At 57.0% G+C, this 276,065-nt stretch overlaps 5 protein-coding genes, 1 long non-coding RNA gene and 1 other non-coding gene across 20 annotated transcripts; 3 read left to right on the top strand and 4 right to left on the bottom strand.

The window, feature by feature from the left end:
* Nucleotides 1-14,336: 14,336 nt before the first annotated feature.
* On the bottom strand, nt 14,337-33,927 carry MCAT (malonyl-CoA-acyl carrier protein transacylase). The gene is made up of 6 exons (XM_003932935.3): nt 33,469-33,927; nt 31,008-31,095; nt 28,296-28,513; nt 24,161-24,753; nt 19,667-23,637; nt 14,337-19,496 (listed from the first exon to the last, which is right to left on the bottom strand). Exons 1-4 carry the CDS (start codon nt 33,889-33,891, stop codon nt 24,310-24,312), a joined length of 1,173 nt encoding a protein of 390 aa, XP_003932984.2. The 5' UTR covers nt 33,892-33,927; the 3' UTR covers nt 14,337-19,496; nt 19,667-23,637; nt 24,161-24,309.
* On the top strand, nt 17,353-20,690 carry BIK (BCL2 interacting killer). 3 transcript variants are annotated; one of them, XM_039463068.2, is made up of 4 exons: nt 17,353-17,507; nt 18,919-19,017; nt 19,714-19,840; nt 20,225-20,690. In XM_039463068.2, the coding sequence occupies exons 1-4, from the start codon at nt 17,353-17,355 to the stop codon at nt 20,309-20,311; spliced, it is 468 nt and encodes a 155-aa protein (XP_039319002.1). In that variant the 3' UTR covers nt 20,312-20,690. The 3 variants fall into 3 exon arrangements, with proteins under 3 accessions (XP_039319002.1, XP_039319003.1, XP_039319001.1); XM_039463069.2 differs by having other exon boundaries at nt 19,714-19,804; XM_039463067.2 differs by lacking the exon at nt 20,225-20,690 and having other exon boundaries at nt 19,714-19,999.
* A 9,868-nt stretch (nt 33,928-43,795) lies between the features above and the next one.
* On the bottom strand, nt 43,796-43,938 carry LOC120361507 (U4 spliceosomal RNA). The gene has a single exon (XR_005577693.1). It is a non-coding gene; the product is annotated as a U4 spliceosomal RNA (small nuclear RNA).
* A 420-nt stretch (nt 43,939-44,358) lies between these two features.
* Nucleotides 44,359-54,303, top strand: TSPO (translocator protein). Of its 2 annotated transcripts, none has more exons than XM_074391222.1 (4): nt 44,359-44,381; nt 50,718-50,928; nt 52,465-52,603; nt 53,869-54,303. In XM_074391222.1, exons 2-4 carry the CDS (start codon nt 50,747-50,749, stop codon nt 54,055-54,057), a joined length of 510 nt encoding a protein of 169 aa, XP_074247323.1. In that variant the 5' UTR covers nt 44,359-44,381; nt 50,718-50,746; the 3' UTR covers nt 54,058-54,303. The 2 variants fall into 2 exon arrangements, with proteins under 2 accessions (XP_074247323.1, XP_039318974.1); XM_039463040.2 differs by lacking the exon at nt 44,359-44,381 and adding an exon at nt 45,186-45,267.
* A 3,764-nt stretch (nt 54,304-58,067) lies between these two features.
* TTLL12 (tubulin tyrosine ligase like 12) lies at nt 58,068-78,829 on the bottom strand. 7 transcript variants are annotated; one of them, XM_074391220.1, is made up of 15 exons: nt 78,604-78,683; nt 78,032-78,169; nt 74,986-75,161; nt 72,507-72,705; nt 71,634-71,793; nt 71,411-71,544; nt 67,826-67,902; nt 65,637-65,753; nt 65,350-65,544; nt 64,898-65,009; nt 63,630-63,781; nt 63,074-63,155; nt 60,824-60,892; nt 60,104-60,242; nt 59,016-59,539 (listed from the first exon to the last, which is right to left on the bottom strand). In XM_074391220.1, the coding sequence occupies exons 2-15, from the start codon at nt 78,125-78,127 to the stop codon at nt 59,388-59,390; spliced, it is 1,860 nt and encodes a 619-aa protein (XP_074247321.1). In that variant the 5' UTR covers nt 78,128-78,169; nt 78,604-78,683; the 3' UTR covers nt 59,016-59,387. The 7 variants fall into 7 exon arrangements, with proteins under 7 accessions (XP_039318971.2, XP_074247321.1, XP_039318972.2 ...); XM_039463038.2 differs by having other exon boundaries at nt 78,119-78,169; nt 78,604-78,682; XM_039463037.2 differs by lacking the exon at nt 78,032-78,169 and having other exon boundaries at nt 58,068-59,539; nt 78,604-78,829.
* Nucleotides 78,830-87,780: 8,951 nt separating this feature from the next.
* Nucleotides 87,781-219,333, bottom strand: SCUBE1 (signal peptide, CUB domain and EGF like domain containing 1). 5 transcript variants are annotated; one of them, XM_039463151.2, is made up of 23 exons: nt 219,139-219,333; nt 215,750-215,881; nt 198,851-198,979; nt 171,356-171,490; nt 143,483-143,608; nt 139,168-139,284; nt 136,579-136,668; nt 124,988-125,104; nt 118,690-118,812; nt 115,682-115,798; nt 114,127-114,249; nt 110,287-110,406; nt 109,848-109,937; nt 108,070-108,186; nt 107,343-107,480; nt 105,170-105,373; nt 101,969-102,130; nt 100,921-101,088; nt 99,147-99,308; nt 98,326-98,523; nt 96,518-96,670; nt 95,670-95,749; nt 87,781-93,308 (listed from the first exon to the last, which is right to left on the bottom strand). In XM_039463151.2, the coding sequence occupies exons 1-23, from the start codon at nt 219,224-219,226 to the stop codon at nt 93,156-93,158; spliced, it is 3,042 nt and encodes a 1,013-aa protein (XP_039319085.1). In that variant the 5' UTR covers nt 219,227-219,333; the 3' UTR covers nt 87,781-93,155. The 5 variants fall into 5 exon arrangements, with proteins under 5 accessions (XP_039319085.1, XP_039319086.1, XP_074247307.1 ...); XM_039463152.2 differs by lacking the exon at nt 136,579-136,668; XM_074391206.1 differs by lacking the exons at nt 198,851-198,979; nt 215,750-215,881; nt 219,139-219,333 and adding an exon at nt 171,575-171,703.
* On the top strand, nt 184,465-188,707 carry LOC141582564 (uncharacterized). Its single transcript, XR_012515438.1, has 3 exons — nt 184,465-184,558; nt 185,575-185,644; nt 188,226-188,707. It is a non-coding gene; the product is annotated as an uncharacterized LOC141582564 (long non-coding RNA).
* Nucleotides 219,334-276,065: the final 56,732 nt, after the last annotated feature.

Raw genomic sequence — 276,065 nt, forward strand, 5'->3', positions numbered from 1 at the left:
AGTAGCTGGGATTACAGGCACACGCCACCATGCCCAGATAATTTTTAGTATTTTTAGTAGAGACGGGGTTTCACCATGTTGCACAGGATGGTCTCGATCTCTCGACCTCGTGATCCACCCGCCTCGGCCTCCCAAAGTGCTGGGATTACAGGCTTGAGCCACCGCGCCCGGCTAAGGTTTCACCGCGGGGACACGCGTGCCGCCCCTAATTATTTTTTAAAGGGACGGGTCTTCCTCTGTTGCCCTGACTGGGGTGCAGTGGCACAATCATGGCTCACTGCAGCCTCCACCTCCTGGGCTCAAGCGATTCTCCTGCCTCAGCCTCCTGAGCAGCTGGGACTACAGGTGTGCACCACCACACCCAGCTCATCTTTAAATTTATTTTTATTTTTTGTAGAGATGGGGTCTCGCTATGCTAGCCAGGCTGGTCTTAAACTCCTGGCCTCAAGTGATCCTCCTGCTTTGGCCTCCCAAAGTGCTGGAATTTAGCTCGAACCACCACACTGGCTTGGTCTGCAGCAGCTGAAGGAGTCTCAGAGGCCAAAGGGCAAGAGGCCTGCACATCCATCTCCCTGGCTGCGAGGGGTTCTGGCCAGCAGCCTTGGGAGAGACTTGAGGGAAACAGAAGCCTGGGTGAGGAACCCAGCCTCTCTGGGTTTTGAAGGTATTACTTAAGGCCGGTGGGGTGGCTCAAACCTATAATCCGAGCACTTTGGAAAGCTGAGGCAGGTAGATCACCTGAGGTCAGGAATTTGAGACCAGCCTGGCCAACATGGTGAAATCCTGTCTCTACTAAAAATACAAAATGAGCTGGACACAGTGGTGTGTGCCTGTAATCCCAGCTCCTTGGGAGGCTGAGACAGGAGAATCACTTGAACTTGGGAGGCAGAGGTTGGCAGTGAGCCGACATTGCGCCACTGCACTCCCGCCTCAGCAACAAGAGTGAAAACTCTGTCTAAAAAAAAAAAAACAAAAAACAGCTAAGTAAGCAGCTAAGCACCAGCCTTTCAAAAATAATCTTGTTGCCACTGCTTCTTGTCCTAGAAGGTCTCCCTAGGGGCCTGGAGAAGTAGCTGATGACAGCCTCTGGGTGCACAGTGACTCCACCCCATTTCCCAGCTCCAGCAGCCCCCACTGAATACCCCCCACACAGGCTGTGGCTATTGGTCCACTCACTTGATCTCGGTCACCCCGCAGCCCCCTGGGAAAGCTCAGAGAAGCCGAGCACTGTCAACTATCACACAGCCTGGGGCTCTCAGGGCTGCACAGGTCACAGAGCCCTGTCCCAACTGTGTAGTCTGCCCACACCTGCAGGCAGCTGCTCCAGGCAGGGGGACCCTGACTGCCATCCCTGGACCCCCTGTCCAGCAGAAACTCCACCACACAGAAGGCTCAGCTCCCCACCAAGACCACCGCACCACTGGACTCCAAGGCACACACACCCCCACGGTTCTTGTGAATATTCCACCTCCCCAAGAACAGCTCCGCAGACAGGTGATAATGCGCCACCCCTTCCCTGGGTTGCATATGGAGCAGCTCCTCCCCCTACCTCTTCACTTAAAGAGAGAGAGAAGGCCAGGCATGGCGGCTCACGCCTGTGATCCCAGCACTTTGGGAGGCCGAGGCAGGTGGCTCACTTGAGATCAGGAGTTTGAGTCCAGCCTGGCCCAACATGGTGAAACCCTGTCTCAACTAAAAATATAAAAACTAGCCAGATGTGGTGGCGGCGCCTGTGATCCCAGCTACTCGGGAGGCTGAGGCAGGAGAGGCGCTTGAATCTGGGAGGCGGAGGTTGCAGTGAGCTGAGATTGCGCCACTGCACACTAGCCTGGGTGACAGAGCAAGACTCTGTCTCAAAAAACAAAACAAACAAACAAACAAAATTAAAGAGAGAGAAGCCGTGAAGCCTCGGTGAAAGCTGTTCTTAAATATTGTTCAGGGGAAGTCTATCTGGGCAGAAGAACGAAGAGAGGGACAGAGGGAGGGAATCACCCAAAAACAGACGTGTCTCTTCGGCTCTAATGCACGGCACTCATGCACTTCTTTAACGGCTATTTGGCCGGGCACGGTGGCTCACACCTGGTAATCTCAGCACTTTGGAATGTCAAGGTGGGCGGATCACCTGAGGACAGGAGTTCAAGACCTGTTTGGCCAACATGGCAAAACCCCGTTTCTACTAAAAGTACAACAATTAGCCAGGTGTGGTGGCAGCCTGGGCAACGAGAGCGAAACTGTCTCAAACTAACCAACCAACCAGCTATTTACTGAGCACATACTATATGAGGAGCAGTGCAAGACGAGTCTCGTTTAGACTCTAGTGGGGGATGGGCATCAGATAATAAATGGACAAGTGAATAAATATGTAAGAGAGCAGAAGGTGCTGTGGAAGGAAGTGAACAAGTCGGGGAAGGAGGGAAGCCGCAGCCCCACCGCCCGCCTCGGAGAGGAGCGACCAGGCAGCATTGGGTCTGACGTCCCGCCAGTGTGTCCTTCTGAGTTGGGTATTTGTCTCAAAAATAAAAAGGTTTCCAGAGGTTGCACAACAGTTCTGCTCACGGAGGGCCTCACAGATCCGCAGCTGAGTCCAGACTGGATACGCAGGATGCCAGGTGATGGACGTGCTGCTGGCCAGCTGTGGGGCGGGGGGCAGCCCGGGCACTCCAATCAATTTAGGAGCCCGGAGCACTCTCAGAGACGATGGGCATAATTTTCCCTGCACTACCCCTCCATATGGCTGCTAGATTCCAATTCCTTCACCTCTGGTTCCTTTCCAGCTCAGTGTCCTTCCATAGCTCCCCAGTACCCACAGGGTAATTAGGCCACGTTCACCTTTCTATTGTGGTTGAAATCCAGTCCCCTCTATGAATTCCCCTCAAATATCTCCTCCTCCATGAAGCTTTCCCTGATATGTGTGTGTCCTTTCTGGGAGCCTGGAGCTTAGTTTTCCCTCTCTTGAGGTCACAGTCATTTTCTGCCTGTCTCTGCCTTGCCACTGACTTGAAGGCAGGCATTTGTCTGTGGCTTAGCTCTGGCACGAGACAAGACCACATATAGTTTTCTTCCTCTTCTAAAAAAAAAAAAAAAGTGTTTTTTTCATGTCTATCTAGAAAATCCGGAAAATACACGAAAACACAAGGCAGAAAATAAAACCACAGCTGGGTGTGGCGGCTCACACCTGTAATCCCGGCACTTTGAGAGGCCCAGGTGGGTGGATCCCTGGAGCCCAGGAGTTCCAGACCAGCCTGGCCAACATGGTGAAACCCCGTCTCTACTAAAAACACGAAAATTAGCTGGGCATGGTGGTGCATGCCTATAATCCCAGCTACTCAGGAGGCTCAGGCAGGAGAATCACTTGAGCCTGGGAGGCAAAGGTTGCAGTGAGCCGAGATCTACGTATTGCATTGCACTCCAACTTGAATGACAGAGTGAGAAGCTGCCTCAAAAAAACAAACAAGCAGGACCGCTCCAGGTGGCTCACGCCAGTAATCCCAGCACTTTGGGAAGCCAAGGTCAGGAGTTCAAGACCAGCCTGGCCAACACGGTGAAATCCCGTCTCTACCAAAAATACAAAAAATTATTCGGGTGAGGTTGTGCATGCCTGTAGTCCAAGCTACCCGGGAAGATGGAGCAGGAGGAGAATCTTTTGAACACAGGCGGTAGAGATTGCAGTGAGCCGAGATCACACCACTGCACTGGAGCCTGGGTGACTCCATCTCAAAAACAGAACAAAACATAAACGGAGTTTGACATACCGAAGAGTGCACTGATCTTAAGCATTCAGCTGTTTGCATACATATGCACCTGTGCAACCACCATCTGCATCACCCCAGAAAGTTCCATCATGCCCCTTCCCAGCTGATACCCCTCTCCACCCTGGAGAAGGAGCCGCCGATCTCACCTCTGGGGTCATCGGTTAGTTGTGCCGGGTCATGAACTTCATCATGCCCAAAGATGACTACTATTTCCTTTTTCCTGTGCTATATTTCTTTCCAGACTTTCATACATGGATTTTTAAAGAATGTAAGATTCTTTTTTTTTTTTTTTTTTGAGATGAGAGTTTTGCTCTCATTGCCCAGGCTGGAGTGCAACGGTGCAATCTTGGCTCACGGCAACCTCCGCTTCCCAGGTTCAAGCAATTCTCAAACAGCTGGGATTACAGAGCGCCATCACACTGGCTATTTTTTTTATTTTTAGCAGAGACAGGGTTTTGCCTTGTTGGCCGGGCTGATCCACCCGCCTTGGCCTTTCAAAGTGCTGGGGTTACAGCCACCACGCCCAGCCATCTCTTCCTTCTTTTGATCAGCATATTATCTTGTGATTTTGCAAAGTAAATAAGTACTGTATTTTCACCCACTTCGCCCTTTAATCATGCAATGTGTCCCCAAACTGTCCTTCATTCTCCATCTGTTCTGCTGTTTACTGAACGTCTACTACATGCCTGGCCCTGTGCCTCCAGCCTCAAGACCCCTCTGCAAACATCCCCCACACACAAGGTCTTTTGGACTCAGGAGATGCAATGTCATTGCTTTACCTCCCTGAGTCTCAATTTCCTCATCTGCAAAATGCACTCAGAGGGAAGACCCATAATGAAGGGTTTCCCACGCCTGACTGTAAGGCACCCGGTGGCTGTTAGCCACAGTCAGGGTGAGCTGCTTTGCACGGCTTGGAGTTGATGTAGTTTGGAGGCCCTAGAAGAAAAGACTACAAAAGCAGAGAAGGTCCAAGGCCCAGCAGAAGGGAGGGACCCTCCCGAAAAGGACAGAGCTTTACCTCCTCTGTTCCTCCCCAAAGCCCAGCTCTTGGTAGGTGCTGTTGTGCATTTCACAGATGAGAACATTGAGGGGGAAGTAATGACCCCAGAGGTAGGAAGAGCAGTGAGGGTGCCCAACAGGTAGCAGCGACAGAGCTGGGGGAGGGGATGGCGGGGGAGGAGACGGTCCGCGGAGGGGAGCCCCGGCCCCTGCCCCTCCCCTGATCTCTAAGAGGCTCAGGACACACGTAAACAAGCTTTGTTGTGATCAGGACAATTGTTACTTTGTAATTGCAGGAGCGCTCTTGTTCCCCCACCCCCAATACGCCCCGGGGCGCAGTTAGGCACTACCCATCCCCGCGGGGCAGGCTGCCGCCCCCACCCCGCCGGAACCTTTCTGATTCTCTCTCCTGGGGTGGGTCTCTGGGGTCCGTCACAGCAGGTCTGCCCGTGGGCCCCCGGCCCCCAGTTCTCTCCCGGTCCCGCCCCGCTCTTGCTGTCCGGGAGCCCGCGACCGGAGCGGGAAGGCGGTGGGTGTGCGGTGGGTGCAGCTGGAAGACTGAGTGGGGGGGACGTCAGCCCCCCGGGGTCTGCTGCTGCTAACCCAAGTGTGAACCTCGGTTTTCGCGTTCGTGAAATAGGCTTAAAAACACTCCAATCCCTTGGCCCGGCGCGGTGGCTCACGCCTGCAACCCCAGCGTTCGGGAGGCGGGGGCGGGCCGATCAGCAGGTCAGGAGATCGAGGCCATCCTGGCTGACGTGGTGGAACCCCATCTCCACTGAACACGAACCGTCAGCCGGGCGTGGTGGCGCGAGGCAGGAGAATCGCTGGAACCCGGGAGGCGGAGGTCGCGCCATTGCGCTCAGAGTGGGTGACTGTGAGTCCGTCTCAAAGCGAAACCAAAGCCAACACCCGAGTCCCGGAGCGGCCTAAGGACACCCGTGTCCCAGCGCCGGCTCCGCGCGGTCACTCCGCAAGTCACTTCGTCCTCCGGAGCCTTGGTTCCCACGCGGGTAAAACGACCGTGAAAAACGGCACCGCGCCCTCAGGAGGACTCTGAGCTCGCGGGGAGCCGTCCCCGGGATTGGGGTACCCAGATTCCGGCCACGGATCGATCCCGAGTATTCCCGGAAACCCGGGCGCAGGACAAACGGCGCGCACGAGGGAAAACGAGTTTGCGGAACGGGGCGGGCAGAGAGGCCGTCAGCGAGCCGGGGCCGCGCGGGGGGCGGTTCTGGGGCCAGCGCCGCTCGGACCCCAGCCCGGGACTCCGCGCCCCCCGGGCGGGGCGGGGCGGGGCGGGGCGGGGCGGGACCGGGTGGGTCCGGGCGCGGCGGGGCGGGGCGCCGGGCATATTAGGTCCCGCGCGGGGCCCCGGGCCGCAGACACGACGCCGCCACCGTCGCCGCCGCCAGGTGAGCGCCCCCGAACCCCCGCCGCCCCCCTCCCCGGCTCCAGCCCCGCGATGAGCGCCGAGGCCGCGGCCCCGGGTGCCGCGCGCCTGAAAACGTGGGGACCCGCGCCAGGTCTTTCCGCCCCGGCAAGTCGCGGGCGAGTCCCTTCGGGGCGACACGTCCCGGCGATGGTGCCCGGCGCGGCCCTCAGTCTCCGCGTCTGTGCGACGGGCGGTCCTTCTGCGTCTCGCCCCGAAGGCCGGACGCCCCGTCGTCCCCCTCACCGTCCTCCAGCGCCGCTTTCGGGGACCGGGCTCCGACCTCCGTCGTCGTGCGGACCCGGCCAGAGCGCAGCGCGGCGCCGCCAGCCCACGGTCGCGGTCGCACAGCCCCGGAGCCCTTGAAAGAGGGAAGATGGCGTCGGGCACCTGTCCCCGCCGGGACCGGGCTCCCCGGGGCACTGCGCACCTGAGGACGGGCCGAGGGAAGGCTCCGTAACGGGACGCCCAGAAAGTCCGGAACAGGAACCTGCAGGCGGAGCGGCGCGCAGCCGCTCGCCCGCACCTGCCCCACGCGCCCTGCGCAGGTGCGCCCCGGGCGGGGCGGGGGCGAGAGCCCGGCTGGGGCGTGGGGCCTCGCTGGTAAACTGGGGTGCGCCCCTGCGGGTGAGCCGAGACGGGTTCCGGCCTGCGGGGCGCGGTCGGGACGAGGATTGGGGGTTTGGGGCTGGTTGTCGTCCGGGCCCTGGCCTCCTAAACGCCGTCACTTTCAAGCCGGTAATTGTTCTCAGTTTTGCTACAAGGAGCCACTCGAGGGGCAGGACGTTTCCGCCGCTGCTGCTGCTGCTGCTCTTAATGTTGTGACATTTTTGTTGCTGTTTTAATGAGGTGTTTACTGTGGCCAGGGAGGGTTGGGGTCAGCCTCATCTTCCCATATTAGGGTGGGCAATGGCTTCGGGAAGGTCTTAAATTCTGTCTCCCCCTGGGAGCAGGAGGCCTTTTTCCAGGTGGAGAAACACTTCAGTCCCAGGAGGCACAGAAACGCCAGAGTTGCCCAGCTGGAAGCCAAGGGCCCTTTATGGGAAGCCAAGCCAAAACCTTTTTCCACTGTCCGAGAGCCCTGTGGCCTCGGAAGGGCTACTCCATCTCTCCAAAACTCAGTTGTTCTGTCCATTCTGCAGAAACGTCTCCCGGAGGTTTCTGGCTGGGGTGAAGAAAGCCCCATTCAAGTTAGTGCCTCCCTGGAGTTACCCCGAGTTCTACTTAGGGGATACCATTGGAATAAGTTCTCAGGAAGTGGCACAGTTTGGGTGTTTAAATACTTCTGGCTGGCCATGGTGGCTTACACCTGTAATCCCATCACTTTGGGAGGCCAAGGCAAGTGGATCACCTGAGGTTAGGAGTTCTAGACCAGCCTGGCTAACATGGTGAAACCCCGTTTCTACTAAAAATACAAAAAATTAACCTGGTGTTGTGGCGCATGCCTGTAGTCCCAGCTACTCTGGGATTACAGGCGTGAGCCTTCATGCCTGGACCTTTTTTTGTTGTCTTAAGGACATTAAGACAGATTCTGACACATTTGACTCAAGCCTGTAATCCTAGCACTGTGGGAGGCTGAGGCTGGAGGATGGCTTGAGCTCAGGAGTTTGAAACCAGACTGGTGAAGCCATGTGTCTGCTAGAAACACAAAAAATTAGCTGGGCACGGTGGTATGTACCTCTGGTCCCAGCTACCCAGGAGGCTGAGTCTGGAGGATTATCTGAGCTTCAGGTTGAAGCGGTAGTGAGCCATGATCACGCCAGTAAGACCCTGTCTCAAAAAATGGAGCATCAGATTGGGTGCGGTGACTCAGGTCTGGAATCCTAGCACTTTGGGAGGCCAAGGGAGATGGATCACCTGAGGTCAGGAGTTCTGGGATAGCCTGGCCAACATGGCAAAATGCAGTCTCTACTAAAAATACAAAATTTTTTCCCCTTTTTTTTTTTTTTTTTTTTGAGACGGAGTTTCGCTCTTGTTACCCAGGCTGGAGTGCAATGGCGCGATCTCGGCTCACCGCAACCTCCGCCTCCTGGGCTCAGGCAATTCTCCTGCCTCAGCCTCCTGAGTAGCTGGGATTACAGGCACATGCCACCATGCCCAGCTAATTTTTTATATTTTTAGTAGAGACGGGGTTTCACCGTGTTGATCAGGATGGTCTCGATCTCTTGACCTCGTGATCCACCCGCCTCGGCCTCCCAAAGTGTAAAAATACAAAATTTAGCTGGGGTGGTGGTTGTGTGAGCCTGTAATCCCAGCTAATTGGGAGGCTGAGGCAGGAGAACTGCTTGAACCTGGGAGGTTGCAACTAGATCACACCACTGCACTCAAGCCTGGGCAACAGAGCAAGACTCCATCTCAAAAAAGCATCAAATGGTAGATCCCTGGTGTCTGTTACAGCTTGGGTACTCTATGGCTAGATAGAGGGGCTGCATAAATTAAAATGACATCTGGGGCTCGGTGGGGTGGCTCACGCCTATAGTCCCAGCACTTTGGGAGGATCACTTGAGGTCAGGAGTTTGAGATTAGACCGGCCAACATGGTGAAACCCAGTTTCTACCAAAAAAAAAAAAAGATGAGTTGGGCCTTGTGGTGTGCATGCCTGCAGTCCCAGTTTCTGGCATTATAGGCCTGAGTCTCCACACGCTGCCCTTTAAAATTGTGTTAGGATGTTAAGATAGTTTGAGATTCTTGCACATTTGATTCATGCCTATGATCCCAGCACTTTGGGAGGATTAGTTGAATCTGAGAGGCGGAGATTACAGTGAGCAGAGATGGTGCCACTGCATTCCAGCCTGGGCTAACATGAGATTCCATCTAAAAAGAAAAGTGACACCGGGCGCGGTGGCTCAAGCCTGTAATCCCAGCACTTTGGGAGGCCGAGGCGGGTGGATCACGAGGTCAAGAGATCGAGACCATCCTGGTCAACACGGTGAAACCCCATCTCTACTAAAAATACAAAAAATTAGCTGGGCATGGTGGCGCGTGCCTGTAATCCCAGCTACTTAGGAGGCTGAGGCAGGAGAATTGCCTGAACCCAGGAGGCGGAGGTTGCGGTGAGCCGAGATCGTGCCATTGCACTCCAGCCTGGGTAACAAGAGCAAAACTCCGTCTCAAAAAAAAAAAAAAAAAAAAAAAAAAAAATGACATCTGGAGTCATAGCTGCAAAGAAACCAGAGACTACTACTAACGGTGTACTTTTTTCCCCACTTCTGGTCCCATCTCAAACAGACGAGAGGAGGCAATTGAGGAAGGGCTTGATTTGCCAGTGAGGCTTGAAACTGACCCGGCTGCTGGTGGTATTTTCCCCTCTCCCTGGAAAGCATCCTGTTTTTAGTGGATCTATTAAATGTGTAGATAATTAATGGCTTTCTGCTTCCCTTGCTGCAGACTTAGTGGATCCCATGGGAGCCTGACTACTCTGTGTGCTCAGAACAGTGTCAGCAGAGTGGAGGAAGTCTTGGCGTGAGTCTTACCGTTGGCGGTCACCAGGAAGCCAGCGGTGTATCTGAACAGGACATAGGTGGCCGCTTCCTTGCCCCTCTCTGTCCTGCCACTGGTTGGCTGGGGCCGGGCCCTGGGAGAGACAGAATGTGAGCAAATCAGTCTGAGGTCCCAAGTTCCTTGTTGGCCCCAAGGCAGCCAGGAGAGGGGCGGGCACAGAGGGCAGCTGATTTTCCTAGTGTCAATATTAGGATATGACAATACAAAACAGTGCTGGGCCTTGCCAGGCACTGCATAGCAAACCTGTTTTTCTGGGGGTGGGAAAGAACCTGGCACCCAGTTACACAGACTGAGACGCCCGTGCAGCAAAGGGAGAAGCTTACTTGTTTGAGTGAGGGTCCCTGTCAATTTGGAAATTTAAAATCAAGCATTCTTCCCCCTCCCCACCCCCCACAGACAGTCTTGCTCGGTCGCCCAGGCTGGGGTACAGTGGCGTGATCTTGGCTCACTGCAACGTCCGCCTCCTGGGTCCAGGTGATTCTCCTGCTTCAGCCCTTGAGGAGCAGGTGTGCGTGACCGTGCCAGGCTAATTTTTTTTTTTTTTTTTTTTTTTTTTTGAGATGGTGTCTCACTCTTGTCAACCAGGCTGGAGTGCAGCGCTGGGATCTCCACTCGCTGCAACCTCCACTTCCTGGGTTCAAGCGATTCTCCCGCCTCAGCCTTCCGAGTAGCTGGGATTACGGCATGCGCCACCACGCCCGGCTAATTTTTGTATTTTTAGTAGAGACAGGGTTTCTCCATGTTGGTCAGGCTGGTCTTGACTCCCAGCCTCAGGTGTTCCGCCCGCTTCAGCCTCCCAAAATGCTGGGATTACAGGTGTGAGCCTCTGTGCCCAGCTGAATTTTTGTATTTTTAATAGAGATAGGGTTTTGCCATGTAGGCAACGCTGGTCTCTGCCCGCCTCAGCCTCCCAAAGTGCTGAGATTACAGGTGCGGCCAAGAGATGACATTGTATCAGCAGCTTGTAGATTAGAGGCTCCCTCTAATGTGAGGGCAAAGAGAGCTGCCTGATTCCATGAAGAGCTGAAATCCCTGGTGCATCATGAAGATAAATCTGAGTTTGGAACAGGAGGTGGTTAGCATGGGTGTGCACCTTTGCAGAGCTCCAGACTCAGAATGAGAGCTACCTCTCCTGTATGCCCTGCATGAAGAACTTCACCTCCTTTGCAGGGCTGCATCAGCTCCCATGGGGCGCTCCCTCCTGCCCTTTAACAACAGGTGACGCTGTCCAGTCCAGGGTCTCCCGGCCAGGAACAGCTTGCCATCCTGAGCCCAGCAGCTGATTAACCCCTTCCCTCATCATCAGGATTTTGCAGTGAACTCCCGGGACTTCGTCTGGCTGTCTGCATTCTCTCACCTGCTTTCACTGGGTCCCTGCTCTGTGCTGGGGCCATGCAGGTTCCCGACTGGCTGGGGCAGACAGACAAGTAAACATTTAATAAGACCTTGATGAGCTGAGTGCCCAATCCAGCTCTGTTTACCCAAAGTGCTGGACCAACACAGATGAGGAGCAGCTAATTCTGTCCTGGGGAGGGCAGGGAGGAAGTGACCAAGCCCCAAGGAAGGAGTGAGTTCCGCGTCCCTGCCTGGGGGATGTTGGCAGCAGAGGGGGGATGAAAGGGGGAGCTGGGGTGTGAAAGGGCTGGGGTGCAAGTTCATAGGGGAGACCCAAACACGGAAGCGGAGCCCAGGGGCAGTGCCTGCCTCTCAAGCCTCCGGGTTGGGGCCGAGGTGAGCAGTCTTCATATTCCTCAGCCTCAGCATTTCAGAACTTGTTTTATCTTTATTTATTTCTTCATTTATTTATTTATGAGACGGAGTCTCACTCTGCCTCTAGGATGGAGAGCAGTGGCGGAATCTCTGCTCACTGCAACCTCCGCCTCCAGGGTTCAAGCAATTCTGCCTCAGCCTCCCAAGTAGCTGGGATTACAGATGCCACCACACCCAGCTAATTTTTGTTTTAGTAGAGACGGGCTTTCACTATGTTGGCCAGGCTAGTCTCGACCTCCTGACCTCGTGATCTGCCCACCTCAGCCTCTCCAAGTGCTGGGATTACAGGTGTGAGCCACCAAGCCCTGCCTATTTTTATTATTTAGTCAGTCTTGCTCTGTCACCCAGGTTGGAGTACAGTGGCGCAATCTGGCTCACTGCAACTTCTGCCTCTCCAGATTCAAGTGATTCTCCTGCCTCAGCCTCCTGAGTAGCTGGGACTACAGGTGCCTATCATCACGCCCAGCTAATTTTTGTATTTGTAGTAGAAACATTGTTTCACCATACTGGCTAGGCTTGTCTTGAAATCTGCCTTGGCCCCCCAGAGTGCTGGGATTACAGGAGGGAGCAGCTGCACCCAGCCCAGAACTTGTTTTAAACATGTCCTTTTCAACAACTGTAGACCCAGGTGGTTGCTTGGCATCCTCTGCTTCCCTCATGGTGATAAAAAGGCACAGGCTTCCCCTTTTTGGGGTCATTTCAAAATCAGTCAAGAGAATTATTAGTCTGTTACACTTCCTCTACAGTTAGGATTATTTTTATAGGTGTTTAAACAGGAAAGGGCATAGAATAGAATCTCTCTCCCCAAATTTTTTGATACAAGGTCTCACTCATTGCTCAGGCTGGAGTGCAGTGGCGCAATCTCGGCTCACTGCAACCTCTGCCTCCTGGGTTCAAGCAAGTTCTCCTGCCTCAGCCTCCCGAGTAGCTGGGATTACAGGCATGTGCCACCTTGCCCCGTTAGCTTTTGTATTTTTAGTAGAGATGGGGTTTCACTGCTAGCCGGGATAGTCTTGATCTCCTGACCTCATGATCTGCCAGCCTCAGTCTCACAAAGTGCTGGGATTACAGTCACTGCGTCAGGGTTCTTACTGCATGGATGTCCCCCGACTTAGATTTGATTTGATTGAGGGTTTTTCATTGTATGGTAGAGCAACTCATCAGTCGAAACCATACTTTGAATACCTACCTGCTTGTCCATTCCGCCCTTCACCTTCAGAGGTGGAGGCTGCAGTTTATTTTTAGGTAGGGGGTATCGCCATCTTGCTCAGGCTGGTCTTAAACTGGGCTTGTGCCACCTGCCTGCCTGTCTCCTAAAAGGGCCGTGAGGACAGAGCAGCAGCACCTGCAGATCCGTGGCTTCATGTTTTGAGGGCTCCCAGGTCCCTGCAGGGGTGTGTGGGATGCATCCCGAGAATCCAAGGTCATGTGCATACGTGACCTATGGGTGCTGAATCTTCTCCAGAAAGGCAGCAGCTTGTGCATCACTGTGGCATCCTGAGCTGTGAGCGGCCTCTCATCTCTTCTGAGACTGTTGATTGAGTTAACCAGCTTTTATGGAGCCCCTGCGAGGTGGCAGAAAAGGGACAATAGTGTGTCTTTTCATCCTCTCAGCAGCCCCGGAGGCCTGGCTGTTTCTGCAAGGCTCAGAGGTTAGCAGATAGATCTGCCTCACACAGCAAGGGCCAAGCAGAGAGTGGAACTGGGGTCCAGCCTGGCTGCAAGGTCAGGGCATTTCCTGCTGGGTTGCACCCGAGTTGAGCCTGCTCCAAGAGCTTTGCATCACCCCACCCTCATGGTCCAGGACCAGGCTGTGCCAATACAGAAGACTGGACCAGGGTTTTTTTTTTGAGACAGAGTGCAATGGCGTCATCTTGGCTCACTGTGCCCAGCCTCCACCTCCCTGGTTCAGGTGATTATCCTGCCTCAGTCTATCATGTAGCTGGGATTACAGGCATGCACCACCATGCCCAGCTAATTTTTTGTATTTTTAGTAGAGACAGGGTTTCTCCATGTTGGTCAGGCTGGTCTCAAACTCCTGACCAAAGGTGATCCACCTGCCTCCACCTCCCAAAGTGCTGGTATTACAGGCAGGAGCCACTGTGCCCAGCCTAGACTAGGGTTTTCTAGCTGGGCCGACTCAGCTGACCGACCCTGTGACCCCAGAGTGGCCCCTGGCCCTCTTGGTTTGCCTGCCTGTGAAACAGGGAAGTGTCAGATCCTACTTGCTTAGACTGTGGACTGAGTGAGATCCTGAGAGTCTGAGGGTCCCTACCAGGAGCTCAACCCCACCCCCACGATCCTGCAGCCTCGGCCCTCGAACACCTGCTGAGGGCTGTGCAGGACGCATCTCTACTTGCTTGGGCTTTTGAACGACCTGGGAGGGGCCTGGGAGGTAGCTGGCATTTCCTCATCTCTCAGATGAGCCCAATGCAGGCTGCTCCGTTCAGAACCTGCCCTCCTGCCCACTCTGAGCCCTGCAGGTGCCCTCAAGGCTGTGGGTGTGGCGCGTCTTCTGCACACATTAGATTTGCATCCTTACCTCTTAGGGTAAAACAGGGCTTCCGACTGGCTGCTGGTGTTTCCACTGGTGAGTGTGTAGGAGACCACGTGTGGGGTGCAGCCTGGGTGGGGACACATGGCTAGGTGTGTCTTCCTTCACCAAAGAAGGGTTTTACCTACTCATTTGCAAGTTTGCTGGAAAAAAAAAAAAGATAATAAAACCAGTCCAGTTTCCTGGATTGGCAGCTGCAGTGACCTCATGGTGGGTCCTCTGGGAATAGATTGCCTTCATGTCTTCAGTCAACAAATGTATGTCTGCTCTGCCAGGCCTTGGGCTGAGAAGCAGAAGCTGTGAAGAGCAGCAGCTCCTCTCTCAGTGGTTTACTCGTGTCGGGTCATGCCATCCTCACAACGGTCTTGGGCAATAGGTGTTACTGGTACTGCCGTTCTAATTTTTTTTTCCTCTTAGGCAGTTTTGCCCTATGGCACAGGCTGGAGTGCAGTGGTGCGATCTGGGCTCACGGCAACCTCCGCCTCCCAGGTTCAAGCAATTCTCCTGCCTCAGTCCCTCAAGTAGTTGGGACTACAGGCGAGCACCACCATGCCTGGCTGATTTTGTATTTTTAGTGGAGACGGGGTTTCACCACGTTGGCCAGGCTGGTCTCAAACTCCTGACCTCAGGTGATCCACCCACCCCCACCTCCCAAAGTGCTTTGGGGGATGCTGGGACAGGGGATCGAGGTGAGGCTCAGTGCAGCTCACAGCTCAGCTCACAGCGAGCCGAGTTTCCACTGTGGCTCTCACTTTGCAGGGCATGGAGGTAGTCTGGTTTGCACAGAGCAGGAGAGAAAGCCTTTTCTGCAGGGGTAGGGACTGCAGGAAAAGCAAACCAGGGCTGGAGCTGCTTTCTTAGGGAAATGGCTCTTTGCATAGACACCCACGGCAGCCAGCGGTTCTGGACGAAGTTCTTTTTAATGCCACCTTAACACACATACTGCTGGCGATCTATACAACGTTAAAACATCTCACCTGTGAAATTTTTTTTCCTTTTGAGTCAGAATCTAGCTGTGTCACCCAGCCTGGAATGCAGTCACATGATCAGAGTTCACTGTAGCCTCCGCTTCCCGGGTTCAAGCGATTCTCTTGCCTCGGTCTCCCAAGTAGCTGGGACTATGGGCGTGCACCGTGACCAGTGGCTTTTGAGTCAGAGTTTCGCTGTTGTGCCCAGAACGGGAGTGCAATGGCATCAGCTCACCACAACCTCCGCCTCCCGGGTTTAAGCGATTTTCCTGCCTCAGCCTTCTGAGTAGCTGGGATTAGAGGCAGGTACCGTCACACTCGGCTAATTTTGTATTTTTTTTTTCTTGGCAGAGTCTTGCTCTGTCGCCAAGACAAATGCAATGGCACGATCTCCGCTCACTGCAACCTCCTCCTTCTGGGTTCAAGTGATTCTCCTGCCCCAGCCTCCAGAGCAGCTGGGGTTACAGGCACGTGCCACCATGCCCAGCTAATTTTTTGTATTTTTAGTAGAGATGGGGTTTCACCATGTTGGCCAGAATAATCCCAAACTCTTGACCTTGTGATCTGCCCACCTTGGCCTCCCAGTACAGGCGTCAGTACAGGCGTGAGCTACTGAGCCCATCTTAATTTTGTATTTTCAGTAGAGACGGAGTCTCTCCATGTTGGTCAGGCAGGTCTTGAACTCCCGACCTCAGGTGATCGACCCGCCTCAGTCTCCCAGTGCTGGGATTACAGGCATGACCACGCCCGGCCCACCCTCTCCTTTTAATGCTGAAAGCGAGTTATGAGCACACACTGGTGCCTAGGCCTGTGGGTCCTGCCTGCCATCAGTCCCCCCTGGCTTGGGGAATAGGGAGATTTGGAGCTCGGACCCTTCCTGGCTCAATCATGAAGTTCTCCAGGCCTCAGCGTCCTGTTTGAGCAAACAGTTCAGTGAGACAGTGGGAGGGCGGAGCGTTCTATCAGTAGGCATGGGGAATTAAAAATTCATAACACCCAGGGCATTATAGTAAGAAAATAACGAGTTGAAGCACAAAGGTGGTAATGGTTAGTGCCAGCTTCCTCCCAGTGTCCCAGGCTCTGTTCGAGACTACTAAGGAGTTCCTTGTTTCGTCTTCCCAATAGCCCAGGGAGGGGTACTCAGACCATCAAACCCATTTCACAGATGAAGAAACAGACACACTGCTAACTGCCAGAGCTAAGCTTTCAACTAGGCTGTTAGATTCTCATCCTACAGTCATCATCATCATTTCCGAGATCTAAGGCTATTTGGTACCCAGTGGGGTACATTATGGTGAATCAGGTCCCTTCTGCCATCGTGATGAAACACTTACCAATGTGAGAATCTGCAGTGATCATAGTTAGGAAGGCCTTTGGCGTCAAAGAACAGAAAACTCAGTGAATGGTGATGAGGACGGATTTGGGTTCGTTATTCCTAAACACAGTTGGAGGAGGCAGCTCAGCGACACCCTCAGGCCTGGGCACTCTCTGCCTCCCGTCTCTGCTATTCTTGGCCACCTGCTGCAGCTCCATCTTTGGAGGAAGGAGAGCTGAGCTGCCCTGGCTATCTGTCTGCTCCCTGGCATCCAATCCCTGCCTCCAGCCTCTGAGCCCTCATTGACCAGAACTGGGTGACATGGCTGTCACCAGGTACAAGAGATGCTGGGAACCCGGGGGAGAGGAGGACCATGGCTGGCTTACATGGATGAGGATGCAGGGCCTCCCTGAAGAAAAGGGGGGTTTGGGAGCTGAAGACGGATGTGTGATGCCCACACGAGTTTAGGAAAAACACTAGAAGAATTAGCAATGGTCTCTCTGGGAGAGGATTCTGATAATGTCTTTCTCATTTTGCTTCTCTCTGCCTTAAGAGAAACCAGACACCAAAGAACAGGTGTGGTCTTCTGCTAAGTGGTGCAGACCAGCCTGGCCAACATGGCGAAACTCCGTATCTACTAAAAATACAAAAAATTAGCTGGGCGTAGTGGCGTGCGTCTGTAGTCCAAGCTACTCAGGAGGCTGAGGCAGAAGAATTGCTTGAACCCAGGAGGCAGAGATTGCAGTGAGCTGAGATGGTGCCACTGCACTCCAGCCTGGTGACAGAGCAAGAGTCCGTCTCAAAAAAAGAAAAAAAAAAAAGCAAGCAAGGGCCCTTATGAATCAAGTCCCAAGATGCTGGGTGACTTGCCCAGAGGCACACAGCCAGTGTGTAGCAGGATTCATGCCTGTGGGAGCTGGGGTTGGGAGATGTTGATGGTGTTAGCCGATCAAGAGAGAGGGCGAGTAGGGCTATGCAATCCTGGGGGTGATCCTCTGAGCGAGCCCCAGATGGCTCAGTTCTGAGGGGTCCAGTTGTACTCTTTCTGCCCCAGAGGAGAAATGTCTGAAGACAGACCCCTCTCCAGCGACATCTTGATGGAGACTCTCCTGTGTGAGCAGTTTGTGGATCCCCTGACCATGGAGGTTGTCGGTGGGAGTGACCCTGAAGAGGACCCGGACTCTGTGGAGGACCCTTTGGAATGCATGGAGAACAGGTGAAGAAACAGAAGGGGCCCCAGCTCTGCCCCATGCCTGGTATTGACTTCAGGGGTGGGCTGGATGAGGGTGTCTGCAGATGCCTCCCAGGCAGGGCCCCCGAGGACCATGCCCCAGATGTGGGCATGGAGGCTTCTGCCCTGGGAGCAGCTTCACTCTGCTGCCCTAATCCCTGACACCAGCTCAGATCCATGGACAGGCAGCATGTTCACAGTCCCAAAACGGACCCAGGGCCACTGGCTGTCCAAATGGTACAGTGCTGGGGCCTTGCTTGACAGGCCCTTAGCAACCTGCTGAGCACATCAAGGCCTCTTGAAGGTGGCTCTGTTGGCAGAAGGGAGACTAGATTCAGATCAAGAGAGAGTTAGATAAAGCAAGAAAGAATTTGGGCCAGGCTCAGTGGCTTGCACCTGTAATCCCGGCACTTTGGGAGGCCGAGGCGGACAGATCACCTGAGGCTGGGTTCAAGCGATTCTCCTGCCTCAGCCTCCTGAGTAGCTGGGACTATAGGCACACACCACACCCTGCTAATGTTTGTATTTTTAGTAGAGACGGGGTTTGACCATGTTGGCCAGGCTGGTCTCAGTCCACCTGCCTCAGCCTCCTGTGGGCTGACAGGCATGAGCGACTGCGCCCGGCTGTGTTTCAGTCTTTGTGTGGGAGCGGATGTGGTGAGGCGTAGGTGTGTGCCCCCATTCTGGGAGGGGTGGTGCCAGCAGGGCTGGTTTCAAGATTGGGAACCGGGACACAGGTCTTACATAGCCTCACCTCCCACAAAGGAAGGTAAGCTGCAACCCATGTGGGAAGCCAGCGCAGCCACTGTGGGGGGCACGGCGCTCCCCAGACCTGCCTGTTCACCTGTTCCACTGTTTCCGCCAAAGCCTGCAGGTGGGCCTGCCCCAGGATGCTTCAGGGAAGCTCGCAGACCCCCGAGTTCTGCATGTTAGGTCATCCCTGGGTGTTCAGGCGGGCTGCTTTGGGAGACGCACCTGTTCAGTCGGTCGCCCCAGGCACCAGTGCCCTCCCCGCTCCCCGCCCAGGTGGGGCTCAGCCTGTACCACCAGCCCTCCGCCCGCTATGCTAGTGGGCAGACGTGGGGCACAAGACGACCTGGGACAGGCACCCACTCAGGCTGCTCCCTGCTGTCTCTGGCCAGCCCAGCAGGGATCATTTGAAATGGTTTGCGCCTCTGGTGTCTGGGTCCCATGGGACCTCGAGGGTGTCTCTGAAGCCAAGTGGGAGCTGGAGGAGGGAGGCAGGGAGGCCCACCCGCCACCTGCCCCGAATCTGATACCATCTCTCACCCTCCGGGCCACTCTTAGCCGCACACAGTCCACTGGCTGGGTGGGTCCAGGTGCGTTTGGCCTCCGCGGCACGGCCACGCCCGACTCCTGTGTGTGTTCCCCGCAGTGACGCACTGGCCCTGCAGCTGGCCTGCATCGCGGACCAGATGGATGTGAGCCTCAGGGCCCGGAGGCTGGCCCAGCTCTACGAGGTGGCCACGTACAGGTAACCGGCCTGTGCTCTGCCGGGGCCTCTACACCTGAGGAGCCTCTGGGTGGTGGGTGGATGCCCTGGACGCAGCACAGGGCACCGAGGAAGTCCTGGTGGGGACGTGCCCCTGACACTCTGAGGCTGTACTGAAATCCTTTGCTGCTGCCTGCGCCTCCCTTGGGAGCCCCCAGCTCCTGGCCCTGGCCCCTGTGGCCACTTGGCCCTGGCATTCCCGGGCAACAGATAAAGCAGAGCCCAAGGCCCTTTTCACTCTCACCTTCTTATCAAGCCATGATGGTCCATTTCCGCCATGATCTTAAAAGGAGCTGCTACAGGAGCTGGCATCCTAGACCCTGGGGGGCCGGGGCTCTCAGCTGGTCTGGGGCGGGGGGTGGGTAGAACGGTGGGTAGCGACTTGCCAGGGCTCTGTAGAATGGGGCTTTATTTTCCATGTGGCCAGCTCTGGAAGACAGGGCCAGTGGGCTGGCAGGCAGCTGGGGGAGGAAGCAGGAAATCGGAATGAATGTGACCACCAACAGCCCATGCCGAGCGGCCCCCGTGGCTGGGAGCACCCGGGGAAAGGGCCCCGGTGGCTGTGGGGTGGAGGGCGCAGGCCCCTGCTCCCTACATCTGTGATGTCATGTTAAGTACAGGCTGTTGTTACCTGTTGGCTGTGGTAACGGCATTGCCCCCAATCCCGTCTGTCTGTAGCCCGGGTCTCGCTTTCATCCTTGACCGGACCGACATCAGGGATGTTCTTAGCGGTGTCGTGGATGTTTTCGCTGACTTCCAGGAGGACATAGTGAGGCTCTGGAGATCCCTGAGCTCTGGGTCCTGGGTGAGAGCCCTGAGATTCCTGTGCCTGCCTGGCGCTGTGGCCAGAGAGGGCTGTCAGAGCCCCCCTCAGGCGCTGCAGGCCCCTGTGCTCCTGTCACTGCCCCGAGCGCCTTCACCGACTCCTGGCCTGAGCAGGTGCCTCCCTGGGCAGCTTTCCTAGCAGCCTGGTCCCATGCTGCCCGCTGCCCACTGCCCCCACCTGTGTCCACCTGTGTCCCGCAGACTGGCAGCCCCAGGCCACCCTGGCCTTTAGGGCGATATCCTCAGAACCACTTTCCCCATCTCCTGAACTCCTTCTCCGGACCCCTCCGGCTCCTTCCCAGTCCCCACCTCCTTGGGCTTCCCCTTGGCACTCTGCCCTGACTCTTCGGCTTTGCCCCCGCAGGTGTCCGGCAAACAGGCCGTGCTGCTGGCGCTCCTGGCGCTGCTGCTGGCGATGTTCAGCGGGGGTCTGCGCCTGCTGCTCAAGTGAGGCGTCCATGGCTCAGGGCGGGGCTGGCCCCGCCCCTGCGACCACTGCCCTGGAGGTGGGGGCCTGCTGGTGTTGTCTTTTTAACCGTTTTCTTGTGATCCCTTTTTATATTTAAACTCTGAGATAGTGCTGGAACACTGCTGAGGTTTTATACTCAGGTTTTTTTCCTCCAGTTTTTTAAGAGATGAATTCCTGTGGCTCCAAGCTTGTTACCGGTTAACTACGGCCTGTGCCCAGGAAAAGCCATTCACTCCTGCCCCTGCCCGCAGGCAGGCAGCAGGGGGAGTGCCGGTCACACCCCTGTGTCCCGCAGTGCCCAGAATCCACTGGAGTCGATTCTGAGGAGCGGGAGTGCGCAATAAAACGTTGGTTTCCAGCAGTCTCGGGTCCTCTCTAGGGGTTGGCAGTACCAGTGCGGGCTTCCTCTCGCCCCGGAGAGGGCGCGGGCGGGGCCTGGCACTTCTAATCGGGCTCTTCCCTGCCCCTGGGGACCACAAATGCTGTCTTGGTTTGGCCTGATGGCTTGCCTTCTCTCTTGTCCTGGTCTATGACCTGAAATCTACTGTTGGGGACTTTAGTTCCTCGTTAGGCGATGCCTGTCTCTCCCTGCACATACTTCCTGCCAGAGGGGTGCAGGCCTGGCTCCCTTACAGGGAGGGCATGGTGGGAAGGCTGCTGCAAGAGAGGGCGGCCCCCTACTTCGTGGGCTTGGTACCTGCCCTGGGCCTCAGCCTCGTGCCATTTCTGGACCCCACCAGGCCTCCCTCCTGGGACATGGGCTCTTATCTGCCCTCCACCCTAAATGTCGAAGCTGGGCCGGGCCAGCCACCATCCTGCAGCCTCCAACCCTCCTGGACCCTCTGCAGCCTCATCTTCCCAGCCAGGCCCTTTCTGTTCCCTGCCTATCCCCAGAGCTAGTCCAGGAGATGCAGCTGTTCCACACCCCCAGGGGGGCTGGGCAGACCCTGCATCCTGCTCCAGTGTCCTCCGACCCTCCAGACCAAAGGGCAGCCTCACTAGGCCGCCTTACTTTTGTCTTTCTCACCCCAAGTTCTGGCCCTTGGCAGCCTTTTTTTTAAAAGATGGGGTTTCGCCATATTGGTCAGGCTGGTCTCGAACTCCTGACCTCAGGTGATCCGCCCACCTCAGCCTCCCAAAGTGCTGGGATTACAGGCGTGAGCCACCACGCGCGGCTTTTTTTTTTTTTTTTTTTTTTTTTTTTGAGACGGAGTTTCGCTCTTGTTACCCAGGCTGGAGTGCAATGGCGCGATCTCGGCTCACCGCAACCTCCGACTCCTGGGCTCAGGCAATTCTCCTGCCTCAGCCTCCTGAGTAGCTGGGATTACAGGCACGCGCCACCACGACCAGCTAGTTTTTTGTATTTTTAGTAGAGACGGGGTTTCACCATGTTGACCAGGATGGTCTCGATCTCTCGACCTCGTGATCCACCCACCTCGGCCTCCCAAAGTGCTGGGATTACAGGCTTGAGCCACCGCGCCCGGCGTTTTTTTTTTTTTTTTAAAAGACCACACTGCAGATGGTCTTGGACATTCCACCCAGCCATGGACCCTTTTCCACCCCGATCAGCCCACTGACCAAAGGCCACTAGAAACACATGCAGTGAAAACACTGGGCTTCAAAGCTTCCGCAGACGAGTCATGGGGCTGAGCTGTGGCCTTGCCACATGCTACCTGCACTCTATGGGTATGGGGTGCTCTCTCCCCACTTCTACATCTGCTGCTTCACCCAGGTCTCCTAGACCCACACTCAGGCTTTCCACCTCCCACCTGCCCCTGAGCCCACACCACCATCTGGCAGTGCCTACTGGGTGAGCAGAGGTGCGAGAGGGTCTGCTCACCTCTGCACCACCCTTACCTCGCATCTGGGGTTCTGACAAAGTGAGGAGAGGCTGATCAGGGTCTGCTCACCTCTGCACCACCCTTACCTCGCATCTGGGGTTCTGACAAAGTGAAGAGAGGCTGATCACTGGCTCATTTTATATTTTTGTAGAGATGGGATCTCACTGTCCTGGGAAGGGAGGGCCCCGATGCCATGCAGGCCTAGAGAAACAGGCACGGTTCTCCTAGGACACGAGGCCCAGAGATGTGGTGGCAGTCAGTTTTCACCAAGGGCTGGGCCAGTGTGCTGGGACCAAAGCCACCCACTGGCACTTCCCTAAAGGGGCAGGAGCCTGCCAAGTTCCCACCAAGGAACAAGATGTAGGACTCTGCGTGGCTCACCCCACGACTCTGGGCTCTTGACTCCGACTCCCCTTGTCTGCCCATGCCTGCCCCTCTGTAAGGATTGTCCAAAGGAGCAGGGGTAGAGTAGCGGGGAGCGCTGCCTGCCCTCACCTGTGGGGCAACCCCCGCACTACAGGTGACACTGACAGCTTTCCGGGGTCTTGGTTAAGGCTGCACCATACGCTCTTGGCCGTCTCTTCTCCCTTCCTAGTCGTGGATCTGCTAGTACCACCCCAGGACGCGAGGACAAGGCAGTGCCCAGAGAGCAAGCAGTAAGGCCTGCTGTTCCCGACCCCTCGGAAAGCAGACCCCTCCCTTATTTGGGATTTTGTTCCTGGGAGCTGAACATGACCCTACAACACCATCCTGCCCGCAGCACTGCCAAAGAACCTGGACGTGGAGGGTCTGGGTCTCCCGAGGCTGCCACTGCTTGAAGCTCTCAGGGAAAGGGCTTCAAACAGGCTCAGTACTCAAAATAAGCATTTCTTTGTGCAATAAAGATTTGAGAGGTAGTTCTTTTCAAAGAACTATCACACTTCAAGTGACATGCATGCAGGCCACAGTGGGAATCAGCGTGTCCACTTCTGTTGGTGTTTTAACCCAGGGCTTCATGGAGACGGGTAGGGTGTTTGGGGGTCACAGGGTCACAATGCCTGGAAGTGCTGCTGGCGTGTCATGGCCCAGCACCAGGACAGCTGGGCTCTGACTATCCAACAATGGATAGTCCTGCAGAACGAAACAGGGTTCTGCCCAAAGGCCAGCAGGGCGCTTCGGAGAAACGTCACAGGACGAACAGTGAGAAACCCTGTAACTTTTGAGACAAGAGTCTTGCTCTGTCGCCCAGGCTGGAGTGTAGTGGCGTGATTTTGGCTCACGACAACCTCTGCTTCCTGGATTCATGCAATTGTCCTACCTCCGCCTCCTGAGGAGCTGGGACTACAGGTGCCTGCCACTGTGCCCGACTGATTGCTTGTCTCATATTTGATGTTCATGTAGGAGCTGCTCCGTCCAAGGACGGGGCATGGAGTCGGGCGTCAGGTCCGAGGCAGGTATGCGCTGTGCTCCCTCTGGCACCCCGCAGACCTGCAGTAACCACAGTCCTATGGTCCCAACCCTGGGACCAGAGCCTCAGCCGCCCTCCCTTCCTGGCACTCCCCGCACCCTGCCCCTCACTCAAGGACCCTTCTACCACCGCAGCCCACTCACACTCTGGCACACAGCAGGCACTCAGTATGTTTGTCTTGGGTACGTCAACAAATATGGGACTGTCTTCCAGATGTCAAGTGAGGGGTGAACAAAAGTGCCAAGGCCAACTGGGTTCTAAAACCTTTTAGACTTGTGACAAAGAAGCCCTGGGCGGGGGGGTGGTGGAGGGGCTCCCCTGGCACTGGCCAGACCTGAGTCCCCACCAGGACGTTCCCAGTACCTGGAGGGCAGGGCAGGGCAGGGGCTGGCATGAGGCTGCAGCACCCTCCCCTCCCCGCCCCGCTGAGTGGGCACACCCACCCATGGTGCAGGGCTGGCAGCCCTGTGGCATCCTTCCCAACATCCAAAGATTTTTTTCCAAGGGGGAGAAATGGACTGGGTCATGTAAAGAAATACTCACTTAGGGCTTTTTATGCGGCCTCCAAAGCACGTTGTAAACAATCCCTTTCACTCAGAAGAGGAGCCGCTAGGAAGGGAAGGTGTGGTGGGCACAGCTCATAGCCTCTTCTCGGGAGGGCACAGGGGTTCATCCGTTTGAGTCCCCCATGGTCATCTTGGGGACTCCTCGGGGTCCGGGTCCACGTGTTCGAGGGTCTGCAGCACGTCCACGGGGCTGTAGGACTTCCAGGCCTGCAAGTTACAGCTCTTGAGGATGGCTCCCAGCTGCTGCCCGGGGCCCACTTCGAAAGTTCTGGGGAACTCGCTGCCCTTTTTCCTTTCGTATATGGCGTGCATCGTCTGCTCCCACTTCACTGGGGAGACCACCTGCTGGGCCAGCAGCTTCTGGATGTGCGTGGGATGCCCGTATCTGTGCCCGTCGACGTTGGAGTAGACGGACACCAGAGGCTTCTTAACGTCGATCGCCTTTAAAACTTGCGTCAGGGGCTCCACGGCTGGCTCCATCAGGCGGGTGTGGAAGCCGCCGCTCACCGGCAGCATCCTGGTGCGTCTGAAACGATACTTAGGGGAATTCTTCCGGAGAAACTGCAGTGCCTGGGGAAAGAAGGTTTCAGCTGCACAAATCGTAGGGAGAAACACAGTGGCAGAAGTCGCCACTGGCGCTCTCCCGGCCCTGCGTATCTGGCACACTCATCCCTCACAGCTGGACTTGGATCTAACCCTGCAAACCCTGAGTGGGGACCCTGACCCACTTTTGGTTCCCGTTAAAATTACTTGTACAGGCCGGGCGCGGTGGCTCACGCCTGTCATCCCAGCACTTCGGGAGGCCGAGGCGGGTGGATCACGAGGTCAAGAGATCGAGACCATCCTGGTCAACATGGTGAAACCCCGTCTCTACTAAAAACACAAAAAATTAGCTGGGCATGGTGGCGCGTGCCTGTAATCCCAGCTACTCAGGAGGCTGAGGCAGGAGAATTGCCTGAACCCAGGAGGCGGAGGTTGCGGTGAGCCGAGATCGCGCCATTGCACTCCAGCCTGGGTAACAAGAGCGAAACTCCATCTCAAAAAAAAAAAAAAAAAAAAAAAATTACTTGTACAGCCGACGTCCCAGAAATCTGCCTTTGGGGATCTGACCATTCAATGGCCAAACTGGGAGGCTGACCACAGAGACCCACAGCTGTGAAACACGGAAATGTGGCCTGTCTGTCCCAGCACCATCCCCTGGCACTTCACTTCACATCCGTGAATCTCTTCTGTCCCATCCCTCAAAGAAAGCACAGTTCCATCTACCTCACAACGTTGTCGGGAAGAGCAAACGCCGTAAGGCACGCGACAGGGTCTGATAAAGGAAAAGCCCCAAGAAGTGTGAGCGCTCGGTGAGAATTCTATCGCAACTTGCAGAATTCTGACAAGCCTGTTTGCTTTTTATTCCTTAATCTTCAAGCCCCCATTTCATAATGCAGGGTCTGGGTTGTTGCCACCTTCATCTGGGGTTTCTCTAGAGAAGGAAAGAGTTCTGTTGTTGATGCCAAAAACCTTCTAATGGGCTTCTGAGCTCAGAAAGGGGCCTCGGGCTAGCCAACAGCTCCAAACCCTTACATCAGTTAGCAAACAACAGAATTTGCAAAGGTCTTTAAAACAGAAGATACTCTTTTAATTTCTACTTTTTCTTTTTGAGAGTGAGCTCTGTCACCCAGGCTGGAGTACAAAGGTATGATCTTGGCTCACTGCAACCTCTGCCTCCCAGGTTCAAGCAGTTCTCCTGCCTCAGTCTCCCGGGTAGCTGGGACTATAAGTGTGCAGCACCACTCCCGGCTACGTTTTAGTAGATGGGGTTTCACCATGTTGACAGGCTGCTCTTGAACTCCTGGCCTCCAGTGATCCACCCACTTTAGTCTGTTCCCTAGAGGCTGCTCCCATAGCTTGAGTCCTGGGCTGGTGAGCACAGACTAGGAATGGGACCTGCACTTCCGGGCCGTGACCTCTGAGGTGTGGGCTGCTTGTCACTGCAGCAGAAGCTGGCTCCTGCTGACTGGCCTGTGCGTCCCTTCCACCATCACCCTCGACACAGCTCCATCCCACGGAGGGCTGCGCCACAGGAGCTGGGATCCTTTGGTCTGGGCCTTCTGGACTCTATAGACCAAGCCCTTCCTCCACACCCAGACTGTCTGAGTGACTGGCAGGTATGGGGATGGCTACTCCATGGCACTTCTTGGGGCTTTCCATGTAAGGTCTCTGGACTCTGGTTCAACAGTGAGCCCTCTCAAGTCCTAGGTTAGGGCCACAGGGGTCAAGGTCTCCACTGCAGGGGCTGGTCCTCGGCCCAGGCGCAGTGGCTCACGACTACAGTCCCATGGTGAAACCCCATCTCTACTAAAAATACAAAAAAATTAGCTGGGTGTGGTGGTGCGCATCTGCAGTTCCAGCTACTTGGGAGGCTGAGGCAGGAGAATCACTTGAACCCAGGAGGTGGAGGTTAGTGAGCCAAGATCGTGCCGCTGCACTCCAGCCCGGAAAACAAAGAAAGACCCTGTCTCAAAAAAAAAAAGTGCCGGCCGGGCGCGGTGGCTCAAGCCTGTAATCCCAGCACTTTGGGAGGCCAAGGCGGGTGGATCATGAGGTCAAGAGATCGAGACCATCCTGGTCAACACGGTGAAACCCCGTCTCTGCTAAAAATACAAAAAATTAGCTGGGCATGGTGGCGCGTGCCTGTAATCCCAGCTACTCAGGAGGCTGAGGCAGGAGAATTGCTTGAACCCAGGAGACGGAGGTTGCGGTGAGCCGAGATCGCGCCATTGCACTGCAGCCTGGGTAACAAGAGCGAAACTCCGTCTCAAAAAAAGATGCCGAAAGGACAAGCCTAGCAGTTGTCACCCAGACTGGGCACCTGTGCGGGAGCCTGCTGGGGAGGCTCCTGCCCCGACTTCGAGGTCCTTCCTGAGCTAAAGGGAGTGTGTCACCAGCTCCAAGACCGAGCTGGGGCCACCGCAGCCGCCCTGCCCACCATCTCAGAACAGTCCCGAGAGGTTCCTGCCGGCTCTCACTGCTTCAGAGGAGGCAGACGACGGTGCCTGGCATTCGGTGAGTCCTCAGAGGGGAAGAGGAGCCAGGCATGGTCAAGTGGCAGCAACAGACTCTGGAGTGAGACTCGGGATCCAGTTCTGCCTCTACCATGTCCAAGCACTCTCCGCCTCAGCACCTTTGTGTGGAAAGTGTGAGAATGCCTTCCTTGGCCGGGTGCGGTGGCTCGCGCTTGTAATCCCAGCTACTCGGGAGGCTGAGGCAGAGAACTGATGGAACCCAGGAGGCGGAGGATGCAGTGACACTGTACTCCAGCAGCCTGGGTGACAAAGCAAGACTGTCTCAAAAAAAAAAAAAAAAGAAATATCTGAGCCTGGCAGCAGCCCCTGGTACGGGTTCCAATCTGCACGCACTCAGCACCCCCGGCCGGGCACTCAGGACCCGCTGCTCTCTCCCTAGGGGCTCCCGCCGCCCTGCTCGGGACGCCCCTGCTGGCGAACGCGTGCTCTCCCTCCAGCTGCCGCCGTCTCGGTGGCTCCAAGGCCCATCATTGGTCAGCCAGACCCTCCCCTGCCCCTCGGCCTGGAGTCATACTTTCATAGGGGCTCTTCCTTTGATGGCGGGAACGCTGGCTAAGCCGTCTGTGCATCCCCAGTGCTTGATACACGTTTGGGGAAGCAGTAAATGGAAGGAAAGACGGTGGAAAGGAAACGAACACCAGTGTAAAAACAGACACCTAAAAAAAGCAAGGCAGGCGGAGCGATCGGCAGAAAACAGCTCTGTTCTCTAAGGAAGCAACCAGACCAGAGGCTCCTCAGAAGCCCAGAAGGTACTACAGGGGGGCCTGGAGATCACGTGGCCCCGCCCCTTGACTTTAGACACGGGCTGGCTGGTTTGTTCCAGACCCCGGCCTACACACGGTGGAGCCGGGCGGCACTCTGGGTCCTGCCTGCTTTGTGGCGCTCACTCTACCTCACTGCTCTGGCCCCCAAATACTTCCTAAAGACCAGGCCGGACAGACCACCTGCCACACTGCCGGGTCTCCCCACTGTGGAGCAGTTCCAACCCGCCGTACTGGACTGGGGTCTGTAAAGGCGGCTCCCATCAACACCCACCTCCAGGTGTCCTGAAATCACCCTGCAATCTGGAAAGAGGTAGCTGGACACTTCACAAACAGGGTTCTCTATGCCTAAGGACTTGCAGTGTTCCCGGGCTTCCAAACAGGCGAGGCTGAACTTGGACTCCGGCTGGCCGAGGACAGACAGCATCCCACTGGGGACGGCATCTGAAGCTTCCTGCATGGCCTCAGCCCGGATTTTCACCGCATACAAACCTGTCCAGAGAGAAGCGCATTTGGAAAAATGAGGGCACAGAATGAAGGCGAAAAGGCCAGGCCTGAGAAACAAAGCCCAACCTCCACTCACAATTCTGCACATCTCTACCAACCACACAGCGTTCATCACCAAAAGCACACTGCTGTACTTGGCACGATACAAACGAACCCAAGGAGCTTCCTGCCCTAAAGCTGGTTTGGTGGAGGACAGCGGTGCTCCGTGGTGTCCAGAGATGTTTTCTGGTTGTTACGACTCAAAGTGCCACTGAGTGGGCAGAGACCAGAGAGGATGTCCGACACACTGCAGTGCACAGGACAGCCTCCTTTTCCCCCACAAAACAAATGACCTGGCCCAACAGCAACACTATTAAACAAAACCATTGTGCCACTATCAAGAAACTCTGGTGAAAGGTACAGAGGCACAGAGTGGGAACCATGTTGCCTTAGCCAAGTCACAACCTCCTTGAGGTTCTGTTTTTCTTTGTTTTGGAGACGGAGTCTCGCTCTGATGCCCAGGCTGACATCGCTCCAGATGAAATACTTATTTACTCTTTAATTCGGTGAAAATCTACTGAGCACACACTATCCATGGCAGGTGCTGCAGGTAGGCGAGAGCACAGGATCGGGGGTGAGAGTCCAGCAAGCAGATGTCATGCAATTACAAAAATAAGGGAAATCCTTAATCAATTCTTCAAGCTTAAAATGGAATCGCAGTGAAGTCCTGTCCTCATGGGCCAACGTCATCTCTATCCTCTGCCTCCTGTGTTCAAGCGATTCTCCGGCTTCAGCCTCCCGAGTAGCTGGGATTACAGGCACCTAGTGGCGAGCTATGACCGCACCAGTGCAGTGCAGCTGGGGTGGCAGAGCAAGATACTGTCTCAAGAAAAACCCCTCAAAATTGTAAATACGCTATAATTCCACACTTTTCTCTTTTTGAGACAGAGTTTAACTCTGTTGCCCGGGCTAGAGTGCAGTGGCGTGATCTTGGCTCACTGCAACCTCTGCCGCCTTGCACAATCAAATGATTCTTGTGCCCCAGCCTCCTGAGTAGCTAAGATTATAGGCGCCCACCCACCCACTATGCCCGGGTGATTTTTGTATTTTTAGTAGAGACGAGGTTTCACCATGTTGGCCAGGCTGGTCTCAAATTCCTGCCTTAGGTGATCCACCCACCTCAGCCTCCCAAAGTGCTGGGCTGGGATAACAGGCGTGAGCCGCCACACCAGGCCCAATTCTACACATTATGCACACGTAAGATGATACGTGCAATTAAAATTGTTTCATAAAATGTGAAAGTATGAAACTTTCCTTAATAATGATATAATGCTTCAAAAAAAAAAAGCACTGTGGTGAAATTCACTTAAAATATAATTAACCACTTTAATATGCAGAATTCAGTGGTATTTGGGGTATTCATAATGTTGTGCAACCGCCACCTGTCTAGTTTCAAACACTCCACGTCCACTATGGAAGCACCCTCCACTCCTCCCTCTCCAGTCCCAGTAACCTCATGTTTCTATACTAGATTTTTTTTTTTTTTTTTTTCATTTTAGACAGGGTCTCGCTGTCACTCATGCTGCAGTGCAGTGGCACAATCACAGCTCACTGCAGCCTCAGACTCGGGCTCAAGTGATCTTCCGACCTCAGCCTCCTGACTAGCTGGAGTTACAGGTGCATGCCACCAGGCCCAGTCGATTTTGTGTGTGTGTGACAGGGTCTCACTCTGCTGCCCAGGCTGGAATGCAGTGACAGGATCACAGCTCACTGCAGCCTTGACCTCCTGGGTTCAGGTAATCCTCCCACCTCATCCTCCTGAGCACTGCGGCTGGGACTACAGCTGCACACCACCATGCCTGGCTGATTTTGTATTTTTGTTAGAGATGGGGTTTTTACCATGTTGCCCAGGCTGGTCTCAAACTCCTGGGCTCAAGCATCCATCTGCCTCTGCCTCTCAAAGCGCTGAGATTACAGGTTTTTTACCCAACCTGATTTTTGTTTTTTTGGGGGGCAGAGATGAGGGTCTCACTAGGTGGCCCAAGATGGTGTGGCACTCCTGGCCTCAAGTGATCCTCCTGCCTTGGCCTCCCAAAGCACTGGCATTACAGACATGAGCCATGGTTCCTGCGCAGCAAAATTCTTAAGAAGTAAAACTAACATCGCTCCAGATGAAATACTTTACATTTTAATTCAGTGAAAATCTACTGAGCACGCACTATCCATGGCAGGTGCTGCAGGTAGGCGAGAGCACAGGATCGGGGGTGAGAGTCCAGCAAGCAGATGTCATGAGATTACAAAAACAAGGGAAATCCTTAATGAATTCTTCAGGCTTAAAATGGAATCACAGTGAAGTCCTGTCTTCATGGGCCAATGTCATACCTATCCATGTGCTCCCTTCCCAACACCCAAGTGGGTCCAATATCATTTTTGGCAATGTCCCACGCACCTGAAGTGCCTGAGACCACAGCGCTGTACAAAACCAAACGCCTTTGTGTACCTTCAGAAAATTCCATGGCTCCGGCAAAGACCAGGGCTGCAAATTCTCCCACACTGAATCCAGCAGCAGCTACACAGTTCTCAATCACCTGGGATGACAGACACAGAATGTGAGGCCTCATTCTCCTGGGGACCCCAGTTCCAGGGGCTCTGCACCTGACCGCGGCCAGGGCGTTCAGCATCTTAGTGAGCCAGGTTCTGCAGGCTTGGTGCACCGGCCGGAAGAGACCTTGACTATCACGCAGAAGTGACCTTGACTATCACTGAGTCCTGCCCTGTATTTAGGAGGAGTTTCCTGGTAAGTTACAGCCCAGTCAACTCCGCCCGTGGTCACACTGACACCAACCCAGGGCTCTGGATTCCTTTGCTGTGACCCTACAGCAGGCTCTCGGGCCACATGGTTGTGCAGAAGTTAAGAGCGTGACTTTTTTTTTTAATTGAGATGGAGTTTTGCTTGTCGCCCAGGCTGGAGTGCAATGGCACCATCTCAGCTCACTGCGACCTACGCCTCCTGGGTTCAAGCAGTTCTCCTGCCTCGGCATCTGGAGTAGCTGGGATTACAGGCATCCACCACCAAGCCTGGCTAATTTTTGTACTTTTAGTAGAGACCGGGTTTCACCACGTTGGCCAGGCTGCACTCGAACTCCTGACCTCTAGTGATCCACCCACCTCGGCCTCCCGGAGTGCTGGGATTCCAGGCGTGAGCCACCTCGCCTGCAACCTCCACTTTCCTGGTTCAAGCAATTTCCCTGCCTCAGCCTCCCAAGCAGCTGGGGATCCAGGCACATGCCACCATGCCCAGCTTTGTTTGTTTGTATTTTTAGTAGAGATGAGTTTCACCATGTTGGCCAGATTGGTCTTGAACTCCTGCCCTCAGGCAATCCACCTACCTCCCAAAGAGCTGGGATTACAGGTTTGAGCCATGGTGCCTGGCCAACTAATTCTTTTTAATATCTCTGAGTCTACATTCCTCAACCATCAAATAACAGTATTAACCTCACAAGGTGGTTGTGGAGGTGAAATAGGGTAAAGGATCTCAAGGGCTAAACATTTACCGTCTTATTAAATATTAATAGTAATCAATCCACCACCTTCGAGTGAAGTGACATTCTCAAGTCATCTCAATGTTCCTTCATTTATGCTGGTGCAGTGACTCACGCCTGTAAGCCCAGCACTTTGGGAGGCCGAGGCGGATGAACCTGGGAGATGGAGGCTGCAGTGAGCCCACATCACACCACTGCACTCCAGCCTAGGCAACAAGAGCAAAACTCCATTTCAAAAAAAAAAAAAGAAAGAACAACGTTAGGCTGGTGTGGTGGCTCCCGAATGTAACCCCAGCACTTTGGGAGGCTGAGGCAGGCAGATCACTTGAGGTCAGGAGTTTGAGACCAGCCTGGGCAACAAGGAGAAACCCTAGCTCTACTGAAAATACAAAATTCGGCCAGGCATGGTGGCTCATGCCTGTAATACCAGCACTTTGGGAGGCTGAGGCAGGTGGATCACCTGAGGTCGGGAGTTCAAGAGCAGCCTGGGCAACATGGTGAAACCCTGTCGCTACTAAAAATACAAAAATTGCCAGACACGGTGGCTCATGCCTGTAATCCCAGCACTTTGGGAGGCTCAGGTGGGTGGATTACCTGAGGTCAGGAGTTCGAGACCAGCCTGACCAATATGGTGAAACCCCGTCTTAAAAATAAAAATAAAAAAATTAGCAGGCGTCGTGGCAGACACCTGTAATCCCAGGTATTTGGGAGGCTGAAGCAAGAGAATCGCTTGAACCCAAGAGGCGGAGGTTGCAGTGAGCTGAGATTGAGCCACTGCATGCCAACCAAGGTGACTGAGACTGTCTCAAAAAAAAAAAAAAAAAACCCACAAAAACAAAATTCGCTGGGCATGTGGCCCACACCTGTAAGCTCTGCTACTCAGGAGGCTGAGGCACGATTATCACTTGGGCCCAGGAGGCAGAGTCTGCAGTGAGCCGAGAAGGCTGTGCCACTGCACTCCAGCCTGGGTGACACAGCAAAACTCCCATCTCAAAAAAAAAAAAAAAGAAAGAAAAAAGAAAAAAAATTAATCCTTTAAAAACTATGTATTAATGCATTCAATGATGTAAAATCATTTAAAACCACAAACTGGCCCTCCTCTCCCACATCCCCTTTACTGCTATTTCTTTCTGCAACATTTACCATCTTTTACAGAGCATCTAATTCACCTAGTTACTGCATCTAGTGCTTATTTTCTGTATCCCTAAGACGTCACCTACCCCAGGGCAGGGATCGCTGTTTTGCCGACGGCGCCTCCAACACCGCCCGGCATAAACGGGAACTTTCTGAAACTCAGTGGGATGAGTGAGATGCGGGAGCCGCGGCCGGCAGGCGGAAGCCCCCGGCGGGTCCAGCCTGGCGCTGAGGGCTCCGGCGGAGCCCACCGTCCCCCTCCCGCCCCGGGGGCCCGGGCCTCACCGAGGGCTGCAGGTGATGCAGTTTCTCGACCGCGGCCAGCGATGCCACGAAGATGGCGGGCTGGCAGTGCACGGTGCGGTCCAAGTCCTCCTGCGGCCCGTGGAGGCTCAGCTCCAGCAGGTCGTAGCCCAGCACGCGGCGGGCGGCGGCGTAGAGCTCGCGGACGCGCGGGTAGCCGAGCAGACCGCGGCCCATGCCCACCACCTGGCTGCCCTGGCCCGGGAAGAGCAGCACGGAGTACCGGCCCGGCGTCCGGCGCTCCGCGGCCGCCGACGGCGCCTCCGCCCCCGCCCCGGCCGCGTCTCGCAGCAGCTCCGCCACACCCTGGGCGCCCGGCGGAGGCGGCGGGAAGCCGGAGGCGCCACGGCAGCGGCCGGGCCCCGAGCGCCGGGCCCACGCGGCCCGCACGAACCGCGCGCTCATGGTCGGACGCCGGCGCGCGCGCGTTCCCGTGGCGACCGAGGCCCGACTGCGCCGGCGCGGCCGACGTGGGCCGTGACGCATTTCCCGCCGGGGCGCCCGGGGCGCGGAGAGAAAGGTTCCGCGGGGCTCGGAGGGCCTTCCGGCTGCGCCCGGGGACCGGACGGGGGAGGGGAACCACGTGTTTCCTTCAGCATCGACAGCCGGGAACGGGGCACGGGGCCCGCCAGACGGGCCTTCAACGCACCTTTATGGGATAAATAACGCAACGCGATGTGCTATTTACGCTTTCCACCTGGCGCGGGAAGAGCACTTGAAACCGCCACTTTTTTTTTTTTTTTTTTTTTTTTTTGAGACGGAGTCTCACTCTTGTCGCCCAGGATGGAGTGCGGTGGTCGCTGTGCTCGCTGCGACCGCTGCCTTCGAGGTTCAAGCGACTCTCCTGCCTCTGCCTCTCCGGTAGCTGGGATGACAGGCGCCCGCCCCCACGCCCAGCTAGTTTTTGTATTTTTAGTGGAGATGGGTTTCACCATGTTGGCCAGACTGGTCTTGAACTCGTGACCTCAGGCGATCCACCTGCCCTCAGCCTCCCAAAGTGCTGGGATGACAGGCGTGAGCCACGGTGCCCGGCCGGAAACCGCATTTCTTGCATATGGTTCTCTGAACGGCAGGAGTTGCCAGCTGCCAGCTATGCAAGATTACAGCTCTCTTTTATGATGTTTCCTATAAACCACACAGTGCCTGGCACATAATAAGCATCCGGTAGATCTTCCTGCCATTGAACAAAGCCCTGAGTATGTTTCAAATATTGGCTTATGTAATTCCTCACAGCAACGCTGTGACGGATAGTTGCTATTTTTTTTTTTTTTCCTGAGACGGAGTTTCGCTCTTGTTACCCAGGCTGGAGTGCAATGGCGCGATCTCGGCTCACCGCAACCTCCGCCTCCTGGGTTCAGGCAATTCTCCTGCCTCAGCCTCCTGAGTAGCTGGGATTACAGGCACACGCCACCATGCCCAGCTAATGTTTTGTATTTTTAGTAGAGACGGGGTTTCACCATATTGACCAGGATGGTCTCGATCTCTCGACCTTGTGATCCACCCGCCTCGGCCTCCCAAAGTGCTGGGATGACAGGCTTGAGCCACCGCGCCCAGCCGATAGTTGCTATTATTATTCTTAATATAGAGTGACAAAGGCTCAGAGATTGAGTGACAGGTGGTTAGGGACAGAATGGGGGTTGGAAATTGGGGTTATCTAATTTTAATCTAAAAGCAACCCAAGAGACGCAGGCTTGGGCAGGCACGGTGGCTCATGGCTGTAGTTCCAGCACTTTGGGAGGCTGAGGCAGACGGATCATTTGAGGTCAGAAGTTTAAGACCAGCCTGGCCAACACGGAGAAACCCTGTCTCTACTAAAATACAAAAATTAGTTGGATGTGGTGGTGGGTGCCTATAGTCCCAGCTACTGGGGAGGCTGAGGCAGGAGAATCACTTGAACCCAGGCAGCAGAGGGTGCAGTGAGCCGAGATCATGCCACTGCACTCCAGCCTGGGCAACAGACTGAGTCTCTGTCTCAAAAAAAAAAAAAAAGGCCAGGCAAGGTGGTTCACGTCTGTAATCTCAGCACTTTGGGAGGCCAAGGCAGGTGCATCATGAGATCAGGAGTTCGAGATCAGCCTGGCCAACGTGGTGAAACCCCATCCCTACTAAAAAATATAAGAATTTGGCCAGGCGCAGTGGCTCACACCTGTATTCCCAGCACTTTGGGAGGCTGAGGCAGGTGGATCACAAGGTCAGGAGTTCAAGACCAGCCTGGCCAAGACGGTGAAACCCCGTCTCTACTAAAATACAAAAATTAGTCAGGCGTGATGGCACATGCCTGTAATCCCAGCTACTTAGGAGGCTGAGGGAGATAATCACTTGAACTCAGGAGGCAGAGGTTTCGGTGAGCCGAGACAGCACCTCTGCACTCCAGCCTGGGCAACAGAGTGAGGCTCTGTCTTAAAAAAACAAAAACCACAAACCAAAAAAACCCACAAAAATTAGATGGGCACAGTGGTGGGCACCTGTAATCCCAGCTACTAGGGAGGCTGAGGCAGGAGAATCACTTGAACCCAGGAGGTGGAGGTTTCAGTGCTTGAACCCAGGAGGCAGAGGTTTCGGTGAGCCAAGACCGTGCCATTGCACTCCAGCCTGGGCAGCAAAAATGAAACTCTGTCTAAAAAAAAAAAAAAAAAAAAAAAAAAAAACAAAAAAAACAACAACTAAAAACTATATATAAAAGGAGGAGACTCTCAGGTTAAGACGCATAGAGAGAGCACTGCCTCTGGACGCCCATAAATCCACAACAAAGAGATATTTATAGATATAAATCCACAAGGACAGGAAGAACTGGAAAGCGGACCCCCAGCAGCAGAATCTCTGGAAGATGGAAGGCAGACAGGCTGGCATTACCTGACTGAGCTGATCTCAGACCGCTAAATCTCTCCCAGGACTGAGGAAGACCGTGAGCCAATCCTTATACATACAACAGAATCCCGAAAAACTGAAGGCCTGGCGGCAGCAGCTGCTGCTTCTAGATCTAAGGGTGAAAGAAGGCTAAAAGAAAGGGGATTATTTGCAGGTGCCTTTGAGAAACACATCTTTAGGTCCCTCCTGCTCCCTAGCCACTGGGTGATGTCCCTCCCCAGCTTTGGGACCCATCTGGGGTCTCACTGGAAAGGGACAAAGGGTCTCTGTACTGGGCGTGGTGGCACGTGCCTGTAGTCCCAGCTACTCAGGAGGCTGAGGCAGGAGAATCACTTGAACCCGGGAGGCAGAAGTTGCAGTGAGCTGAGATCACACCATTGCGCTCCAGCCTGGGCAACAAGAGTGAAACCCTCTTTAAAAAAAAAGAAAAGAAAAGAAAATTATTGGCTGGGCTCAGTGGCTCACGCCTGTAATCCCAGCACTTTGGGAGGCTGAGGCGGGTGGATCATGAGGTCAGGAGTTCAAGACCAGCCCAGCCAAATTGTTGAAACCCCATCTCTACTAAAAATACAAAAAATTAGCTGGGCATGGTGGCATGTGCCTGTAATCCCAGTTACTTGGGAGGCTGAGGCAGAGAATTGCTTGAACTCAGGAGGCAGAGGCTGCAGCAAGCTGAGATTGTGCCACTGCACTCCAGCCTGGTGACAAAGTGAGACCCTGTCTCAAAAAAAAAAAAAAAAGAAAGAAAATTATTGGCCACAGTGGCTCATCCCTGTAATCCCAGTGATTTGGGAGGCTGACACAGGAGGAACTCTTGAGGCCAGGAGGTCAAGAGCAGCCTGGGCAACATAGTCAGACTGTTTCCTTTTTTCTTCACCAAAAGCAGATGCTTGAAGGACCATGTTTCTACAAAAGGAAAAAAATGTATAGCTGGGTATTGTGGCTCGTGCCTGTAGTTGCAGCTACATGGGAGGCTGTGTTGAGAGAACTGCTTGAGCCATGACTGAATTACTGCACTGCAGCCTGGGCGACAGAGGGAGACCCTGTCTAAACAAACAAACAAACAAACAAACAAACAAAACAGGCAACAGTGAAACTCCGTTTAAAAAAAAAAAGAAAAGAAAAGTTGCCAAGAAAAGGAAGTTATATGGATGCAGCTAGAGGCCATTATCCTAAGCAAATTAATGCAGAAACAAAAAATCAAATGCCACATGTTCTCACTTAGAGCTAAACATGGATGCACATGGACATAAACATGAGAACAACGGGCTGGGCGCGCTGGCTCCCACCGTGGTCGCAGCGACTCGGGGGGCTGAGGCAGGAGAATTGCTTGAACCCGGGAGGCGGAGGTTGCCGTGAGCCCAGATCGAGCCGCTGCACTCCAGCCTGGGTGACAAGAGCAAAACTACATCTCAAAAAAAAAAAAAAAAAAAAAAGACGAAACAATGGACACTGGGAACTCCCAGAGGTGGGAGGGACGGAGGGAGGGAGGCGAGGGTTGAAAAACTGCCTCTTGCTGCTGTGCTCACTCTCTGGGTGACAAGAATCAATTGTGTCCCAAACCTCAGCATCACACAGTATACCCATGTAACTAACAAACCCTGAATCTAAAATAAAAGGCGATAATGGGAAAAAAAAAAAAAAAGACAGCAGGCAAGGTGATTGCCACCTGTAATCCCAGCACTTTGGGAGGCCACAGTGGGCGGATCACCTGAGGTCAGGAGTTCAAGACCAGCCTGACCAACATGGACAAACCTTGTCTCTACTAAAAATACAAAAAGTAGCTGGGCCTGGTGGTGGGCACCTGTAATCCCAGCTATTCAGGAGGCTGAGGCAGGAGAATTGCTTGAACCTGGGAAGCGGAGGTTGCAGTGAGTTGAGATCACACCATTGCACTCCAGCCTGGGCAACAGAGCAAGACTCCTTCTCAAAAAGAAAAAAAAAATGCTATTTAAAAATACAAAAATTAGCCAGATGTGGTGGCACACACCTGTAGTCCCAGCTACTCGGGAGGCTGAGGCAGAAGAATCATTCGAACAGGGGAGGCAGAGGTTGTAGTGAGCTGAGGTTGCACCACTGCGCACTCCAGCCTGGGTGACAGAGTGAGACTCCATCTCAAAAAAAAAAAAAAAAAAAAAGAAAGTAAAGGAAGTTAGAAAACCAGCCCTAGAGGCCCTTCATTCTGAGTAATAGACGTTCCAGAAAGAGAAGCGATTGCTGCATAATACAAATTTGGAAAGAGAAGTGAGAAAATAGAGGGAAGGAAATCAAAGAAATAATCCAACTTCTGAAAAGTAAAGACTGAGCTTCCAGAGAGAGAGGGCCTCTTTTTGTTTTTTTTGAGATGGAGCTTCCCTCTTGTTGCCCAGGCTGGAGTGCAACGGCACCACAATCTTGTGTCTCAGTGCAACCTCTGCCTCCAAGGTTCAAGCGATTCTTGCTTCAGCCTCCTGAGTAGCTGGGATTACAGGCATGCGCCATCACACCCGTCTAGAGACGGGGTTTCTCCATGTTGGTCAGGCTGGTCTCAAACTCCTGACCTCAGGTGATCCGCCCGCCTCGGCCTCCCAAAGTACTGGAATTACAGGCGTGAGCCACCTCGCCCAGCCAGAAAGGGCCTCTTGAGTGCTGGCACTCTGGAGGAAATCAGGCTCACATAATCAGCTGGGTGTGCTGGAGCTCACCTGTAATCCCAGCTACTCAGGGGGCTGAGGCAGAATTGCTTGAGCCTGGGAGGCAAAGGTCAAAGTGAATCAAGATTGTGCCACTGCACTCCCACCTGCGTTACAGAGTGAGACTGTCTTAAAAAAAGAGAAATTAGGCCACATAGAGGAATATCAGTGTGAAATTTCAGAACTCTGATGCCCAGAATCTTAAAAATCTTCCAGGAAGAACAAAACTGATTACACTTATAGGATCCACAGTGTGGCTGAAGCAGGAGGATTGCTTGAGCCCAGGAGTTGAAACAGGCCTGAGCAACACAGTGCCACCCCGTGTCTACAAAAAAATAAAATATACATATAAACACAGGCCGGGCGCGGTGGCTCACACCTGTAATCCCAGCCCTTTGGGAGGCCGAGGCGGACAGATCACAAGGTCAAGAGATCAAGACCATCCGACCAACATGGTAAAACCCTGTCTCTACGAAAAAATACAAAAATTAGCTGGGCATGGTGGTGCATGCCTGTAGTCCCAGCTACTCGGGAGGCTGAGGCAGAAGAATCACAGGTTGCAGTGAGCTGAGATCATGCCACTGCACTCCAGCCTGGCGACAGAGCAAGACTCCATCTCAAAAAATAAATAAATAAATATAAATTTAAAAAATAAAATAATAAAAGCAAACCAAAATCCACCAAAGGCTCCCAAAACAGAATGGCTTCAGCCTGTTTGGCCGCAGTGTGGCAGCTGGCCGACAACATCTTTTTGTGATTCTGAAGGACCACGATAGTCAGCTGAGCATCGCTCCTCCATGGGGTCAGATGCAAGAATTGACTAGCGTTACCTTCTGGGGTCTTTCTCAAGGACTCCTGGAGGGCAGGCTCAGCACAAGCACGGGGAGACCATGAAGGAGGAAGATGTGAAATCCAGGAAGCCAGGATCCATGCAGGAGGGGCGAGGGCATCCTCAGGGGGTGGTGAAGAAAGACCCGGGATGATGTGTGTGCCAGGTTGTGCAGCCTGTCCAGCCGGGAGCAGCATGACTCCAGATGTGTTGAGAGCTGGCATTACCAACATTCCTGCTGCCACGCTGCTCCCTTAAGTACTGACTGCCCAGCGAGCCTGGCCCAGATTCCTGCCTGCACGTGGCTGGTCCCAATCACAGGCTGAGGAAGCCCTGTTCTTGCCCTGCTGCCTGGGTCTGCTGAGGACCCACCTGACAGGCCTCACCCTGCTCCTGACGTCTGAGCACCCTCCTCCTGAGGGCACTGTGAGCTCAGAAGCCAGAGACAGAACAGCTCATGCCCCTGACCATTTCCTGCTGAATGTCCATGCCACAGCTCTGCCCAGCATCCTAACAAGGGAGCCCCACCCACAACCATGCCCTCTGCCTGCCCCAGAGGGGGCTCTTGGCAGTACTCACAGAGGCTGAGCCCAGCCTGTGCCCCAGGCACTCAGCTGAGCTCACCTTCCCAGGAGTCTTCCGGTCTGGCACGGCATCCCTTCTTCCGCAGCCGAGGGTGTGCTGCCTCTCTGCACACATAATACTCAGGGAAACCCACCTGGGTAGGATTCATAAAACTGTAAAGGAAAGCAAGGGTCTGTTCAGCCCAAGTTAAGATAGAGGTGGCCTCCAGGGTAGGGAGGAATCGCTGGGGAGGTCACCAGGGAGCTCCTAGGATGCTGGTAGTGTTCTGGTCATAACCTGGGGAGTGGGGACACCTGGCCTTAATATTACTATAGTGTATACACATGTTTTTGTGTTTTGTTTTTTTTTTTTTGAGACGGAGTTTCGCTCTTGTTACCCAGGCTGGAGTGCAATGGCGCGATCTCGGCTCACCGCAACCTCCACCTCCTGGGTTCAGGCAATTCTCCTGCCTCAGCCTCCTGAGTAGCTGGGATTACAGGCACGTGCCACCATGCCCAGCTAATTTTTTGTATTTTTAGTAGAGACGGGGTTTCACCATGTTGACCGGGATGGTCTTGATCTCTTGACCTCGTGATCCACCTGCCTCCGCCTCCCAAAGTGCTGGGATTACAGGCTTGAGCCACCACGCCCGGCCGTTTTTGTTTTGTTTTGTTTTTTAGACTGAGTCTTGCTCCATCACCCAGGCTGGAGCAGAGGTGTGATCTTGTCTCACTGGAGCTTCCAAGCCTCTTGGGTTCCCACGATTCTCGTGCCTCAGCCTCCCAAGTAGCGGGGATTACAGGTGCCCGCCACTACGCCTGGCTAATTTTTGTATTTTTTGTTTTACCATGTTGGTCATGCTGGTCTCGACCTCCTGACCTTGGGTAATCCACTTGCCTCGGCCTCCCAAAATGCTGGGATGACAGACATGAGCCACTGCACCCAGTCACATGTGTTTTAGATACATTTTTCTTTAGAACATTTCGCAATAAAACAACATAGACTTATGTTTTTTAATGTAGAAAGAGACAGGCAGTGGCTCAAGCCTGTAATCCCAGCACTCTGGGAGGCTGAGGCGGGTGGATCATGAGGTCAAGAGATCGAGACCATCCTGGTCAACATGGTGAAACCCCGTCTCTACTAAAAATACAAAAAATCGCAGGGCGCGGTGGCTCAAGCCTGTAATCGCAGCACTTTGGGAGGCCGAGGCGGGTGGATCACGAGGTCGAGAGATCGAGACCATCCTGGTCAACGTGGTGAAACCCCGTCTCTACTAAAAATACAAAAAATTAGCTGCGCATGGTGGCGCGTGCCTGTAATCCCAGCTACTCAGGAGGCTGAGGCAGGAGAATTGCTTGAACCCAGGAGGCGGAGGTTGCGGTGAGCCGAGATCATGCCATTGCACTCCAGCCTGGGTAACAAGAGCGACACTCTGCCTCAAAAAAAAAAAAAAAAAAAAATACAAAAAATCAGCTGAGCATGGTGGCTCGTGCTTGTAATCCCAGCTACTCGGGAGGCTGAGGCAGGAGAATTGCCTGAACCCAGGAGGCGGAGGTTGCGGTGAGCCAAGATCGCGCCATTGCACTCCAGCCTGGGTAACAAGAGCGAAACTCCGTCTCAAAAAAAAAAAAGAGTTCAAGATCAGCCTGGCCAATGTGGTGAAATCCCGTCTTTATTTTAAAAAATACAAAAATTAGCCAGGCATGGTAATGTGCACCTATAATCCCAGCTATTCAGGAGGCTGAGGCAGGAGAATTGCTTAAACCCGGCAGGCGGAGGTTGCAGTGAGCTGACATTGCACCACTCCATTCCAGTCTGGGTGACAGAGCAAGACCCTATCTAAAAAAAAAAAAAAAAAAAAAAAAAAAAAAAAATAGGCCATGGCTGCACATGCCTATAGTCCCAGCTGCTGGGGGACTGAGGTAGGAGAATTGCTTGAACTCAGGCTGCACTGAGCCATGATTGTGTCACTATACTACAACCTGGGAGACAAAATAAAACCCTGTCTCAAAAAAAAAAAAAAAAAAAAAAAGGCCTGGACATGGTGGCTTATGCCTGTCATCCCAGCACTTCGGGAGGCCAAGGCAGGCAGATCATCTGAGGTCAGGAGTTTGAGACCAGTCTGGCCAACATGGTGAAACTGCATCTCTACTAAAAGTACAAAAGTTAGCCAGTAGTGGTGGCGCGTGCCTGTAATCCCAGCTACTTGGGAGGCTGAGGCAGGAGAACTGCTTGAACCCGGGAGGCAGAGGTTGCAGTGAGCAGAGATCAAGCCACTGCACTCTAGCCTGGGCGACAGTGCAGGACTCCATCTTAAACATTTTAAAAAAAGACAAAAAAAAGGCACAGAGGTAGGACTGGGAACAGTCAGCTTGACTTCAGCTTGGCGGGGCCTCTAGTGTCAGGCTAAATCTTTGATCGGATTTCAAGGCCATGGGAGCCACAGCGTGTCCTGAGCAGAGGAGAGGTGTGGAGCAGCAGGAAGGGACAAGGCGGGAACTGGGGGCCAGCTGAGGACCAAGTAGGGGCTGTGGGTGCTGCCCAGGAAAGAGACAAAGCCTCAGGCTCAGATGGGGTCCGTAGGGATGGAGAAGTCACGGAGAGGCTGCCAGGTACAGCAGGACAGGGCGCCCTTACCTGCATCCAGGCCGGCAGCGTGAATCCCCCGGAGGTACCTCCCTCTGACCTGCAGTGTTCTCGTCTGTGAGTGGGGAGTGAACTTCCTCAGGACAAAGGCCTTGTGTGTTTGTCTCAGCCCCTCCCTTTGGCCTTGGCATGCAGCTGGTATTTGGGGACAGAAAACCCTGCCCCCCAGGGTTCCCCCATGGGCCTAGAGTCCTGCAGGCAGGAGGAGCAAGGCTGGGAGGAAGCCGCTGGGCCTGCTCCCCCGGGGGCTTCTAGGGAAGGAGAGTTTGCTGCTCCAGCCACACCTGTGGCAGCGCCTTGCCGGAAGCCGGGAGTGCTGGCTTTTCACCTCCCAGCCGGAGGTGTGGTGAGGCCCTCCTGTGGGGGCAGCAGGTGCAGAGCCTAGGGCCGTAATCATCTAGGGGCGCACGAAATGTTTTCATTTCTTTTAAATCAGAGGAAATTAAACATATGGGAAAAGGCATAAGAAAATTTTAAAATGTTGTGAAATTTAATAAAAAATGAGAAGCACACACACACAAAAAAAAAAAAAAAAAGAAGGAATTTTTGTTTTTTGAGACAGAGTCTCGCTCTTGTTGCCCTGGAGTGCAGTGGCGTGATCTCCGTCCCCTGTAACCACTGCCTCCCGGATTCAAGTGATTCTCCTGCCTTAGTCTCCCTAGTAGCTGGGATTGCAGGTGCCCACCAACACGCCTAGCTGATTTTTGTATATATATATTTTTAAATTCAGTCTCCGTCGAGACTGTCGAAAATTGCCAGTGCCGACGACTATATTTCAAGTCGTCATGGCGGGTGTTGGGAAAAGTTTACAATGAGCAGTAATTGCGGCTTGGATAAACCTCACTGGCTACAATGCTGCCACTGCCCAAAGCTTTTTGTATTTTTAGTACAGACGGAGTTTCACCAATTTGACCAGGCTGGTCTTGAACTCCTGGCCTCAGGTGATCCACCCACCTCCGCCTCCCAAAGTGCTGGGATTGCAGGCGTGAGCCACTGTACCCTGCTTAAAAGGAATTTTTAAAAAGAAAAAAGAAAGAAAAAAAGAAAAAAACCCAGAAGAAAAAGATGAATAGAACTGATCCTGGGTTATCCTTGGGTTTAGGCCAACAGAGTTAAAAACAGAATATGTATGTCTGTTTTGTAATGGAGGAAGAGGCCCCGGCAAAAGCACCAGGTCTTGGGAAAGCCACGCTGCAGCCCGGCTGGTCACCAGGGAGGCTCCTGGCCTCGGGGGAGAAGCAGCCTCATCTCTCCCTGGCCCCCGCGTGATCAGTTTGGGCCAGTGCGGCCGGTCGGGGCCGAGGGGTGCTGCCAGGGTGAGTGGCCGGAGGGGGCAGGGGCGGCCCCGGGCTGCGGCGAGGCAGTGCCAAGGGCCTGCGGCTGGACATGCCCTGCGCGGGGGCGGGCCCGGCAGCCGGAGGCCGCCTCCCCTCACTGGGCACCGCGCACCCGAGGGGTGTCCCGCCTTCATCACCGCGGAGCGGCCTCATCAGCCCCCCGACTCGGTGCCCATTTTACATTTGAGGAGATGGAGGCGCAGAGAACCAGCCGGAAAGTGGCCGGGCCCGGACTGAGGCTGCGGCGCGGCCTCCGCGTCCTGGGCCGACAGCTCTAGGCACTGGGGTGCTCCGGACACGGGGCCGGGGCTGCCGGGCAGGGGGGCGCTCGGGGTCTCGGCCTCGGGAGAGGCCGTCGCTCCCCCGGGGACAGACGGGAAGAGTGAGGCGGGCAGAGCTGAGGAGCCACCGGAGGCGGACACGCGGCGGCGGCGTCGGGGCCGGCTCGGGCCGGGCGGCGGCCCCCGGTCACCGTCGGGACGAGGAGAAGCCGAGAGGCTCGCTCGCGGCCCGGGGGAGAGGTGGCTTGGAGGAGTGAGCTCCCCGTCCCGCGGGGGAGCCAAGGGGCTCGCGGCCCGGGGCGGGGCGGGGCCTGGCGGCGTGAAGGGCGGGGCCCGGCGGCCGGGAGGGGCGGGGCCAGGCGGGGCGGGGCGGGGCCTGCTGGGAAGCGGCCGGGAGGGGCGGGGCCTGGCGGCGGGGAGGAGAGGGGAGGGGCGGGGCGGGGAGCGGGGGCGGGGCGGGAGCGGGGGGCGGGGCGGGGCGGGGCGGGGCGGGGCGGGGCGGAGAGGGGCGGGGCGGGCCCCGGGTGGCGGCCCCGCTGACTTCTGCCAGGCAGTGCCCTTCCCGGAGCGTGCCCTCGCCGCTGGTGAGTGAGGACGGGACCCGGCGTGGGCAGCGGGAAATGGGGCCCGCACGGGTGCGACTCCGACAGCGCCGCGGGATAGAGGGAAACTGAGGCCGGAGCCGTGGACCGGATACCCGAGGGGGCGGCCCGGGGCAGCACTCGGGGCTCGGCTACCGGGTCAGGGGCGGGAGCGGCGGGCAGCCGGGGCTCCTGCGCGGGCGGCCTCCGGCCGGGGGCTCGGGAGGGGAAACTGGGGCAGCCCCCCCGCCCCGCCCCGTCCCGCTCCCGGAGGCGCGGCTGCTCCCAGGAAGCGCGGTCCCAGGACTGGCAGATGCCCCCTCTCCCGCCCCTTCCGCGGCTGGGCGGTCCCGGCGGAGCTCCCTTGAGGGTCTCAGAGTGTCCGGGAGACCTCGGGCTCCTGATCCCCGAGACGTCCCGTTTCACAGAGGAGGAGGAAGCTCCGATCGGGAGGGTGTTTTTGCCCACGGCCGTTACATGCCCCTTGTCCCTGGATTCCCGGTGCGGGGCCCACGTGCGCTGCAGCCTGGACGGAGCTTCCTGTGAGCCGAGCAGCCTCCGGGACCTGTCTGCTCCCCTTGGCCCTTGCAAAGAAACGGGAGCCCGGGTGGGAGAAGCGGGCACTTCCTGATGTGAACACGCTGCTCCTGCGGGCAGCCTCCAGAGGCCATGCCCGGCGCGGGCTTGGAGCCCCTCTGGCCAACCTGCCATGGCCTGGCCATACCCGGTACCAGCCATGTGCCCTGGGCTGGGTGGCAGGAGAGACAGGACTTGAGGCTGTCCCAGCATGGCCTCAGGCAGGGCGAAGACATCAGGGGTGGTGCTGTACAGGAAGCCACGGCTCAGCTCGCCTGGCACACAGCAGGCCCTGCCCCTAAAGGCCTGCTGCCAGCACATGGGCGAGGCCCGGCGTTGGTGGAGTCAGTGGGGCCTGCACAGGGCAGCCTGAGGCAGGTTTCCACTGGCGGTGAAAGGGGGTCGTGTAACAAGGGCAGGAGAGCCAGTCTCAGCCCAGCAGGGGCAGACGGCCCCCGAGTCTCCACCTGACTGCTGGCAGCCCCGCAGGGAAGCTCTTCAGGAATCCTGGGCCCCCAGGGGAGAGCTGGAAACTGGGGGAAACTGAGGTTTACCAAGGAAGTATTGTCCAGAGTTACGCAGCTGGCATGGTGGAGCCACGGCCTGGACCAGTGCAGTCTGATCCCAGCCTGCCTCCTCCACTGTGCCCTGAGGGCCACTTTCTTTCCTGGGTGTGTGTGTGTGTGTGTGTGTGTGTCCTGTCACGTGTACACACCTGTGCCTGCCATGAGGCACGATGTCTGGCTGGATTTACCAGAAACGATTGACAGTGGGTTCTCCAGGGGGGTGAGGGGCTTGGGCTGACAGGAGGGAGCCGACTTCTCACTTTGGCTTTTTCGCCATTTCATTTTTGAATCTGTTTTGTTTTGTTTCATTTTTTTTTTTTTTTTTTTTTTTTTTTTTTTGAGACAGGGTCTCACTCCGGTAGGCAGGCTGGAGTGTGGCGATGCAGTCACAGCTCACTGCAGTCCCCTGGGCTCAAGCGATCCTCCGCCTTGGCCACCAAAGTGCTGGGATTACGGGCACGAGCCACTGTTCCTGGCTTATGTTTTCTTTACTTTCAACTGGGCAAATGATGCCTGGATGCGCTCTCTTTGTTTAAAACAGTAGGCTTTTTAATTTTTAACCACTAGACTACTAAGGAAGTCATTCTTAATTTCTTCTTTATTTTTATTCATGTCTATTTTTGAGACAGTGTCTCGCTCCATTGCCCAGGCTGGAGCGCAGTGGTGCGATCGGGGCTCACTGCAACCTCCGCCTCCTGAGTTGAAGTGATTCTCCTGCCCTCAGCCCGGCTAATTTTTGTCTTTTTAGTAGAGACAGGGTTTCACTCTGTTGGCCAGGCTGGTTCTTTATTTTTTACTAAAAATCATTTTAACCCCTGAACCTTGAAGGAAAGGGAAGCACTCTTTTTTAACAGAACCAATTCCCCCTGGATGCCCCACCCTCACGCCACCCTCTCCCAGGCCACCCGATGGCCGGGCTGGCTGTGAAGTTTTCCAGACCTGTGGGCTGTTGCACTCGTTACTTTCGTAATGAAAAATTCGCACAAAGGTTATGATGAGGACGGTTAGACATGAGTCATTGAAAAAAAGCCTGAAAACACGTCCCTGGGACAGTGGTGGCTTCGCTGGAAAGACAGGGCTCAGGGGAGCTGCGTGTAGCTAGGGTAGGGGGATCAAAGAAGGGGCACATTCCTTGTTCTGTTTCTGGGTCACCTTCTTTTTATTTTTGAGATGGAGTCTCATTCTGTCACCCAGGCTGGAGTGCAGTGGTGCGATCTCGGCTCACTGCAGCCTCCGCCTCCTGGGTTCAAGTAACTCTTCTGCCTCAGCCTCCTGAGTTGCTGGGATTACAGGCGTGTGCCACCACACTGGGCTAATTTTTGTATTTTTAGTAGAGATGGAGTTTCACCACGTTGGCCAGCCTGGTCTCAAACTCCTGACCTGAGGTGATCCACCCGCCTCAGCCTCCCAAAGTGCTGGGATTACAGGCGGGAGCCGCCGTGCCCGGTCTTCTGGGTCACCTTCTATAGGGAGGTGTCTGAGAACAGAAAGACACCTTGAAACCCACTGGCTCAACTACCACCTCACAGGTGGGGACACGGAGGCCCTGGAGATGAGATCCCTTGGGACAGTGACAGGTCTGGTCCAAAGCCCCAGTGCAACCACAGGAAAACCTGGAGGGGACGGTTCTCCACAACGAATGCCCCCCCTCAGAGCACTCTCCAAAAGCACCGAGGTCACGACAGGCGAGGAACCATGAGGAAAACGTCGGCGCCTGCACGAGAGGAAGGCGAAGAACCGCCGAGCTCCGCGTGGGGCCCCGGGTGGGATCCCGGGGCAGGCAGAACTCACCAGTGGGAACCTGGTGGATTTCAGGAAAGGGCCCTGGTCCGTGTCCTGCCAATGCTCACTTCCTGGTTTGGACAACCGCACTCTTAGGGGAGCCTGGGTGAAGGGCATATGGGGGCTGTGTGCTACTTTTGTTACTTGTCTCGAAATCTGAAATTAGTCCAGGCGCAGAGGCTCCCACCTGTAATTCCAGCACTTTGAGAGGCCTTGATGGGAGGATCTCGAGCCCAGGGGTGAAAAACCAGCCTGGACAACAGAGCGAGACCCCGTCTGTACTGTGTCCTATCAAGGGGTTCTGGATGTCCATGTGTCTCATGCTGGTGGCATTATCCTTGCTCACCTGGACAGGGCCATCAGTGTGGGGCAGGTGGGCCTCCACGGGGCACATCCTGGGAAAAGGCACCTACGGGCACCCTAGGCTTGGCTCGTTTCCAGCGGAGGCTGCACGTGGTTCCTTATGGTTCCCGCACAATGTCACTCAGCTGTGGACTCACGCAGACTCCAGCAGAGCCGTGGTTATGTCTCGGTTGCCCAGAGGAGCAGCAGGCTGAGCTGGCCCGGGCTTGGCCGAGGGGACGTAGTGGGAGGCTGAGCTGGGAGGTGCTCCCAGCACTGCAGTCCGGAGCTCCACACCCACTTAGTGGTGGTGCAGGGCCACTGCCGGGAAGGCGGCCTTTCCTGTGTGTCGTGACATCAGACCCCACCCCCACCTCATGAGCACGTGTGCCCTGGAGGCTGGAGGGCGGGGCAGGTGGGAGAGGGAGGGAGAACACAGGAACATTTGTTGCGGGACCTAGGTCACATGCTCAGCCCCCAAGAACGTCTATCCTTACTGCCCATCTGTACAGCGACCTTGGGGGATGGGGTGCCTGTCCCCATTCAACAGGTGGGAAAACTGAGGTCCAGGGAAGGGAGTGAGTCATAGTCAGTGGTAGCACCAGACTCTGCTGGATGCCTGACACTCGGATTGTTCCTTTAAAATAGGTCGGGCGCGGTGGCTCACACCTGTCATCCCAGCACTTTGGGAGGCTGAGGAGGCTGAATCACTTGAGGTCAGGAGTTTGAGACCAGCCTGACCAACAGGGTGAAACCCCGTCTCTACTAAAGTACAAAAATTAGCTGGGTGGGGTTGCACCTGCCTGTAATCCCAGCTGCTCGGGAGGCTGAGATGGGAGAATCAATTGAACCTGGGAGGCGGAGGTTGCGGCGAGCTGAGATGGCGCCACTGCACTCCAGCCTGGGGAACAGAGCACGATTCCATCTCAGACAAAATGCACACCTATGGTACCCACTTTTTGCCCAGATTGGGGTCATTCTGTAGTCAGTGTTACATTCTGCTGTCTTCATGTTACATTGAGAACAACTTCCTCATCACTAAAAAGCCTTCAGAAGCTTGTTCTGCGGGGCGGCCAGTCTAATGGTCCCTGGCTGCTGGGCACGGAGGCTGCTTCTGTGCTCACACGGCTCCATGGATTCCAGGCCAGCGGCTGCCCCTTCTCCCTGGGGCTGGCTTTGCCCTTTGCCCCAGCACAGTCTCTGCGGACCCCCGCCTCCCCCAGCTCGGCTGCCTCCGTGTCCTCCAGACTGCCTGTCTCCTGCGTTCCTCTGGGGTGAAAGCACTTACTGTCCTTCCCGTGGCATCTCTCCTGGTCAGGGGTCCATTTCTGAGATCCAGGCTCCCTCAGCCCCAGTCCGTGCCCTCTCAGGGCCTCCCCGACCCCGTGCCCCCGGGTCCTGGCCCTCGCCCCAGCAGGCCTTGCTGCAAGTTGGCTGAACTGAATTGGGTTGTGTCTCAGACGAGCACACACCACCTGATTCTCCACCTAGAGTCGGAGCGAGTGGGAGCCTCGCCTTCGTTTTTGACGAGGTCAGGGTGGGAGCCGCGTTACCACCGGGGCAGTGCGCTGTGGCCCCAGGCGGGCTGCTCTGTCTCTGCTGCATGGGGAAGGGGCAGGGGTTTTAGTGGGGTCCCCTCCTTGCCGCTGTGCACTGAGCTGTGCTCAAGGTAGGTGAGCATTGATATCCTGCCCTGAGGGGGAAACTGAGGCCCCAAGTTGGTGTGATTTGCCTGAGGTCACAGTGAGGCAGTGAGGAAAGGGATTTGAGCCAAATTCTGATGCCAGTCACCGAATGAATGAGTGAATGAATGAATGATGAATGTGAAGTGCTGGAATGTAAACCACTGGGTTGGCTGGGACTTGGCCCAGGGAGGTAGGCTGGGAAGGCTTCTTGGCAGAGGGGACCCAAACTGGCCTTGAGGGAGGCAGCAGAGAGGAGGGGTCATGCCGGGAGACCCAAGGTTGACGTAGGGTGGGCAGGGGTGAGGCCAGGCAGCTGGGGCAGGGAGCAGGGCCGGAAATCTGTTCACTCAGCCACGCCTGCCCTGCACGTCTGTCTCTGTGCCTCCCGATCAGCTGACTGGTTGATCTGTGGGTGACAGGCGTTTTGGGGATGCTGGAGGAGACGCAGGCCTGACCCTGTGGCCTCCTGAATGTGCTCACCCAGCCCTGTCTTCTCTTTCAGAGCTCCCTGGAACAGCAGCTGCACCAGCCATGGCCCCTCCCTGGGTGCCCGCCGTGGGCTTCACACTGGCACCCAGCCTGGGGTGCTTTGTGGGCTCCCACTTTGTCCATGGCGAGGGTCTCCGCTGGTATGGCACCCTGCAGACACCCTCGTGGCACCCACCCCACTGGATGCTGGGCCCTGTCTGGGGCACGCTTTACTCGGCCATGGGGTAGGTGGGCATGCGTGCCAGCCTGGGGATGAGCCCGGCCCTTTGCAAAGAGAGGCCTGCCCAGGACAGAGGGCCTCCTCCAGGCGGGCCCCGGGCCACAGCACGGTTTCCCCAGCCACGTTTGGCAAGCCAGGGTGGGGAAGCTGCGGGCCTGTAGATTGCACAACTCAACTCTCTCCTCCTGGGCCCCTGGGAGGGGCGGGTCGGCTGCTCACCCCACCCGGGCATCCCTGCCGTGGTCACAGCTCCAGACGGAGGCCTGTGGTGTGCGAAGGGTGGGCGTGGCGGCGGCATGGACGGCCCCCGGGGCAGCTCCTTTGTTGAACTCCTGCCCGTCTCATTGCTACTCAACGCCCCCCATGATAAGGGGCCTCCCAAGGACTCAGGGCTGGCAAGTGCGGACTTCCCACGGCCGGCTTCAGGCTCGGTCCGGCCCGAGCCCCGGGACTGGACCGGGGAGTTCCATCGGGGAAGGGTGCGCTGGGAGGGCGCAGGGCGCCCCTGGTGGCTGTGGCTGAGAACTGCACCCAGGGGGTGTGGTCAGCTCCCCACCCTCCTTCTGGAATGTTCCCTGCATCCCGGTTCTGTGCCAGCCCAGTGCAGGGCGGGGAGGCAGGTGCCAGGCCAGGTGCCCGGCTCTGATGGGAATAAGGCCCTGGAACCTGGGTGTCACCTGGGCCCTACCCCTCCCGGCCCAGGCCCTGCCCAGACAGGCTCCCCACACCCGCTTGGCCTTCCTACTCCACCAGCCTCTCTTCGGGGGAACGTTTTGGGGCTCCCAGTGGCTCTGGATAAGGTAAACCCCTTGTTAGTGGCTGAGCGCCTGGGCTCTGGCCCTGGCCATCCTGACTTATTCACTGAGGACCTGCCAAGAGATGTCACCTCACCGCCCTGTGCCTCAGTTTCCCGTGTAAAGGGGGTGCTGCCACTGCTTGCCTTACGGCATTGTCACGAGGATGAAATGAGTGAACGCTTGGGAAGTGCTAGGGCTGGCTCCTGTGACTGCTGGAGGGCGTCGGCTACTATTCCTGGGATTTTCGTTGCCCTGTGTTAATACCTCCCGTGACCAGGACTCCCCCACACCCCTGGACCTTACCCTGCAGTCACACAGACTGACTCAGGGTCTCACATCTGCCCCAAAGCCTTTGCATGTCCGGTTTTCTCCCTTAGAAAACTCCTATTCATCCTCTAGCCCAGCCCAAATGCCCCGACTTCCATGCAGTGCCCTGGCCAAGAGCCTCCCCTCTACCTGCTCACACCATGTGCTTCCCCTTCACAGCAGTGACAGTGATCATAATGGCAGGTATTTACTGAGTGTCCTATACGCTGCGTACCCCATGAAGCACTGCCAATGTGCTAACTACAATCCCTAGAGCAACCCTATGAAAAACGAAGGGCCAGAGAGGTCAAGCAACTTCCCTGAGATCGCACCGCAGTCCGTGTCAGGTCACGCCGGAGCCATCACTGTGTCACCTGGAGGTGGGCAAGGCTCCTGGCTTGTTTCCTAATGGTGCTCTGAACTGTGGCCCGTTTCAGGTATGGCTCCTACCTGGTCTGGAAAGAGCTGGGAGGCTTCACGGAGGAGGCGGTGGTTCCCCTGGGCCTCTACACCGGGCAGCTGGCCCTGAACTGGGCATGGCCCCCCATCTTCTTTGGTGCCCGACAAATGGGCTGGGTAAGTGTGGCCACGGCCTGTGTCCCTGATGCCCGGATCTGACACTTGGAGGACGTGTGGCATCACACATGACACAGGGTCAGTGTCTCTAGGTGGAGCCAGGGGAGGCGAGAGCCCACGTCCTGGAGCCTCCCTTCCACGGACTCTCCTCCAGTGAGGGGCGCTACGAAGGCAGAAGGGGTTGCAGGCGTGGGTTTAGGGGCCACTGTGCAGGAAAACCCACGTGATGCCTAGTACTGTGTGGCGGACCCTCAGAGGCAGCAGGCTGGACACTGGCTCCTCTCTATGACAGCTCTTTTTTATTTATTTATTTATTTATTTATTTTTTGAGGTGGAGTTTCGCTCTTGTTGCCCAGGCTGGAGTGCAATGGCGCGATCTCGGCTCACCGCAACCTCCGCCTCCTGGGTTCAGGCAATTCTCCTGCCTCAGCCTCCTGAGTAGCTGGGATGACAGGCACGTGCCACCATGCCCAGCTAATTTTTTGTATTTTTAGTAGAGACGGGGTTTCACCATGTTGACCAGGATGGTCTCGATCTCTCGACCTCGTGATCCACCCGCCTCGGCCTCCCAAAGTGCTGGGATTACAGGCGTGAGCCACCGCGCCCGGCTAGCTCTTTGTTTTTTTGAGACCGAGTCTCTCTCTGTCACCCAGGCTGGAGTGCAGTGGTGTGATCCCAGTTCACTGCAGCCTCCACCTCCTGGGCTCAAGCAATCCTCCCGCCTCAGCCTCCCAAGTAGCTGGGACTATAGGCGTGCACCATGGTGCTGGACTAATTTTTAAACTTTCTGTAGAGACAGGGGTCTTGCTTTGTTGTCCAGGCTAGTCTTGAACTCCTGGCCTCAAAGGATCCTCCTGCCTCAGCCTCCCAGACTGTTGGGATTACAGGCGTGAGCCACTGCGCCCGGCCAGTAGCCAGTTTTTGTCTGGGCCCTGTAGTAGTGACACTGGGAGGTCAAGGCTGCCCTCAGTGAAGACTCTGAGCTCAGAGAGGGGAGGGAACGTGCAAGGCCTCCCAAGCCACCAGCGCACCCCTGAAGGAGCCGAGTTCACTTCAGACAAGTCATGTGCACCCCACACATGGCCCGAGTCAGGCGGGATGAATGTTCCCATTTTACAGATGAGGAAACTGAGGCTGAGACGAGAGAGGGGCTTGGCTGGGTCTCTCAAGGGTGGAGTGGGGGTGAGCGAGGCTCCCGACTCCCACGCACTTGGCTGGACGTGGTGCCTCAGGCCTCCCTGTCCTTCCTCCCCCAATCTCTGCAGGCCCTGGTGGATCTCCTGCTGGTGAGTGGCGTGGCCGCAGCCACCACCGTGTCCTGGCACCGGGTGAGCCCACTGGCTGCCCGCCTGCTCTACCCCTACCTGGCCTGGCTGGCCTTTGCGACCACACTCAACTACCGCATATGGCAGGACAACCGCGGCCGGCGTGGGGGCCGGCGGCTGCCCGAGTGAGCGTCCCGCCCGCCAGGGCCTGCAGCAGCACCAGCAGGTCCCATCAGAGGTGGCGGCCGTCACGCTCTCACGACCACTGGGCCTGGTACTCTGTCCCGGTCTGGGTGCGCGGGGTCAGCAGTGGCTTCAGGGGCGGCCTGGCCTCAGCCCTCACCCGGGAGCAGCGTCCTGCGCTTTCTGCGTGCTCGGACCGTGTTCTCAGAACATGGAATTTTATAAGCCAAATAAAGTTTTAACCTCCTCTGCCATGGCGTCTTTGCTTGGGTGGGACCCTGGCCACGGGGAAGAGGAGCTGCCGGGTCTCAGCAGGACCTGCCTGCGCTGGCTTCTCCAGACAGGGCTGGTTCCAGCGGGGGCTGCCCCGGCTTCCCCGGACGCTCCGGGAGCCCTGCAGATGAATGGAGCAGTCCTGGGTGTCATGCTGGCTCAGACCCAGCTGGGGCTGTGGGCGTCGGCAGAGAGAGGGGTCCCGTCTGCTTCCCGTGGCTTCTGGGATGCTCAGCCCGGGCCCTTGAACGGCCAGGCCCATAACCAGCGTCCGATGCCTGGTCCTGCCCAGTACGTGGCCCTCAGCTGGTTTTGTCCAGGACAGAGCTGGGGGTGCTGACTGCCCCATCCCCCAGGTACCCAGTTGGCTCAAGGTGGTGTCAGAGGCAGGAAAAATTAGGTCCCAACTCGAGCAGACAGGGCCTCCTTGCTGGCCCAGAGCGGCCAGGATTGGGGGGGCCAGTCTCTCCCTCACCCCGGCTTCCAACTAGGAGACCCATGGCCTCTCTAGGCAGCTGTTTGGGGTAAATGAGTCCCACACACGGCGCTCCTGTCCTGCTACTGGTCACCACGCCTGCAGCACTCAGCAGCACAGCCTGAGGCTCCCTCCCCTCCACCAGGCCTGACCCGCTGGGCTTTTTCTTTGTTTTTGGTGGCTAAGTTCATTCAAATTGGCAAAATGTTCATAGACAGCTCATCATCACTCAGCAGCCCGAGGCTGCTCCTTCCTGCTCCTACTCTTATGTCCTCGCCTGATGCGTACGCTCAGATGCAACCTGATGTTCACGAAAGCTCGGGGGCAGAGGCTCACATCACCTGTAATACCGGCACTTTGGGAGGCTGAGGAGGGAGGACTGCTTGAGGCCAGGTATTTGAGACAAGCCTGGGCAACACAGAGACACAGGGGGATTTTGTCTATACCATCCACTTGGACACACACAGACACACACACAGTCTATACGTCCACTCTGACACACACACACACACACACATGTGCGCACAGAGATACGCAGACACACACAGGCACAGACACACACACACACAGATGCACACACAGTCTATACGTCCACTCTGACACACACACACACACACACACACGTGCGCAGAGATACGCAGACACACACAGGCACAGACTCACACACACACACAGATGCACACACAGTCTATACGTCCACTCTGACACACACACACACACACACACGTGCGCAGAGATACGCAGACACACACAGGCACAGACTCACACACACACAGATGCACACACACAGTCTATACCGTCCACTCTGACACACACACACACACACACACACATGCGCACGCACAGAGATACGCAGACACACACAGGCACACAGGCACACACACACACACAGACGCACACACGCACTGTCTATACCGTCCGCTCTGACACACACACAGACACACACACACGCAGACACACAGACGCACAGTCTATACGTCCACTCTGACATAACACACACAGACACACACGCACACACACTGTCTATACCGTCCACTGTGACAGACACACCACACGTGCGCAAGAAAACAGCTTGGGGAAAAAGATGAGCAGACAGTCCACGGCATTCTTCTGGAAGGGATGGCTCCCGCCCGGGGCTGAGCGGTTCCACCCTGAGCCCCAGCCTCCCACTCCCTTGACTCTGATAGTTTACTGCCAGACAGGTCACCCTCTGCAGGACCCAGCAGCTTCTTAACCATGGGCACTCGGCTGAGCCCACAGCCCACCCGGCTTTCCCGATGCCCACTGATGTGGAGGAGCCAGCTGGAGAGCTGCTGTGTGTCCCTTTCATTAACTCACTTCTGAGGTTCTCCAAAATACCCAGGTTGAATTCCTCCAAGCTACGTGCAGACATTACCGCAAGCAGCGGATGACAGAGAGGTCCCTGTTATCAAGAACTTTACAGGCCAGGCTGTCTCCTGTGCCAGCACGCTGGTGAGCATGCACCATCCCCTCAGGGCACAGGGGTGTCCTTCAGTGTCAAGGGACTGAGTGCATGCCAGACACTTAGGGATGGAAGAAAGTGGACCCCAGCCCCAGACTTCCGGGGTCTTTCCAGTGAGGCACGCGTGTGCCCGTTTCTCATCTCCACGACTTGTGGGGTTATTCATCTGCAGCAAATGTCCCACATAGCTCCTGCTGCCACAAAAACGCCCTGGAGAGACGGGCGAGGAGAACTCACTGAGCCTGCTGTCTGCCGGCTTCCTGTTAACCGCCTGGCCACGTTTCTCCTGCTCATAACAGCATCCCCCACCCCCACTTTTTTTTTTTGATAGGGAGCCTCAGTCTCTTGCCCAGGCTGGAGTGCAGTGGCACGATCTCTGCTCACTGCAATCTCCCGGGTTCAAGCAATTCCCCTACCTCAGCCTCCCAGTAGCTGGGACTACAGGTGCCTGCCACCGTGCCTGACTAATTTTTGCATAGAAGAGAGATGGGGTTTCATCATATTTTCGTCATATTGGCCAGGCTAGTCTTAAACTCCTGAACTTGTGATCTGCCAGCCTTGTCCTCCCGAAGTGCTGGGATTACAGGTGTGAGCCACCCTGCCCAGCCTACTCCCCTCTTTTCTAAGATGCTGCCATCCACTAGGGACTTAAGGCTTTGATGTTTCTGCGTGGGTTTATTATTTTTTGAGACAGAGTCTTGCTCTGTTGCCCAGGCTGGGGTGCAATGGCATGCTCAGCTCACTGCAACCTCTGCCTCCTGGGTTCAAGTGATTCTCCTGCCTCAGCCCCCTGAGTAGCTGGGACCACAGGTACACACTCCCTTGCCTGGCTAATTTTTGCATTTTTAGTAATGGGATTTCAACATGTTGGCCAGCCTGGTCTTGAACTCCTGACCTCAAGGGATCCAACCGCCTCAGCCTCCCATAGTGCTGGGATTACAGGCACGAGCCACCGCGCTTTGGATGGATTCCTAGCGCAGAGTGACGAGGGTGCGGTGAGTACCAGGGAGAAGCACTTAGTGGGATGTGCATCGCCATGGCGACCCCTCCGCACGTGAAGCCGGCTGGTATCCCGGCTCCTGGAGACCCTGGCTTTCGGCCTGCCTTGAGGGTGTGCTTGTGCAGTGAGCAGAGGTACAAGGACATGTGGGGACAGAGAACAGGCATCTGCAATCCTGGAAAGCCCGGACCATGCGGTCCTGATGCTGGGGGCTGTCCCAGTGCCTCCCTGGGCCGGCCTGTCTCCTGGGCAGCGGGTTTTAAGTGAGCTGAGAACCAGTTCAGCACCGGCCGCTGGGCTTCAAGACAAGAGTCTGTGTGGGCATCAGTCCCGAGGCGGGCAGCAGCGCGCTCCACGTAGCCCGCCTCGGGGCCGCTCCGCCTTCTGCATCTTAAATCTCCCTGGTCACCATGCGGCGCTGCGGCCACCCCGATGGCACCCATGCGTCTGCCCAGCGGCGGCCCACAGAGCCCGCCAGACGCCCCAGCAGCCAGGGTTTCTTACCGTCCCCTGACAGGACGAGGAGGCAGGTGCTGGGAGGCCGCCGTCTTCAGGGCCGCCAGGGCTCCGGGGCCACAGGAGGATCCAGGCTCCCGGCCAGCTCGGAACAGGAACCAGCGCAGGCAAGCTCGCTGGGGTGGAGGCCTGCGGTCTGAGGGCCATCTTCTTTCTTCTCCCACTTTCTCAAGGTGACTTCTTGGTCTTTGGGGCTTTTCAGCGACAATAAGGGCGACAGGCCACGCTGAGCCTGTGGCTCCAGGATCCAAAGAGCAAGGAGGGCAGGAGAGAGAGAAGACGGCCTTTATTGCAGCATGAAGCAAGTGAGGGGACCGCATGTCAGCAGCTCTCCAGGAGCCACCAAGGGCGATGGGCCCACCCCGCCCCTGCAACAGGCCCCCAGGGGCTAGAGCGTGGCTCCCACCCGAAGGGCCCAGACAACACCGGGAAGGCACCATCGTTGGGTGCAGCTTTGCTGCAAGAAAGGTTGTTCTCAATTTCAAAGAGGAGACACGGCCATGCCTAGCCCCGCCCTCCTGTGCGCTGGAAGGTTCTGGAAGCAGCTCGCATCTGCCTGGGGAGTTAGACCCACCCACTGCCCGTGAGCTGGGCCCAGGCACACTGTAGCCAAACAAAAACGCTGGCAGCTGACTCCCACTTTCGGAAGCACAATTAGAAAAGAACTGGAATTTTACATTTTTCTCCCATAGATTAAAAAATAAGAAAAAGCCAAGGTTGACTGTAGCTCCTGGGAGGTGCACCTGACTTGAATCCGAAGGTCTCCTCGGAATCCTTTTCAGCCTCGCGCTCTGCCGTCCGCCATCAGCCCCAGCCCCGGGTCCCCATCGCCGGAAGGTCCTGGCGCATCTCAGACGAGGGCGGGGGACCCTGAGGACTGCCCGGCGAGCAGGGCAGCCCCTGGGAAGACGGGGACTGACTTCCCTGTCGGGGTCTGTGACCCTCGGCAAATGGAAAAGGAAACGGTAGCAGAAGATGGCGGCTCCTGCTGGGACCTCAGTGGGAGGTTTGCTGGTGAAGGGTCCAGGGGAGCTGGATGGCGAGCCTGCTGGGCGGTGGCCTCAGGCTGTTCCTGGGCACTTGTCACATAGAGCCCTGTGGGTGCCGTGCGGGGCCCACACCCGTCCCAGGAGCATCCTGATGCACAAGAGCAGAGACCCTGGAAGTGAAATCCGCCTGCCCCGTGTGACACAGGGTTCCCAAACCCTTCCCTGTGGAACCCTGCCCCCGAGGACATCTTGTCTCGCTCCACGGAACCCTTCCCCCAGCAGCCCCGGAAACGCAGCTGGGAACAAACGCTCCACGTCAGGCACGCAGAGACTCATCAGCGCACGGATGGTGCTGAGGGGTGAGGACGGGGCCTGGGGCAGTGCGCAGCCCGGGGACACCATCCTGTCCTGCTTTGACCCGTGGCGGGAGGAGGACGCTGTGCTCCCGGACTCTGAGGCCGGGAGCCAGGCTCAGCGGGACAGAGGCCTGGGGCTGAGGCTGTGCCCGGGGCCAGTGTGGGGAGGGAGGTGGGGACCTTTGCAGAAGCAGCTCCGAGAACTGAGGTTGGAGTCCTGCCCCAAGCACAGGACGCTGAGTGTCTAGACGAGGCGGGTGACGTGGCAGCCCTCAGGCTGGTCCAGAAACAAGGTGCTGAAGACGTCGTTGAAGAAGGTGGGGTGGTACCTGCAGGCTCGTTCGCAGTCAGGGTTGAAGTTCACCTCCAGGATCTGCGGCTGCATCACCGGCTTTCCTGACGACAAAGAGCGCGGCAGCGGGTGAAGGCTCATCGGCCTCCGCTCCTGCAAGGGCAGTGTCCTGGGACCCAGCAAAGGCCGGGGAGGCCACGGACCTGAGCTCTGATTCCCAGGACGGGCAGGGCAGAGCCGGGCCTGGAACTGGGCAACTGGGGTCTCTAGGAGATTTCTGCTTCTCCAGGAAAGGCCAGGGCTGCCTCCAGCCCTAAGATGAGAATCTGTCCCTTTAAGCTTGGATGTTCAGTTTAATTAAAAAAAAGAGGAGGGGGGCCGGCCAGGGGGTGTGGGTCCGGACGATCAGGGTGCCTTTCCCACGGGCCTCCTGTCCTGTGAGCTCACCCTGACAGAGGCCCCACCCGCGGCCCTGCCCTCCCCTCCCCACTGTGCAGCAGGTACGGCCCTTCCCTGTGGGCCGAGCCACGGCTTTCCCCAACCCTGATATCTGGCCTGTTCAAGCCAGAAGACAGCCTGGGGCCGGCCCCTGCCTTCTCCAGGCACACGGCTGGCTGGCGGAGGGGGTGCCTGGTGGTTTGGATCAGCAGATGGGGAGCCCCTCTTACCATCTGCACGGCTGTCCCACTTCAGCATGAGGTCGACGGCATACATGGCCCGGGAGGAGGGGTAGTCGCAGAGGCCCAGGGGTGGTGGCTTGGCACAGGCCACCTGGAACAGCTCCGTGAAGGCCCGAAAAATCTCAGCCTGGGGATGGAGGCGGCTGAGTTACGAGGCCTGCTCAGAGCAGCCTCTCCGTAGAGGGGGTTTGCTGCCCCTGCCTGAGCCCTGGGCCCCAAGTCGCCCCGTCCCGTATCTTCACGTCTGTAGCCCTCACCAAGGCCACCTCCACCCAACACCTGCCCTCTTACTTCTGGCGCCCGCCTTCCGAAAATCTGCCCGTCTCCTGCCTCAGACCCCCATTGCTCCCCACTACCCCGAGTAGCTCAACACAGCACCCAGAATGCCGCTGTCGGAAGTGGGGGCCCAGCCCACACTCCAAACACCTGGGATGCGGGGCCAGGCAGTGCTACCACCCTCTGGCTGTCCCAGGGGTGCCCCACATGCCTCTCCAGGGCACTCCCGCCCTCTCAGGAGCACCCACAAAGGCCCAGGTGGACAGGAAGCGAACCCACGCTGTCGCGCCAGCCTCTGGAGAAGGACCAACTGCAGGGGACAACGGCCCCTCTCCCAGCCCATGCCAGCCAAGGAGGAGGGAGCAGTTCCTGCAGGCCCCCAGCCTGGGACCTGCCCCACCAGTCTGAGGTGGTGTGTACGACAGCACTTACCTGGACGTCCGTCCAGGGAAATTCTGGGTATTGCTTCTGAAACTCAGGGATGAAGTCTTCACAGTGCACCTGCAGCAGACACGGGGCCCATCACGCTCTGCCCAGGCCTCTGCTGGGCTGGGAGCGGGGGAGCCTGCCACTGCCTGGACCAGGAGCTTCTGACACTGGGTGGGGGTTCCAGGAGCAAGCAGCCTGCCCCAGCCCCTCAGCATACTAACAGGAGGCAGGAGATGGGAGTCCAGCTCTGGGTCTTCCTGTGTGACTCTGGACAAAGGGATTAACTTCTCTGAGCCTGTTTCCTCCTCTGTGCAATGGAAGAATGTGCCCTGCCCAGTAAACTGACTGCCACGCTGCTTCGAGGCTCACACAAGACACACAATGTCCAGGGCTCCAGAAACTGCAGGCCCTGCGGTGGCACCCGCCCTCACACTCAGCTTGGTATGGCACAGAGGGCGCAGAGCTCAGACCCGATGCAGGGCCCGCCCGTTCCCTGGCTCGGCGCCGGCTCCGAGTGCTCAAGGTATGCATGACTTTACCCGAAACACACCCTAGGAAGGTGGCAGTTGGCTCAGGGTTCTCCCAGACAAGGACAAGCCAGGACAGGCCCCTAGGGAAGCTACCATCCACGCTGTGCTGGACACACGTCCCCAGGCACAGGGCTCCAGGACAGGACTCTCGGGATGACCCCCACAGTACAGAAGGGAGGGACTCGAGACCCTGAGGGTGACTTCCAAGCACGTCTTGGGGCCCTGCTGGGGGCTCTGGGTCCCAGTGAGACGGTGTCAACACAGGTAAGGAGAAGGGGGACAGAAGTGACAGGGCCACTCGACCCCCGCGCGGAGCGTGCGCTGGTACTGCAGCCACCATGGCATGGCAGGGCCCTTTCTCCAAGCCCTCCCAGAGGACTCCTCGACACGGGCACAGCCCGGTGGTGCCTCCACGCATGTTCCCGTGTCACGGTTTGTCATTAGTGAAGACCTCGGATAACAGACTGCAGCCGTGCTCAGCAACAACCCTGAACCTCAAACACGCCACTCAGCCAGCAAAGCTGCAGAAGGATCCACTCCATTAGATGGTGTAGGGCCGGGCCCGTGGTTCACGCCTGTGATCCCAGAACTTTGGGAGGCTGAGGCAGGCAGATCACTTGTGTCCAGGAGTTTGAGACAAGCCTGGGCAACATGGCGAAACCCTGTCTCTACTAAAAATACAAAAAAATTAGCTGGGCGTGGAGGTGTGTGGCTGTAGTTCCAGCCACTCGGGGGGCTGAGGCAGGAGGATCGCTTGAGCCCAGGAGGCTGAGATGGCAATGAACTGAGATCACACCTCTGCATTCCAGCCTGGGTGACAGAGTGAGATCCTGCCTCTCAAACCAAAACCTAAATAAGCAAAACAGCCGCTTGAATGGTCAGGGGCATGCTCATGCTGAAGAGAATCAACACGGGGCTGGGAATGACAGCCACACCTTCAGGAGCAAGGGAAGGCTGGGGCTGGGTGCAGGGGGCGTCCACGCTGGCGGGCTGGCGACAGGCAGGGTGGGGCAGGTGTTTTATGCATCTGAAACACTCATAACCTGCCAGCTCAGAGAGGACTTCGGGACTTCCTTCCTTCCTGTACCCAGAGCCGGCCTCTCGCTTCTGTGCAGGCTGTGTCTACCTGGCCCAGGTGCTCTGGCTGGGCAGCTCCAGGTTCTCACCGCCACCTTGGAAGGGCCTCTGTCCAGATGCCCCTGAGCTCCAGGCACTCGGATGTTGCAGCTGCCATTCAGTGAGTGCCGGCGGCACGGGGCAGTGCTCAGCACTGTGCATCCGGGAAGACGGGAGGCCCCGGACCCAGGCAGGGTGACCGGCCAGCAGGCGGCCGGACCAGGTGGGGCCTCTCGGCATGAATCTCTGTGCTTCTCCGCCTGCCCTGGCCGCTTTTCCGGTTGAAGTGGCGGTGAGGAGTCAGCCCGGCTGGGAACCCGCCGTCTCAGCCTGCTGCTGGACCCCTCCCCACCTGCATCTGTGTCATGGCAAACACAGAGTGGCCCTCTGCGCCGTGGGGAGGCCTGCCCCTGCCTGAGACAACACAGAACCCAGCCCGGCTCGCCAGGGCAGTGCTAACAATCGCCTTCCACGGCAGGAGCTCAGGAGGCAGCTCCGGCGACAGGCCCCGGGGGCCAGTCCTCCCAGGAGGCAGTGTGGGCGGGGCGGGGGCTGGGTCTGCACTGGCCTCCACGTGAATCTGCTCTCCGGCTTCCTCAGGCCCTACCTGCTTCAGCACCACATCCGGGTCGTAGTTCATGACCGTGAAGTGCTTCTCGTAGTCGTCCAGGTCGTTGAGTGCAAAGGCCCTGGAGGGCAAGCGGGAGGACACAGGCATGGGTTCCTGAGCTGGCCTTGTCCCCCGAGGGAGGCACCACCCGCTCAGCCTTCCCAGGGGCTCAGGGCCTGGGGCAGGAGCCCGTTCCCTCGTCCGTGCGGGTGGGGGAGCCCCCCGGCCCCACCGAGCTGGGGTGGAGGTGAGCGAGACGCCGTGAAGTCTCCGCAGGTCCACAAACACGGCACCTGGTTCTCACACTGGTGCCCATTTCACAAAGAATGTTCACATCCATCGTTGTGGGCGATGCCAGGACTCTGACGGGGGTAGGGCAAGTCACCACCAACGACCACCAAGGGAGACGGGTTCCCAGGGCCACTCACTGGGTAGGTGACGGAGGGCGAGTGCCATCAACGCCTTCTGATTCCAAAAAGGGCCCGTGGCCCCCCCAGCACCTCCACCCGGTGCCCCAGCTCCCCGCCCCCGGACCCAGCCGGCCCCCGCTTACCGGTTGGAGAACCGCAGCCAGAAGACATCGTAGACGAACAGCCGCAGGGGCTTCACGGAGCGCAGCAGCACCACGTAGCGGACGTCGAACTTGACCTTTCCCACGTCTTCCCGGAGGAACAGCACGGGGCTCTCGATGTACTTGGACACGACCTGCAGGCCACAGGCGCAAGCTCGGCCCTCGCCTCCCCCCCCCCCGGGGCCAGGACAGAGCCCCGGGGGCTCCCGAGCGCACAGAGCCGTGGCGCGCACACACCTGGCGCACGATGCTCCTCCTTTTGCCTTTCAAACCTGCCCAGGTTGCCGCAAAGTCTGGTTTTTTTTGTTGTTTGTTTTTGAGACAGAGTTTGGCTCTGCTGTCCAGGCTGGAGTGCAGTGGCACGATCTCTGCTCACGGCAAACTCCACCTCTTGGGTTCAAGCGATTCTCTTGCCTCAGGCTCCTGAGTAGCTGGCATCATGGGAGCCCACCACCCCCACCTAGCTAATTTCTGTATTTTAGTACAGACAGGGTTTCTCCATGTTGGCCAGGCCGCTTTATCTGCCTGCCTCGGCCTCCCAAAGTGCTGGGATTACAGGCATGAGCCGCCATACCACCAGCAAAGTCTTTACATTCATTTTCAACGGAAATGGAATAGAAATTCTCACCTGTCCACCTTCATCCCACGGCCCGAACTCTGCATGACAATTGTCTCTGTGACGCGTTTCCCACCAGCCTCTGACCACGTACACACCCCAAGTGGATCCCGTGTTCTGCAACCCCAATGCGGCCTCTGGATGTCCCCTTACTACGAGTCTTTACCACGGTTTGAGAGGCTCCCTGTCCAGGCTTGACCACTTCACCCTGCTGGGCAGCCATACCTGGCACTCTAGTTGCTAGGATCTTTGAGATCAGAAGCACCCAGGACAGTTCTTTTTTTAAAAACAAAACTCTGTTGCCCAGGGTGGAGTACGGTGGCACGATCACAGCTCACTGCAGCCTCAACTTCCCGGGCTCAAGTGATCTTCCTGTCTTAGCCTCCCGAGTAGCTGGGACCACAGGGGTGTGCCAACACTCCTGGCTAATTATTTTATTTCCTTGCAGAAACAAGATCTCCCAGGTTGGTTTCAAACCTCTGGACTCAGGTGATCCTCCTCAGCGCTTCAAAGTGCCGGGACCACAGGCGTGAGCCACCCTGCCCAGCCTGGACCTATCTGTGAGGGCCATGGCACTCGGTCCCCTTCGTCCCATCCCTCGCTGTCCAGCCAGGCCCTGGGCTGCGGGACCCACCTTGGGGGTGCTCTCTCGGTGCCGGATGATGCTGTGCAGGTTCTTGGTGACGTGGGTGTCCAGGCTGCGTGCCAGGTTCCAGGGCTTGCAGATCCAGTGGTTGTCCTCGCCCCTGGGGAGCAGAAGGACCGTCTGGGTGGTGGCTGGGCCTGTGTTCGGATGGTGCCTCCCCAGGACCCAGTGGCAGAAGAGGGCAGCCCACATCTCTTCGGGAGCTGAGGGCATGCCAGAGAGGAGGGGCCAGAGGCCAGGGCTCGGGAAACGAGGCGAGGTCTGCCGGAGCCCAGGGGGCCGTGCTGCAGTGGAGAGCTCCTGCAGGCCATGAGGCCGGCGCGATGTTCCAGGCCCACGGCTTGGCCCCTGCACCAGCTTCCACAGTGGCTGCGCGTGGAGGAGCAGGCGGACACAGAGGATGGGCCAGGGAGCGCGCCCATGCCGTGTTTGAGGCTTACCCCCTTTCCCGCTGCTGGAAGTAGCTGACAAACTGGGGCAGCTCAGTGCGCAGGTTGAAGGTCCGGGGCAGCCAGGGTGGGCCCTCGGGGCCGCCCGCCCGGCGCGCGACGGAGGCCAGGCAGTCCTTGACGGTCAGCAGGTTCTCGCAGGGGAACTGGTTCAGCAGCACGCCCGGCCTCTCCTGGCTGAGTTTCCTGCAGGGCGGAGGCAGGTGCACCAGCTTCAGGGGAGGCCCAGACCCGGAGGCGCCGACTGGGGGAGCCCCTGCGGGCGACAGTGCCCTCACCTGAAGTCCTTGAAGTGCGAGAAGCTGAAGAGGATGTCGGCGTCTGCCTCGCTCTGGGTGAGGGTGAAGCGCGGGTGGGTGAGGCTGCTGGCCACCTGCTGCATGTCCGTGTAGACCCTGCGGGGAGAGCCTGAGCTGGCTGACCGCGGCCCTCACGCGTCCAAGCGGGACTGGATAGAGCGCCAGCCCTGGCTCGAGCACTCCCGCCCTGTTCTGAAGCTAACGAGACCGAGGCGAGTCCTGGGCTCGAGTCACAATGTTGGACAGCTGGGTTCAGACCCCACTCGCTCCAACGTGCCGAGGGAGGGGGCAATCCATACCCTTTTGACACCTGGCTCCCCATCCGCAGGGCCGGACCACGCAGACAACCTCATTACGTGTTGTTAAAATTAGACGGCATAACTCGGGTGTTTATGATGTGCTCGCCCTTTCGCCTTACATGGATAAAAAGAGGATGAGGCTGCGGCCACCAACCTCACACAGACACACCAAGGGCCTCGGTGAGGCCTCCGCCCCGGAGTAGGTGGGGGGACTCAGGCCCCTGTCAGGTCTCCACCAGATGCACCTCTCAGCAAGAGCCCCTGGGCTGCCCGGCTGGGGCAGAGGCCAGCAGAGGGGAAAGCCCCTGGGCCTGGTGGAGGGGGCAGAGTGGAACAGCCCACCTGTTTCCATCTGGGCCAGGTTTGGGCAGCCAAGGGCAGTGTCTGGGAGCTTTGGGGAGGGGCTCCTGGGAGGGCTGCGCCTCATCTGTGACTGCTTCCGAGAGGGGTCCAGCCTGAACCTGGGGGCCTGGCCTTCCTTAACTCAGCAGCCACACCTGCAGCCTCCTGGGAGGGGCCCTCCTGGCAGCCCAGGTGCCTGTTCTAGGTGCCCAGCATGGTCACGGCCAGCAAAGCCTCCCTCCTGGCATGCATGGGCCTGGCTGTGTGTTGGTTTCCAGGACTGAATGAGCACATCTGGGTAACTGGAGCAGCTCCATGACATGCAGAGTTGGTAACGTGACCCCAGGGTACCCAGAGGACAGGGGAGGGATGGGACCAGTGGTGGCCAATGCTCCTCCCCAGGGGGCCTTTCACCCACTGCCATCATTTTCTATTTTTTTTTTTTTTTTTTTTTTAATGGAGTTTCGCTCTCGTTACCCAGGCTGGAGTGCAATGGCGCGATCTCGGCTCACCGCAACCTCCGCCTCCCGGGTTCAGGCAATTCTCCTGCCTCAGCCTCCTGAGTAGCTGGGATTACAGGCACGCGCCACCATGCCTGGCTAATTTTTTGTATTTTTAGTAGAGACGGGGTTTCACCATGTTGACCAGGATGGTCTCGATCTCTTGACCTCGTGATCCACCCGCCTCAGCCTCCCAAAGTGCTGGGATTACAGGCTTGAGCCACTGCGCCCGGTCTATCATTTTCTATTTTTAACTTTCAAGGGTGATTTTATTATTTTTTTTAAAAGGAGTCTCGCTCTGTCGCCCAGGCTGGGGTGCAGTGGCCTGATTTCCCCTCACTGCAGCCTCTGCCTCCCAGATTTCAAGCGATTCTTCCGCCTCAGCCTCCTGAGTAGCTGGGAGTACAGGTACCCACCACTATAATCTTTTTGTATTTTTAGTAGAGATAGGGTTTCACCATGTTGGCCAAGCTGATGCTGACCTCTGACCTCAAGTGAACCACCCACCTTGGCCTCCTAAAGTGCTGGGATTATGGGCATGAGGCACAGCGCCTGGCCTCAAGGGTGAGGCAGGAGAATGGCTTGGAACCCAGGAGGCAGAGGTTGCAGTGAGCCAAGAACACGCCACTGCACTCCAGCCTGGGTGACAGAGGGAGACTCTGTCTCAAAAAAAAAAAAAAAGTCTCCGGAACGCCCTGCTCACTCTTGCACTTCCTTTTTTTTTTTTTAAGACGAGGTTTCACCATGTTGGTCAGGCTGGTCTCAAAGTCCCGACCTCAGGTGATCCACCCGCCTTGGCCTCCAAAGTGCTTGGATAACAGGCGTGAGCCACGGCGCCCGGCCACTCCTGCACTTCCTGCAGCATTTTCTCTGGATCCTAAGGGCTCCACTCCCTGCACTCACCCCTGCTGTGCCCAGACACGCAGCTGACTTGCTGGGCGCCCATGTTCTGGGGCTGTGGGAACCACGAAGCCCGCGAGGTGGTGACTGAGGACAAGCCCCAGCCCAAGCAAAGGGGGCTACGTACTTGAAGACGTGGTTGTCGGGGTACACCGCTGGGCTGACGGCAAGGGGCAGCTTCTCCTTGTTTTCCTTCAGAATGGCCTAGAAGGAAACACATCAGAGGTAGAGATGAGCTTAAGGAAGGGGGGGACAGGCCGGCGCTGCGGCTCATGCCTGTAATCCCAGTACTTTGGGAGGCTAAGGCAGGTGGATTACATGATATCAGGAGTTCAAGACCAGCCTGGCCGACGTGGTGAAACCCTGTCTCTACTAAGAATACAAAAATTAGCCAGGTGTGGTGGCATATGCCCATAATCCCAGCTACTTGGGAGGCCGAGGCAGGAGAATCGCTTGAACCCGGGATGCGGAGGTTGCAGTGAGCTGAGATCACACCACTGGACTCTAACCTGGGTGACAGAGTGAGACTCCATCTCTAAGAAAAAAGGAAGAGAGGGAGGGGACACCAGTCTCCCTGCCCGGCGCCAGGTTCTATGGCCTCACTTCTAACACCCCAAAGCCTCTAACCACCCCTTCACCCAGGGATTCTGGGGCTCCGGGGCCCTCCGGTGCTGAGCAGTCCTAGTTTGGTGTCAAAAGAACAAGGTAAACATTGCTGCACATCTTCTCAGTGCTACCTGGAAATCACTGGGGGTGAGTGGGTGCCAAAACCCTCCTGGGAGGAGCCGCGTGGTTCTAGGAGCCCTGAGACCTGTCCTGAGCTTCACCAGTGTGGTAATTTAACACATGCCCATGTGTCTGCACATGGTGGCTGAAGCCAGTAATCCCTGCACTTTGGGAAGCTGAGGTGGAAGACTGCCTGAGCCAAGGAACGTAGGACCAGCCTGGGCAACATAGTGAGATCCTGTCCCTACAGAAAAATTAAATAATCAGCAGGGCTTGGTGGCAGTTGCCTAGAATCCCAGGTACTCAGGAGGCTGAGGCAGGAGGATTGCCTGAGGCCAGGAATTACAGGCAGCAGTTAGCTATGATCGTGCCACTGTACTCTAGCCTGGGAAAAAGCAAGACCACATCTCTTTAAAAACAATTTAGGGCCGGGCGCGGTGGCTCAAGCCTGTAATCCCTGCACTTTGGGAGGCCAAGGCGGGTGGATCACGAGGTCAAGAGATCGAGACCATCCCGGTCAACATGGTGAAACCCCGTCTCTACTAAAAATACAAAAAAATTAGCTGGGTATGGTGGTGCGTGCCTGTAATCCCAGCTACTCAGGAGGCTGAGGCAGGAGAATTGCCTGAACCCAGGAGGCGGAGGTTGCGGTGAGCCGCGATCGCGCCATTGCACTCCAGCCTGGGTAACAAGAGCGAAACTCCGCCTCAAAAAGAAAAAAAAAAAAAAAAAACGATTCAGACATGCCCTCAAACTTTGACACTGTCCTCCAAAGGCGGAGCTGCATCCATCTCTGAGGGTGCGATGGACCTAAGGAATCACTTCCAATCAGCAGGAAAAAGCTGGAAGAAACAGGGCTGCTTCTGTGGCGAGGCCATGAACCCGAGGCTTCCTCTTTGCTCTTTCCCTGGGATCAGCTGCTCTGAGAGAAATCAGGTGCCACGTCCTGGGGAGACCTGAGCACCCCTACGGAGAGGCCCACAAGGCGGGGAGCCCAGCCTCCTGCCAACAGCCAGCACCCACACAGCAGGCACGCACGCACGCCATGTGGAAGCAGGTCTGCAGCCCGACAGGCAGCCTGTGTCTCCAGGGAGACCTGGCAGAGGCACCCCGCTGAGCCAGTCCTCAACTCCCCACAGAACTCATGTGAGATAATAAATGTTCGCTGTTTTAAGGGGCTAAGTTTTGGAGTTACTTGTTACCCAGCTACAGCTAATGGACGTTGGCAACCCCAGGCCCAGAGCACAGACCCGACTGTGAAGGGTCCAATGGGAAAACGCAGGGACGCCTGGCCTTTTACCTCCTCCTCTTCCTGGTCAACACAGAGGTTCCCAAGGAAAAACATGAACTCTGGTTCATGTCCCATTCACAAAGAACCCCGAGACCAGGAAGTGTTTCTCCCTCCAGCTGCGTTCACAAAGGCATTTGCTTTTTCAGGTAAATGTGTCCTAAGCACCTTCCTGGTGCAGGGGCTCCAGGGGGCTCATAAACGGCCTCTAGTCTCACTAGACTGACCTCCTTGTTTTTCGCAAGGTTGGTTCAATCGCCACTGACGGAGACTGAAAGTGCCAGCAGGCCCCCAACAGCCCCCCCCACCGCAGTTGGCAGTGCCCGCAAACACACCGCCACTCTGCACACCCACTCTCATGTGAGCCAACTCGTCTAACCCTTCCCACAACCCTCTGAGGCCCTTAGCGCCTGGTGTGCAAGAAAGGCAACTTCAGTCCCCATGGGGCAAGCCTCAGCCTCAGCCCACAAGCCACCAGGTCCCCTTGGTTCCGGACTCTAGCTCTTCCACCCTCGGCAAGTGACTTAACCTCTCTGTGTCTCCATTTCCTCATCCTCCATAAGATGAAGATAAAAACAGAACTTGGCCAGGCGCGGTGGCTCAAGCCTGTAATCCCAGCACTTTGGGAGGCCGCGGCGGGTGGATCACAAGGTCAAGAGATCGAGACCATCCTGGTCAACATGGTGAAACCCTGTCTCTACTAAAAATACAAAACATTAGCTGGGCATGGTGGCGCGTGCCTGTAATCCCAGCTACTCAGGAGGCTGAGGCAGGAGAATCGCCTGAACCCAGGAGGCGGAGGTTGCGGTGAGCCGAGATCGCGCCATTGCACTCCAGCCTGGGCAACAAGAGCGAAAACTCCGTCTCAAAAAAAAAAAAAAAAAAAAAAAAAAACAGAACTTGTCAACTTGTAAGGAACAGTAGTACACGCCCACAAAGTACTAAAAACGGGCTCCCCTGTGGGCTGGTCCAAGCCTATGGAAGCAGCAGCAGATCAGAGGGCAGGGGAAGGAGAGAGGGGTCAGGGTCAGGAACCCCCTATCCAACCCTGCCTGGTTCTGGAGGTGGCTACGTTCCTCTTCCTCCCCCAGCACTGGGGGCTTGCCAACCCTGGCTCCCTAACCTGCCCTCCAGGCACTTCTGAGTGGGCCAGATGGGTCCCACGGGGCCCTGACCGAGACTAAAAGCACCTTTGTTATCAATAACAGTGACCAAGACAGTGACTTGCAGGCCTGCTGAGTGAAAAAGGGCTGAGATGTATGAACCCTGGGCGTTCCTGTGCCTTTGTGAGATGAAGGGGCCGAGCAGGGTTCACAGCCAAGACCAACTGCACAGCCCCGCTCCTTCCCGAGGGAGCGGCATGGGCCCTCTGGGGACAGAGGCTTGTAAGTACTCTTTGGACCAGTAAGACTGAGCTCCTTGTTCTGGGCATAGTTGGTCAATCACCAGCGACTTGGACCAGCACCATCCTCCCCAGGCATCGTGCGATCTGGAGCCCCAGCTGTGCAGCCACCGGCGGCCTCTGCTCCCTCTCTGAGCCCTTCGTCTCTCAGAGGCTCCCAAAACTCTCTACGCCTCCCAGAGTAACTGGCTCAGGGCCCAGCACCTGGCTGGTGCTTGGTAACATTTGGTGTCTGGACAGAGAACATTCTGGAAGCTGCCCCCAGGCAGACACGCCGGGGATGGAGGAGGGCTGACCTGGTAGTGCTCAGCGGGCGGCTCCGGCGTGCAGGAGCTGATGTCCAGCATGGCGGTGGGGGCCCAGGGCAGCAGCATGCACCTCCGCATCAGGGGGTCTGTCTCTCCGTAGGCAAAGTCCCGGGTCACCTCCTCTGTGCCAAGACACGTGTGCCCATCAGAGCGGGACGACGGGACACCGGGCCGGGGCCCGTCCTCCAGGGCGGGCGGGCGCCGGACTTACCGCCCGTGTCTACGTCCCTCAGGGGCCACAGCAGCGTGTAGGCCACCTGCTGGGGCATGTAGAAGAAGGGGGCCGTGGCAAAGCTGGGCACGTCCGCGTGCTGGATCCGCGAGCCGAACTCGTCCATGATGTACCACACCGGCACCCTGTCCTCGGCTGTCTGCAGACAGAGCACACGCAGCACTCCTCACCCACCCGCCCACCACGGGAACCACCCATCAGCCCACAGCCATCTCTCTGATCTTCAGAAAGGCCCTCTCACATGTGCCCCGGGCCCTTTAGCTAAGCTAGGGGCTCCGGGACGGCAGCCCTGCCTTTGCAGACCAGACCCAGGCCTGGAGAATGCGGGGTGCCAACTCACGGTAAAAGGGCATTTGGAAACAAGGCACGCAGCTCAGTACCCGTAGGGGTGTGTCTGGGTGTGTGGGCATGGAGGGAGGGGGCGTACTCTTTGAGCTCAGGGAAGGCTCCCTGGAGGAGGTGACATCTAAGCTAAAATCATGAGAAACAAGCAAGCATCTTTTCCCAAACTCAGAGTGGTAAGGGGCTGGAGCATGGGGTGAGTCGGGAGAGGCCAGCAGCGGTGGGTGAGGAACAGTCCAGGGCTTTTAAGAGAGTGACAGGGTCAGAGCAGCCAGGAAAGAGGTGGCCGAGTCACCTGGGCCCTTTTAGTTTAGGAGTCAGGGGGCTGCGTCCTGTGAGCCTGGATGTCAGCTGGCCCCGAGTCCCCAGCACAGTGTGCTCCTTAGGAAGCCACAGGAGAAAGTGAGTGGCTCGTTCTGGCCGGCCCTCCGCCCGCCCTGATGGCACAGGGCAGCAGAGGTCTGCATCCATGCCCATCCTCCCTGTGCTGGGGCCCAGATACCTACTCACCCCCTGGGCCAGCTGGTAGGTCTGGTTGAACTTCCACATCTCCTCCAGCACCAGGCTCACAGCCTCCGCACTGGGCAGCTCGCCGTGGAACTCGACGCCCATCAGGTTGGCCATGCGGTGCAGCAGCCCGGGCACCTGCAGCAGCTGCTGGCGTGCGTGCTCCACGCGACACGTCCAGGCGTGGTCGATGAGGAAGATGCTGCGGGCACAGGCCACCCGTGAGGCTGCCTGCCGGGCGTGCACGGTGCAAAGGGAGGCGGGAGAGGAAGAGGCCCAGGGCTGTGCTGGGACCAGGACTGGAGCTTCCTGAGATCTGGTCTACCAGGTGCTACAGTTATGCACAGTTTTGGACTCCAGGGGGCCTGGGTCGGGGGCTGGTGCTGCTGCTCACTCCCTGGGTGATCCTGAGCAAGCACCTCCGCCTCTTCAAGCTTCTCAAACAGGGCAGCAGGGGCCTCTACCGCCTGTCACCAGGCTGTCACAGCAGCAGCAGAGACCAAATATCTGGTACACCTACCGTCCACTAAGCACTTGTAACAAACACACCAGTGGTCACTAGCGTGACGTCCTCAACTGGACCTGGACCACTGTGGATCAGGCCCGTGCTGCCCATCTTCTTCCTTTTTTTTTTTTTTTTTTTGAGACGGAGTTTCGCTCGTTACCCAGGCTGGAGTGCGATGGCGCGATCTCGGCTCACCGCAACCTCTGCCTTCCAGGTTCAAGTGATTCTCCTGCCTCAGCCTCCCGAGTAGCTGGGACTACAGGCACCCACCACCATGCCTGGCTTATTCTGTATTTTAGTAGAGATGGGGTTTCTTCATGTTGCCTGGGCTGGTCTTGAACTCCTGACCTCAGGTAATCCACCCGCCTCGGCCTCCCAAAGTGCTGGGATTACTGGCGTGAGCCACCACGCCTGACCATGCTGCCCATCCTGCTGCCTGCAGGGCTCACACAGCGCAGCTGCCCAACAAAAGCAAAGGCCACACGCGCCGGCGGCCAGCACAGGCCGACGGCACGGAGGCTGCCACACAGGGCTCACCCGTGCAGCCAGCTCTTCTGCAAGCACCAGGGACTTTTCGTGGGAGAGGCTTCCAGTCCCCGCACACAGGAGCCCTGCAGCCCAGCTCCCGAGGGAAGCATGCCGGGGCTGTGGCACAGGAGGAGCTGTCCCCACCCTCTAGGACACGGGGCTGACCATACCCCTCCCAGAGCCCTGCTGGGTCAGGAGGCGCTGAACACACAACACACAGGTGTCTGATGGCAAAGCAGACCCCCGGCTCTGTTCCCCTTTTAAGATGAAAGGGGCAGCCAGTGTTCCGGTTCTCAGGCTGCGAGCAAGTTCAGGAGCGCGTGCCTTACTGTGCGTGGGTTAGACTTGCTGGCGGGCCCGTCCTAAGTGCGTGCACTCCCGCCCTTGTGCTCGAGTGCGTAAGCGTGTGATGCGGGGCAGAGCCAGGCCTTCGGGGGACCCTGGGCGCTGTACACAGAGAGGGATGGGGGTGAGGACGGAGAGCGTGTCGGGGCCTGGCGATCGGGGAGATTCAGGGGCAGAGGGCCTGGAGGCAGAAAGGCTCAGAAGCAGGTGGGGCTGAAACGAACACTCGGCCTCCAAATCCAAGACACTGGATCCCTGGCCCCTACTAAACATGGCTGGCAGTGGGGTAGTGGCTGCAGGCCCGAGAGAGGCCGGGAGCTCCCAGGGCGGCCACTGCATCTAACGCACCTGCTTCTGGGCCTGAGTGCCAAAGAACTCATGTCCCTGAACTTGAAGGGGAAGGTGAACCCGAGCACGCACGGGTGGGGGTACTGGGCTGCCCACATTCGGGGCGGCTTGCTACTGCCCACTCACAGCTGGAGGAGGACGCGGCAGAAGCTCTGCAGAAGAGACCAGACCCCTGCCCAAAGAGCTGTGCATGGACACAGGGGCCCAGCAAGTTTCTCGAAGGTTCCACAAAACCTTTGGCAGAGGGGCCTGCGGGCCCATTCTTGGGATAGCCACTCTTGGTCCCTGCGGGCAGGAAGCCTGCGGTACAGTCTCAGCTCTGTCCTAACTAGCCTGTGGCCTCGGCAAGGCTAGGCCTGCTCCGAGTCTCAGGTCCTCAGGTGTTCTGGGGCCCATCCTAGATTCCAGTTCAGCAGGACCGGGGAGGAGTAAGGCTGACCTGTACCCTTAACCTGGAGGGTAACCTCGAGCAAAACCGGAACTCCTAATCCCCTGTAGTAGACCGCTGCAGCAGTGAGGTGGCTGGGAGGTGCTCCCAGGCCGCAGTCCACCCAGACTCCACAGCAAAGCCCTGGGTTGCCATGGACCCTACTCTGAAGCTCTGATGGACACACCCCTGGCCATGTGTGCTGACCACAGAGCTGTTCTGAGGAAGATGTCCAGTGGTGGTGAAGGGCCCAGGAGGGTCTGCAGTCACTGCGTCTGCCACCTTTCACCAAGTGAAGGTCGTGGTGACAGCCCCGGCCAGCCTCCTACCTGTTGGGGTCAGCCTCCTGGAGCCCGCTCTCCCTGGTCACGATGACCTTGTAGCACAGCTCACTCCCGGGGTTGGGCTGCCTCTTCCGCGCCTCCTGGGCTGCCTCCTCCTCCTCCTCCTCCTCCTCCACTTCTTCCACTTGCATGATCCCAAACACTTCCCCAGCATCGAAAACCTGGGGGCCAGAGCTCGGGTCAGCAGGGTACTGCCTTCACCACTGGCTGGGACTTCCGCTCCAGAAAGCCACCCAACGTGCCACACCCAGGCCTCAAGGACGAACGTGCCTCCTTCAGAGGAGTGGGACCTGTTTAATGCAACTGCACAGTCTCGTGGGCTGGGAGACTGAAGCTCCTAGAGACGTCAGGGTCCGAACAGGGACCTAATGCACCTACCACGGGCTGGGCTGTCATCCAGAGCCCTTTGTCCCACGGGACACTGTGCACAAAGATGGGACTGCGAGGACCCTCTGGAGGTGTCCATCCCCCTCGAATTACAGGGAAAGAGAGGCCCCAAAGGTAAGAGGGTGGCTCCAGTCACAGTGGAGATCAATGGGAGTCAGGATCTTGGTGGCCAGGGGGACACCCAGTTTTCCCTCTCCCCACAAGAACCCTTCAACACTAGGATAGCTGAGGCAACTCACAGAGAAGCCTCCTTCAACCTGGCCCCAATCAAGGCCAACAGGAAGCAAAGGTCCAGGTCAGGGCAGGACAGGAAGGGCCTTGGTCCTGCCTGTGTGGCTAGTCAGGCAGGCAAGTGACCTCTTCCGGTGTATGTGGACCACAGGGGTCCCTGGCCCAGCCACGCTTTCGTATTGTCTGCCACGAGCCGGCAAGGGGGGCTTCTGGGCAGTCTGGAGCCGGGCAGTGTGGGTTCAAACCTTGGTTTCACCACTTCCTAGACAAGTGACCTTGAATAAGTTACTTAACTATCCACTGCGTGTTTCCTCTTCCACACAATGGGAATAACAGAACCTCCCTCTGAGGGCTCCTGAGAGAATCAGATGACTCATACCCAGAGCTCAGAGTGGGGCTCGGCCAGAACAAATGCTCTGTAAGCACACGGTGCCATTGTTACGCTTCTGAGACTCAGTTTCCTCACTTGCAAGAGGGGGTGTCATCCACCCTTCAGGACAGATGGACTGAAATCAACAGGGTACATGAAGTCCTGGCACACAGCGGGGGCTCAACAGAGACCAGTTTCTTCCTAAAACCTAGTTCCCAGTACTGGATTAAAAACGGCAGTTGAAAAGGCTGGGCGTGGTAATCCCAACACTTTGGGAGGCTGAGGCGGGAGGATCATGATGTCAAGAGTTTGAGGCCAGCCTGATCAACATGGTGAAACCCCGTCTCTACTAAAAATACAAAAACTAGCTGGGCGTGATGGTGGGCACCTGCAATCCCAGCTACTCGGGAGGCTGAGGCAGAACTGCTCGAACGTGGGAGGTGGAGGTTGCCTTGAGCTGAGGTCGTGCCGCTGCACTCAAAAACAAAACCGGCAGTTGGAAACTCACTTTCCGTAGGCGCAGGCAGCTTTTGTGCACTGGGCAGGACCTGCCCCGTGGCGGCATGAGGATGACACTCGTGGCCTTGCCCAGGGAGCTGATGGCCGAGTAAGGTCTGGGCCACCTGAAGAATATCAGGTAAATTGCTCTGGGGCCTGGAGGGCCCGGGAAGACTCATGGATGAGGAACCGTCATCAGAGGCCAGATTTGAAGAAGCGGAAGATTTAAACATGAGGCTGTGTGGTGAAGATGGAAAGGGACTCCAGGCAGAGGGAAGAGCAAGAGCGAAGGCTGGAGGCAGACAGCCCAGGGTGGAGCAAACCAGGGGTCACATGGAGGACAAGGCACCCGTGACAAGGGGCATTGGGTTCTCCTTTGTCCTCAAGATGGGTCTGGGGAGGCTACTGCTTTGTCCAGTTTAGGACCGGAAGGAGGCTAAGACCTCAGGCTTCCACCCCAGTACTCCAAATCCCCAGGGGACGGAGTGAGGCTGAGGACAGAGAGCCTGCCTGAAGCCTGACTTGCCTTCACCCCCCTGTGAAATGGGGGTAACCACAACACCTCCATGGCAGGACTGGAAGAGCTCCCGAGGGGAGAAGGGGGTGGTTCTGCACCTGGGAAGCTTGTGCAGACAGAAGAGTGGACACTTTGAAAACTCCTCTTTTAGTTTCCCCACCCTTTACAGGGCAGCTGACCTCCGGCTGGCGGCGAGGGGTGGAAGGGCCCACGACGCTGGCGGGCGGTCCTGCTGCCGCCCGGTCTCCCCCACACCTGGGCCAACGGCAGCAGGAAGAGCTCCAAGTCCGTGTCTGGTAAAGCAGTGACTCAGCTCTGCCCTTAATGGCTAGGGAGGGTCACGGAAAAACACTGGCTGCCCCTTAGTAGGGCAACAGCAGGCAGGGCGGCCTGGGCAGGGGAACGTGACGAGGTGGCGACCACCCTGTGTGCCGGGCGTATTTCTCATGCCCCCTCCCATCCCTCCAATACTGAGCGAGTCAGGTGCTGTCTCACCGTCCCCTTCCTGGAGAACAGGACTCTCAGACGGGCATGACTGGCCAAGGGAGGGTGTGCTGCCGCGCAGGCTGGCCGGGCAGGGGCCGGCCATGCCCGCTGTGCTGCTTCCACGCAGCACATGGGACCCCTCTTGTCCTCATGAGCAAACCCGGGTCCCTTCCACCCAGCGCGGGCGTCGGACCAGAGCGGGCCTCAGAAAGCATGGCAGAAGCGAAGGGCGGAGGAAACTGTCACACTGTAGTGTGAGGAGCTGTCACTGCACGTTTCCAGCAGGAAGGTTCCTGGTCCAACCAGGGTCACACGGAGACACCGGCTCAGAGACCGTGGGGTCTGGCCAGCAGCCAGGCTCAGGGACCTCCAGTACCCGGCCCGGGACCCTGTTTTTGGCTCTGGGGTTCCACTTCATCACCTGCGCCACTCGGCTCCTGTCAGTCAGGGAGGTGGCACCTGGAGGCGATGCCCCCCCCAGCCGGCCCGGGAAGGTGCTGCGGGGTCAGCCCCCGGGCACGCAGCCAGAACCCAGGGCTCACCCCCAGCCAGGACAGCACGAAACGCTCCGGAGTGGAGCGGGACGGGCCATGCTCACGGAACAGGAGAGAACCCAGAGGCTCCCAAACCTTTTCCATGTTTCTTTAGAGCTCTCCACGTCCCCGTCTGTTTTCTTTAATCTGCAAGATGAGGGGAACCCGAGGCTCGAATCCAACGAAAACTCACGGAACTCCGTGAGCCCAACAGCTACAGCTACACACATCCACGGGGCTCCCGCTGTCCCTCCGGGGCAGCGGCTGAAAGACCCCTCTGAAGGGACCCGGGAGCCGCAGGTTCTCATCTGTAAACTGGGGGTGACGCCTCCGACTCCCGGCAGGGCTTCGGGAGGCTCGGGCGTGGGAGGAGCTCAAGTCTCCCCCGCAGCCTCGGGCCGGCCTCGGGCCGGGCAGGTCGGGGCCGCAGGTGTCCCCGTCTCCCGCCCGCGTCGCTCCTCGGCCCCCAACTCCGCGCCGCTCCGGGACGGCCCGGGGAGCGCCCGTTCTCGCCCCGCGCCGCGGGCTCCCGCCGCGCTCCCGCCCCGGCCGCCGCACGCGCCCGCCGCCCTGCCCCGCACCTCGTGCTCCAGCTTGTGCAGGAGGCGGCCCCAGTAACGCTCGGGGACCCCCGAGGCGCGCAGCGCCGGGCCGTGCAGCGCCGCGAACTCGGCCAGGGCCCGCGCAGCCTCCTCCGGCGTCGGGCCCGGGCTGCTGCGCTCCGCCGGCGGGCGCTCGGGGCCCCGCTCGGCCTCCATGGCGCCGCACCCGCGCCGACTCCGGCGCCGCCGCCTCGGCCCGCCCCGCTCGCCCCGCCCTCCCGCCTGGGCCCGCCCCGCCCCGCCTCGGCCCGCCCCGCTCGCCCCGCCCTCCCGCCTGGGCCCGCCCCGCCCCGCCTCGGCCCGCCCCGCCCCGCCGTCCCGCTCGCCCCGCCCTCCCGCCTCGGCCCGCCCCGCTCGCCCCGCCCTCCCCGCCCTCCCGCCTCGGCCCGCCCCGCCCCGCCGTCCCCGCCCTCCCCGCCGTCCCCGCCCTCCCCGCCGTCCCGCCTCGGCCCGCCCCGCCCTCCCCGCCCTCCCGCTCGCCCCCTCCCGCCCTCCCCGCCCCTCCCGCCTCGCCCCGCCCCCTCCCGCCTCGCCCCGCCCCCTCCCGCCTCGCCCCGCCCCTCCTCCTGGCCTCCCGCCCGCCCCGAGCCGGCTACTGGCGGCCCCAGAGCACGCACTGTGCGTCCGCGAGGCGAGTGCGTGAGCGCGGGCTTGAGGGGCGGGGCGCGCGCCTATGGCTGCGCCCGTGGTTTCGAGCTGCCACCTTGTACGCACGCGCGGGTGGTGGGGGCGGAGCTTTTCTCACTCAGCCCGCGGCCACCCCGGGGAATGCCGGGAGGGCGGGGCACCTGCGTCCGGCTGACCGGAAAGAGGCGCCACCGCCCGCCCGGAAGGGGCCCCGGGGCCGGAAGCCGGCGGGGCGGTAGCGCGGACGTCCGCAGGCGCGCCCCGGGGAGGACGGACTCGGTTCCTGGGAGCGCGTCTCCGGATTTGGACGCTGCGGGGTCGGCGCCCTTCTCCGTTCCTTCATTTTGGATTTGGAATGGGCGCCACCACGCCGAGCTAACTTCCGTGTTTTTGGTGGAGCTGGGGTCTCACCATGTTGGCCAGGCTGGTCTCGAACCCCTGATCTCAGCGGATCCACCCTCTTGGGCCTCCCAGGGTGCTGGGATTACAGGCGCTGGCCCGTTTTCTGAGATGGAGCCCCGTCTCGCTCCGCGGCCCGCGCTGGAAGGCGGCGGCACCGTCTCAGTGCACAGCGGCCTCCCCCTCCGGGGTGCACGGGGTCCTCCGGCCTCAGCCTCCCCCAGCAGCCGCGGTCACAGGCGTGCACCGCCACACCCGGCTGATTTTTGCGTTTGTGGTAGAGACGGCGTCGCCCCGTGTTGTCCAGGCTCGAGCGATCCGCCCACCTCGGCCTCCCGAAGGGCTGGGATGACAGGCGTGACCCCCGCGCCCGGCCGGGAAAACGCGTGATTAATACTGTCACCCTGAGTCCTTCTCTGAAGAAAGTCACTTGGTCTAAGCGAAGAGTCACGATTCGCAGGGTGATACGTAAACCCGCTTCTGCAGAGCCACGTTCTGATTTCAGGTGTCGTCTTAAAATAATTCCTGCGTTTTGATAGACGTGATGCTTCTGAATCGGCATTGCGTCATCTTGTTTGAGGCTGGCGATTGATCTTTGACCTCCATGATGGAAGGCGAAGGTTGACATTTTGTGGAAGTTTCACGTTCATAATCAACTTAGAGACGTTGAAATTCAGAACTTAATTTATAGTTAAGTATGGCTTTCTGGGATGTTTTTGTTTTGGTTTAGTGCTCCCGAAAAGGTTTATTGCACAGTACGAATAAAAGACTAAACGTTAATATGTAAACTAGACTTAGACCACATAGAAGAGCACAAAACCACTCCAGCAAGTGTTCAGCCTCCTCCACACAAGGTAGAGCAGAACCGCTGCCTCCGTTTCCCACACACTCCATTTACACCTGAACTGTAATTTCCCTAAGGTTGCACGTGTCCTGCAGGACAAAGAACAGGCACAACTCAGGTCGTAGGTGGGCAGGGGCAGCAGGATCGCACCGTGAATATTCAGCAAACAACAATATTATACTGCAATTAGGTAAGAAATAGCTTCTTCATAGACTGGATCATTGCAAAAATCCCTGGATCATGGTGAAAGTTGATCCTAAGAATCGGGTCATTCGGCCAGGCGCCGTGGCTCATGCCTGTGATCCCAGCTCTTTGGGAGGCCGAGGTGGGTGGGTCACAAGACCAGGGGTTTGAGACCAGCCTGACCAACATGGCGAATCCTCGTCTCTACTAAAAATATAAATATATATATTGAATCAGAGTTTCCCTCTGTAACCCAGGCTAGAGTGCAGTGGTGCAATCACAGCTCACTGCAGCCTTGAATGCCTAGGTTCAAGTGATCCTCCTGCCTCAGCCTCTCAAGAAGCTGGGAGGTGCACTACGTGTGTACCACTACACCCAGCTAATTAAACATTTCTTTTTGGCTGGGCACGGTGGCTCACGCCTGTAATCCCAGCACTTTGGGAGGCCGAGGCGGGTGGATCACGAGGTCGAGAGATCGAGACCATCCTGGTCAACATGGTGAAACCCCGTCTCTACTAAAAATACAAAACATTAGCTGGGCGTGGTGGCGCGTGCCTGTAATCTCAGCTACTCAGGAGGCTGAGGCAGGAGAATCGCTTGAACCCAGGAGGCGGAGGTTGCCATGAGCTGAGATTGCGCCATTGCACTCCAGCCTGGACAACAGAGTGAGGCTCTGTCTCAGAAACATGAATACATACAAATGGGAGTTTCCCTGCACAAGCGCCCCGTCTTTGCCTGCTGCCATGCGTGTAAGACATGACTTGCTCCTTCTCGGCTTCTGCCATGATTGTGCGGGCCCCTCAGCCATACGGGACTGTAAGTCCGTCAGACCTCCTTCTTTTGTAAATTGCCCCGTCTTTATCAGCAGTGAAAATGGACTAATACAGGCAGCAGAAGTTAAAGGCAAGATGGAGTAGCTCAGGCCAGGTGTCCTTCACTGTCATCATCTTCTTTCAGCCTCTCTCCAATAGACTGTCCTCTCGTGATAGTAAGACGGCCGTAGTGGCTCCCGGCCAGCCCACATTCTCCTAGGTGTCCCGTCGTGCTGGGGAAGACAAGGTACTGTGAGCACTCCTCGTGCTCCCATGTGAGCACTCCGTCCCAGTCTCTTTGACCAGGAGAACGTGAGGCGCTCGCAGGGCAGGCCTGTCTCACATGCTTCTCCCCAAATGGAAACCCAGTTGTATCCGATCTCCACTTGAAACCGTTCGTGGCTCATCCCTTCCTGTGAGCTCCAGGGCTCTGTGCCTTGCCGACGTTCCCAGCCTCTTTTCGTCACCCTCTTCCCCGACACTGAGTCCCTACCTCTCTAGCTGTCTTCAGCTCCTGGAACGCAGTGGGCTTCGTCTTCTGCCAGAAAGCCCTCTGTCTCCATGCTCACTTTGTTAATTCTGACTCATTCTTCTCAGCTGAAATGTTATCTTCTAAAGAGGCGCTCAACGTGCATTTATTCAACATTAAAATGACCTCTTTCCTCTCATTATCGCCATCCCCCTCCCCATGGAAAAGAAGAGAGAGAAAGAGGGGGAAAAAAGTTGAAAATGTCCTTCCATAGCAGGGCGCGGTGGCTCACGCCTGTAATCCCAGCACTTTGGGAGGCCGAGGCGGGTGGATCACCTGAGGTCAGGAGTTTGAGACCAGCCCGGTCAACATGGTGAAACCCCGTCTCTACTAAAAATACAAAATTTAGCTGAGTGTGTTGGCAGGTGCTTATAATCCCAGCTACTTGGGAGGCTGAGGCAGGAAAATTGCTTGAACCTGGGGTGGGGGCAGAGGTTGTAGTGAGCTGAGATTGCGCCAGTTCACTCCAGCCTTGGTGAAACAGCCAAACACCGTCTCAAAAAAAAAAAAAAAAAAAAAAAAAAGGCCCTCCCATCCTGAAAATCAAAAGCCCAGGTTGACCCTTTGGTCTCTGAAAGCTTCTTTTGCTGAGAGCTGTGCCAAGGCTACTCATGGAAAGTGGGTTTTTCTGCCGGGCAAGGTGGCTTGTGCCTGTAATCCCAGCCCTTTGGGAGGCCAAGGCAGGTGGATCACCTGAGGTCGAGAGTTCGAGACCAGCCTGACCAACATGGAGAAACCCCATCTCTACTGAAAATACAGAAAAATTGGCCGGATGTGGTGGCACATGCCTATAATCTCAGCCACTCCGGAGGCCGAGGTGGGAGAATTGCTTGAACCCAGGAGATGCAGGTTGCGGTGAGCCAAGATGGTGCCACTGCACTCCAGCCTGGACAACAAGAGAGAAACTTTGTCTCAAAAAATAAAAAATAAAAAAAGGGAAAAAAATGTTTTTCATACATGGAGCCTGAACCCAAGACAATGACTTTGTCAAAGTTGATCCTAAAAATCGGGTCATTCTGCTGGGCGTGGTGGCTCATGCCTGTAATCCTAGCACTTTGGGAGTCCGAGGTGGGCGGATCACGAGGTCAGAAGTTCAAGACCAGCCTGACCAACGTGGTGAAACTCTGTCTCTTCTAAAAATACAAAAATTAGCTAGGCGTGGTGGCGCATGCCTGTAATCCCAGGAGGCCGAGGCAGGAGAATCGCTTTCACCCGGGAGGCGTAAGTTAGACTCTGTCTCAAAAAAAAAAAAAAAAAAAAAAAAAAGAATTGGGTCATTCTTGTCATACCCAACTGAAACAGAGCTGAGAAGCCAAGAGGGAAAAGCACTTGGAGTGCACTGTTCTCAAAATGTAATTCTCTGTAAGTCCAACTGCTGAAACTGCTTGTTGTAACCTAAAACCAGTTTTACCGATCGCTTCTGAGATAATGGACTGCAACTCTAGGACTAATTTTGCTCACCAGTCTGAGCTTGCTAATTCCCCAAACCCTTAGGAGTGCCAGTGAACTTCCTCGAAGAGCAATAAGTAACATTTCTTATTTTTTTTCTTTTTGAAGAAGGATCTGACTTTGTTGCCCAGGCTGCAGTGTGGTGGCCAGCGGCGCCATCATAGCTCACTGCAGCCTTGAACTCCTGAGCTCAAGCAATCCTCCCACCTCAGCCTCCTGAGTAGCTAGGACTACAGACATGTGCCACTACACTTAGCCAATTTTTAATTTTTTTTTTTTGTGGAGACGGGGTCTCACTGTCATGCTTAGGCTGGTCTCAAACTCCTGGCCTCAAGCGATCCTCCTGCCTTAGCCCAGAGCACTGGGATTATAGGCATGAGCAACTGTGTCTGGCCCATTTCTCTGTTTTATTTAAAATAAAACCTCTAACCTTCTCTTTGTTCTTTGGACAAACTACATATGCCGTAAATTGCAGTTCTTTCTTCCCAAATAAAATAACATTTCAGCCAGGCATGGTAGTTTATGCTTGTAATCCCAACACTTTGGGAGGTCAAGGTGGGCAGATTGCTTTGCCCAGGAATTTGAGACCAGGAATTCGAGCAGCATAATGAAAGCCTGTCTGTACAAAAGATACAAAAATTAGCCAGGTGTGGTGGTGTGTGGCTGTAGTCCCAGCTACTTGGGAGACTGAGGCGAGAGGATTGCTGCAACCTGCAGGCTGAGGCTGCAGTGAGTCATGACTGTGCCCCTGCACTCCAGCCTGGGCAACAGGGTGAAGCCCTGTCTCCAAACACAAACAAATAACAAAGAGAAACGAAAAACAAAAAACCAAAAGAAAAACTACACACACATTAAGTTTAGAGATTTGTCTCTGCATGTTTGATTTTAACACACATGGTGTCAGAAGTGGGACCCAGAGCTGACTCCCCCTGGGGAGAACCACACACTGGGGCCCTCTGACACGAGTCACTTCTCCCACCTGCTAAGTCTCTCTTGGACAGAAGTCCTGAATTTGGTTTGAGTTCTGCTTTATTTGGGAAATGGCTGGGGAGGGCTTTCCCCATCCTGGTTGGGATATCTCAGCTGTTGATCTCAGCTGTGAGGTCTGAATCTTGAGGTTTGGATAGACGGGATTTTTTCCCCTCAGTTGAAGATGGCTATATTCTTCCTGGTAAGTACATACCTGTATTTTCTGTCTGTGTTTCTCTGGCCTTTGTGTACTCAGCATTAAAATAAATCACCTTTCTGGCTGAAGAAAAGTCACTTTAAAAAAAAAGTTTTTAAAAACCAACCTCAATCACCCCCCTTTGTCCGTTCTTTGTTGTTGACATAGAGACAGGGTCTTGCTTTGTTGCCCAGGCTGGTCTTGAACTCCTGGCATCAAGTGATCCTCTTACCTTGGCCTCCCGAAGTTCTGGGATTACAGCATGAACCTCTGTGTCTGGCCTTCTTTGTTCATTTTTTTGGTTTTTTTGAGATGGAGTTTTGCTTTTGTCGCCCAGGTTGGAGTGCAATGGTGCTAGCCCGCCTCACTGCAACTTCCTCCTCCCGGGTTCAAGCAGTTCTCCTGCCTCAGCCTTCCTGGTTGGTAGCTGGGTTTACAGGTGTGCACCACCACACCTTGGTAATTTTTTGTTCTATTTTTAGTAGATATGGGGGTTTCATCATGTTGTCCAGGCTGGTCTCAAAACTCCTGACCTCAGGTGATCCACCTGCCTTGGCCTCCCAAAGTGCTGGGATTACAGGTGTGAGCCACGGTGCCCGGCCTGTTCATTTTAAAATTAGGTTATTTGTCTTACTGTTGAATTGTAAGAGTTCTTAATATATTCTGGATACTGGAGTCTTATCAGATATAAGATTTGTCAAGGTTTTTCTCCCCCTGCCCCATTCTGTGAGTTATCTTTTCACTTTCTTTACAGTGTCCTTTGAAGTACAAGTTTTCAGTTTTGGTGAAGTTCAATTTATGTATTTTCTTCTTTGGTGGCTTATAATTCTGTGTTACATTTAAGAAGCCACTGCCTAATTCAAGATCACAAGGATTTATTTACCTGTCTTTTTCTAAGCATTTAATAGTTTCAGCTGTTACATTTCGGCCCTTGATCACTTTGAGTTGATTTTTTGGTATACGAGGTTGGGATCCAACTTCCTTCTTTCACATGCAAATATCCAGTTGTTCTAGTACCATTTGTTGAAAAGACTACTTTTTCCCCCATTGAATGGTCTCAGCACTCTTGTTGAAAACCAGCTGATGGATGATAAATTTAAGGGTCATTTCTGGACTCTGAATTCTATTTCACTGATCCATTTGTCTATCTTTATGCCTGTACCACACAATCTTGATTAATGTAAACTCGTAGTTTTAAAAATGAGAAGTCGAATCCTCCAACTTTGTTCTTTTTCAAGGCTGTTCGGCTACTATGGGTCCCCTGCATTTCTCTGTGAATTTTAGGACTCACATGTCAGCTCGTGCATGAAGTCAGCCAGGATTTTCATAGGGATCACGTTGAATCTGCAGATCAATTTGGGGAGTATTGTCAGCTTAACAATATTGTCTTCCAACCCATGAATACAGATCTTCTTTAATTTCTTTTCTTGAGACGGGGTGTTACTCTGTCACTCAGGCTGGAGTGAAGTGGCTGGATCTTGGCTCCCTGCAATCTCTGCCTCCCAGGCCCAAGCGATCCTCCCACCTCAGCCTCGTGAGTACCTGGACCACAGGTGTGCGCCACAATGCCTGGCTAATTTTTTGTATTTTTGGTAGAGACAAGGCTTCACCCTGTTGCCCTGGCTGGTCTTGAACTCCTGAGCTCAGCTCTCTACCCACCTTGGCTTCCCAAAGTGCTGGGATTACAGGCGTGAGCCACCGTGCCCAGCCTACAACTGACTTTTATATAGTGATCTTATGTCCTGCAACCTTGTGAATTTTGCTAGCTCTAACCGTTATTTGTGGATTCCTTAAGTATTTTCCATATATAAGATCAGGACATGTGCAAACGGATAATTCTGTTTCCTTTCCAGTCTGGATGCCCTTTGTATTTTTTCCTGCCTAGCTGTCCTGACCGGACCTCCAGTACACATTTTGGTCTTGTTCCTGCACATTTTGTTTTTAAGATAGAACCCTTTTGTTGCAGGATGTGGATTCATTTTCTTTTATAAAGACGGGGTTTCACCATGTTGGTCAGGCTGGTCTTGAACTCCTGACCTCAGGTGATCCGCCTGCCCTGGCCTCCAAAGTGCTTGGATTACAGGCGTGAGCCACCAGACCCGGCTGTGAATTAATTTTCATAGCTATGTAATATTTAACTATGTGACTATGATTCATAATAAACAAATATGAGGCTATGAATATTTTTGTATATTTCCTGGTACACACACACACACACACACACACACACACAAAAGAGATTCCCCATTTGTGTATAGTAAGTTGGTCTATATCCTCTCTGATTCTAATCCTATCACATTTTTTTTTTGCCAACCTAGTGCTACCATGGTATATTTTTGTTGTCGTTTGTGTGTGAGAAAGCAAGTTTATTGAAGGAATAAAGAAACAGAAAGCAAAGCATGGCTATTCCTGAGCAGAGCAGCCTGTATTTCCATGATTATTAATGAGGGTGGGCACCTTTTCAAATGGTAATTGGCCATTCCTGTTTCTTCTTCTGTGAAATGCATGTATATGTCTTTTGCTCAGTTCTTATTTTTTATTTCTCATTTTTTGTAGAGATCCGGTCTCGCCACGTTGCCCAAGCTGGTCTCGATCCAACTCCTGGACACCTGCAGTCCTCCAGCCTTGGCCTCCCAAAGTGCTGGGATTAGAGGCGTGAGCCACTGCACCTGGACCTAGATTGCTTTTAGAACCTGAGGAAAGCTGTGGGCCATATTCCCAGAGAAACAGAAGTATGTACCTGTACATCTCGCGCACGTGAGCGCGCACACACACACACACACACACACACACACACACACACAGCACTGCATGGCTAACTTTGAGAAGTCATAGATTCCCTGAGGCTCACCGTGACCACGACTTTTAGATTAAAGCCCCGGCATGCGTCATGCGGGGAAATGGGATTTGAAATCCGGGCATTTTGCTTTCTGCCAGTCAGGAACATGCCTGTTTCCTAAATGTGGGCGCCCCTGCCTCTGCGTGTGGACCTCAGGCTCGATGCTGTGCTTTCCAGAGGGTTCTCAGCTCCTTCCTTTCGGCCCTCCATAGCGTCCCGGAATTTCTTCCGTGATTTTTTCTTTCCTGGATTTCAGTGAGCATTTCCCCCCAACTCATGCCTTCCGCTGAACAAGCGAAGAGAGCAATATTTAGGTCCATTTCCTGTTTATTATTAAAGTGATTTTCACAAGTGTTTCCTTACATGCATATGGGGGACATGGCGGATAAAACAAAACTGATTAGTTGCGGCCGCTGAAAGGAAGATTGGTTATGTTGGCATTCGTCACTCTTGCAGACAGAGTCACTGCCAAGGGCCTGGACGGTCCAGCGCCCTGGGGTCCTGTTCCCCGAGCAACGTGGCCTGGGTCTGCTCGGCCTGTTGGCGGTTCTGACCTCAGCGGAACAAGACACCCAGCATCCGTCAGCTCCCTGTGCCTCGCTCTGCTTCCCGCCAGCTGTCTGCCGAGGGCACCGGGCGCCCTCTCACTCGCATCTCTGTGGGCTGTGCCGGGGCCTCCCCAAGAGCAGCGGGGCACTCACAAGGGCACTTGAGCCTCTGGCTGTGTCTGCTCACGCTGGCACGGAGAGTGTCCTGTCTGCCTGGTAGGGAAGGCGGAAGCTGTCCTTCGTGCCTGAGGAGGGAGGGAATGTCACTGAAGTCACCCTGGCCCCGACTCCTGGCCGCGCTCTCCCCTGCCTGCAGCCTTCTCTCTGTCTCTGGACTCCACCACCCTGGCCGACCTGGCCCGGTTTCCAGTGTGTAAGCTTCAGACCGATCGACGTTTTAGAGACGTTTGCTGCCCTGGGAGCAGATGGACTTGCACGTGATTCCCAAACCCAGGAGCTACGAACTCTTTGCCTTGGGCATGTCCTGCGGTCTCCCGGAGCCTTCATTTCCACATCTGAAGGATGAGCTGAACCCCAGCGTCCACACAGGCTGGGAGAATGAGGTGTGTGGATATCAGAGGGCTGAGCCTGGGGCCTGGGGCCTGCAGACAGCTCCAGGGGGCTCACCCGGGGGCTCTGACTGGTGTGCTGCCGCAGGGGCTGGGAGGCACGTGGGCCGTGCCTGTGCTGTCTGGGCTGCAAGGGTGCTTTGCTCACACCTGATGTCCTTTCCAAGAGCAAGGCAGGTGGGATCAGGCCGACTCCAGCTCTGCCTGCCCAGGACTCGCTCCTGGAAGGGCCAGGGATCCATGGGAGAATAGGAGCTCCCTGCTCTCTCCACGGCCTCCCTCCATCCCCCATCACATCCCCTGTGCTTGGCCTGAATGACGTCGGCTCGGCACGGACACCTGTACGTCTTTGGTGAAGAAAAGGGGCCCAGCGTCAGGTGCAGTTCGCCAGGGCGACCAGATTTCCTGAGTATGGACCAGAGAAGGTGACAACGGCTGGACTCCCTGGGTGAGGAGGGCTTCTCCCTGCGGGGCACACCTTGTGCCAGGCGAGCTGAGCAGGCTGTCCGGGGTAGTCTGGCGTCTGTGCAGGGCACTGGGAGCCTGGCACACAGGTGCTTGCTAAATGACTCAACTTATTTCGGTGTCTTATTTTACTGCTGGGGGTGGTGGAGGCGCTGGAATAAGATTCAACTCCAAAAATGTAAGTTAAGCATTGCTGTGGCTTGGACAGGCCAGGGGCTTCCTGCTGTGGACAAGCCCGGGGGAGAGGCTTCCCCGAGACGCTGCCTGTGGCCCGAGCGTCTCCTGAGCGTGCGTGAAAGGGAGGCCATTCAGACAGAAAAGCACGCTAGCCAGAGGCGGGGAAAGCGCTTCCCCCAGGGCTTTCAGATGTGGCGTCTTGTGCCCTCCTTGTCTGGGGACGTCTTGGCCCACGTGTCCGCTCTACTTCATCTGTGTATCTGTCCCAAGCCAGTGGGTTGCTGGAGGGAAAGCTGCCTGAGGCCTCCACCATGGGCCCTGCTGCCTGGGCCACCACGGAGGTGGAGGAGGAGTGGGCCACACTGTCCCCTTGGGGAGTGAGCATTTGGTCACCGGCGGGCCAGGATGACCTGTGTGGGGCAGGGGCGGCAAGAGCTGGGGAGGAGGGAGGCCGCGGTGCGGGGAAGGACCGGGAGGGGCCGTCTCATCCTGGGCGGCGGCGAGCGCCGGGCCGGCCTGGACACCCTGCCGCGGGTTACCTCCGTATCTGTGGCTTCTGGAAAGTAGAAACCAACTTGGGATGCCGGGAATGTGGGACAGAAAGCTCCTCCCACGCCTGGGTCCCGTCTGACGCCTGGGAGCTGTGCGGGAGACACCCCGTTTCCCGGCCTCTGGTTGCCTGGGGTGCGCTGTCCCACCGGGAGCTGACCCGAGCTCAGGGAAGCCTGGAGACCGGGCAGCTGCCTCCGTCCCGGCCGGATGGCGGAGTGGGGACCCCCGGCGGCCCGCCCCTTGCTCCTGTCCCTGGATCACAGCGAGCGGCACTGGGGGCCGCGTCAGCCGCTCAGGCCACAGTTGAGGAGGGCACGGGGTCTCCGCCCGCCCCGCCCTCAGCCTGTCTGTTCTTGGGCCTCGTCATGTGGACCCGTCCTACCTGGCCCCGTCCTCGCTCCCCACTTCGCTTCTCTACGCCTCCGCCGTGGGCCAGGCGGGACGGCCACCTCACGTCGGTGAAGCTGCCGTTGGCTTTGACGGCGCGCCAACCGGAAGAAATGCGTTTTGCTGCCCACGGAGCTCTCCTTGGGACCGTCCTGCTCTGTCGGCTCTAGTTGAACGGGGGGACCCCCACGTTCCCCAGCGTGAGGCCAATGTGGCGGCTCAAGACAGTGTCCAGCCCTGGACCTCAGGTCACCCAGATGGTGTGGGAGGCCCAGAGGGGCTGCTGGTGCCCTCGCAACTCCTCATGGGCTCTCACGGCTGGGGGCTACAGCGAGGCTTGCCAGGCTGGGCTGCATCTGCACCTGCCCGGCCAACCTGCCCCGGGCATGCTGGGCAGGGTCTGACCACGGGGGCGCGTCGTGGAACATGACGGGAGGGGCGGTGGGCAGTGGATCTGTGGGGGTGTGGGTGGCAACTTTCAGAAACCACCCAAAGGAACTGCAGAAAGGAGCTCAGAGAGGTGAAGAGTTCTTTCTGTTTTTGGAACGGATTTAAAAACCCTCAGGCGTGATGGTTGATTTCATGGTGGTCTTGGCTGGGTGAAGGGAGACCCAGCTAGCTGGGAGAACGTGAGAGCGTTTCCAGACGAGGTTAGCATCTGAGTGAAACGTCCGCTCCATCCAGTCAGTTGAGGGCCCAGACAGGACAGAAGGTGGAGGAAGGGAGAATCCTCTGTCTCGGAGCTGGGACGGCCATCGTCCTGGTTCTCGGGCGCTGGATGCTGGGACTCACAGGTGGCCCCTGGCTTCTCAGGCCTTGAACTCAGGCCGAGTTAGGGTGTGGCTCTGCCTGGGCCCCAGCTGGCAGGTGGCAGATGCTGGAACTTCTTGGTCTCTGGAAATCCGTGAGCCAGTTCCTGTAATGCAGCCCCTCACATGTCCACACCTCGGTCTCCTGGGTTGTGTTTCTTTGGAGAACACTCATGAAGAGGTGACAATCCTGCTGGCATCCCCTGAGGAGCTGCTGCTCAGGATCTTTCAGAAGGACGCTCCTCTCTCCTCTTGGGGACGACTGATGGCCTGACAGAGGGAGGGAGGGAGGCCTCTTTCCAGAAACCAGGGCTGCGAGGACCGTGACTAGAGGAGGGGCAGTGTGGCCCCGGGCATGGCTCGTTAGTGGACAGTGACCTATCCACCGGGTGCAGAGGCTCCACTCTCTCCGGCTCGAGTTGGACTTCGGCAGGGAAGGTGGCTGATGGCGGCGGCAGCCAGGCTGGGGGCCGCGCTGCTGCGGGACACGTGAGTGATTCCTGAGCTCCGAGCTCTTTGGGGCTGTAGAACATGTGATGACCTGCGTCCCTCGTCCCCAAGCCTAGAGGGACCTCCCTTGCTGCCTCCATCTGGGCAGCGCGCCGTGGGTCACAGCCTCAAACCGTGCTCGGTTCTCGGCAGCCAGGCTCGGCCTGTGGGACCAGGAGGAGCCCGAGAGGCAACTTTGAGCTGAAGACTGGACTTCGTTTTAAGATTCTTCCATGCTCCTTGGGATTTTCAGTACTTCTTAACTTGAAAAATACAGACTGTTTCCCCGGCAGGTCCACAGCCCACAGGCAGGCGATGAGCAGGCTCCGGCCTCCCTGCCGGCTGGAACACAGGCGCCCGGCCACAGCCCCGACTTCTCTCCCCCGGCTCTCCCCCAGCTTGACTTCTCTCCCCCGCCTCCTTGTGAAGAGGTTCTCAAGTTTCCTGAAGCCTCCCCAGCCACGTGGAACTGGGAGTCAATTAAGCCTCTTCCCTCGACACGAAAGGAAAGAGGTTTCCCTCTGAGTGGGGACAGCATGGTGTGGTGAGAGGCGGCTGTGCTGGGGGCCGGGCCTCCGACTCCGACAGCCAGCGCCGCTCTCCCCCTTCCCTCCTGGCTGCTCTGAGGCCCCTCGTGGTAGCACAGCCTCTGCTCCCGTGAGCAAGGCCTTGTTTCCTGGTGACGCGTGGGCACAGTACGGACCCCAAGGTCACTGCCACAGGGTCAGAGCCAAGGCCCCTTCTGCGGTGTATTGCTGGCCCCTGCACATCCTAGGTACGGGTCTGAGGGGAAAGTGTCTTCCACCGAGTCTCGTCCGAGGGCAGTGGTGTTGCTGGCAGGGGGACTGGGGCCGGGCCGACACGCCAGCAGAGCCTCCAAGCCCAGTTCCCGAAGAATTCCCGTTCTGAAGCAAGTCCAAGGCCAGCTGTGCTCCCCCAGCCCCGGGGGTCCCCAGCCTCGAAGAGACGGAAGGGCAAAGGCTGGGAGTTGTTTAATCATCCAGGGAGGCTTAGAGCTGCTGGGACTCACTGGGCTCATGCGGGAAGGGATGGGGTCACGATTCATATTTACAGTGACCAAAGAGCATTTTTTCCTAAATTACCCACAAATAGAAGTATATATATATATATATATATATATATATTTTATATTTATATTTATATATAGAGAGAGTACTTCATTAAATGTCTGTTGAAAGCAAGCAGAAACCTAGTCTCCTCCCCTGGCGGCTCTGTGCCGCCGATCACAGAATCCTGGGAGCCCAGCAGCCTGGAGCGGTGGCCTCGCCTGTGGCCGGAGTCAGCAGAGCGTGGGGCCCCAGGACGCCGGCACAGGCTCAGCCGAATCCCCCGCCGGCGCCTCGGGCCCCTCCTCCCTCCGCCTGGCCTCCGGATCCCAAAACGCCAGGTGGAGGGTCCCGCAATCCTGCTGCTTGCAGTCGGTCCGCCGGGACTCAGGAGAGGGTGCTCTTGGTGTCCTAGGAAGGAGGCGGAGGGAGGCAGGGTGCTCCCGCTGGGGTGGCGGGTCCGAAGGGTGCCTGGGCTCCGACTCCACGGGCTGGTCGGCTTCCCTGAAGGGGAGTGCCGTGGGTTCCCAAGGCGACGTGGAGGCCTGTACGGCTCCCGCTGTGGAGGGCAGGTGCGCCCTCCGTGGACCAGGCCGGCCCCAGGCAGGGCCACTCCCCGCGTTACTTGTAGGGCCGCAGGAACCGAGACACTTTGGAGCGCAGCAGCTTGATGAAAGACCGTGGGAACATCTCCTTGGACTCCTGGGCTGTGTACTTGAAGTAGTTCTGGGGATGGGCCAGCACGTCGAACAGGGCCTTGATCAGCTTCTTGTCCTGCAAGATAGAGTGGGGGTGGGGGGAGGCTTGCGTCTGCAGGGTCTGCGGGGCCTGGCCAGGCTGGGTGACTTGGGCTGGCTGGTAGGTTTCAGGACCCCACAGAGCTGCTTTTGGTTTTAATAGCGTAACGGGTTATTTATTTATTTATTTACGGAGGCAGAATCTGGCTCCGGCACCCAGGCTGGAGTGTATCTCGGCTCACAACACTCCGCCTCCTGAGTTCCAGCAATTCTCCTGCTTCAGCCTTCCGAGCAGCTGGGACTGCAGGCACATGCCACCACACCTGGCTAAGTTTTATCCTTTCAGTAGAGACGGGGTTTCACCGCGTTGGGTAGGTTGGTCTTGGACTCCCGACCTCAGGTGATCCACCTGCTTCGGCCTCCCAAAGTGCTGGGATTACAGGTGTGAGCCACCACACCCGGCCATAACTGGTTATTATTAGTATTTTGAGACTGAGTGTCACTCTGTCGCCCAGGCTGGAGTACAGTGATCTTGGCTCACTGCAGACCGCCTCCTGGGTTCAAGTGATTCTCACAACTCAGCCTCCCACGTAGCTGGGATTACAGGTGCCCGTCACCATGCCCAGCTAATTTTTGTATTTTTAGTAGAGACGGGGTTTCATCATGTTGGCTAGGCTGTTCTCAAACTCCTGACCTCAAGTGATCCACCCGCCTCGGCCTCCCGAGGCCGTCTGCTTGCCGTGGGGATCTTGGCAGCGAACGGGGGACTGTTTTCCCGAAGCGACCTCTGGGGCAGATCCAGTCCCTGCCCTCTCTGAGACCCAGTGTCTCGTCTCTCTGGTGGGGCACCGGCCACCACGCTGGGCAGAAACTACAGAGCAGAGGTAAGCGGTCTGGTGGAGGTCTGGTTCCTGACAGAGTCTCCAGAGCCTGGCCCAGGGAAGCTGCTCAGCAAACGGTGGCAACTTCCACTGGGCACGAGGGCTCCTCGTCCTGGCAACTGTGGCCGATCTGCTGTCTCTGGGGCGGACCTGTCCTGGCACACACGAATCTCTCTGCGTACACACCCACCACACCCCACACACATCTAGCACACCTCCATGTACCCCCCATATACACCACACCTACTCACCACACACTCACCCCTACACACACACCCACCACACCCCCTATACACACACCATATACCCACTCATCCCTACACACCACACCCCACACACCCCACACCCCTACATACACACCCCTACATACGCACCACACAGCACAGACACACCACCCACAAATACACCACAGTCCACACCCTCCCCCACACTCACCACACACGTGTGCCCTGAGCCCACACCCTGGAGACGGGCACTCCTGCCATCCTGTGCTGGGCAAGGTGCCAGTCCTGGAGGCAGAATTGACCATGAACCCAGGCAGCTCGGGGCACGGACTAAATATTCACACAACAAACCTAAAGTGGGTACTGGCGGATGCCAGAAAGGAGGGGCACCGGGACCCAAGGGTCTGCGAAGGATGTACCCAGGTCAGGGAGAGCCGGGCAGACCCCACAGAGGACGACAGGGTGACCCAGCTGAAGGGAGAAGATGGGGAAAGAGTTGGGGAAGAACGTTCCCGAGGCCCTGGTGGGCGTGAGGAGCTGAGGGCTGCTGCGGACCAGGTGTGTGTCCCCGGCCAGCCTCAGACCCTGCTCCGTTTGGGAGCGCCGCTCCAGGGTGGAGCCGGGGGAACAGGGATGGGGAGGAGGGCGAGTCCCAGTGCGTCCCGGGTTTCTGCCCGCGCAGCCTGGGGAGGAAGGGGGCCGGGGGTCGCAGCGTGTGACCGGCAGACTATGGGGGGCTCCAGTGAACCTTCTGGAGCCTGCAGACCACCCCCAGCCCTGCCCTTGTCCTCCACAGCCAGGGCTCCTGGGCTGACGGTGCTGCTGCCCAGGGCTGAGCTGGCTGGGTCTCCAGTGCCCACCATGTGACATACCAGGTGGCCCTGCCTCTCCAGGCCAGAAGCAGGAAGAGGAGGGAGCCCAGTCCCAGCAGCAGGGGGGCTCCAAGTGACAGCGGCACTGGGTAGATCCCACCGGTTCTGAGATAGCACCCCCCGAACACCCTCCCTCTACAGATGAGGAGAGTGAGGCTGAGAGCTGGCGAGGAGTCTGCCCGAGGTCACATCACTGGGTCCCGGTCCCCACATCCCCACCGAACAGCTTCCTTCAGGCCTCCCTGGCAGGACCCAGTCCCTGCCCTTAGGGCTCTGGGACCCCCAGGCCTCCTGCTCCTCCCCCATCACCATCCATCCTCCCTTGCTTCTCCAGGGGCCAGGGCTGCGGCAGGGGTGGCCCCGGCTCCTCACAGGCCCCATCCCAAGGTTACGACAATTCCCTTCCAATAAACTCACTCACTTTCAAAATCTCCTGGTGGTTCTCCGAGGCGTACAGGCGGCCATCACGCACGATGTCCTCTATGAGTTGCTGGTAGTCCTCTGGGCAGCAGGTCAGCCGGGGAAGAGGAAGACGAGGGGCTTGAGACCCCACCGGTGCCCCTTCCACCTCCAGCCTCTGCCCTCCGCCCCCTGCTCCAGCCACAGGCTCCCAGCTATGGCGGGACACGGCTCGGCCTCTGTGCCTTTCAGCGGGGCTCCCTCTGCCTGTATCGTCCTCCTTGGAGTTTTGCCAAGAATCCCCCAATTTTTTTTTCTTTTTTGAGACAGAGTCTCACTCTGTTGCCCAGGCTGCAGTGCAGTGGCATGATCTCGGCTCACTGCTACTTTTGCGTCCCGGGCTCAAGAGATTCTCCTGCCTCAGCCTCCTGAGTAGCTGGGATTACAGGCGCCCGCCACCACACCCGGCTAAGTTTTGTATTTTTAGTAGAGACGGGGTTTCACAGTGTTGGCCAGGCTGGTCTTGAACTCCCGACCTCAGGTGATCCACCCACCTTGGCCTCCCACGTGCTGGAGTGACAGGCGTGAGCCACTGTGCCCAGCCAAGAACCCCCAATTTAGCCTTCAAAACCCTGCTTGGGTGGCACGTCACCCGAAGCCTGCAGATGCCACTAGCCGCTGCCTTGCCTGTACCGCCCGGTACCACCCTTGGCCTGCCTGACTCTGGCCCCTGAGAGTGTTCGTTCTGCTTCTGGGTCTGTGCCTGCCGGGTCACAGCTCCCCGAGGGCAGGAAGGTGCGACTCCTCTCTGTGTCCCCGGGCCCCTTCGGAGCGGTGCACAGCGGGCCGTGACGACAGCTGGGGCCTCACCGTCGTAGGTGACGTAGGGCACTTGGAAGCCTTTGCCGCTGTTGCCTTCGTTGGATTTGAACTGGATCCAGAGCTTCCGGGAGCGCGAGGTGAAGGCGATGGGCCTCTCGTAGGTCTGGCAGGTCTCGTAGGTGGTGACGGACGTGGGCGAGGCTGCGGGCGGAGCAGCACTGCTGGGCGGCCGTGGGTACACGGCTCCTCCCGCCCAGTCCGCCACCCGGCACCTGCACCCAACGCCCCGTCCCCCGAACAGCAGCTGAGGCTTCCTGCATGTTCCCTCTGCCTCCGAGGCCCTTCCCTGCCCTCAACCCTGGTCCCTCCTTGTCCTCTGAGACCCATCTCTCTGCCCCCTGTGACGGGACGCCTCCCTGACTGCTCCCTTCCTCCCCTCCCAAGATCTTGCTCTGCTCTGGGGAACCCCTTATCACAGGCCCCTTTATCGGGGGTCTCCGTCTCCCTCTAGCCAACCGCTCCTCGGACAGCGCTCAGGTCTGCACTCGGCGCCCGGAGTGGAAGCTCGGGGAGGGCGTGGGAGATGAACAGGCACAGACGCCCGGAGGGCGAATGCGTCAGCGCAGCCCCCCACGCCCTGATCTCCTGAGGAGGAAATCAGGAGCCAAGGGCAGCAGTGTGGGCACAGCACATGACTGGCAAGTGAATCTTCCCAAACTGCAAACCATCCTTTTCTCAGACACGGTGACAGCAGGAGCCCCAGCCCTGCGCAGCCTCTCCCGGCTCAGGGGCTCTTCGGGGGGACCTTCCCAAGGAGCCCCTCATGGGGGAGAGGCCGGGCTTCACTTGAGCTCAGCCTTGTGGTGGGGGACAGAGGGAGGGGGATGCTGGAGGCAGGGGAGTGGGTAAGGGGAACGGCGGGCAAGGCGGTCCCGGGCCGGTCCCTCGGCCATCTGCACACTGCAGCTTTCCGCTGGTCAGCCGCGTCAGCCATGCTGACATCTGCCCGTCACTGTGCTGAGCGACTCCCGCACAGGATACCGCAGCTCTGGCCGGGCAGCCCGGGCAGACCTCAGGCCCCTCCCCTCCCCTCCCCTCCTCTGGCTGGTCTCCGTGGTGTTCTAGGCCCAGTGTTTGTGGGCATCTGGGTTCCTGCTCTTCCTCCTCTAACACTCCAGCACAGAGCTTGCTCCCACGGGCAACCCACAGCCTGACAGCAGCGAGGTCCCCTGGCCAGTACGCTTCGGGGATTTGCCCGGCGTTGGGGGGCACTCAGGGGCCTTCCTGCTGCTGCGGCCATCTGGGCACACACACGGCCCCACCAACTGCTGAGTCCAGTCCTCTCTCCTGCCTTCCAGCTCTGCTCCCTGATGTCTCAAGAGGCCCTGACGGGGGCTGATGAGCCAGGAGTCTGGGGCTCACAGAGGGGTGGGGATGGGCACTCCAAGCTGGTACCTTGTGTGGTGCATAGGATGGCCCTGTGGTCCCCCAAACCTCAGCGGGCGGGAGGAGGCCCGTGGAGCGGGAGCCTGAGGTGTGACAGAAAGTGGCAGGAAGGGGCCCTGTGGGTGGTCCCGCCACTGATGAGGGCCTGGCTTGCGGCCGGAGTTGAGACCAGGCCTGACCATGTCCCCACATCTACTCTCAGGGGGTACCCTAAACTCTCTGGATCTTTCCACAGAACTCTGTAAAGCCAGCTCTTAAACCCAAGTGCGTTTCAACCCTGCCTCCCAGGTGGACTCTGAGGGGCTGGTCCCCTCTGAGCCCTGGGCCCTCCTCTCCGCCCATGAAGGCAGCGATCCCCCTGGTGGAGCCGCACCGAGACGGGGCTGCCTCTGGTCCCCCCGCCCACATACCGTTCTTCCTCATGACCAGAACGTCGCCACACTCATCTTCGATGGGCAGGAAGATCTCAGGGACCACGATGAGGATCCTGCGCTTCGGGGGCGGCGCGATGTGCCAGACGCATTCTGCGTTGGCCGGGTAGTCGCCAGGGTAGTTGGGGGACTCGATGTAGCCCGTGTAGTCACCGAGCTCGCCACCACAGTGCTGGTCTGAGGGCACAGCGGCCCGCCGGCCTCATCAGGCTCCGGCAGGCAGGTGCCCTGGCCAGCCAGGTCTCTAACAGCCAGGGAGGCCCAGGGCAGGCTGGCAGGTGCTCTTGTTCCCTGAGCCCATCCTCCTTGGGGACCCTGTCTGGGCTTCCCCCAGAGTGGGAGGGCAGGCGGCTGTTCAATCCTGTGGTTCCCCGAGGCCCCGCCCGGGGGCTCTTCTTCCTGGGCTGCCTTGTTGCAGGGCCACCCCATTTCTCTGTGGCTGGGCCTTGTCAGGGGCACTGAGAGAGCCTGGAGCTAGCGGCCCTGTCAGCACCCCTGTAGGCTGTCAGCTCCCCCAGCAGACCCAGAAACTAGAGCAGGGCCTGGCCCGGGGCAGAGGCTCGGGCTGTGTTGGGTGGAGTGGGAACTGATGAATGAGGGCACCCGTGTGGCTCCGCAGACAGGGCCGAGCCAGGGCTGTCCCTTTGGTGCCACAGGCCTCCAGACCCACGCAGGGTGCCCGGGAGCAGGAGGAGTCAACAGCGTCCTCGTAGACCTCGCGTGGATCAGGTCTCCTCCCGCCCCCACCTGCCAGCCCCTCCCGCGTCCCCAGCTTCCCGCTGCAGAGCTGCGGCACCCACTTTTGCAGTGCGTGACGTTGGTGGAGCCATCGAAGTCTGTGCTGGTGTTGCCTGGACAGGTGATGCAGTGGTTCTGGCCAAACTCTGGCTGGTAGGTGCCGACCGGGCATCGGACGCAGCGGTGGGTGGTGGTGTTGTAGTGGTGGCCAGGGGAGCAGTGCACTGCCGGGGGACACGGTGGGGTGTGGTGGGTGTGGGGGGTGCAGGGAAAGGTCAGCGCTGCGAGCCCTGTCCCCAGGACCTCCCACGCCCCTGAGGTCTGTCTTGGCACAGAGTTTAAGGCTCTTCCCACCACCTTTGCTCCACCACAGCCAGGAAGAGCCCATGGCGTGGGGGTCACCCGGCAGATTGATGTGATGTTGGCTCCAGCCACAGTGGGACCACACAGGCCACCTTGATGGGAGCAGTTTTCAGGGAGAGCCGGGGTGATGATGTGGCCAGAGTTGCTCAGGGGAGGCAGGGAGGGGAAGCGGGCCGGCCAGGCAGAACCCTCTTCCTACAAGGTTGCTGAGGAAGGAGAGAGAGGCAGCCAGAGTCTGAAGGGTGGCGGGGTGGGGGGCTAGAGGTGGGCATTTTTTTTTTTTTGAGATAGAGCCTTTCTCTGCCGCCCAGGCAGGAGTGCAGGGGTGTCATCTCGGCTCACTGCAACTTCCACCTCCCGGGTTCAAGTGATTCTCCTGCCTCAGCCTCCCGAGTACCTGGGATCACAGGTGCCTGCCACCATGCCTGGGCATTCTGTATTTTTTTGTATAATTTTTTTAGAAGAGATGGGGTTTTGCTATGTTGGCCAGGCTGGCCTTGAATTCCTGACCTCAGGTGATCTACCCGCTTCGGCTTCCCAAAGTGGGTAGATCCAATTATAGGCGTGAGCCACCATGCCTGGCTTTAATTCTTTTCTTTTTTTTTTTTTTGAGACGGAGTTTCGCTCTTGTTGCCCAGGCTGGAGTGCAATGGCGCGATCTCGGCTCACCGCAACCTCCGCCTCCTGGGCTCAGGCAATTCTCCTGCCTCAGCCTCCTGAGTAGCTGGGATTACAGGCACGCACCACCATGCCCAGCTAATTTTTTGTATTTTTAGTAGAGACGGGGTTTCACCATGTTGACCAGGATGGTCTTGATCTCTTGACCTTGTGATCCACCCGCCTCGGCCTCCCAAAGTGCTGGGATGACAGGCTTGAGCCACCGCGCCCGGCCCCTAATTCTTTTCTTAAACAGGCAAATTTGGAGCGGTTGGTTTGTGCAGGGGGAGTATCTGGTGATGTGACTCCCGGGGACTGAGGGCCAGGCCTCCGGGACAGACGAACAGATGCTGAGAGGGAGTGTGGTGGGGAAGCAGGGTCAGCAGTGGAGAGTGGGGCGGACTGGGGGAGCTGGTGAGTGAGGAGGGGGGACGCAGACCCGGGTGGGACCAAGTGCCCCGAACGGGCAGCAGTTGAGGTGATGCCCTGATCCCGCTCCTGCCCCCACATTCTTGCCCCTCCTCACCCTCGAAACCTCCCTTCTAGACCCTGCCCAAAGCCTCCTGTCCCTAGAGCCCTCCCCAGTGCCCCAGGGAGCTGCTGCTTCCCCACTGGAGCTCAGACAGCTCTCGGCTCTAAGGCATCCCTGTCCTAATGCAGGGCACAGTAGGTCACCCACGCCCACGCCTGACAGCTCCAGGCTCCTCCTCTGAGTTGGGCGGTTTGCCACGAGCAGGAGATGAGAGTGGTTTGGGGAAGGCTCCGAGCAGCACAGCCCTGCCCCTCGGGGTGGGCAGGCGGCGGGGGCATGCTCACCTTTAGCCTCGCAGTCCTGGAAGGAGGTAGTGCCTTCCTGCTTGGTGAGCAAATCCCCTCCGCAGGGGAAGCAGCCGGTGCGCCCAGGTTCGGGCTGGTATGAGCCCATGGGGCAGGCCTGGCAGGGCTTGAAGCCGTCGGCCGAGAAGAACCCTGGAGGGCACTGGCCTGGAAGTCAGAGATTATGGCTCAGGAGGGTGGGAGGGTGACTCAGGGCTGAGGCTGTGGGTGATCTCGGGCCCTGCTTCTGGCCTTGCCTGGCCCTGGAAAAGGCACCGAGCACCCAAGGCCTGGGGTGGGGACGGGGTGGGGAGAACACAGCAGCCTGGGTGCAGGAGGCGGGGCTCCTGGTCTGGATGCTGCTGGCGGTTCCTGTGCCACGCTGATCAAGCCTGGCTTTCCTTCTCCCAGCAGCAAGAACGCCTGGGGGTTGACCAGCAAGAGGCCTTGCTGGGGAGCTGGGAAGGGGACCCCTGGGTGGAGGGGGAGGCCACGTGTTTCAAAGGGGCTCTCACAGGGGGCAGAGGTAAGGCGGGAGAGGGAAGGAAATGGAACAGCTCTTCGCAAGCCTGATTATGTTTGGTAAATTGAAAAAGGGCCTTCTAAACCACCAACGGGGCACATCATAAAGTTCTTTGTGGGGAGCAAAGTTCTTGCCCAAGTGTAAGACACACTGCAGCGTGCTGCGGTCAGAAAGGAACGTGCCGTCGACCGTGAGCCGTCTGGTCCACCGGAAGGCACTTCCGCACCTTCCTTAGAAAGCGTGCGTTCATTTGTAAATGCCGCGGAGTCCCTTCCGAAGTGCACGATGCAATTCCGCGGGGAACGGAGGGCCGTGCAGGGCGTTCTGAGATGCAACGCCCTTTGTGAGTGGTGACGGCACGGACGTCGTGAGAGGCTTTGGAAAGGACAAAGCACTCTGGAAAGGACCATGCTGTCTGGCCACAGCAGGCAGTCAGGCCTCTGCTTTAGGAGCCCCATCAGAGACGGGAGGAGCCGCAGTCCGCCCCCACCCCCACCCCTCACTCCAGGGCAGGTCCACACTTGCCTCCGCATTCCGCCACGTTGCGGGCACCAGCCAGACTAAGCCCGTCGCTGCTGGGGCACGGTGTGCAACTGAGCTGGCCTTCTCTGTCCTGGTATGTCCCTGGCAAACATGGCACACACTGGCCGAGCTCACCACTGAAGTGGGTGCCAGGCCCGCAGGCAACTGCAGAGGAAAGCAGAGAGGCTGCTGGAGGCAGAGGCGGGAGGCCGGGTGGTCTCCTGTGTGCTCAAGCCCAGGCTCTCCTTATAGGCACAGTCCTTGTTCCCTGGGGCTCCAAGGACACAGAGGGGCCCCTGACACATCCCAGAAGAGCCTGGGCAGGACCCAGGGGGCGGCCATCTGTGAGGAAGCCTGGCCCCCGGGCTGCTGCACCTCAGAGTCCTCTGGCAGACCCCCCATCTCCACCCTTGTAAGCGCCTGTGGGCCTCCCTCCCCCCACCCCTGCCCTCTGGCTTTAGCAGACTGCCTCCTGATGTCGCCACTTGGACATTCTATGGCCATTTCATACCAAAGCAAGCTCCCTTGTCCTTCCAGAGGGCAGGAGTTGGCCCCTGAAGGCGTGGGGCAGTGCGGAGGGACTGAGGCTGAGGGAGGCGTGCGCCGGGGGGAGAGGTGTGAGGGGCACAGTGAGGAGAGGGTGGTGGGCTACACTGAACAAATACGTCCACTGATGAGCCAGTCAGGAAACTGAGTAAATACGTGAATGCAGGAGAAAGGGAGCCACGTTGCTCAGTGCTGGGGAAGAGGCTTACGAACGTGGCGATGGGGTGGCGGGAGGTGGGAACGGGAGGCGTCGGCGTGAACTCACGGGTTGAGAGCGCCCCACAGGCTCCCACGCCCACCTGGGCACGTGCAGACACAGCTCTGCTTTCCAGTTCTCCGACGAGAGGCCCAGAGGCGGTGGAGCTCCGGGGGGCAACGGCCAGCTCAGGTCGCGCTTCCCACCCATCCTCCTCCTCTCAAAGGAGCCCGGGTCCTCGGGGCCCTGGCTGATGCCAGGGGATGGACAGTGTGAATCGGATGGGAAGCAGGGGAGGCCCACAGTGTGTGTGTGTCAGGGGGTGGCAGGTCAGAAAGACCCGGGAGCCAGCTTGGCGGAGTACCTCTGGCTACCCTGGGGACAGAGTGAGCGCCAACCTAGATGACACCAGTAACGATCACAACGCCAGGCTAAGGGGAATCAGGGTCTACCGGGAGACAGACCCAGAGGTCACGGCCGTGGCCGCCTGGTTTCCTGCAGGAGAACGTGACTTGTGAACGTGGAAGGAATGGTAGAGGTGCCGACGTGGCGGGAGCTGGGCCCAAGTTTGGTGAGGAGGAGAATACTGGTCTAGCCTCAGAACATGTCCCCAGAGGACACCCATCAGCCACAGAGGGAAAACAGCAAGTAAGAGTGAATCCTGCGGTGGGCTGGGGAATCCTGCGGTGGGCTGGGGAATCCTGGGGTGGAATGGGGTATCCTGCGGTGGAATGGGGAATCCTGGGGTGGGCTGGGGAATCCTGGGGTGGAATGGGGAATCCTGGGGTGGGCTGGGGTATCCTGTGGTGGAATGGGGAATCCTGGGGTGGGCTGGGGAATCCTGGGGTGGGCTGAGGTATCCTGTGGTGGAATGGGGAATCCTGGGGTGGGCTGGGGAATCCTGGGGTGGGCTGGGGAATCCTGCGGTGGGCTGGGGTATCCTGCGGTGGGCTGGGGAATCCTGCGGTGGGCTGGGGAATCCTGGGGTGGGCTGGGGAATCCTGCGGTGGGCTGGGGTATCCTGCGGTGGGCTGGGGAATCCTGGGGTGGGCTGGGGAATCCTGCGGTGGGCTGGGGTATCCTGCGGTGGGCTGGGGAATCCTGGGGTGGGCTGGGGAATCCTGCGGTGGGCTGGGGAGTCCTGCGGTGGGCTGGGGAATCCTGCGGTGGGCTGGGGTATCCTGCGGTGGGCTGGGGAATCCTGCGGTGGGCTGGGGAATCCTGCAGTGGGCTGGGGTATCCTGCGGTGGGCTGGGGAATCCTGGGGTGGGCTGGGGTATCCTGTGGTGGAATGGGGAATCCTGGGGTGGGCTGGGGTATCCTGTGGTGGAATGGGGAATCCTGGGGTGGGCTGGGGAATCCTGGGGTGGGCTGAGGTATCCTGTGGTGGAATGGGGAATCCTGGGGTGGGCTGGGGAATCCTGCGGTGGGCTGGGGTATCCTGTGGTGGGCTGGGGAATCCTGGGGTGGGCCGGGGAATCCTGGGGTGGAATGGGATGCCCAGGATCAGGCCTTGAAGCTGAGGTTCCTGCAGGATCCTGGGCCCTGGGTCAGGTCCCCAGGAAAAACCAGAGAGATCTCTGAGCATCGGCCCAGAAGATGTGAGGTCGGGACAAGGACAGGAGAGGCAGGGAAAGGCGAGAAGCAGCTCCAGACCGACGGAGCCTGAGGACACAGTGCAGCCATCCTGAAGTCTGGAAGTCTCTTTCCCTCACCTCCCTCTCCACTCGGACATTCTACAGTCTGTCCACAGTCTGCCTAGGCCGATTCTAGGCCCCGCCTCCGTCTCAGGCTCGGCCTCCCGCTCCACCGCCCACCCCCCTCTACTCAGGTTTCCCGTAACAGGCTGGAGCCTGCCATCTTGCTTTAAGCACTCTTGCAGTTTCCCGCAGAACTCAGAGTGGCATCTGCCGCCTGCCAGGCCCCCGTTGCCTCAAGCTTCACTGTGCCCGCGGGCATGTTCACTGGCTCACCGTCCACCTTCCCCACAGGATTGTGAACTCTCCGAGAGCTAGGACTGGCTGGCTGGCCATCTGCCTGTCCCGCCTCCAGGCTCTCCCACGTGCTTCCTCCTGAGCGGCTCTCGGCCTCACATCACTGCTCTGTCCTCCAACCCTGACTCGGCCTCCCCAGCTCCTGGAGCCCTGAGGTCTCAGCTCGCGTGACTTCTCCTCCTCAGGGAAGCTTCCTTGAACCACATCCCAGACTGGAGAGGGCCTGCTCTGGTGCTTGCGCCCCTGGACCGTGGCCTTGCCGTCCCGTCTGCTCCTCGTCCCTGGTCCTCAGGACTGATCACATGCCTGAGGCCCAGCAAAGAGCTCCGAATGACAGCGATGACGGTGCCTCCGCCTCTCTGCCCGTCCCCAGGTGTCTGCCTCCCTGCGTGCCCACTGCTGTTCACTGCGGCTCACGTGCAAGGAAGGGCAGAGTCAGCATCTGAGCGGCCACGGGTGAGGACTCACCGCATTTGCTGCCCTGCAGCACCTGGCCTGCGCTGCACGTCCCCGGCCCCTCCAGGACCTTGGCTGGCCTCTGGGCGACTTCGTACTCAGTGCCCGAGACCTGGACGTAGAAGTGCTGCCGGCCGATGGTCTTCCGCAGGGTCTTGATGGCAGCCTGCAAGCTCTGCTCCGCGCGCTTCCGCAAGCAGTCCGCTTCACACGTGTCTGCGGGGGCAGGAGAGACAGAACAGGCATCACTGGCAGCTCTGCCAGCAGCTGCCTTAGCCGAGGGCTTCCCTGCGCCAGGCCCTGCATCGGGCTCAGACCACGGCGGCACATTCTCACGACAGCCCTGGGGGAGGGGCCGTGGTCACGACCATCTGACAGAGGAGGCGGCTGCGGATCTGGGAGGCGTGGCCCACCGAAGGCCACACGGCAGATCAGAGTGCAATCCAGGTACCTGCCACTGCAACACGTCACCCCCCAGGGTACAACCCACACGGCGAGAACTCCTTTCTGTCACTCAGAGACCCCTGAGGACTGCCACTGTCTGCAGGAGAGCGTCCAGCCTGCTGGCTGTGAATCCAAGGCCCTTCGAGGTCCAGCCCACGCAGCCGTGCCAGCCTCATCCCCCTAAACTCTGACCCTCCCTGTGAATTCCAACGTCTAGCCACCCTGCCCTACTCACTGTTGGCCATATCCTCTCTCTGACCTCTGTGCCTTTGCCTATTCTGTTCCCTCTGCCTGAATGCCATTCCTTGCCACCTCTTCCACCCAGTGAGCTTTGATTCCAAGCTCTCTTTCAAATGGCGCCTCTTCCGGGAAGGCTTCCTGATAGGGTTTCGATATCTGTCCCTTCCAAACCTCATGTTGAAACCTGATCCCCAATCATGGAGGTGGGGCCTGGTGGGAGGTGTCTGGCTCATGGCCTGGGTCCCTCGTGAGTGGCCTGGCGCTGTCCTCGTGGTAGTGAGTTCTCGCTGGCTCTACCAGTCCCCATGAGACGTGATTGTTGAAAAGAGGCAGGCACCCCCTCCTCTCTCTCTTGCTCCCTTCCTCTTGCCGTGTGACTCTGGCTGCTCTTCACCTTCCTCCATGAGCAGAAGCAGCCTAGGCCCCAGCAGATGCAGACATGTGTCCCGACAGCCTGCAGGGCCACGAGCCAATCAACTCTCTTCCTGATAAACCATCCAGCCTCAGGTGTTCTGTTTAGCAATGCAAACAGGCTAAGACATTTCCTTTTTTTTTTTTTTTTTTGAGATGGAGTCTTGCTCTGTCACCGAGGCTGGAGTGCAGTAGCACAATCTCAGCTCACTGCAACTTCTGCCTCTTGGGTTCAAGCAATTCTCCTGCCTCAGTCTCCTGAGTAGCTGGGATTACAGGTTCCTGGCACCACAACGCACTAATTTTTGTATTTTTAGTAGAGATGGGGTTTCACCATGTTAGCCAGGCTGGTCTCGAACTCCTGACCTCAACGGTCCACCCACCTCAGCCTCCCAGAGTGCTGGGATTACGAACGTGAGCCACCGAGTCTGGCCAGACTAAGACATTTCCTGAGCCTTCCCGTGGGGAGAGACCTGGGCTCTATGTTTGTTCTTGTGCCCCGCACCACTGAGAGTAGCACCTGGCAGTGGGCGGTTTGCATGTGCGTCTGCCTCTCGGGCTGAGAGTGTCACCTAGGTGGGGACTTTTCCTTCCACTGTGCTCAAGCCCACAGCCAGGCCCATACCACACACATTGGTGGACAGATCCCATCTCTTAACCATGGATAATTCACAAGTTGACACTCATGTATAGCCAAGAGCAAAGCGCTGCTATGCCACCCAAGCCGGCATTAGAACCCCCCCTCTGGAACCCGGAAGGACAGTCCTTGGCTCAGCCATGCTGGGGAGGCTGCACCCATCTGTCCTCCCAGGCCCCAGCAGGGGTGCAGTGTGGCAGAGAGGGGTCACGTGACTTCTGCGGCCACCCCGCCCTTCCCTCTCATTGCCTTGGCTGCCTCTTCTCCTGGGCTGCAGGCGCTGACCAGCTCCCTTTGCACAGGGGCTCACTGCTCTCTCCAGAAGCTGGGCTCCCACCGGAACCACAGCTGTGCTCTGGCGGGAGCCACCCGTGCCTGGCAGGCCCCGCCAGCACCCCCAGCCTGTCGTCCTCCTTCGGGCCTGCAGAAGCCCTGAGAGGACCCCTCACCTACCTGAGGCCTCTTCCATCCTGGTCTCGATCTCAAACTCTGCTGTGATGTGGGACAGCTCCTTGGATGGGGACTTGCGGCCACGGCGCCTCTTCTTGGAGGAGTCACACTTGAGGGTCACGAAAGTCACGTGGCAGTGGTCTGCACAAGGAAAGGGCAGCCGTGGCAAAGGCAGCATGGGGCAGGGAGCAAGGACCTGCCAAGCTCTGTACACAGAGTTCCATGGGCCAGGACCCCCTGTGCCTAACAGTCTGTGGTGTAGATGGAGAAACTGAGGCTGGAGAAGGCCAGGGCTGGCTCAGGGTCTCAGGAGGGGCTGGTGGCTGAGCCAGGTCTCACACCCGGTCCATCATGCTGCTGCAGGTGGAGGCACCTCATACTTATTCATGAATGAGGCTGTGCCCCCAGCTCCGGGCCTGCTGAGGGCTTGGCCAGGGCGGACTTGGCCCCCCGCAGAGCCTGCTGTGTGCGGAGAGCTCTGTTCGGTTTGAGGAGGAATATTCATGGGGACACAGGTAGCTGCCTTTCTCTGGGGCCCCTTGGACCAAGTCTGCCCTCTGCTAGTCCCCAGGAATGTCCTTGGAAACCCTCATGCAGTAAAGAGCTGCCAGGTGAGAGAGGCCTCCATCCTTGGAGAGCAGACTTGCTGGACCCTGGGCCCCGGCTCCCAGGCATGAGGACTCCCCCGCAGCCCCCTTGCTGTGGGTTAGCAGCAGGGCGCCCCACTCACCCAGCAGCGGCTGCCTGGTGGTCTCCTTTGCTCGTGCCTGCTTGTGGGGCTGGAGGTGGCACTTGGCGTCTCGGATCTTGAAGCGGGCCTTCTGTTTGATGGGGGTGGTGGGGGCATCTGGGGAAAGCCAAAATTCCCCCAGGTGGTGGCCTCTCCTGCAGGCAAGGAGGTGGGAGGGGACGGGGCTGCCAGGGGACAAGGCCACCTGGAGCTGGGGGTGGGGTCTGGTCTGAGTCCCTGCGCCCCAAAAACTCTCCTGTGGTGGGGAACCCTCTCCTGTCCCATTTCTTTCTCTGCAAGGCCTAAAACAGGGGAACAGAACACATGGACGTCAGGGTTGAGCTGAAGCCCAGAGGCTGTCTGCCGGGGGTCTTCTGTGGAGGAGAAAAGGGGTCCCCCTTCCTCCCCATCACCGAGCCGTGACTGTGCTTTGGAAAGAGCGACGAACGGAAGAGAGAGGGAAGCAAGGGAGGGAAGGGCTTTGAAACACTGCAGATTCCCAGGACGCCGATTCCTCGAAAGAGCAAATCGTAGCCCTTGGACTAAAGATCCTACCACTACAGCTGCTTGGAATCAAGTCTGTGCACGTTAAATATACAGAAATGGGCCGGGCGCAGTGGCTCACGCCTGTCATCCCAATGCTTTGGGAGGCCTGGCGGGGGTGGATCACTTGAGGTCAGGAGTTCAAGACCAGTCTGACTAAAATGGTGAAACCCTGTCTCTATTAAAAATATGAAAATTAGCCAGGTGTGGTGGTGGACGCCTGTAATCCCAGCTACTCAGGAGGCTGAAGCAGGAGAATCGCTTCAACCCGGGAGGGGGAGTTTGCGGTGAGCGGAGATCACATCGCTGCACTCCAGCCTGGGTGACAGAGCAAGACTCTGTTTCAAAATAATAATAATAATAATAATAATGATGATGATGATGAAGAAATGGCCAGGTGCGGTGGCTCATGCCTGTAATCCCAGAACTTTGGGAGGCTGAGGCAGGTGGATTGCCTGAGGTTGGGAGTTCAAGACCAGTCTGGCCAACAATGATAAAACTCAGTATCTACAAAAAACACAAAAAAATTAGCTGGATGTGGTGGCATGTGCCTGTAATTCCAGCTACTTGGGAGGTTGAGGCAGGGGAACTGCTTGAACCAGGGAGGTGGAGGCTGTAGTGAGCTGAGATCAAGCCACTGCACTCCAGCCTGGGTGACAGAGCAAGATTCCATCTCAAAAGAAAAAGAAAAAGAAAAGGAAACATATAGAAATGTACCTATCAACCCAATCCAACATCTGACAAGAAAGGCTGCGGAGGACACAAGCCCCAGCTCCTTGGCTGGCAGCAGATGAGGCTGGCTGTGCCACGCTGACCATGCCTGGAGGGTCATCCCACAGGGCCGGGGCTGTGCTGTGCCTCCGGGCTGCCTGGCGCTCTCTGCCGGGGCAGCTCCGACCCGGGAGAACCTAATGGCCACAGCAGATGTGGTTCGCTCCACCCAAACATTCTGAGATCTGTGCACTCCCAGCAAGTTAGGGTCCCTGAACCACGATGGCTGTGACCTCAGAGCCAGAAGGGCCCTCCCACGGTCCCCTGACCCTGGGCGGGGGCTCGGCCTGCAGCCTGCTGGCTCTTAGGTCCTGGGCCTGCCTCATGGCCAGTACCCCAGGCCGCACTGGGAAGGGCCAACAGCAGGAAGGTCTTCCCCGGGCCGTGCTCCCTCCTCCCCCACCAGCGTGATGCTAGGTGCAAAGCCACCCGGTTGCATGCAGCATGGACAGGCCGAGGCGTACCTGAGCAGCTGGGCCCGAGGCCAGAGCTGGTGCCGTTGCGTTTCTGCAGCCCTGGAGTGCCGCAGCTGAGGACGTAGCTGTTTTCCGAGTCTGCAGAGAGGCCAGGGATGAGACGGGCCTGGGTGCACCCCCCTCCCATGGTCCTCAGATTCTTGGGGCCTCAGAGGGATAGTGGAGTGAGCCAAAGAGCAGGACAGACTCTTCTGCCAGTTTCTGCTACTCGACCACAGGTAAGTGGCCCGGAGGAAGGGGCCCACTGGATTTACTGAGGACAGTGAGGGCCCAGAAATCCAGACGGTTGCCTCAGGGTCACTCAGTTATCAGAGACCCTCATTCCTAGATCAGGCTCCTTCCCGGAGGACAGCTGGGGGCAACGGTGGAACCCCAGGGAAGAAGAGCCCCTGCTACAGCATCCCATCCCAGGGACAGCCTGGGTTACCTGGCACAAAGAGCGTGTGGGCCGGGCAGGAAAGGAAGCAGCTCTCCACACCGCCCACTTTGCCGCAGGACAGCTGGGCCCGGGGGGAGGTCTGGGCCCGAGGAAGGCACCTGCCTGTCTCTGTGAAGGGAGACGTGAGGGAGGGGTGAGAGACGCCAGGGTGGAAGCCTCCTGGAGCCGGGAGGGCCCCGGGCATGGACCGACGGGGAGTCCCCCGCCTCCTGCCTTCTGTGTCTAGGCTGGCTTGGTGGGAAGGGGCCTGGAGACGGCAGGTCCAGATCCCCTTGGTCGTGTGGGAAGGCTGGCTTAGTCCCTCCCCACCCTCAGGCTCTAGTCCTGGCTATGAGAAGGTTCCTGTCCCATCCCCACAGCAGGGCCTCCCTGACTCTCCACGGCAGGCGTACATTCCCGCTGGGAAAAGGAACTGCGGTAAATGAACGTGGGCTTCCTGGGAGCGACCCGTTTTTGAAGGAGAAGCTCATGGTTCTTTTTCTGTGCTTCAGAAGTGTTCATAGGCAGAACAGATCTTTAGGGCAAAGAAATCTTAACAAATCCTGAGCTGGTATTGTTTATTGATGCGACTTATCTTAAAAATGAACAGATCCAGCCGGGCGCGGTGGCTCACGCCTGTAATCCCAGCACTCTGGGAGGCCGAGGCAGGTGGATCACGAGGTCGAGAGATCGAGACCATCCTGGTCAACATGGTGAAACCCCGTCTCTACTAAAAATACAAAAAATGAGCTGGGCGTGGTGGCGCGTGCCTGTAATCCCAGCTACTCAGGAGGCTGAGGCAGGAGAATTGCCTGAACCCAGGAGGCGGAGGTTGCGGTGAGCCGAGATCGCGCCATTGCACTCCAGGCTGGGTAACAAGAGCGAAAACTCCGTCTCAAAAAGAAAAAAAAAAGAAAAAAGAAAAAAGAAAAATGAACAGATCCTATAATTCATACGGAAATTCAAGGAAGCTCGAGAATAGTCAAATCAGTCTTGTACATGAACTACAAAGAGGAGGACTCACACTTTCCATTGAAAAAATGTACCAGGGAGCTACAGTCATCAAGATAGTGGGGTCTCAGCATAAGCACAGACAGAAAGATCAGTGGGACAGAACCGAGCGTTCCATTTATAGAAAGAAATCCACAATTCTTCAGTCAACTGACTTTGATGAGGATGTCAAGACAATTCAATGGAAGAAAATGGCCTTTTCAGCAAACGATGCTGTGACAGCCGGATGGCCACATGCAGAAGAGTGAAGTGGGGCTCACATTCCGCACCATGTTCTAAAACGGTAAAACTCTTAGAAGAAGACACAGTGTACATCTTTGGGACCTTTGGCTAGGCAGTGATTTCTCAGAAATGACACCAAAACACAAACAGCCAAGAAAAATAATTCATAAACTGGACTCCATGAAAACCAAAGACTTTTTGTGATTCAAAGGACGCCGTGAAGAAAGCGAGAGACGCTCAGAGCAGAGGCACGAGCTGACGGTCCCAGCGACTCGGGAGGCTGAGGCGGGAGGATCGCTTGGAAAGAAAGTGGAAAGTCAGCTCACAGAACGCGAGAAAAGACTCGCCAGTCATGTAGGTGACAAGGGACATGTCTACGGAATATCCAAAGAAATCTTCAATTGTATAAAGACAACTCAGTTTTTTTTTTTTTTTTTTTTTGAGACGGAGTCTCGCTCTGTTGTCCAGGCTGGAGTGCAGTGGCGCCAGCTCCGCTCACCGCAACCTCCGCCTTCTGGGTTCAAGAGATTCTCCTGCCTCCGCATTCTGAGCAGCTGGGACTACAGACATGGGCCACCGGGCCCGGCTGATTTTTTGTGTTTTTAGTAGAGATGGGGTTTCACTGTGGTAGGATGGTCTAGATCTCCGGACCTCGTGATCCACCTGCTTCGGCCTCTCGAAGTGCTGGCATTACAGGTGTGAGCCACAGTGCCTGGCCGAGACAACGCGCTTGTAAAAGGGCTAGACAGATATCTCCAGATAACATATACACATGGAAAATATGCAACATCATGAGCCGTCAGGGAAAGAAAAAAAAATAGTGAGATCGCATCTCACAGCCACTAGGATGGCTGTAACTGAAACGTCAGGTAACAGGGAGTGCCGGGGAGGCTGCGGGGGCATCGGAACTCTGATGGGAACGCAACGGCGGGGCAGCCCCTTTGGAAAACAGTCCGGCAGTTCCCAAAAAGTAGACAGTTACCACATGATCCCACAATTCTAACCCTACGTCTACACCGCAAAGAGCTGAAAATACGCACACACACAAAGCTGTACATGTTCACAGCAGCATTATTCATAACAGCCCCGAACTGGAACAACCCAGCTGACCACCGGTGGACGGATAAACGAAGCGTGATGCTGTGGCCATCCAACGGACTGCAACCAGCAAGAGAAAGGAACGGGACAGAAATACCAGCCGCGACACGGGGAACTGTGGAAACGTGATTCTAAATGGAATCGGCCAGTCACAAAATGTCATCACAGTGTGTAATCCCATTTATATAAAATGCCTATGACCGGCAACTCCATAGAGTTGGATTAGGGGATTGGGGGGTGCCAGGGGCCGGGGGGCTTGAGGGAAAATGGGCAGTGGCCGCTGTGGACACGGGGTTTCTTTCCGGAGAAATGAAAATCCTCTAAAATTGATGTGGCTGCACAGCTATGAAAAAACTCACTGAAATGGACACTTTTAAGCGTTTTGCCCAAGACCTTGGAATAAATTCTCTAAGATGTTTGCAGCTGGCGATTTCCAGGCCCCTCCTTCGTGTATCTGTACTCTTCACTTTCCTGGTCATGTTTTTTCACCTTAGGGGTTTCAGGTTAGACACTACCATCTGTCTCTTACAAATAACTCACCTAGAGCGGGCTTCATGAGGGATAACCAGTATCCTAATTCTCTCCATCAGCTCTCCCAAGCATTGCTAGTGCAGAGAAGTTGAAAAACGATCCAAAGTATGTTACCTGAGCCTTATTCATTATGATATTCTTGGCTGGGTGTGGTGGCTCATGCCTGTAATCCCAGCACTTTGAGAGGCCAAGGCTTGCGGATCACCTGAGGTCAGGAGTTCGAGACCAGCCTGGCCAACAAGGCCTGTGGGCCATTCCAAGCACTGTGGCCTTGATTCAGAGTCAAAGGAGGAGCTGGGGTGGGGGGTGGTTTCTGAGCTGAGAGGGACGTTCTAACTTCAATGCAGAAGGCTCACTTCGGCTGTCCTGGGGACGTTAGTGTGGCAGAGGGCCTGGAGCGGAGATCCCAGGAGGGCAGGTCCACAGCCCCAGCACCCAGACAGGCCCCGGGTACAGGGAACCAGGGAATGCAGGGGCCCCTCCAGAGCTCAGCCTCGGGCACCCAGTGCTGGGGGCTCACCTGCAGAGGAGGCACATCCCCACAACTGTGCCCCACTGAGGCTACTGCACCCCGATAACCACTCCTCCTCCACCTCAGCTTCCTCAGCAGGACAAGGAGAAGCTCTGAGAGGAGAGGTGTGCACACCCACTCCCTCTAAGCTTGCAGCTTCACGGAGACATGAGCAGGTGCCTCGCCCCACAGCTGGGGCTGCACGTGGACCCCCGGGTCTCCTCTGTACCCTCCTCTGCACTGCAGGCCCCTGTTGCCACGTCTCTGGCCGACACTCGTACGCTCTGCCACCCGGGACCCTCCTCTCCTGCGAGGCCTCATTCCATCAGCCGCAGCCCAGCAGCGAGAATCCCGGCCTGGGGACGCAGGGCCTAGAGGAAGGGAGGGGCCGCCCGCTCACCCCCACCTCGGAAAAGCCGCTGCCCCCGCACCCAGGCCCGGGTTCAGGGAGGAGCCGGCACAGGGCGGCCACCTACCCACGCAGTCCTTCCGGTTCCAGTGGAGCCGCCTCCCCGGGGGACAGAAACACTGGTAGCCGCCCTTGGTGTTGACGCAGCCCTGGCCGCAGCTCCCGTTGTCCACGCTGCACTCGTCCACATCTGGAAGCACAGCGGGCGTAAGGGCAGGGGCGCTGGCAGGGGAAGGGACCACCCGGGGCAAGAGGTTGAGAAGCTCCTGACCCCCCCGAGTCGCACGGCTTCACGGACACCGGGTAGCGGCGCACGCACGTGCACACACCACGTGTGGGTGTGGAAGGCTCCGCACAGACCCCGGCGTCCCCCGCCCGGAACCGCGCGCGTCTTCTGAGCTCAGGCAGCTGCAGCGAGGCTGGGGGGCAGAGACGGCGGGGCACGATCAAACTGCCAACCCCGCCGGGTTTTGCGGCGCAGGGAAGGCGCGCCGCTCCAGGGACCGAGACTGATTTTACCGCGGGACTCGGGACAAGCCCTTTTCCGGCCCCAGGTCCCTCCGGTACAGCAGACACCAGGGTGAAGTCAGTCACCGCTGAGGCCCTTCCTACCCTGACCGAAAGCTGGGAGGAAGCGGGGAGAGAGGGGCTGGCCACATTCTGTTAGTTCTGAGCTGCCTGCACTCGGCAGGCCCAGGGAAGGGTATCCAGGTTTCCCAGAGCCTTTCCAGAAGAATCTGTAGCCCACTCCAGAAGCCCAAGCACCAGCCGCGTCCTGATCACACTCCTGCCTGACCCTGTCTGATCTTCAAGCTGCCTGGCGTGGTGACTGAACAGGAAGAGACACGGGGACCATCCTTGGCTTCCCACTCTTCACCCACCATGCCCATGTAACACCAAGTCCCAGCAGCCTGCCTCTGAATACATCTAGAACCTTCCTCTCTGTCCCACCCCACCTCAGCTACAGCAGCGCGCTCCCACGCCTGGAGCTGTCTTCCCACGGGTACCCTGGATTCCACTCTCCTGTCCATGTCGCCACTGGGGCATCTAGTTCCATGAACTTGACCGTATCACATCCCCGCTTAAATCCTCCATGGGCTTCTCGTCTGTCTGGGAATAAACCCCCAAGTCCCCTGTGGGCTCCAGCCCTGCGGCTGCCTCTCGCTTCTGCCCGCTGCCTTCTCACGCAGACCCCTCTGGAGTGCCTCCCCTCCCCCTCCAAAGCCTTCCCCTTGAGGACCCTGAACGGCCCCTGCACCCTGCCCTTCTCTGCTGTGAGCCTCTCCCCTGGAACGAGCTGTCTGCAGGATTTCCACGTCCTGGCCGTCCCCACTCCTGGCCCGGGTTCTCTAGTAAATGTGGTTTCCAAGCCTGTACCCATCTGGCCAAGGCCCAGCACCAGCAGAGACCTGCCACCCATCGCTAAGCGTCCCCTGCTCCCCCGACCCCCAGCCCTGCCCCACTCGCCCTTGGCGGAGCCCCTCTGCCCAGCAGGCCCCATCCTCAGGTCCCGGGCCCCCCAGGGTTGAAGGCAGGGCTGGGATGCGGGGTGCAGCGTAGGCGGCCATGCGGCCAGGCGCGTGCCTCGGGGGGGAGGTGGCCCTGGCGGGCGGGCTGCAGACCTCCGCAGTGGGTCGTCCCGTAGAGGATGTAGCCGCGGTGACACAGGCACTGGAAGCTGCCCGGGGAGTTGGTGCAGACGTGGTCGCAGGTCCGCTCGAAGGAGCACTCATCGATGTCTGTGTGGCCACAGGGAGACAAAGTTGGGGGAGGCGTTTGAGGGAAGGCGGGTGGGCTCGGCCCGCCACTCTCAGCCACTCAAGGCACGTCTGCGGACACAGTCCCCGGGCCGCGGCGCCGCACGGCACCCGCCCATGGGAATCGGGAATCAGGAGGCTCCTTGCTGCTGCTCCGAGTCCCGCTGGTCTCCACCAGCCTCCGGTTTCTGGGTTAGGAGCCAGCTCACGTCTCTTCTGGAGATGAGCAGGGCAGAAACATTGTGACTGGAAGGGAGGATGATCAGTCAACTCTGATCAGCAGACGGAGACAGCCATTTAATCCATACCCGCAGGAAACTGACTGCAGCTGGCCCCAGGGCCCGAGGAGGCAGCCGACCTGGGACAGAACCCTAGGCCTCTTGGATGCTGACCAAAGCATGTTTCCCCATCACCCCACGAGGTTTCTGGAGAAAGTAAGGGAAACAGCACAAGTGAAAAAAGGAGAAGAGGAGATATGCCACCCACAAAGGTTAAAAAGGGAGCTGTGACAGTATGTGAAAGGTGATGGTGAGCTTCCTGGCAGCCAAGGTAAAAAGAGAAAGAGGGAAGGTCACGGGGTGTTTGCTCCTGGAAACGAAAAAATGACCCACCAGGTTGACTGGAGACAAAGCTGTCCTGACCATAAATTCTGAGAAAAATGGCTTTTATGGGAGAGTTGATGGGGGACCCTGAAGGCAAAACAGACACCAACCTGCCCCTCCTTGGGCATAGCGGTTAAGAGTTCAGTCTTTGAAAACGTTAGCTCATGTAATTTTACACAGATTTGTAATACATGCATGTTTATAAAAACACTAACAGCCGGGTGCGGTGGCTCACACCTGTAATCCCAGCACTTTGGGAGGCCGAGGCAGGTGGATCAAAAGGTCAGGAGATCGAGACCATCCTGGCCAACACGGTGAAACTCCGTCTCTACTAAAAACACAAACAGTAGCAAGGCCTGGTAGTTTGTGCCTGTATTCCCAGCTACATGGGAGGCTGAGGCAGGAGCCTCGCTTGAATCCTGGAGGCGGAGGTTGCAGTGCGCTGAGGCGGCGCCACTGCACTCCAGCTGGGCAAGAGCGCCAGGCTAGAGTGCGGTGTTTTTTTCTGAGACTCCGCCTCAGAAAAACAAAACAACAGAAGACCCACAAAACACCAACACAAGGAAGAAATTGTGCGTGGGTGCTCAAAGCTGAGTGTGCTTCCTCCCGGGGCGGATCTGGGACCTCCTGGTGCTCGTGGCACCTGCGCTAGAATCTGAAGGATGGCACCAGCCTGGAATGAGGGAATGCGTGTGGAGGAAGGGGGCTCCAGGCAGCAGCCAGGAGGTGGGAGCATCGGGCAGCTGGGACGCCCCCGCTCCCTTGGGCCTGGCCCCATCCGAACTCCCCTCCTCTCCCAGGAGCCTGCAGAAGCCCGGGACGGGAAGGGGCGCTGACTCCGATGGGCCCGAGGACTGCCCGCGGCACGGCAGGGGCTCACCCTGACAGGTCTGCTTGTGTGGAGCCCCAGGGGGACTGGGGAGGTGTCTGGGTCCCCTGAGTGCCACGCAAAGGAGCATGGACCCCTCCCTGGTAGACCTGTGGAGCCCAGAGCCCAAGGCCTCAGAGAGATGGGCCTGGAGGGGGTGGGAAAGGAAGGTGGGGTGCGGCGGGTGAGGACACGGCCTCCCAAGCGATCCCACCTCCTCCTCGGCAGCCCCTGCCTCCCTCAGGGGCCGCTGGGGTGCAAAGTCAAGGGCTCTCCTCAGCCCTCTACAGAACTCGGCAAGGCCAACAGAGAAACAACGTCAAAGTCAGAGGAACCCCGATGGGGCCTGGACAGACACTGTGCTCCTAATCAGCCCTCAGGCCCCAAGGAGAAGACAGGGCCAGGGAGCCCGGCCAGGGACGAAGAGGCCCAGCCTGGGGAGGGAGCGGCTGGCCCCAGGCATGCGGTGATTCTGGGGCTGGCCGGCCCTGGCCTCACTCCCGCCAGCTCCTGCTCTCACCTTCCTCAAGGGCCCTTCGGGACCACAGCCCTCGCTCCTCAGGGCCCCACGCTGCCCCGTGGCAGCCCCTGAGTGGCACTGACAGGCAGAAGCACAGCCTGGTGTCCAGAGGAGGCCACATGCCGCCCGCTACGGCCGGTACCCCGCAGGCACAGAACCACCCGACCGCAGCTGGGTAATCGCCGGGAAGAGAGAGCCCCTGCCTCGCCACGTGGGCGCCCCGCACTCGAGCTTTCTCCCAATGTGGGTCCCACAGGGCATCCGTCTCCTTCCTCATGGCCTCACCCGGCCCCACCAAGTTCCCCGCGTTCCCCGAAACCTCCTCGGGCCACAGCGCCATCTCCTGGGTGGCTTTAGCTCCCTCCCTCCTCCTGGAAAATTCCTATTTAGCCCTCAAGCCTCTCACCACCAGGCCCTCCCCGGTGACCGTCCCTGACTCCGCTCTGCACGCCCAGCCTCTGGGGTCCTGCTGCATCCTGGGTCCCACTAGACTTGTCCTGGGCCGGGATTCTTGGCTTCTGCCAGACCCCTCTTTATCATCCTGGCTCCCGGCAGGTGCCCAGCCCCTGACGACGGTTCCAGAGCGCCTGCCTGCCACGCGCAGCGCCTCCCAGCAGATGGCAGCATCCCACCTCTGAGGCCGGAGGGCTTCGCCCAGGGGTGTCCAGATGAGCTCGGCCACCCGCCTGAGCTGAAACCTTCCCAGGCCTCAGTTTCCCATCAACAAAAGGAACAGATTGAACTGATGGCCCCTAGAGGCATACAGGACCCCGCTCCCTCGAGACAAGCCCCATCAGCACCCCCCATCCCTCCTCGGAGCCCAGGCGTGGAAGAGACGGGACCCCGCTGGCCTGGGGGCCGCCCGGGCGTGGCAGGGGCTCACCCTGGCAGGTGCGCTCGTCCGTCAGCAGCTTGTAGCCCTTCCGGCAGCTGCACTCGAAGCTGCCCACGGTGTTGCGGCAGAAGTGGTCGCAGCCCCCGTGGCTCGCCAGGCACTCGTTGATGTCTGTGGGGGCCAAGCGGGAGGTGGGGGGTGAGCCGGGAGAACGAGGCTGTGTGACCAGCAGGGGGACGACGCTGCCCTGACTTAGTGCCCAGTGCCCAGTGCCCAGGGCCCAGGCTGGCTGCTGGCTCCCCCGCTGGACAGCGGAGTGGGGGCCCTATCTTGCAGGGGCTGGGGCAGGGGCTGGGTTTTACTGTGAAGGGCCATCTCCCCAAGCTTCTCTGCTTCCCCTGAGACCTGGCGAGCCTGGCACACACGACATGGAGCAGAGAGGACCTGACGGCTGCTGTGCCCAGCAAGACAGTAGGGGTGACGACTCTCCCACGTCCTCTCATCTGCGCGGTCGGGGAGGCCGCCTGGCCGGCGTGGAGGCTGGAGCAGGCGGGCACCACCTCTGGTGACCTCAGCAACCCCTGGACCCCTGAGCCGTGGCCTCCTGTCCACAGAGCAAGGACAGGAGGTGCGCCTGCTCTGAACCACATCACGAGGGCGAGGTGAAACCACATTCCCGCGGTGACGGTGCTTGGTCAGCGCTCAAGACGCTTTTTTCAAAAAGTCGGCGTTTTGGCCTCTGCTTGAGGAGTAACTGAGGCTTACAGAGGGAGAGCACCCGCTTCGGGGCGCTGCAGAAGGCAAGCGGGGAGCTGGGCCGTGCGGCGGGGCGGGCTCCCCTGTCCCAGCCTGGCTCCCCGCCTGTTGGAGCTGCTGCTTTGCTTAGCAGTGAATGAGCTGCAGTTTGCTCTGAAGGTCGCCCAGCCCAATCCCATGTAGGGGCCTCTTCTCCAAGGGACACAGTCCCAGCTACTCCCAAATTCCTCTTGGGTCCCCACTTCCAGCCCCCACCCCTTCTAGACCCTTTTTAGCAAAGAGTAACACAGATAAGGGGTTTCGCTTCTATACTCCAGGGTGGCTTACAAAAATCCTCAGGGCTGGCTTTCAGCGCGGTGGTCTCACCCTGACTTGGAGGGGCAAAAAGGAAGCCGTGGAAGAGGCCTGTCCAGGGAGGACAACGGGAGGAGCAGCTCCCTGTGGGTCACTGGGCCCCGCTCAGCAGACCTGCCAGGTGCCCGTGCCAGCACCTGCAGAGCCTGTCCTGGGCGTGCCTGCTGGGCCGCTGCCCGAGGGCCCCGTCCTGTGCAGCTGGCACTGCCTCGTGTGGAAGGTAAGCCTGCCCCCACTTTCCAGACGGGACACAGAGCCCTGTGGAGGCAGCGTGTTCCTGGTACTGCGACTCTGACCTCGGGCCAGCCGGTGTTGCTCTCACTTTTTTCCCCTCAATCCAAACAGGCGGGACTCGATACCTGCCCAAAGTCCTCAAGCAGCGTTCCCAGGAAACGTTCCCCACAGATGACAACACAAGGGCCTTAGAGGTCAGGGACACTGGACGAGCGTGGGAATGAGACGCCCACGTGGCTCTCGGAGCCTCGCGGAGGGACATGCCAGGCACTTTCTGGTGACATTTCACGTGACCTTCAAAACAACCCAGAGAGCAGGGCTCCCATTTTACAGACGAAGTCATATGCAGGAGCTGGGTCTCAGCCAGCACCATCTGAACCCAAAGGCAGGCCTTCCGCAGCCACCAGAGTAAGAGGTACTGAGCCCAGCCGCGCCAGGTCTGGGGCAGACCCTTGGGCACCTCTCATTCCCTTCCCCTCCAACCCCGGGATGACAGGCGGCTGGGGGAACTGACAGCCAGAAGCCTCAGGTAGGAGAACAGAGGCCCGCCTTGGCTCTGCCTGTTGGCCCTGTGATGTCAGGCAGGGAAAGGCACTTCTCTGAGCCTCGGGGCTCCATCTGCTAACCAGGCCGCTAAATGGGGCTTCCCCTAGCATTGCCTTCCCCAGAATCCCTAGCGAACTGAAGTGGGCTGAGGCTGCTGAGCAGACAGGGATAGCACAGGATCATTCTAACCATTCCTGCCTCCCCAGTGGAGCCTTGGGCCTTCCAGAACCCCCAGCCCCATCCCCTGCCCCATCTGGGCCTGTCTGCTAAGGGGCTGTCATAGCAACCAGACAGGCAGAGGGAGGCATGTTTGCCTGAGGCCCGGGCTGGTGTAGCTGGCTGCTGGGGGGTCAGGGTGGAGGGAAGCCCCCTCCTCACGCTACCTCAGGATATAGTGAAGGCGCTGCTGGGCTCACGGGGCCCCTGGGCCTCTGTTCTGATGAGCCCCTGCGGTGCCGCTTCTCCGCCTCCCACCCCTTCCACTCCCGCCCGGGTTCCCACGCCACTGCCCCACCAGGCAGCCAGCACCACCTTCCGCACACACATCTGGCTGTGCCCCTGCCTGTGGGCTAGCCTCGGAGGCCCCTGGGTCTGCTAGGACACCGGCCCTGGCTCTGCAGAGGCTCCCAGCACGCCCCTTCCAGCCCGGCCAGGCTGCCCCTCTCCCCTGCCTGCTCGGCTCCTGCCCTGGCGGCCTGGACTCCAGTGACCTCACGCAGTACAGCTGCAGTCCCCTCTCACCTGCGGACCTCAGTCCTGGGAAGAACGGCCTCTCCAGAAAGCCTTTCCCAGCGTTCTTTCCGGAGCCAGCAGCTCCCCCTTCATGGGAAGTGCCTTTGGGGGCATGGGAGGGCCTCGGGACACAGACTTGGGGTTTCTGCTCCTGTTTGTCGCCCCAGCGCCCAGCGTGAGTGAGCGTCTGGGAACGCTCACTGAAGGAATGAATGGGTCAGGGTGACTCCAGGCAATGGAGGGGTCTGAGGGCTGAGGGAGGGGTGGGGCCTTGGGCCATCGAGTGGACCATTTGGGTGCAGCACCAGTGCGTGTGCAGGGGGCAGGGAGATGCGGTGAGCTGCAGGGATGCGTGGGACCCTGGCTCTGGCTTCCTCTTGCCCATCTCACAAAGCGGGCCACGTAGGGGAGGGCTCTGGGGTGGAGGCGCAGGGAGGGCACAGGGTCATGGGGTGGCAGCATCCTGGAGCGCCCAGCGGGGAGGGCAGCTGCTGGCCAGGTGGCGGGCACTCGAGGGCACCACTTGGGTCAAAGCCCTGGCTGGAGCCTGCCTGGCCCAGGGCACCGCCGAGGGAGAACAGGAAACAGGTGTAGGCGGGGGTTCTCCCAGACGTTGGGGAAGGTGTTGGGAAGAGGGCCGGTGTCCCCGAGGGAAGTGCACTTTCGGGCTCCTGAGGTGGTCCTGGGGGCAGTTCTGGGCCAGTCCCTGGGCGCTTAAATGTGGGCATCTGTGGACACGTCTAGTCTCTGCCTTCTCCATGGCTGCTGCCAGTCCTGCCTTGGCACTGCCACCTTGAGCCGGAGTGACAGGAGCTGTGCCTGGCCGCTCCTCCAGACTCGACCATGACCCCGCCGTGGCCAGGGATCAGCTCAAAATGCTAACCTGGCCAGCCTCCCCTGCCTGGTGCTGCCTGGGACCTGGCCAGGCTTGTAGGGTGGCCCCCAGCCTTGCGCCGCCTGCTTCCTTTGCGTCCTTCCCAGGCCCGGATCCTTGAACCCATGGGCCTCTGGCAACAGTCACAGTGCTGGAAATGCTTCCCCGCCCCGACCATCGCCTGATGAACGCTCCTTCCCCTCAGCCCTCCCAGCCCCCACGCCCCCACCTCCTGCCACGCTGAACTCTATCCCACACCAAGCCATCTGTAACACTCAGTGATCTTAGTGATTTCACAAATGAAAACCTGTCTTCTGCGCTCGGTAGAGGACCGCTGCAGATGGGAACTGTCTCTTTTTTTTTTTTTTTTTTTTTGAGACGGAGTTTCACTCTTGTTACCCAGGCTGGAGTGCAATGGCGCGATCTCGGCTCACTGCAACCTCCGCCTCCTGGGTTCAGGCAATTCTCCTGCCTCAGCCTCCTGAGTAGCTGGGATTATAGGCACGTGCCACCATGCCCAGCTAATTTTTTGTATTTTTAGTAGAGACGGGGTTTCACCATGTTGACCAGGTTGGTCTCGATCTCTCGACCTTGTGATCCACCCGCCTCGGCCTCCCAAAGTGCTGGGATTACAGGCTTGAGCCACCGCGCCCGGCTAGGGAACTGTCTCTTATTCATCCGGTCTCACTGGAACCTGCGTACGGCAGGAGCCCAGAAAACACACCTGTCCCGTGAGCGAGTGAGATGACCTCTGACCTCAGCCAGGGCCCTAGGGCTCTGAGGGCGGCCACAGGCCCAGGACTGGGTGTCCATGAAGGGGGGTTTGGCCAAAGAGCCAAGTAGGGCAGTCCCGGTGAAAGGGCCCCGACTGTTTCAAGAGCAAAGAAAAGGTCGTGGGGGTGGGGTTGGGGGCGGGGGTGGCCCTGGGGCTGTGGACAGCACTCCTTAGCCCCACCCTACCTCAGAGCTGCAGGCAGAGTGGGAGGAAACGAGTGTCCCTTGGGCTACCGAGGGATGGGCAGGGCAGCGGTGGCAGTCCCAGAGCCACATGGCTGCCCAGGCCCTTCTCTGGCCCACACAGGGTGGCTCCTGGCCTCCAGACCCCGTTCCAGCGGCCCCAGCCTTGCCCAGGGAATTCAGCTCTGCCTGGCCCTCTGGCCCTCTGAAGGCAAATGCTGGCAGGCTGTGCCACCGCCAGGCTGTGAAGATGGCCAGATCTGTGCAGATCTAGGGCTTCCTCGGCCAGTCACTCCTGGCACTGAGTCGTGTGTCAAGGACCCAGACGCCACCCACCTGCCCACTTGCCTGCCAGGAATCACCAAGGCTATTAACAGGCCGCGCGGCGGCCACGGGAGGGCTTTCTTTTCAAATAAACAGGCGGAAGCCCTGTTATTTCTGTCAATAGTCACTGGGTCCTTCCCAGCAAGTTGGCAGGAGGAAGTCGTACACTACAAAAATACATTTATTTTTACGGGCTTTAAAAGAGCCTGCCTGGGACCGTCTTAGGTCACCCGAACTCCACGTTCAACATTTTCCCCGACTGGACCTTGGAAGTGCCAGTGCCTCCCCTCTCCACGCCCTGCTCTCCAGGCTCTCCCTTCCTGGCAAAGAGTTGGGGGGCTTCCCAGAGCTGGGGGGATTTGGAGGGTGGCCTGAGCCTCGCCGGGAGCACCGAGCGGCTGCCGCTCACCCTTCTGCACAGGGGGCTCTGGCACCGAGGTCCGAGCCTGCCCCAGTCCCACGGCTTCTCAGGCTCCGTCCGACCTTTGGGGTGGCTGCACCTCCTGGGCTGCAGGGCTGGCCCGTTCCTTCCTTCCCCAGTGCCCGTCTTCAGAGTGCAGCCAGCTCTCCTCTCCCAGCTCCCCAGCTTTCCTGTTTCCCGAGAGGCCCCTCAACCCAGGAGGCACTCAGGAAGTCTTCACGGGGTGACTCAGGACAAGTGTGAAGACACACCCCTGCCCTCCCTCGCTGCCCGCCGCCGCAGCCCAGCCCCGTCTCTCCTTCCTTCAGCCACATCACTCCCAGATCCTCCTTTTCTTTTTTTTTGAGACGGAGTTTCGCTCTTGTGACCCAGGCTGGAGTGCAATGGCGCGATCTCGGCTCACCGCAACCTCCGCCTCCTGGGTTCAGGCAATTCTCCTGCCTCAGCCTCCCGAGTAGCTGGGACTACAGGCACGCGCCACCACGCCCAGCTAATTTTTTTGTATTTTTAGTAGAGACGGGGTTTCACCATGTTGACCAGGATGGTCTCGATCTCTCGACCTCGTGATCCACCCGCCTCGGCCTCCCAAAGTGCTGGGGTGACAGGCGTGAGCCACCGCGCCCGGCCCGGACCCTCCTTTTCTAACGGCAAGAAGTCCTGAGTCCTTATGTTTTCAGATGGGACCCCCCAGCCTCGCTCCTCTCCTGTCCTTATTTTTCCTGGCCCGAGTAGACCTGCATGTCCCAAACGGCCCTGCGCCAGACCGTCCCCACCGACTCTGCCAGACCCACTGCAGCCAAAGGTCGAGGGGTTCAGAAACGCGCCACATGCCACCCGCCTTGGGAAGCCACACTATCACGGAGGGCCCCGGACGCCCCACAGGAGAGACGCTGGCTTAACTGTTAGACCCAGTGCGCCGCCACATTCTCTGACGTCGGCGTCTTTTTGGCCCGGGAACTGCAGATGTGCCGTGGGACCCCTGTTCTCTCGAACCCTGCTGGAGACCCCGCTGATGGCCGGCCCTCCCTCTTCCTGGCCCCTCCAACACAATGCACATGATTTCTGCACGTCCTTCCCCACAGCCACACACGGAAGCCCTCGGCCGGGCCGGCACAGGCAGGGGCGCCCGCACGGCTCCACACGCTGACCTTTGCACGTCTTCCCGTCCGGCTGCAGCGTGAATCCGACGGGGCAGCTACATCGCACGCCGGTGGCCGTGTCCTTGCAAGTCCGGTCACAGCCTCCGTTGTTGACCGCACACGTCTCTGTGGAGGGAAAGAGACAGAGACCTCAGTCTCCTTGGGGAGAAGCCGCCGCCTTTCCCCATCTGGGGAGAGATCTTCTCCGAGACAGGAGACCCGGGTTCAAGCTCTGGCTCTGATATACCCTCTGGCTGTGGGGCTCTAGGGCAGCTGCGTGGCCTCTCTGAGCCTCAAGCTCCCCATCTGTGGAATGGGTGAATGACACCATTCCTGTGGGTCACGTGATGAGGATGAGCACTGTCTGCAAACTGCAGAGGCTGTGCTAATGTCGCGGCTGCCGCTAACAGGGTCAAAATTACTGTCCGGGTCCAGACTGGTCGGGCTGTATTTCACTGCCCAGGGCCAGATTCCTCAAACTTTGACCTTCCTGGACTCAGACTCCTAGTCCAGGCTAGAGGTTACCTGGAGGCAACGGGGGCCCCCAAATGCATCTCTGCACGGAGCGGCTTGTGGCCCCGGCCAGGGAGCTGAGGTGGAGACCATCCATCACTGTGACGGGGCTTTCAGCCCAACATCTGTTCTCAGTGAATACGACAAAGGCATCTGGTTTCTGTCCACTTGAAGCTTGCCTAGTGTTTTTTTTTTTTTTTTTTTTTTTGCAAAATTCAAAGGGGCTAGAGTGGCTCGGGGCATGATGGAGGTCACTAAAGCCGTCGTGCCGTGAGAGTGATCCTCCCCAGGCACCAGGGGGCCGGGGGCGCGTCTAGGCCTCTGATCTCTGCCACCTGGGTTTCTTCCCTCCCAAGCATCTGGCAGGCTTTTAACTTGCGGAAACTGTGACTGTGCGGGCTTCCTTCTCTGCTTTGCTGCCAGGAGGTGGAGAAGCAGCGGGCGCCCATCTCTCAGAACCTGGATTCCCCTGCCTGCCTTCCCCAGCGTCACCTGGACTCCTGGCCCTGGCGTGTGATCTCCCTGAAGGGTGTCCCTAAGGGGTTTCCTCTGTTCCTGTGCTGTGGGGTCTGCGTTTCTGCAGGCTGGAGGGAATAGATGAATATATGCCCTCAGCTGTCAGGACTCCCTGTGGCTAATTAAAGCAAACGCACGGTGCCTTTCCTTTGAAGGTCTCCTTGCAGGGGGAGAAGGAAAGCTCGCGTTCTCTGTGCGCGCGTGTGAGCGAGCGAGCATCTGAGACTCTGCAGGGCCGCAGGGCTGCGCGTCCTCCTCACGCTCACGGCTGAGCCATCGCACCGCAGGGTGAGCTGTGGCTCCCAGTGGAAGGTGGCGGCCTTGACCCTGGCTCCTCCTTCTGTGTGTCTCCTCAAATCCTGGACCTCAGCTGGGCACGGGAGGTTTTTGTGAGCCAGTCTTTTGCCCTCCCACCTCCTGCCACGGCAGTGTGCCGGTTCCAGGGCTCGGACGACTCCTTCCTATTCATCCTTCAAGGCCTGGTTTGGAGCCCACCTCCAAAGGAGCCCCCTGAAGCCACAGACAGGCAGTGAAGGTGGCAGGCCAGTGTATGAGTCCTGGCTCTGTCACTCACAGAGCGACCCAGCCAGCCACCCCTTGGGCTGCACCTCAGCACTCACACCTGGAAACGACGAGCCTTCTCTTCCAAGGCAGAGGTGAGGGTCAAATCAGCCCAGACAGGTGCCTGGCTTGGGTCCTGGCACACAGTAACTGCCCGATAGATGTTAGTTTCCTCCCTGGGCTGACAACCAGAGAGGGAACTCCTGCCTCCCACCCCGAATCAAGGAGCCAGTGGGCTCCCCCTCCTGCCGTCTCAGTTCTCCTGTGGGAGGGCCTCTCTGGAAAGGGGGGCAGAGAACGTGCCTGTTTTCCAGGTGGAGGTAATTAAGGCTCAGGCCTTGGAGAGATGGGAGAACATGGCGGGTGAGAGGGTCGGGGTGGGGGGGGACAGGCGCTGAAAACTCGGGGCTGGGGCACTGGGTCTCTGCGGAGGTGCAGGTGGGCTGTGTAAGAGGCAGGCACCCGGATGTGTGACGTGGAGATGACCGTATTTACCACATAGGTCCCGCAAGACCCAGGTAGAACGGTGGGGGCGGCAGCGCTCTGTACATCGCGCTGTGACTGGGTCACTCTTACTTTCGGTGCCATTCTTGGAAGCTCTGCCCATGGAGGCTCAGTACCCACAGGCAGTTGCTAATTCATTCAGCTATTATTACCCGAACTTCTCTGCCTTGCGCAGATGTGCCTTGAACACAGTCCCCGGTCTCACGGGTGGGTCAATTTCACGGTGCTGGGTGGCCGGGGGAGAGGAGCTACGGAGATGAATGTGACATGTGCCAGGAGTCAACAGCTTACGGGGCGGCAGGGGGCAGCAACTAAGGCCCAGACCTCGCCTTTCTCTGCTGGGTCTATGCCTGCCTCTCACCTCCCAGCCCAGGCCCCGCCACGCCCAGGCACGGCTCCTCAGGGCTCTACAGGGCACCCCCACCTTGGCCTTGAGGAACCAATTCCTCAGGACTCAGCAGGCCTCACCTGCCTCCCTGAAGCCGTCCCAAGCCTTGCCCTGGGATTCTGCCCGCAGGGCGGCGCTGTGAGTGCCGAGGCCTCTCCCACAGGCCACACGCTCTCCAGGCAGGGGAGTCAAGGTGGCCAGCACGGCAGAGGTGCCTGATGAGCTGTGCCCAACAACTCATGAGCAGGGACTCTGGAGGCCCCGCAAGGAACAGAAGAACAGAACCAAGACGGGTCCCTGCCCTCCGTCGGGCCTGGGAGGGAGAGTGAGCCGGGAGGTGGGGTGGACAGAAGGGAAGGGCGCACGTGCCCCGGTGGAGGCGGCAGTGAGGTGCTGCGCTGCATAAGGCACGAGGGCGCTCTGTGGTGCACAACGGGAGGTGGGCGCAGGTGCCAAGCTCAGTGATGGCACACAGCGGGGCCGTGTGAAAGGGACTCTCCCCTCCCCAGGCCCCGGGCTTCCCGCCTGTGCTCGGCCTAAACATGGCTGAGGAGCTTTTCACCAGGGCAGAGAGTCTGATCCGGGGCGCTGGCGTGTGGGCCCAGTGTCCCAGAGCCCACGGTCCTGGCCAGAACCTGCTGGGGCCTCACTCTGAAGCTTTGGCGAAGAGGAATTGGCTGACCCTTCGGGCAGATCTGGAGACCTCTGACATCTGGGCCTCCTCCCCCAGCTGGCTCTTGAGCCCTCTGTGGCTCCCGTCACTTTGGGATAGAAGCCATGCCACGCCCCTGGCAAGGCCCTGACGAAGTGGCCCTGGTCGCCCTGGCTGACCTGTCTCCCGAGGGGCCCTATGAACTCCAGGGAGGCCCTGTGGTCCATCACTAGTGTTGTGCAGCAGGCTTGTGGCCAGCACTGTGCTGGGCACCACAAATGTGGCCTCCTGTGCCTCAGACAGTCAGCAAGGGTGGTGGAGGGGGCTTGACCCCGTCGACAGAGGGCCACGCCTGGTCCTGACCACACCTCCCCACCTGCCTCTACCTCCACTGGGCAAATGGTCAATCCTGAGAGCTGTCTGCTGAGGGAGTGCCGGCTGGGTCTGCCCCAGGGCTGCCTGGGGACACGCCGGTGACAGCACAGGCAGGTGGTGGCGGGGGTGGGGAGGGGCTCCACGCGGCTGGATGCAGGGATACTGAAAAGGAAGCAGCTCCCAAGGAGAACAGGGGCACGGGGCCCCGGCAGCTCCCCCAGAGCCAGCGCTGCTCACATCTAAGGCTGCGGGGCCCCAGCGCCCGTGATCGCCAAGGGGCCACCCAGGCCTCTGAGGCAGTCCGGGGTCTCCTCGACTCTGCTTTTTTAGCACACAGCCCTGTGACCCGAGGCCCTTTTCTGCCCTCTGCTGACCTTAGCCCAGCCCTGCCGAAATAAAAGGCCCACAGGCCCGCGCCATGCTCAGGGCCTCCGTCTACCTGAGCATTGTGCTGCTTGGGAAATTTTGTGCCAGGCAAATTTTTGTCAGTGCCCCCGTCTTCCAAGGCAGCAGGCGGGGTGCCGGTTCCAGGATGTGCTAGGAGTGAGTGCCATCCTCCCCGTGACTGGGGGCGAGTGTCCCTCCACCTGCTCAGAAAACAGCGGCCATGGCGACAGAGGAATAGCGCCCTGCAGGGCTGCAGTGAGGGGGCTGCAGGGAGGCTGAGGGGTGGTGGCACCAGGGGCATAGAAGATGCTCACCCAGGAGCAAGACAAGCTGGCCTCAGGAGAGGTCTCCTCACTTGGTTTGAGGGGTCCCGATTGCCCCTCGGAGGCCAGGGAGGTTTCGTATTAAAGCAGGGGGCAGGAGCAGGGCCTCCAGCGGCGTCTCCCTGGCCCGACTCCTTCACTTCCTGACGCTACCCTGGCCCCTCAGTGGAAGGCGCTTAGGGCAGACAAGGGGGCTCCCCTGCAGCGTCTCACTGGGGCCCACCCCCAGGAGGCATCACAGCTGTGCCCCCGGAGGCATGGGGCATTGAGGTGTGGCAAGGGGAAGGAGCAGGCGAGGGCGCACTGCTGGGGAGCAGGGGGCCTGTGCTCTTCCTGGGCACCGGGAGGCCCCTCCAGCTGGGTGTGCCCAGGGAGGCTTGGCGATCTGAGCAAGAGCAGCTCATGCTCACTGAGCACACGCTCACGCCAGGCCCTGTGCGAAGCATGGGGAGGCAGAGCTGTCACCTGCCTGCCCTGGAGGGGAAGGGTGTTGGGTGGAGGGAACTGGACAAGCTGCTTTCACTTCTCTGAGCTTCGGTTTCCTCATCGGTAACACTAAACCCTGCAGGTTGCTGGGAACATTGAACGTGTCTGGCTGTACAGAGAGCCCAGCCTAGAGGCTGCTCCACAGAGGGAAGCCTTGTTCCAGGTTTCTGCTGGCTGCCCTGGAGACCTAGCTGAGGACAGATTCTCCCCCCAGAGAGGAGGGAGGGAGAGGGAGGCAGGGCCCGGCGTCTGAGCACAAACCTCTGTTTCCAGCTGGGCCTCCGGCGTGGGGCGCTCCCCACCTCGGCCCTCCCGTCACGCGACTTTATGGGGATGGGGGCGTGGCAGGGAGTAGCTGGCACCTGCAGCCTATGTCTGTGCTCTCCCCTCCCTCTCCAGAGCTCCAGCCTGGGAGCTGCGCATGCCTGTCGGAGGGGTCCAGGCTTCGGGCACCTGGCCAGCAGGACTGACAGTCTGAAAGGCGCCGTTAACCCTGCTGGGTCTCCAGGGCTCCGGTCGGCCCACCGCGACGACCTGACCGAGGCCAGGCAGGCTCCGGGCTCGTGGCCTCATTTCTGGGACCTGCCGTCAAGGTTCCGTCCCTCCCTGGCGTTCGAGAGCACCCTAACGGGATGCTCGTGGCCGGCGACGGCGGGTAAGGAGCACCCGCTAGGGGCCACACACAGCACGCGCGCCTGCCTAGTGCCTCAGCGACGCTTCTCCAGACACCAGAAGCCGTTTTTGCAAATGAGAAACCGAAGCTCGGATGTGAGCTGGCCCTGGGTGCTGGTGGAGCTACTGACTGGGTAAGCCAGGACGCAACCTGGGTCTGGCTCGGGACACCCAGAAAGAGGAGTCGCCGTGTGCTTGACCGGAGCGGAGCTCCAACCACGGACTTCTGTGCTCTAAGAACAAATGCGCCGTCCCTGAAGCAATGCCCCAGCCTGGATGAGCAACTGGAGAGCACCCACCTTCCTTGGGTTAGACCGGGCATCTCGCCTCAGGAGTCTGGGGGGTTCCTGGGGCTGCCTGGTTCTCCTCAGTCGGGCTAACCTTGGCCTGCAGCCTCCACCTGGCCCGCCCTTAGCTGGATCCAGCTAGAGAGACGCAGGTGTCCTGGACGGGGATGGTCAGCAGGAGGAGCGGGCTGTCGCCCCCAGGTAGGTGGGGTGAGGGAGCCAGCAGGCAGGGTGGCAGAGGGACCTGCTTAGGTGTGCCTGTTTTCACTTGCGCTCCTCCTGAGAATGCTGGCGCACAGGGTGCCCTGCTCTCGGGCGCCTTCCACTGGCAGCTCCAGTGGACATGGGTATTCTATGTCAGGGCACGCAGGGCCAGGGGGCCAGGACTGGATTCGCAAAAACAGCAGGAGATCACAGAGGGCACTGAGGGCTGCATCTGGAGGGATTTGGGGCCCACTTAGACCAATGGCCAAGGAACCTAAGGCAGGGCTGGAGCCCGCTCAGATTTGTGCCAAAGAAAGAGGGCTCTGGCCGTGGCCTCACCGCCGGTGGGGCTGGGAGACAGGAGGCTGGGCCAGAGCCCAGGAGAGAGAAAGCAGGGCAGGCAGCGAGATGTGGTGTGGGGGATTTCAACCTGAGATGAGAGCTGAGGACCCAAAGGGGGCTCTGGGGGTCACGGGTGCCCCCACTGGGATGGGGTTCAGCGTGAGCAAGGCTGGCCGGGGGAGGGGTGAGCGCCAGGGCCCAACGCACAAAGGGCGTCCCTTCGAAGCCTCAGCCACCTGTCTGGCTCAGCCAGCCAGTATCTTTTCTCTAAGCCCTGCCTGGCATGGCAACTCCACACACACTGCAGCCCTCGGCACAGCTGAGTCGCCGTCACCTACCTCCTCCTACCAGTCCCAGTGGCGTGTGTGAGACGGTGAGGGACTCAGCCTGACGAGGGGGCCCAGCTGAGCAGACACCAGCCACACTGGGAGCCAGTCCAGTGACTGAGGTGCAGCCTGACCACCTGATCCTTCTCTCACAGGAGCTCAGGCCCTGGAGCTCAGTGGGCAGGGAGGCCACGGCTTGAGAGGGCCTTGTCCCCGCTTTCCTTGAGCCAGGCCACCTGCTGGGCACCGGCCGGGGGAGCTGCGGTGTTGCTACCTCTCACGCCAGCACTCAGACCTGCCAGAGCCTCTTCCCACCTGCAAGCAGGCCCAGCCTCCAGCGCCCACCCTCTCTCTGAGCTAGATACCTGCCTGCCTGGGCGCTGAGGCCCCATCCATCCCCAGCACCTCCTCCAGGAAGCCTTCTTTCATGTGCTGAGCCAACTAGCCTCACCCATGCTTCTGCTCTGGGCAAGGCCCTGTGGGGACACCAAGCTGGCAAAGACCTAGCTTCTGCCCCATTTCCTCATCTCTAAAGCACTGCTCTCAGGGTGGCTGTAAGGTTCAAGTCAACAGGGGGCAGAGCACACGGCCCAGAGACAGGCTGAGGGTCCACTCAGATTGGGGTCCCTGGCCTGCGGCTCAGTCCCCGCAGCTGCCCTGGGCGTGGTGGGACCTCTGGAATGGGCTAGCTGTGCGTTCTGCCTCAGTGCGCACAGGAGGCAGATCGCAGCTGGAGGGGCTGCGGGGCCTGCACCGCCACGTCCCTCAGGCCTGTTCTGCTCCGAACTTGGGGCCCCGGACTTGGGAGTCCACAGGGCTGGGACCTGGGCCCGGGCTTTGCTCACTGGCCACGTGGCCTCAGGGTCTTCCTCTGTGCAGTGGGGACCCTCCCTGGAGAGCTGCCTGGAAAGTCCCTTGCCAACTGTAGTGGACTGAACGCTACTGGCAAGGTGGAAGAGCCGGCGCAGAGGGAATGGGCAGAGGACACACCCCGGCTGCCTGCGGAAGGGTGGGTGCCCACAGCTGCGGCAGCCAGTGGAGCCTCCGGGAAGGGGGTGGGGTGCATCCCACACCCCAGAACTAGTTTCAGGGGAGGCTCATGGTCCTGGGGCTCAGCCAGTGAAGACGGCATGTGTGGGCCCTGCGCTAACAGAAGTCCCTTCCGCCCGAGTGGAACCATCTGTCTCAGCAGAAAGACCCGTTAAAATGCCCACCTCCTAATCCCCAGAAACCACGACCCTACCTGGCAGAAGGGACTCTGCACATGTGACGAAGGACCATGAGACTGGAAATGAGCCTGGATTACCTGGGGGGGCCCAGTGTGATCACAGGGGTCCTTCAGAATAACTGAGGGGGGGTGGTCAGAAACAGCTGTGAGAACCGGGGCGGGTCGGGGTCACCAGGCTGTCGGCTCTGAAGGTGGAGAGCGGCCGAGGGACCAGGAACATGGGCAGCACTAGAAACTGGAAAGGCGAGGAAGGGGTTTGGGCCCTGCGGCCCTCAGAGGGGAACAGCCCTGCCCACGTCTTGAATTTAGCCCAGTGAGCCCCAGGTCAAACTTCTGACCTACGGAAGACAACAAACCTGCCTCGTCTCAAGCGAGGGGATCGCGGGACCGCAGGGATCTGCGGAAGGCCCCACCCGGCCTAAGTACGCTCCGGGAGCGGGGCGTGATGAAGACCTGGAGCCGACCTGAGTGGCGCCTTGCAGCCCGTCGACCTCGCGACAAGCAGGGTCCCGGGGGCCTGAGGCTGCCCCCTTCGCTGGGCACTTGGCTGTTTCTGCCAGATCACTGAAAGGTTTCACTTTAACCTGCAGATCCAACCCTTTTAACTGATTGTAACGGGAGTCTACAACGGCTCCACGTTTTGGGCCTTCTTTAAAGTAAACATCACTTCCTCTGTTCTTCCCCTGTGCTCAGGGACTGGGGTGATGACAAAAAGCGAGAACCCGAGGGTGGGGCGGGGCTGGCCCAGGCCGCTGCGCTGGAGGGCATCTCTCTCTCCGGCCACACTCTAGACCAGGCGTCCCCAAACTTTTTACACAGGGGGCCAGTTCACTGTCCCTCAGACCGCTGGAGGGCCGCCACATACTGTGCTCCTCTCACTGACTACCAGTGAAAGAGGTGCCCCTTCCTGAAGTGTGGCGGGGGGCCGGATAAATGGCCTCAGGGGGCCGCATGCGGCCCGCGGGCCGAAGTCTGGGGACGCCTGCTCTAGACACAATTGCGGCTTCTGCCGGGAGCCCCCCGCTCCCTCACCGGAGCCAGAATCCCAGCTCTGTCCCACGCAGCTGCATGGCTGGGGCCCTCAGCCCCTCTGGGCCGCAATGTCCACCCCTCCGCGGTTTCTAAGAGATGGCCGCGTTGGCTTGCCGGTGCTGCCAGGGGCTGGGGGTCTGAGCATCCGAGCCGCTCTCGCGGGGAGCTGGCCAGCGCCGCAGCCAAGGGCACCGACTAGAGCCAGGTGGGCCGGGGTCTAACCTTGCTGTGCAACTCCTCGGTGTCCCACTTTCCCCCTCTGCTGCTGGCTCCTGCCTGTGCCTGCCCGACCTTTCTCCCCTCCCAGAACCCCAAACGGGGCTCAGGCTGCCCACAGGCCCAGGATCTCCTGGGATGTACTCTCTCCCACAGCCCCAAATCCCGCAGCGTGAACAGATGAGGGTGACTCGGGTCTGAGCCTTCACCAGCTAGGTTGCTCTCCCCACCTAGGGCCTGGCTCTGAGTGTGATGCCCAGGTGCGCCTGACCGGCATGGGGCAGGAGGGGAGTGGTCACCTCCCTTACTTTCCGTACCTTGCCTCTGTTAATACAGCATGGGAGCGGCCACACCTCGTCGGGAGCTACCAGTGAGGGCCTGAAGTCCAGAAGGATCCTGTATCTTCACCCCACAGGATGTTCTTAAAGGAGACAGTGCTAAGAATGACGAGCTGTGAGAGAGGGCCTCACCCGTGCTCTAGACTCGAGGCCCGTGGGCTGACCCTTCTCCGAAGCCCGAGTCTGGCTCCTCGTCCAGGTGAGGCCTTGGCTATTTGCTGTCCCTTTGGTTAATGTTGGAGGGAGACCGGAGGAGAAGGCTCTTCTGTCTGGGGCAGGACAAGCTCTAAGGGGTGATACGGGGGGACTGTGACAACCACAGAGGTGGGGGTGCAGGGGAGGGTCCCCACCCTGACCTGTCCCTTCAGGCTGCCCCCCCAAACCCGGGCTGGGGCTTCCTGCATCCTCAGGGCCTCCCTCACCCCCCCACCACTCCAGGTACTGGCTCTGGGCCTTTATCCGCTGACTCTCATTACTGAATGCAAGCACAGAGGCCCTTCTCTCCACCCCTGCACCACCCATTTATGTGATGCCAACTCAGAGTGGCCCTCTTCCCCCATCCATCCTCTTCCTGGGAAGGTCGCGGGGTACCTGAGGGACCACCAAGCTCCTAGTCCTGCCTGGCTTTGGAGCTCTGGCCTCAGACGACAGTGCCCACTTCTCCTAGTAAGTGAGGCCGAGGGCCCTGGGCACCCTGAGACCTGAGAGTGGCCTCAGAACACCGACAGCTCTGGGACTCCCTCCACCTGCTTCTAGCCACCTTTCCAGAAAGTCCACAGCACTGACTCATGCCTGCCTGGAGGGCAGTGGTCATACTTGCTGCCTAGGGGTGAGGTTGGAGGCTCAGCGCCAACCCAACCTGCCATCGCCAGCTCTTCCCAAGTCAACAAAACAGACCTGCCCAGAGAATCTGCACAACTAGCTTCCAGCCTGAGCTTGCCCTGCCTGCCTGTGTGACCAGAGGTGAAAGCTCTGACCTCTCTGGCCCTTACTCTTCTCATCTGGAAAGAGGGCTGCTCCTGTCCTATCTAGTATGGACTTAGGGCTCACAGAGCACCATCAGCCAGACCCACAAGCTCCTTGAAGCCCCTAACGAGCGCTTGAGCCTGAAGCCTTCACAGCAGCGCACGAGGCCATATCCCCTGTGGCCCCCGGACCCCCTCCTGCTTCCTCTCCAGATGCTTGGCCCCGCTGAGGTCCATGAAACAAAGCTCCCTTTCCAGGACCTTCAGGCTCTGAGCTCCACTTGGCCCTGCAGCCTTGATGCTTGAAACAGCTCCATGGTCAGGACCTCCGGGTAGAGCTCAGCCCTGCAGGGTGATGTGTGACCCTGGGCAAGCCAGGGCATGCCAGTGAGCCTCGGCCTCTCCCTCAGAGAAATGGAGACCGCACCACCTGACCCCATAGCTGCAAAAGCTGGTGTGAGCTGAGAGCCATAAAGAAGGTCGGGAGAACCCCAGGTGACCACAGCTATGCCCAGGAGGTCGTGGGCAGCTGGTACAACTAGAGGCCAGCAGAGCAGTGAGCTGACTGATGAATGAGGAAGTCTGCTTTCCCCTGTGCACACTGAGCTGTCCAAACGCACTGTCCAAACGCAGTGCTATCTCCCCTTTCTTCTTCCCCTCACGCGGGTCCCTGATCGGCCCTGCCAGCAGGTCTCCCACGACACCCTCCCTGAGCAGCATCTGAGAAGCAGGCGGCTTTTTCCCTGAGAGGTCCTGGAGGTTCTGGCTGGCGGCTTCCCTCCCAGGAGAGGAGACGCATAATGACTCTACTGCCCAGACCCCTGTCCGCTCAGATGCCCTCCTTTGCGGCTGAGTCTGATCCTGCCGCTGTGCTGGTCCTGGGGATACTAACTGTGAACGTGGGTGTTTACTGCAAGTGGGGGAGCTTTTCAGTGTGAAAAGACCTTTTCATTACGGCACTCGTCTCCTTACAGGCACAGGCCAGAGGATAACAGCCCTGGGTTCTTTGCTACAAACACATAAACAAACAGAACAAACGTGTTTGATGGAGGGTAAAAACTTTAAAAAGGAAAGTGAGTTCACATCTGGAGTGGAGCCCCCCACACTCACACAGCACGCACGTGGGCAAACCCCACAGCAGACATATGCCCCACACGCACTAGCCACACCCACACACGGCACACACGCGCCCATATCCACGTGCCAGCGCACACCCGCGACACACACGTGAACGCACGCACACACAAGGGCAAGTACGACAAAGGAAGTGGAAGAAAAGTGTTACCCATGAGTAGCCGCCGTTTCACCCGCTTGTCCACATCAGCTACTGACGTGGCATTGAACTGAGAGCGCTCAATTGCAGCCTCATCCTTCTCTAAAACACAAGTAAGGGACAAACACGGAGCCAGTGGTTAATGACAGCCCACTTCCCGCGGCCCAAGACAGTCAGCCTCTCGGCGTGGTGCAGGCAAAGCCAACACCACACGCCGGCCAGCTCGGCATCCTCGCCAAGGGGCTAATCCCAGGAACCTCCAGGGTGGGGGTGTTCAGGGCAAAGCAGAGAGGCGGTGGGGACGGGGGGACGTGCAGGAAAGGAGGAATGATCACAAAGTGACCTGGGACATAGAGGGGACTCAGGGCCCACAGGCAAGCAAGCAGAGGAGGGGGCCGAGGTTAGGGCAGACAGGGCTTGTCTGCAGAGAGCCACAGAGGCAGAAAGCGCACCGTGGTGCTTCATGGAGACACGAGCAGATTACGGACCCCCGTGGCTCAGGCTGGAGAAGCAGGCATAGGACAAGGCACAGGACAAGGGGACAGGGCCACAAGGTCCGGTGATGGATGCCCCTGAGACAGCAGAGGCTCTGTCACAGGGACACGAAGCTGTGTCAACAGTCATGCAAAACTCCGAACAAAACAGACACACACACAATGAATGCAACAGAACAGACACAGAAAACCGCGGGATGGAGTCCGGCCGCGCTGGTTGCCTGCTTGTCTATAGAGGGCTAGACATTCAAGTGCTCAACAAGGGGGTGCAAAGACGGAACACCGATTTCAGGAGCGTGCGGGGCGGGCCGGGGAGCGTCCCGGCTATGCCACGGGGCTTCCGGTGGAGGAGCAGGTGAGGTTAGCTGGGCTGGCTTTCCTCGCTCAGAGGGAAACGTGTGCGGACACTGGTTCCCAAGCGGGGACGTGGATGGACAGTGGGCAAAGTCGGGAGTGGGAGCAGCAGCAGGGGCTGGGCAAGGAAGCCGATTTCTACCGAGACGGGAGGGGAGGTGGGGCTGGGGAAGTTACTCTGGGAAGGAGATCCAAGCAGGGGCCTTCACGTGCAGTAGACATTGAAAAATAAAAAAGCAGGAAAGGATGATTCAGGTGGACAAGACGAGATGTGTTAGACGAAGGCGGTGTGTCTGGCCCGGCGGCCGTTTGCGCCTGCTCCGGCGGAGACGGCGAACCGTGCCGGGGACCTCTAGCAGACGAGACAGGAGGGAGGCTGGGGGCCGGGAGAGCCCCAGGCCGGACAGTGGAGGCAGAGAGGCTGGAGGAGAGGAGGTTCTAGACGGGATCAGGCTGCAATAGAGACACTGGTCTGAGAGCGGGTTTGGCTTTTAATTTTGGTTTTAATTGGTTGGTTGGTTTGGTTTGGCTTTTGGCTCTGAAAATAATTAATGAACGTCAGTTATCAGACAAGACAGGCAATCAGGGACCATCACCAGAAAAGCAGGAGCAATGAGATAAAAATGAAATAAAAAATGGTTGTCTGAAAGAAGAGACCACGCAGAGGGAGGGAGAGCCACCGCAGGCAGCAGAACCCGTGATGACAGCCCCGGACTACAGCGGTGACAGCCTGGCACCCGCTCGGGCCCCACTCCCTGGGAGACGGCGCAGGGGCACGCCCTGGCCTTATGGGCTTCTGTTCGCTGACCAACCTTTTCCTGTCCCCTGAGACTCCCTCGAGAAGTATCTTCCAGACTGACAGCAAGAAATCGGGCTTAAAAAAAAATAGCGAACTTGCGTTGGGTTTCTAAAGCCAACACAGGAAGGGTGGAACGCTGGGCGCCAGCTCTGAAGTGCTGCTCTTTCTCAGTTAAAAAATGTGCCGTGATTTTTAAGTGGGAGAAAAAAACTACTAGTGATTATGGCATGAAATAATCACAAATACTCAATCTTCCCCTTGGAAAGAGGGACCAGGAGGAAGGAGGTGGCAGAGACTCAGATCAAGACCCCATGTGACAGGGAGGAGATGGCCGGGCAGCGCTGACAAGAGCGGACTTCAGGTGGGGGCGGAGGGCCAGCAGCGGCCCGGCAGCTCCAGAGACCAGCAGCGGCAACACCACAGCACGCGCGGCCCGCCTCCCCTGAGGTCCAGACAGTGACCACTCAAAGCGAAGTTCTGAGGAAAACTCTTGGTTTGCCAGCCGTGGGCGGCTCCCGTGACTCCCGTGGCTGCGTGCGGGCGCCTGAATCTGGCCGTTGTCCGTATTAGGGGAAGAAACCCCTGTGCTGCTGGAGCAGAGGCTCTTAGAGGTGTGTACACCTTCCTTCTCCCCGAAACCCCCTGCCCGGGGCCACCCCTGACTCCCAGGACGAAGCCATTCAGGACCCCCGCCGCTAGGGAGCCTGCATTGGGCATCGCCAGGGAACAGAAGGCAGCGGAGCCTGGTCCTGGGGGGCTGCAGGCCCCAGAGAAGCCTCCCCAGAAAGCGTCCCCAGGGGCGTCGGCCATCCCCACCATTGCCACGGGCTCGCGTTTCCCTGTTTCCCTGAAGCTTCTTTCCGGGGATCCCGGACGTGGCGGGGTGCTGGCCCCGCGGTGCGCGCGGGTGGGCGGGGGGTGCGAGGCTGCTGTGCGGCGGAGGCGCCTACTTACCGATGCACGTGCGGCCGTCTGCGTGGAGGGCGTACTTCTGGTGGCAGCCGCACAGGGGGCCCGTGTCGGTGTCCTCACAGCTGTGCTGGCAGCCTCCGTTTCCGTAGTTACAGGTCACTAGTCAGGCCCGAAGGGTACACACGTGTGTATAAACAGAACAACAGAAATGATTAGTCGTCGGCGTTGGCTGTTTCCTTCGGGGTGTGGGAAAACTGAGGCCTCAGGCCATCAGTGGGTAGGGTCGTGAGGCTTGGGGGGTGACAGGTGCGCGTCTCCCTGCACTTCGGCCCCTCCAGGATCTTCTATGGAATCCCTCACTCCCTGGAGCTGAACTGGGGTGGGACAGAGAATGGGCTGGGCTCTGATGAGGGCCGGCCCGAAGCTGATGTGCTCAGGCGGTGGTGGATGAACACAGCCGCGGGACTCTTCGCAGTTGCCTGTCCCAACGGGGCAAACCTCTGTCAGCGCCGGGACACACGTGTCAGACTGTCGGGGGGAGGGAGATGGCGGCCTGTGGTTCTGGTGACCCTTATTTCCTTGGTTCTCGCAGGGCTTTCTTTCCTCTGCCTGTTTTGGGGTATGCGGATGTCTCCCTGGATGTCCACCCTCTCAGAGCCCCAGGGGCCACCTCAAACCCTCTCCCCCGAAAGCCCTAATCCCCCTGGAGCTCGACAATGTTGGAACAGACTCATGCCAATTAATGTCATCTGGGGTACAGTTCTGAAAATGGCCTAAATAATAACAGTGTTACATTGCTTTCAGTGCCTGTGGCCAAGATGGTTCACAGCATCAACAAGCTGGGTCGGCTGAAGAGGGCACAGAACCCAAAGGAGTCTGGAGTTGGAAAAACGACCAATTCAAGTTTATTTAAACACGCAGTCCATTTCCCGGGTGAGAGAGATCGCTAGAGGGGAGCAGTGACTCCAGTGCTCCCCAGGGGGTGTAGGGCCCCCCCACCTTGTGATGCTGGCGAGACAGCTGCAAGGCCACGACCCGAACGCAAATGTGCACCAGGGCCTCAGCACGGGGCATGTTCCCAGATACTTTAACCATTGATCTAAGCTCCACTCTTTCATTTATTTGGGAAAACCATAATGACCAAATATGCAAAAATAAACCTCAGACCAACTACGGTTAGAGGGGACAAAAGTCCCAAATTCTGAGTTTGAATGAATTACGTTCTGTCAGGTTGACCCGTGAGCACAGCTGGTGCTGAAGGGAAGTCACCTGGTGGCGACTCCCAGAGAAGGATCTCAGACGTTTCAGAACTGACTTCTGCAGCTGCGCTTCCCCACAGAGAACCATGCAGAGCCTCCCCCGTCCTGTGACGGGGGCACCGCTGCCTCAGACACATGCTACCTTCACAGCAAGTGAGGAGGATGTCCAGAAAACGGCTCGATGGGGACAGGTGTCAGTGCCTCAGATGCTGCGCTCTGCAGCCAGGGCCTCTAAGGGGCAGCTAGCTCCCTCTTCCACGGGGAGCCGAGGATCATCCAGAGGAGGGGGAGGACTTCCGGGTGAAATTTCAGGGACCTGAAAAATGCTTCTGGAAACACAGCTGGGTTTCAAGCACAAAGCCTTCCAGCCCCTTCTGCTCAGCAGTGACTCTTCTCCAGGGTGGAGGTGGCACCCTGGATGGAGCTCGGCTTTCGTGTCTCAGTGGCCAGGAGGGAACCCAGGGAAGCCAGGGGTTCCGGGAGGCTGCAGCTCTGCACACATCTCAGGCGATGGGAAGAGACCCAGGTGGAGCCCCACTTTCGGCTGGACGTCATGTGCCTTTCTAGGACCCAGGAGATTCCCGTTTCAGAGTGGGCAGGGGTGCAGCTGAGGAGAAGGCAGTCCTTCTTGAGCTCCAGGCTCCTGGAGACAGTCTGTGCCCTAAAAGTGACTCTAATGAGAATAGAGGCCTGTCTGAGGCAACTCGAGGGAGGTCCAGGCTCAGGGGCCCTGGTTCCCCGTACATAGGCATTTTGTGCGTCTCACAGACCGCCAAGGGTCGAGCCTTCGAGGACCGGAGAACCTACGGCTTTGACGCAGAAACATCTGAGCTCGAGCATGATGAGAAGGACAGAGGGTGGAGGAAACGTCCTCCGGCCTGGCCCTGGACGGACGACAGCTGGGTTCAGAACGCTGCAGTCCGTTTGAGCTAGAGGCTGGCTGGCTAAGTCAGGCCTTAGTCCCCAATCCAGCTTGAGATTTGGAATTTCCTGGAACGCAAGTGACTTCAAGGACTAGAGTGAACGCCGCGGGGCTAACTTCACAGCAGCCTTGCCTTACTAACCTCACAGAAGCTGCCAAGGCTGGGCTGGCCGGGCAGCTGCCTGTATGGGTCCTTCCTGGGAGGCCTCAGGCCCCAGAGATCACATCGGGCTCTCCATATCTCGGTGACGTTCAACCACCCACGGAGAGGGTGGGACTGCTGTTTCTTAAACCAGCACATATTCCAGGCAAGGGCGGAGCCCTTCCCTGGCGGGGGCAGCTGCATTACTGTTGCGGGGGGTGTCCCAGCTGCTCACAGGGCCCTGCCCAGTCCCTGACTTTTTGCACCAGGCTGGCACCCAGAAGATGCTCTCTGAGCAAACTCCTCCTGGTAGTGCTCAGAGGTACTATGGGATCAGGAGCAAGCTGGCCCCAGCCAGGCCGCCTGCAGCCTCTCCCTGGCACTGGGCTCGGAGCCCGGTTCGAGCAGGCGCTCGGACTGTCTTCTGACTGAGGGAGGGCACCGTCCTTCTGGCCGGGGCTATCCACAAGCCTGCCGACTCCATGCGTTCTTGACCTTGGCCTTTCTTGTAGGAAACTCAGATCACACAACAGCGGGGACGGGGAAAGCAGGAGTCGGCATCTCTGGTTCCGAGGCGGCTGGGGCCAGAAGGCTTCTCTGCAGATAACAGAATCCATCTGGCATGGAAAGGGGCCCTGGCTGGAGCCCTGGGGCTGGAGGCTGGCAGTTCCAGTGGAGAACGCCCCTGTTTCGTCCTGCCCTGGGTGACAGTATACAGGATTACCTTGGCTACCCCACAGGAAAGAGCCACCAACACAGAGAACGGTGGTCCGCCTCTCGGACCATACCTGGGGCAGAAGGAGGCACCTTCACTCTGGAGAACGGAAGAGTCGCATCTGGTGCCTGTGGGTCCCCGGGGCCTTGGTGACTGTCCTAGGAGGGCATGAGTCAGGAGAGGTGTGGCCAGGCAGCTGGAGGGGAGCTGAGGACAACCGAGAGGGTAAGGGACTGCGGGTGACAGAGCAGCAAGGCCAGCTGTCCTCTCCACAGAGTGACGGTGGAGGGCCATTTTCGTTATGATGGCAGGCAGCCCAGTCTCTCACTTCCACAGCTGGGGTGGCGACCCCCTCCTCTACTGGGAGTCGGAACCGGACTTTGCCGTAACATTTTTCCGTGTTAGAATGTGGGCTTGAGATGGAGCATTTGTCTCCAGCCAGAGGTGGAAAGTGCTTCCGGCAGTCTCGTTTGGCTCTTTGTCAAAACAGGGCACATGTGACATCCCTTCGGGTATCCACGGTGCTCTCATTTCCCACAGGGAGAGGCCCGTCCCGCCGTCTCCCCGTGTAGCCGTGGGCAGGACGTGCTGGCTCCCAAGCTTCTGAGTTCAGCACTGTTCTGCCTGGTCTCCTGGCTCCGACTCCTACTGGGGAATGGGTGACCCCGTAAAGAGGCTGGACTACGTGTGCGCCCCACAGGCAGACCACCAGGCAGATCCTGAAATGGCGTCTTCGGCCAGAGGCCTCCTTCAGCCCCGATCTCCTCTCCCAGGGTGTCACCCCTGGCAGCCGGCCTTGCAGGGGTCACACTGTGAGTTCTGAGATGGGGTCTTGCTATGTAGTCCAAGCTGGACTCAAACTTGGGCTGGAGTGATCCTCTGGCTTCTGCCTCCCAACCAGCTGGCACTATAGGCGTGCAGAGTTCTGCTCTTTGGTCCCAGAAATATGGTCAGCACAGCCCAGAACTGGACCCTTCAGAATCATTCTCTTTTCCTTCTTTCTGCTGCTCATTACCATGGGCTTCCCAGGCCCACCGAGAAACCTCATCTCGTAGACCTCGATGACACCGCCCCACCATTCCCGCTGGAGAGCTTAGGCTCAGGGCCTACCCTGGCGATGTCACGCTTGCTGAGGACAGCCCTGAGCCTGGGGCTCACAACCCGCGTCCCTCATGCCCCCATCAGGCCCCTTCAGCAGGCCCTGCCCTTCTCTCCACCCCATGGGGCTGGGGGCCCTCCCTGGCCAATGTCCAGACCCTCCAGAAAGCAATGGCAGGAGGCGCATGGGACGTCTGACCCATTTGTCTCCATCTACCTACGTGTGCAGTCCTTCTGGTTTTGGGCAAGGTCAAAGCCGGGCCTGCAGTCGCAGGCCACCCCACCTTTGGGCGTCTCCCGGCAGATGTGGGCACAGCCATGGTCTTTGTTCATGCAGTTCATACCCTCTGGGAAGAGAGACAGACAAGAGACGGGTTGGGGACCGGGCAGAGAGGGAGAGAGAACATTTCAGGTGAAAGGAGATAGCCAATGCGAGGTAACAAGCAAACGGGCTGTCACTGCACGGATCGTGCACACACGCACGCGTGTGGGGCAGCCAGCCACATGGATGTCCCTCAGGGAGGACCCGAGGGCAAGCTGCCTGGGTCTAGATTCAGGCAGCACTGCAAATGGCACCTCGTGGCCACAGACACAAGCCTCTTCTCCAGGTCAGATTGCGGGGCGTGGTCTGGAGGGCTGCTTCTGTGTCAGGGCGCTTTGGTCCCCTCTCCTGAGCCACCCATGGTTCTAGGGTTCCTGCCACCCACCCAGCAGACTGGATCTCCCCTCTCGGTCTGCCTGGAGTGGCTCATAGCCCCTTCTGTTGACCTCAGTTGATGTTTATCTTCCTGGTGATTTCTGAGGCGTTTCCAGAATTTATGAGGTCAGGGGTCAAGTGAGAGGTTGTAGGTCACAAGTCCATCAAGAGGCCAAGGCAGATGAAAGGGAAGAGCCTCTGTCTGCCAAGCCACCGGCTTTGTGACCCACCTTCCACCTCCACCCACAAGCAGCTCAGGCAGGAGTGAGGCCGGCAGTGAAGGCTGCAGACGGCGAACACGAACGGGCAGCCTCGTACCCCCGGGGCGCACCAGCCTCTCGTTCCAGGGGAGGCCTGGCTCAATCCTGACCCCGTCCACTTTTAATACGGGTATGCAGCGACTCAGAATATATTTAAACACACATACACCCTGCTAGTTGTACTAAAGATAAAAACATCTAACGTTAAAAATCTCACACACATGGCAATGATGGAGCCTACATTTTGCCCAGCACCGTAACTCCTGGTGTCGCCTGATTCTGTGAGCCCTATTTCCTCACCTCGATCTTCTCACTAACCAATCGAATTGCTGGAATGATGCAGAGTCTACCCAAGCAACCAGTGACCACGGAAGGCGCTTTCGTGCTGTGGCCCCTCACGGAAGCTGCACGTTCACGCCGGGAGGCCCTTTCCGCGGGCTCGACTCCAAAAGAGCATCAGCGCCAAATCACAGACGGTGGCGTGCGGCCAGCTCTGAACCGGCGGTGGGTGGAGGCTGTTACGCAGTATTTACCAATTTCTGTGGGATAAATACGCCAGCCATGGCTAATTGCAAGGTACGCGGGAGACGTGGCCGAGGGTAGAGCTGGGGATCGGTGTGCACAGTTGGCTCTCGTGAGCCAAGCCAGCCAGAGCGCGACACTCTTAGAAGGTGGTTGTGAAGACAGGCGGACACAGGTGTGAATCCGGCTTCCTTACTGGCGGTGGCCTGGGAGACACCGTTCACTTTTCTGAGCCTCGTCTTAGAATGGGCACGAACACTCTGTCTCATGGAGGAGGTATGCAAATTAAACACGGCTACAGACAGGAAATGGCACGCAACAGGAGACTGGGTCTGTCTGCGGGGGCACCAGCTTCTGAGGCTGGTGCTCCTCCTGCAGCCTGGCTGGACGGGGCGGCCCCTCCTGAGAGGCGGCTCTCAGTAGAGGAAGCTTCTCAGCCTGTGCAGACATATTCCATCCTCATTGGGCCATCTGGGGGCCTCCTGCCCTGGCAAGGGTTTGGCCAGTGGCTGGTGGTCACCAAGCCATCTCCCCGAGCATTACTGATGGCTGTTGTCAACGGTGGGCTGAGCCCAGGGTCGCCCCACTCACTCCCTGCTCATTTGGTCTCCACGGCCCCCTGCTGTTCCAGCTTCTCCCAGCCGCACATCCTCCACGGTGTGCCATCCCATGACGCCCGCAGAGCAGCCCCCAAGGGTGCCCCGTCTCCCCTTGCTGCTCCTTCCTCCTGGCCAGACACCCTCTCCCGTCTTCCATAAAGGAAATCCTAGGCCTGCCTCAAACTCCTCCAATTCCACAAAGCCTCCTGACTCCTGCCTTACACTCCCTGCCTCCCCCATATGCCGCCACCCACGTTAACTTCCCAGGCTGTCCTATGGCTGGCACCGGAGACGATGCTGTAAGCTGATCTGTGCTTTCTTCCTAAGCTGGGAAGGGCCCAGGGGCCCTTGCTCGGCTCAGGCTTATTATATACGATGAGGAAAGGGAGATTGAATTTCCATTCCCAGCCAAAGAATCACAATTTACAAGAAGCCTGCGAATCATCACCAACCATAAATTTGTCACTGGGGAGCTGATGGATACCTGAGCCCTGGGTAACAGAATACGAAGCTTTAGGGGCCATTCCGTCTTCTCCCTCATCGTGGACTTGCCATCAGTGATTTTCTTTTTCAGACTCTGGACTTTACCACTGAGCTGTGGTCGTTTTCTTGGCAAAGGATACTTCGGGATGTAACCCAGCATGACTGTGGACTGCAGTAACCCACAGTCCATTAGACGCTGAGCACCGGAATCACAGAGCTGCAGGGCGAACCCCAAGCCCTGTCTGTAGTCAGCAGGTCTCAAAGGCCTCAACTTTACCTCTCAACAACTTGAGGAAGAGGTGGAGCCCTCCATCTCTCACTGAAAGACCCTGAGGGGGAGCTGAGGTCCTGATTAGCCACCTTCACTTAGCACCCTGCCGCAGGCCCCTGCACGCTGCCCCTCACCTGGCATCCCACTGGTTCTGCGATGAAGAGCAAGGGACTGGCCAGTGATTATTAGCAGAACTGACTTCAGGACCTCTATGCAGTCCTGACAATTATAAAGGAGCCCAAATAGCTATGGTGGACATGCTTATGTGTTATAGCTATCAAGACTGGCCAGGCTAGGTATTACAGAGAGAAATTTGCATTTACTTTTTTTTTTGAAGGAATTGAGAAGCACTTATTTAAAAACAAGATAAAAAACTTATTACATGTGAGCTGGGCGTCACAGCTCACTCCTGTAATCCCAGAACTTTGGGAGGGCAAGGCGGGAAGATCACTTGAGGTCAGGAGTTCGAGGCTGGCCTGGCTGGCGTGGTGAAACCCTGTCTCTACTAAAAATACAAAAATTAATCAGGTGTAGTGGCACATGCCTGTAATCCCAGCTACTTGGGAGGCTGAGGCAGGAGAATTGCTTGAACCCAGGAGGCAGAGGCTGCAGTGAGCTGAGACTGAGCCATTGCACTCCAGCCTGGGTGGCAGAGTGAGACTCTTGTCTTAAAAAAAAAAAAAAAAAAGAAAGAAAAAAAACAAAACCTTATTACATGTTAGCACAACTCATCTATTTTTGCTAAAAACTCAATTTTCCGGAACAGGAAGGGTTGCCGGAGACGGGCCGTTTCAGCTCTCCCAGCGGCCAGGCCCGCAGGAGCCAGGCTTTCCAGCTGCACGGCGAGGCTGCTCAGTCTGAGCGCTGCTGGGGGACCGTCTCCCTGAGAAGGGTGGTCATGGGAGCATCACCATCACGTTTGCAAACGGCCCTAGCTACCTCTCCAAGGATGGCTGCTACCGCCTGGCCTGGGGACTTCCGGGCTCTAATTCGCTCCTCTGTCAGCTGCATCGAGTTCACCGCCCCTCAGGGACGACCCTGGCTTCCAGAGGCCATAAGCAGACAGGCTCTGCGGCTGGCGGAACCACGGAAGGTCAGGGTTGGACCCCTCCCTGTGGCCCATCTTGTTTATGTATCTTACAGGGACAGAAAGTCCCTGCGATGGGCCGTGAATGTCCCCGAACATACACAGAGCTGGGACCTGGGCTACCGGGCTCCCAGCCTAGGCTCTCCTGCCTGGGGGTCACTGGGCTGTACCTGTGGGACCCAGATGGCTGACAGGAGCGAACATTTCCTGGGGGAACAGAATCAGGAAGCTGGCACAGAGTGAGCGACCACCCAGGGCCTGTTCCTGGCCACTGTTTCCAGACTTACAAGCCCAGCAAAATCCAGGGGCAATTCAGATGCTGCTTCCCCTGTGAAGCGCTCGGAGCAGCCCCTCTGCAAAGCACATAACCCGGCTCCTCTTCTGACCTTCTGTGGCTGTTGCTGACAGGCCCTGAGTGTGAGGACAGAGTGCCAGCCCCCCTGCAGCACAGGACGTCTGTTTTCTCAGCTGTTAAATGGGTATGTAATAATCTTTGCCCCGTGGTTGCTGGGAAGCTCAAACGATATCACGGGAGGCACAGGCAGGGTCTCGGTAAAGCGTGGCTGCCAGGACAGTGGTCTGCCTCCGCCCGTGCTTCATTCTGCCTTGCAGTAAATCAGAATCGTTGCTTCTGCCACGCTCTTTCCTGCCAGCGTGGTAACCGGATGGGGAGACCTGAGCTTTATTCTTTTCAGTATCACGAGGACCGGCACAGGGCCTGGCACAGGCTGAGGGATTTGCAAACAGTGGCTGAAAGAAGGAAGAGAGTAAGTGGGGAAAGAGAGGGAAGAATAGAAAGGGAGAGAGGAAGGAGAAGAGAGAAAGGAAGCCCCTATTTCGGATCAAGCCCGCTGTCTGTTACTTCAGGAGGCAAGGCTACCATTTTGGAAATGCTCTTGTGGCATTCCTATTGTGTGTGCGATGAAACACAGCACTATGGGACAGTCCCCTGCTCGTCATCTAACACAGTGTCCTGGACAGGAAGAGACCCCACGACTGGCAGGGTCTAAGGATGGCCCATTCTAGCTTCCCTGACGGACAAAGCAACAGTGACATAGGGACCAGGGTGGCAGCCTGGGGCAGGGAGAGGGCACCGGCCCCACCCACTGGAGCACCTGTGGGATCCTCTGTGCCTCCAAACCTCAGGGGCAGAGCAGGTGACATGCCCTCCCTGCCCTCTCCCAGAGGGGCCATCTGTGGGGAACATTCCCGTGTGAGACCCCCAAAAGGCGTGGGTCTCACTATACGGTGAATTTGATCCCAAACACAGTTTCCTACTGGAGGCAGTCGAGCTATCGAGAAGAAGGAACTGAAAGATGACTGATGAGTTTCTAATATCAACCATGATATCGTTTGGGCCTAAACTATGCAGTGCTGCTAGACCGAGTGACTCCCTACCAGCAACCAGTTTCTGCTTTTAACCTTTAGGACTCTTTCTTTAAGAATAAGCTTTAACCTTTTCTTTACTTGCCTGACTGCCTCGTACCCTAGAAAATGGTTTAACTGTGGGGATATTTGCAAAGCAAATGCCACCATACGGGATGGCTTTGATCCCTGACTCAGACACTCCTGAATGGGGGAGTTGAGATAAGTTAAGTCAGGAACAGACAAAGGAGAATCTGGTTAAAAGATACTCTGATGAGCAAAACCAGAAAACCTTTTCACATCTCAGTTCTAAAACAAGATCAAACCAGAAATACCTGCAGCCATGAGGAGTAATGTCTGGATGTAAATAAGCTTTGTGATCACAGGAAATTCTATTACTTTTTACAACCACTGACTGTGTATCTGACTTCTCTATTGTATACGCCACGTAACGTATAGATTTGCATTTCCTCTTGCAATGACGTAAACCAGAGCAAAGAAAGTGTATTTATTCCTGGCCCTTGAAAAATAAAATTAGCTGTTTAGGCACGGCCTGTCCAGTCCTCCATACCCCCGTACTTTCTTTCTTTCTTCAAGCGCACGCTCTCTTCCAGGTATTGGGAACCTCCCGCAGGTCGAGAGACCCCTGGCAGAAGTGAGACCCCTGGCAGAAGTGCCGTCCCAGACCGGTCCCCGACACTGTCTGAGGGCAGTGAGCTAACGGGAAGGAATACCAACTCATCCGCTCTTGCAGGTGGTACTTCTGGGTGTTGGCCACCAAGGGCCATAAGGGCCAAGTGAAGATGTGAAGGGGAAAGGTGAACCCTAGGGCATGCAAGGTGCTTGGTTCCAAGTCCTTCTGCTCTAGGAGAATGGTCCTGGGCTTCAATGAGGAAGGACTGTGTGGGTCTGTGATTCTACCCCCTCTGCCATGACCTCGGAAGGAGCCCTCCTCCAGCTCCCCTGAGCCAGCCAGGCCCATGCAGCCAGCAGCAGCTGCAGGCTGTGTCCACTGATGCCAGCCTGTGAGCTCTGCCAGAGCAGGGGCCAAGCCCACTCAGGCCCAACCCCAAGCCCAGAGGCCCTCCCCAGGTCCAGGCCCAGAGCAGGCTTCTGTGAGCCTGAGGACCAGAATGGCCCTGGCTCAAAGTCAGTCCTCCTGTGGGCCCCTGATTGGTGTCACGTCTGCTCTTGGGAGCCACAGGACAGCTCCCTTGACCTAGCTATGGAGAGAACCATGTAGAGGCAAGTTCAGCAGAGGGCCCTCTTGATGGGAAGTGATATAGAATTTCAGAGTCATTCCCAGAAATTCTGGTCTTCGGAGGCCTGATGCCTGTCAGGCCAGGCGGCCCGCCAGGTCGAATCTAATCCGATCCAACCATCCAAATCCAATTATATTCTGCAAACTCAGACCTAGCGTCTCCTTGGTGCCCAAGATGGGCCAAGGAGCGAGGAGCAGACAGATGCTCTGGTGCCACGATGCCAAGTCCACATTCAGGCGGCCACTTGCTGTGTGACCCTGGGCAAGCCCTTCGCCCTGAACCTGTTTCCACCTGTGTAGAGCTGGACAGTAGCAGCGCCTGCCTCGCAGCCTGTGCTGCATGTGCAGCTCTGGCCTCCGGGTGAGAAGGGCGCCGGCTATCGGTGCAGACAGGCTGCTGTGGGACTTTTTCCTGGCTGGAAGGAAGCCACGGGAGAGCCGTCAGCAGGGAAGCAACACACTAGTGTCAGGAAGGTCTCTGGAGGCTGCGTGGAAGACGCCCTGGAGGGGGAGGACCGCAGGCCGGGAGAGTGGGGAGGCTGTCGCTACCACTCTGAAAGGGACAACGCTTGGTAGACGGTGGTGGTCGTGGGGACTGGGAGGGGGCCTGGATTGGACACATTGAAAAGCTGCTTCTGGCCGGGCGCGGTGGCTCAAGCCTGTAATCCCAGCACTTTGGGAGGCCAAGGCGGGTGGATCACGAGGTCAAGAGATCGAGACCATCCTGGTCAACATGGTGAAACCCCGTCTCTACTAAAAATACAAAAAATTAGCTGGGCATGGTGGCGCGTGCCTGTAATCCCAGCTACTCAGGAGGCTGAGGCAGGAGAATTGCCTGAACCCAGGAGGCGGAGGTTGCGGTGAGCCGAGATCGCGCCATTGCACTCCAGCCTGGGTAACAAGAGCGAAACTCCGTCTCAAAAAAAAAAAAAAAAGAAAAAAAAAAGCTGCTTCTGAGGCTTCTGGAAGACAGGATGTCTGAATTTGGGCCCTGACTATACTTTCATTCACTCAGACCCTCACAACAAGCCTGAGGATCGGGCATCACTGTGTCCACCTTCCAGACAAGCCGATGGAGGTGGGGACGGTGTGGGGAAAGACGTGCCCTGGGCCGTGTCTTCCTCTCCAAGTGCCTGTGCTTCCTCCCGATGGGCCCTCCTCTAGGTCCCCATCACCTCTGGACCCTGACAGGCCCCGCAGCCCTTCCCCGCTGGGGCCTATCTTCCCCCAAGGCCTTCGATCATTCTTGGGCGCTCCACTGGAGTGTTCACAGAGAGGAGCGATGGCCAGCCTCTGCCTGGCTCCCAGCCAGCTCGCACATGGCGTCCTCTGCAAAGTTCACGGATGCATCTCAAGCGGGGCAGGGCGGCCCAGTGTGTTTGTACTTAGGAGTGAGCCTTTCTTGCTGCTGCGGCTGCATAGCAAAGCTGGAATGTGTGCCTCCTGAGGGTCGTCGCTATGACGACCTCATCAATAACATCATTTTCTACATCCATGTCCCTTAAACACATGGGAAGGGACGGCAAGCTGGGAACGGCAGAGCAGGGAGAAAAGAACAATTACCTTGCTCCGCCCTTCCCCCTCAACTCGGGAGGAAGACATTTTCCTCCCTTCACTTCATCAATAGAAAATTATGGAGCCAAGAAAGAGGCTGGAGCCTCGGGGGCGGTGGGGGGAGGAGACGGCTGCCGGCCCCAACCCGGACTCTGCAAGCTGTCTGAGCCTCGCAGAGAAAAACAAACACGAGCTCCCGTCGACCTCCAAGGGGGGCTGAAGGTGGTGCCAGGGCGGGGGACAGGGCGGGGAAGGGCACAGCACAGCTGCAGGGCTGCGGCCAGTGGGAGAGAGGACCGCCCGCGTTCTGCCACGCACCGGAGACTCCTCACCTCCCGACTCCCTGACAAGCCCGGGCGGTGCACTATGGTACAGGCTGAGCATCGGTCATCCGAAAATCCGAAATCGGAAATGCTCTAAAACCCAAAGCTTTTTTAGCACACTGACATCATGCCACAAGTGGAGAATTCTACACATAACTGCTTCACACAAACTTTGTTTTATGCACAAAATTATTGAAACGTTGTATGAAACTGCCTTCAGGCTATGTGTGCAAGGAATGTGTAAAACAAACGCGTCCCACGTTTAGACGTGGGTCCGTCCACAAGATACTTGACTACGTATCTGCAGAGTTCCCAAACGGAAAAAATCCAACACCGGAAACACTTCTGGTCCCCAGTGCTTCGGATAAAGGCTGCTCGATTGTATGACGTCCACCGAACAGAGGACGGCACTGAGCACAGACGCTCGTGACGGAGGTGAGGGGACAGGGCTGAGCCCGGGCGGCAGAGCCGGAGCCACGATACAGTCTGGCCAAGGCCACCTCCGCCGAGAGCTTCTCCAGGACGCCGATTCTGATGCTGCCCTGCCAGTGCCCTGGGAGCCCCCGAGAGCCGCCCCCGAGGGCTGGGAGCGCATCCCGCACGGCCAGGGCCGGGCAGAGACGGAGAACCTTTACCACGTCGCCCTGCCAGGCGTGTCAGTCCACAAACAAGCTCTTCAGAGAGGTGGAGCGACGTGCCTGTGGTCACTGAGCAGGACACGAGACACACAACAGAGTTGAGGCGGAAGCCCGGCTCAGCGTGACTGCAAGCCCGGCCCTTCTCCAGCTGCAGAGGGAACTTTCCAGAGCATAAATCTGACTGTGTCTTCCTACTGTAAACAAACAGAACCTCTTCAATGCACCTGTACCCAGTGCCCAAAGGAGTAGGCTGAGGGTCCTCAGTGTGGCACCGAAGGTCCTCCCTGCCCCTGCCCCCTGCCGCTCCAGTCTGCTCGTCCTTCCACCCTGGCCCCAGGGTGAGGGGCACCACCTGCCCTCCCTTCCCACACTGGGGCCTTTGGGAAGGTGCTGTCCTCTGCCTGGACACACTCTCGCCCTCCTCTGAATGGCAACTTCTGGCAAGTTACTTGAGGTTCCGTTTACGTGTCGCCTCTTCAGGAAGCCCTCCGTGTTTCCACAAGTGCCTAGGCTGGACTGGGCCGCGCCGGGGGCTCCTCAGCCCCCTGCCCGCTCCTTGCTCATAGCACCCACCACACTCCCTGTAGCGGTTACACATCGTCTCCCTCCCTCTAGGTGGGGGCTTCTTAAAAAGACAGGGCTCACAGCCGAGTGGCCTGTTTGCTCTTGGCCCCTGCACAATGCCTTGCACCTAGCGAATGGGCAGGAACCGCTGGATGAACCCACGCTCACGGGCGAGCGGCCTGGGCTCAGCTGCTCTGGGTTTGGTCTGTGTCAGAACAGGGGCCGGCTCTCGGACAACAGCGGTCCGTCTGTCTGCAGGCCCAGGCCTGGCTGCCGGTCTGGCTCCTCCTTGATCCCCTAATCACATGCTAACGGCACCCGCGCCGGTGTGGCACGCCGAGCGGCCTCGGCTGCAGCAGAAACACAAGGTTCTGCCTCCCACCCTCCATCCTCCAGATTACCTTCTCTGGGGCAAATCTAGGCTGCTGGGCACCAACAGCTGGCAGCGCCAGACTAGACCCCCAGCTGATCCTGAGCCCAGCCTCTCCCAGGCAGCGTCCCTATGGGCAGTCCCAGCTGGGAGACGGGAGTGGCCAAACCTGTGGGCTTCCACTTACCCAGAGCTCCCCTGCCTCAGGCCCCACAATGGGCTCTTTGCAAACCTCCCTCACGGAACATCTCCACGACCAGGTACCAGGTACAACCAGCACTCACCTGACAGGTGAGGAAGCTGAGGCTTGGGGAGAGAGAGGGACTGGCCCGAGTCTTCCGACGTGTGTGAGGGGGTAGGGACCTGACGCCCTGGGGCCGCGCCATCGGCAGCCCCAAAAGGGGTGCGAGCCCCTCCGCTGAGTGCTCACCTCACAAGTCACCAGGCCTGGTCCCGCTTGGCACTGGCGGCCCCTCAGGGAGCTTCGCTCCTCCTCACCGCCCGCCCCCTCCGCTTCGGCCAATGCGCCATTTTGGATGTAGGGGAAAGAGCTTATCCCTTAGATCAGGCGTCCCCAAACTACGGCCCGCGGGCCACATGCGGCCCCCTGAGGCCATTTATCCGGCCCCCCACCGCACTTCAGGAAGGGCCACCTCTTTCATTGGTGGTCAGTGAGAGCAGCAGAGTCTGTGGCGGCCCTCCAACGGTCTGAGGGACCGTGAACTGGCCCCCGGTGTAAAAAGTTTGGGGATGCCTGCCCTAGAGCCTCTTGGGGTCCTAGGTCCTAGCTGGGCGTGTGACCAGCAAGGAAGCTGGCCTGCTCTGCCCGGTCCCCTTCCCACCCACTGCACACACTCACAGCACCGTCCCTTCCACTCTGACACCAGCTCTGGGCCCTCCTTCAGGGTTCAAAGGCCCCTGCCGGGGCCCAGAAGACTAGCTGTCCCGCGTGGGCACATGCCTTGGCCTGGCACTCGCCACCCCGCTGGTCGAGCCACACCTTCTTGTATTATTTGGCGTTCATCGGCCCATGTGCTTATGTGCCCATTCGTTCCACTAACATTCAGGGAGCACCTCCGTGGTTTCCAGCCCCAGGATTCCAGGCCTTTCCGCCACCCAGCCGGCTCCCTGACTGTGCTGCCTCCTGCTCCATTCTCCCAGCGGCCAGGCCACGGTTAAGCCCGAACAGGTGCCCGATCCACACCTGTCGGGCGGGTGGCTGAGCTTGCCGGCACAGACATGGGCACAGCTCTGAGAGAAATTGTCCTGCTTTGGTTTTTACCAAAAGTAAAGCAGCTTAATGAACTCCAAACGGGACCAACTCAGGGGCAAGCACTAAAACAAACAAACAAACAAAATTATAATGAAGCATAACATACAGAAAAACTGGAATAATAGAAAATGGTCAACTACAATCAGAGCAGGTTTTTGCAAGCAAAAACCAGAATGGACTGGTTTTCTGGAAAGTGAGAGCTGGAAGGGGTCCCGGAGAGCGTCTAGGTAAGCCTCTCCATTCCCACTGAGGAGGCAGAAGCCCACGCGACAGTGACCGTCCTGGGTCACACGACAGTGACCCGCCCCAGGCCACGCAGCTGTCGGTGCAGGCGGCCTCCCACTTCCAGGCAAGCTCACGCTCTTGCTGGCACATTGAGAGGTGGCTCACGAGGACCGTGGCCCTAATCCGGGGACCCTTCATTGACTGTTCGGCTCCTGCATCTCTTCACTCGCTCAGTTGACAAAGCTTTGCTAAGCACCAGCTGTGTGCAGGCCCTGGGCTGAGACTGATGATGAAGGGTGCCCAACCCCACAGGCGCATTCTCAGGTTGAGACCAAGTCACTGCCATGTGGCTCGCTGGCAGGCATGTCCTGTGTACACGGGACAGACAGAGCTGGGGCCGTGATTGGCCAGGGGTGCTTCTCAGAAAGCAGGATGGACGCCAGCCTCCCTTCGGCACCCCCTCCCCGCCCCAGGGCCTTGACCAGTGCTGGCACTGGGAACCCCTAGAAAGCTGCCTCTGGGAAATGGGAGGCGGTTCTGTCTCGGAGAGGACCACAAAACCTTTGCGGAGCCGTGAAAAGCTCCACGGGCCAGGCGCCACGGAGGCGGGCAGGTTGATTTCAACAGTTCTGGTTGACGCCCCCGTCCCAGCCCTTTCTAAGGCGTGCGGTTTTAGAACTTGTAGCCTAATCAAACCCTCTTATTTTTTGCCTTTGTGAGACAGATCTCACTCTGCTGCCCCAGCTGGAGGGCAGTGGTACAGCCCCAGTCAGGCAGTTCCCCTGCCTCAGCCTCTGGAGTAGCTGTGACCACAGAGGCGTGCTACCGCGCCCGACTAAGTCTTGCATTTTTTGTCGAGATGAGGTTTCACCATATTGCCCAGTCTCGAATTCCTGCGCTCAAGTGACCCTTCCGCCTCGGCCTCCCGCAGTGCTGGGATTATAGGTGTGAGCCACTAAGCCCAGCCTAAAACTGTCTTTTGTAAGAGCGTACAAGGACAGCAACAGAGGTGACGGGCTCCGGCTCAGATCCCTCAAGCCGCAGGGGTGCTCTGCAAGGCTGGCCCGCTCCCCCGCCCCTGCACCCCGGCTCCTCACCTGGAGCCCCCACCCCGCCCCTGCTCCCCGGCTCCTCACCTGGAGCCCCCACCCCGCCCCTGCTCCCCGGCTCCTCACCTGGAGCCCCCACCCTGCCTCGTTTCCTCTGCATGCCTCTCCCTCGATTCCCGAAATTTCCCAGGCTGGTCACTAGGTGTCACCACAATCAAGTTCTTCTGCCCCCACAGACCTGGGTTTTGCACCAGAGACGGCCTGGTCAGGAGACTGAGCTTCTACGCCTACAAGGCCTGGGAGGCTGGAGGTGCCCTTCTTCCCTCCCTCGGGTTGCCAGGTTTAGCAAATAAAAATACAGGATGCCCCGTTCAATCTGAATTTCAGATGAACAACTAATGCTTTCTGAGTATAAGTGTGTTCCAAAGTTGCATGGGACATAAGAAAATTACTTGTCTATCTGAAATCCCAGCTTACATGGGCACTCTGTATTTTCTCTGTCAGCCGTACCCTTCCCTCCATAGGGAACCTGAAGGAAGCCACAGCTGGGGGAGAGGCTGTCTAGTGTCACCCTTGGCTGTACAGCTTCTACTGCCGGAGTGCTCGGGCAGGCGCCCAGGCCGCGACCTGTCAGGAACAGGTCCTTCCCAGCAGGTGATGAGATGGAGGGAGCCCAGGCATGGGGGGCTAAGGTGGCAGCACCCCAAAACTGTTCCGACAGCAGCCCTGAGGACCTGGAAGGAGAAGCTGGCAAGAGCACTGTGGACGCACTGGCAGGAGAACCTTTAAAGACGCAAGCAGGGCCCCGAGCCCCAGCCAGCGCCTGTCCACCGCTGCCCACCCACGTGCTGTGGAAAGGAGCCGGGGCTGGTGCTCCCTTCCCCTCCCTCAGCTGTGCACGAGGGGCAGAAGCGGGCACTCCCCAGGGCCCTTCCAAGACGAAAAGGGCTCTCGGGCTCAGGGCACAGTAGGTACGTTTGGATCATCCGCAGGTGCGGCCACTTTGGGAACGTAGGCCAATTCCTGCCATTGACTCAAACTTCAACAGGCTGCTGACTTGTCACTGCACTCAACCAACAAACGTGGGCGCTCTGTGACGTGCCCTGTGGCACAGGAGTCGACGTGGGCAGCGGGAGGGAGAGGTGTTCCGGAGCAGGAACCGGCTCACGCAGAGGCCTCGGGAGTGAGGCTGGGGGTCTCTGTGCTTCTGACAGACAAACCGGGGGTGTCCTCCTAGAGAGAAGCCCACAGACCTGCAAGCTGACCGGCTGCAGAAGGGAGCCCAGGCGGGGCAGCAGGGCAGCACGCAGCAAACCACGACACACTGGGCAGTCCTCTCCTGCGTGGCGGCGGGGCACGCCGCTCTGCACCAGGGACACCGAGACACTTTGTGAAACTGACGACGTACACACTTTAGGCATGAGTCCTCACGAGAGGGTCTCGTCCCCTCAGCACTGCTACGCCCCGTGTTTTCTCTGCACCCTGTCCTGAGTGAGGCGTGAGAAAGACAAGGATGACCTAAATACATCTCTGCTCTTCTCCGCGGCGCAGGGACTGGTCCTGAACCATTTCAAACACGTGAGCACAAGTCAAGAGGAAGACGCGCCTGCCTAAGAGTCAGAGACAGCTTCAGAGGGGAGGTCAAAGTGAGCTGGGTTTTGATGGATGACTAAGAGTTCTCCAGGAAGGGAGTTCTTCTGCCCCCACAGACCTGGGTCTTGCACCAGAGGGAGGGGAATGGGAAATGGCAGTAAAGGCAGAGGAAGGGCACACACCAAGGCTGTAATCCGTAAAGGGCACGTGGCCCGTAACAGGGAGAGCAGCAGGCAGGTTGGGAGGGGCCGGGAGAGAGGAAGACGGAGCTGGACTGTAGGAGGCTTTGGGAGGCAGGAAGGCAGCAGTGCCTGACGAAGGAGGAACTCGAGAGAAAGCGTCCCGGCCGCAGGACGCAGGAGGGAAGGGGGCGGGGCAGAGGCAGGGACCCCAGGCAGCAACCACAGCCTGCAGAGAAGGCAGGGCAGGGAAGCAGGGGTGAGGAAGCTGGCTGGGTTTGGGAGGTGAGCAGGGCTCGGATGGGGATCAGGCCACACTGGGATGTGGGAGCACGTGGCGGGAGGGTCCAGATAGCACCCCAGTGCTGGTGCTCCACTGATGGGGGACAGGCTTGGGAAGCACAGGTCTGGTGGGGATGTGCTTGGTTTTGAGTGGGTAGGAATCTGTAACTGGGGTCCCCGTCTAGGGGACAGCTGGCTGGTGTCAGCAAGGAGACTCAAGAAGCTTGGGGGAGGGCTGGGAGAGGGCTGAGGCCACAGAGGAGCCAGGGTCAGGGCAGAGGAGGAAGGGAAGAAGCCCCATGGGACATACATGCTGAGAGAGTCCTGTAAGACAATCCAACAGCCACCAGGCTGGGGGACAAAAACCCACCTGGCTGGCCTCAGCGGGTGATGTGCCCTGGGGGTGCTGCAGCCAGGGATGGCTGGGCAGATGTCCCACCAGGAGATCGGCCTGAGGCCACAGGCCACAGTCACAACCCGATTTCCCTAACGAGGCTAGGGAGGGCTCGGAGCCCTCCCTCATGACCCGAGATGGCTTTGGCTGCCTCCCCAGTCTGCCAGCCAGGCATCTGCCCAGTGGTTTCTGAACCCACACCCCAGGTCTTCAGGGCTTTCCAGGCACCATGCCTGTGCCCACAGACCCCAGGTTGGAAGCCAGGCTGTGGGCTTCTGCGTAGGGGGGGGCTCTTGTCTGCAGCCTAGGGGCCTGGGACAAGACCCAGCTCTGCCACCAACATACTAGGTGACCTCCAACATGACATATGATGCTGCCAGGGCCTCTGCCACTTCACTCTAGAACAGGTGTGCAGGCCAGCTTCCCTCCAGGCCAGCGTGCCTTCGGTTCCCATGCACGTCAGCTCTATGACGTCGCCTCAGCTTTTCCTGACTGCCCGCTCCCTGCAGACCCCAGGCTGGACACTGGGGGCCGGGGGTCCTTGTGTCCAAGGGCATATCCTCACTTGGGGGAGAAGGGCCTGGGTGCAGGGCATCAACGAGACAGAGGCAGGGATGGACGCACAGGTTCCGCCTGGGGAGTCGGGAGGCATGCGGGGACAAGGTGCAGAGTGTTCTCAGTGACTGACGGGCCGTCAGGATGAGTGGGAGTTCCCGACACAGGGAGCCGTGCGAGTGGAGGCCGGGACGGGAAGTTCACTCTGGCTGGTTCACGACATGCCAAGCAAGGAGAGGCCGCAGAGAACCAAGTTCCTCTCGGAGCCGTGGGAAGGTCCTGAGTGGGGACTGACACAGCCAGAGGGTCGGGTGGAGCAGTGGCTCTGGCTGCCACTAGAAAGCTCGACGGGACAGGGAGAGCTGTAAGGCAGCTGCAGCCCTAACTCAGGCTGAAGACGGCAGCACAGCCCTAGGCAGAAGGCAGCATGGCGAGGCAGGGGCTCCCCGTGTCGGGGGAATCCGGGCCGGGCTGCACAGCACCCCTGCCCCGGCCCCCGTCCGTTTGCTCACTGAGTGTCTTTGATCTTAGGAGGCAGGTGCCTTTGCTACCTTTTCACTATGGACAAGTCTCTTCTCTTTTCAGCCTCCATTTGCTCACCTGCAAAATGGGGTAGCTACATGACATGGACTGTTCTCAGGATCTGATGACGTGTGTCAAAGTCCGGGCACTAGGCTCAGCTATGACGCATAGGACAGCTGTGCACAGTTCCAGGGACCCTAGGACCAGGCGCTACACTAGGTGATGTCTTGTATGTAAGATCTTGTTTTAATTCTCATCAATGATTCCATAATAAAATATATTCATGTTTGCCCCAGGACTTGTGGCAGAGAAGGGGCCAGGGCTGGGCACGCTACCTCTTGGCCTAGTGCCCTCTGGGCTGCAGCTCTCTCTGCCCTGCACCAGCAACTCTGGGAGACCTGAAAGTTCTGCAGCTCAGGGGAAATTTACACCACTGATGTGAAGTCAGTACTGGGGGTGCCCCTGGCGCCGGCTCAAGGCCAGGCCAGGAGAGGGGCGTGAAGCTGGGCTTGCCAGCCAGAAGAATTGTTTATGGAGTGGGAGGCTCATAAAAAATAATGGGCTGGATTTATTGTCCCCGCCTCAAGGGACATTCCGGACTGCACAGGGCCGGGACAGGCCTCCTCTGGTAGCACCATAAATCTCCCCACTAAGCAAGAGAGCTGTTTACTCTCCGTCCACCCGGTCTGCAGCAGGCGGGGAGGGAGGGCCCGCAACCCCATGCGTCCTGCCTGGCGCCCTCGCCTGGCTGATCTTCTCTCCAAGTAGCGGCTGAAGAAGGCGGCTGCTGAGGTTGGGAGTCAGGGGCATGGCCAGGCCATCTCCCCGCTCTTTACCCAGCAAGTTCCTAGCCACGCTGCCTGGTGCTCACAGGCGGTAACGGAAAGCCCTGGAACAGGGCAGGGAGTGTCTCTGGCCCTGCAGGAGCCATGCGAGGGACCCTCAGGTCAAGGCCTGGCCCGGATGCTACGACGTAGGAATCACGTCCTGGGAGTCCACAGGAACCTGAGAGCCAGGTGCACTGAGAGCATCCTAAGTCAATATGTGGCTAGGTGGCTCGGGAGGGCCCGTGGGGCTCTCTCCATTGGCTTGTTTCTCTGCATGGCTTTCCACGCACGGCGCCTGTGCCCACAAACCCCAGGCTGGAAGCCAGGCTGTGGGCTTCTGTGTAGGGGATGGGCTCTGGTCTGGGGCCTAGGGGCCTGGGCTAAGTCCCAGCTCTGCCACCAACATGCTAGGTGACCTCCGACAGTACTCATGATGTTTCCAGGGCCCCTCTACTTCACTCCAGAACAGGCATGCAGGCCAGCTTCCCTCCAGGCCAGTGTGCTTTCCCGTCCCACAGTGTAGCTCAGGGAAGCTCCGCTTTCCCTCCCCTGATGGGGACGGTAGAACTCATCCAAACCATGGCACAGGGTGACTGTGAGCATCAGGCGACCCTGTGTGGAAGCCACAGCAAAGCTGCGGGAGGGTGGAGCTGGGCCTGCAGAGGACACCCGTGGGCTGACAGGGTTAGAGGAAGGACAGTCTCCAGTCAGCCTGCAGGCCACGGACCAGCCGGAGCAGCAGAAGCAGAGAGGAGGCTGGAGGACCAGCCTGGCGAGCGTGGTGGTGCGAGGGTCTGGGACTGTAGTCTGGGGTGGGACAGAGGGCTCAGGACGAGGGTTTCAGATACAAGCTGCCCCAGATGCTGCCGGGGAGAATCACTAGCTCTCTGCCCTGGCTCAACCCCAGGAAACCTGCACCCTAACACTCTCAAGTAACCTTTGTCAAGGAGCCCCCAGTCCTGAGATGGCTGTGGACTTGGACCGGGGGCTGAGGCCCCAGAGGCAGGGTGGGCTTGGTCTCCAGCGGTGCTTCCGATGGTGGCAGACGCGGGTGGGCATGCTGTGAGGGCTTCACCTCTAGCCACTTAGAAGTCTGCGCGCCAGCAGGAAAGAGACCTTCATCTTTAAGCTCGCCACACGGCAAGCACGTGCTATGGTCCGAATGGTTGTGTCCCTCCAAAGCGATGTGGAACCCGAACCCGCACCGCCGCGGCGCTCGCTAGACGGCGAATCCTCCAGAGCCCTGACCTTGCACTTCTCAGTACCCAGAACTGTGAGAAGCAAATTTCCGTCTTCATAAAGTACCGAGTCTCAGCTCTTCTGTTACAGAAGCAGGAATGAGCTAGATGCAGTCTTTTTTGCTGACTGCTGGAGTGGGCAAGTGAGCTCTCTCCTGGGCGCCCACAGCCCGGTCGGGCCTCTGCCACAGCCCGGCATGCCCCGTCTGGTCGGTACCTGCCTCAGGTCGGACCCTCCAACAGCCTGTGGGCTCCAAGAAGACCCGCCCTGGCACAGCAACGGGGCTTCCAAGTACCAGCCGTGGGGGTGGGATGGCGGGGCCCGGGTGTGTCATCACTAAAGTGCAGCACAGATGGCAGAAGAGTCCTGCTGGCCCCAGTCCCCGAGGGAGACCTGAAGCTTCACGAGTGTCCCAGGTCCCGGACCCCCAGTGAAGTCCTGAATCCTGAGCTTTTCCTCACTCAAGCCAGTCCAGTCCCTGCGACTGGTTCAAGCCCCAGGCTGGGTCAGGCCCTGGCCGGCCAGTCAGGAGGAAGGTGGGCAGCGAGCCCTCTGCACAAGGCTTTCCCGGACCCGTGAATCTGACACTGAGCCGGGAGCTAGGCAGCGTTTGCTGCTGTCCGCCTCTTCCAGAGTAGAGACCGGCGGAGCCTGCGTTGAGCCCCAGGTCTCCCAGACCTCCAGGGTTCCCTGGTATGAAAAGAACAAGGCTCCAGGTTGTCCAGAGCCACTGAAACCAAAACATTTCGCACCTACGTGACGCGGGTGACAGGCCTCCCTGGAGTGTGAACCCCAGGCAGACACAGGGCTCTGCTGAGAGTTGGCTCGCCAGGTCTCTCATTGTCCCCTCACCCATCCTCCTGTCCCTTTCCCTCACTCATCCTCCCCCTCCGCCACCCTCCTGTCCCCTCCCCCTCCTCCGCCACCCTCCTGTCCCCTCCCCCTCCGCCACCCTCCTGTCACCTCCTCAGCCACCCTCCTGTCACCTCCTCAGCCACCCTCCTGTCACCTCCTCAGTCACCCTCCTGTCACCTCCTCAGTCATCCTCCTGTCACCTCCCCCAGCCACCCTCCTGTCGCCTCCTCAGCCACCCTCCTGTCACCTTCCCTCCCCCTCAGCCATCCTGCCCTCTCCCCTTGCGGTCCCTGCATGGGTTCCAACACTGATGGCTTCCGGTGACCTCTCTGGCCCACTCCCTGCTTCATCTGTCCCACTGAGGCAACTGTGGTCTTTCTAAAATGGGATCACACTCCTCCTTCCGGTCACAGGGCACCCCTCCTCTGTCACGGCACAGTCCAAACTCCTGCTAGACAGAGTCCTGTCCCTCTGAGATCCGCCAGCTTCTCCGGGTCTGGGTTCAGGCTCCTGGCCTGCTTTCTCCTGTGGGTAACCATGGCTGCTGGGAGAGTAACTCCTTCGGCCAACCAGAACAAGCTGGGATCTTGGGTGTCAGAGGACCCCTGGCCATGATGCGAGGACAGGCTGGCCCGAAGGAGGGACCCAGGCAGCGGGAGCAGCTGGACGGTCAACAGGGCAAAGGGAGCGGAGGAGGGAGCTGAGAGGCAGTGGCCCCGGGGTCTCAGCTGGGTTGGAAGAGAATCCAAAGCACCCACACAGGAGAAGTGTCAGGCACAGGGCCGGGGCTGAAGCACCCGCTAGTGAGGACCAGACGGAGACAGACAGACACCAGGATGGACACAGGCACCCACCCCAGCAGGCACCGTGGACCTGGGGCAGCCACGGAACTGCCCGGAGTCAGATGGCACAGGCTGGTGGATGGCGTCTAGGGACTCTCTCTGTTCCAGACACCATTCCGGCAAGGTGACAAGGCAGGCCTGCCCCTCCACCCAGGGTTTCTGACTCCCTGTCTTCAGAGCCCTGCTTGAAGTTGTTTTTCAAGGTCAGCTGCCTCTAATCCACTGCTTTCCACCAGGGTCTGGACCCCGATGACCCTGCCAGCCCCTTGCCCTTTATTTCTACCACAAGCCCTGCTGCTGCCCAGTCTCCCCCCAACCCCTCCAACAGCACCCTGCCTTTGTCACTCTGGCCCTCTGTCTGCTGACCACCCACCTCAGAGGCCATCTGCTCTTGCAGGCTCCTTTTCCCCTTGTTTTTGAGATGAAGTCCTACTCTGTCACCCAGGCTAGAGTGCAGTGGCATGATTTCAGCTCACTGCAACCTCCGCTTCCCTGGTTCAAGCAATTCTCCTGCCTCAGCCTCCCGAGTAGCTGTGATTACAGGAGTGCACCACCTTCCCTGGGTAATTTTTGTATTTTTTGTAGAGACGCGGTTTCTCCATGTTTGTCAGGCTGGTCTCAAACTCCTGACCTCAAATGAACCACCAACCTCAGCCTCCCAAAGTTCGGGGATTACAGGTGTGAGCCACCGTGCCTGGCCTCTGGTGGGCATTTCCAGCCCCTCTGCACACCCCACTGGCTCCAGCGCTGAGCTCAGCTTCCTCTACCTTGAGCAGCCTGCTGGCCAAGCCCCCAGCCCTGCTCCTCATCCAGCACGCCCTGCCCAGGCACATGCAGATTTGGGCACCACAGGCTGACCAGCATATTAGGCAGGAAGGTCCCTCTTCTCCTTAGAACCCAATTTCCACACTTGGAAAAAGAAGGGGTAAACCGTAGGGGCAGTTGCGATTCCTTTAAACCCTGAGAGGCAGCCATGGGAGAGGGTCGTGATTTGAACTCACACCACCTGGGTTCCAGTCCTGCCACTATCGGACACACTATTCGCCCCTCTGAGCTTCTGACCCACATCTAACAGGGGAGCTGCCGGTACGCAGATCACAGGGTTCGAGGAGTTACAATTGATAATATTAGTACTCACGTGAGCGTTCAAGGGATTCGATGAAGCAGTATTAGGGTGACCCTACGTGACTGTCCCAGGGTACCCACAGCCCTGGCATCATTAATCATAGTGTCTCCTGTCATTCTCACAAGCGTACTGGTTTGGATCTTATTTAATGATAATAAAATGGGAATTCTTGCCTGCGGCGGTGGTGACGCGGAGCTGCATGTCATGAATGGCATGCCACACTCACACTGTACCAACGTCCAGCCACTGGTTGGTATTAAACTCTAGTGCGTAAGATGTCACCATTGGGGGAAATCGGGTGAAGGGCACCTGAGATCACTCTTTGCTATTTTTTCAGCTTGTTATGAATCTACAATTGTTTCAAAATAAAAAGTTCTAAAAAAATCCTATTGTTTTGACTCCAGTTATAGTTAGGTATTTATCCTTGCAAGCTTACAGATAAAATGAACAGACCCCCCAAATACTTCATGCATGGGTGTTATAAGCAAAATAATTTTACCAGAGGTCATGAAGCAAATACTCAGAAATGAGTGGAAATGGCTCCCACGAGGCACACGGCTGCTCTAAAGCTCACGCTCTTTATCTGCAAGCCTGAGCCCTCAGCCTCTCACCCGGCCTGTGTAAGGAAAACGCACTGTAATCTCAGAGCAAGCCCCACTCCAACAGGGTGCTTAACAGTTCATAACAGCTGTGTCAAAAGAAAGTGTTTACTTTTAGGCCAGAGGTCTGGGGACGTTCAGTGTGGGGATAAACATCAACAACCTTTCTGTCTCCATAACTGAGCTGATCACCAGAATCCTAACCATAACCATATGGTTATGGTTATGGTTAAATCCTAACCAGCTCCATAACTGAGCTGATCACCAGAAAGAAGAGACCAAGCCCACTCAGGCTGTTCCTGTGGTGGGAGAAAAGTACGTGCCTCCCTGCAGAAAACCCCTCCTGCAAGATGGCTTTTGAACTCTTGGTGTTTAAGGAGGCGCACTCGGTGCCTGGAACTGCAGGTGGTGCCAGCTGAGAAGGCATCTCCGCTGAACCTCAGATCCTGCCCGTGTCTCACCACACCTGGGCCTACAGCTGAGCGGCGGGGGGGTGGTCTCAGAACCTTCCCTGTTGCTCCTCTCTTTACTCTCAGGCAGTAAGGAGCCCGGGCTCTGGGGCCAGACTGGCAGACCGCCCATTGCCCTGAAGCCCGGGGGCCTGGCACATGCAAGCATTGGTGGGGCTCGTGCTGTTGGCGTCATCACATTTCACACAAGGGACTGACCCCGGACGCCAAGCTTTCTGACTGCTGGCCCTGCATCTGACTCTGGCTGGGGCCAACATCACTCTTGATGCCAAGTCTTGAGCTTTGTGAACAGTGGGTCCGAGTCCCATGAGGAATACCTGTGGGGGAGGGCAACGTGGTTTCCCACACGTATTTATACATGTGTTTAAACAAACTCCCAGCTTTAACCGGAAGGTGAAATGCACTTGCGTAAACTCATGGAGCCCTTGCGGGGAGAGCCTCAGCCTGCCCCATGGCCTGTTCCAGTCCCGAGAACCCCAGCGGAGCAGCTGCACAGCAGGCTTTCTGTGCATGTGGCCCGATTTCTCCCAAACGGGGACCCTCATCGATACAGGACCCTTATTACCGGGCCCCCTGCTCGGCCCAACCACACGGTCCACCGGCCCACAGGGTCCAATATCTAACAGCGTGGCCCGAGGGCGCTGTGAGCCGGGTGCTGTCCCAACACTCGACGTCCGCGCTGAGCCCTTCACCACCTTGCCTTGCTCCCAGTCCCGTCCCGGCTCCGCCCATGCCCACCTTTCTTCCTTCGTTCCTCTGTCCTTTCTAAAGGCCCAAGTTGGCAGCGGGACTCAGAGGCGTGGGGAACACAGTACCTGCCCTCAGGGAGCTTCCAAGCTGCAGGGACACAGGCACCATGAGCCACTTTCTGGAGCTTGCCACCAGCGACAATAGGGGGCAGAGGACGGGGGGGCCACTGGTGCGCAGAAGAGCCAGAGCCCAACAATTTCCCGCGGGGATCAGCTCAGAATGGGCTGTCCACGGGTGGGCTGCTGTCACTGAGGACCAAGTGTGGGAGCCGCCAGTAGACAGGGTAGGGGACGAGCAGGGCCCTGGTGCTCCCTCTCTGTTGTGACCCTGATTCCCTGTGCCCAGCACTCAAGCCTCTGCAGGAAGGATGGGGCTGGGCAATCTGGAGGGCTGCCCTGAGGCTGGATAGGTGCGGGCGCTCAGCCGATGGATGAGGGACAGCGCCTTCTCGTCGGGCCCTGGGTGTTGGCATGTACTGCCCCATTCACAGATGAGCCCAGGTGCAAGGACCACCAGTCGCTAGTCCCTTGAGGACACAGCCGGCCTCTTGCTCCTCCCTCTCCCCCTCTGCCGAACGCGCAGGAACAGCACCTAGCACTCGTCGGCAGAGCTTCGCTCCGAGAGCTCCCAGGTCCTGACTCTGCTGTTGGCTGGCCGTGGGGCCCTGGGCCAGGCCCTGCCCTCTCAGGGCCTCAGTTTCTTCATGTGTCACAAAGACCATGAATAAGAGCCCATGTTTATTGAAACTGTCTTTTCAACACCTTTCAAACTTGACGAAGCAGGTATTATGACTATTTCCATTTTGCAGGTAAGGCGCAGAGAAGCCGCGTGACTTGCTCAAGGTCACGAGCTAGTCCATGGTAGAGCCAGGGTTCCAGCCTAGGCCGCTGGGCCTGAAGCCCCCTTGTGAGCCTGTGTTGCTTTCTGCAATAACGGGGACAATGTGACGTTTTCTCTCACTCTGGTGCCTTCCACCAAGGCTGAGGCCAGCCCACAGAGGTCGTCTGGTGAGGCTTCAGAACACAGCCCTGCACAACAGCCTCCTGCACGGAGGGCCAGGGGTATCGCAAATCCAAGGCTGCTGGCAGCCAGCGCGGCCCAGGGCCAGTGCTGGGCCCTCGGAGTGGCAACACTTCCCCAGGTGGAGGAGACCGCGTCGTGAGCGTCTGCTGCTCAGGTGAGGAAACCAAAGCCACAGAATCCCCAGAGCGTTTCCCTAAGCTCATGACCGTACAGCATCTCGCAGCACCCCTGCGTAGCACACGATCCCCTTTCCAGACTGAAAGCTGCACAGGGGACCGTGCCTCGGATGCTAGGGGCTAGCAGAGCACCTGGCACACGAATGAACGAATGAATGAACGGGCGAGCAGATAAATACAAGTGACCTGCACTCACGTGGTTAGTAAGACTGAGGCCTTCCAGAGCCCCTTCTGCTCCTGGATGGATTCGGCTCAGACTGAAAGAAAGAATTCTTCATCGAGAGAAAAGCAGAAAGTTCCTCCAGGAGGCACATATTCCTACGGCATCAATCCGTCAGAAGCTACAGTCGAGAAGGGCAGCGTGGGAGAGGGAGAGAGCCTGAAGGTGCTACCTTCTGGGCATGCCAGGCGCAAGGCCGTGATGGGGGCAGCGGGCAGGCCCCTGGGGCTGTGGCCAGAGGTGGGATTGTAGGCACTTATCCGGCTGCGCTGAGTGGGAGGTAGGCGGGGCTATCACGGGGCTAGAACCAGTGCTGGGAAGTGCTGAGCAGAGGGAAACTGGCCAGATCCCAACGTCTCTGCCTCCCTCCCGCCCAGTGTGGGCACAGAGGAGCAGCCTGTGTGAGTCCCACCAATCAAGCCTGTGTTCTGAAGACCTGAAGAAGCTCCCACATCAGTCACCACTCCTAGGACAGGTGCTGCCCTTAGGCCCATTTTACAGCTGGAAACACCTAAAGAGGCCAGCGTGACTGGCAGAGGGCGTGGAGTAGAGCTGAGAGCCTAATCCTCCCAAGCCCAGCCCGGGTCGCAGCCACGCCCTGGGCCGGGGCGTGCACTGGCGCCCAGGAAGCAGGGCCCTCAGAAGGGCTGAACCCCGTGTTTCCCAGCCAGGAGCCTGGACTGACCTGGACCAACCCCTCTCACGCATCTGGTTCCATCTAATCAGAACCAGCCTGTGTGCTTTTCTCCCTGTTCAAGGGTAGGCTCCAAAGAGCTGGGCAGGCATTAGGCAGAGTCAGGTGACAGGGGGAATCTAATTTGCCAAATGGCTTGCGATCCATCAGCCCTCCCAGGAGCTATGGGAATCAGAGGTCACTTGTGTGCAAAACAAGCTGTCTTGGCTCCTCTGACAGGCTCTCACTGCAAGCTGTAACGATCATTATTGCAGTTGACACTCATGGAGGGCAATTGTCACAAGAGATTGAGGCTCAGGGAGGCAGACAACCTGCCCAGTCCCCAGGGCCCTGTCTCCCCATGGGCATTCAGGGGCAGCTGGCCCACGTGCTGCGTGCGTGCTCTGCCCTCTCCAGGTCTTCCACACAGCCGTGGACACCCTGGGAATGCAGCAGCTTGTCCTTCGAGAGTGATCCAGTAAGTTATCTGCTGTTTTTTAGATAGCAGAGGCCACACAAAGACCCTAAGGAGAGAAGGTGCTTCTCTAGCCAACACGCTGGTCCATGCAGACTGGGACTAAGGCCCCCAAATCCATATTCTGGTTAAACCGGGATTCCTGGCTTCCTTAAAACTCAGGATCTGGCCACCTGGGGCATCTGGGTGGAGTGAGCCACGTGTGCCCAGGGTCCCACCCAGCACCAGCCCCTGAAAGTGTCGGTGCTCCCCCAGATGCCCTCCCCCTTCCCTCCACCTCTGCTTAACCAGCTTTCCCGCAGCCGAAATCCAAACTCCCGCCGTGGCCCACCAGGCCCCGCGTTGCCCAGCCCCAGCCCCTCACCCTGGGCTCCTCCCGCTCTGCGTACTCTGCTTCTCCATCCCGCACTTTGTTCTGCTTTTCGTGTGCCCATTCCCACCCCAGGGCCTTTGCACGCCCCTGGCCTGGCACACTCTGCACAAGCTTCCCGCCTGACTTTCTCATTAGCTCTAGCACTGTCCGCCCCACTGCCCATTTCTTTCCTCATGTACCTCCTCACCCCCCGAGGAGCGAGCCCCGTAGCCAGTGTGCCCGGCTCGGTCACCCCCCGAGGAGCGAGCCCCGTAGCCAGTGTGCCCGGCTCGGTCACCCCCCGAGGAGCGAGCCCCGTAGCCAGTGTGCCCGGCTGGGATCCCGGCTCTGCCTCTGCCCTAACTTGACTGGGCTTTGGCTTCCCCAGCGTCGCAATCCGGCCTTGCTGAGCGGTGCAGGGGTGGAGTGAGCTGGTCTCTGGGCACGCTTCGGGCCGTGTCCGGCTCAGGGTAAGTGTGAGGCTCCAGCAGCTGCTGCCCCCACATCATCCCCCCCAAACCCTGGTCCTCGGCGCAGCAGGTGCTTACGGACCAAACCCGTAACAAGCAGCCGCGGCCGCGGTGCGCCCTTCCCGCCGCACACCCTCCCTTCAACCAGGGGCCCCGCCGGGGAGGAAGCCGCACGTCAAAGGAACAGGGACGGAGCACACACCCCCCGGCCCGGGACGGCCCGGCCTGCTCCGAGCAGTCGCTCTGTGAAAGCCCCTCCCCCGACGAACGCAGCGGCCCCTCCTCGCACTTGCTCACTCTGTCCGCAGAAACCTGCTTCTTGTACCACCTGGCGGGCTCAGCGTCCTGGTCTACAGGGTTTGCCTCCATGCTGGGCAGCTCGGCCCCGCAGCCCACCTCGGGGAGCTCTTAGAAGACACACAAGGAACTCCTGACGCCTGGGAGTCGCCTGGGTGGCGTGTGGCCCACGTGACAGCAAGTGCCGGCAGCCACGGAGCTGGGACTGTCTGTCCTTCCAGGGACACCACAGAGCCGTGAGGAGCAGGCCCGGCCCGTCCTGTCCCGTCTTCGAGGCAACAAACGCTAAGCATTCCAGGGAGCCTGCCCGAGCACTTCCGCTGTATTAGCCTGAGGACGTTCACGACGTTTTGCTTTCACTTTCTCAGGAACTGTTTTCTACTGAAGCTCATGCCCGCGCTGCCGCTGCCAGAGTGGCACCTCACAGCCCCCTGCCTGCTCACGGGAGGCTGGCACCTCATCCCAGGGTCCTGCCCCACCTCCGAACGCCTGCCAGGTAACACCTCGTCCCCACTGCGGGCGGGGCAGCTGAGGAGCAGGCAGTGGAGCTGCCCAGGGGAGGCTTCCAGCGTGGGAGGCCGGGAACTGGACTCGCACAGGGTCCGGCCGGCCCGGAACGCGGGGCCTGCCCTTTGGCTCCCCACCGCTCAGTGTGGCCCCTTTGAGCCTTCTTCGGGGACTGAGGTGCAACCTGTCCAGGCACGCCCACGAGCCTCCAGGGCCTGCTCCTTGCCAAGAGGCAGCAGTGGGGGCGGGCTGGAGCTGGGGCGGTCCGGGCCTTCTTCCTTCTATCTCTTCCCTTGGCAGCCTCAGCTCCTACCTCTGCCCCCACAGCCCGGGCCTCACGATGCCTCGCCTTGTGTTACCTCAAGAAAGAGGTGCCCTGCGCCTTTCCCAATGCTGTTCTTTGCCTGGAAGCCTCTCTCCACCAAGCACGTGTCCTGGCTTTCTGGCCAGCTCCGCCACCACCTCACAGGCCTGCTGCCCTGAGCCCAAACTCCAGGATCTGACCACTGAGGCCCCAACACCATGTGCCTTCGCCTGCTGGGCTTGGCTGGCAGCCAGGCTCCACTTCAGCCTGGGTCTGCCTTCTAGTGCTCCAGCTGGTGAGGTGTCTTCCTGGGGCCCTCTGCACCTCCACAGGCTGACCTGCCATCCTGCCTGGCCTCCAAAAAACAGGCTCCCGACCACAAGGACCCTCTCCGGGTGGGAAACCAGAGAACATTCTGCAGGGACGCGCTGCTGCTGCTGACAGGCTCATGGACACAGGGAAGCGGGCACACGGCCTAGGTGGCCCCAAGCCCCCTTTCCAGAAGGAGCCTGGGAAGAATGGGGCCCCGCTCTTCCCAGCCACAGTCAGCCCCAACCCAGAAAGGAAAACGGCGCCTCTGGTCACACGTCCCACTTGCGGCCCCACACACAAACACAAGACACACCCGCAGCCCTGGTGCGGCCGGCAGCGGGAAGGAGTGGGCGGGAGGCCCACGCAGAACCAGCGCCAGAACAGCCATTCAGACTGCCGCCCGCGCCCGCTGTGACCCTGAGGGCCCCGGAACCGAGGTGTGCGGCGGGGGACGCTGGGGCTGCCCACCTTGAGGGGAGGGGCATGCCTGCCCAGCACAGGCCGTACTCACCGTTGGAGCGGTGGATGCAGGTGTGCTGGTTGTCACTAAGGAAGAAGCCACCGTGGCACTGACACTCGTAGCTGCCCATGGTGTTGACGCAGATCTGCTGGCAGCCACCATTATTGTCCTGACACTCGTCCACATCTGTGAGAAGAGAAAACAAGGGGACCTGAGTGGGAAGCAGGGGATGATGAGCTGGCGGGACAGGGAGGCAGTGAATTTCCTCACATGGCCCTGAAGGGAGGGACTCCGGAGAGGGCCTCCCCGGTGCTGTATCATGGTGACACTGGAGTCGCCTTCACAGCCCTGCACCACGGTGGTGGCCCCTGCCGTGGGCCCCATGGCAATGCAATATGGTGGTAGTCTACAGCGGGCTGCCACTGTGCTGTGCTATAGGTACAGTAGGCTGTACGGCGCCGGGCTACAGTGGCAGGGCGGGGCTCTGTGGCTACAGTGGCAGGGCGGGGCTCTGTGGTGATGCTGCGCAGTGGGACTCCCGAACGTGACTCATGAAAACAGTCCAACGGCTACGACGCCGGCACACTCTGACTGCGCAGCACTGTCTGTGTGCCCAGCACTGTTCTAAGCATCCTACCTGCATCAATTCCTTTAATTCTCTCAGCAACCCCGTAAATCAGATCCGGGTGCCAGTGCATTTCATAGATGAGGAAACTTGGGTGTGGAGAGGCAGCCATTCGTCCAAAGTGCTACACATGGTAAGTGGCAGAGGCAGGATTCAAACCTGGTGATCGGACCCTGAAACCTCAGCTCACTGGCATTGCCAGACATCCCCTCTCTAGGAAGACAGAGCGGCCTGCAGCAGCCACCCCAACACAGGGACCTTTGCCAGCTTCACCCCACAGGCCCCTCTTTCTTGACCTGGCTCAGGGTTACCAGCAGCAGCACAACATGACCGTGGGCTGGAGCACAGGGCCGCGCTTGAGCCTCTGTGCCCTGCAACTGATTTCAAAAGCCCCTGGGAATGAGAAGGTTTTTATTAAGAAAAGGCCCCGACCTCTGGCTGCCGAGACGGTCTTTCCCGGTCTCAGGGCCGATCTCATTTCTGACCGGAGGCCGCAGGCGCAAAGGCCGCCACTGGCTGAAAAGAGTCTTTATGGAGTTCTGGTCTTGAACAGAGCAGCATGTTTCAATTACCAGAGTCACAACCCCCTACGCTGTCAGTTTGTTTAATGAAAGAAGGGCTTCTTAAACCTTAATGTTCCATGTCTGTATTGTCATTTTAATAGGCAAATATATAAAACCACAAAGGCAGCGTGAGCTACTGACTGCTTCTAGCCAGTCCACGGCCCCCAATGCGTGTATACGCGCGTGCACACACACACACACTCACACACTCACACACACTCACGCACACACCACACACACTCACACACTCACACACACACACACTCACACACACACACACTCACTCTCTCTCTCTCTCTCTCTGGTGTTGAGCTTTTGATACACCACTTCTGAACAGAGACAGTGGTCTCTGTTGGGACCAAAAGGACGTGAAAAGGTGGAGAGCTGGGGACCTGCCCTGAACCAGGAGTGGACTCGGCTGCGGAGCGCTGTGAGCTGGGTCCTGTTTAGACTCACGGGCAACAGGCCACTTTACCACCTAAGGGACGGCGCGGCTGCCTTTGAGGCCGACGGCGAGGCCATTATTCCTTGGCAAGCTCAAATGTCAGCTGTGTGGGCAGCTGTAGGAGGCAGGCAGAGCTCTGAACTCCAAAAGCCACCTGTGGTTACAGCTAACCTGGTAGTGGTGGCCCTTGCTGAGAGGAGCCATGTGATCACACCACGACCCGACCCGACAGTGTGACTGGGGGCAGCCGGGGGAGGAGGGAGAGGGACTATCCTCAGCACCTTTCTCCACTCAACAAAGCCTTGCTCAGGACTCCTTGGGGGCCCAGTGCCAATGCCACCTTTGCTGGGGGCAGCCCCAAGGTGTGCCCCTGGGGTCTGTCTCAGCCTGCCCTGGACCACGAAAGCACCGAGCCAGGCCCTGTGCCCTACGCATCCTGTGAATAACACAAAGCAAACAGCCCTCAAGTATTTGTGACGTGTCAGGCGAAGGCTCATGTGATCCTCACGGCTCCCTGCGCCATAGGTCATGTTACTGATCCCATTTTACAGATGAGGACGCCGAGGCTCTGGGAGCTGAAGCAGCTGGAGCACAGTGACACAGCACATCAGGGTGAAGGCCGGACCAGCCCTGCGGTCTAGCTGCAGAGCGCGTGCCTTTGGCCCCACACTAGGCTGGCCGTCAGCGAGTGTGCTCAGACCGACGCTGAGGAGAGCCGGCTGCTCCTCACGGCAGCTGGAGTCCCGTGTCAGCTCCAGCACATGCAGGCGAACCCCAGATGCAGCTTGCCGTGAGGAGCATCGGGAAGGGCCCAGCATTCCTGGGGTTAGTCCCATCTCCGGGCCAATGAGACCCTGCAGAGGCCTGCGCTGGCGTGACTTAACAGTGGGCCCTGGACGTGGGTAGTGTCCCCGGGACTCGGTCCAGACCCCTCTCATGCCACGGTCGTCGGCTTTCTTCCCATGGTTCTCAGATTCCTTGCCCTGTGCCTTGGCTTCCCCAGGCCTAGTAAAGGTTCAACTGTAAAGTAAGCAAAACAGATCCCGACCCTCCGATGCTGAGCTTCTGGTGCGGAGGCGCTATCTCACCCATCACGGGTAAGCCTCCTGGTGCCGCCCGTCTGCAGCCGTCTGGCCTGGCCACCCCTCACCTCACTGAGAGCTTGAAGCAAAGGGCAGTTGACGTAAGGCATCGACAGACCCTCGGAGACCTGGCAGGGCGGCTGGGCCTTGGGCCAGGGCTGTTTACACTAGCAGGGAACAGTGGCTCGCCAGCGCTGATGAATAACGGGGAACAAATGCAGGGCCATATAAACACGTCTTGTCGCCACTCCCGAGTGATAATGCCCTGAGACGAAGCAGGCAGGAAGACGGGGCTGCCCCCTGCACCCTTTTCCCACCGTGGGCCGAACAGGCCTCACCGCCGTCCCCTGAAGGGGAGGAAATCTTGGCTGCCAAATCTCTTGGATGGCCGGAGGCCATGAACAGCATCTCCAGGGAAGGGCCTGAGGTCCCACGCATGCCCCCTGCACCCCTGTCTCCAGCACTCCAAGTGTGCCCCACGCTGAGACCTGAAGAGTGTCCAGCTGCGGCAGCTGGGCCTGTGAGATGCCGCCCATGAGCCCAGGACGAACGCGGCTCACCTGAAGGCCCTGGCCAGGCCTGGCAGGGCACTGTGGGAAACAGTCTTTCTGCCCTCTCCAAGGGGTGCTGTGAGCCCAGCACACGCCGCCCCATAGTCCCCAGCACTCGGCACACCCCATTATGAGAGGAGGCAACCCCTCATGGCAAGAGGGGAACCCATACCCGGGAGTCAGGCTCTCTGAGCTCTGCCCCTGTACCAAGACCAGCTCGGCTGGAGGGACCCTCATGCAGGCGTCACTGAAGGTATGGAGAAGCAGACCCCCAGACAGAACAGCAGAGCGGGTTTATCTGGGGGCTAACAGCCTTCCGAGCCGAGAGCCTCAGGGGCTGACGCATTGCGGGCTGAAGGCCTGGGGCAGACGCTGACCCACGGAGCGAGTCTCTCTGCACAGGTGATCAATATTAACAAGCAGCTGTGCCGTCCTGTCTTATAACACAAAATACGCCAAGTAGGCAGCTGCTGCCCCTTGCCACTGATCACAAACTGAAAAGCATTCTCCATGAGAGTGCCACGGGGGCAGGGGCGGCTGTCTTAAAGAGTCGTTTTAGCCGGTGTGTGACGGTTACACGTTGTCCGGCCGCTTTGGAACGGTAGTTCCTACTTGGTGGGGGCAGCTAGGTTTTCCTTGCCATCATTCTTCCTAGCAAACAATAGATTGTATCATACACTGAACATTTCGCAATATTCACAAACGTAACATTTCTCAACACCGCTGTCTTGCCCTGTGGCCTGTGGGGGATGCCCAGGCCTTATTGCTGGGAAGAGCCCCCAGAGATTCAGGGCTGCAGGCTGTATCCGCTGGAGGGGCTCCCGGAGTGCCGGAGGTGCGGGCAGCCCTCCTCCGTCTCTGCCCCGTGGAACTGTCAGTGCACCCATGTGCCCTGGGTGGCTGACCCCGTGTGAGAACCCTGCCCGACCCATGCCCACACAGAGGGGAACACGGAGGCTGGGCGGGGCTAACAGCCTCACCACTGTAAATAATGGCACCTGCTTCCAGTGAGGCCCAGCTCAGGCACGATCTTAATCAATCCATACAACGGCTCCTCACCGGGGGCATTATTCTTATCATCCCTGATTCTCAGATGAGAAAACTGAGGCCTGGAGATGGGGAGAGACTTCCCCAAAGCGCTAAAAGAGATAGGAGGAGGACTGGAAGCCCCGTGAGCCCAAAGCCCTCACTCCCCTCCTCCAGGGTTCAGCTGTGAACGAGGCCCCTTCAAGCCAGATGCCGATGCTCACAAACCTCCCTGGATGCCACATGCCCACCTCTCCAAAACCCAATGCTTAGCTTCCTCCTCTGTGGAGTCTTTCTGGTGCCCAACATAATTCACTCCACCCCTGCTTCCGGGCCAGGCCCACCTTCCTTCGCTAATTCCTTCCTTTGCCTTGCACCAGAGGGCTTGGTGGTCCTGTGCCTGCCCTGGGGTGAGGACAGAGCTGTCTCCCTCATACCCCTGCTCCGAGCAGTGGAGCAGGCCAAGAGTGAGTGCTCGTGTCAGGAGGGTCACTGTGAAGGCACTGTTTGTGCTTGCACACGCCAGGGCCCGGGAGCTCACTACCACCAGGGGGCCGTCCCGGGGCAGAGTGCTGTCCTGGTTCCCACTGGGCAGGAGGGGGCTCCTTCAAGGCTCTCACAGCCTGCCCACTTCTCCAGCCACTCTCCAGGAGTCCCATGCTGCTGCTCTCTGAAGACACCCACCCATTCACCTCTGCCTGGGTGCAGAGACCACCCTCCTCCCAGAACAGCCTCCCCTCCTTGTCCAGACTGAAGGTTTTCTTGCCTTTTGAATCCCCCTGAAATGTCTCTGTTCATTCATTCACTCCATGAACACCAAGCACCTACTCTGTGCCACAGTACCCTGAGCTGCCAGGGACACCAAGCTCCAGTGCCCTGGGCCAGAGCATAGAGACGAGAGGCTTCCTGGAAGAGGTGAGGTAAGTTGTGTTGAGGACAGCAGAGAGATGTAGCCTGAGCCCAGGGATCCTGGAGGCGGCGGCGGTGTTCTGAAAGCAGAGGTATGCGGAAGGGGCAGGGCAGGGCAGGGCAGGGCCCAGGCGGGGAAGAGCCTGCAGTCTCTCTAGCAGAAGAGTTCTGGCAGTAACCAGGGAAAGGTGGCTGCCTGGGTCCTGGACGCTGGGCAAAGATGAGCAGCAGAGCCAGGCCGTGGGCATGGAGAGTCAGCGAGGCTGCTCCGAGGCCTGCACCCTGCCCTGGCGAGACCCCACACAGCGCTCAAAAGCCCCAGCCCTGTCCGGGTCCCCACACCAGTTCAGCTGGCGGGAGTGGGGGTGGGCAGTTCCCACAGAAGACATTTGTGCCGCCTGACAAGCAGAGTGTCACAAAGCCCTGAGGTCTTGGGCCAGGGCCGAGGCTGCATGGAGTGAGGCCCCAGTCCGGGGTTCAGAATCCCTGGGCGGCTCCAGGAGGGGTAGGGGGAGCGTCCCGCCTCTGAATCCTGCTGACAGCTCGTGGTCCTTCATCTTTATTTAGGGCCACAGCTGAGTGTTCCCAGAGGGCATGGCGCTCCTCGGCACAGCACTGGGACTTAGCTACAAGGTAGAGAGGAGGTCCCCAGGGTTCTGAGGCAGACTCTCAGAGGCCCCTTTCAGGAAATCCTTTCAACTGGTAGGAGAGACGGAGGAGGCCGAGTGGAGATGGGACCCTCCATGCTGGCTCTGGGAGGAGCCTTTCATGGCTGCCTGGACTGGCCAGGTTGAGGCTGCGAGGCCCCGGTCCACAGCCTCCTTTGAGGTACAAAACGTACCTGTGATCGTGCCATCAGAACTGCTGGAGCCCTTCCCTGTTCCGGGCCGAGGGTGAAAAGGCAGGCAAGGGAGCTGGGAGGAAGGGAAGGTGGAGCCCCGGCCAGCCCTGCCACGGGGGGCTTCGGCGGGGGTGGGGTGGGAGACACCCTCAGAAAAAGACGACTCCAGTGAGGTCTGGGATGAAAGACAGGGGACCCTGAAGCTCCTTGAAGGCTGCTCCCTGTGAGCAGTGAGCTCTCATTCCTTCGACCCGCAGAGCTGGGGGAGGGCAGGGCTGGGAGGAAGGGCAGGAGACAGGGGGCAAGCATTTGGAGCGCAAAAGAGAGGCCTCGCCCCACCCACCCAGACCTGAGGACCCTGTTCTCAAATCCCCTTTTTTCTTCCCATCTCCCAAGGGTCTGACCAAGGCCGCTAACTTTTCCTCGCCACCCTGCCCATCTGTCCCTGGCTCCCACGGCACAGCCCTGGCTCGGGCCTCAGCCTCCTCTTTGGGGTAGGCTGCACACTTCTCCTGGGTCTCTCAGCCTTCAGCCCCTCCCTCCATCCCTTCTCCATGGGCAGTGGCTGCTGTGATGACTCTGTTTGGAACAGGACACGGCACAGGGTCCCACAGGGTCTCTGAAGTCACGTCCCATCACCTCACCGTACGGTGCCCGGCAGGAGCACAGCTCTGGACGCTGGGTTGGCGGCGGATGGCGCTCCGCTGTGGCTCTTGCCCACCTCCACACACTGCTAGCCAGTGAAGGGTCACGGGTGGGAGTGGACCCACGCGCTGTGATTGACGTGGTTTTCCAGCAAGAAGAGTTTCCGGAGCTGACACCAGCAGAACACAGGCTGCCCTGCTTCGAAAGGCCGCTGCGGGCAGCTCCAGTTTCCCCGGGAGGTGTGCTTTTGGGCCCAGGATGCTGCTTGTTTTTATTAACAGCTGGCTGTTTGTTCTACTTTGGAGCAGGAGTCCAGGTTGGAAGTTATTTATAACAACTAAAAATTACTTCTGGATCCAGCCCTGGTCGCTTTGTGCTTCCCACAAGTGTTTCCCGATTTGACACAGACTCTGTGTTCTGCTCGGACCTCACCCCTGCTCTCGTGGCCGTCGGGAGCCTCCTGTGCATCAGGCCCTGCACCGGCCGGCGTCCCAGCTCCCACGGAGGGTCTGGAAGCAGGCAGAGGTGCCCAGCCCCTCCTAGGCAGTGAACTCGACCTCCAGCACTGAGAGCCCCCACTTGGTCCCAGGGGCTGAGGTTTCCCCCCGCCGGCTCCTTTCAGAAGGGCGGCTTAGGCAGAAAGGCCTCTTGGCTATCTAGCGGCTCTTGCAAAATTGCATTTGATGAGTTAAGTGTAAATAAACGAGAACCAGATGGATTAGATTTTGAGTAAAATATACATGAGTCTTAGAGCTTTGGGGCCTGGGATCTGCCAGACCCAGAACACTCCCTGAGCTGTCAAGAGCTGCTGGCACGGGCAGGCAGGAGGGATGCCTGGGGTCTCCCGGGACCTGTCTGCCTCCTGGCTGAGGCCTTTCCTGGGGCTCCTGATTCCCCAGCAGGTTGGCCGTGTGCAGAAGACACAGGGCCGACCTCTTGGCCTGGGCTTGAGTCCAAGATCAGGGTGGGAGATGAGGCGCGTGAATGGTAAGGTCGGCTTTCCAGAAAAGCAAGCTCACTGCTCATGTCCGAACCCAGCAAGCCAGGCCAGAGGAGGCAGAGGTGTGGCGAAGCCTGCTGGCTGTTGGGGTCTGCTCAGTCTGCCCTCCCCAGCCTGGGTCCAGCCTGCCGCCCTGCCGTGCCACCTAGTGCAGCCCGCCGGCCCGTCCTCACGGTGGTCTGCATGATACTGCCCTGTGACCACGGCCCACGGGACCCAGCTCTTGCTCCACAAGCCACACCCGATGGAGTGCAAGACTCAGGGAGTAACTTGCTCTGTGACCTTGAGCAGGTCATTTCACCATTTTGGGCCTTGGTTTCCTTCTCTATAATTATAAACACCCAGAGGTGTTTTGGGAATCAAGGAAATGATGGAGGTAAGGAGCCCTGCACAGACCTGGCACACACAGACCACCCCCGCACAAGTGTGGCACAAGGCGCTGCGCATGCCTCGGGGAACCACGGCTGGGAACGCACCCTGGCGACAGCAGAGGCCACTACGGATTCCAAAGCAGCAACAAACCACATCGGGGGGAGCACTCAGCCACGCCTCGGCCTTCTGGTCTCCACGTAAAGCCGCTCAGCTCCTGACGCTGCTCCCTCCTGAGTAAGCTGCTGGCACACTCAGCACCTCACTGCCCGGGTCGCCCTTCTCTGGGGACCCCAGCTTACTGGGAGCTCACGGTTGGCCCGGAGGTGGACAGACCTGCTTGGGGCGTGGATGGGCCTTCCAGTGCTGCGTCTGTGCCCCCTCCGCCGTTTCTCCGATCCCGTTTTTGGTTGAGATAGAACGCGCGGAGCATACAATTCACCATCTTTAAGCGTGCATCTGAGTGGCTTTTAGTGTATTTGCGATGTGGCACAGTCATCACTACTAATTCCAGAATACGTCCATCACTCCAGAAAGAGGCCCCATGCCCATTTTTGGTTAGCCCGAATTTCCATCCGCCCCCCGCCCCTCCAGCAGCCACGTCTGCTTTCTGTCTGTGGGTTTGCCAGTTCTGCACATTTCACAGAGTCACGATGTCTGTCTTCCTGTGTTTGACTCCTTTCACTTAGCATGTTCTCCAGCTTCATTCCTTTTCATAACTGAATAATATTCCACCGTGTGGACAGACCGCATTTTAGTTCTCTCTTCGGGAGCCGACGGACATCTGGGCCGTGTCTGCTCGGTGGGCGGTATGGTGGTGCTCCTGGAACGCCGTGTGGACGTTTCTGTGTGGGCAAACATTTCTAGCTGTCTTGGGTGGTTACCTGGGAGTGACGCCATCACATCACCTGGTAACTCCGTGTTTGCCTCTTTGAGGAAATGGCCAACTGTTTCCCACAGGGCGACACCATTTTACATTCCCAACCAGCAGAGTATGAGGCTTCTAATGGCTCCATATCCTCACCAGCACCTGGGACTTTCTGGGCTTTTTCTTTTTTTTCAATAGCCATCCTAGTGGGTGTGATGTGGTTTCTCATTATGGTTTTGGTTGCCATTTTTCTAACTACCGATGACATTGAACCCCTTTCCACAGGCTTAGCGGCCGTGTGTATGGCCCTGGGATGCGGCGATGCTCAACACAGATGTGGCCCGTCCTCACAGGCTCCGTGCTCTCTGTGGGGAGACTGAAACGGGCGCTAAGATGCCAGGGGGGCGGGGCGTCTCCATGTCTCTGGAGACATGTCTATTCGGATCCTCTGCCTGTTTTTAAACTGGGTTGTCTTGAGTTGTAAGAGTTCTTTACAGATCCTGGATACTAGATCCTGACCAGATATATGATTAGCAAAGACTTTTCCCCATTCTGTGGACACCGCCTCCTTTAGAGCAGCCTTGGGCGGTGCCAGGTACTCAGGAGCTCAGTGCAGGTAAGTGGGGCCCGGGCTCCTCTCGGGCTCTGCCCTTGCCCCCACCCCATGTGCATTCTGCTCCCAAGAGAAGTCGCACCGCCCCATGGCTTCCCTGGCTACCTGTGTGCCAATGTTTCCCCACACTCCTGGCCTGCCTGCTCCACCACCTTCCCACTTGGAAATCAAGAGCTGACCTGGTATTTGCGATGTGGCACACCCCGCTTCGGGGGGCCCATGCCGAACCCCTAAGCCCCCCTCCCACAAAAGCAGAACAGAATGAGACAAAGTCCAGTCTACCCTCAGCCTTCCGCAGCTCAGCCAGTATTCATGCAACCCATGGTGGCTTCGGGCAAAACACCTGGTAGTTGTCCTTGATGCTGCTCCCCGCCCACATCGAGTCCTTAGCCCATTGTCCTTCCAGCTCTGCCTGTGAAATGAACCAGGAGCACCACACATTCACGCCCTTCCACAGCTGCCACGGCTGGGCCAGCCACACTCGTCTCTGGCCTGGATTCTCACACTCCCTGCTGCCATCCTGTCCCTGTCCCATCCTCCGCCCCTCATGGACCCGATTCCCTTCTGGCTGGGACATCCACAGGCCCTGGCTAAAGCCGTCCCAGTAGGGGTGAGCCGCATGGCCTTCACTGCCGTATGCTGCAAAGCGTGGCTGCAGAGGGGCTGGCATGAGGCCCTGCAGCCCCAGGACCCCCTCAGCTCCTGCAGGACCCCCTCAAGGAAGCAGCCCTGGACGACCGACAGGAGGCCGTGCCGGCCGCCAGTGGGTCCTGGGTGGGTGGGCTGGGGCTGACCCCAGGAGGTGCCGGAGAAGGGCTGTGCTCATCTGCCGCCTTAGCCTAGCCCCGGAGCGGGGAGCTTGTGCAGCAGTCGCGATGGGGAACCAGATGTCCTCACAGTCATGGCTGGCCTGTGGCTTGGGTGCCTCGGAAGACGGGTGCAGCTCAGGGTGTCCTCCTGCTTCGCTTTACTGACACGCGGACCAAAGTCTCCCACTAAAGCTAAGCTGCGGGAGCTGGGCAGAGTTTTAGGAATGAAGCGGAGAAGGAAGGGGTCTGGAGACACAGTGGGGTCCCCTACGGAACTACGTCTCCCCGACTTTGCCAGGCCTCCTTGAACCTCTGCAGCACAGGCAGGGCCCCTGCTCAGCCTCAGGCACTCCCGTGACAGTTATCTTGGTTACCCTCAGCCCAGGGTGGTAGCTGTTTTGTAACTGGGAGCTCCAAGCAGTGTGCAGCCCGCCCACGGTCCCCAGCACGTGAGTGACAGAGCCAGGCTGGGAACGGGTCGCTCTCGTCCCCTCCCTCAGCCTCCGACAGTGCAGCTGTGCATGTGATCCTGGCTGGACATCTGTAGGAGGCACTGGAGTTTTTTAAAATGTCTTTTGATGGGGTAAGAATGGAGGACTGGAGGGAGGAGAGGAGGAAAAGCAGACATCACGGAACCAGGGCGAGAAGCGCTGAGAGAGGAAAGGGGAGCGGCTCCCGCGGGACGCGCCTGCCCGGGCCCGGCTGCATGCGATCACCTCCAGGCCAGGGCACGCGGTGGCCGCACCAGTCCCACTCCTTGTGAAGAAAACGAAACTCCCCCGAACCAAGGAGGGGCCCCGGAGCTCCCACGACACCCCGGGTGACACAGGTCCTCTGGCCACTTCATCCTGCCAGACTCCAGCCAAGTCAACACTGATCGACTCCCAGCATCAATTTCTCAGGCTTGGTACTGTCGGAATTCTGGGCCCCGAGGGGCCGATTCTTCCCCACAGAAGGTGGCATTTTGTTCCACCCTCCAAAGCCGTGTGAAATTGCCAGGTAGCTCTGCGGCTGCTCCTCCTCTTCCTCCTCCTTGCTAGCGCCCTCCACGTGGACCCCTGTCCCCACCTGAGAGGCCTCCTTGAGCGTGAGGGTCCTCGGCACAGGCCAGGCCCGTGGCCACACTCAGGTCCCGGCCGCTTGGCCTCCTGCCCCCTGCCGCAATCGGCTCTCCAACTGGGCCTGCCACATGCCGGCTTACTCCTTCCCGTGCTCAGCTGTCCCTCCCTGTCAGGCCCTGGGGCGGGCCAGGCAGCAACCGCCAGGACTAAGGAATAGCTTCGTCTCATCAGAGCTGACACACTGAGGAGGGGGCGGACAGCAGGTCACGACGGGCGGGGCGGAGGCGCTGGGTGTGGGCACCGGGAAGCTTCACGGAACAAGGAGCCCTTCCTTGGCTGAGGCACTGGGCCGCTCGCAGGCCAACCTGGCTCTGAGTGTGCGGCCACGTTCTGTCTGGCTCTCCTCCTTGGCTCTCTGTCACCTTCCAGTAAAATTGTTCTATTATCTAAGATTTTGAGTGACAAGGAGTTTGAGAAACAGTGGAAAAGCTGGATCACCACCACTACACTGGAGACACAACCATTCCGGAGCGTCTGTTTTGTGCCCATCTTTCTGCACGAGCTGATTTTCTCGGACTGAAATGAGTCGACCCGCACGCGGCCACTGCAGGCTGAGCTGGGGCGTCCTCCGCGCTGGGACTCGGCCCTGCCCGCCCTTCTGACTTGCTGCTCTGTGCCGTCGGCAAGCGGGCTCCTCTTCCAGGCTCTCGTGCGGTGGTTAATAAACTCCCCTGCGAAGGGCACCGCTGGGCAGCCACGGCCCTTTTCATCTGAGGACTGTTGCCTTCAGAGAGCTCCCCAGAAGGGGGATTCCTGGGTCAACGGCCGTGAGCTTTTGCTTCTCATGACTCCCTGCAGACAAGGGGCTGACCCTCCCGCCCTACATCGAGTGCACACGTGGCCTCATCTGCCACCGTCCTTCCGACGGGCCCCATCCACCTCCGGTGCACCTCTGGGATCAGTCACCTGGCAGGGGTGCAAGGTACCACACTGGGGCATGGGTGAGCAGGGAAGAAGAGGCCAAGGCTGCCCTCAGGGAGCTGCCATTCCAGGAAAGAGAGAAGTGGCGAGGACACTGGGAGACCAGTGCGTGTTACCACCGACGGGGTCAGAGGTCTGCAGGACAAGAATCGGGTGCAGTGAGAAGCGGGAACAGACAGGAGGTCTCTCTAAGCCACGGGGGCAGCGCTGCCGAGAACGTCTGGTGGTGGGCTGCGCGGCTGGTCGTGTGGGAGCGTGTGTGTTATCTCTGGGTCTCACCCCCAGCGAGCGTGTGCTACACCCGGCTCGTCTGACACAGACTGCCTTTTGAACCCGCTCTGCTCCCTGGCCGAGCCCCTCCCCCCTCCAGGGTTTGCACACGCTGCTCCCACCTCCTGAAATGTCCTGCCGTCACCCATCTTCACCCCCACCAGGGGACCCTCCACTCGTTCCAGGTAGGGTGACTCATCCAGCCACACCATCCCTTTGCACATACCCCTAGTGTGAATTACACAAAGGACACCAGACTGGGAGTATTTCTGCACACAGCCTGGGAGCTCCCTCAGCGAAAGAAGCCCCTAGCCTGGCAGATGTGGGCACTGGGGCAGGTCCTGACAGAAGAGCATTCGGGCATTCTTGCTGTCCCAACCAGATAACCACCGCCGCTGGCCCCACTGCCCCAGGCTTTGATTCCATTCCCGCGTCGTGGCTACATGATTCTGCATGAACAGTGAAGCGGCTCCTGCTGAATACGGTGGGGGAGCAGCTCGCACCTCGACGGGTGACGTCACCACACACAGTTCTGTCTGCGCCCAGAAGACACTGGACGCAGACATCAGGACACAAACGCTTGCTGTGTTGGAGGGGTAAGAAACGCAGGAATGATTCTGTCTTTTCTCGGGATTTCTCTGAGTGTTTCTGTACAATCGTACGTGTGGCCGATGGATAAGTAAACAGACATTTGCAGCTTGGTCTGATTCTGGCCTGAGAGCTGGCAGGGAGGGTGAGGGGGCGGAACGCAGGGAGCAGGTCCCTCCGCCAGGGAGGCCGGGGAAGAGGTGCAGGAGGGAGAGCTGGAGCACCTGGGACAGAGGGGAGGAGGGGTGTGCAGAGGCCCACAGGGCATGAGGTACCTGGGGACAGGCTTAATATTTAGTTTGCTAGGAGCATAAGGAGAGAAGGAAAGGCTGGGTGTTAGCAGGGCCAGCTGCCAGGCCGAGGAAGCCAGACCCCCGCAGTGGCAACACTGGCCCTGGGAAGGTCCCGCTTGGAGCGGCCTCCACCATGGGTGGGTCCCAAATGACTCCACTGGCATCTGACCCCCCCGCGGCCAGCAGATGAGCCAGGGGAGGGCGAGCCTGTGGGAGCCTCTCCCCGTTGTTACAGTAGCACCTGGGAGGTTACTAAAGACGCCAGACTAAGCAGCTGGGCTGCTGCCACAGCTGCCCGCTTCCCACAAGTAAAGAGTGCTGGCCAGGCGTGGGGCATCTCTGCCAATGGTCTATTTCTAGCTGCATGTGGTTGGGACGAGGCGGGTGGCAGGGAGGGGTGCCGGGGCAGCCTGATGCACTGGCCTGGAGAATGGCCACTATAAACAGCTCGAGCTGTCCTGGTGTTACGGGGGGAGGGTCACCGCAGCGTCAGTCCTGACGCAGCCAGGTCCGGCAAATGTCCAGGGCGACCCCACACGCCACCCAGGGCCCCGGCCGCTCCAAGGGAAGCAAGGCTACTGACACAGGAAGCGGCGGGCCGGGCTGAGGCGCCTTCAATTGTTGCTAACGCCCCTTTCTAAGTCCACGGCTCCGTGTACGGTTTGGGGACATGCGTTTTGCTGGCAGATATTTCTAAAGAGCCTTCACAAGACACTTTTTATTTTTTCAAGTTTTCAGAGTACTGACCCAGCCCTTGGCACAGGGATTGCAAGCAGGAACAGATGAAGGCAAGTGTCTGCGGTGAGTGTTTTCTTTGCTGCTTATGGACTTGGTATTCTCTGCCCTGAGACAGAGCAGGACTTCTTCTTCAAGCCACCAAACTGAGACCTACCAAGGCGGGGCTGGCACCAGGCACAGTGACAACAGACTTCAGTCCAGCGGAAGGACGACAGGATCACGAACACACATTCCCACCAAGGGGAAGGTGGCCTCAGACGGGGACGTGATCCCTGACCTGAGCGGACAAGCACAGGAGAGTGGGAAGGGGAGGGGGGAAGGGTCCTGACACCCACCACGTGCCGCCTTCCTTCACGTACCCTCTGCGTCCCCAGAGCTCCCTCCTGGGAACATCAGCATGCCCCTTTCCAGGAAAGGAAATGGAGAGCAGAGAGCTAGGGAGGGAGTGGGGGTCAAGGCCACTGTGTGTGATCCCCAAGTCCGTGCTCTCCCTGCCTAGAGCAGAGACGAGAAGGAGCCAGGCACGGAGAGGTGGACTGGGGAGTCACAGGCCAGCGCCGGCTGTGGGAGGCGGGGAGACTTTCCAGCACGTCCACCTAGCTCCAAGTGTGCTGCTGACTGCCCCCACGGTAGCCCGTGCACCTGGCACCCTGAGGGTCAGCAGCCAACATTCTGCCACCCCCCCATCCTCCACCACACAAATGAGCCTCCGGTGGGTCTGGTCTGTGCCGGTCTTGGATGAAGAGCTTGGCCAGTCCAGAACTCAGCACTCGAGGAGTTCCCAAGGAAGGAAGGGAGATCTGCACTGAGATGCCCAGTGCCCATCCCAGGAGCTCAGTGCCAAGCCGGAGGGAAGCCCAGGGAGGTTTTCTCTAGGGCTTGATGCCTCACTTGAGCCCCGAGGAACATGGGGGCCAGCAGGAGGCTGGGAAAGGGCGCCCAGGGTGGAACAGCAGGTGCACTGACACCCCGGAGGAGGAAAGGGTGGGGTGGTTGCGAGAGGAAAAGTGTGTGTGCTGGAGACTATAGTCCTGAGAAACCAGGAGAGCTGCACGGACGAGGTCTGCATCCTGCTGGAAAAGCACGGAGCTGCCACTATCCCTGGGGCCAAATCATACACCACACGACCAAGTCACGGGATGCCGGGGGAGAAGGTCCCTGACACAGCAGCCCAGCAGGGGTTCCAAACGGAGTTCCAGGGTCTCCAGGACTTTGCAGGGGGTAGAGACGGGCTCCTGGGGGGTGGGGGGTAGAGACGGGCTCCTGGGGGGTGGGGGGTAGAGACGGGCTCCTGGGGGGTGGGGGGTAGAGACGGGCTCCTGGGGGGTGGGGGGTAGAGACGGGCTCCTGGGGGGTGGGGGGTAGAGACAGGCCCCGTGGGGAGCAGGGGGTAGAGATGGGCTTCTGGGGAGCAGGGGGTAGAGACGAGCGCCTGGTGGGTAGGGGGTAGAGACGGGCTCTTGGGGAGCAGGGGCAGAGATGGGCTCTAATCGTGGCGAGTCTTGTCTCCTGTTTGGCCAGAGCATGAGACCCCTGCATGATTCTGCCTGGGAAAAAAGATTGCTGCTGCTGTAAACCCCACGGCATCTGAAAACCATGGATCAAATCCCATCTTTTTATTTCACATATGACAGGGAAACTGAGGCACAAAGAGGTAGGGCATTTCCCAAGGTCCCCAGCAAGTCAGTGGCCTCAGGAGCCTGACCTCTGCTCTGTGGGCCACTGATTGTGCCCTGATCGCCGGTCCGAGTGGGGGCTGGAAGATCCGTCTGGCCCCCCTGTAATGAACGCCCCACTGCTATCCACTCAATCCTAAGCAGGCCACAGTCATGAGGCTGTCAAAGGCCACTCCACCCTGAAAACACGTGTGGGTCTGAGCTCGTCTGCCTCCCTACACACACTCTAGGCTCTCCCATTTTGTGTAGCCATTTGGGAAAAGAAGGAAGCGAGTCCATGAAATGCACACACTGTCCAGGGAGCTTCCTTCTCTCAGGCCAAAGGGTTTCTGTCAGATGAGCAGCTGTAGAAGGCGGACGGGAGGAACGGGCCTGGACCCGTCTTGTACCCTGACAGCAAATCCCTCCAGCTGAGTGTGTTTAGAGCACCCGAAAGTGGGCCAAGCATGGGAAAGGTAGGGGTGGTAGGTAGGCTTACGGGAGAACAGGCAGAAACCTCTCCAGCTTCCATCAGAAAATACTGGTGTTCATGGAGTCAGTGTGGGGCCGTCCAAAGCTGTTTAGTTTTACATTCAGATGATCAGCGTTTTGTTTTTTTTTTTTTCCCCCAGCAAGAAATGGATTTGAGCTGTTGAAGTATAAAGACAAATAAACAGCAACTCGAGCCTTCATTAGGGGTTCCAGGGAGACGCACACTGTCTCCAGCTGTCTTCCGGGACACGAGGCGCTCCCGTCAAAGGCCGGGGTGGTGCGGGCCCCTTCATCAGGCAGGGGACCAGCTCAGCCCAGCGGAGGGAGAGCGCGGAGCATCTGGGGTGCGCGCTCAGGGTGACTTCCTCCCTGGTGCAGCTGGGCTCCAGGCCAGATCGGGAGTCTCCTGAGGGCCCCTCTGACTCCTCCCCTTCGCCCTTCCACTTGGCAGCCCCAAGTGGTACTTACACATCCATCTCCTCATCTGATCCCAACAGACAGGGACTGAGCCCATTTCACAGAGACTGAAACTGCGACTGAGAAATGAGATGATGTGTTCTGATTTACAAAATCAGAAGATGGCAGAGCTGGAATGGAAGTCTCGATGCCACGTGACCCCACAGTAAACAGTAAGTGCAGGCCCCAGCGCAAGAGGCTGGGAGAGCATGTGGAGGGCGGGGAGCAGACCGTGGGCAGTGGCTCATCCAGCAGGAATGAGGAGCAGGGCCCAGCCGAAGGGCTTCCCGCTCCGCCCAGGTCCTGCGTCCTCACCAGCTCCAGGACACATCCATCTTCTCCAAACTGTGCTCTGGCTTTGCACACTGGGAATAAATGTGAACGAGCTCATTCGTATCTGCTGAGAGCTTGCTCTGTGCTAGGTTCTGCGGTGTGCGTGGTACAAGCTCATCTCGCTGGCCTCGGCGTCGTCTCTGTCAAGCAGACGCTGCTGCCATCCCCCCTATGCAGGAGTGTACAGAGGCCCCAGGAGCTGAGTTACTTGCTCAGTCACATAGTCAGCGACGGATCCAGGGTTCAAAGCCAGGCAGGTGGGCTTCCTATGGCCCTTGAGGGCCCAAAATAAGGCCCTCCATCTCCTAATGGTGAGCTCCTAGAGAAGGCACAGTATAGAGTGGGTGCTCGTGATATCTATTTTTTTGTTTCTTTTTAAAAAAATTTTTTAAACAGATGGATCCTAAGAAACTTGTGAAATCTTTATGAAATATTAAGGTATCTGGCTTCCAAAGCCATCTAGAAGCCATCTAGAACCCTCACACTTTCCCCCAGGTTTGACTAGACTTCTAAACTTGTACGCCGCTCCCCTTTCAATGGCTGCGTATCATTTCAAACCAAGCTCAGCCAGACAGACTCTGAGTCCTTCTACCCCACGCCCCATCTGTGCTCCCACAGCCTTCCCCATCTCAGCCACAGCAGCAGAGCCCCCAGGAACTCTGCGAAGACCCAACGATCAGTCTGGATTCTTTTTTTCCCCATACCTCTCACAGCTCATTCACTGGCAGGTCCCATGTGAGTCCAGCGACCACTTCTCCCACGGTCACCCTGAATGCAGCCACCAGCAACTCTGACCCAGGACAGTGCCGTGGTTTCCCTGCTGAAGCCACTCTGCCTTTCTACTCAGCAGCCACAAGCGTTTTTAAAATTAAAATGTCCAGGGGAATATGTCAATCTCTGGTGAAAATATCCCATGGCTTCCCAAGTAACAGAATAAAAGCCAAACCCCTTTCTCCAGCCAGTATAACCCTGCAAGACCCCCCACCCCCGGCCCGCCTTGCTGCCTCATCTTCAGTCCGTGTCCCTGCTCTTGACCCTCCAGGCACCCTGGCACATCCCCAAAGTCACTTAGCTCATTCCCGCCTCCAGGCTACCACACTTGTGCCCCTTCTGCTTGGACAGAGGACCTTCCCTAGACCCTCACGTGGCACTTTCTCCCTCTCACTGAGGCTTCCTCCCCTTGCCCCTGGGCAGACCTCTGTTACTGCCCTCACTGGTGGAGGTGACTTCTCAGGCCCGACTGTAAAACTGCCAAGCATGAGATTCTGTATTCCTGGGACCCAGTGCCACGATGTGCTCCCACTAGTCCGTGTGGAAGGACCACATAGAGAAGCTGCCCAGAGAGTCCTGGCTGACAGCCAGCCACCACCCCCAGCTGTGAGCAGACGCTTCCAGATGATTCCAGCTCTTAGCCATCAAGTCGTCCCCAGCCTTCAGTCTTCTAGCTGAGGCCCGAGATACTGTGAGGCAGAGACTGGCTGACCCTGCCTGAATTCTTGAGCTGCAGAACCCATGAGCAAAATGGAATTGTATGCCACTAAGTGTGAGGTAGTCTTTTTAAAATTTAATTTTACTTTTTAAAATGGACATGTAATAACTGTACATGTCTGTGGGGTACACAGCAATGTTTCAACGTGTATTTTTAAAAACTTTGTTTAGTTTTACTGAGCCAGGATCTCGCTCCATTGCCCAGGCTGGAGTGCAGCACCGTAACTCTAACGCACTGCAGCCTCTACCTCCTGGGCTCATGCAATCCTCCCAACTCAGCCTCCTAAGTAGCTGGGGCCACTGGTTCACACCTCTGTGCCTGGCTAATTTCTACAATGTTTGTAGAGATGGGATCTTGCTATGTTGCCCAGACTGGTGTCAAACTCCCGAGCTCAAGTGATCCTCCCGCCTTTGCCTTCCAAAAGTGTTGGGATTATGGGTGTGAGTCACCACACCTGGCCTCCATACATGCTGAGGTGGTTTCTTATGCAGCAATAGCAACTGGAATCCCACGCTACCCCATGCCGTCACCCTCCCCGTCACTTTGTATCACATGATTATGTTTCAGCGGCTCTGACCTGGCTGAAGTTACTGAATCACGTGTTTATGGGTTTGCCGTCTTTCTCCTCCATGTGAGTTCACAAGCAGGGGCTGTTCAGCTTTTGTTCACTGCCAGAGTAAGCACTTAAACCACGTCTGGCGTGTAGCAGGTGCTCAGAACGTTTTGGAATAAACGAATGGGTGAATACTAAGGAAGGCTTTCGTATTACTCCGAATGTAGCGCTCTTTTTTTAGGGTGGGGGCAGAGTCTCACTCTGTCGCCCAGGTCGGAGTGCAGTGGTGCGACCTTGGCTCACTGCAAACTCCGCCTCCCAGGTTCAAGTGAGTCTCCTGCCTCAGCTTCCCAAGTGGCTGGGATTACAGGTGTGCGCCACCACACTCGGCTAATTTTTTTGTATTTTTAGTAAACAAACTTTCACCATGCTGGCCAGGCTGGTCTCAAACTCTTAACCTCAAGGGATCCACCTACCTTGGCCTCTCAAAGTGCTGGGATTACAGGTGTGAGTAACGGCACTTTGTACCCTTCATTAGAGTTGTGACTATTTCTGGCTTCCTCATTAACCTGGTATCCCTGAGAGAGATGCCCCATCTAATTGATGTTTACCTCTGCCCTATGTCTAGCACAAAGGTTTCCTGAGTGAGAGCGTTTTTAGGTCACAGGGCATTTTTACAAATCCATCCATCCATTCATTCTACAAACGTTTACTAAATGCCTACAATATATCTGACACCACACTAGGTTCTGAGGAGAAAGACAGAAAGGTAAATAGGACAAACTCTGCTTTCAGGGGAAGAACATAGGAGCCCCACAGAGCTGCGGTGGAGAGGCACTATGTGGTGTAGGTCACAGCAGGCTCCTAAGCAAGCGGAGGTCTGGTTGGGGCTTGAAAGACGAGCAGGACCTCACCAGGTCCGTGCTGGGGAGGGGCAGCCTATCAACAGCAGATCTGTGCAGGACTCCGTGGGTACAGGGAAGGCTGGACCAGTGGGCAAAGCTGAGCAAGGGTGAGAAACGGGGGGACAGGCGGGAAGGCCCTGGCCAGAGGGGCCTCTGGGTGCCACTGTGGAAGCAGTGGGAGCCACCAGAGGCACTGAGAGCAGCTGCTGCAGCAGAGGGCTCTGCACAGTCAGACAGGGTGAGACAAGGTCCTGAGAGCAGCTCAAGGTGATGCGAGGTGCCTGATCAAGGTGCAAGCTCTGCCCTTGGCCCAGGGGGGCTGAACAAGCTACGGGGAGAAGGCGCCCTTGGCGTGAGCTCTCTAGAGCAAGCTTTGCCCGCTTGCCCCTTAGCACACTCCTGCCTGTGCCTGGCCTGGCATGTGCTGGGATTTCTGGATGCTCCCAGTGACTCCCAAACTCACACACAGGTACAGGGGTGCACATCTAACACCCTACTGGAGCTGGTGCAATTCTGGGCACTGTGGGGCAGGGGGTGGGCAGCAGGGTAGTCTTACAGGCTTGAACTTGCAAAATCCCAGACCTGGGCTCTGATCTCAGCTCTACCACTTACTGGCTGTGTGAGCTCAGGTAGGTCACTTTCCCTCACTGAGCCTCAGTTTCCTTGTTTGTAAAAAGAAGACACTAATGGTTTGGATGCTGTGAGCACTAACAGAGAACTGAGCACAACATCCCGGCCACATCCAGGCACACCAGAGACTCAGCCAAAGCTCTCAAATCTCACTGAAGTCAGACGGTCTACCCAGCACAAGGCTGGGCACAGGGTAGGTGCTCAAGAATGTTAATGGCATGGAGAGAGCTGGCTAAGACATCAGTGCTTCTGGACCAGGACGCAGATGGCTTCTCTTCATCAGGGAGAAGGTCCAAAATTCAAACTGTGAGCAACTTGAGAAACACATTTTTCAGTAAGTCAAGGTAAAGATCAGGGTCGAAGAAAGCATCTGGCTAGGTGAACTAATGGCTTTAGAGAAAGAGGAGGCTGGCTTTGTGGAGACAGGAAGAAATTATGCACTGCTGGTTTTAATTTAAGACGAAAAAACATCTTATTCTATTAGCCTAAATATTGCTCTGCTGTCCAATTGCATGGAGTTTGGAATAATATTTTTCAAACAGAACTACTGCTATTTCAAGTAATTACACAGCTAAAAGCAGCCATTTGGGGTTGGGCAAGATCTCATCATGGTTTCAATTCCCTCTGGTGTCATTTTCTGTTATATTTGAGAAATTCCTCAATAAAGATGTCAAATGGAGTGAGGGCTTTGCTCCCCAGAGGACAGACTTGGCCACCATCCAGGATACAGTCACAGGCAGGCCACCTCCACAGGAAAATAACCTCGCATACTCGAAAGAAAAGGTTCAACTGTGAAAACTCAGGCAAGAAAATAACTTGTAAGTCATTCGCCTCATTTCTCCTGATTAGCTCAGAATGCTTTTCAAACTGGTCTGTGTATTTCTAAGGTGATAAGGGTTTTATCCAGCCCCCATCCCTAAGGAATTCCGTGGTGGCTCAGAGAGGAATGTTACAACTGGACAAGACTCTTGACCAGAACTTGAGACAAAATAGCAGGAGGTGCGAATGGCCCTAACTGCTCCTGACGGGCAATGCGCTACGGGGTGAGCTTCAGTGATGGCCCGGAGGCAGTCAGGACTGTACAAGGCAGTGAAGACGGAGAGCCTCCCAACAACTCAGTGGGCCACTCACAGCCACCGAGCGTCCACTGGGAACAAGGCCTTGTGCAGGAAGCTTTGTCAGGCAGCACAAACAATTCCAAACATTTCCAGGCTGCACAATTTCAAGCAGGTAGTTAAATGACCAAAGCTGGTGGCAAGTAATAGGGAGTGGTGAAGACTGTGGCAAACGAGAGAGTACACACCCTCTCTGAAGCAGGCAGCTGCGGCGTATCTCACTCTAGCTGCTGCCAGCACCACACTGAGATGTGAGCAGGAGTGCTGTTGCCTTGGGCCCTGCACTTTGGGGGTCCCTGTTCTGCCTCTCCTGTGGCTGTAGCAGCCCTCCACCATGGAGTAAGGAGTTCGCAGTGGGGTCAGGGCACCTGGAAGATACACCTGCCATTCTACATCGCATCCTGGGCATTTAGGACCCTAGAACTCTCCCCAACGGTCCTAAGCCGATCAATTGACACTCTGGTCTGGCCTGAGGAAGACTCAGGCAAACGGTGGCTGCTTTCAGGGTAAACTGCCACAGCGCGCACGTTTGCTCTGGGGTGTGCCGAGGCTCACCACGCTGTGGGATGGAGCCCGCGGTGGCAATGGCAGGGAGGGAGCAGGCACTCCCATCCTACCAGTCTCTGGTGCAAAATCCAAGCAGCCTTCTACACTCCAGTCCAGCGTCCGGGTCATTAGATAGGAACATCTGTCATGATCACAGTAAAATATTTAGCCATGTAGGATCGGGGCCTCTATCTGGATTCCTGTCCCAAGTCCTGCAAACGTCAGGACCTGGGTGACCATGGCTGAGGAGTGACGCTAGAGATACTGACTTTTAGGTGATATCCCCTAATTCTTAAGTGTTGACAAATAGTTTAATAAGAACAAATGGTGCCACCACGGGCACAAACCAGCATGTTTGTGGGCCAGATGAGGACTGTGGGTTGCCTGCAAAATGATGACAATATCCAGCACCGGCACCAGAATTCACATCTGTACACAAGCTCTGCGGAATCTCCGTTCAGATTTAACTGTGACATTGACCCTCTGAGACAGGTACTACTGATCCATTTCATAGTTGGGGGAACGGAAGCTTGACAGGCTGGAGGAACAGGTCCCGAACTATAAAACTCATGAGCGGCGACACCAGAATCCGAGTCTCAATCTTCAAACTCCAAGCCCAGCTCACTCTTACACGTGACTCATTTCTGCCAACACAGATCGGGCCCCACAATCCTAGAGTACGAGGCACCTCCTTCTCACCCTCATACAGTGCTCCGCGCGTGAGGGTGCTGAGACGCCAAGAAGTCAATTCTCTAGCCTGAGGTCACGTGGTCAGGATGAGCTGGAGCCTGCTGGAACCAAGCTCTGCCTTCTCTAGAGCTGGAGTTTCGTCTTGAGAAAGAGAAAGGCTGAACAAAAAGAACTCTGTTGGGAAGGGTCTTGCCCTCAGCTGAAAGCAGAGGAGCAGGAGGGAGAGCCTTTTCTTGGCTGCTGGAAGTGCAAGAGCTGTGTAAGGTTGCAATCTGTGCTCAGGGTGGTGGGGCAGGGGGAGCCTTACCCTGTCCTTTTAAATTAATCAGTGTAAAAACAATCCATTGTGAAAACGACGTTGTTGAGACAAAGGCCCGCACAGACTCACTGTCAGTCTGCAGGCTGCTGGCATCAGGCTCTGGGGGCACTGGGAGTCCTGGCTGTAGCCAAGAACAAGGGTATTTACAAACAGGTGTTTCTGCACAGGGAAGAGTACAGTGGCTGGAAGGAGAGTCCCATGTGTCAGGCACAGCCCTGGGGGTGCACGTGGGGGTTCTGGTCCCCACGAGGTCTTGGAGGCATCAAACCAGTCCACATCAACACATTCATCCGGGAGCCTGTCAGCAGATGAATGCTGGTTACATGCTGAGTGTTTGATGCCAGATACTCCACTTCATGTTCCACATCCATGATCTTGTCAATCCTCATGACAGCCCGACCAGATAGGGACTATGCCTTCCAGTTTTCAAGTGAGGAAACTGAGGCACAGAGAGGTGAAGTGACTGGCTGAAGGTCACACAGTTGATAGAGGAGAGCTAGAATGTAAGCCCCAGATGGGCAGTTCCCAAGGGCTCTCCTCTTGACGGATGGGCAATACTGCCTGCTTTTAACTGGCTGTCCCACAGCGACTGTCAGCTCTGTCTCCACTGACTAATCAGTGCCCCGACCATACTCTCTCTATCATTCGAAAATGCAGCAAACAACGACGAAAGCCAAGCACTTACATTTTGGGAGGATTAAGTGAGCTAACACTTGGACGAGACTTACCCTGGCGTCTGGCACGATCCACATCGTGTGGTCCCAGTTCTTCACAACCCAGTCAGAGCCCCGCCTACCTCCGCAGACCCACGCCCCCTGCTCGTCCAGCACACCGGAGCTGAGCCTCAGGGGCTGCCTGCAGCTCTACGCAGGCTCTGCCCTTGGCCTAGCAAACTGCTCCTCAACCTTGGCGTTCCCGCTCAGCGCTACTCCTCTTTGAAGACCCCCAGGGAGTTAGCCCCGCTTCCCCCCTCGCTCTCTCTGCATCCCGGGGGAGCTCTTCCCAGGCCCCTCTGGGCTTCAGCCTGCTGTTCAGACCTCCATCTTGGCATTTCTTTGGGGTATAATCACATGTTTATGGCTGTTTCCCCACAACGAGCTCATCTGACATCCAACGTGCACTGGACATCAACAGGCAGGCAGGTCAAAGGCCGGCGCTCCACTAAGAGGGAATGTTCCAGAGCACCCGGGACACCCAGTGTCCTCTACTGCACACCCACAACCAGCTGGCACAACGGAAGGTTTGCTGAGCCCTTTTAGAAAGCCACCAAAAACCAAGCGGCCCTTTGACCCGGCGGTTCCACTTTTGTGACGCATTCCTAAGGAACCACGGGGAAAATACGGGACCAAACGTGTTGCGTCCGGAACCACCTCGCACTCTGACAGTGAAAACTAAACGTCTAACCACAGAGAGGCGGCCGGGGCGGCCGGGTGGTGCCACCCGGGTGGACTGTTCAGCACCTCCGAGGGGCCAGTCGCTTCACTTCACGCTGCCACCTCACCTCACAGTGTCACCTCGCTGTCACATGCGCTCTCGTGAAGCGGGTGGCACAGTTCTCCCTGCTGCAGGCTGGAAAAGACGGAGGCTCAGACACCACGCGGCTAGAAACTGCCCTCACGGGTGGAAGTCCCCTGTGCCAAACCTGTTCTCAGCCGTCCAGACTCATCTGTTACTGCTCACGACAGCCTCCCTCTACCGACAAGGCCCGAGACCCAGACGAGGCAGTAACACATCCAGGGCCGCGCTCCCGCCACATCCACGCCCACGCCCCGGGCTCCAGCTGCTGTGCCCCGGTCACCCAGCAGCCAGTGGCACAAGAGGGTCTGGACACGTCTGCTTCGAGAGCCACACGCTTTCCATGACAAGATATTGTTTTCCTGTGACAGGCTTTGAATTCCCTCTGTTACAGGCTGAGCTGTGTCCCCTCAAAAGCTGCTGAATCCCTCGCTCCCCGCACTGGCGAATGTGTTGGAACAGGCCTTGGCAATGTCCCGGGTGAGATGAGACGGTTAGGGTGGGCCCTAATGCGACATGACGGGTGCCCTTCAAAAAAAGGAAAATCTGGATACAGACCCAGACACACACAGAACTAAGACAGTGGGAAGACAGAGGGACAGAGACATCTGCAAGCCAGGGAATACCTGACGTCACCAGAAGCCACGAGAAAGGCCCGACAGATGATCCCTTGCGGCTCTCAGAAAAAACTACCCTGCCTACACCCTGAGTTTGCACTCCTAACCAAGAGAACACATTTCTGCTGTGTAAGCCCTGGTTTATCACTCTGCTGTGGCAGCCCCAGGAAAGGGACACAGGTTATCAGTAGTTTATCAGACTATGGGGCAACCAGAAAAATAGTGGTCACGGGGGCTACATAAAAACGCCTGAAGCAACGCGGTGGCTCACGTCTGTAATCCCAGCACTTTGGGAGGCCGACGTGGGCGGATCACCTGAGCCCAGGAGTTCCAGACTGGCCCGGGCAATGTGGCCAGACCCTGTCTCTACAGAAAACAAAACAAAACAAAAACCCAAAAGTTAGCCAGGTGGAGTGGCATGTGCCTGTGATCCCAGATATTCTGGAGGCTGAGGTGGGGAGCTCACCTGAGTTCCAGAGGTTAAGGCTGCAGTGAGCCACACTGCACTCCAGCCTGGGTGACAGAGTGAGACTCTGTCTCAAAACCACAATGGCTGACGTATGCATGAGATTAAAGGGAAGAGCCAGAAACGGGCCTGCGGACTCTCTGATCACCACTACGGTAAAAACACACGTGGATGCGGACGGGAGACTGGCAGGAAACACACCAGCGCAACCAAGACGCCTGCCAGTTTTTCTCCCCACTCTTCTATGTTTTTCCAATTTGATTCAGCAAATGTACACTACTTTACACCTTTGTTTTTTTTTTTTTTGAGATGGAGTTTCACTCTTGTCACTCAGGCTGGAGTACAATGGCATGATGTTGGCTCACTGCAACCTCTGCCTTCGAGGTTCAAGTGATTCTCCTGCCTCAGCCTCCCAAATAGCTGGGACTACAGGCATGCGTCACCATGCCTGACTAATTTTTGTATTTTTAGTAGAGATGGGGTTTCACCATGTTGGTCAGGCTTGTCTTTGAACATCTGACCTCAGGTGACCCACCTGCCGTGGCCTCCCGAGGTGCTGGGATTACAGGCATGAGCCACCGTGCCCAGCCTCTTATAAATTTTATGTAATTGGCTTAACAATGTATTTGGACCATGGAAAGATGGAGGTATATAAGATTATAAGCAAAACTGTATGCCTTCAAAATTTATTTGTTGAAGGAATTCAACCCCCAGGACCTCAAAATTGTGACTGCATTTGGAGAAAGGGCCTTTAGAGAGAGAGTTAAGTTAAAATGGAGTTTTAGGGTGGGCTCTTACCCACTATGACTGTGTCCTTATAAGAAGAGAAGATTAGGGCTGGGTGCAATGGCTGGCCAGGTGAGGTGGCTCATGCCTGTAATCCCAGTACTTTGGGAGGCTGAGGTGAGCGGATCACCTGAGGTCAGGAGTTCGAGACCAGCCTGGCCAACATGGCAAAACCCCATCTCTACTAAAAATACAAAAATTAGCTGGGCGTGGTGGCGGGCGCCTGTAATCCCAGATACTTGGGAGGGTGAGGCAGGAAGATTGCTTTAACCTGGGAGGTGGAGGCTGCAGTGACCTGAGTGCTTGGGTGGCAGAGCAAGACTCCATCTCGGGGGAAAAAAAAAAAAAGAAGAGATTAGAACACAGAGAAACACCAGACATGTGCGTGCACAGTTGGGAAGACTGTGTGAAGGCAGTGGGAGAAAGAAGGTAGCCACCTGCCAGCCTGGCAGAGGAGAGGCGCCTCAGAAAATCTAGCCGTGCCCACACCTTGATCTTGGACTTCCAGCCTTCAGGACTGTGAGCCAATATACCTCTGTTGTCTAAGCCACCCAGTCTGTGATGTTTTGTTGGGACAACCCTGGCAAACTAATACATGAAGCCCAAGGAAGAAGAGCCTTCCCACAGGCCCCGACTCTGCAAGCTGGCGCAAAGCAACAGGTGGGGTGTGCCCAGAGGGCAGGATGTGGTGGCATCACTCACCCAGGCAGTTGTGTCCGTCGTGTGCCAGCATGAAGCCATCGAAGCAGGTGCACCTGTAGTTCCCGGGGATGTTGATGCACTCGTGGACACAGCCCCCATTGTAGGAGTCATTCTCACACTCATCAATGTCTGTAAAAGGAAGCGCGTGAGAGGTGTCAGAACAAGAGCCTGGTGGTCCCCTCTGCAAATTCTGTGGTGATTAGGGGATAATTCGAGAAGTAGTCACATAAGTCCTCCCTGGGGGCTGGGGACTCAAGGATTTAAAAAATGCTAATCACGGCCAGGCGCGGTGGCTCAAGCCTGTAATCCCAGCACTTTGGGAGGCCAAGGCGGGTGGATCATGAGGTTAAGAGATCAAGACCATCCTGGCCAACACGGTGAAACCCCGTCTCTACTAAAAATACAAAAATTAGCTGGGTGTGGTGGCGCACGCCTATAGTCCCAGTAAGTCTGGAGGCTGAGGCAGAATCACTTGAACCTGGGAGGTGAAAGTTGCAGTGAGCTGAGACCACGCCACTGCATTCCAGCCTGGCAACAGAGCTAGACTCTGTCTGGGAAAAAAAAAATGCTAATCACATGTCCTTCCAGTTCCTACCACAGTGAACAGGCAAGATTCACACCTAGTTCTGCCCCCACTGCAAGCCTCTCCACACCACAAGCACGAGGAGATCCGGCGTGCGATTTCTGGAAACTCTCCCTCTTGAAGCAGGGGGTATTGAGTACAATGAACTGAACATCACCAAGAAGTGTAACCTCTGGAACGAAACAGAAGTCCACGAGCTCCTCCAAACAGTTTCCCTCCACATCAGGGTCTGATGCCTGCATTTCGACCGCTCCGGCTTCCTCGCTACAACAAAGGCTTCTGTCTCATAAACAATGGCCAACAGCCTTGGTAAAGGTCACCCTTTTTGCTGTTGTAAGGCTTTTTCAACATTGCCCATCAGGGGTCAAAGGGTGATCCGTTCTGGAGTTCCAGAGAGATCGGAGAGACCCTGGAGAATGACAGGAACGAGCCCGGTTCCTCTCACGCCCCAGTGCTGCTGGTAAGGCCACGTGATACCTCTTCGTCCCCACACTAACTCGGCGGTACAGGCGTCATTCTCGCTACAAGAGCATGGAGGAAACCGAGGTACAACGGAGGGAAGACCTTGCGGAAGGTCACACACCTAGGAAGCGGTACAAACGGGATTCGAACCCTTGGGCTTCGGAGCCCAAGTGGCCCCGTTGCACCTGGCCTACTTGGGAGGGCACCAGGCACAGAGAAAATCTGCCAGCCTGGGGGTGCCGGCTCTTCCGCAGGGTCTTCAGCAACCCCTCGGAACCCCTGGCCTCAGGCATCTCAGCCAACAGCCACCCTGGCCTCTGGGGGCTCTGAGACACACATGGTAGAGGAGGCCGGAAGTGCTCCCACAGGGGAACCGGAAACGGAAGTGCTCCCATGGGCCAGAGCCGGAAGTGCTCCCATGGGGGGGACGGAACCGGAAGGGCCGCCCTAAGCGGCACCGGAAGTGCATTCACGAGGCCACCGAGGAGGAAGCCGCAGTTCCTCCCCTGTGGCGTAGAAGCGGGATTTTGGAGGCTGGGTTCCAGCTATGAAAGTGGCGCTGGGGCCAGCCAGTAGAAGAAGAGAGCCTGGGGAAGGCAGGCCTGGCCTCCCCTCACCCCCGGGAGCTGCCAGAGGGACACGAACTCCCTGCTTTCTCCATACTGGCTGGGAGGGCAGAGCTGCTCACGTGCGCGGAAGCCATGGGGCTGCGGATGGGCGTGGCTAGGGGTGTCCCTGCTCAAGGCAGAGGCTGTGGCAGGAGGTGGTGAGCTCCCTGACTTTGGAGGGGACTAAGCACCTGTCTGCCAGAGATGCTGCAAAGAGGGTAGCTTTGGTGAAAGCCGCGGAAGAGAACACCCCGGGGTACGGGGTCTGGGCTGTGCGGCAGCCGCTCGTGGTGTCCACCCAGTCACAACGAGGGACGAAGGAGCCCGGGCTGGGTCTCCAAAGGATCAGGAGATCGGAGTCTTCGCCTAGTCTGCCTGCAGGGGCACCTGCATCAGTTCTCAGTTCTGCAGCTCATTTGAATTGTTTTGTGTTGTATTGAGAGACAAGACCTCACTGTGTTGGCGAGGGTGGACTCAAAACTCTTGGGCTCAAGGGATCCTCCTGCCTCAGCCTCCCTAGTAGGCGGAATTGTAGGCATATGCCACTGTGCCTGGCTCTGAACTGTCTGTAATTCTGATATTTAATACACTTATAAATTGCAAATAAAATTAAGGAAGAATGTGATATTTTATGTTTACTGAAAAGGCACATCAATTTTTAAAAACTGACATATTGATTACTTCCCAGTCTCTGTTTGCAGCCCTGATGTTTCTCCAGAGCCCCACATGGACGAATGCAACCATCTCTGCCCCTGGGTAGTCCAAAGATACTCCAAGGCAACAAAGCCTAACTTTAACTCATCAACCTGCACTTACCTGGGAGTTCCTCATCCCAGTGCATGCTGTTTTCCTTCCACTGCTCCCTTAACATCAAATCAGCTAGCAAAGTGTGGTTTTTCTACACCCTTAAGACAGTTACAGTCTGCCCACTGGTTACTTATTTTCACTATCTGTCAGCATGAGTATCACCTCACATCTGATTTGACCCAGCAGCCCCCAAACTCTTACCTCCCTCCCTTCCTCCTTCAAGCAGGTGATTCAGGGGGAAGCTGGCCTCGTCCTAACTCTGGGTGTGAAGTCTTATCAATTTTATCCAATCATCATGTGCCACTAGCAATTGCTGTTGGTCCCAGGGTTGGTAGGTGACTTAGGTTGGATCAATCAGACTGAGGAAAAGGACTTTTATTCCCTGCTTGGGTAAAAGAACTTTTTCTCATCTTGTACCTCAGAAGGAAGTATCTACTCCTGAAACATACACCAGCTCCTTTAATTCTTACGCCACCACTCTGGAGTAGTTATTTTAACTCCACTTTATGGTTGAACAAACCAAAGTGCAGAGACGTTAGATAATTGCTCAGGGTCACACAGTAAGTGGTAGGGCAAGGTTCAGAACAGAGGTCTTTCAGTCTATGAAGCCCACATCCTTTCTACTAAGTTAGAATGCCCATGACATGCCAGTCATTGACAAAATGCTTTATACATGATACAATATTTCACCCTCGGCACATTTATGCTGTATACTGAGAGTACCATCCAATCGTCCAAATACCCATTTACCTGTCTATTCTACCACTTGTTCTGCATCTGTCTATATACACACACATACACACGTGTGCATGCCTATCTATCTACCCAAATAACCAAGCAGCCAGCCATGCACCCATTCATCCAAACACCCATCTACCCTTCCACTATCCATCCATCTACTCACCCTCAACCTATCCATTCAAATATCTACCCAACCATTCTTCCATTGATCTATTTCTGCTAAAATTTATCCATCTCAATATCCAGTGTGCTGACCACCCCCCCATCCATTTATCCAGCCAAACATTCACCCATACATCCAACATGCATGCATCCATCTAAATATTCAACCAGATGCCTATCCTTCCATTCATCTAAGCACTGACCCATCCAAACATCCCTCCATCCAAGTGCTTAGCTACTCATCTGCATATTCATTGATTCAAATACCCACTCTTCTATTCAAACACATGTACACGTATGCACACACATGTACACACACACATTCAAACACCTACATACCCCTCCATCAATCCAAACTTCTATAAACTGACTCTTTCAAACATTATCCATCCAAACAGCTTAAAAAATACAATAATGTTTTCAAATAGATTAAGATGTTAGGATGAAGGAAAATAAATGAGGATTGAAGAATAAGATAAAGCTGGTGAAAATACACAAACACACATTTGATCATTGTAGCACAATGACAGAAGGTGGGCTGTGAGCTTGCTGAAAGCCAACGCAAAGAAAGAAACACAATAGGTAATAGAGTTGCCACATCTATAAAATGTAATCAAACTAGTTGTTTTAATGGTGGTCAGGTCTGAGAAGCCTCGGACCTCCTACACAGGGAATGTCTTCCCACGCTTAGAATATCATACACTTTAATTCTCCCGACATAGCTCCAGTTTATGTCTGTTGTTGGGGCATAATTATTAACAGCAATCATTATCCTTTTCATTATTAAAATGATAAACTATCTGATCACTATACCCAAAAAAGGCATTATAAAGATGTCATTGGATAGTCAATAAAACTACTCTACCCATTTCCTTCCTTTGACCCCCCATAGGGTAAAGCCACAATAATTGCCACGGGGCTGCAGAGTGCAGAAATATTTGCTGGTTGCATCTCTTTCCTTAATCCATCCCCAGTGAGTTCTCCCAGACTGAGCATCTCAGAATGAACAGTTCCTTGCCAATCCCCAGGCCTGCTGTGCTCCCCAGGCTTCCGTGGGAGCCAGCTTTACCTCCCACTGACCTGGATGGAGGACATCTGCTCATAAGCCAAACCTTCCCTGATTTTCCAAATTCGTACCTTGAATTTTTGTTCTAAAATCATGTAAAGCCTCCTCCTTTAATACCTAAGAGATAAACACACAAATCAGCTAAAAAAAAAATCTGCCAAAGCAAGTGGAATTGTTATTATAGAAACATTCCCAGGAGTCAGTACCCCTGGAAGAGGCACACAGACCTCTGAGACCCTCTTCAGGCTCAGACCGCTTTTTAAGGACTGGAAGCTAGAGAAGGAGGAACAGGCAGGTGGAGGGGGAGGTGGTAGAGGAATGGCGGGGACAGAGCACAGCTCTGTGGATGTTTATTCTTAAAGGACTGGTGTGGAATGAATTATGTCCCCGCAGAAAGATATATTGAGGTCCTAACCCCCAGGACCAGAGAATGTGATCTGACTTGGAAGTAGAGTCTTTGCAGACATAATCAAGTTCAGATGAGGTCATACTAGATTAGGGTGAGCCTTAATACAATGCCGATGTCCTAAGAAGAAGGAAATTGGACACAGACATAAGGAGAGAAAAATACCACGTGAAGACAGACACACAGAAAGAAGGCAGCCGTGTGATGATGAAGGCAGAGACTGGGGTGAGGCAGCTGCATGTGACACCAGGGTGAGAGCTGCTCTCACACAGCAGAGGCTGAGGCTCAGCATCGCCAAGGACGTCGTCTTCAGGCTCCCAACCAGCGGCTGCGTTCAAGTGCAGGCTCTGTTCCTGCGTTTGGAGCCACATCCTCGGGGTGTGTGAGATGAACACTTTTAAAAAGTGCTTCATGCTCCTAGCCAGATGTGGTGGTGCACGCCTATAATCCCAGCTACTTGGGAGACTGAGGCAGGAGAATCGCTGGAACCCAGGAGGTGGAGGTTGAAGTGGGCAGAGATTGCACCACTGCACTCCAGCCTGGGCAACAAGAGTGAAACTCTGTCAAAAAAAAAAAAAAAAAAAGTGCTGCATGCTTCAAAAAGTAATTAACGAGAAAAGTGGGCAAGAGTTGTCATGGGTATTATTATTTTTACTTCCAAGGTGTGTACCTACCCTTGAGGTTGAGGAGGGGTGGTGGCGACAGGGATGGTTCACATGAATGGGGAAAGGGGGCAGGACCAAAGATCCGCGCAGCTTTCCGAACCCTGAGCGCTGGAGATGAGAAGTCCAGCAAGTCACTCCATCCCTGCGCCTTCCCCTGCTCGGGTTTTGTTTTTTAAATGAAAACTCAATTCCCAATAGAAGACAGCTCCCGGCAGCTAATAAAGCAGAGAAAAGCAGCACAGAGAACTGCTCATTAAGGAATTTTTGAAAGGTCACCCGGTTCTACTTTTCGTGTATTAAGAGGCGGTGCACACACAACCCCATAGCTGTGTTTCTGCTCCAACCGTGCTGGTTTGGAACCCGCATAGGATAAAGTGGTTTTTTGTTGTTGTTGTTGTTTTTTCATTTAATTCAAAATTGACTCTTGCTGCCCCATAAAATATACATTTCTTCTGTGGTGTCTAGGTTCTAAAAGACTCTATTGCAGTGAATCAGCACTTCTCATCTTATTTTGATACGATTTTAGGACATTTTCCTCAAAATCAGGACTAGAAACCTTCTCAAAATAAGGATTTTTAAAGCATCCCACTCTACTCTGAGAGATCATTACTGAAAACGTCTTCTCATTTCCCCCTGAAATTGGTATTTTTCTAGACATTCCTCAAGAACAGTGGAGGCCAAGCAGTCTAACAAAGACCCCTTTCCTGGCTAGGCGCTAGCACGTCCTCTCCTTTGTCTGGGAGCTTTAGAGAAAACCATGCCCTCCTTAGATCAGGCAACCATTCGGGGAGAGAGGTATGGCTTAGGAGGTTGAGTCCTTATTGATGAATAAATCTTAATCCGGTTTGTTGGCTAATTATGCTCCAGGGAAGGTAGTTTCTTGGGCTGCCTAGCAGGAAGGATTAAGCCCCTGTCTCCGGTGGCTCGGGGTTAAGCTCTGGGTTTGTAATGACTGAGTAATGAGACCCGCTCTCTGAGGACCCCTGGCATCCATCGATCAGGTTTCCCTTCTGCAGAGACAATGCCAGAAGTGGGCCCAGCAGTTAATTACGGGAAAGGTCAAAGGGCATGTAAAACCAACACAAATCTATATACTTTTTCATTCCTAACTGCACACAATGACCATGGCTCAGCCAGAGGGTGGGAAGGTTCCCTCCCCCTTCCCACTCTCTTATTCAAGATAACCGTGGGGTTTGAGCTGCTCTGTGACCTCTCCCAGTCCCTTATGTGGCTTCAGGCCTCCACACTCTGCCTCATGCTGTTCCCTCTGCCTGGAGCTCCTTCCCCCTCCGCAAACATCTGCTCACCGCTGTATCCTAAGCCTCAGCATCACCTCCTCCCTGAAGCTTTTGCTCATCTTCCAGCAGAGACAGCCCCTCCCCTGGCCCAGACAGGCACTAGCACGATTCCTGCTTGCGTGTGTCTGTGTCCTTTGATGCTGCAAATCCATGAGAACAAGAACCGTGTTCCGTGCAGCTTGAGCCTCAGAACCGAGCAGAACCGGAGCATGTTCAAAGGAATCTGCTGGGCATTGCACGGATGAACAATCACGACTGTGGCCTTGCTGACCGACCCTCACACCGTGTCAGGCAGTCTGCGGGCCCCACACACATGACTGCTCTGAGAGCTGGGTACCACCATCTCTGTCTCACAGCAAGGGCAAACCGAGGCTCAGAGACATTGCCTGCCCTGCCTCAGATCACACAGCAAATGTCAGGGGAGCCAGGAAGGGAGGCAGGCTGCTGGACGTCGCAGTTAGTGATGTCTCTGTCACAAGAGACCACACAGTTGATGATTCTATTTACATCAGGTTTCTAGAAAAACCAAATCTACTGAAACGAAAAGCAGATGAGAAGTTTCCCAGTGCTGGAGGGGCTAAAGACTGGGCGGGGGTGGTAGAAGTTGGTCAAGGAGCATGGGGTTTCTTCTGGAGTAATGAAAAGATTCTAACACTGGGCCAGGTTAGAACATGGCTCACGCCTGTCATCCCAGCACTTTGGAAGGCCAACACCGGCGGATCACCTGAGCTCAGGAGTTCAAGACCATGCTGGCCAACGTGGTGAAACCCCATCTTTACTAAAAATACAAAAAATTAGCTGGGCATGATGGCACACGTCTGTACTCCCAGCTACCTGGGAGGCGGAGGCAGGAGAATCGCTTGAACCCCGGAGGCGGAGGTTGCAGTGAGCTGAGATCGCGCCACTGCACTTCAGCCTGGGTGACAGAGCGAGACTCCATCTCAGAAAATAAAAAAGGATTTTAACATTGATTGTGGTCATGGATGGACGTTGAGTTGTATGCCCTTAATGAGTGAACTGTATGGTATGTGAATGGTACCTCAATAAAGCTGTTTAAAAATCAAAGTCAGACAAGTTCGTGCTCCACTGGGCGGGCTGCATCTCCGGGGTCTCTGCCTGGGTGAAGGGAAACCACAGGGGGTTGGCTCACGTGACCTCACGTGCCACCTGCCCAGGTTGGGGTCACGGTCGGGTGTGTTGCTCCCAAGAACCAGGGGAGACTTTCCACCAAACGGATCAGATGAAGACCACTGAGCTATTTCCTTTCTCCCTCCAAAGCGCCCCGAACCTGGCTGGGGGCTGCTCCTGGGCTCTGGCAGTCTGATCAAGGGAAAACGGAGTCCTTGGCACATGTGAGGTGGAAGCCAGGCCAGGCTGCAGGGAGCCTGGCAGGCTTGAGTGTGGTTCTGCCAGCTCTCAGCCAAGGCCCCTATGACACCCTCCTGCCAATGACAGGCAGTCATTCCCCCATTCCCTTAGGGAAGGGCCAGGGAGATGCCCAAGACCCAAAAACTGCAGGCTCTGTGGGGCCGCTCCGCAGGCCCGGCCGCCTCCGACCTCAGTGGGATGATCAGAAACAGAAGTTGCCTGAAAACCTGGCCCACCCCTTAGCACTGGCGAGCTGGATCCTAGAGCACCCTGGATGCTATAAAGGGGTACCTGAGGCCCAAACAGGGGCGCTGAAAGACAAATCTTAGCAGATCAGGGGCTGGGGGCAAGGAACTCAGGGCTCTCAGCGTGGGCTTCCTTCTCCAGTCTCGGGATCCGGCAGCGGGCAGAGCCTAAGCTGGCCTGCCGCAATTCAATGTTATTCCCTATCTCTCCAGATCCCCGGGTGGACTTCCTCTCCAACAGTCAGAAAAATAACAGCAGTGGCAACTCCACACCAGGCACCATCGTGATGGTAAATGGCATAATCCTTCCAACGGCTGGGCAGAAAGGTCTTCACTTTCCACATCTCATAGAGAAAGAAACTGAGGCTCAGAAGACCTAAGTGCCTTTCCCAAGATCACCCAGTAAGAAGGTGGTCAAGGCAACATTTGAACTTGGGCAGGCTGGTGCCAGACGCTCCCTTCCTGACCGTGACAAAACTGTCCAGAGAAGACAGCATCTCTGTGACCCAGGAATCCAGGGCCCGTGGTTCTTGTGAAGGATCAGCTCACCTCCCTGCCTTCTTCCAGCCCGTGCCAATGCCGTCCTGGGCCCTGGCCACAAGGGGCTGCCGGCCTGGAGTGGGGAATGACCCAGACACAGACACACACAAACTCACGTGGGGAGAGGCTCTCCTGCCCACGGGCTGACTGGGTCCAGGTGTGCCCACAGGGCTGGCAGTGGGAAGGGACAGTTGGCTAAACCCCACTGAAGCCCACCCTCCCACACTGATGGACTGAGGCCAGCACGGGGCGCAACGGAAATGAGGAGCACCCTGAGGAAGGAGCTGCCCACAGCGAGGGTCCAAGGGCCCTGAGATCTCCTGGCCCAGCTAAGCTCTGATGTCAGGTCGCAAAGGCCGAGAGGCACACAGACTTGCCCCAGGCCACACAGGGCTGGAACCCGGTCTCCACGCTCACACTCACAGCTCTCCTCCCCTCTGTATGAGAGGCAGGAAGTCCAGACAGAAGATATGGGGGCTCCTGGAGAGAGGGGTGCACCCTGCAGACCCTGGAGGGAGTGGGGAGTAGTGGACGCCAGCAGCTTCTGTGAACCCAGGCCGGCGTGCAGGCAGCTGGCTGGGGTTCGACACACTTTCTAGCCGGGGGCCGCAGCCCCGGCCCATCTGGAAGTCCGCCTCAGAGCAGCCTCCGAGACCCCCTGACCTTGCCCGTTCACAGGAGGCCCCGAGCACTCTTTGTCTCAAGGCCTTTGGGGAAGGCCGTCATCCATTTCAGCAGCATTCAAAGGCACGCAAGTCCGCAGTTTATTTTCTTAGAAATAATGGTTTTTTTCTGGTTAGCATTCCTCTGATGGAAAAACAAATACAGCCACTGTAATAAGAAGCGGCTAAGAGGAGGCGAGAGAGCCCAGAGGGAGGGGCCGGGGAGGGAGGACACGGACGGCGGCGGGTGGGCGCAGAGACCCCCAACCGCGGGAGAAACGCGGACTTAGAGGAAAACAACGAACCCAACACGCAGGCTTCCACACGTTCTCAGACAGCGAGGCCCTTCCCTCACGTCGCAACCCGAATGCACACCCGTCAGGCAGGTGCCGGGGCTTCCGTGTGATGGGTGAGGAGCCAGGGCTCAGAACCGTCAAGTCACCGCCCGCCTCGCCGAGTGAGCAAGGACCACAATGCAGGCCTCTAAATCCTTGCTACAAATGCGTCCACTGACCGTCACAGCTGGAGGGAGCAGCAGAGACCGGCTTCTGCTATGCTTTCCCAACGTAGCCTGGATGACACCTCCTCTAAGAAGCCCTCCCAAATTTCTTCCCCTCCTTGGGCAGAGATAGGCAATACACTTTCTCTGTCTTGGTTCTATTTTCATTGCAGCGCTTTTCATAGCCTGTTGTGATCACATCTTTTCCAGTCTGTGTCTCCCACAAGACAGGGAGGTCTTTAAAGCAGGAAACATGTTTTGGCCCTGGCCCCAAGCGTGGCACAGAGTAGGTATTCAGTGAACATCCTTGATACTAACCTGAATCCAGTCCAGTGTGCACACATTTTACAGATGGGCAAACTGAGGCTCAGAGGTGAACTTGCCTCCAGTGTTTAAATGCAGTAGCATGAGCTTTTTATTTTTCCTCTTAAAGATGGACATTGGCTCCAAGAATTCTGCAAGAGGCCTGAACGCTGCAGCAACGTTGCCTAATTGCTAGCTGACACCAGGAATTCTAAGTCACATCCCACTTCTTCCCGCTGGTCTGCTGGACCGGAGCGCTTTCATCTTGGGCAGAGCACAGGTCAGCATGCATAATTGCATGTTTTAAGACCTGAAAGAGAAGAATTTCCCCTTCTCTCTCCCAACCCTCCCACCTCCTACCGCCTTTCCTGGCCTCCCAAAAAGAGCAGAGTTTTATCTGGAGTTTCAATAAAGTGTGTAATAATGAGGATGAAAGTGATTTAATGAGGGTCATGGACATTATTTCCTAAGAAGGCCAATTGGTTTTAAGATTTTTTTCTTTTCTGATGTTCAACTAAATGGATCACTGAGTCTATTATTAGAAATTTTGTTAAAACACTTTAATAACACGCTGATCTACCTAACTTCAGAGATTGACAAGTAGACCCTGGGGATATAAAATTCAGGAAGTGATTATTTACGTTCATTACATACATGCTAATTTTGTGATCTCTGTCAGCCATAAGGTTGTCTTTTTTCCTTTTCACACAAAAAGAGGAAAATAGTAATATATTTGATATACTGTGGCCCAAACAAAAAGTTATTTCCCCCAAGAGTTTTAATTACAGCATGCTGGAAAAGGCCCGAGTTGGAACTTGCAAATGGAATAAACCACTTGAATAAATGGTCTAAAAACTCAAGCACACATAGAAGGGGTGATGTGTGCTGTTGGTTCAGACTAAACAGTGATTATCGAGAGGGTCTTAGTGATTTAAACAAGCCATTGGAGGGCAGTTTGCTCCTCGTTTGGGGCCTGGTCCTGATTATAAACGAGAGCTTTTAATTAACATTAGCAGGACCCGATTCCAGCTCTAATTTGGTCCTTTTCCTTAGCAAACGTCTATGAAAACAAGGCAATTAAGGTGAAATGAGTTGAAGCATTTAAAGGGGTGAAATGTCCGTTCCTCACCCCCAGCCTGCCCCCTCCATACACAAACAGGCCTGCTTAATTCACACCAGGAGGCCAGCAAGGGCCTGACCTGAGGCTTCCGATAGGCCTGTACCCCAGGGGCCGGGTGAGCCGGGGACGCCCAGGCTTAGCGAAATGGAGAGGGAAGAGGCAAGCAGAGGTGGAAACAGCCAGCCAGTGTGAGGAATGAAAAGACGGCGAGGCTGGGACGAGGTTCGGAGGGACAGATAGCAAACAATAGCTTGCGGCCAGGCGCGGTGGCTCACGCCGATAATCCCAGCGCTTTGGGAGGCTCAGGCAGGCATCCATCACTTGAGGTCAGGAGTTCAACCAGCCTGACCAACATGGAGAAAACCTGTCTCTACTAAAAATGCAAAGAATTAGCTGGGCATGGCAGTGCGCAGCTGTGGTCCAAGCTACTCGGGAGGCTGAGGCATGAGGATCGCTTGCAACTGGGAGGTGGAGGCTGCAGTGAGCCGAGGCTGCACCGCTGAACTCCAGCCCCGGAGACCAAGTGAGAATGCGTCTCAAAAACAAACTAACTCATAATAGCTCACAACACAGGTGAGGCCTCACCTCTAAAATAAATAAAAATAGTAACAACATCACAAATACTAGTTTCCAGCCGGTCCCACTCCCAGGTCCTGTCTCCGACTAGCCCGCAGCAGCAAGGGTGGGCACCTGTGTAGAAGCCCCACCCCTGGGCTCACTGGGGATGGGGCCCAGGCCCTGCTGCCTCTCAGATGGGAGGCCTGGCTAGAGATGGACTTCCCTGGACCCAGTTTCCCCAGGTGAATGCTAACAGCCATCCACACCTGTTTCCCTCAGGCTGGCTCTCTCTGTCTCTGCTTCCTTGTCTGTAGACCCTCAGCGTCTGTGAGGTTCTGGGAGGCTTTGCTGGATCCTCCCAGCATGGACAAGGGTCATTCACTGTCCACCGACACCAGCTCTGAGCCTAGCCCTGAGGGAAGTGGCATGGGTCTTCACAGTCAAGTGTGACAGGAGCATTGAATAAGGATGCTCACAAGCGACAGCTCCTCTGTCTCAGGGACCAGAGATGGCTTCCTGGAGGAGGCGACCCCTTTCACCCAGCAAATGCCTTCTGCACCCGGTGCTGGGCCTAGTCCTGGGTTCCTGGAATGGGACCTGATAGGTCCCAGATCCGGCCTTTGAGGAGCTCACATTCCAGAAGGAGACGTGGGCCAAGCTAAGCGCAGTGTGGCCTGGGCTAAAACACAGGTGCGTGGGCCTGGGGCGGGCTGCTGAGAGGGATGGCAGCTGTCACTCACAGGGGTGCCTCAATGCCCTTTGAAGTTTCTTCCAACTCTATATAGCCATGAGTTTGCCTCAAGTAACTTGAGATTCAATCAAGAAAACACTGCTTTACCCGCAGCCCGGCTCAGAGCCTTTCCCGGCTCTCTGGGGCACTCGCCCATCTGGCTACAGCAAGCACTCTGCCAGCAGTAAGCTGACCGCAGGGGGTCCCAGACCACTCCCGGACACAGATGCTACCTGTCTGCACATGTGGAGGCCACGGCATCATCACATATGTCCACTGGCCATGAGGTAAGTTGCCCTTGAAGGTGGGGCAGAAACCATTCCCAGAATGGGGGGCAGGTGGCCTCCAGGGCTGGATTTGCTAACAGGGATTTCACAAGCAGCAAGTTTCAAGGTGACCTGGTGCAGCGGGTGACGGGCTCCGTCAGACTCACATCGGGCTTCCCACAACCCACGCTCGGGTTGTGAAAATGACAGAGTCTGTTTCGGGGACTGATTAGCTGGTGAAGACAGAGCTGACAGCTGCTGTGGGACAGCCGGTTAGAAGCAGGCAGTTTCACCCAGCCGTCAGCAGGAGAGCCCTTGGGAACCCCGGGTTTGGGGCTTACATTCTAGCTCTCCTCCATCAACTGTATGACCTTTGGCCAGTCACTTTATCTCCATTAAAAAATGGAAGGCATAGTCCCTATCTGGTAGGGCTCTTGTGAGGAGTAAATGGATGTGGAGCACGCAGGAGTGTTTGGCAGCAAATACTCAACATGTAAGTGAACAGCTGGGGAGACTGAGGCAGCCGCGTCCTAGGGGCATGCTCTGCTTATCACAGCAAAGGGCACAGTCGGTGAGATCTGCAGGACAGGGGGCTCACTGCCTCCAAAATTCCAACCCCGGCCTCGGCAGAACCACACACCAGCTCGGGACCTGCAGATGCAAGAGCCCGGGGAGGGAACGCATTTCACCTACTGCAGAAATGACTGGAGGGTGCGGTGACTGATTATTAACGTCTGCTGTGGAAGGAGGTGGTGGCACAGTTGCCATCTCCGAAGTAGGCTTAGTTGAACAAAGGGAAGTCCTCTGTGTGTTTTTCATTTGTGAACGGCACACCTGGCTGTCCACCTCTGTGGGAATATAGGTTTACGCACGTGGTTTATTTGATCAGTCCGTGAACCAGAATACCTCATTTTCCAACCATTTTAGGTTCCAGGAATTGTTGGAAAAGACCAAGTTTTCGCTCTTTTACATCTTGAACAACACGACGACATCAGCATGGTGACGATGATGATCAGATCCATCATCAATATCACCATCACCATAACCCTCATCAGCAGCAGCACAACAGCACCGTCAACATGACCATGACCACCATCAACATCACCACCGGCAACATGACCATCACCCCCTTCGCCATCATCCTCGTGATCAATGGCACCACCATCATCGCCACCACCCCAGCGGGAGCAAGCTAGTGCTTATATGCGGCATCCTGTGTGCCAGGCTATGTTCAAAGGCTTTAAATACATTAACCCATTGTATTCTCACACTCTCTCTATGAAATAAGTACTAGCACTATGCCTATTTTATAGATAAACAAACAGAGGTTAAATAATATGCCCAGGCTCTACGGGCAGGATTTGAACCCAAGCAGTCTGGCCCCAAAGTCAATGCTGACCTTAACAGAGACTGTTCACAATCTCTTCTGAGAACAGAAAGCCACTGACAGGAATAACCACCTGCAGAAACAGTGTGGAGAAACCGGGGCTCTAGTACCCACTCAGGAAAGACCTCTGGGAGCAGGGTAGGTACCTAATGCTGCCTAGCAGGCATGTGTGTGTATGTGTAAATGTGTCTTTATAAAAGTGGAGGTGTCAGGGAAGGCTTCCTGGAGGAGGCAAATCTAGAGTATGTTCAGCCTTTAGATTTAGACAGTATACAGAAAGAGGGTGAAGAGCTCCAGGCAGGTGGGAAATCTGCGCTGGGGCTCACAAACAGAACAACCTAGTGTGTGTGCATGTGTGTGTGCACGTGTGTGCCAGGACAGAGGTGTTTCAGGATGTGAAGGGTGGAAACCCAAATTTGGCTGGAGAGATAAGGAGACCCCTGCAGTTCCTGAAGCACATTCCCAAGCCTCCTCTTGTCTCATCTTCACACCCGGCAGGAAAAAACAATTTCCTTTTCTAGCAGCTGAGAACATGAAGCCCGCAGAGCCAGTGAGCCACAGAGCGGGGCTCGGGACAAGAGTCTGACTCCTAACTCAGGGATCGAGCAGAGTGGGGAGTTAAAGCTGCATTCTGAGAAATTTTAGGGAAACAGTAGGGCCTCCTAGAAAGGGGGCGGCAGGGGAGGGCCTGAGGAGGAGCCGGGCTGAGGGAGGAAGAGGCCAGGTCAGTGGCTTCAACCAGCAGAGATGGGGCGGTCGACATGGCCGTGGCTTGCCGGAACCCTTGGTCTGGGAGGCGGAGTAGCAGGTCACAAGTGGCCACACACAGCCTCGTATGCGCCACCTGAACCAGCAAGCCAGCGGCCGGCCAGCCGCCCCACCAGGCTTCTCACTCTTGGCCTCCTCTGTGTGCCTCCAGCCTGGCCTCCTTCCAGAGGTCTGTGGGTAGGTGCCAGCTCCCCGCTTTGGGTTCTGGGCCCTGAGCATGCCAGGAATACGACCCAACCAGGCATGACCCAGGACGGTGTTATTTGCCCAGCACTCAGCCTTAAATAAATGCTCAACAAACAGGAAGGATAAACAGCACCAGCAGCCCAGGGAGGTGTGGCTGCTCTCCCACAGAACCCCAGCCCCGTAAACGCCTTCCCCAGAAAGAACAGGGACCCGTCTTATGCTCACTTGCCACTTCCCTAATACAAACATCAAGCTTGGAAAAATCCAGCTGGCAGGGCCCAGGGAGAAGAAAACGAGATGTCAGAGTCATGGAGTGGGAGTCACAAGACCTGGCTCTCCGTCCTGGTCATGTCGCGGGTCACGGTGAACGTGAGGACCTTACAAAAGATGGTTTTCCTCCCTGAGCCTTGGCTCTCACCATTTATACAACGGATGCAGACACAGAGGACTGGGGTCAGTGACGCCACCCAGGGATATACGTTCATCTCAGAGCGAGCTATCTCCAGCCCCCAGATGCCCAGTCCTGCCCCGGACCCATGGGGTGAGGATGCCCATGGACAAAAGCTCCCAAGGTTCCAATGAGCTTGGAGAGTCCCGGTGCCAAACGCAGCCAGACCTGCTCTTTTCTCTCTGACTTTCAGCCTGCTAGGGAAGCAGTTTCTAACGCCAGCCAGGAGGTGTAACCAGCACCCCAGGGTAGAAAGGCTGGAAAGACAGACAGATGCACAAATCTACCAGCGTCTGTCCAAGCCCTGGAGCTTCAGACAGGAGATCATGGTTTCGAACTTGGCATCGGGGACCTGAGGGTTGGGGGTAAACCCAGGTCTTTGCACTCCACCCCCAGGTAGCCAGTCAAGGTCAGGTGCACAAAGACATCATTCAATGCTTCATTTTAATTTCTTTTTTCTTTCTTTTTTTGGAGACAGAGTCTTGCTCTGTCATCCAGGCTGAAGTGCAGTGGCACGATCTCGGCTCACTGCAACCTCTGCCTCCCGTGTTCAAGTGATTCTCCTGCCTCAGCTTCAGGAGTAGCTGAGATTACAGGCGCTCACCACCACATCCAGTTGACGTTTTTTGTATTTTTAGTAGAGACAGGGTTTTGCCATGCTGGCCAGGCTGCTCTCAAACTCTTGATCTCAGGTGATCCACCCCGCTTGGCCTCCCAAAGTGCTGGAATTACAAGCATGAGCCACTGCACCCAGTCTATTTCTTAAAAAGAATGAAAAGTTTCAAGCCCAGTCGAGAATCAGACACCCCATGACTCCAACTGCACACTTCCAGGGAAGCAGCCAGCCTTCCCGAAAAGTTCACTGCCTCCCTCCCGAGGCCGAGAGAAGCCTGTGCCGTCAGCCACCACAATGGTGGTGCTGGAGGCTCAGCCCTGGCTGGCGATGAATGGGGTGGGCATCGGCCGCTTACGGCAGCCCTGGCAGCGCCGGGCCTGGCCGGGAGGGCCGGGCTGGACTCACCTTCACACTGCCGGCCTTCCCCCTTGTAGCCTGGCTTGCAGAGGCACTTGTAGGACTTGGGCGTGTTCTGGCAGATGGCATCGATGTGGCAGTCATCCGTGCCCTCCGCGCATTCGTCCACGTCGGCTGACCCTGTGGGCAGGGGTGTGGGGGAAACGAGGTAAGGTGTGGCCCCGGCGGAGGCGGCCGATCGCGCGGGGCAAGGAAGCTCCGAAGCTCCTGCCGCTGCCTGTCCATTGATCAGTGCGCTCGCTGGCAGTAACAACGGTCACACAGGACGATCTGATGTGACGAGCGGCGACCGAAGCATCACTGGCGCAGCTCCTCCGTGGCAGGGACAAGGCTACAGAGGCCTTATTTACTGCCGCAACGACCCGGTTGAGCTGCTGTTCCACGAAAACGATGAGGAAACCGAGGCTTACAGAGCCTCCTCCAGGCGTCCCGCTCTCCACGCAAGCATCGCCCCAACCCTCCTCCTCGCTCCTCACTCGAGAATTTACCGCCAGAAGGGTCCTCGGAGGAATTTAAATCCAGCCCCTTTGGGTTTCAGATGGGGACACCGAGGCCATGCCAGGGGGCTCCCGCAGGTCACCCGAACCTGGGACCCCACCCTGCCCCTAGGCTGTGGAAATACGGGATTCGTCGTCTGCCTTCCACGGCCCCGCACCAGTGTCCGGTGGCAGGAGCGCACCCTCGGCTAGGCTGACCTGAGCCCATCCGTGGCTCTGACTTCTCCCGCCATCCTCCCTCCTCGGAAATCCACAGGCAAATCTGGTTCTCATACCCCAACTTCTAAACGCAAGTTCAGTTTAGGTTCTGAGGGCTCCCCACACTCGCCACCTCCCACCCCCAGCACCTTCAGTCTGGTATAGCTGTTGGGGCAAAATCATGCAAAATAGATTCTGTGTATCTGTTCCGTCTACACACCCCAAGCGTGTCTCTCTCTCTCTCTCTCTCTCTCACACACACACACACACAAACACAGAGTTCAGGCAGGGAGGGGACCTTCCTCTTGTCAGGCACAGTTCAGCATAGTCAGAGCCATAGCTACAATCCAGGTTAATTCCTCAGATTATAGATAAGGAAACCGAGGCCCAAGTGGGATCTGTCATGGGTCAGTAGCTCACTGGGGCAGAGAATGGACTCAGATACAGAATGAGCTTTCCTATGCGCCATGTGACTTTTAGCTCGCAGTGCATGAAATGCAGAAGGATGACAGACGGAAGGACCCAGGAGCGCAGCACAAGGAACTTTCAGCAGCAGCCATGAGGGCAGCCCCTCCAGGGGTGAGCTCAGAATGTCCCCATCTCTTCATGCCTCTGGTCTCACCTTAGCTTGTTGGGTCCCCCTGAGTGTCTACATTTCTCCCCTGGATAATATCTGGGTTTGAAATCTGCCAGTGTGGCCTATGAGATCCATGCCCCCTAGGGGTCCTCCTTCTTTGCCCCAGCCCCCAAGTCTCCTTCCCACCCCTGAAGGAAGAGAGGCATCAAACAGAAACACAACAGCATGACCGCCCTGCACACACACGGCAGGTGGTATCACTTTTCAGGGGGGCTGCATCTGCTCAGGTGGGCAGCCTGTCCTTGACAACTCCCCAGGGGAAGAGTGGAAAGGGGACCAGGAGGCAGGGACTGGAGGGGACCCAGCCAGAAACCTGGATGGCTGGTCCAGCAGGAACATCCATGAGCGCCTTCTGGGAAAGTGTCAACAGCGGGACTTCTGTGCAGGGGTGGCACTGCCTCTAGGGCTAGGAACCAGAGGTCAGAGAGGGCCCATCTCCATGCTTCTGTTTGGGAGGACTCGTGTCACCTCTAAGACAGGACCAGCAGGGGCAGCAGGCCACAGATATGGCTCTTCCCACTTCCCCGGGACCAGTGCATGGGAATGAGGGGTGGGAGTCCCCCGTGTCCCCACCCCCCATCTCCCACCTAGCCTGGTATCCTCACTGGGATGGAAACAGATGGACGTGGATGAGGGTGGGTGAAGCTGGCTCCCAATGCACCTTTAAACACTTGGGTGTTCTCGGCGCGGAGAGGGCATGGGAGTTTGAGGAGAGAGGAGGAGCGGCCACTTGTCCCCACTGGTCCTCGGCCAGCTCCGGCTCCTGTCTGGGCTGGAGACTCCCATGCAGCGTGGCCCAGACCTCCCAGCACAGGAGTCAAAGGAGCTCCCTTTGACTATGGTTTGCTTATGCTGGGGACAGTCACGGGGCTTCCACCGAGAGGGTGGTGGAGGAGACACAGGTGGTGACAGGGACACCCGGAAACAGTCACTCGGAGGTGAGGGACCCCAAAACTTGAGAGAGACACCCACAAGGGGGATGGGGCAGCAGGGCCGGGCTTCCAGGAGAGGCATTGCTGTGGAGGGGTCTCACTGGGCACGCGCGACCACCAGGAACAGACCCTAGTCACCCAAACCAGACTTCAGGGAGGCGGGAAGAGCGTGCAGAACCCCCCACCCCAACCCGTCCCCACTCCGAGCAAAGCACCGGAGGAAGCGCCTCTGATGACGCAGAGAGAATGTGACTCCAGCCGCTCGGGAAGCCCCTGAGGACAGCCAGAGAGGAGGGGACGGGTGGGACGGCGAGGGGGTCCCCGTGAAAGCCCCGGGGCTGGGCCTGTGGCCTCCGGGCCTCCCCTCCCCCTCCTGGGTCTGCTCCGGACCCTCCTCCCCGAGTCCGCCCCTGTCAGACGGTCCGTCGTCCGCGGCGTTCCAGGCCCCTGCGCCCCCCCCACTCTCTCTCCGCTGCCCCCCACCCCACGCGGTCTTTCTCCGGCGTCCGTCCGTCCCGCGTCTCCTGCTCGCTCCTCGTCGGTGGGACCGTCCCTCGTCCCTCCATTTCCTCCCTCGCGGTCCCCGGGCCGCCGCCTCCCTCCCCCGGGTCCCCTCCTCTCCCCGGCCGCGCCGGTCTTTTCTCGGGGCTCCTCCCGCGTCCTTTTGTCTCCGCTCCGTCTGCGCCGGTTCCTCTGTGGGTCCGCCGCGCACCCCGGCCCCGGCCCTCGGCCCTCGGCCCGTCCCTTCCCCGTTCGCCCCACGGCGGGTCCCCTCCGCCCGCCCCGCCCCGCGCCGCGCCGCCTCTGCGCTCGGGGTCCCCCCCGCCCCGCCCCGGTCCGCACGCCGGGCCCCGGGAGCCGCCGCCTTTCTTCCCGGCTCCCGCGCTCGCACCTCCCCTCCCGGGCCCCGGCGCGCCCGCCCCCGGCCCGCCCCGCTGGGTTCGGGAGCCCCGGCCGCCGGGCTGCGGGGAGGGGCGCCCCGGGCCGGCCCCAGAAGTTACTTTGGAAAGAGGCGGGGGGCCGCGCGGGGCGAGCTCGGGATCGGGGAGGCACCTCCGGACGGCGCCCCGGGCCCCGCGCCCCCCGCGCCCCCCAGCCGGAGCCGGGACTTACCTGCGAGCCCGCCGCCCCCCGCCAGGCGCCCGCGCGCGCCCAGGGCCAGCAGCACGCACAGGTGCCAGCGCACGGCCGCCGCGCCCATGCTCAGTGCGGGCCGGGCGGCGTGGGGCGTGCGGGGCGCGGGGACCCGACCCACCGGCCGCTCCCGCAGGCGCTGCTGCCGCTCGCGGCTCCGCCACCGCTCGGGCTCCCGGGCCGCCCCGCGGACGAGCTGACAGCGCGCGCTCATTGGCCGGCGGCGCCGGGGGGCGGGGCGTCGCGCAGGGCCGGCCAATGGGCGCCGGCCGCCGGCCCGCGCGGGGGGAGAGGGGCGCGGACGTCCCGGGGGGGAGAGGGGCGCGGACGTCCGGGGGGGGAGAGGGGCGCGGACGTCCCGGGGGGGGGAGAGGGGCGCGGACGTCCCGGGGGGGGGAGAGGGGCGCGGACGTCCCGGGGGGGGAGAGGGGCGCGGACGTCCCGGGGGGGAGAGGGGCGCGGACGTCCCGGGGGGGGGAGAGGGGCGCGGACGTCCGGGGGGGGGAGAGGGGCGCGGACGTCCGGGGGGGGAGAGGGGCGCGGACGTCCGGGGGGGGAGAGGGGCGCGGACGTCCGGGGGGGGAGAGGGGCGCGGACGTCCGGGGGGGGAGAGGGGCGCGGACGTCCCGGGGGGGGAGAGGGGCGCGGACGTCCCGGGGGGGGCGGCAGGTGGGGCGGGGTGGGGGCCGCGGGTCGCGGGGTCTCGGCCGGGCTGGAGCTGCTCGGGGGCCGCGCCCTCCCCTGCCCCGGACCCCCGACCGGGGTAGCCCGTTCCCTCCCGGCCGCGCCCTCGGGGGCGGGGGTCCCGCGAGCCGGGGGGTCCTGCGAGGTCGCCCGCCACCCGCGTGCAGGGAGGCGCGCAGAGCCGACTCGTCCGCGCCGCGGTTCGCCGGACGTTTTCTGAGCACCCACCGGGGCGGAGCGCGGGCGGACCGGGCGGGGAAACGCGTGCAGATCGCTTCCTCACTCACCGTCGGAACGAACCCACTTTTCAAAAAAATGTTTTATTTATTTTTTTATTGCATGTTAGGTTTTGGGGCACGTGTGAGGAACGTGCAGGATTGCGGCCTCGGCGCGCACGCGGCGTGTGAAGCGCTGCCCTGCTCCCCTCACCTGCCTCCGCCATTCCTCCCCGCGCCGTCCCCCCCACCTCCCTGCCCCCCCACCTCCCTGCCCCCCCACCTCCCTGCCCCCCCACCTCCCTGCCCCCCCACCTCCCTGCCCCCCCACCTCCCTGCCCCCCCGCTCTCCCCGCCGTCCCCCCACCTCCCCGCCCCCCGCCGTCCCCCCACCTCCCCGCCCCCCGCCGTCCCCCCACCTCCCCGCCCCCCGCCGTCCCCCCACCTCCCCGCCCCGCGCCGTCCCTCCCCTTCCCCCGACAGACCCCAGTGTGTGGTGCCCCCTCCACCTCCCCCCCACCCCCGCGTCCATGTGTTCTCGTTGTTCAACCCCCGCCTTGGGTGAGAACCTGCGGACAAACCAGCTTCCCCGCACGCGCCGAGGACAGGGGCCGCTCAGTGCGCGCGTCGGGAGCGGGGCGCCCGGGGCGGACAAGGCCCCCGGTCGGCGGGTCCCGGGCGAGGAAGTTCGCGGCCGGGAATGCGAGGCCGGGGCCTCCCCAGGGACAGACCCGGCGGGGCGGGCGCTGCGGTCGGAAGACCCGGGAAGGGCTCTGGCCTGGCCCGGGGTCTACACCTGACGCCGGGCGAGGTTCGGGCTCGGGTCCGGTCCCACCCCGCCTGGGGGGGAGGCGCGGCTGGAAGTAAACGGCCCCGCTCAGCTCCGGGCAGGACGCTTTGAGGGAAGAGAGTTCAGCAAACCCCAAGGCCCATCTCCTTGACAACCGCCAGTAAGAGCTTTTTTCTTCTCTGCTCGCCACCCCGACTCAAAGACGGCACTTTCCGCTTTTCTGTCCACTCGGCCTGCGCCGGTTCTAGACCCTCCACACCAGCTCGTGCTCCTGCCCCCGACACGCACAGGTGCACACACACACCCCGTCACGCGTGCAGACACACGTGCACACACCCCGTCACGCGTGCAGACAGCCTCGCACACACCCTCACACCCCCCGGCACACGCTCACACACTACCCCGACCTGCTGTACATGAACTCCTCAGCCCTGGGAGGTTAGATCTGGGTTCGGCCAGCTCTCACGCCCATCTGACTTCCTGTCGGTTTGTGGCACTGTCCTGGTGGCCGACGCAGGGGGTCCCCTACGTGGGGATGGGAGGTGTTGGGGGGCCAGAGAGGCCCAAGGAAGGCCACGCTGCCTCCTGTCTCCGCCGAGCCCCTACCCCATTGCTCGAGACGTTTCGGTCTGCTGCTGGCTGCGGGTTTAAGTTCCGAGATGCTGTGGACAGGATTTATTTTGTCTCCTTGTCAGTTGTGTGGCTTTGAGTTTCTGGAGGGGGTGGGGAGTTCCCCAAGAACCACGTATTGTCCTCTGCTTTGGGGAACAGGGCAAGCAGTGTGAGGTGGTGGGGAGGTTCCTCCGGGGGGCTCTGATCTGCTGGAAGCAATGGCCTTTAATGCGCCTGGTCATTAGGGACCCCCAGCCCTGGCCAGGTGCCCCTCAAGCTTGATGGCAGCAGGAGACCCTTCTTCCAGGCTCTGACCCCACAAATCCAGGTGTGACTGCAGACAGGTTACTCTGTGACCCCACAGCCCAGAGGTAGCTCTCCCTTGTCCCGCTAGTCCCAGACTGCCCTCCAGTGATCGCTCAGGTCAAGTCTGCTGGTGAATTAACACCCGCTAAGGTGTGCAGACAGAAAGCGCTTCCTTCCAGCGAGCAGAGGAGGAGGCAGATGGAGAGAAGAGACACCTGTAAGCCCCTCACAGGTGCAGGAAAGGAGGTGGCCTGTGGGGCAGAGAAAGAAGAGGTCACTTCTGCCCCTGGGAGCCATCAGGGAGGCCTCTTAGGGCAGGTGACCTGGGCTGGGCACAGAGCATAAAGAGATTTGCCTAATGGACAAGAAGGACCGACAGAGAGTCTGTCAGGGTCCCCGAGAGAAGGTGAGGACTGAACGAGTGAGCCAGGGAATGTTCTGGAAGCATCTCGAAAACCGCAGAGCACTGTAGGCACGTGACAGTGACGGAGGAGCCTGTTTGGAAACGGGATGGGCTGGTGGGTGGGAACCCACAGCCGGGCCTCCGGGAAGGGGCGACTTGGGACCTCTGGACACCGAGCTGGGACAGTGGAGGCCGAAGGCTGCTGAACTGCACAGTGACCTTGGCAGGGGGCACACCACGGCTCCTGGCACCTCCAAATGACCTACGTGTTCTCTGCATGGCAAAGAAGGCACCGCTTCCTCTCTGCCTCAGTCCCAGCCTCACCAAGCGGCTGCAAAGGGACCCTCACGCACGCCCTGTTTTCACACCCGAGCCTGCGTCCCTCACCCTGCCAGGACCACCTCTGCTTTCCCTTCTTCAAGGCACCCCCAGCTCCTCTTCTGCCCACACCCTGGCCCCTGTCCCCTGCTGGGTGTGGGGCCTCCTTTGGGCTCCCACAGTCCCTTGCAGGTGCCTCATCAGAGCCCGGCTCACCCTGGGTTTGACACCTGTCTCCTCCCAGGCGGGGCTCTCGAGGGCTCACAGCTGATCTGTATCTGAGGCCACAGCTCCTCCTGGTTGGGACCGAAGAAATTATTGTTGAATATGAATGAATGAATGAACAAAGAAACAAGACAGACATCACTTAACTGGTCATTCTTATTGCTCTGGGGAAAAGGGGCAAGAAGCCAGAGGAGAATTTAAGGCGAATATTTGTCTGTTTGGTGGGACTTTCGGAGTGAATCCAACTGCTTACCCCATCCTGTCTCCCACCACCTCTGTTGCGCGGGGGGATGCTGGTCCAGCCAGCAGGGTGGCAGTCCTCAGGGGCCCAGAGTGGCCGACCCGGGGCCCTCTGGCTCCCCCTGGTGACGCCTCACACAGGCCCAAGTGGAAGAGGAGGCAGAGGAGGGACCTCCTCCCTCCCTTCCTTCCAGACACACTCGCTCGGACCCTACTCCAGTGGCTGACTCCAGGGTTCAGCAATGGGAAAGCCAGAGGCCCTGCACCCAGCAGGTCTGCCTCCAGACCACACCCAGTAACCTTGGCTAAATCTATTGACACCTCTGTGGGTTCAGGTTCCTCCTCTGTATAGGTGACCGACCTCTTCGAGTTGTCGGGAAGATTCAACACAGCAGAAATGGTGTGGAACCTCTCCAGACCTCAGGTGTCTCATCGGTAACATGAGAGGGATGCTAGCTAGTGTTTTTCACTCACCTGTGGGGAGGATTCAGGGAGATTTTGTACATAAAGCCCTTAGGACCATGATCATGATTATGATTAGATGATGATTCTCACTACTATGATCACTACGGCTGCTACTGATACTCTTACTGATGGCAGCAGATGGTAGTAATATACAGCCAGTTAAGAACATCTTGGCCAGGTGCGGTGGCTCACGCCTGTAATCCCAGCACTTTGGGAAGCTGAGGCGGGTGGATCACCTGAGGTTGGCAGTTCGAGACCAGCCCGACCAACATGGAGAACCCTGTCTCTACTAAAAATACAAAATTAGCCAGTCATGGGACATGGTGGCACATGCCTGTAATCCCAGATACTCGGGAGGCTGAGGCAGGAGAATTGCTTGAACTCGGGGGGCAGAGGTTGTGATGAGCCAAGACTATGCCATTGCACTCCAGCCTGGGCAACAAGAATGAAACTCTGTCTCAAAAAAAAAAAAAAAAATCTTACATTTTAAAAACTTCCTAATGAAGAATTCCCTTGCTTAATAACAGTTGTGGAAGTTCTTCCAGAAAACAAAGTTCTCTGCAAGCATAAAATGTCATTACGTAGATGTCAAGTCTCCATCTTCATTCCTTTAGATACCCTTGTGTTCCTTTTTTGAGACATCGTCTGGCTCTGTCACCCAGGGTGGAGTGCAATGGCACAATCTCGGCTCACTGTGACCTCTGCCTCCTGGGTTCAAGTGATTTTCGTGCCTCAGCCCCCTGAGTAGCTGAGGTTACAGGCACACGCCACCACACCATGCTTTTTTTTTTTTTTTTTTAGTAGGGACAGGGTTTCACCATGTTTCCCAGGCTGGTCTTCAACTCCTGAGCTAAGGCAGTCTGCCCCCTTTGGCCTCCTTTCAAAGTGCTGGGATTATAGGCATGAGCCACTGCTTCCAGGTATCTTTTTAAAAATTAAAAGTGAAATTGCATAAAACCTCCTGTGGTTGCACATGTTTTTAGACCTTCGAGGGTAGACTTTTTTTTTTTTTTAACCCCTAAATGACCTTTTGCCACACAGACCCATCTCTTGGCCTGACCTGTCAAAGTGCAAGTCTTAATTCCCAGGAACCCATGTTCCAGATCCCGGAGCATCCCACCTGAGTTGTGTCCCTCAGCGTATTCTGACCTGTCCCTGCTGCTTTCTTCCCGAGGGGTAACAATAGCTGCCATGTGCTGAGCGTGATATGTACCAGACACCCTGCTGAGATGTCCCAGGCATTATATCTTTTAAGCCCGTGAAGCCATCTCCACTTCATACCTACAGAGATGGGGACTCAGGCTGCCTGCCCAGGGTCCCAGTGCCAGCACGCGGCAAAGGTGGGATTTGAACCCAGGTCTGTGTGAACCCCCCACGTCGCACTCTTCACCATTCTTCTTTAATGAAACCGACTCAGAGACTCAAAGGGCCCAGGGGTGTGGGGTGGTAGGGTGCTCCTGGCTGTAATGCTTCAAGTTTTACTTTCTTAGTTTAGATATTGAGAAAAGTGGTTTTTACGTAGCGGCTGACATGGTTTGAATTTGTGTTCCCACCTCTATTAGTCCGTTTTCACGCTGCTGATAAAGACGTACCTGAGAATGAGCAATTTAAGGCAGGAGGTTCAATTGGACTTACGGTCCCATGTGGCTGGGGAAGCCTCCCAATCATGGTGTAAGGCAAGGGGGGGCCGGTCCCGTCTTACATGGATGGCAGCATGGAGAGACAGAATGAGAAAGGTGCGAAGCGGAGACCCCTGATAAAACCATCTGATCTCAGGAGGCTTATTTACTTCCATGAGAACAATATGGGGGGCACCACCGCGTGATTCAATTATCTCCCACCAGAGCCCCCCCACAACATGTGGGAATTACGGGAACACCATTCAAGATGAGATCTGGGTGGGAGGACAGAAGCAAACCACATGACCACCGACATCTCACGTCCAGTTGTGATCTCCAGTGTGGGAGGAGGAAGGACCCGAGGGGAGGTGACTGGGTCACGGGGGCGGATTTCCCCCTTGCTGTTCTTGTGATAGTGAGTGAGTTCGCACGAGATCTGGGTGTTTAAAAATGTGCTGTGATCCCAGCAGTTTGGGAGGCTGAGGCGGGTGGATCATGAGGTCAGGAGATCGAAACCATCCTGGTTAACATGGTGAAACCCCGTCTCTACTAGAAATACAAAAAATTAGCCGGGCATGGTGGCGCGTGCCTGTAATCCCAGCTACTCGGGAGGCTGAGGCAGGAGAATTGCCTGAACCCAGGAGGCGGAGGTTGCGGTGAGCCGAGATCGCGCCATTGCACTCCAGCCTGGGTGATAAAGACTCCGTCTCCAAAAACAAAAAGAAAAGTGTGCAGCACCAGCCCCGCCGTACTGTTCCCCCTGCTCCTCATGTGAGAGGACCCTGCGTCCCCTTTGTAAGTTTCCTGAGGCCTTCCTAGCCGTGCTTCCCGTACGGCCTGCGGAACTATGAGTCCATTGAACCTCTTTTCTTTATAAATGACCCAGTCTCCGGTCGTTCTTTCCAGCAATGCAAGAACAGACTAATACCGTGGTCAAATCGGCGCAGTTTATAATTCACAGGGTTCGTTGCAGGGATGACTCAATTTTATGTTCCGTCATCTTTCTAACAGCCCCCAAATCTGTTGGAACCACTCTCCCACATGCGAAGGAGACGCAAGAAACGGGGCAACACCAAGAAGGACTTCCCGGAGTCTCCTAGCGGGAGCTGGAGGACCAGCCACTCTTCTCCGGTAGCCGCCCCGTGTGGAGCCTTGTAGCGTCCCAGGCTCCTCTCTCCCTGTCACTTCATGACTGCAAGTTCATGGACACATCGACAGGAAAAGCTGCAGATGAATTTTAGTGATGGTCCAGCCTATGCTCTTCATTTGACAGCTGGGGAAACTGAGGCCCAGCCTCACAGATATGCTGCCCCTTGGACGCATCCATCTGGATCCCCCTCCAGTACCGAAAGTCCACCAAGTGGACCTTTGGCTCCTCCTGCCCGAGCATGCTGCTTTCAGGAGTTCAGCTGGGGTGGGAGAACCCCTCATGTCTCCTCTCCTCTCTCCACTCGCTACCCGCTGTCAGCACTGCATCCATAGCCTCTCCTCTCCATCCCCTCGCCCACTGGCACCGGCTCTCACCCATGGAGGCTGAAATTCATAACACCAGAGTAGCTAGAGGCAGCTCTCAAAGGGCTGGCCTGACCTTGCCAGTCCTTGCCGCCTGTGGGACAAAATCCACTCAAGAGCTTTGGAGATGGCGCTCTGCTGGCCTCTCCATCCTCACCCCGTCTGGTGAACCCCACGCTTCATCTCTACCCCAGGCTGCCGCACACGTCTGAGCTACAGCTCAGAGGACTGAGTGGATTTTCCCTCTTCTTGTGTGCCCTGCCCATCCCCTACCCCTGGCAGGCAGGCTCAGGCTCAGCTCGGATGCCCTGTTTTCGGGCACCAGCCCCTGTGCTGAGCCCCACCTGTGCCCTGCATGCCCTTCCGCCATGGGCACTGGAGAGAGTTGAAACCCGGAACCTGTTGGCTAGTCCGTGTCTCCTGCTTAGGTCAAAATGCCGTGGCATACCCAGTGTGCCGCTTAGTCAGACATCCTGGTCACCTAGGATCCCTTCCAGATGGCAACCCAAGCCCTCAGAGGTGAACACATGACCGGCTGAGCCATTCATCGGAATCTACCTCCCTGCCATAGAGACAGGGACGCACAATGTTGCCACCCCAGGGAGATGCCTTCCCTGGGCTTCTCGAGGTGGAGCTGGGTGGGGGGGTGTCTTCATTCCTGTGTGGGCACGAAGCAGTAAGGACGGGTGTCCAGAGCTGCCTGTCGCTGTGCTCCTACCATTGTGCGGACAGCTTGCCTGGGAGAACAGGTCCCCCAGTCAGAGAGAAGTGGAGAGGAGAGTTGGAGAGGGAAAGGGGACGGAAAGTGGAGGAGGAAGGAGGCGTGTGGCCCTGCCTGAGGCCCTGGGCAAGTCAGCCCTTCTGCTCTTAAGACACTTAGGTTGGTTTCTGCCAGTGGCAACCAAAATAGTCCTGCTCAGTCGTTGCGCAAGGTGGGGGTGGGGGGCCTCTGTGCGGTGACGCCAGTGACAAATCACACACAGGCCAGCCCTTGTCCTAAACACTTTACATATATTACAATCCTACAGGCACTAGATGAGGCTATTGTCCCCATTGACAGGTGTGGAATGTGGCACCGAGAGGTTAACTGACGTGCCCAAGGTCACACAGCAGAACCAGGGGCCAGACTTAGGTACTCATGGCTCTTAGGTACTACGTACTCTGCCACTCAAACAGATAGAACCGTCATAGTCGATTGAGTCACTCAAAAATGCGCCTACTCTTTCCTTTGTAACAAAAAACCCACGATTCCTTGTTCACATTCTATTTATCCAGGTGTGACAATTCCCTGACTATTCCAACAGCAGCAAGAATTGGGGTTCCTTGACTACCTGTGGAACGAGTGGTCGAATGAAGGAAGGGGAAGTGCTGCCCACAGTCACCCAGCCAATCACCACTGGGGCTGGAACGAGCCGTGGGCTCCCGATTCCTTGGCCAGGGTCCCCCCTCCTCCTCCTCCCTGCAGTCTTAGATGCTCCACTCCATCTAAGCGTGTAAGACTTAGATGGAGAGAAGAGGAAGGGCAGGAATCTGGCAGATCAGAACACAGAGGCAAGCTGTGCCACTCACTGTGTGGCCTTGGGCAAACCACGGTGCCTCTCCGTGACTCGATACACTCATCTGTAAAACTGCGCGAGGCGGCGGGGCGCGGTGGCTCACGCCTGTAATCCCAGCACTTTAGGAGGCCGAGGTGGTTGGATCCCCTAAGGTCGGGAGTCAGACACAAGCCTGACCAATATGGTGAAACCCCCTCTCTACCAAAAATACAAAAATGAGCCGGGCATGGTGGCGCGCGCCTGTAATCCCAGCGACTTGGAAGGCTGAGGCAGGAGAGTCGCCGGAACCCGGGAGGCGGAGGTTGCGGTGAGCTGAGGTCGTGCCCTGCCCTGCAGCCTGGGTGCAGAGCAAGACTGTTTTTTGTTTTTTGTTTTTTTTTTTTTTTAAACTGCATAGTTTGATGAATTTAAAACAATTTTTTTGCCAGACCCAGTGGCTCATGCCTATAATGCCACTGCTTTACGTAACATAAAATTTACCATTTTAACCATTTTAAGTGTACAGTTTAGTGGTATTAAGTACATTCACACTGTGCAACTATGGCTATCATCCATCTTCAGAATTTTATTGGTTTTTAATTTTATTTATTTTTGCCAGGCATGGTGGCTCATGCCTGTAATGCCTTTGGGAGGCTGAGGTGGATAAATCGCTGGAGGCCAGGAGTCCCCGACCAGGGAGGGCAACATAACAAGACCCTCATCTCTACAAAAATATTTAAAAGTTCCTGTAATCCCAGCACTCTGGGAGGCCGAGGCAGGCGGATCACCTGAGTTCAAGAGTTCGAGACCAGCCTGACCAACACGGTGAAACCCCGTCTCTACTAAAGATACAAAAATTAGCCAGGTGTGGTAGCGCACCTGCAATCCCAGCTACCCGGGAGGTTAAGGCAGAAGAATTGCTGGAACCCGGGAGGTGGAGGCTGCAGTGAGCCAAGATCACGCCACCGAATTCCAGCCTGGGGGGCAAGAGCGAGACTCTGCCTCACACACAAAAAAAGACGTTATCAAGTCCTGTCAATTTTACTTGAAGTGACTCTCAGCTCTGTGGAGCCCCCTCCACCTCCTCAGTTTCCCCTGCCCTCTGTATCACTCCCTAGGACTCTTGCTGGGGCCCTTGCCCAAGGATGCTACCCTCTGGGCGGCAAGCAGCTTTCTGAACCCGAGACCAACACTGTCCTCCTAGGAGGTGACACCCCTGGGAAGCCAGGAAGGGGCTTCAGGGCTGCAGGTGGGGGCAGGAGCCTTGACACTAGGCACAGAGAAAAGACCTCATGAATTTGGGGGCATCAGTAATTTAGGGGGTCACTAGTCTACTTTCTTCTTTTCTTCCTTTAGTGCCTAGCAACTGGTCCAACAGAGAAGGTACTGACAATAGGTATTTTCCTGGATTTCTGACTGGACATGCTGGCTCACGCCTGTAACCCCAGCACTTTGGGAGGCTGAGGCAGGAGGAGTGCTTGAGCCCAGGAGTTCAAGACCAGCCTGGGCCACGTGGTGAGATTCTACAAACAAATACAAAATACAAAATACAAATAAATAAACATAAAAATAAAATAAAAGAAATCACAGTGGTAGCATGTGCCTGTAGTCCCAGCTACTTGGGAGGCTGAGGTGGGAGAATCCCATGAACCTCATTGCCTGGGTTCCCCTTAAACGTGTTTCCTAAGGTTAGTAAGTGGAAGTGACGACACAGAAATAGGAAGCAGTGCTGCTGCTCGGTGACATCCCGGGGCGGGGGTCTCCCAGGATCCAGGAGGAACCTTCGTCTTTGACTGCGGGTCTCCCGCAACTGACCACACACACTACTTTTGGACTTAAACAGTTGTGTGTCCTCAGGAAAGTTACTTAGCTTCTCTGAGTTTGGGCGTCCTCATATATAAAAATGAGAATAAAAAAATCCCATCACGGCTGGGCGCAGTGGCTCACGCCTGTAATCCCAGCACTTTGGAAGGCAGCGGTGGGTGGATCACCTGAGGTCAGGAGTTCAAGACCAGCCTGACCAACATGGAGAAACCCCTACTCTATTAAAAACACAAAAAATTAGCCAGGTGTGGTGGCACATGCCTGTAATCCCAACTACTCGGGAGGCTGAGGCAGGAGGATCGCTTGAACTTGGGAGGTGGAGGTTGCAGTGAGCTGAGATTGGGCCAGTGCATGCCAGCCTGGGCAACAAGAGCAAAACTCTGCCTCACCAGACCAGACCAGACCAGACCAGACCACACCAGACCAGACCAGACCACACCAGACCAGACCAGAGCAAGGCAATACAAAGCAAAAACTCTCATCACTGGGGCTCACGAAGGAGGGATAACACAGGTAAAGTTCCTGGCGTGGTGCATGGCATACAGCTCACACTCCACAAATACTGGTATAAACTTAATGGACAGGATAGAATAAGTTCAGAGACACATATGTAAGGAAGAGTGTAGGGAGTGCCAGCCTGGGTGAAATGAGCCAGTGGCTTGGAGGTCATTGGTTGTGACGCTGGATAACTGAAGCAACATAAAATCTGCTGGGAGGAGGCGGACGCCTCACTGATGAAAGGACAGCCTGTTTGGGAGGCCAAGGTGGGCAAATGCCTTGAGGTCAGGAGTTCAAGACCAGCCTGACCAACATGGTGAAAGCCTGTCTCTACTAAAAATACAAAAACTAGCTGAGTGTGGTGGCGGGCGCCTGCAATGCCAGCTGCTTGGGAGGCTGAGACAGGAGAACCGTTTGAACCTGGGAAGCAGAGGTTGCAGTGGGCTGAGATCGCGCCACTGCACCCCGGCTTGGGTGACAGAGCGAGACTCAGTCTCAAAACAAAACAACAAAAAAAGGAAACCTCTTTTGCAAACTTGCTGTGTGCCTCCCAGAGGGCTTCCAGGAGAAGGTGGCATTGGCTCTGGGCCTTGCAGGGAGAATGTCACACCCTCAAAAGTATGGGGAATGGGGGAAGGGATGCCATCGTGACATACCCAGGAAGGACTTGCTGAAGGATGCCACCTAACCAGCACCTAAGGGACATGGCATTTTTGGCAGTGTCTTCTTTGCCAAAGTAGTGACCAAGCCTTAATTTCCTCTTTGGGTTTCTGGTCCTGGATAATCAATTCCGCAGAACTCAGTGCAAATAAAGTAACTATCATCAAACCTCTGTGCTTTTCTTTGGGTGACATTCTTTTAGAGAAACATTCATTTCGTCATTCAACAAACATTTAACCAAGTACCCACTATATGCCAAGCACTGTTCTGGGCACAGCTTCCACTCTCCAGGAGCTCAGAGTCTATTAGGGGCTAGAAATGAGCAGACAGTCACCTCTTGGAGACACAGGGGCTGCATTTGAGCTCCGTCACGTGCAGTTTTGTGATGAAGGAGGGAGGCATCCCCTCAGCAGGACAGGCGCGTGTTAGAAGATAAAGTTTCACCAGGGGGGTAAGTGGGGTTTTGCGGGATGAGTAGGATTTCAACAGGCACTTGGGAGACTAAGAACAGTCCAAGGAGAGGAACAGACGTGAAACATCCTGGGAAGCACAGCAAACGGCCAGTAGTGTGCTGGGCCTGGAGGGGAAGCTGTGGGTGGGGATCCCCACGTTATCCTGGCGGTGGTGGGCTTCGGGCAAGGGCACGACATAGATTTGTGTTCTAGGCTCAGGCCTGTGATCCTGGCACTCTGGGAGGCACGGTGGCAGTCACCCGTAATCCCAGCTACTTGGGAGGCTGAGGCAAGAGAATCTCTTGAACCCAGGAGGTGCAGGTTGCAGTGAGCCGAGATTGTGTCACTGCACTCCTGCCTGGGGGTTCTGTCTCAAAAAAAAAAAAAAAAAAAAAAAAATCCCTGCTAGGGACTTTTACCGTTTCCTGCGGACTTCACACCCTCATGGAATGGCTTTGCAATTGGCATTCACTGCTTTTGCAATTCAAACAATTAAAAAAACCCACTAAAGTAAAATTAATCTATAGAGCTCCCCGACACATAGTAGGTGCTCACTTAATATTCATTGCAGGCAGGGGTCCCGCGTCTGCGCCTCCCCCTTACACGATGCCTGAGGGACGTTGCTGGAACGGATGTTAGGGGAGCCCAGAGCTGGCAGCCACATTGTCCCCGGGGGACCGCTCTAAGTCCAGAGCTCTGTGTAGCTGGCCAAAGTTTTACTTGTGGGGAGATTAAGAAAAAATAAAATAAAAAATTTAAAGCAATCCAGCCCTTCCCGTCCACCGTGGGTGAATGTCTCGGCGCCTGCAGAATCACCGTCCCACAAAACAAACAACTGCATTGTGGATCGGATTTTGGATCACGGGGACAGACACAGACATTATGCAGCCAGCGCCCAGGCTGTCACTCGCCAGGCTCAGCTTCCCCGCTGGTGCCTTGGGAGACCCTCCCCCGCTCCGCCCCATCCCATCTACCTCCTCCCGCTCCCACCTCCAGCCCCGCTAAAAGACTTTTTGAAGTTGATCAATGAAACATGTTTTATTTAAGGGCCCTATTCCTGAGCAGGGACTCTGAGAGGCCTTCATTAGTTCCACATAATGAAAGAATGGGCTGATTCAAGGAGACTGAGGAGAGAAAAGAGGGAAAATTAGAGTTCAGTCTGCTTGCTTAAAAAAAAAAAAAAGAGGAGGGGGTGGGGTAGAAATTGTGGATTTGCTAAATAGAGCTCTTGGCTGCATTCAGAGCCTGGGGAAGGGTCCCCCACTCAATCCTCTTAGGCTTGGCAAAGTCGGACCTGGAGACGGTCTGCCCCAGAGCTTATTCTCCGTCGGGATGGAGGGCATGGGCTGTTTAAATTGCTACTTAGGTTTCCAGCTGTTTTACCAGCGATTTGCCCAACTTAATAGCTCTTTAAAGCTTTAAAGGAGAAAACAGCTCTTCTCACGACTCAAAGAAGCGGCCCTGGTTAGCTCAGACAGTGCCCATTGTCCAGGGCTTAAATCCCTCTCGGCAGTCGAATTCCCCTGCCCCCTCTGGTCCGCCCAGACTTTGTCCAGCAACAGAGAGCCTTTATTTATCTTTTTAACATTCCGGTTTTCCGAGCCCACGTCCACAGGGCTTCTTCCTAAGAGCGTACTTCTGGGGGAATGTCTGCCTGCTGCCTCTGAGTATTCCTTCAACAGATTAACAACAAATAATAACGACGAAGATAGCAGCACCCGAGCATTGAATTGACGGCCTACTACGTGCCAGACCTTGGCTATGGCACTTTTCTGAACTCATCCTGTTTCCTCCTCACCCGGGTCTCCAGAGGAGCTGGCTTCTGCCATGATGGCTGTTTTACAGATGGGGAAACCGAGGCACAGAGGAAGGAGCCACTTGGCCAAGTTCACAAAGGGGCATACAACAGGGTCATGGAGAGTCTGACTTCCAGAGTCTGGGCTCTTGGCCATTACCCTGCCGTCTGGTGGCTGTGAGAGCTTGGGTCACCCAAAACAGGTCAGGAGAGGGGACTCCTGGGACCTGGGGTTCTAGCTTCATTCTTCTGAGAGTGCACTGTTGGGCCCAGTTTTCAGGGAGGCTGCAGGGTTGTGGGTAGCGGGCGGCAGAGGAAGGGGCCAAGAAACTTAGGAACCTCATCTGGAAGGTGGGAGGAGTCTGACTTTAGCCCCCTGTATCCAGGACCGACTTTTCATTGCACGAAAATAATTCTCCATCCATCACGATTTAACTCTAATATGTTAACAAGCAACGCATCTTGCTTACGACAAAAGTTATACACATAAGTTACAGAGAACTTGAGGTATATAAAATTAGGGAAAGAGATCGTATAGAATGTTTGGCGTTCTCCTGGCACGCTGTGTTTAACATGAGTAAGCTATCGTCATCACCATGATCAATGCTTTTTTTTTTTTTTGAGTTGGAGTTTGGCTCTTGTCGCCCAGGCTGGAGTGCAATGGCACCGTCTTGGCTCACTACAACCTCCACCTCCTGGGTTCAAGGGATTTTCCTGCCTCGGCCTTCTGAGGAGCTGCGATTACAGGCGTGTGCCACCATGCCCAGCTAATTTTGTATTTTTAGTAGAGATGGGGTTTCACCATGCTGGTCTGGCTGGTCTTGAACTCCTTACCTCAGGTCATCCACCTGCTCGGCCTCCCAAAGTGCTGGGACTACAGGCGCGAGCCACCGTGCCTGCCCTATTAATGTTATTATCTTGAAGATACTCAAGACCCGGGGCATTTTGGTGTATTAGATTTCCTTCCGGTCTTTTTCTTCACCCATGTATATCTACCCAAACTTAATGGTAATTAATTATACTTGCCCTTGAGTATGCTTGCTTTTTTTCTCTTAGATTCTCTAACATTCACTAAGCTTTGATGAAGGTTGACAGATTTCCTTGTTATGATCCTATGGCCTTCGATTCCTATATCTCATGACACCCTATAGATTATGTACAAGGGCACACACAGTTCATTGGTGGTAGAGGAAGTCACTAGAGATGGGTGGGAGGCCTTGTGGGTGAGCCCCTGGATAAAGTGTGTGTCCAAGGCTTGGTTTGCAGGAGACAGAGACGGGGTGTCTGGCCGGACCATGGAGAGAGGCTGGAGCCAGAATCTGGAGCCTGAAAGCCAGAATCAATGAAGGGAGGTAGCCTTAATTCCCTAAGCAATGGGGAGCCACAGATGGTTCAGGGCAGGATTGGTGTCTGGATAGCCTACAGCTAAGACACCGGGAAAGGCAGCTCTGGGGTCCAACCTCACTTAAGGCAGGAAAGTAACCACCTTTGCAACAGAATTGGCTTCCCAGCCTTCCTCAGTGACAGCTTGGGAATGAGACCCAAGTCCTGAGTGCTTGAGCTGGGCCACGCAGGAGTCCCTGACGTGTGGTTTCTTCTCTGGTGTGTAGGAGGGAAGAGTGGGCAGGGGCAGCCTCCCACCCACCCCAGACACAAAGAGGTAAGATCACTTCACTCAGCTTTGCCGTTTGGTGAGTAAGTTTGGAAAATGTCAATTTATTTCATTCTCCTGTTTCACAGATGGGAAAACTGAGGCCCAGGGAGGGAAGAAGATAAGCTGAGAAGCTCACAGCAGGTAAGTGGTAAAGGTGAAGAAAGGAAAATGTCTTGCAATTTTCCCAACTCACCTCACCCCACTGCCCCTTTTAAAAATACACACTTAGTAGTGGGGTGCCGTGGCTCATGCCTATAATCCCAGCATTTTGGGAGGCCGAGGAGGGAGGATCACCTGAGGTCATGAGTTGGAGACCAGCCTGGCCAATGTGGTGAAACCCTGTCTTTACTAAAAATACAAAAAAATTAGCCAGGCATGGTGGTGGCGTATGCCTGTGATCCCAGCAATCCAAGAGGCTGAGGCAGGAGAATCACTGGAACCCAGGGGGCAGAGGCTGAAGTGGGCCGAGTCTGCACCACTGCACTCCAGCCTGGGAGACAGAGCAAAACTCTGCCTCAACACACACACGCGCGCGCACACACACACAAACGCACACACACACACATTCTCTCTCTCACCAATGAGCCAGGTGCGGTGGCTCATGCCTGTAATCCCAGCACTTTGGGAGGCCGAGGTGGGCGGATCACAAGGTCAAGAGATTGACAGTCTCCTGCCCAACATGGTGAAACCCCGTCTCTACTAAAAGTACCAAAATTAGCTGGGTGTGGTGGTGGACACCTGTAATCCCAGCTACTCAGGAGGCTGAGGCAGGAGGCTCGCTTCAACCCAGGAGGCGGAGGTTGTAGTGAGCTGAAATTGTGCCATTGCACTCCAGCCCAGTGACAGAGTGAGACTGTCTTAAAAAAAAAAAACTGTCTATCCATATACTTAATGAAAACAAAACAATTTGAATGCTGTAAGTTTTGCTTCTGGAGAAGGCATAGGAATACAGACATTTTCAAATCCGATTGGTCAGGGTGCAAATGACCATAACCTTACAGGAGGCAGTTTGGAAACGGCTGTCAGAATGTTCGCAGCAAAGCATCATTCCTGTGGAATTCCATTGCCAAGAATTTCTACAACTGTATTTACATATGAATGCAAAGACGTGTGTCCAGGGATCCTCATCACGGCACTACTTTTCCCGCTAAACCGGGAGGAGAAAAATCCTACGTGTCCATAAACAGGGACTGGTTGAAGAAATGTGGCTACATCCACACATGGAGTATTAGACAGCCATTGAAAGGAGTGGAATAGACCAATTTATACTCCCACAACCAGTGTGTGAGAACGGCTATTTTTCCATATATTTGGGGTATTTTCAAACTTAAAAATCTTGACCCTTTTGATAGGTTTTTAACCTATCACCAAGGGGCATAGTATTGTTTCTCGATGATGAGTGAGCATGAACATTTTTCATATGGCTACTGTTCATTCGAATTTGTTTTTCTGGGAAATGTCTTTTAAGATTCAGGTTTTGTCAATTATCTGTTAGGTTTTATATCTTTCGTTCATTTACTTGTATGGATGTGTTCTAAATTAAAGCAATGAATTTGGTGAATGCCAGTTCCTGCTCAGCTTCTGTCTTGATTTGGTATATACTTTTATTCACCTAGAAATGAAAAAACGTGATGTAGCCAAAATTGTTGGACTTCGATTTCTTTGATACAAAAGGTCTTTTCTAAACAGTTGAATCAATTCTCCTTTTTCTTTGTGATTTCCTCAATCATTCTGATGCTTGGAAGGTTCTCATCCCTCCAGAGTCCTGTTCAATATTCCCTTATCGTTTTGACCAGCCTTTCTAAGATTTGATTTGCTTTATAAATAATTTATTCTTGAGTATATGTGGAAAATGGACTTAAACTTAAGTTTCCTTCCAACTTCACCATCTGAACATTCTTCCTACTGTTCATTGTCTGGAGAAGACACCATTATCACGTATTGAACTGGTTTATGGAAGAGAGCCTGTTTCTCCCCATTAATCACTTTTAATATCAGAGAGGGCTAATTCCCCAGCTTTTTCAAAATATTCTTGGGACTTCTCACCCATTGATTTCCCCTAATGAATTTTATTGTGGCTTCTGGTTCTGTATCCTGCTAAGAAAGATCTTTCCTTTCCAAAGATTGTAAGTTCACCTATGTTTTCTTTCAGAATTTTTACGGTTCCATTTTTTGGTTTAAATGTTGCACCCATCTGGAACTGATCTGGGTGTAGGGGGTGAGGTAGGGATGCTGTTTTATTTTTTCCAGATGGCCAACTACCCAGTTATCTCCGCGCCGGGCTTTCAACAATGCACCTTTCCCCTCTGATGTGCTGAAGCCCTTCCATCCATTTCTGCACCCGGGTCTGGATGGAGCTGCCTACTTCCTTTCTAGGACTAAACTTTAAATATTACTGTGCTTTCCGAGGACGTTTTAACATCTGGTAGAGCCAGTCCTCCTCCACCACTTTCGTTTTTCCTCAGAATTTCCTTGGCTGGTCTCACATGTTTATTTTTCCAGATGAAATTTGGTATCGTTTTGTCAAGTTCCAAAAAATAAAAGAAAATAAAAACCCTGTTGGTTTAAGGTTTTTCTTACCAGACAGTGCAGTGTTTTCATAGATTATTGATATTAACCCTTTGCCATTCATTTGCTTTCTGTCTAGTCCCCCTCAACCCCCATCAGTTTTTTCTATGGCATGGGAATTTTTAAAATATATATATATATATATATATATATATATATATACACACTTGTCAATCACTTCTCCTTCCCCCTTGAAAAAAAATCTCCCTGATGATTTTAAAGCTCGAAGACTTTCCATTCCTCTCGAGATCTGGTCAATATTCGCTTGTATTTTTGAGCAGCCCTCCTAGGGTTTGATTTGCATGATAAATCATCTCTTTTTTCAGCATCTGTGAAAGGTAAGAAGGCATCCAAGCTGCCTTTTCCATTGTTCTTTACCCACTGAAGACAGCTTGGTCATGTATTAAATTCATGTACATGAGAATGTTTCTCTGCTCCCTGGCCAGTTCCATTCATGCCGGCTTTGCTTTAATCAGGGACTTAATCATCTATTTTTATACCCAAGAGGGCTGATTGCTTGTGTTCCTCAAAATATTCTTTGGATTTCTCACCCTTTTATTTCCCAAAATAGCCCAGCCTGCATGATTCATTTGGCCCTCAAAGGAACCCTGAGAAGTAGGAGAGAAGCATTAATTCCACTAGCTGAATGTGCTGAAGTTCAAAAATTGCTAAGGGACAGATGAGATGACACAGTCATGGTAGCTGTGAGAGGAAGAGTGTGCCTCTCAGCATCTGAAACTCCCAGAGGAAGGAGATTGCCTCCATTACTGAGTTTGACAGGAAGAGAAAAAGAGGGGGGGCTGGTATGCAGTGGCATCTAATACTCAGTCTCAGATGACCTGTTGTGGGGACCATCGCCTGGGACTCTTATGTGAAAGCTGCTGCCCACAGTGAGTCAGTGTGGGGGACATCAGGGAAAGAGGCAGGGAGTCCCATCTGGACTGGGGAGTGGGGGCCAGGGTGGGATTGGAGATGGGGGGAGGGTTCCCTGCTTCCCTGGGGCACCAGTGCTCTGTGGATTCGACTTTGTCTCTGTGACATCAGGTCCTGGGGTGTCTTTTGGGGACCTCAGGTGTCTGTGCCTATGTCATTAGTGTGTGAGGTGACAGCCCTCTGCCACCCCAGCTTCTTTTATGGAGCACAGGTGTTGGATGAGGGGCAGCTGCGGGAGGACCCCTCATTTGCAATCGACATCGATAGGTCAATCCCAGCAGCCCCTGAATGAGCAAGGTTGGTGCAGGTGGGGTCTTCCACAGGCAGGCGATTCCCTGCTGGGATCGTCAACTCATCTGGGGCCATACACACCCTGCTTGGTGCTGGAGGGCCAGAGGGTGTCTCCCAGGTCAAAGACGAAGCCTCTGGGGCAAACACGAAAAGCCATGGCTCCCCCACCCCCGGGGCCCCACCTAGCAGCCCTGGCTTGCAGGCTCTGTCTCGGATCAGGGAACAGTGTTTACTTCTTCTCTTTATTTTTAGCTTGTATTTTTATCAAATGTATACAGGCAAATAGTTCTACAAGGTTTGTTAAGAAAAACAGCAGTTCCCTGACCCTGTCCTTCACCTGCTCCTGTGACCTCCCTAGAGTCAACGATTTCACCTCCTTTACCCAATTATTTTGTTTTTACCCGGCGTCATTTGCCTCTGAGACTGCCTTTTTTTTTTTTTTTTTTTTTTTTTTTGAGACAGAGTCTTGCTCTATTGCCCAGGCTGGAGTGCAGTGGATGATATCTGCTTACTGCAACCTCTGCCTCCTGGGTTCCAGTGATTTTCCTGCCCCAGTCTCCTGAGTAGCTGGGATTACAGGCGGCTAATTTTTGTACTTTCAGTAGAGGTAGGGTTTTGCCATGTTGTCCAGGCTGGTCTTGAACTCCTGACGTTAGGTGATCACCTGCCTCGGCCTCCCACAGTGCTGGGATTACAGGTGAGAGCCACTCTGCCTGGCCTCTGAGACTCCACATGGATTTTTTTTTTTTTTTTAGTCGTCAGCCTCATCAGCTGACCTCTCCTTCTGGAAGGTGAGGCTACCGCTGCCTCCCGGCCCCCGCTCACTGTGCGCACCTGCCTCCCACCTCAGACCTGTTCTCAGGTCACAGGCATTGCCAGTGGTGAAGGGCATGGAGTCCGCAGCCGCTTTCCTGGCTTCTGGTCCTCCTTCTGCTGTGACCCTGGACAAATTCCTCAGCCTCGTGCTTGACTGCCTTTCACCTGGCCTTGCTTTCAGTGAGCCAATTCATGCAAAAGGCTCCCAGCAGCAACGAAATGGCTGTCCTCTCTGTTAACCTACACAGCTGTACTCCCGACACCCGCCCCAGCAAATCATTTTCTTGGTTTCTCCTTTGCATCGTTCTCTACACAACTTGCAGATTCAGTCCTGAACGTTCCTGGCAGGGCTTGGAGATGCACCGGGGTCTTCGCACCCATCTGCCCAGGGAAGCCCTAGCCTGGCACCCCAGGTCTGGAGGCTCCTTCCCCCAACAGCCTGGGATACCCCCTTGCTTTTCTCTTTTTCCCGTATCCCATATTTTCCTCTTTCTTGATTTAGCCCTCATTCTGGTGAAGTATCTTCTCTACTGATCTCCAGAGAAAGCATGTAAGAAAGCAGAGCCTATGGTCATTATTCACACCTGTTCTGGTCTATCAAGTCACCGAAAACGCTGAATCAGCCAATTCTAAGCTATTGCTCCAAGAGGGAAATCCAGGGTTTGTTCCTACAAGTCTGGGGTCACAGTGTTTTTGTCACAGCTGATCAACGCATAACTTTTTAACACATACATGTTTCTGTTTAAAGATTCCTTATTTAGAACGATTTACAGTCCTTCGGGTATATACCTGTTATAAAGACACATGCACACGAATGTTCGTTGTGGTGCTGTTTACAATAGCAAAGACCTGGAACCAACCCAAAGGCCCATCAATGACAGACTGAACAAAGAAAACGTGGCATATATACACCATGGAATACTACGCAGCTATAAAAAAGATGAGTTCATGTCCTTTGTAGGGAAATGGATGAATCTGGAAATGATCATTCTCAGCAAACCGACACAAGAATAGAAAATCAAACACCGCATGTTCTCACTCATAGGTGGGTGTTGAACACGTGGACACAGAGAGGGGAGCATCACACCTGGGATCCATGGGGCCGGGGCTAATGGAGGGATGGAGGGAGGGAGGGTCGGGAGGGATAACGAGGGGAGAAATGTCAGATACAGGTGATGGGGAGATGGGGACAGCAAACCACCTTGCCATGAATGTACCTATGCAACAATCTCGCACGATCTGCACATGTACCTGAGTCTAAAGTACAAGAAAACAAGATTCCTTATTTAATATATATTGTTGACTCACACTGAGCTCATGGCCGTCAGCACTCTAACTCCCGCCTGAATGAAGCTTCTCTAACATGGACTTTCTCCATGAGGCACACCTCAGGCTTCCTGCACTTAGAATCACTACACAACTGTATTAGTCTGTTTTCAGGCTGCTGATGAAGACTTATCTGACTGGGCAATTTACAAAAGAAAAAGAGGTTTAATTGGACTTACAGGTCCACGTGGCTGGGGAGGCCTCATAATTATGGCGGAAGGCAAGAAGGAGCAAGTCACATCTCACTTGGTTGGTGCTGGTGGCAGAAAGAGGGAGCTTGTGAAGGAAAACTCCCCCTTACGATAACTATCAGATGAGACTCACTATCACAAGAACAATACAGGAAAGACGCACCCCCATGATTCCATTACCTCCCACGGGGCCCCTCCCACAACGTGGGAATTCAAGATGAAAAATTCAGGTGGGGACACAGCCAAACCATATCAACAGCCCTTTAACACTGAGCTTGGTGGAGGGGGTGGGGGAGGGTCATTTAAAACAGGGAAATCAGCTGGGCACAGTGGCTCACACCTGTAATCCCAGCACTTTGGGAGGCTGAGGTGGGTGAATCACCTGAGGTCAGGAGTTCGAGACCATCTGACCAACATGGTGAAACCCCATCTCTACTAAAAATACAAAAAATTAGTCAGGTGTGGTGGCGGGTGCCTGTAATCCCAACCACTCAGGAGGCTGAGGCAGGAGAATGGCTTGAACTCAGGAGGCGGAGGCTGCAGTGAGCCGAGATCGCGCCATTGCACTCCAGCCTGGGCGATAGAGTGAGACTGTCTCAAAAAAAAAAATCCCAGTGAAATCATCAACAAACATCTGCTCTCTGCCTACATGACTTGAATCATGTCTCTCTCAGATTCAATTTCTTCTATTCCTCTTCCTTTATCATCATCAACTTCATCAGTTATCATCGTCTACAAAGCATCAATACAGCATAAAAATGTGGCCCTTGTCACCAGGAGCACTTAGCAGGCATTAGAACTCGCTAACCGCTGTGATTATGTGTGATTACCTACATAATTTTATCTGATTGCTACGTCGACCTCACAAGGCATCAGTTTCACAGTTAAGCAAACGAAGGCTCAGGCCAAATGCATTGCCCAGGAGCACCCGGCTGAGAGGTGAAGAAGGTGTCAGTCCCAGCGTGGTGAGCTCACAGGCTCGTCTGTCACCTCCCAAGCTCCGCCGTCACCAGGGGCCTCTGGGACCTGCTGAGCCGCAATGCTTTGTGGTTCTTCTGATGCCCTCGGAAGGGGTGTGCAGGGTCACATGTTCAGGGGCTCAGGGGGCTGCCTGCCATTATAACTCATGAGAGTTCCTTTCTGACCCTCATTTTAAGTTCGTTTTACATTACACGTTTTAAGGGTTTGGGGTGTGTGTGTGTGTGTGTGTGTGTGTGTGTGGAGTTAAAACACACTTTCCCAAGGTTGGCGGCTCAGATGTAGACTTTTAGACACTGTTTGGCTTGGCACAGCTTCCAAACGTCTCCTAGCCACTGTTTTGCTCTATATTTCTTTTTGCCAGGACATAGATCAGAAATAACTCAGCTGTGAAAAAAAACGAGACGCTTGCCGGCAGCCCGTGAAGAAGATGAATTGCTGGAGGGCTATTTTTCCCCCTTGAGTCAGAAGTGTGAAGGTAGGTGGGAGAAGGAGCAAGGTTTTGAAAGACCCATGTATATTTAGGGACCAGGATTGCTTCCATTTTAAGAAAGATGAGGGTTGCAGCAGCCACGCTCCATCAGACAGTCCAGCGCCTTCCTGCCAGGCTCCTGACGCCCGTCGGTTGGGCCTTCTGGTTAGGGCTGCTGAGATCCACAGGCCCCAGCTTTGGTTGGTGTGATTCCAATTGGCAAGAAGTATTTTCATTTTGTGGCATGAAAACTCTTTTTTTTTGCAGGTCAGTTTCAAAGCTTTCTGTGACCATATCCTGGTTGAAAGGCATTCCACCGTACAGAGGGGAAGCTGTGATTAACAGCGGGGTGACGTGCAAATACGCACTCAAGCGCCATCGTAACAGCCACCATTCCGACACTCAACTCTCTCCAAACGTGTCTCAAGAGTCTGCACTGCTTCATGGCCGCATCAAGATCGAGAACCCCAAACTCTCCCTTCCTCCTGGCTGCAGACGCAGCAGTAACGGCGACCCACAGGTACATCTGTGAAGACGCTCTTGCGTGTGTTGACAGAGAAGTGCAGACCCAAGGCCAAGGCTCGCTCTGGAAAGTTCTCAGAGAGAGCTTCTGTTTCTGGCACTCTGCCAGATTCCATACCTTTAATCACTCCCCTGATTATAACCAAAATGTGGGATAAAATATTGCTTTAATCATTTTTTTTTTACACATTGCTGAGTTAGCATGAATGCAAGAGTGATGGATTTCCAAAACGATGCAAAGGTGGACGCCTTGGAGACTTGGAGCCCGTGTTTCCATAGCTGTGTGAGGTGGAAGGAACAGGAGACAAAGTCTGGGCTTCACCCGAGGGGGTATGCAACAGGAAACCTCTTCAAAGCCAGAGTCCAAAAGGTCTATGTCTAGAGTGTCAGAAAGAATGAAAAGCAAATTCCACCCCGCAGAGGAGAACAGAAAGGAAGCTTGCCTGCCCTGACCTTGACATTGGGTTGAGAGAAAAATACCTCCACTGAGAATCTGTAACCACAAGCTGGCCCTCACGTGATTTTCAGTTTGATTTCCTGCTACTTGTGTGGTTCAAAAACATTGATGTTGAAAATTTAAACTGGCCCCTGCTTGATAGTACCTGCAGTCAGCTTGCAGATGCAAGCCTTAAACTTTCCTCAAGGAATTTTAGCTACCATCTCAGCTTTATAGAACATACACAAATTTCCCAAGAAAATGAGCAGCTTACAGTGAAAAATAACAAACTCCACAAGGAAAATAAGACCAGCAGCAACAGGAGACGGAAGTGGAACCTTTGAACTTTCAGGTTTGAAATGATCACATGCAGAATATATATTTGAAATAACTATTTTTATATTTTCAAAGAATTAAAAGAGAAGTTTGAAATATGAACAGGGAACAAGAGAGTATAAGGAACAACCAGGGCTGGGCATGGTGGCTCACACCTGTAATCCCAGCACTTTGGGAGGCTCAGGGGGGTGGATCACTGAGCTCGGGAGTTTGAGACCAGCTTGGGCAACATGGTAAGACACTGTCTCTACTAAAAATTAAAAAAAAGTTAGCCAGGCGTGGTGGTGGGTGCCTGTAATCCCAGCTACTTGGAAGGCTGAGGCAGGAGAAACGCTTGAACCCCAACCCCAGAAGTGGAGGCTGCAGTGAGCTGGGATCATGTCATTGCACTCCAGCCTGGGAGACAGAGCAAGACTCATCTCAGACAAAAAAAAAAAAAAAAAAAAAAAAAAAAAAAAAAAAAAAAAAAAAAAAAAGGAACAAGCAGATTTGAAAAAGAATCAAATAAAACTTACAGAAGTGAAAACAGTAACATTTAAAATTTGAAATAAGCAGAATGAGCAGCAGATTAGATGCAGCCGAAGAGAGGTTTAATAAGCTGGTAGAACCCAAGGAATTATCCAGAAAAATTCAGTAACAGGGCTTAATGTAAATGTATTTAGAGTTCTAGAAGGAGCTAACCAAACAGGAATAGGCAATACACGAAGAGGTAATGGCTGAGACTTTTGTGAAATTGTTGTACATAACAAATCTAAGATCCAGGAAGCCCAGTGAATCCCAAGCAAGATAAATAAAAAGAAATTCACATTTACATACATCCCAAGAAAACCACGGAACATCAGAAAAAAAGAGAAGATGTTGAAAGCACCTGGCCAGGAGCAGTGGTTCACACCTGTAATCCCAGAACTTTGAGAGGCTGAGGTGGGCAGATCACACGAGGTCAGGAGTTCGAGACCAGCTGGGCCAACATGGTGAAACACCGTCTCTACTGCAAAAGTAGCTGAGTATGGTGGCGGGCACTTAATAATCCCAGCCACTGGGGAGGCTGAGGCAGGAGAATCACTTGAACCTGGGAGGCAGAGGTTGCAGTGAGCTGAGATGGTCCCACTGCACTCTAGCCTGGGCAACAAGAGCTAAACTCTGTCTCAAAAAAAAAAAATCTCTAAAGGATCAATAATTCAACTTACAGCTGATGTATCACCATCATCAGTGGAAACCAGAACACAGTGAAATTATATCTTTCATGCACAGAGAAATAACCAACGGTCAGTTTAGAATTTTCTACTATCCTTCTGGACTGAGGGTGAAATAGAAATGGTGAGATTTTACCTCTGAAGGATCTTCACTAAGGAAAAATATAAATGCAATGTTGTTCAGACAGAATCAAAATAAAGGCCAGGCATACAAGAAGGAATGATGGGCAAATACGTTGGAAATATTTGGTGGAAAACTCAACAAACATGGAGCCTATGACTCCCCAGTAGTAATGTGTAATTACGGTAGGAAAAACGGGCCAGTGCTAAAATACTAGCCAATACCATCTGATACGGGAGAAATGCTCAAAATTCAAGTTGTGAATGTCTTTCTGTTATTTGGGGAGTGTAGACTTTGTCAAGCGCTCAGTGTTAAAATAGCTAGAGGAAGTAGTAAACACTAGGCATAGAGCTTGCAACTTCTAAATAAGTACAAAGACAAATTACAATAAGAGAAACAAGACAAACGTCTCAAAGGATTCAAAGGAAGGTAAGAAAGGGGGCTGAGGGCAGGAAAAACTAGAAAACACAGTATGGAAATTAATCTCAGTCTGCGTTTATGTTATCAGTAATTCATGTTAAAGGACTAAATTCTTTAGTTAAAAGACGACTGTCAGAATGAATTTTATTTTATCTATTATTTATTTATTTTGAGACGGAGTCTCGCTCTGTCACCCAGGCTGGAGTGCAATGGCGTGACCTCAGCTCACTGCAACCTCCGCCTCCTGGGTTCAAGTGATTCTCCTGCCTCAGCCTCCTGAGTGGCTGGGATTACAGGCACGCGCCACCACACCCAGTTAATTTTGTATTTTTAGCAGAGATAGGATTTCTCCATGTTGATCAGGCTGGTCTCAAACTCCTAACCTCAGGTGATTTGCCTGCCTCGGCCTCCCAAAGTGCTGGGATTACAGGTGTGAGCCTTTTTTTTTTTTTTTTTTTTTGAGACGGAGTTTCACTCTTATTGCCCAAGACGGAGTGCAATGGCACGATGTGGGCTCACTGCAACCTCCATCTCCCGGTTCAAGCAATCCTTCTGCCTCAGGCTCTTGAGTAGCTGAAATTGCAGGCACCTGCCACCATGGCCAGCCACTTTTTCGTACTTTTAGTAAAAACAGGGTTTCACCATGTTAGCCAGGCTGGTCTTGAACTCCTGACCTCAGGTGATCCCCCTGCCTCAGCCTCCCAAAGAGCTGAGATTACAGGTGTGAGCCACTGCGCCTGCCCCAGAATGATTTTTAAAAACATAGTGATTATGTTCTGTTTCCAAGAGAGCATAATCCCAGACCTCAAACACAGGAACCGAGAACAGCTGAAAGTCCAAGTATAGAAAAATACATAGAAAAAATATGCTAGGTGAATTCTAACTAAAAGAAAGTTGCATCAGCTGTATTAACATAAGGTAAAAGTAGACTTTAAGGGAGAAAAGCATTATCAGGCACAGGAGTCACTAGTTAATGGTGGAAGGCTCAATTTCACTAGGAAGCTGTCACAGCTCTCAATATATAGATAGTATCATCATAGCTGCAAAAAATACACAGCAAACATGGAAGGGTTAGGAACAGACAACTCCACCTTCAGGATGGGATATTTTTAGGCCATTTTGGTGAAGAAACTAGAGACCTGAGGAACACAATCACAAGTTTCATATAATCAACATGCAGCATATGAAACCCCCAAATTGGGGCAAAAGCATTCTTTTCAAGCATGCACAGGACGTTCGCAAAATATCATAGACTACAAAGCTAACCTCAACGCGTGTGAAAGACTGGATCTCCTGGGGCCAGGCTCTGAGATGCAGACTGGGGTGAGGGATTTTATTAGGGAACACTCCTGGGATCGGCACCTGTGGAATGATGTGATGAGGCAGGTCTGCGCAGAGGAAAGGGTGTGCTGCCACGCCGTACCATGGAGGTCTCTGCCAGCTCCGTGGAGAGTGCTGGAGCTGAGGGGTCCTTCAGAAGGGTCTTGAGTTGGTCATAAACCCGTCTTTTACACTCCCACCCTGAGCAGCCATTGCATGCAGGCTGTTCATTGAAGGAAGCATGGTCTTGATCAGGCAAGGCAATCTCCTCAGCCCACGTAACTTCCTAAGAGAGCAGACAGCTGGGGCCATCGTCCAGCAGCAATCCCGGCAGCTGGGGGACTGACTCCTTCGTTCCGGACCACAATGTGTACACAGACTCTATTCCCCGATCACCATCTAAACAAGTCAGATGTTCATAACCAAAAGACAAGGAGCCCACGCTTGTACTTTAGGAAAAACAGTACATCTAAACAACTCGTAGCCCAAAAATGCAATCACAGCTAAAATTAGAAAACACTTAGAACTGAGCATTCACAAAAATGTTCCACATCAAGACTTGTGAGATCCAACCAAAGCCGTATTTAGAGGAGAGTTTATAATCTTCAGTGCTGGTACTGGCAAATAAGAAATGCTTCATGGTTCAGGCGTGGTGGCTCACGCCTGCATCCCAGCACTCTGAGAGGCCGAGGCGGGTGGATTGATTGAGCCCAGGAGTTCGAGACTAGCCTGGGCAACCTTGCAAAACCCTGTCTCTACAAAAAATACAATTAGCTGGTGTGGTGGTGCACACCTGTAGTCCTAGCTACTTTTTTTTTTTTTTAATGGTGGCCCCTTTTTAGTATTTATTTATATTCTTCACATGTAGCAGATTATTGATGAAGGCATGATTCTGGGAATATTTTTTTCTTATTGTGAAATATAACGAATGCTTTACATAAATCAAATGATGGAATTACACATCCATTGCTTATGTAAGGGGCTGAAGGTGGTATTCTATCAGAAGTCCTAGCTACTTTGGAGGCTGAGGCAGGAGGAGTGCTTGAGCCCAGGAGGTGAAGGTTGCAGTGAGCTGAGATGGCATCCCTGTACTCTAGCCTGGGTAAAAGAGCAAAAAAAAAAAAAAAAAAAAAAAAGGAGAAAAAAAATGCTTCAAATGAATGAACTAAGAATTTGATTTAAAATAAGAACAGCAGAATAAACCCCAAGACAGTAAAAGGAATCATATGTTAAGAACAAAAATCAATAAAGTAGAAAACAAACTTAAATGGCCAGGCATGGTGGCTCACACCTATAATCCCAGCACTTTGAGAGGCTGAGGCAGGTGGATCACTTGAGACCAGGAGTTCAAGACCCGCCTGGCCAACATGGCGAAACTCCATCTCTACTAAAAAATACAGAAATTAGCTGGGCATGGCGGCATGCACCTGTAGTCCCAGCTATTTGGGAGGCTGAGGCAGAACTGCTTGAACCCAGATTTGGGAGGCTGCAGTAAGCTGAGATCACGCCACTGCACTCCAGCCTGGGCAACAGAGTGAGATGTCACACACACACACACACACACACACACACACACAAAGGAAAACAAACCCAAGTAGGGAAGATAATCAAAGACGAAGGATTATTTCTGGAAAGAACTAAAAAAAATTATACAAACCTCTTACAAGTCTAAGACATAAGAGAGAGCACAGATAAATAATATTAGGGATGAAAGAAGAGACATAATTCTAGATGCTTCATAGAGTCCATGGATAATATTAACTATCGCAAGACTATTATAAGTGACCGTATGCCAATGCACGTGACATCTTAAACAAAATCGCAAAATTCCTAGAAAAATACAATTTACTAAAATTGACTCAAGAAAAAAATAGAAAACCTGAAAGGTCCTATAATTATTTAATATAATTATTTAATTTAGTAGTTTAAAATCTTCCTATAAAGAAAACATTTGTCCCAGATGAGAATTCCAGGTATGTGAATTTGGGATTCACCAAAGTATCAGCCCAGCCCTCTCTGGAAGATAGCGGGATGAGCCAAATCCCAATTTGGCTAAACATTCGAAGGACAAATAAGTTTAAGTTTGCCCAGATTTCTGCTCCACAGTCAACACCTGTCAGTTCACCTCATTCAGGTATCGTAAGCTTGAAAATCAGATGAAGCCAGTACAACAAGGAGAACTTTCACGTCAGTTCTATCCATGAACATAGATTCCAAGAATGCTTGAAAATGGTTAGCACAGTGAATCCAGCAACAACAGTAACTGAAAATGCAGTATAGGCCAGGTGCGGTGGCTCACGCCGATAATCACGGCACTTTGGGAGGCCGAGGTAGGCGGATTGCCTGAGCTCAGGAGACTGAGACTGCTCAAGGCAGCATGGTAAAACCTGTCTCTACTAAAAATACAAAAAATTAGCAGGGTGTGGTCCAGGATGCCTGTAATCTCAGCTACTTGGGAGGCTGAGGAAGGAGAATTGCTTGAACCCAGGAGGTGGAGGTTGCGGTGAGCTGAGATCGCGCCACTGCACTCCAGCCTGGGCGACAGAGCGAGAGTCCATCTCAAAAAAAAAAAAAAAAAAAAAAATCAATGAGTATATTATGACGAACTTGTGTTTATCTTATGAATGCAAAGCTGATGTGTTATTAGGAAATTAACTAATACAATTCATTTCATTAACAGTTAAAGAAAAAAACCACATCATCATTTCAATAGGACCTGGGTGACACGAGGCACCATCGTTCACCTGGTGGAGGCTTGAGAGACACTCAAGGCTTTGCAGCTGACACTCAGGACAGGAGGCAGCGGATGGGCCCAGTCTAAGGGAACTGGGTGGGAAACTGAGGGAGGCGCACGGAAGCGTCAGTGATGAGGAATCTGATGGGACGTAGTCCCCATGCGCCCCCTTCCTGACTCTTGGGGACTGGAGAGTAAATCCGAGTTATCTAAACGGCTGGACTCTTCCTCTCCCTCTGCGCGCGCCCACCCCCATCTCACTGTGAGTCTGTTCTGGGATTACTCTAATCCAGGGGTTGCAACCTCCAGACCCTACAGTGGCAGACAGGTGGCAAAAATGTATCACATGGGCTGAATGGAAACAATATTAGATATGGCCAGGCACGGCGGCTCACGCCTGTAATCCCAGCACTTTGGGAGGCTGAGGCGGGCAGATTTCCTGAGGTCAAGAGTTCGAGACCAGCCTGACTAACGTGGTGAAACCCTGTCTCTGCTAAAAATACAAAAATTAACCAGGCATAGTGGCAGGTTCCTGTAATCCCAGCTACTAGGGAGGCTAAGCCGGGAATCACTTGAATCCGGGAGGCAGAGGTTGCAGGGAGCCGAGATTGCACCGCTGCACTCCAGCCTGGGCGACAAAACAACGTAGATACTACACACTTTACATATAATGCATTTTGGTTGCATGCTTCTTAGAAATTGCCTTATCTCCCATGAAGAAAAATAGACAGACCCCTCTGCCCAGTTTTCCTCCCTGCACACTGGATGGGGCAAAGCACTATTTCCTGACTGTGAAAAGCACATCAGTGAGGCCCAGTGCACCAGGGCTGGGGATGCAGCAGGGGGCCCGTGAGGCCCGTGGCAATCCGAAGAGCGTGCACCCCAATCCCAAGGCACAACACAGAGGTGGTTCAAGCCGATTTCTGTCATCCTAAAAGGTGGGCCTGGAGAGAATCCACAGGGTCTGGTGATGAGTTGGGTGGGAGGTGTGCGGTTAAGGGGGCTCAGAGACGTTTTGGGAGATGCCATGTTTCAGGCTTGAGGGGCTCTGTGCGGGGCTGCCCCCCACTGGCAGGGGACAGAGAGGGAAGGGCAATGGCTTTGAATGAATGGAGTTTGCCACAGGCGGTGGGCCGTCCCCGGGGCTGTTGTGGGTGGGTCAGGGCTCCCGCAGACAGCCCAGCTCTCTCTGGGACGAACCAATGTGGCCTCTGAGTTTGACTCTGCGTGGATCTCAGGCAAATCGCGTCAGCCTCCGGAGTCTCTGTCTCATCTGCACAGAGGTAGTGACGGTGTCAGGCCTCCACTGCTTCTGTGAAATGGAGACTTGGAACCCACCAGTGGTTCCACGGTCCCTTTTATGATTCGCCCACCCCAGCCTGGCAGAGGCACTTGGTGTTATCTGGAGCCTGGGCTGCCTGGGTGGGGACGCAGGCTTTGTGACCTACTGAGACTGACCCAGGGGCATCCCTCCCATGACTTCCCTGACGGGCAAGTTGCTAGTCTTGGGGCAATGGATCCAGAGGCCAGAGGATGCTTCGGGTCCGAAGGCTCTCCTGCTCTGCGATCCCGGAGTCTGCGTTTACCCAGCGCTTTGGTGCTTGGTTCTGGATGGGGAGGGGAGAGTGGGGAGAGGAGGTCTGGGGATCTGGGGCGTCTTCTCATGGTGGGATCGGAGCAGTCCCCATGTGGTTAGACATTATTAGTTTGTGCTAGGACCTGTGACAAGTAATATGTATATATATAACCTCAAACTTCACGGCCACGCTGGGTTATACCTATTTTTACAGAGGAGAAAAAGTGAAGTCTCCCCAAAAAGTCATCTGCTGTCATGCGTGCCCCAGGCTGTCTTCCCTCCCGCAGAGGACGGCCGCCCTGGGCTGTGACGGTGTTCCTGAGGGCCGGCAGGCGGTCGGCCGGTGGGGGCCTCGGTCGCCCCTCCTGGAAGGCTGTTTCCCCAGCCTGGCTCACGGGGGATGCTGGCTGTGTGTCCTGGTTGTCTCCGGGGGGCCGGGTGGCTTGACAATTTCGGGCCTTGATCAGGTGGTAGTGGGGGGGCTCAAGGCCACTGAGTCACCCCCGGGGGCTGGCGGAGGCGGCCACGTGGTCCACCGGCCTGGCTGGGTCGCTCCAGGGAAGCCGCCAATTCTCATGTTTGACAAATCCCGTGTGGACGGGACGGAGCTGCAGACTGCCAGCTTGCCACCCCTGCACTCACCGGCTCACCTGGATGGCGCAGCCGGGGGCAGGGGCTCACCTGGATGGCGCAGCCGGGGGCAGGGGCTCACCTGGATGGCGCAGCCGGGGGCAGGGGCTCACCTGGATGGCGCAGCCGGGGGCAGGGGCTCACCTGGATGGCGCAGCCGGGGGCAGGGGCTCACCTGGATGGCACAGCGAGGGGCAGGGGCTCACCTGGATGGCGCAGCCGGGGGCAGGGGCTCACCTGGATGGCGCAGCCGGGGGCAGGGGCTCACCTGGATGGCGCAGCCGGGGGCAGGGGCTCACCTGGATGGCGCAGCGGGGGGCAGGGGCTCACCTGGATGGCGCAGCCGGGGGCAGGGGCTCACCTGGATGGCGCAGCCGGGGGCAGGGGCTCACCTGGATGGCACAGCGAGGGGCAGGGGCTCACCTGGATGGCGCAGCCGGGGGCAGGGGCTCACCTGGATGGCACAGCGAGGGGCAGGGGCTCACCTGGATGGCACAGCGAGGGGCAGGGGCTCACCTGGATGGCGCAGCCGGGGGCAGGGGCTCACCTGGATCGATCGCACTGCCGCACGGGCGGGCCTGGGGCTGGAACACGGTCGTCCTCCGCGCACGAAGGCGGCGGGGCCCCTCGCAGACCCCAGAGGCCCCGGCCGGCCCCTCCCCGCCCGAGCCCCGCGGTCCCAGCACGAGGCGATCCCGTGGCCGAGGCGCTGCTGCCCCCGCGTGGCCGAGTCGGGAGGAGGCGGCGATTCCGCAGCGAGACGCGGCCCGGGGCCCAGGCCGTCAGCCGACCCTCCCCGGAGACCAGGGTTTGATTCCAGCACTGCCCAGCTGGAACCCGGCACGGCGTGACCCTGGGAACGGGCTTTCCTTCTCTGAGCCTCGGTTTCCCCGAGCGTAAAATGAGGGAAGCTGGGGTTCTGTGGGGGGTGAGTGAAGTCACAGACGCAAGAACCCGAGCATTTGCAAGGTCCAAGTCTGCCCTCCCTCCCTCCCTCCCTCCCTCCTCCCTCCCTCCCTCCGCCCTTCCTTTTTTCTTTTCTTTTTCTTTTCCTTTCTTTTCTCTCCCTCCCTCCCTCCCTCCCATCTTTCGATGCAGTGTTGCTCTTGCTGCCCAGGATGAAGTGCGATGGTGCGATCCCGGCTCACTGCAACCTCTGCCTCCCAGGTCCAGGCAATTCTTCGGCCTCAGCCTCCCACGTAGTTGGGGTTACAGGTGTGAGCCACCACGCCCGGCTTTCCCATCCCATTCACCATCTGGGGAGGCTGACACGGGCCAGCCCGGGCGGCCATCACCATCAGGGTTAAGTCTGTGAGTGCCAATGCCCTCAAGGCTCTCTGCCTTCTGCTGATGGGATTAACTCATCTCACCTGCCATGACCTGGGAGGCACGTGTCACCGACATCTTCGTGGGAACAAAGAGACAGGACACCAGTGGGCCAGTGAGGTGACCAGCCCAAGGGCACACGCCTTTGCAAACAGCAGTGGAGGGGCCGGGCGTGGTGGATCACGAGGTCAGAAGTTCAAGACCAGCCTAGCCAAGATGGTGAAACCCCGTCTCTACTAAAAATACAAAACTTAGCCAGATGCGGTGGCAGGTACCTGTCATCCCAGTTACTCGGGAGGCTGAGGCAGGAAAATTGCTTGACCCGGTGGGTGGAGGTTTCGGTGAGCTGAGATCGCGCTATTGCACTCCAGCTTGGGCGACCAAGTGAGACTCCGTCTCACAAAAATAAATAAATAAAAAAGAAAAAAGAAAACAGCAGTGGCAGGTTGGGAGCTGGACTGGAACCCGCCCTGCCCTTTCTACCACTTTTAGAGAAGTGCAGGATTCACCCACAGGAGGCTTTGGATCCCAGCTCAGGGAGAGCCTGCAGGTCACAGTGAGGGCCCAAAACTCAGACAGGGAGGGGTCCTGCCCAGGGGCCCTCCCGGCTGCCCGTGGATTGCATCACTGTCCGAAGGGACGGTAGGGCTGTGCTGCTGGCTACCTCCTCGAGCCGCCAAGTGGCCAGGGAGTCCTGTTGGCCTCTACGGTCACCACACCATTTCGGCCTTGTCTCCCAAAGCCAGGTCATTTTGGGGAAACTGAGGACATCCAGCACTGTGGAGAAGTGTGTGTGTCTCTGCACTGGCTGATGAAGGGAGGTGGAAAGAGATGGTTACAATGTTTAGGTGAACCTCGACCTTTAGACGTCTGGTCTGACCTTTCACTATACAGACAGGCAGGGAAACTGAGGCTGGGGAGGAGATGGCAATTTGTAGTGGCCCAGGCGTGCTACATTTTACTGCAGGCCTTCTTGTCATGAAGGATGGGGGGCTAGTTTGCCGAAGGGAGGTGAGCAGAGGGAGAGGAAGGTTATCTTCTCAGGGACAGTGTCTAAGGGCTCCGTTCTGTCTGCTTGTCCCTTTAGGCAAAGGAGACTGCAGCTCTTGCAGGGGGCCTGGTCTGACCCCTGGCAGTGGCTGGAACCTGCTGAAAGCAGCCTTCGGGCAAACAGCTCCTCCCTGGGCCCTTGTGGGGGTTGGAGGCTATTTCTGCAAACTGGCAGTGGGTCTACCGGGGACCTGCACCTTCCCCCCCTCCTGGGGCCTGGACAACCGGGTCCCTACCTGAGCCCCATCTTCTCTTGCTGTGTGATGTTAGGGGAGTCACTCCACCTCTCTGAGCCTCCTCTGTAAAACAGCCATTAATCCTGCGTTGCGGGACTGGTGAGCTCCAGGCTCTGCTCTCTCCTTCCCCATTCAGTGAGCCTGTGCTTGCAGTTAAACGGTTCTTTGTGCAATACGTTGTTCACGCTCAGCCTCCGGTCCTCAGAGCCCGCCGGGATCGTGGATACCTTGTTGGTGAGCACGTCACTGTTCCGGCTCGGTGCACGTCGGGGCAGTGAACGGAGGTTTTTAGTCGGACGCGCCTCTAACATCACGTCTGGGAAAAACACCCGAAGCAGCTGCTGGGAGGACCAAGTTCAGGGTCGGCACCCGCGCGCACTTCTCGCTGTGTCCAGCAGGTGGCACGCGCCCCACGCCAGTGCACCCGGGTTTGGGGGTGTCTGCCCACAGCTCCCTGAAAGGCGCAGCGCACCTGTGCTCCTCCCTCCAGAGCCAGCTCCAGGTCGCCAGCTTCGACGGGAGCCCAGCCCGGGTCTGGCGAGGGCAGGTGCTGGAACCAGGAGGTCTGAACCGGGGAGGCCGGGAAGCAGGTGGGGGGGGGACGGAGGGAGGTGCCAGGGGTCACATGTTTCATTCGTTAAAAGTGAATAAATGGGCCGGGCGCGGTGGCTCACGCCTGTCATCCCAGCACTGTGGGAGGCTGAGGCGGGTGGATCACAAGGTCAAGAGATCGAGACCATCCTGGCCAACATGGTGAAACCCGTGTCTACTAAAAACACAAAACATTAACCGGGTGCGGTGGGCTGCGCCTGTAATCCCAGGAGGCAGGAGGTTGCAGTGAGGTGAGACTGAGCCATTGCACTCCAGCCCGGGGGGACAGTGAGAAACTCTGTGTCAAAAAAAAGAAAAAGTGAATACATGTATAAAAGTATGAAAGAATGCTTTTGAATAGGTAATGGGTGCACCCGATGGAAAGGAAGGGAGGAAGAAATCTAAGCCATACAAAAAGCTTTTGGTACAAACTAGGTCTCTCTGCTCCCTCCCTCCCCAGCTCCCCACCCTAGAGCCCTCCAGAGACCCCTTGGCTTCTGAAACATTCTTCCAGAGACATCTACCCAGGGGTGCGTGTGCATGTGTGTGCATGCACGTGTGTGTGCCCGGGTGTGTGTGTGTGTGCGCGTGTGTGTAGGGGGGGTGCTACAAAGAGCCCGTTTGCTATAATTGTGTAGGAAGAAATCGTTTCATCTTGAAAAACCCCTTAGCCAGAAAGATTCAGGTCCTACTAGAGAAAAACCGTCTAGGGAGTTTGTGGGGTGGGGGACGCTGAGTGGGTGCCTTAGGGTCCAGCTCCCAGTGCTAGTGCCCTTCACCAGGGGAAAGGGCTCTGTAGTGTGTCAAGTCCCCTTTTGTGTTCTACACTTGATACTGGGTTTGGTCCCCCCAGCAGCTCAGGCTGGGGAGTGTTATGTTTCCCCACTGCACAGATGGAGACCAGGGCCAGAGAGATTAAGGGACAGCTGTGTGCCACACAGCTGGTGACAAAGGCTGGAGTGTGGATTAGGGCATCCTGACCCCTCTCCCCCTCCCCCTGCCATGGTGATTTTCCAGATGCTTAGGGAAAGGCCAGAGGACTTGTAGGGTTGAAGGCGGTGGGGTCTGGCCTGGGTTCCCAGGCAGCCCCTCGGCAGGCACCAATATGCTTAAGCCCTTTAAATTCATGGGTTCCTAAAGCCACTTGGAGCCAGCCTTCAAAATGCTCTCCTGTTCCTCCTCCTCCTCCTCCTCCTTCTCCCTCCTCCTCCTCCTCCTCCTCCTCCTCCTTCTCCCTCCTCCCTCCTCCCTCCTCCCCACTTGTCAGGAATCTGTAAGACGAGTGGAGAGTGGATTATAATTGCCCCCCACGGAACTCACCTGCCATGAAAGGGTGTTAGATAACACGCAATTTACATGTCTTCCCTGTAGGAAATTACAGAATCAGAGCTTTCAAATTAGCAAGAGATTTTTCTAATTGAATCTCTTTCCCGTACAGCAGGTGAAGTGAGAAATGATCAGCTAGTTCAGCTTCCCCTGCAAATGGACCACCAGACAACTGAAGGGATTAAATGCTTATTAAACGTGCAGGTAAAATGGATGTTACGTTTCTGGGAAGTGTGTCGGCATAAACGTATCGCAGGTGCATTTGTGTCGGCGTGATCACTGTGTGACGACATGAAGGGTGTCCGTACCCAAAGAGAAGAAGGATGTGGAGGACAGTGGATCTGGGAGGAAATCAGAAACCAGGGTGGGTGCTCCTGGGTCACCTCCTGCCTCTCCCACCGGCCCTTAGCTCAGAGCCAGGCTCTGGAGCTTCTCAGTCATTTTGGCCTGTCTGAGCCTCAGTTTCTTCATCTGTAAACGGTGACTAAAGCATGGCTATAGTTCATGTGAGGAATAAATAAGGCAAAGCCTGTGCAGTCCTTAACGCTGACTGGCACCGAGTCGGTACTCGGTATACAGACACATCGCTATGCTCTGCCACTACTCATTCTCCTTCTTGTCGTTGCTATTTGTTTGCCTGGTGGATTCGTCGTCTATTGCTGCAAAATACATTCGCACGATACTTAGAGGCTTACAGCAAAACACATTTATGACGTCTGGTCTCTGCGAGGCAGGAGGCTGTTCAGTGTAGATGGGTTCTTTGCTCTAGGGTCTTTTTTTTTTTTTTTTTGAGATGGAGTCTTGTTCTTGCTGCCCAGGCTGGAGTGCAGTGGTGTGATCCCGGCTCACCGCAGCCTCCGCCTCCCGGGTTCCAGCGATTCTCCTGCCTCGGCCTCCCGAGTAGCTGGGATTCCATGTACCTGCCACCAAGGCCAACTAAGTTTTGCATTTTTAGTACAGATGGGGCTCCGCCATGTTGGCCAGGCTGGTCTCGAACTCCTGACCTCGTGGGATCCGCCCACTGCAGCCTCCCTGGGTGCTGGGATCACAGGCGTGAGCCGCCGCGCCGGGCCAAGCTCCCGCGCCTGTGACAAGGCTGCCGTCAGGGCGGGAGAACGGGCTCCGCGTCTCACCCGGAAGCGGAAGCGGGCCGCTGCACCCGAGGACCTCAGCCCCCGGCCCGGGGTGGGGACCTCCCCCAATGGCCGCTTGCTTCAGCACTGCCGGCAAGATGGAGGCCGTACGCTTACGTCACGTCATTGCAGAAGTGACGTCACCTCACCACCTTTGGCGTACCCCATTGGCTGGAATCGAGTTCCGGTTCCGCCCGTGCCCAGGGGCGGGGCATGACTGCTGGGGGCGGGGCAGAGATGGCCGCGGGCCCCTGAGGCTCCGCCCACCACGGTCATCACCGGGGCCGAGGCACCTGAGCCGGGCGTGGTGGCCCCTGAGCCGGGCGTGGCTCTTTGCCAGCCGGGGCGACCCCAGCCTTCCTTCCTGCAGGGCCTGGGCCCTCAGTCCTGCCTCGCCGGGTCGTCACGGTCTCTGCTGACTTTTCTCCAGTCCGGAGTCTGCTGTCCAGGCCCTGGGCCCTCTTCGGAGCCAGCGCACCTTGACCCTGGGGACGTCGCCTTGACCGAGCCCGGGTGGGGTGTCCTGCCCCTGGGAGGCCCTTTGCCGTGGGAAGTCAGCGGGAGCCCTCGTCCTTTAGAGCAGGAGAAATCTCGCCGGGAGCATCGTCCACCTCGGACCAAGCCCGCACCAGGGAGAACCTCTCGATTTTGGTTAGAATCAAACCTTCCTAACCCCATTTCGCGCTTATGACATTGACTTCGGCAGAAAACGATGGCCAGCAGAGAAAACCCACGGGATGCGGCTGAACACCGTTTGGAAGATGAACTATTCCATGGAAACGTCGGAAATACAGATGCCAGGGAGAATCAGTTCAGTGAAATGGAAATGAACATAAAAAGACGAAGTTAGGAACTATTTGAAACACACTCCACAGAAGACAAGCCAAGAAACTAAATTAACGTTAAGGAGCTTCAATCGGCAAAATACTTGCTCATGAAAACAATACGATGCTGACAAAATTCTGATTAAAATTAAATGTGGCTGGGCACGGTGGCTCATGACTATAATCCCAGCACTTTGGGAGGCTGAAGCGGGAGGATCCCCTGAAGTCGGGAGTTTGAGACCAGCCTGGACAACACGGTGAAACCCTGTCTCTACTAAAAATACAAATATTAGCCAGGCATGGTGGGACACACCTGTAATCCCAGCTACTCGGGAGGCTGAGGCAGGAGAATCACTTGAACCTGAGAGTCAGAGGTTGCAGTGAGCCAAGATTGTGCCATTGCACTCCAGCCTGGGCGACAGAGGGAGACTCCATCTTAAAAAAAAGTGTGATTCATAGACAAGGAGGAAGGCCTGGCCAGGCACCCCGGTCTCCCTCGAGCTCACGTGCTGCCCCCCCACCCCCAAGCCCCACTCCATTCCCTCCAGTGCATGGGGCTCCCTGGATCTGGCAGCTGTCCTGACCCAGGGATTGTCCCCTTCCCAGGGCGAGGGACTTGATGACAAACCCAGGGCTCCTCAGGTGTCGTGGGCAGATGCTCCCTCCACGGGGCCCCTCAGTTAGGGCGATTGGGAGTGGGGTGCTGAGGGCTGGAGTAGTAACCAGGGCCTAGGGCGGAGATCCAGGCGCAGACACTAGATGGCCTTGCTGGGGGCTCACATATGAGGAGGAAGGTGCAAGAGCCCAGAGCGGGAGGCAACAGGTGCCCGGGTTCAGCCGGGGGTCACTGGAGGAGGGGCCTTGCCAAACTGTGGGCAGCTTGAGAGGGCAAGGAATGAGTAAAGTGTGTAAAAGGAGGAGAGAGAGAAACAGAGAGAGACAGAACGAGAGGGCATGTGTGTCCGGCGTCAGTGGGTAGGGAGGAACGATCACCCAGCCTTTCCCGTGTCCTTACCTGGCCTCTGGGATCTACTAGAGACCCCAAAACAGTCCCAGGTGGGGTTTTTTTGTTTTTGGGGGGGAGGGGCAAAGTCTCTCTCTGTGGCCCAGGCTGGGGTGCAGTGGTGCGATCTCAACTCACTGCAGCCTCCGCCTCCCAAGTTCAAGCAATTTTCTGCCTCAGCCTCCTGAGTAGCTGGGATTACAGGTGCCCACCACCATGCCCAGCTAATTTTTGTATTTTTAGTAGAGACGGGGTCTCACCATCTTGGCCAGGCTGGTCTTGAACTCCCGACCTCGTGATTCACCTGCCTTGGCCTCCCAAAGTGCTGGGATGACAGGTGTGAGCCACCTTGCCTGGCCCAGAAGGCATCATTCTTATTTGCTATTTTACAGAGGAAGATACAGGCTCAGGGAGTCTCTGCTCCAAGCCTTCACGACAGGCAGGTCCTAGGCCCACGTCTGTCGGTCTTCCTGTGTCTCCAAACCCCCTTAAGCACACAGCCGTCTGGCCCCATCTTCCCTGGGAATCCTTTCTTGGGGATGGAATCTTCCCTCCTTCAAGTATTCCCCTAATGAAAGCACCCTTGTCTTATGCCCAGAAACTCTCTCTTGATTGCTTCCCCCACCCCCACTCTCAGCTTTACCAGCCCTGGCTCTTTGTCCCAGGCCCCAGCCTCCAGGCCTTTCCCAACCTGGGCCCGGCCACTGCCACCCCTCTACTCCCCACTCCCTTTCCCCTGCTGGGCCCCTCTCAGGAGGCCCTGGTGAGGTCATCTCTGTGTCAACAGGAGCTGCACAATGGGGCCGGCCTCGTCTTTCTGCTGAAGAGGGAGAATCGGGGTCGGGGAGAAAACTGCAATTACAGGGTCCACAATGGGGCCGCAGTTGAGGGGGCTGCACTGGGGCGGGAGGTGGGGGGCTCTGCTAATTAGAGCCGCTGCAAGGGGAGTCTGCGATGGGGGAGGGGCAGGGGGCCAGGCAGGGTCTGGGAAGATCAGCCCAGGTGGGTCCCGACGTTCGTTGTTCATTTGTTCGTTCATTCATCTGTGCTGTAAATACTGAGCACCTACTATGTGTCAGGCACTGTGTGAAACAGCTGGGACCTCTGGGATGAGGCCCTACTCTGATGGAGCCAACCCCACCGTGGGTAAGACAGAAAGTCAACAGATAAACGTACGTAACAGCACATAACAGATAAATGTGTGTCATACTTTCGAGTCGAGTGCCATGAAGGAAATAAAATATCAGGAAATCACAGAGTGGTAGGTGTGTGTGGGGGGTGGGGAAGCAGTATTAGCAAGGTGATCAGGACAGGCTTCTTGGAGGAAGTGACATCTGAGCTGAGATCTGGAAAGCAAGACATGTCTGCCATGTCACAACCAGGGGAGAAAAGTTCTGGGTAGAGGGCACAGCAGTTCAGTGCAAAGACCCTGAGGCAGGAACACGCCTGGCATGTGTGGGACCAGAAAGATGGTGTGTGTGGCAGGAGCGCAGTGGGTTGGGGAGAGGGGTGGATGGTGGAGAAGGGGAGCTGTGAGCAGCTGTGGTGTCTCGGAGCTGGCTGTCATCATGCACGACAGTTGTCTGTGCACAGCTATTCCCAACGCTGCTTAGGTTGGTAGCTTGAAATCAATCACAGTGGGCGTATTGACCCCGTGGAAATTAGCATATGATACAAATCAGGGTTTTTTTTTTTTTTTTTTTTTTTTTTTTTTAATATAGAGTCTCGCTCTATTGCCCAGGCTGGAGTGCAGTGGCGTGATCTCAGCTCACTGCAACCTCTGCCTCCTGGGTTCAAGCAATTCTCCTGCCTCAGCCTCCTGAGTAGCTGGAATTACAGGTGCGCACCACCACGCCCAGCTGATTCTTGTATTTTTAGTAACGATGGGGTTTCACCATGTTGGCCAGGCTGGTCTTGAATTTCTGACCCCAGGTGATCTGCCCACCACAGCCTCCCAAGGTAATGGGATTGCAGGCACGAGCCACCTCGCCCAACACAATTGGCCCTTTGAGTGAGATGGAGGGAGACGGAGAATGCACAGGTGTGTACGAGCATCTGTTCTGTACTATTCACGAATTCAAGGCGTGGAAGGCTAATGAGATTGATATCAATTAAGCTTCTACTGTTCGCAGCACCTCCTAGGCCCCTTCATGCACCTTTCCCCATTTAATCCTTGCAAAGAGGTCCACGGAGTTTAAACAGCATGATCAGGGTCGCCCAGCTGTTACATCAGGGAGTCAGGTCTTGAGCTCACGCGTGTCTGATCCCCTTGCCAGGCTCTTCCCACTTCACCAGTCCTCTTTGTCCGCACATCCACCCTTCTTCATAACCCAGCTGCATGAGTACAGCTCTATGAAGCCTTTCTCACGTAAGAGCTGGTGCGGAGCGCCTGGACAGGGGCAGCGGTGACAGGCACAGCGAACTTCCGCCGAGCGCTTACCACCCACCTGCCGCTGCCTGCAGCTCCATCTTGGGTCCTTTTTTCCACAGTCTAGTGACACGAGGCCTGACGTTATCAGCCCCATATTATAGATGAGGAAACTGAGGCTCAGGGAGGCTGCCAGGCTCTCACTGCACAGATGAGGGAGTGAGACTGAATCCCAGCTGCTCCTGAATCATAGGCAGCCTTGGCCAGCAGGCTCCCGGGCTTTCTCTGCCTGCCTTCTTTCTGCTTGCTCCAAGACGTGTCATTCCGCCAAGTGCTGGGGCTCAAGGCAGTCAAGATGGGTCTTGGGGAAATTCTGGGCAGGAGAATTCTGGTGGCGGGGGGCTCTGAGGGCAGAGGGGTCTCTTCGCGGCCACTTCCCACCCTAGCCACTCGCTGGGGACGGTAGAGGTGACCTTGGTACAGACATGGAGTTTCACCAGCCTGGAAGGAAGACCCTGGATGCCAAGGGCTGGTGAGTGTTGTCCCTGTTTCCAGCTCTGCCCAGCACATCCCCGGCCCAATGTGGGGCGTCCGATGGGGCTGGAGCTTTGGGAAGATCAAAGACCTCTCAGTGGAGGGGACAGTTGGGTCAGACATGTGGACCAATAGGAGGGAGGGCTGTCCCGGCTCTGCCTGCGATGGGACCCCAGGGCTGCCGGCCTCCTAAGGGACAGGGACACTGGGATCGGCCCTGGTGAGCCCCGGGCAGGTCCTCACAACGCCACCTCCCTGCACAGCAAAATACTGTGCCCGCCTCCCCCTCTCCAGTCCTTTTGCCTGGGCTTGGTGGGTCAAATCCAGTTTCCACCAGGCCTGGTGGCTCGGGCGCGACCTTGGTTTCCTCTTGTATTCCAGGGGTCTGGCAACAGTCATTTCCCAGGGGGTGTGAGGATGGAGGCCGGTGTGTTAGGCACGCTCACCCTCCTCTGGGCCCACAGTTGCCGGCACCTGCCTTCCTCCCAGCATAGTGATGAGAGCAAGGTACCAACAGCTGTCACCTGTGGCGCTAAAGGCTGTGAGGCCGCTTTTCTAAATGCTCTACTGCCCTGACTTACTTAATCCTCACGCTGACCCTGCGAGGTGGAGACTGGAACTGGCATCTTCCCTTTTTTTTTTTTTTTTTTTTGAGATGGAGTCTCACGCTGTTGCCCCGGCCAGAGTGTAGTGGCGTGATTTCAGCTCACTGCATGCAACCTCCACCTCCTGGGTTTAAACAATTCTCCTGCCTCAGCCTCCCGAGCAGCTGGGATTACAGGCATGTGCCACCACACCCAGCTAATTTTTGTATTTTTGGTAGAGACGGGGTTTCACCATGTTGGCCAGGATGGTCTCGATCTCCTGACCTCGTGATCCACCTGCCTTGGCCTCCCAACGTGCTGGGTTTACAGGCATGAGCCACCGTGCCCGGCTGGCATCTTCCCCAGATGAGGAGAAAGGGGCCCAGGCCCCACACAGTGATTGCCAGAGGTCACAACACGGCTGCTGAGTGTGGGGAGGGGCGCCTGGCTCAGAGCCTGCGGTCCTGGTCTCTCTTCCCGGCTCCTGTTTCTCTGTCTGAGCCAGGAGCTGCTCCTTCACCTCCAGCCTTGGCAGGAGCACAGGGCCCCGAACCAGGGCTGCTTGTCAGAGAGGGATGGGTGGAATGGCCTTCACTGGGGTGGCGCTCACAGTGATCAGAGTCTGGGGTGATGCTGCAGGCAGAGAGAGAGTGGGGAGCGGATGATGCTGGGGGTTGTGGCCCCTTGGCTAGGGCGGGGCTTGGGGCAGGAAGCAGGATCAGCCCTGCATCTCCCTTAAGAGCCAGGCGGCTCAGCAGCAGGTCCCATGGCAGCCAAATCCCAGGTGGGAGGAGGCAGCCTGAGGAGGGTGAGCAGGCACCCAAGAGCGCACTCTGCTGCCACCGCACACAGCACGGGCCGAGCACCGGGGGCAAATCCAGCTCAGCAATGCTCCATGCCGAGGCTGGCAGCAAGAACCGCTGGGGCTGGGGGCAAACACCAGGCCTGGCACCAGGGTGTCTGCACCTCCCTGAAGCTGAATCCACAGCAGAATCTCGGCTCAGCCTCTGTTTGTTTGCAGTGTAAACACCCGCTTTCCTGTGCGGGGGGCCACCCGGTCCTGCCCACCCTCCCTCACTGTGAGGGGTGTCAGGGGAGGAGCGTCCACTTGGCTCTGGCAGCCTCCTGGGCCCGTGGGTGGTTGGCTGTTTTGAACGTGAGCTTCAGATGGGCTGTTTGTGTGACACCAATGACTGCCGCCAAAGAGAGGGAGACAGCTGGGGACATGTTGGGGGGGCCAGCCAGGAGGCCGCAGACACGAGCCAAGGGTCAGCGACAGCCTGGAAAACGGGCATGGTGTGGGCACAGTAAGCAGAGAGCATGGCACAGAAGAAGGCAGGGAGCCAGGAACTCAATCCTGGATCACATTTATAGGAAATATCAGGACCCTGGAGTGAGCAGTGTGAGGCCGGGCTCTGCACGGATCATCTGTGTCTCTTTTGCTGGTGGTGAGCTCAATACCTGACATGAACAGGGGCCCTCACTCTCCAGGCAACTACCCAAAGTGGGCTCCCTTAATCCTCATCTTCCTGGGAGAGGAGCATAGAAAGCCGGTTTTGCAGATGAAGAAACTGAGGCTCTGACATGATGTCCAGACTTGCCCAAGGTTGTGCAGGGGGCAGTGGGCAGATGGCAGAGTCAGAATGCAAACCTGGGTCCCTCAAGCTTCAAAGCTCCTGTGGGCTCCAAAAAGCCATGGTAGTCCTGGAATTGCCCTTGTTGAGAACTCAAATGCCCCCCACCTCCTTCCTGAGGTTGCCAGTGTGTGGGGCTGCCGGTGTGTGGGGTCGCTGGTTTCAGCTTGCTGGTGAGTGTGGTTTCTGTTCTCTGGAGTTCAGATGCTGGTGCTGAACAGAGTGGGCATCTGTCCAGGACATCCCAGGCTTGGCAGGGGCTGACTCCACCTGAGGCCTCCACGTGAGAGCTGGGGCACCTGCAGGCTGGGCTCTTCCTGGCCTCCCCAGGCCGGGCTAAAGAGGGCAGCAAGCAGAGGTCCAGCTCAGGCTCCTGGAAGGAGGGCCAAGGCCTGAGGAGGGGAAACCTAAGCAGTCTCCTCCACTACGGCCATGACATTCACTGGAAGGAGCACTTGGGATGTGGTCCGGGCCAGGAGGAGAGGCTGGACATCAAAGTCCTGATCCTGGTCCCAGCTCTGCCATGGACATGCTCCTTGAATGAGCTGCTTCCCCTCGTTTTCCATCTGGAAAAGGCGGATGACCCTGGCTTTGCTAGGTGGCCCTGGGAACACAGCACAGCCATTTCCCACACATTTCTGACATGCGTCCCTTCTAGCCAATGAAATTTCTGCCCCCGACGGACACTGGGGTCATTGTTCTCAACATAACGGAGGATCGCTCCCGAGTGCCGGAGACTCAGGCATAGAGAGATGCCTCGTTTCTTTGGGAGGAGTGTCCCCCCTCTCACCACCATCATCCAGCTCCCGTAGGGACCCTCTCCTCAAGGTCCCCTATGACCTCCCATTGCTAAGTCCAAGTTCTCTTACTGGACCTGGTCTCAACCCTCCCTGTTCTCCCCACACGCCTTCCTCTGCACCCTTCTTCTGAATTCTGGGTTCCTCCGGACCCAGCCCCAGCCCCCTCTCTTCTGGCCATTTCCTATATGATCTTGACTACTCCCGTGTCCTCCTGGGCCACCTATGTCACCCCTAAGTCCCCAATAGACGCTCAGGGCTCTCTCCCTGTGGCTCCTGCCCTCTGGCCAGCTCTCCCGCTTACCCCACAGAACCTCATGCTGAAATGTTTCCAACTGACCTCTTCATCTTCCCCTTAGCTGGCTCGCTGCCCTCGATCCCCCATCTCACCCAGAAAGCCCCACTGGGTGCCCTGGAGCCCAGGCCGCCGGCTCCTCTCCCTCCATCTGCCCTCAGTGACCTGGGTCCAGCTGGTCACCCTCTGTCTCCCCGTCCACGTCCACTCCCTGCTTCCTCGCAGTCGCCTCCTGGGCTCCCATTACCAGTGTCACTGCTGGAAACACAGGCCTTTCCTGCACGGACTGAGGTCCATCAGCGGCTGTCGGGGTCCTCTCCCCGGGGACATGACGCTCCCTCTCCTCCCTCCACACCACCAGGGCACACCCGGCCGCGCCTCCACGGGGGGCCTCCCCCACCTCTTCTCCCTCCTCCTCCTCACCGGGGCACACGTGGCTCCTCTCGCTGCAGCGCCTCCGTCTCATGGGATCCCAGGGGCGTGTCCACCTCCGGCCTGTGAAACCGGAAGTTGCGTGTGGGTGACTGCCCTGCCCACAGACCGTTTCTTCTCTGGGACTGGCCAGACTCCCTCTGGATGGCCCCACCCCTGCCACGGCTGATTGGTCCACACTGGACACGTGACCCAAGGGCGGCCCAATGGGATTTTCTCCCGTGATTCTGAACGGGGGGCCGGGGCAGTGGAGATTTGGGAGCCACGTGGGCCTCTGCGCTGCGCACGCCGCCTTCTCGCCCTTCCTTCGGCCCACGGCCCCTCAGAGAACAGCTTTTTTCCTTAAACTCCTCAGCGGTGTTCCTGTGGTCGCTGAGTCACCCAGCCGGGCGCGCCTTCTCCACTGGTTGGGGAGTCCCGGGCCGCACAGCCTCACAGCGGCTGGGCCTGGCCGCGTGCGCTCCTCTGTCCCCACGCGGCCCCAGCAGGGAGCCCGTCTCCCTCCCGGAGCTTCCTCCCTCTGGCGGGGTAGCAGCAGGGCGGGCAAGGGCAGGGCCTGAGTTCACATCTCGTCTACTGTCACCTGCCTGACCAGGAGGAAGGGGAAGAGATAGGAGTGACTCCAAGGAGGCCATGTGGGAGCTGGGGCTGGGTGACCTCAGGGCCGAGCGATCCCAGGGCTGGGTGACCTCAGGGCCGAGCGATCCCAGGGCTGGGTGACCTCAGGGCCGAGCGATCCCAGGGCTGGGTGACCTCAGGGCCGAGCGATCCCAGGGCTGGGTGACCTCAGGGCCGAGCGATCCCAGGGCTGGGTGACCTCAGGGCCGAGCGATCCCAGGGCTGGGTGACCTCAGGGCCGAGCGATCCCAGGGCTGGGTGACCTCAGGGCCGAGTGATCCCAGGGCTGGGTGACCTCAGGGCTGAGTGATCCCAGGGCTGGGTGACCTCAGGGATAAGGAACCTCAGGGCTGGGTGACCTCAAGGCCGGATGACCTCAGGGCTGGGTGACCTCAGGGCTGGATGACCCCAGGGCTGGGTGACCCCAAGTACCGTCATCCTCACTGCATGGCCAAGGCCACCAGACAGCGTTTCCTGAGACCACTGTGTCCCGGGGGTCAGATGTCCCTTCACCCAGTTTTCTGCTGCCTCTTCTGGTGGTTCAGAGTTGGGATGGAGATAGAGGTCCTGCCTCCAGGAGCCAAACGCAGCCATTATGAAGAGCCAGCAGGTGCTCGAAGGAAAGCAGCACCAGCGCATGACACCAGGGGAGCCTTGGAAAGCCCCATCCATCACTCCAAGCTTCCTTAGCTGCGAGGCACTCACCCAGGGCTGACTATTGGCAAGGCACTTGGGGTGGGTGTCATGAGCACCTGGGAGGGAGCTTTGATCTGAATGGAGGTCAGAACCCTCCTCTGAGGAAGTGCCCAACCCCACTGAGCTCCCAGGCGCCAATGGCAGGTTGAACAGGGGCCTATGCCAGCAGAGGGCTGCCTTCCAGAGTCTTTGGATCATCGTTGTGATTGGCTGATTTTACAAGTTTAGCCACTTTCACAGGAGGCCTGGCTGAACCTAAGAGTTTCCTCCCCAGAGTCGGTTTCTTGGTTTGTAATGGGGAGGGCTGGATCCCCCGCACCGATGCTCCCATGGTATGGCTGTGAGAGGGGCGCCCGCCCTGTTGGCCTGGTGGCTGTGGAGCGGCCAGAGATGGTGTGTGCCAAGGCTGCTGCTGCTGCTCCCTCTGGCTGCCTTGGGGCGATGACAGGAGCTGACGGCTTGGCAGCAGCTCCCAGGGAGGCAGCAGCCGGGCTGGCGGTGTGTGGTGGCGGTACTGGGAGGGAGCTTCTGGGGAGAACAAAGCACTGAGGATGCTGGGTTCCAAGGGCAACAGAGGGGTGGGGGATGGGGGCAGGGTTCTGGAGTGCGTGGCCCACAGGGAGGCTATGGGTGTGTGTGTGTGTATGGGTGTAGGATTCGGAACCAATCTCTTGGCTGTGTGAGCCTAGGCAGGTCACTTAGCCTCTCTGGACCTCAGTTTCCACAATTGTACAACTGGAACAACATTACCATACCATACCATCATAACACTACTGTATCCCCAGTGCTGAGAATACTGAGTGATAGAGAGCAGACGTTCAATGAATGTTTCTGGAAACAACAAATCAATAGGTTTGATGGAAGATGGACTTGGCTAATTCCAGTTTAGCTCAGTGCCTGGCACATGCTGGTTCTAGAGAAGCAATGTCTTTGTTATTGTTGCTGTGATTGTTCATCAAGGGTGCAGGGAACGGAGCCAGCATGGAGTCCCAGGGCAAGAGAAACAAGTCGATCAGTGCATCTGGATAAGGCTGGACTCTGGGACCAGACCATTGGGACTTGAGGGTCACAGCCAGAAGGCTGAGAGCAGGGGAGAGGCCCATATACCAGAAGCGAGCAGGATGAAGTCTGAGCAAGACCACACTAGACGCCAGGGGGTATGTCGGTGACCCGGGCCTGGCCTGAGGAGTCAGGGAAGCAGAACGGGGACCCGTGATGGGCTATGTAAGGAAACTCGGTTGAGAAGGTGGATGAGATGAGGCAGGAGTGGGAGCATGAGGTGGGCGGGACAGAGGCCTGATTCTTAGGTCAGGTGATATGAGCAAGTATGAATGCAGATGAAGAGGGGCTGGTACACTGGGGGACCTGAAGATCCGGAGAAGTGAGGTACCAAGTAGAGGGCCCTTGAGGGAGGCAGAGGCTGGAGGGAAGTGGGGAGCTTCAGGAAGGGCCGCAGCTTAGGGTTTAGGCTGGTGAGGGTTTCCTTGGTTCACTGAGCTACAAAGTGTGCCTGTCTTCAAGGCAGAGAAGTGGAGACCCCAGGAGCTGTGAAGAGGAGAAAGTCTACAGAGAGAGGGAAGTGTGGAGGCGGCAGAGCCCTGCTGGGCCACAGTGTGGCCCTGGTCAGCTCCAGACCCAGCCCTGCAGGGAAGTAATTGCCTCTGGGAGCCCAGTGGGTCTTTCACAGGGCGACACCAGCTTCTGTGGCAAGCTTTGGTATAATCATCTAACCTTCCAGTTGCCTTTTTGCCTGTGGGACGTGGGCTCTGGGGGCACCCTGCAAGGCAGACAGTCCCCGGGGCTCCATTGCATTTTGGGGAAACTGAGTGGTGGACACTGGGGTGGGGGCAGAGAGCAGGGACTCCAGGCCCGACCTGGTGCACAGACTCTTCTACCAGTTTGTCGTAGGCTTGGGTCAGTTTACCTCTTTCTTCACTTATATGCTCAAAGATTGCCAGAGTGTCCTTCCAGCCTAATACTCTGGGATTCTGGGCCAATTTCCAGTCTGTCAGAGCTGAGTAAGAGTGGAAGGGCAGGCGTGGAATGCTCAGACTGCTCCAGGAGGGCCTTGGCTTGGGTAGGAGTGGCAAGTGGGTATTGTTTTAGGGTCAAGCCCTCACAGTGGCTGCCTGGAGCCCTGTGCAAGGATTCTGGTGTAACAGGAGAGAGTTCTGTGATTGATTAGTCCTGTCCCTCCCCGTCTGAACTGTCCTTCCCCCAGCTCTCCTGTCCCTCCCCATCTGATTGGTGATGTCTGCTGCATCCTGGTTTAATAGGAAAGAGTTCTGTGATTGATTAGCGATGTCTGCTGTGGACACACAGTGGGAGGCATACAGCTTGCTTAGTTTGCACCGCCCCTGCTGGGGCTCTTTCTTCTGCTAGGGGTGCTAGAACTGGGTGCCATTCCAGCCCTACCAGAGGCTCAAGGTGTGACCTTGGGCAAGTCCGTTCTCCCAGCCCCATTTTGTCCTCTGTAAACTGGAGATAATACTACCACCTTTCCTGGTGGTTAAGAGGATTAAATGCATAATTTGTGCAGAGTGACCAGCTCAAGGAGGATGCTCAAACATAGCAGCTTTGATCCCTGTGAGTGGTTTGCAGAGACAGGGTGGTCAGACAGCATAGGGACGGGAGTCAGGAGGGAGGCTCAGTGCTGTCCCATAGGGTGGTGGCCTGGACACTGCACATGCACACACACCTTTCTCCTCCCCTCTGCTGCCTGCAGACCAGTATCGGAGAGCAGAAGTATGTGGAGGTTGAGGTCATGAAGACCTGAGCAGGGTTGCAATGCACGCTTGGCCAAGTCACTCGGCAGCTCTGACCTCACTTGACTCATTGGCAAGACAGATGATTTCCTGATACACCGGGTAGTAAAGTCTGTTAGCAGCCTCTGCAGCCTTGAGTAATAGGCATTGACAATCCTGGACAGAAAACACTGAAGTCTCCTGTCCTGCCCTCACAGTTGGACCTCCTCTTCAGGAGCCATTTATCCTTTCCTCGAGTTGGAGGAGAGAGTATTCCCTCTCACACACTTCTTCTTCAGCATGGGTCTCAGTTTTCCTGTTTGTGTGGTGGAGGAATAGAGTGGGGTTGGAGAAGGGAACTGACGTCCCCACCAGGTCTAACTTTGATAACTTTTTTTTTTTTTTCTGAGACGGAGCCTGGCAGTATCACCCAGGCTGGAGTGCAGTGGTGTGATCTCAGCTCACTACAGCCTCTGCCTCCCAGGTTCACGCAATCCTTGTGCCTCAGCCTCCTGAGTAGCAGGGATGACAGGCACTCGCCACTACATCTGGCTAATTTTTGAATTTTTAGTAGAGACGGGATTTCACCATGTTGGCCAGGCTGGTCTTGAACTCCTGACCTCAGGTGTTCCACCCACCTTGGTCTCAGTGCTGTAATCCCAAAGTGCTGGGATTACAGGCATGAGCCACTGTAGCTTGATTCAAATCTGCTGTTAGAAAAGAGCTGGAAACGTTTGGACTAGGGTGTGAATGACTGCCCTGGCAGAAGCATTACACTGCCTAGCTGGGTTCTGCCTCATCCACCCGCCTAAGAGCTGCATTTGGCCTCCGCTGGTCTGGCTTTCTCACCTTGAGGGGAAAGAGACCGGGGTTCATCCAGAGAAGGGCAACGGTGTACAGCCAGGTGAGCCAAGACAGCCGCAGGGCGGGCCTTGGAGCCTGGGGAGGAAGAGGCTCAGGGAGTTCCACTGATGGCTCCAGGGCTCCCTGGGGAACCCAGAAGGGAACTGAGGGTGCTGTGCAGCCCTGGAGGTGGGGTAAGAAGCAAAGGGAGAAGAAGCTCCAGGCTTAACAGGAGAAGAAGCTTCCGACAGGTAGACATTCCCAAAGATAGAGCAGGTCCCAGGTCGGGGAAGAGCGGTGGGCACAGGGAGCATGTGGCCCCTGAAGGAATGCAGGGGAGAGGGCTACTTACTGAGGAGGGCAGCAGGGGGCAGCTGTAAGGGGTGGCTGGTGCTACTTCCCCAGCACTGCTGTCCCTCCCTGACCTCTTCTGTACCTCCCTCACCTCTACTGTCCCTCCCCAGCTCTACCATCCCACCTCCAGTGCTACTGTCCCTCCCAGGTTCTTCTATCCCTCCCCCACCTCTTCTGTCCCTCCCCAGCTCTCCTGTCCCTCCCCATCTGAATTGTCCCTCCCCCAGCTCTCCTGTCCCTCCCCCAGCTCTCCTGTCCCTCCCCAGCTCTCCTGTCCCTCCCCAGCTCTCCTGTCCCTCCCCCAGCTCTCCTGTCCCTCCCCATCTGAATTGTCCCTCCCCAGCTCTCCTGTCCCTCCCCATCTGAATTGTCCCTCCCCAGCTCTCCTGTCCCTCCCCCAGCTCTCCTGTCCCTCCCCATCTGAATTGTCCCTCCCCCAGCTCTCCTGTCCCTCCCCCAGCTCTCCTGTCCCTCCCCATCTGAATTGTCCCTCCCCCAGCTCTCCTGTCCCTCCCCCAGCTCTCCTGTCCCTCCCCATCTGAATTGTCCCTCCCCCAGCTCTCCTGTCCCTCCCCCAGCTCTCCTGTCCCTCCCCAGCTCTCCTGTCCCTCCCCAGCTCTCCTGTCCCTCCCCAGCTCTCCTGTCCCTCCCCAGCTCTCCTGTCCCTCCCCCAGCTCTCCTGTCCCTCCCCAGCTCTCCTGTCCCTCCCCCAGCTCTCCTGTCCCTCCCCCAGCTCTCCTGTCCCTCCCCAGCTCTCCTGTCCCTCCCCAGCTCTCCTGTCCCTCCCCAGCTCTCCTGTCCCTCCCCAGCTCTCCTGTCCCTCCCCAGCTCTCCTGTCCCTCCCCCAGCTCTCCTGCTCCTCCCCTGCTCCTCTGTGCCTCCCTTCTCTGTGGTCCCTCCCAGCTCTATTGCATTGTCACCTTGGGAAATTGCCTCTTACCATTGGATAATGGCTCCCCTTTGGGGGTGCTGTCCCGGGTTCCTCGGTCTGATGCGTCCTGGTGCATGCTCTGTTGACTGAGTGTCTTCTGCATCCCACAAGGCATGGCATGGGACTTGCTGTGGTTGGGGAGGTGGGGGCAGGTGCCTGCTGGCTGTCCTGGGGACCGGCACCAATTGGTCCATGCTGAAGTCAGAGCTGGCACTGGGCAGTTCACAGGCCTGACTCCATGCAGGGCAGTGTCTTTTCCTTCGTGTCACAGGTGAGGCAGCCGCTCTGGCACCCTGCCCACAGCCACATAGCGGGCTCCGGCCTGTCTGCTGCCTTAGGCTGTGCTCTCTCCAGCTCACTGCACTGGCTTTCCCAGGTGAGGGGGACTGGGAGGGGGACTTCTGGCAGGAGAGGAATGGGGTGGGGCTCTGGGTGGCGCTGGTCTGGGCTCCAGGAAGGCACCTGTGCAGCGGGAAGCCCCAGCTGCGTGCTGCGGGACCTCAGGCCTGTCCAGCTGCCCCCTTGGCTCCTGATTCCACCCGAGGATCACGGGCCCGGCTGCAGCCACGAGCTATGGGCCAAGGCTGAGGACAGAGCAGCCATAGCCTGTGGTGGGCCAGGACGGGGAGGTTGCCTGGGTAAGCACATCTTTGGCAAGACAGGCAGGACCCCTTCCCCAAACGGGATGCTGGGCGGGGTGAGCCAGGAGCTCAGTGAGGCCTGAGGGTGGGGAGGGCCGGAGGGACTGCAGGCAGATTCAGGAGCAGCTGGGCAGGAGCTGGGCACTGCCTGATGCAGGAGTAAGGAACAGGGAAGAGGGCATGGGGATGCCCAGGTTTCGGGTCTCACCACCCTGGAAGGTGGTGTCTGCTCTGAGCTGGTGTCTGCTGCCTTCGCCTTCCAGCCCTCTGCACCTCTGAACACTCACTGCAGGGGCCTGACCTGGACAATCGTGCTGAGACTCAGGCCCACGTCCTGAGTCCCTTCTGATCCCAGCCACCCATGGACCTGTCTGGTGTGGGTGGGCGTGGTGTTTGGGGCTGAGGATGGGCAGAGATCTGGGTCTGGGCTTTTACGGCCAGAGCCAGGACTTTTCTCACTCATCCGTTTCCTGGGTCCCAGGAGCAAACCCTGTGTGGCTCCCTCCTTCCCCACATTTGACTCTGGCACCACTGTTGACCTGGCTCTGGGGTCAGGCTACTGGACTTGTACCCAGGGTTCCTACTACTGGCCCCCGGACCCGGGCCTGCTGTGGGTGGCATGGGCAAATGATCTTGCAGTGGGGGCAGCTCTGGAGATGACCATCCTAGAGAGAACAGGGCACAGGGAACCCACCCTGAGCTGGTAAAGCTCACCCAAACTCCCGCAGTGGGGAAAAATGTCCCCAGTGATGAGGTTTTCAGAGCCTGATGCACTCCAGGCGAGGATACTGAGCTTGGGGACATGAGGCAAATCAGCTCAGCTGGAGGTGGTCACTGGAAGCCTGTGGACCTCACAGTGTCCCAGTTCATGCCACGGTTGCCACCACTCCACAGTGAGTAGGTGGGCGGTCATGAGGATTGAATGAGGAGACCCAGGTAAAGTGGCCAGCACAGCCCCTGGGCTGAGCCAGTGCTTAGCAAGGGTCAGCTGGTGGTGTGGAGACTGTGATGCCCCCAGTCACGTAGCCCTGGCCTCACTGCCTCCTGGGGACCCCTCCTCGCCGTCCCTCTCCCCCACCCTTCACTCTCCCCCTTGGATGGCTGCCTCTGCTTTGCACTTGGTTTTCAGGCTTCTGCCTCTGTCCACTGCCTGAGGGATCTGCCCAGGACCGGTCCTGGTCCCGACCACCTTCCCTGGTGTTCTTCTCTGTGGCCATGGACAGTGCAGGGAGGCGGGGCTGCCTCGGCCTCCCAGGCCCTCTCTGAGCCAGGCTCCCTTTTAGTTCCTGCTCTAGGCCTTTGCTTGTGCCCGCTTTGCCCTTGTCAAGGGCACTCTCCAAGCCCCTCTCGTCTCTGCCTTCCAGGAGGGGTGGGAGGCCCCGCAGGGCTCCCCAGCCTGTGTCCCCTCTGCCTGCACAGCATGGTCACTGTGTTCTCAGGCCTCACAGCCTCTGGACCTCTTGCCCAAGGGCAGGGCTGGGTCCAAATGCCTCTGAGTCTCTGGCTTTGCTTGGCCCAGAGGAGATAGGGCAGAGACATTGACAGAGGTGCGCTAAATCTGAGCCACCTCCTGGCTTGCCCCACGTTGTGCCCATTTTTCAGAAAAGGAAACTGAGGTCCTGAGTGTTGAATTGTGGTGTCCAAGGGCACACGGGGCGTGCAGGAAGGGTAGGATCGGAAGACCTGGAGGGGGCGCTTAGCATCAATCACATTTCCTTTTTTTTTTTTTTTTTTGAGATGGAGTCTTGCTCCCATCTTTTCTTTTCTTTTCTTTTCTTTTTTTTTTTTTTTTAAGATGGAGTCTTACTCTTGTCGTCCAGGCCGGAGTGCAGTGGCACAATCTTAGCTCACTGCAACCTCCATCTCCCAGGTTCAAGCAATTCTCCTGCCTTGGCCTCCAGAGTAGCTGGGCTTACAGGCATGCACAACCACGCCTGGCTAATTTTTGCATTTTTAGTAAAGACAGCGTTTCCCCATGTTGGTTAGGCTGGTCTCGAACTCCTGACCTCAGGTGATCCCCTCATCTCAGCCTCCCAAAGTGCTGGGATTACAGGCGTGAGCCATCGCGCCTGGCCACGTGTTCCCACTCTTGGTTGCCATCTCCGTAGTCTCGGAGGGGTGGTAGTCAGGGAAGGATTAGAGAAGGCTGTGGGGCAGGGCCGGGCCTGGCCAGGACCCTGGACAGCTCAGCACAGCCCATCTGCCCTTGGTGGTGCTGGGATGGTAGCCAAGATGTGTTGGGGGACTCGGCAAGGGTTGAAGGAGTTGGTCTGGCACCAGGCGGGGGGCAGGGGAGCTGGGTGGAGGGAAAAGCAGGTGTCTTGGAGTCTGAAGATGGGCCTTGTCATCTCAACTTTATACCAGCGGGGCCGGTCTTGAAACCTCTTGGAGCCTCAGTTTTTTCATCTCTAAAATGGGGTTTCTTCACAGGGAGGGTTGCCCCTGACTGAGGTGCCCACCGGGCTGTTGTGAGAAATAAACCAGCTCAAAAGCAGCTGGAGAAGTTCTTTTAAATAGCAAAGGGCTCACAGGCAGCATGTGAGGCGCCAAGAGCCATAGGTGCCGTCAGCTCAGCCACCTAGAGGGGAGGCTTGGGAGTGGTGACCGGAGGGCCGGGGATGGCACCAGGAGCAGCCCCCACCTCGGGAGCATGTCCTCCTGGCTCCTACAGACGGCATGGGGGCAGGGCCCTGCCTGGGCTTGACCTCCAACCGGCTGCTGCCTGGCTTTCTGGTTGGTGGCCTGGAGTCACATGGCAGGGAGTGCTGTAGAGTGGGGTAGGTGTCTCATGTGGACAGTGGTCAGACTGGGACTCTAGCTGGGGGCAGGATGAGAGAGCTCCTGGGGTCTTTCCATAGCTTGTCATTTTATCTATGAGCAACCTCAGGAGTGAGCCACCCCATCCCCTTTCTCCTCAAGCTGAGGAAACTGAGGCTCAGAGAAACATGAGCATGTCCCAAGGTCCTAAGGAAGCTAGTAACGGAACCGGGTTAGAAGACAGAACCCCAGACCTGGTATCTACAACTGTGACGGTGTGAGCTGCCACCGCCCGCTGAGTGTTGACTGTGCACCCTGCACTCTGCATGTGCGTGGCCCTGAGGTAGGGATTATTGCATCAGCTTTACTGAAGAAGAGACTGAGGTTCAGAGTCACAAGCTGTTAGGTGACAAAAGCAGGATTGGGTCAGGGCATGGTTTAAGAGTGGGTGTAGTCATTGCAGGCTGTACCTGAGCCTGCCGGAGGTGAGCAGGACCCAAGACCCCTGACAAGGTGCGG

This window comes from Saimiri boliviensis, chromosome 21, assembly GCF_048565385.1.
Source record: "Saimiri boliviensis isolate mSaiBol1 chromosome 21, mSaiBol1.pri, whole genome shotgun sequence".
Lineage (NCBI taxonomy): Eukaryota > Metazoa > Chordata > Mammalia > Primates > Cebidae > Saimiri > Saimiri boliviensis.

What these genes read in the sequence shown, in the direction of transcription:
- BIK (XM_039463067.2), top strand. Translation starts at nt 17,353, where the DNA reads ATGTCTGAAGACAGACCCCTCTCCAGCGACATCTTGATGGAGACTCTC. An exon ending in TTGGAATGCATGGAGAACAG is followed by an intron (nt 17,508 to 18,918) that starts GTGAAGAAACAG and finishes TGTTCCCCGCAG; the next exon opens with TGACGCACTGGCCCTGCAGC. An exon ending in TACGAGGTGGCCACGTACAG is followed by an intron (nt 19,018 to 19,713) that starts GTAACCGGCCTG and finishes GTCTGTCTGTAG; the next exon opens with CCCGGGTCTCGCTTTCATCC.
- MCAT (XM_003932935.3), bottom strand. Translation starts at nt 33,891, where the DNA reads ATGAGCGCGCGGTTCGTGCGGGCCGCGTGGGCCCGGCGCTCGGGGCCC. An exon ending in AGCCATGGAATTTTCTGAAG is followed by an intron (nt 28,514 to 31,007) that starts GTACACAAAGGC and finishes CTCTCTGGACAG; the next exon opens with GTTTGTATGCGGTGAAAATC. An exon ending in TGATTTCAGGACACCTGGAG is followed by an intron (nt 24,754 to 28,295) that starts GTGGGTGTTGAT and finishes TTCTTTCCCCAG; the next exon opens with GCACTGCAGTTTCTCCGGAA.
- TSPO (XM_074391222.1), top strand. Translation starts at nt 50,747, where the DNA reads ATGGCCCCTCCCTGGGTGCCCGCCGTGGGCTTCACACTGGCACCCAGC. An exon ending in ACGCTTTACTCGGCCATGGG is followed by an intron (nt 50,929 to 52,464) that starts GTAGGTGGGCAT and finishes GGCCCGTTTCAG; the next exon opens with GTATGGCTCCTACCTGGTCT. An exon ending in GTGCCCGACAAATGGGCTGG is followed by an intron (nt 52,604 to 53,868) that starts GTAAGTGTGGCC and finishes CAATCTCTGCAG; the next exon opens with GCCCTGGTGGATCTCCTGCT.
- TTLL12 (XM_039463037.2), bottom strand. Translation starts at nt 78,780, where the DNA reads ATGGAGGCCGAGCGGGGCCCCGAGCGCCCGCCGGCGGAGCGCAGCAGC. An exon ending in CAGGAGGCTGACCCCAACAG is followed by an intron (nt 72,706 to 74,985) that starts GTAGGAGGCTGG and finishes CTGTGCCCGCAG; the next exon opens with CATCTTCCTCATCGACCACG. An exon ending in CCTACCAGCTGGCCCAGGGG is followed by an intron (nt 71,794 to 72,506) that starts GTGAGTAGGTAT and finishes CTCTGTCTGCAG; the next exon opens with ACAGCCGAGGACAGGGTGCC.
- SCUBE1 (XM_039463151.2), bottom strand. Translation starts at nt 219,226, where the DNA reads ATGGGCGCGGCGGCCGTGCGCTGGCACCTGTGCGTGCTGCTGGCCCTG. An exon ending in CTGCATCCACCGCTCCAACG is followed by an intron (nt 143,609 to 171,355) that starts GTGAGTACGGCC and finishes CTCTCTTCCCAG; the next exon opens with AGGGTATGAACTGCATGAAC. An exon ending in CGGGACGACCCACTGCGGAG is followed by an intron (nt 114,250 to 115,681) that starts GTCTGCAGCCCG and finishes CTGTGCTTCCAG; the next exon opens with ATGTGGACGAGTGCAGCGTG.